At 47.7% G+C, this 224,742-nt stretch overlaps 3 protein-coding genes and 1 non-coding gene across 6 annotated transcripts; all 4 read left to right on the forward strand.

Moving 5' to 3' along the window:
- The first annotated feature begins 64,121 nt into the window (after positions 1-64,121).
- On the forward strand, positions 64,122-83,273 carry LOC112118432 (lamina-associated polypeptide 2). 3 transcript variants are annotated; one of them, XM_024216735.2, is made up of 9 exons: positions 64,122-64,215; positions 67,502-67,556; positions 72,558-72,729; positions 73,043-73,168; positions 76,136-76,209; positions 77,039-77,122; positions 77,862-77,960; positions 79,731-79,819; positions 81,703-83,273. In XM_024216735.2, exons 1-9 carry the CDS (start codon positions 64,163-64,165, stop codon positions 81,947-81,949), a joined length of 999 nt encoding a protein of 332 aa, XP_024072503.1. In that variant the 5' UTR covers positions 64,122-64,162; the 3' UTR covers positions 81,950-83,273. The 3 variants fall into 3 exon arrangements, with proteins under 3 accessions (XP_024072503.1, XP_024072505.1, XP_024072504.1); XM_024216737.1 differs by lacking the exon at positions 67,502-67,556 and adding an exon at positions 65,500-65,581 and having other exon boundaries at positions 64,127-64,215; XM_024216736.1 differs by lacking the exon at positions 67,502-67,556 and having other exon boundaries at positions 64,140-64,215.
- On the forward strand, positions 64,388-64,459 carry TRNAW-CCA. Its single transcript has one exon. It is a non-coding gene; the product is annotated as a tRNA-Trp (tRNA).
- A 7,278-nt stretch (positions 83,274-90,551) lies between the features above and the next one.
- LOC113407135 (kelch domain-containing protein 8A) lies at positions 90,552-129,040 on the forward strand. The gene is made up of 9 exons (XM_026655224.1): positions 90,552-90,638; positions 91,300-91,372; positions 94,354-94,388; positions 115,363-115,429; positions 115,634-116,065; positions 121,688-121,852; positions 125,841-126,056; positions 127,026-127,127; positions 128,540-129,040. The coding sequence occupies exons 5-9, from the start codon at positions 115,690-115,692 to the stop codon at positions 128,731-128,733; spliced, it is 1,053 nt and encodes a 350-aa protein (XP_026511009.1). The 5' UTR covers positions 90,552-90,638; positions 91,300-91,372; positions 94,354-94,388; positions 115,363-115,429; positions 115,634-115,689; the 3' UTR covers positions 128,734-129,040.
- A 24,601-nt stretch (positions 129,041-153,641) lies between these two features.
- LOC112118434 (NUAK family SNF1-like kinase 2) lies at positions 153,642-169,912 on the forward strand. The gene is made up of 7 exons (XM_024216740.2): positions 153,642-153,902; positions 160,999-161,119; positions 163,385-163,536; positions 165,073-165,138; positions 166,985-167,104; positions 168,112-168,244; positions 168,376-169,912. Exons 1-7 carry the CDS (start codon positions 153,699-153,701, stop codon positions 169,500-169,502), a joined length of 1,923 nt encoding a protein of 640 aa, XP_024072508.1. The 5' UTR covers positions 153,642-153,698; the 3' UTR covers positions 169,503-169,912.
- The last annotated feature ends 54,830 nt before the right edge of the window (positions 169,913-224,742 follow it).

Raw genomic sequence — 224,742 nt, forward strand, 5'->3', positions numbered from 1 at the left:
TTTAGAAGGATCTGAGTTCTCTCCCTGCCATTGCTGTGAAGGGTAGAGGGATCATGGAGTGTAGGGAATTCCCAGATAGCTACTGATTAAATATGATATGGCTGGGCTTGATCCATGGGTCCAGTGGCTAATTTCGGGCGGGGAGAGGCATCAGGCAGAGGCTGATGGATAAATATACCATATCTCTTCCCTTTTATAAACCAAACAAGAGCACAACAGCATCTGAGCATCCTCGGAGATGCCCCCTGCCTCCTGTGCCTTCTGCTACTCTTGAAACTGGTCCAGCATTTTTGTTTATCTGTTAGTCCATGCCAGGGATGGTAAAATGCAAACAGCGGAGAGGGATGGGGAGGGAGGGGAACCCTCACTGCTCGCTTCCCCTTAGCTGCTCATTTCAACCCTCTTTCGAGCAGAAATTACTCACATTAATCAAGAGTGAGAACGTGTTTGCAGCCCTGCAAATTTGGCAGCACAGAATCAAATTCCTTCAGTCACAGCAGGAGGACAGGAGTCTGTATCTCCACTGCGCATGGCCTAATAGAGCCGTTGCCAGAGGAAATTGGATTTGAGAACTCCCCTAAATTAATCTCCCCTTTTAAAAAAATGCCTGGAGATCTACATGACGAATGGGTGTTTGTAACGGAAACTGATGCAAATATCCAACACATCAAATCAGTATGGATCCACCTCCCAGCACACATCTGCACAGAGAGGGACAACTAACTGAGTTGTTCTTTGGAGGCACTATCCTCTAGTGGCTAGAGCAGAGGACAGTCATTCAGGATGCCTGGGTTCTAGCCCAGGCTGTGGGAAGGATTTTATCTAGTCGTAAGAGCAGAGGACTCAGAGTCAAGACTCCTGGACTCTGTTCCCAGTTCTGCCACTGATTTGCCCCTTGACCTTGGACAAGTCACTTAACTACTCTGTACCACAGTTGGTCCTGCTCTATAATGGAGTAGAATAACAATTATCCCCTTCCTGGGGTGTTGTGAGGGACCCATGTATGCGCTCAGGTGCTGAGACACACACATACACTGACACGAAATACATTTCCTACGCTGGTACACAGGAATAAGAGCCTTAATTGCTCCTCTTCCGACTGGCTCCCCAGCAGGACTCGGTCCACTCCTAGGATCCCACTGCTCCCTGGTTAGTTCTTTACGTCACACACACCCCCGCCCCCGTCCCGGCAATGCCAGGTGCAGACATGTAGGATGGGGCAGAGTAAGGAAGATAGCGCTGGGCAAAAAAAGGAGAGAGCCAAGAATTCTCTAAGCAGATTCTGCTTCTTAGGTGTTAGACCATTCCAGGGAGTCTCATTTCCCTGCACTCCTGGCTACTGGTACCTTTGATCTTGCATAAACTTCTCACCCGGCCTTGGTCACTAACTCTGTTTGTTTTTATGGGAGGCAGTGTGGTCCCATGGATCGGGAGCCAAGAGAACTGGGTTTTAATCCCAGCTCTGCTTAAAACTGGCAGCTCCCTGGGGCCGTCTCTGTGTTATACGTTTGTGTAGGGCCTAGTGCAATGGAGCCAGGGCCTCTAGGCACTACCGTAGTACACATGGAAAATAACAACCAGCAATTATGAAGGAATAACCAGTAACTAGTACTGATCATGAAAAATGGTCACAGTATCCTGCGTTTAGTAACTGGTCATTATTAATTAATAATCCAGTGAATAGGGAATCCTAGGAAAGTTTACCTCCGCCCCGCCAGACGCTCAGCACTCCAGGGCCCGGGCCAGGGGATGAGGCTGGGGGTGGTTAGAGAGCTGGCATATCCCTTGTGTCTGTGCTGAGAGCTGGGGAGGGGGGGGGTGCTTCAGTTCAGTCTGGAAGGACAGCCAGGCTGCCCAGGAACACCAGGCGTTATCTGGGAAGAGCCAGCAGCTGATAAGCTGCAGCCTACAGCTTCAATTAAGAAGGATGACGGAATGGCTGAGCTGCCCCGACAGGTGCGAGCTTATCAGGTTCCTGGCCTGTACGCACCGAGGAGCCCGGACACAGGTGCCTGGCGCTTTAATGGAGCTGCCACTGCTCAGAGGTGATTGCTACTTCATTGGCTTATTTTTAGCAGCGTGGCTGGGAGTAAGATGGATGGGTTTTGTCTTGGGTGAGACTTTTGCTGACAATCGGAAGCCAGGCTTATGGGTTGGGGGCGGGGGGAGTCTCACACTCTGTGCCTCCTAAACATCCCAGGCCAAATCCGGAGTAGTCCTATTGACTTTGGTGGTGCTAGGCTTACACCAGCTGAGCACCTGGCCCCTGTCCTGTTTTGGGGTTGGAGAAGGAAGGGGTGAGCACATCAACTCAGAGGTTCTCTGTCCGATCCCCCCGGAAACATGGGCAGCTGCACAGACGAGAAAGGCCCAGGGGAAGCTTTCATTGCGAAACAAAAGCTGTTCATGGCGATAGAAAGAGAGTAGCCCATGATCTGTAACAGCTATGGAGCTAAGGACAGACAGACAACAAGACAAAGCTTGGAGGAAGAGAGGCAATGGGCAATTCATATACCGGTCAGATCAGTTCAGTGTCTGTGGGGTAGAGCACAGGGCAAGGAGTCAGGAGATCTGGGCTCTGCCACTGACCTGATGAATGACCTTGCTCAAGTCACCTACGCACTTCTGTTTCTCCTCCCGTGCCTGTGTCTGCCACGGCCATTTAGCGTATAATCTCCCAAGGGCAGCAGGCATGTCTTTGGGTATGGACAGCCCCTAGCTCCTGGGCCCCTGGGCTTGGGTGGGACGTCTGAGTGCTAAAATAAGTCGCAGAAGTGGGTGTGTAAGAAGGACTTAAATCTGGGCTGTTTTGGGAGCTTGCAGATGAGCTTGGGGCCAGTTGTATGGGCACAGGGGGCCGTGGGGATGAAATATATAAACGAAAACCGGGGGGGTGGGTCTTGGAGGTAAGGCACTGAAGTGGGGCTTGGGGGGGAGCTGTGTTCCATTCCCTGCTCTGCCCCAGGGTCCCCCTGTGACCTTTGTGCGAGTCACTTCTCCCATGTGCCAGCTCCCCATCTGTAACCTGGGGATAATCATCCTTCCTTTGTCTATTTCACTAGTGAACTCCTTGGGGTGGGACTGTCTCCTGTGTGTATGTACAGCACCTAGCGCAACAAAGCCCTGATTTCAGACAGCACCTCCAGACTCCCCTGTCATTAATAACCAATATGATAGCTAGAACATGGGCCGCACTGCTGATTTTAACTAACCCTGTATTCAAACACCCCCCCTCCCACCAAAGCTACCTATTTGCTAGTGAAAATAAGATTTGTTCCCTTGGCCACTTTCTCTTTGCTTGGATTCTTCACACCTGAAATCAGCTTGGTCACGCTGCCGAGATCAACAGCTGTAAACAAAAGGCCTTGAAGAGCGAAGTAAGCGAAGAACAACAAAACCACAGTCACTTCTCGGGGCCCTGGGGAGCACGGAATTAAAGTTGAGCTACGCTGGTATGAATTGATTCAGGAGGATTGCTGTTGAGTAATTACATTCAATGAGAGGCTGCCAATACAGTTTGCTATCAGTTGTCACTTTATATCAAGTCTAATGGTTCTGAGCATACAGATTCCTTGTCAGAGGGAACGCTGGTGTGTGATTATTCAAATGGAGCATAGCAGCAGCATGGTGAGAAACAAGGAATTAGGCAGAAGTCCTGGATTCCAGCCATCGGCAACCAGGTACAAGTGCAAAGCCCATGTGTAGACAGGCTAAGCTGCTCTAAGCCACAGTGTGTACCTGTGCAAATCACCTAGGTTCCAAGCCGTGATGGTTCCCCAACAGAGCACATGGTGACTTTGCATCTCTGCACTGGTGCAGCTATGTCGGTGGCTGGAATCAGGGCTAACCCACAGGACTTGAGCGAGGGGGATTTAGGGTGTTCACCTTGCATGGGGTGTTAGTAGGATCCCTAGGCAGGCGCCGTGAGGTCCAGGGCGCTGGGAGGAGAAGCGGTTGTGGCGACAAATACAAGGACCTGAATCTGAAAGGGGCTGAGACTCTGGGGGAGCTGCCAGCTGCTTCATGGGATGGAGGACGCTTGTCGCCTGGCAGGAGTGCACCCCCATCTCCACAGCAAGGGGACTAGGAAGGAACTAGCCAGGTGCTGGCAGCAGAGCTCAACCCAGCCAAGGCGGAGGGGCATGGTGAGCAAGGAGCAAGCCTTCGCCCTCCACACCATGGGCGGCGTGGCCATTCCAAATCCCCTCGAGCTGGGAGATTCCTCTGCACCAACCCTCTGTGGGCAATGGACGTCCGGCAGCCTGGTAAAGCCCACGGGGCTGTGGATGCAGGAGTGAAAGTCTAGCTTGCATTCAGTGGCAAAGGGGTGAGGGCTGAACGGAGCTGAACGCCTGGTCCTGCTCTTAGGCAAAGCTTGGAGGATACCCACTGTGTGTCCAGAGCTGGGGTCGGAAACATTAAGCGGGTTGAAGGATCGAAGGATAAACCCCAGTGGCCTGGTTCTCTGCTGTATAGTGCCTTCCGTAGGTGCATAGTTTGGAAGAACAGATGGGACCATTCGGAACACCTGATCTGCTACCTGCAAAAGCCAGGGCAGACAGCCTCAGCCAGTGATCCCTGCATCTAGCCCATACCTCCTGGGTGAGCCGGAGCACATCTACCTCATGTGTTCACGTACGCCTCTGCAAAGCGTGGGCACTTCGACTTGGGGTCGTTTCACACACCCCTCGCAAAGGATCGCACAAGGAGCCAGGCAGAGGAACCGGGCTCAATGTCTCTCAAACATCTGCCTGAGCTGAGGATTCATTTATCCTGAGGATAACCATGAAAGTTCCAGATGGAAACGACCTAATGAGGACATCAAGCCGGGCCCCCATCCCAGCGAGTGCAGCAGAACGGCCTGGGGCATTCTTCCAGACTGCCTGGTTATTAAACAAAAAGGAGAAGCTAATCGTACTAATACTTAGGATCAAATCCTCCCGTTACACCGGTGTAACGGTGTCACGCCGTTGATTTCTGTGGCGTTACTCTGGATTTACACTGTGGAATGTTTGGCTTCTTGCACTTCTCTAGCACACTCAGGATGTGATCCAAAGCGTATTGAAGTCAGTGGAAAGATTCCCATTGATTTCAACAGGCCCTAAATCTTAAAAGCCCTCTACAGATTAGAACTAGTTAAGCCCCCTAACACTCCTGTGATAAAAAGCAGTATCCAGCCACTCCATTCATTTTGATGGGTATCCCTCTGTAAACCTGCCACCAGGTCAAAAGCCTTTTCAGGGAGCACTGAAGGGGTTAACCCCTTTGCACCACACACCCCTGCAAACTCCTGTGGCAGTTCCCCACCCTGCCCCTCCATCATTTTTCAGCCAAGCCCAGGCCTGCCAAACAATTGAAAGCCTCAGTGTCTTTGCTTCACATCCAGCAGCACCGGATGATTGAATCTTGACCTTTATGGCTCAGGTTTATTAACTCCCTGTCCCTATCCGAGAGGATTGAGCATGCAGAGACACAGAGGAGACAAAGAGAATTTCCAGTGCACAGCCAGGGATTGTGGTGAGCTGAAATTTGCACCGTGGAAGAATAATTCCAGGCTGGGTTAATGTCGGCGTGTGTCTGTCGCTAGAGCTGAACAAATAATGAGCAGCTCACAATTTATTCTATGCATGTGGGCCCAGATTTTTAAAAAGGAGCTCTGCATCTAGCAACTCCCTTCTGCAGGACAATGGCGGCTACTGGCTACTGAGCGTTTTTGGCATTCCAGACAGAACTTAGTGGAGGTGCCTAAACGGAAGCTGAACTCTTCTGCTGATCTAGCCCAGTGCTTCATTCGCCTCTGGTAGACTGTCCGCAGGCCGATCATGATTTTCCCAAATGTGTTTGTTGTTTGCATTTATTCAATGACTGTCCTATTGGATTGTGTTTACCGGACGGTTCTGTGGGAGAATATTAGAATTCTGAACTGTGCTGTGCAGTTGTAACCAGTCAGATAAGCCATTCAGTGTGACTTTCTGCTTCCTGACTGGATAAACTTGTGCAAGCAGTTTCCTTTGGATGTTTGTGGAAAGCAAACACCAAGGTGCTGGGATATGATGGTGAAGGGCCCTGTAAAGTAGATAGATAGACAGATAGATAGATAATGTCTATGGGGAAAGCAAGCAAGCAAGAAAAAAGGGGTGTGAACATGGCCAAAGCAACTTCATTAAAAAAAACTTAAATGAACATTTGCAGACAATGCCTTGCAATAGTTTCCCCAGCTCTGTCCACCCCTAAATCACAGAGCTTCTTGCTGGAAAGGAAAAAGTGAGGGCTCTGTGTGTGAGAGAGACACACCAAGAGATGAGTGTAAGTCTGTCTGTGGGTTCAGAGCCCCTCAGAAGCCCCCCTCCCCCCCCCGCTCCCAACCTGCACCACTAGAGGTAGAAGCTGCCTACTAAAGCATGACGGGGGGCCAGCAGTCTGCAAGGTCTGCAGGGGGATATTGATTAGTTTTACTGTGTAAACTGACAGAGCCTATTTGGATGATGTAATGAAGACAGATGATCCCGGCCTCTCGCTGCTCAGCTTCAGGGAGGGAGGAAAATCATAAATCGGATGCTGGAGATATACTCTATTGCTCTCCTTGTCTCGCCCCTATTGCTCATCTGGTCTCCTCCACTCTGCCTGTCTCTATTCCTCTCTCTGTTCCTTTCTTTCGCCCTTGTTCCTCTTCTTGCCCTCTCTGCCCCTGACTGTCTCATCTAGGCCCGTGTTTTCTATAGTGCCTCTCACCATTGCGCCTGGTCTCCAAACTGGCAAATGGGCTCAGCTCACACTGCTTTATTCCTTGGCCTTCTCTAGGTGCCCCGTCCAGATGCCCTCACTCACATGCCCAGCCCCAGTGAAGGCAACGGGTCGAGGCATGCCGATCTCCCTGCGCGTAGGGGATCTCACTGCCTTCTTCACCATGAACCAAGGCCAGCTAGGGTGACCAGATAGCAAGTGTGAAAAATCAGGACAGAGGGTGGGGGATAATAGGCCTCTATATAAGAAAAAGTCCCAAATATCGGGACTGTCCCTATAAAATCGGGACGTCTGGTCACCCTAAGGCCAGCCCTACTTAAAAGGGGACATAACTCCATGAGTAATCAATGGGAGCTGTGCCTGCTCATAACCAGACCAACCTCACCTTCCAACTGCCTCCTTTCTCCTTCTCGTTCCATCTCACTCCCTTTTCTCATTCGCTTTCTTGCCTTCTCCTGCTCTGCGTCACTTGCCCGACACATTATTTCTTAAGTTCCCTAATATCAGGAGTTGAACTGAGCATTTCCTTTCCCCCTGTGGTTTATAGACAGCCATCTCCTCTTCTGCACCTCAGGGATCCTGCTAATGAAAAGACAAAACAGCAGCCAATATGTGTCCTATCTGCTAGCCTAACGCACTACAAAACACACCCCCTCGCCAATGTACGAGGGGCACAGAGTAAATAAGGAGCATTGCTCAGAATAACAGTATCAGGGAACTATCTGCACTGTAGTCAAGCACAGCACCTTATCCTGGGGCTCATTCAGTGTTAGGGTGACCAGATGTCCCGATTTTATAGGGACAGTCCTGATTTTTGGGTCTTTTTCTTATATAGGCTCCTATTACCCCCCACCCCTGTCCCGATTTTTCACACTTGCTGTCTGGTCACCCTATTCAGTGTCCACTAAGTCCGGGTGTTAGAAGCTGATGAGTTCTTTTCACAGGAAAAGTTTGACTGTTTTAGTAACTAGCAGATGGTGGGTTTCTTTCCCAGTACAGACCAGTTCTACGTAATTGAATTCAAGCTTGCAGGGTTGCCTACTTCAAGTGTTCAAATAGCATATGTCAGTCCCATAAAATCGTGAGAGTGGCTTAAAATTCACGCCATTTAAAAAAAGAAGATAATACACTTTTGATTCTTTTTATTTTGGACCGTTTAGGACATCGTGTTTTCAAGCTTTTCTCCACAACCATGAAGACTGGATATTTACTTTTTAAATTGTTTTAATGTGAGATTCTCCCATCATCACAGGACTGCAAGGGCTGGGGCTTGAAGAAAAGCACCCAATATCACACGACTTGAGATAAAATCACAAGAATTGGCGAAAGTGTTAAAATAAGAACATCCGATCAAATCAACAAAACGTCATGAGAGTGATTCTCCTCTCACGCTGACTTTCATAGACCTTAAGGACAAAAGGGATCCCTGTGATCATCCCAGGCCAGAGGATTTCACTTAGCAATTCCTGCACCAAACCCAATAATTTGTGGGCCAGGTAGAGCGTATCTCTTGGGAGTTGGTCCAATGATTAATTACCCTTGCTGTTAAAAATTTACACCAGTTATTCCTGATTCACTGGGTATTACTCATCCTGAGATCATTAAGACCTCATGACTTGGAGATAATTGGTAAAATCTTGCAAAATCTAGGGGAAATTGCTTTCCAGTGGCACAATCCCCAGCTCCCAACAGCCAAGCAGAAAGGCACTCGTGTCCATTTGGACATTCATGGCAAAATAATATTGTTTCTTCCTGGGCTAATGGAGCTAATTTCATAAATGGAGCCAACTCCTGCTCTCACTGTGTGTGGAGAGCTGCCAGTGATGTTAATGAGAGCAGTATGAGAGGACAGAAGGTCCTAGGCGGCCCACAATTTGGAAGAAAATAAATCTAAAAATAGGACACTCCAGGTAACATCGATAGCTATTATTGGACGCAAATGTGTTGTAATCACAGCAGTGAACCTCTTTAAAACCTGCAGAAGAATATCTCACATATCATAACAACAATTCACAAGCGTGCAATCAATTGCGAGGATATTTTTCGGGCTCTTCTGAGCATTGCTAGAACATCATTCCTTAAATTCAAACCGTAGCCCCTCACTGGGGGGATCTGGTCTCTGAATGCCATTGAGTTGGTGGCTGTTAGAAGGCGAATTTTAGAGGTTCTTTTTCAGGTAGACTATCAGATTCAGTGGGAGTTTGCCTGTTTAAGGGCACTTGGTCACAGGTGAGTAAGGAGCACAGGACGTGATCCTTTGTGAGTTAACTTTTAAATAAAGGCAAGATTGGGGCAGTCTTACTCTGGGAGTAGCTTGCTTCATGTATTTCAATGGGGCTGAGGTACTACACAACATGAGTGAGTGGGCTCAGAATATAACCCTGAGTGACCAATTACTCTCTAGTTGGTTGTCAATTTGCAAACTGGCTTGGGCCAAATTGTGACCCCCTTCCTCACTTGTGTGACCCATTCTTCACCTATTAAAGCCAATGGGGCTACTCTTGTGCGTTACTGCTCCCCAACGGCAGGGAAGCGTTCGCAGGCTAGCCCTGTGTGTATTAAAGGTATTATTTCCAACTCATGCTCTCTGCCAGCGTCCGTCAGTCTATCATTCCTGGCTCTGGCAATCTTGTGCACTATGGGCAAAGCAAACACCTCCTGTGCCTGGCAGAACAGTCTGACTGTTCCCACAAGCTTGACCCTCGTAGCAAATCATTTCTTGGTGGCAGTTCACTTACGGAAAAATATAAGCAAATCTTATATGACACGTTTATTTTTGCCATCTCTTCATTAGCTCAGAGCAAAAATCCTGCCAAGCTGCATTGTTGGGAATTATGCAAATTAAGGACATCAAGACAATTTAGAAAAAAACCCTACAAACGAGGACAATGTCAAAGCTAAACTGGTGCCTGAAGATGACAAAACTCTCATGTTGCTACTGGTTTGGGGTTACATAAAATCAATTAGCAATAGCGAAGTCCCTGGTGGACTCCATAGATTCTCTGGCATTTCTCCCTTTCTGCAGCATCTCATACACTTATCTCTTCCATGTCACCCTGGCCTCTTCTCCTCCCTGCTCTGGACGCAGTGAAGCTGATTTGAGTCAGATCCAGTCTGATCTTCACTTGCTGCTGAAGGCTCTGAGCTGGGCTTTAATTGTCAGGTTTGCTAGGCAGCATTCAGACAGGCAGCAGGGTCCCCTGCTTGAATCTATATACTGGCTTTCTCACTCCCTCTGCATTAGCTTCAAGCAGGTCCTACTCCTCCACTTCCTAAGCTTTACCAGGCTATATCATTCTAACCTCACCTCCTGCTATCTGTGGTCTTGTATGGACTGGCCACCACATTGTGGCATAGGTGCTGGAACAAGGGATGCTGGAGGTGCGGTAGCACCCCCTGGCTTGAAGTGGTTTCTCTCATATACAGGGTTTACAGTTTGGTTCAATGGCTTTCAGCACCCCCACTGTACAAACTGTTCCAGCACCTATGCACTTGGGGATGTCTACACTGAAATCAGAGGTGTCGTCGCAATCCAGGTAGCCACACCCATGCTAGCTTTAATTGAGCCAGCACAGCTAACAATGGCAATGAAGATGCAGTGGCACAGACCCTGATATGGGGTAGGATCACAAGTACATACCCAGGGTTTGGGGCAAGCTTGTGCAGTCCACATTGAAGATTGCATCACCACATCTTCCCAGCTCTTTTTAGTTGTACTAGCTAGATTAGCGCAGGTGTGTCCACATGAGCTGCAATCACACAATCTGGTCATCCCCTGAGTGTACAACAGGGACCTTTCATCGCTTCCTGGGCATCAAAAATAGGCATCGACAAAAATCCTTGGTGTAACCCTATTGATCCCCGTGGATTTATGTCAAGATTGAATTGAACACATAGAATTTCCAGCTCTAAAAGAGCAGGTAGGTCCTGTCTAGTCCAGTGTAGGATTGTTTCCTGTTCTACATTGTCTAGCATTGGCCCCAGTCTAGTTTCAAATGTCCCAAGCAAATGAGGCTTTCCCTGCTCCCTTTGTGAGATTGTCTGCAGGCTAACAGAACTCACTGTCTGAGCAGCCTAGTGCAAGACTTCACAATCCCGTTTAGAAGCCCACATTGGAAAAATGGACATGTCTTTGTATCTGGGATGATGTCAGATAATGCAGTCCTACCCCCAGGTCTGAATTCAGTGGGGCAGCAGGGGTGTAAATAAGAGTAGAGTGTGGCCCACGCTGTAGGTTTTAACCCTGAATAAATACATATTTAATAATCAATCATTACAGTCACACCATCCAGTACTGGCTTTATGATATCTAAAGTGAATGCAGAATTGATAGTGATGGCAAAACCAAACCAAACCCAAACTGGTTTGCCTTTGCTTGTGCAAAACTTCATAGGGATGGATGTGTGTGTGTGAGAGAGAGAGAGAGAGAGTGGGTGGGTATTTTATTTCCTTTTGTTTGCAAATTGAAAGCCAGGATGTGTATTTAATTCTATCTGAGCCCACAAGTCCTGAGGTGGGGATTGAGAGCGGTTCCAGTTTGGGTCCATAATGAAGAACCTGAACATCAAGCATTTCTCTAGTATACCTTTTTAGAGCCAGGATATCCTGGTGATGGACATTACAGAGATAGAATCACGGGTAAGGTTGAGGGAAGGAAGATTTGCAGGGGCATGCTTGGATGTGTATGGAGAGGAGAACAGTCATTTCCATAAGACGCTCATGCCCAAGCAATTCTTGGAAGTGGAAAAATGATGTTTCCCAATCAAATTTGAATTGTGCAGACTAGCGTTCAGAAAAACACTGAGGGAGGCAGAAAACAGCGGGGGATACACACTTCCATCCTCACTTTGCTAATTACATTCATTAGAGAAAGAATGCTGCCTCCGATTTAGAACTATGTTGGCTATTTTTAATTTCCCTGCCTGTTGAAAGCAGAATTTAGAGCATTGTAAAAAAAATTTCCCCCTGGGCCAGATTCTCTTTTTTCATCTGTCTTGATATAAAGGGAAAGGAAAAAAAAAACCCAAAGAGGGAAGGATTATAGAGGGGGTGGGGGGCAGAGAAAGAGATCAAGCAAATTAATTCTCTGCTTCTTTCCCTTGGAATGATTCAGGGTCTTAAATGAGCTTTCTAACTGGGTAGAATGCACAGATCTGTGCGCTGTCCTAGCAGAAGGTAACAGTGTGAGACTGTGCAGAGAATGCAAAGATCTCATCATAACATCATTGATGCAGAAGTGTTCCCTGCTCCCTGGCCCAATGAGGAGAGAGCAAGAGACAGAGGATAATTTATTCAATAACCTCACATTCAGGTTGCAGGCTCCCTTCCACTGCCTGTGTGGGAGGGAGGTCTCTTCATATCTCCCCTTCTACCCGCCTCCCTCCCACCCCTGCTACCGCACACACACACACACATCCATACAATTCCCTTACAATTAGGAAGACACCTATTCAGCACTGCTCTTATTGCTGGGCTTTTGTTCCTCCTCGTCTTTGCTGGCAAAGCTAGTCCCTCTGCAAGTCTGTGTTCAGTGCTCAGTGGTTTGTTATGTTGCTTTTCATAATCTCTACCAAAGAATTCCACTCCCACTGAAGTCCTGAAATTAAGGCTGCAGGGAGGAGAGGAAAAAAAAAAAAGAAGGAAAAAGTAAGACAGCATTTTCTCTTCCTTTCTTTGTTAAAAAGTCTTGCATCGTGGAAGTGTGTGTGTGAGGGATGGTGAATGGGAATGTGTACATATATACATGTACATATACCTACATAATATGTATTGCACAGGTAATATAGATGTGCATCTATATGTGATCAGCTAAAAGAAATTTAAGTTCTTTATCTGTTTTTGTTAAGTATTGTGTGTGTGTGTGTGTATATATATATATATATATATATGCAGTCACACTGCATACCATGCATGCAGTTTACGTATGTACTTGAAATACTTATGTTCATGTGTATATATGTATGATCTGCTTCAATAAAAGTTCTCTTTGTTTTATTCAGGTATCAATGAAATACACGTATGTGTGTAAATTTGAGTGTGTATATACCTATGTGTATCTATGTAACACATATTCATGTACACTGCACTGTGTACTATGCATGAAGTTTACATGCAATTCTTATGCCAATGCATGTGTGTAATTAGCTAAATTAAATATAAATTCTTTATCTGTTTTAGTCAAGTATCAAAAGTGCATCTGTGTGAATGTGTTTGAATATGCATGTGTGTGTATATCTATCTGTACATCGTATACTGTATATGAAATGTATACGTTCAGGTATATATGTTTGATCAGCTAAAACATAAGTTCTTCATCAGTTGTAGTCAACTATCATGTGTGCATGAATGTTTGTGTGCATATATATACACACTATATATATATATATATGCACATAAATACACAGTGTACAATATGCAAAATATAGCTAATGCATATGTTCATGTATATGTGTGTTCAACTAAAATAGATTAAAGTTCTTTTATCTGTTTCAGTCAGTATCAATCCTTGGTTGTAGGTAAAGAGGAAAGATAAATTCCCTGGTTAGTTCAGAAGTATATTTTTCCTCGTGAGTATGAACTGAAGGATGAAGAGCTGAAAATTGTTCGTGAGTGTGTTTTGCTGGACATCCTTAAGTCCTTTAAGAAAATAATTGTTACTGGGATAGATGGAGACCAGTATTTCCACAAGAGATTCCCCTAAGAAATCCTTGTTCTTTATCTGAAAACTTACAGTTCAAATACTAGTGCTAAAAAAAGAAACCCATTGTGTGTGAGAGTCCCTGGATTTCCTAATGAGGAATGAGGCAATCCCTAGTTTAACAAACCAAAAAAACCAAAGCAAGAATATGGTGCATTTATTAATCAGAATGGTCATGGTGACTTCTGCACAAGGAAAGGGAATTAACTCCTTTAAAATAGGAATTTACCTTGATTTCATTGTCATTTCATTTCTGTGGTTATTTTGTATGTGCATGGTCCTGAATATTGACTTCCGATGGCTGGTCTGGTCCAAAGAGGCTAAGAGGTCTCCTGTGGTTTGTGCATTGATTTGGGTGCTAATGCTAAAGAGACTCTGTGTGTGTGTGTGTGTGTGTGCATGGACTGTGCTAGCCCTTTGAGAAGAATAATTATTTTTCTCTACTGGAAGCTACAGCAGAGGCAACAAGGAGGGAGAGAGGGGGAGAAAAAGACAAAGGGAATGAGAGAGGGAGAGAGAGAAACCCCTGAATCCAGACCTGCAAGTACTGTCTTAAAAAAATAACCCCCATAAGGCCATAAACTGAGGATTGTCCAGCCCGTGCATTCAGTAGGCGGCAAGGCAGGTCGGGCAGGGGACGCTTTCTTTCTGAATTCTCAGGGCATCTGTAAATTCTCTAGGGAGAAGAAATCGGTGGCAATTTGGGGCCTGTTCCTGCTCCCCTTGGCTTCTCTGGGAGCAGGAGCTGGCTCTTTCTTTGTCCGTCCCCACCCCCAGCCCCAAGGAGCTGTGAATTTGCTCTATTGAAGGAAAGCTCACTGACTGCCTTACACAGACGCGGTTAATGAAAGTTCGTCTGGGAAGCGCAGGCTTCTTCCTAGGTCCCCATTGTTCCCTCTGCAATACCGCGCTGATCAGCGAGCGCCAAGCCATGGTCGTCATGCTGGCCATTGACTCTGGATGGATCTGTCGCGTCTCCACGCCACTCTCACTGATCTCCTCGCAGACGGGGATAGGTTTCCAAATGCACATTTCACTTGCTGCCCAACGCAGAATTAAGCAGGCATTGATCCTCGGTTTTGCTGGGGGGTGGGTGGGAATGACATGAAATTGAAGCCAACTCAGCCTTTAGATGAACCTACATCAGCCCCGGTTATTTCCTTCTGGGCTCTGATGCCAGGGAGATGGGCACATTTGAAGTACCTCAATTAGACAGGCAGAGCAGATCCAGACACAGCACGGAGAGCTCACAGCTCTGAGCTCTCTTGGAGCTGGATTCTCCTCTTACTGGTACTGGCGGACGTCAGGAGTAACACCAACCAAGTCTGTGGGCCTGGTACCGCTGTCACTGAGACTGCTGTAAATCAGGAGGAGCTGTATTGCAGGCAGTGGGGTTTCACAGATGTAAAACTGACAGGAGAAAAGAAGTGGGTCCTTCACCTCCAAACGGATGGAGCTAACTCGAAAACCTGCTGGAGAAGTACGCTCATCTCCACGACCAACTGCCCTGCAGTTAGGGGGTTTCAAGTAGGACCAGAATAAGAAATACTGGAGTGAGCTCTCAACGAAAGGGAGCTGTTCTTCCTGGGGGGACCTTCATGTCCCCAAAGGGGGGAGCTGTTGCCCCTGGGGGGGGGTGCCTTAAAGTAGGAGAGCTGCTCCTTTGGGAGGGAAGGGCAAAGTCTTATATCGGGAGAACTGATGTGTGGTGTCTACAGGTAAAGGTACAGCTGGGTAAGAGGGTCCTTGGCATCTCCAAAGGGGGAGAAAGTTGTTCATGAGGGAAGGAGTCTCCAGCATACTTCATCACTCCACCTCCTCCCCAGCAATCCTCCTCTCTCCAGGGGGCTGGGGAGCAGCAGCAGCAGCAGCCCCCTCCATAGTCCTCTCTGGAAAACCTATTGAATGCATCCTTCTCTCCATTCACCCATTTAATCCATCCCCGGGCAAAAGCATCGCTAATGCTGCTGCTGCTGCAGCTGTGGGCCTTATTTTCAAAAGACGAGGTGCCAGCTGGGCTGAGGCTGGGATTCTTATTACAGGTGTGCAGGGAGCGGGGGATAGGATCTAATAATGGAGCGTGGTTGCTTCCTCGCCCGTCAGACCTTCTCCCCCACCACCAGAGATCACTGCTGGCACAAGCAACCACCTCCCTCCTTCCAACCCCTCCTGGGGGAAGTGCCTTTGTCCACTGGCTGAAGACCAACCCGAGCTTGTCCACAATGTCCTAAGCCAATATCAGCCCTAAGCTTGGGCTGCTATTGAAACCTCTTGCTGCTTCAGCAGCCAGCAAATCTCCATTGAGAAATCTCTCTGTGGGGATGGCATGATACACTGTGGACCCTTATTAGCTCTTAAAGGGCCTCTGCTCTTATTCCCTCCCCACTTCTCTCCCAGATGCATTTCCCTGAATGGTGGGAACATTCAGGAGTGGAGCCAAACTTTGAGGCTCACCCCCGGATTCTCCACGTCTCTCTCTCTCAGGACTCTCCAGATTGTGTGCTCCCCAGGGTAGGGTCCTAGCAAAACCTTGTGTGTTAAAGTGTTAGGCACAGCCGTGGTGTCATAGGAGTCATGACAGTGGCCAGGTGGAGGACAGGGTTTCAGGCATGGCCAGAGTGGGGAGACCAGCAGGCCACGAGAGGAAACCACAGGACTGATGAAATGATGCAAACTCCAGGTGTTGTTACATTATTGTAGGTCTCTGGGGCATCCCTGCAGAAGCAGAATGGTCCTGTTAATTCAGAACACTGGGCCTCCCCAAGTTTGAAATAATCATTCACTGTCTGCTGGGCTAGAGAAGGTGACCTAGCAGGGCTTTGCCAACACCAGCTTTTGTGGGTCACGTTCGGCACTGGCTTACCCTGGAGTCAGTGAGGATTCAGAGAGGAGCTGTAAATCAGTGGCCCTAGGAGTCTAATCCAGCCTCACCCAGTCCTGGGTGTGTGTGTGCAAACTAGTGCAAGGTCTAGCACAAGGCCTCCCTCTCTCTCTCACCCACACACCCACATGCCATCTCACGCACACACACACATACACAGAGCTTCCTTTTCCCATGGGGATCGTGGGTGGGTGCAAAACTACAGCAGTGAGGGCACAGAGGTGGGGGAGTGAGAGCGACCAAGAGCAAGTGAATCCAAACAAATGAAATCCAGCGAGGATCGTTTTAATCCAACTTGTTCCAGCAGCTGCCTCAGCTAATTATTCTCCAGCCAGCAATGGTGGAATGTCAGCAGGGGCATCTCCCCCGCGCTTCACCGGAGATTGGGCTGGTGTTCCTGGGTGTGATTTACTTTCATTCCCCCACCGCCCCCCTCCACACACACGCACCTTGCAGGAAACTATTACAAAATAATAATATCAAGCCCTGAGCAACAGAGTCTGAGGCGAATGCACGGGGAAGTCCAAGCCACAGCTATCCTCTGGGAGTCTCCTCTCATCTACCCCTGTGTAAATCAGGAGGAACTCCGTGGGGCTGAATGGTGTAAGGCAGAGGGGTATCAGGTTGGCTTGATAAAGAGGACTCTTGATCAGATGCGTCTTTCACTTACTCCAGCGTGACTCTAGCCACGTCAGGGTCCGTGAGAAGAGAATCAGGCCCTATTTCTTTACTAGATGGCCCTGAAACGAATCCCTGTGTCCAAGCACTACCTCATCCCAAATGAAGGTGGAATCTGGATTCCAGATTCAAATTTCAAGCCTACCGCCCTTCTCTTCAATGGGCCAAATCAAAGCCCAATATCCCATCAGGCAGCAGCTCTGGAGAGGAGGTGGGAGAAACGGGATCTGAAGTCCATGGCTTGGGCCCATGTGTATTGTGAATCCTGGTTAGTTCCCTGCTGTGTGGCAGTGAAGCTACACGAGACGGCGTTTTCAGATCTGGTGTGATTATCTTTTTCGAGGGCAGGGGGGCAGGCTAGGATCGTGTTTGGACTGGAGTTCAGCTGCTGATATTGGAGGGACCAGAACAACCAACCCCCCATTCTATAAGCCTAATTCAGGCAGGACTCCCCACTGGAGTCAATGGAGAGATTTGCAGGAGTGATGGCCACAGGTCTGGGTCCATTCTTCTCTGCCCTTCTCAATTCAGTTCTGTCACATCCCACAGACCAGGGATCTCCTCTGCCGAAAAGGATAGACAAAGGCAGGTGGGGACAAGAGCGGTGGGACTGGCGCCTTCCAGGCCTCAGGCTTCCATCACTGGAAACCCCAATGCAAACAGTGGTAGTTGTCTCCTGCCCGCGGTAGTTCGTGCATGCCATGGGTTGGTGATGGGGGTCTGGCTGAGTCTTGTCTTGCCTGGGCCAGGGATGAGTGGGGCAGATCAGCCTCGGAGCGGCGGTACACCCCATGGAGCAGGCAGAGGGCCAGCTGGGTCAAGATGGAGGAAATGCAGCTGGCTATTCAGTAGGCTGGATTGGAAGCAGCAGCCTAGGGGTTACGGGTGGCTGCTCCTCCCCATTCCTCACAGGCTGGACTGCCAAGTGCAGTGGGCGCAGTGCGCTCCGTCTCGCAGATGGACACCCCGGGAGATTAAATTCACTGTCCTCTTTCCCTGTTCCCTGTTGGGGGTCAGAGGTTTATATTGGAAGCTGAACCAAAATCTCAAGGGCCCGATTCTCTCAGGCTCTGCTGTGACACATCCGCTGCAGCTAGCCGAGTCGCTCCTGCATTACTCTGCTGGAAGTGAGAGCAGGATCGAGCCCTTTCCCTCCCAACGAGGGACAAGGTTACCCCCTGTGTAAAGCTGCTGAAGTCAATGGAGTTACCCCAACGCTGGACTGGGATTCCCGGAGCTCTGTGGGCAGAGGCGGCGCGAAAGGGGGGTGTGAGTTACAGAGCGGTAAGTGGGGCCAGGCAAGGCTGAGCTGCTGTAACCTACACCCTGGGAAGGTGTCGGTTAGACCAGGCCTCTCTGAATCTGTCTCTCAGCACACTTTCCCCTCCCCTTTTTTCTTTAACTTCCCTCTCTAATCTTCTCTCTCTCTTTGCCCCTCCCCTCTCCTCACATCCAGCTCGCTGAGGCATCACTTACAGTCTGGCAATTTTCCTCTCTCCCCATTACCAAGTCAAAGTTGCCGGGGATTAAGCAGGGATCCAGAGGCTTAGACCTTCCCTGAGTCTCCCTTTGTATATCTCTGGGCGCAGCGTCCTTCATGTCTCTTGCTTTCGCCTACCCCCCCAAGACCTCATCTTGAGCTCTCCACCCCCGTGTCAGGGGCCCCTTTCTGGCACTCGGTGAGGATGAGAGTCTTGTGGGGTTTCAGCCCCACTCCCCTTTGCAGAGAAATCCAGCTCGGTAGTCGAGATACAAATTGCTCTGCTGAGTTCTTGTTGGGGGTGAAATGACACGGTGGGAGCCAGTTGCGGGGGGCACATGCTCTGCTCTGGCGTTTATAGCTTCATACCAGTGGGGAGGGGAGATGAGCCAGCAGGGCTCTGTCTCAAGCTATGGCAGAGACAGCCCCGGGCTCCCCAGCTGCATGAGGCGTGTGAAGAGTTAAAATTTGTCTCCACCTCTATCCCCTCTCTGCTGCCTCCATAGTGCCAGGCCATGGGTCTGAACCAAGCCCTCAAATGTGACATCTGCAGCCCTGAACCTCGGGGAGGTTTGGTACTCAGGTCAGAACTTGGCTGCTGACCCGAGACCCCACAGACTTGGCGGAGGTTCAGATCTGGGTCTAAACTTTGGAGATCAGCAGCCAGCCCGAAGTTCCTTTTCCAATAGCTTTCCCTTCTCTCTCATTTTCTGAGCTTTGTGTTAATCCTTTGGAAATGACCACCCTCTCCCTCAGCCTCCTGCGCAGGCTGGGTGGCAATCTCAGATTGATGGCTCATCCCTCAGCCTTCCCTCCTCCCCACCACCGCCCTCGCATCGGGGAAGGGGGACAGGCAGAGGAGGTTGAAGAGCAGGGGCTGTGATGCAATTAAAGTGGGGGAGCCATAGATTGCCCCCCCCGGCTGCCTTACCCTCCTCTTCCACTCTTCACCTCCACCAGCAGCCTGACCCCCTGGCCCAGAAGCCCCTACACCCACCCCCTCCAAATTTGAGTGAATGACATTGCAACCTGGGCACATGGTCGCAGCACCACTCAGGTTTGGCCAAACGGTTGGCAGCCCACAGCCTGAGTGGCCCCCAGCTGGGCCGACCTATGTCGAAGAGCCTTCCTCCATATCTTCCTCCCCTCTTGGCAGTCCAGCTCATCGACAGCCGCGTGGGCGCCTGCCACCTTCCGCTTCAAATCTCTGAGTAACTCAGCTCCGTCACCCGTGCCGTCATCACAGCATGCAGGGAGTACTGGCGGGTACAGGGGAAGGGGATGAGCAGGAGCGGAGGCAGCATTTCCATTCAGTTCTAATACTGACTCCACTGTGTAGGTGGTCTGCTCCAGAAACAGCCCTCCGCAGCCTACCACACCGATTGCTCAAAGCACTCTTCAATGCGGGGGGAGCTTACATCACCTCCTTGCTCCAACTTCTTGTGCTCCAGTGAGGAAGTTCATTTGAATGTGTTACTCCTCTGCACCACTTAGGGACCGTAGACTCTTTGGCTGCAGCTGTTGTCTCATTCTCAGTGACAGAGCCCATTGCTCATCAGGCCCCCCCCCCCCCCGTGCTTCTGCAGATCTAGGCAAATTCCCCACTGGCTAAATCGCCTGCTATTGCATCTCCTAACTCGGAGCCTAGACTTAATTACAGCTGGTGCTGCTGGAGCTGAAATATCTGAGTCAGGGAGCGGTGCAAAATGGCACCGGAGGATCTTGTTAGTTAGTGAGTTACCTAGATTCCAGAGGGATGTTTTCTCTCTTTTAATGTTCCATGCAGTAATTTGATGGGCACTTTGCTGGAAGAGTTCTGGCCCATTATCTTATCCCTGCCCCCTGAGAAACAGCCAGAGGAAGTATCTAGGCTTTTCAATGAAGTTTAACGAACTCGGAGGTGATATATGTGGGGGTGAGCAGGGACTGTATGGACCGTGACACTCCAACACACCTCATCATGAACTTGGTGTAGTAACACCTACCTTTGCCAGGCTTTCCAAGATCAGAAACTCTCCTAGCAGCTGTCTGGTTATCCTTAGCAGCCTAAATTAATCCGTAGTGGTCCAGATTCTCTGCTGATGTAAATTGGTGTCATTCCTTCCATGGACCAATGCCCATTTACACCAGCAGCGATTCTGGCCCCAGTATGTTTTTACAGCTTCCAACGGGATTTAACTTAAGGTGAGCAAAGCAGGCAGCCTCCTTTAACCCCCTAGTTTGTGTTATAACAGAATAGTGGCTTCTTTTCAGTGTTGTTATTGTTGTTGTTGTCATGCCTAGAGGCCCCACTATGCTATATGTGCCATCGTGCAAGGCGCAGTACACATAGATCCTGAAAAGACAGTCACTGCCCCAAAGACCTCTCAGTCTGGACGAGCCTGGCCTAGCCAGTATGGAGAGAGAGAGAGAGAGGGAGAGAGAGAGAGAGAGAGAGAGAGAGAGTGTGTGTGTGTGTGTGTGTGGCTCGTGGCTTTTTTTTGTAGAGGTTAAAGGGGACTCAGAGGTTCTGTCTGATCCAAGTGCATCCAGCTGATAGTGTCTCTGGTTAATACATTGCTGCTACATTCGTATCTGAGTATCAGTCGTTTTGGTGCTACATGAGCTGTTTGATTGGAGATGACATCATGGCGGAGATCCTGTAATTAATGCAAACACATCATCATCATCATCATGTTTCTATGACGCCTCTGGCGTTTAGGGCAATGACGAAGCTCCTCCACTCCTGTCTGTTTCTGGCAAGTCTTCCAATGGTTCCCCAGTTGTGCCCCAGGTTTCTCAGCTCGGCTTCCACAGCTCTTCGCCATGTTGTTTTTGGGCAGCCTCGTTTTCGCTTGCCTTCAGGTGTCCATCTTATTGCTACTCTGGTGATGGAATCAGTTCCCATCCGAAGCACATGACCGATCCATCTCCAACACCTCCTGGCAAGGATGGTGCTCAGATCCTCTTGGCTGCACTGTGTCAATAGATCTTGGTTTGAGATTGTTCTGGGCCAAAAGATACGGAGGATTTTTCTGAGGCAGGTTGTATGGAATGAAGACAGTTTGGACATGTCATACTTTCTTATTCCCCAGCATTCTGCACTATAAAGTAGTGTTGAAAGTACGCAGCTCTGATAAATCTTGAGTCTGGTTTTGGTGTTGTATTTTGATGATTTCCAGACTGTATTTAAGCTCCTGAAGGTGTTCCTGGCTTTATTGATTTTGTTCCAGATGTCCTGGCTTGTTCCACCATCCTGGCTGATGGTGCTGCCCAAGTATGTGAATGTTTCTACAAACACAAGTCTCTCTAAATAAACTCTAAGGCGGTGTCTTAGAGAATGTTAGAAGCAGTGTTGTCTAATGGTTAGACCAAGGCACTGATAGAACTCCTGCATTCAGTTCCTGGTTCCTGGCAGCAAAGTGGTTAGAGCAAGTGAATCTGGGAGCCAAGACTTCTGTTCTGAATCCCCCAGCTCTTTTAATGACTCGCCATGTGACTTTGGTCAAGTCATTAAATTTACCTGTCCCTCCTTTTCTCCATCCTTAAAAAGGGGGGTGTTGTGAAGTTTATTAGAGGTTATTATGAATTTTTTAAAATTATTTTTATTAAAGCAGATGTAGATACAAAATAAGGTGGGAGAAGGTGATAATAATTCATAAATTATCAGAAAATATTGTGTATGACACAGGAGGTACAAACAGTATACAATGTGCATAGTAAATAAAAGTATATAATAGTATTAAATACAAAAGGGTTAATATCATGAACCCATTTTGAGATCCCCAGTTAGAAGGTGCTGCATTATGTAGCCAAGTCCCAATATAACTCATTGACTAGGACATAGTAAGGCAGATTGGGGGTAAGGAAATGACTTTGTTACAAGGAAAGACACTCTCCAAATACCCAATTCATAGTACAAGTGGCCTTAGAACCTCACCAACCCACTTCTGCAGTAGGTCCATAACCTCTGGCTGAGTTACTGAAGTCCTCAAACCTTGATTTAAAAAACTTCAAGTTAGACAGAATCCATCACTCATTCTAGTTCAAATCAGCAAGTGACTCGTGTCCCCCCATTGCAGAGGAAGGCAAAAAAAACCCCCAACAATCTGACCTGGGGAAAAATTCCTTCCCAAACCCAAATATGGTGATCAGTTAGACCCTGAGCATGTGGGCAAGACCCACCAGCCAGACACCTGGGAAAGAATTCTCTGTAGTAACTCAGAGACCTCCCCATCCAGTGTCCCATCTCTGGCCATTGGAGTTATTTCCTAATAGCAGTCGTGGATGGGCCATATGCCATTGTAGGCAACCTTATCAAACCATCTCCTCCACAAATTTATCAAGTTCAGTCTTGAAACAGATTTCTTTGCCCCACTGTCTCCCAGCTCACTGACCTCCACTGCTCTCTTGAGTTATAACAGTGAATAGTTAAAAAATAAGCAAGACTTTCGGAAGGGCCCTCCTGCATCAAGGCATGCACCAGCTGCTAGGTGATGGGGGTCAGGAGGAAACTTTGCCTGGGGGTAGGTTATGCCATACGTGCAGGGTTTCTTGCAACTTCCACTGATGCATCTATCGCATTGTGGGAGACAGGATACCAGCTTAGATGGGCCCCAGGTCTGATCCAGTCTGGCAGTTCCTGGATATCTATCTATCTATCTATCTATCTATCTATCCTTCCTTTTATTTGTATTTATTTTTGCTATAATGCTATTTCTCCCTCCCTCCCCCTAGTAAGACGGAAACGGCAACGTGGCTCTCATTAGAGGCTCAAGAATGTGTGTAGTCATGGTGAACAATGAGAGCACAGAGGGGACAGAGGCAGGAGAAGAATGGGGCCTCTGTGGCACCTGGGAAGAGACTCTTTTGAATGTCTCAGCTCTTTGGAGGCCCAGGGCAGCAGTGGAATGAAAGCACCTGAGAAATGGGGGAGAGGGCTAGTGAAGGAAGACTTCGAGAAGCAGGCGGACGGCGGGAGGCAGCACTGAAAGCCTTTGGCTATACTAGGGCCTAAATTTGCAGATTAATTGGGTATGTAATTTGAGACACCCCCTAGGGACAGATGTTCAGAGGGTGCTGAGCACCCGCAGCTAGCTGAAGTCAGTGGGAACAGCTAGGTGCTGACACTTTCTGAAAATCGTACGTTGAGGCAAGAGGATACAATTTCCAAAGGGGCCTGAGTGACGCAGGGACTCTAGTTCTATTGACTTTCAAGTAACTCCTGGCCAGATTTTCAAAGGCATTCAGGTGCCTAAAGATGCAAATAAACGTTTGATATCAATGGGAGTTAGGAACCCAGCCTGCTTAGGCGCATTGAAAATCCCACTGCCTCTTTGCATCTTTAGGCACCCGAATGCCTTTGAAAATCTGGCCAGAAGTGACCCAAGAAACTTGAGGGCTTTTGAAAATGTTGCTCAGAATTTTCAGAAGGGTCCAGTTCCCAGTATTGGGACCAGATATTCGGAACAGCTCAGGCAGCTAAACAAGTGGCTGGATTCTCAGAAGAGCTCAGCTTGGTGGGAGCTGGGCGCTGAGTGCTTCTGAATGTCTGTCCCTCCCCTGAGCAGAAGACAGTAGAAGCTAAGTATACAGCACCATCAGAGCAGGCTGTGAACCCAGCAATCCAACAACCTGCTTACTGCATGCCCCCTCTCCACCCCAGTCCTCCAAAAAGCCCCCAGAGCTAAACATGCCCCACAGGGGAACTGCACAAGGGGGAAATAATGTGCGTTCAAGACTCAGAAGACTTGGGCCCCCAGTCAGATGTTTTCATTGTTTGCCCCTTGCCCAGACGCCAGTAAAAGCCTTTTTGACAAACAAAATATTCGTCCCTGCTCCACCAAGTTCAGTGTTCTCAGGGCAAGAGAGGAACAGCGGAGCCAAGACTCTGTCATTTCAGTGGCCGGGCCAGTGAGAAAAGGCAGGTGTAGCCCACCCCTGGAGATCTTGGGCCTGGGAGGGTGACATGTTTTGGGCGAGGGGGAGAGAACCGGCGGGGTTGGGAAGAAGAGAGAGAGAGACAGAATGTGGAAAAGCTGCTGTGAGAGGCTAGGGCCGGGTGATCCCTTGGAGGCTTACCGGCAGGGTGCTTTCCAAAACAGGGGTGATGAGGGGAGGAGAGGCTTATTCCTCCCCACCCCCACTCCCCGTGCTGGCAGCAATACCCCAGCACTGGGACGTGAGTAATACACATCCCACTGGGGGAGTTAGATCAAAGCCAGCGAAGTAGATACAAGAGGTTTCTGCTTCACAGACCAGAGAGCTGGAGTTCAATAGAGCCTTTGTTACCAAGGCTCTTCAGAATTAAGGATGGAGAAATACCTGACCACCCGCCCCCCCCATCCCCAGCCCCTGGGTGCTGAACCATCTCAAGTGTGCAATGGAACAGCAACCACTTTGGTTACTGGTGGAGAGACGGAGAGGGGAGGCGGAGGGGGGACGGCGGGCAGGGGAGGGGTCAGCAGCTTCAAAAACGAGTCAGATTTAGTTGGATGTCACTCAGATCTCTGAGGCGGGACGGCAGCAGGAGATGCGGAGCGGGAGTCAGGGTGTACAACGCTCACGGCCGGATCCCCGGGAGGCTGGTGTGGCCGGGAGCGTTGTCCCTCCACCAGAAAGCCTGCAATTCAATAGCCATGGAGGGGGTAGTTCGGGGAGGGCTGGGAAGGAGACGGCAATGCAGATCTCACCTCTCCTAGCCAGCAGGGTGAGTGGCGGGAACTGTTGACATTTTCGAGGCCTATATCCGGGTCGGCTGGTTCGGCGCGCCAGCCCCGCCGTGATGATGTCGCTCTGCCAAAGGTGAGGTCATCCGTGCCCAGCCGTCGGCTCCGAGACTTTGAAAATGATGCGTCCCTTCAATCCTCTCTCTGCTGGGGGCTGGCGTGTCTGATTAGGGCTTAGTGCGGCCAGCAGGGGGGCGAGGTGGAGAGGAAAGAGGGGGGAGCAGTGGAGGGCGCTAATGAAAGATCCGGGATGGCATTTAATCTGCCACGGTGTGCGTGCATCTCCCTTTTCCCTCTTGCGGGCTTTGTGGAGCTCTCAAAGGGTGGAGAGCAGTCTTTTCCTGGGGTGAGACTGAGGGGCTGGGTAGTTTTGGTGTCATGGTGGGGGTTAAAAGCACAACAGGTTCCTCCTATATCCTCCTAGCCCTGCGTGCTGGAGCAAGGAGACAGTGCAAAGCACCATGCACGGGTTGGAGAGGAAGGGACCCGGTCTGCTCCGGCACCTGCTTCCCACACACCTTGGAAAGTGCTTGGGCCCCAGAGCAGAGGCTGAGGGAGGGGTCTCCAAGGGCAATTGATGCTAACTCCACAGAGGCACCTGGCTTTGATGCTGAATGAACCAGGCGCCTTGGAAAGCTGGGGCTGTGCTTTATGTCCAGCAATGGGATACCATGGCATAGAGCATGCATGTCCACATAGGAGCAGTTGTAGATAGCATGCATGTGACTATATAGGGGCACATAGGCATAGGTATGTCTGCCACTATAGGAGCAGGTTGTTATATAGCACCAGTGGACACATAACAGGTGAGCACATAGCATGTGCACCAACACAGGACCATACAGGTGGCCATACAGCCCACATACAATGCATGACAATATAGAACAATGCAACCATGCTTATAGCATGGCTGCTCAATGCCCATTTAAGCCTATGCAGGTGGCATTCACAATGCATGTTCCATTGCCCATATAAAGACTATGTTGCTATAAAGCAAATGTGTCCATATGGCATAGGACCATATGGAGCAGGGGGTGCCTTTTTCCTGACATTCGAGTTTGATTGTTAAAGGAGAAAGGATGTTGGCAAACAACATTTCAGAGCCATCCATGTGCTTCAGAAGTTCAGCTTATAAGTGAAAGGCCAGTGCACTATTCTATACAGCAGGGTTTAAGATTTTACCAAACCCGCTGACTGTATAGTTTTAGAGAAATTGAATTTCCCAACGACTTTTACCGAGGCAACAGAGGGGAATTTCGACTCAGAAGCAGAGCTGACCTCATCAGAACCTGGTAATTAGCAATCACCGTTGCTGAACAAGTGTAAGCGACAGCAGTGTATGTAAGGGAAGAGAATAAAGGCAGAGGGACAGATCTTTAGCTGTGTAAATCCGTGTAGCTTCATTGACTTCGGCAGGCTTCCCTAGTTTACGCCAGACATAGGCTCTCACTAAAGAATGGGGACTGTTTCCATGTCTAGAAAAAGCTGCGGGGAGTATCTCTTGTGTTCCTCTCCTCTGAACACACTTTACCTTGTCCAGAAGTGCCTTTTTTGTAGCTGCCTCTGTTTAAGTGCAGGGAGAAAGGTTTCTTGGAAGAGGCAGCCGAGGAGACCATCAACCTGGGAAGCAGAGTGGGAGGGAGTGGGAAACTCTCAGCAAAAGTCTTTCTTTGTCCAGCAGCCTACAGAGAAAGTTTTGTTTCATGCACCTTTTGCAGCTGCATCTTATTATGCATTCATTTATTCTAGTAGCCAGTGCCATTACAATAGCTGCTAGAGAAGAAATGTAGACTAGTCCTTGGAAATGGGAGGCAGGACTCCTGGGTTCTATTTCAAACTCTGCTGTTGACTTGCTGTGTGACCTTGGACAAGTCCCTTACCAGCGGTGGGGCCAGATTTTCAAATCTCAGTGCCTTCATTTCCTTGTTTATAAAGGAGATGTAATAACACTAAACCACCTTTGGAAACTCCTTGGACATCCTCCAAGGAAAGTGGCTTTATAAGTGCAAAGTATTACTGTACTTAATGGTCCAGATCCTCAGTGGGTGTACACTGGAGCTACACTGAATTACGCCCAGCTGAGGATCTGATCCAATGTTTATCATGTGCTTTGAGATCCTTAAAAGCAACATAAAATGCTGCCATATGGGATGCCAATGGCAGGCATTTAGCAGAACAGGCAGAAAATGCTGCCGGTGCAGTTATGGCCACAAATGGACTATGTAAAAATAAGCTCCTTCGTGCTGTACACATCTGGTCCCTGAAAGTTTTGCCATTGGTTTCAATGGGAGCAGGATTGGAGCATATTGTGATTCAACTCTGCTGGAAGACAGTGCTGCCCCAAGAACTACAATGCTACAGAGCAGCTTGTAAAAATACAACGTTACAACATGGATGAGAAGGGCGCAGGGCTTTCTAACTGCCCGTTTTAGATCATTCCACTTGCAAATCAACACGAAGGGAATTAGAAACGATGGGCCTGGTTCTTTTCTCATTTACACTGGAGCAAATCAGGAGTAACTACATTAAAATGCCTATGTAAGTGAGAGAAGAATTGGACCTAATATACATAGGTGTCCTTAATAGGGAGTTTCCACATTCTTGCATATTTTGACCCCAACCCTGTGAGGTGCTGAACACCTCATTTCACACTGCAGTCAATGGTAGATATGGGTGCTGAGCATCTTGCAGGGTAGGGCTGTAAGGACCAAGTCCTGCTGCTCTTGAAGTCGATGGTAAAATTCCCAACGGCTCCAGAGGGATCAGGATCTGCCCCTTAAAGATGTCTTTGTAAGCGAGGAATAATGCAGCAACCTTAACATAAAAACTCAGGGCCCAATCGTACAACTCCTCCATGATCGGAGCTCCCCATAACCTCTGGGTTTGGAGAACTTGCAGGGATGACCCCGGAACGAAGCTGCTGCTGACTTTACTGACCCAAACCCAGCGTTACTCCCTTAGCCCTGCAGGAGTCTGTGTGGCAGGGGAGGAGTGTGGTACCTGCTATTTCCCTGACCCTCCTCTCCCTCACTCTCATTTTAAACCAGAGGAATGGCACTGACTAGGCAGTGAAGCTACTCGCGATTTACACTGGTGTGAGAGGAGAATCAATCCAGTGCGGTGTTTGCACCATCAGCTGCCTTGCCAGCAAAGCTCTGACTGCAAAACCTGTATTGCTGACAAAGAGACAAGAGGCAGAAGGAGAAAAGCTGGGATTTTAGAGCTTTTGATTTGTAAACTGTGCAAACTGCTGGACATAAATACACACCCTCAAGATGTCCCTTTTACTGTCACTCTTCCGACCACAACAGCATTTTAAAATGCTTTGGGCCAGATTCTGCTCTCAGTTACAGCACTGTCAATCTGGAGTAACGCCACTGACTTCAGTTAATCTGGATTTACATGGTGTAGCTAAAATCAGAATATGGTCTTTCCAGGCATCCACTGCCGTTAGTGTACTTCATCCAGACAGGTGGGTATTCATATACACTGCAAGTCAGGTCCTGCAGGTGAAACTCCTAGGTGTTCGGCTAGGTTTAGCCTTCTAGTGAGAACAGCAACTAGCTCATTGTAGGCTTCCCAGCTGGACTGCGACAGGCTTTAGCTAATCAGTGGAGGCGACGCATGGTCAAGACTCCATAATGGCCTTCATTAGACAGCATGTCCTGTTCCGTAAAAGCAGCTAAGCTGAGGCTACCAAACTCATTTCAAGGATGGCCCAAGAAAGATAAAGGGAATGGCAGTGGGGAGAGATCACATGATAGGCCGTTGACTTTATTTTGAAGTGGAGCAAATTACTCCGGGGCATAGCTGGAGTTAAATTAAATTTCCTTCGGGAACCTGTGAACTCTGGGGAGTCAGAGATGGAGTCCAGGTGGCCCCAGTTCCGAGGGACTAAGAGGGGTTTCATTATTTTTATTTTTTTTCCCTTTCCCTTTTTCTTTTTATTTCCCTAAAGACGGCTGGCTTATCCTCGGTAAGCCCTCTGCTGTGGTCTATGGCTTTTTATTCCTATGTGATTGCGTTTCCTAACTCATGTAGGGCTAAAAGCCATGGGCTACACAGAGGACAACTCCACCTTCTCAGGCACCTCTACAGTCTGCACGGATTCCTGATCCCTTTTTAATCACCCATATTTATTTGGTAACAAATAGCAAGTGAAAGGGGGCATTGAAGCCTTGCACGACCTTGAAGGTTTAGCAGGACAAATGGGGTAGGGGGTGGTTAGCAAAGGGACAGACAAAGGAGGGGTGGGGGGTGATGTTGGCCTTTCAGAGCCCTTCCTCCCCATTCAGAGCTGAAAGGCGGCTTTGGTGCGTCCGGGGCTGCACAACTGCTATAAGAAGTCTTTGGGAGGGAGGCTTTGAGTTTCTTTTTTAGTGCCGGGCTTTTCTCACACAGTTCAAAGCTCCCCCACCTGCAGCTCTTCTGAACAAAAGGTTCAGGCACAAACCAAGGCCATTTCCTATGGAGACAGAGTGCCGGTTAACTAGACCCACAGAAAGTAGCCACCAGGTAATTATAAAAGCCCTTTCTCTTCTATTGTCTCCTTTCTCTAGCGGGATCGCACAGGTGTCCAAGAAAGAGACAGGCCCCTCCAATCACTTTTACTCTGATTCCATCCTGCACTCCCAGTCTCCCCTACCCTCTTTGCACTTCGAGGCCATGGCGGCACCAAACACAGAGGGCTGAATCCTCGGCTGATGGAAATGGGCATAGCTCTGTTGCCCTCAGTGGAGCCACGTCAAAGTGCATCAGCCAAGGATTTGTCCCAGCGTCTTCTGTGAGGCTGTGGCTAATGCTGTGAGATCAATGTGGGGTGGGAGAAACCGGGGGGTGATTGGCGAAAGATGATAATCATACAGCAGAACCGTGCTAATTCTCACTGTGCTAATCTGCAAACCCAATAATCCACAAGTTCAAAACCTGGCAGGGTCTCGCTCAGCTTCTTGGCTCAGACTGAGCAGCAAAGAAAATGCTGTGGTGAGGTTTCATGCTGATCAGACTTCGTTATATTCTCCTGCATATTTGGTCGTGCAGTGGGAAGACATGCTTACTATATCCCCAAGCCAAGCATTTCAAAATCATGAGTCAGACACCTCCAAAATCATGAGGCTTACTTTCTGAGCTTTGAGCTTTTAGGGGTCACAGTCTTAAGCTTTTTCCCTCCACACTTATCCTTTTATAAAAAAGTGAAAGCTGAGCTTCTCACATGACTCCAGGAACTGGGGCTTTCAGAAAAGCACCAAATATCATCCCAAGACTCATGGTAAAATCATGAGAGTTAGCAAGAGTGTGCCACGTAAATAATTAAAACTAAGCAATGCTAGTCAAAATTAATTGAACAAAGCAGATCTTGTGAGGCTGTTAGGGTATTTTTGGTTGGTTTGGGTTTCGGGGGGGGGGGTGGAGCAGGATTTGCTAATTCACAAAATTTGCCTATTGCAACCGGTCCCCATCACTTGTGTCAATGAGGGCTCAATCCTGCAGTCACGTCTTCATTGACTTCAATTGGACTCAACGTGGACACCTGTTTCTTTGATCTTGGCTAGCTATTAGTGAAGGAGCAGGACTCTGATGGTTAACGCTCCAGTCCTGGATAGCTTGGATAATTAACCGGCAATAATAGGAAAGGAAAAAAATTAACGAGCCCATTTAACCACCTTCTTTGTCGTAAACCAAAATGTTTTGTTGTGCTGGGAAAGTAATGAGCAAAATCCCCTTTTCCTGTTAATGGTACATTAACCCATCTTGAATTGTGGCAAAACTCCTGTGGAATGCACAGCCCTGAGATCGCCATGCTGTTCCTGAATGAATTCCTAATGATCAGTGCAGCTGCTCTGGGGCCCCCCACACTTTCATAACGATAGGGGATTTAAATGGGGAACGTTGCTTAAAAGGATTGGGGAAACAGTTCTTCCAGGATCCCAGCTCTCCTTACACTGTACCCGTTCATCCTGATTAGCCTCAGTCATCTCCGGTAATTGCAACGCTTCATTCTGCGACTAATCCAACCGCCGGGCTGGGTTAATTTGTATCTTTGTTTCATGAATATGGAGTGCACAACATGCCACCTTTATAATCAGGATGCCGGGAAGCTGGCACTTGTTTACAGGCACAATTTTTAAGTGGTAATTGCTTCTTATTGTCAACAGGCTCCAAGAGATTGCAAAGAATCTCAAATACCCAAACAGAAGCGGCTGTAGCCCCCATTAATATTTCGGTGGCTGTCGGGCAAAGCTGATCAGAACAAGATTATTGGCTGCCTGTCTTCAGAATGCAGGCTAGATACTCATCTCCTGAGACTCGCTTTGACTACCCTTTATGCTATTGATTTTTCTTTTAGCAAAGCAGGCGCTTAAAAAAGAAAGAGAGAGAAACACTCAACAACATGTATGTTTTCAACACTGCGGTCTATGGAAACCCAGCTGGGGTAGGAGGGTGAGAGCTGGGTCTGATCACTTATCATTGCCTCTGTCAGTCAAAAACAAATGGATCTATGGCCAAACACGTCCCACAAAGTCTTTTTCTCCCTTAGTTTTTTTTTTTTTTTTTTTTTTTTTTTTTTTTTCAGATGGAATACTTTCTTGCCAAGCCGGAGACAACCCAAGCTGCAAGACCTGGATTCTGATTTTTGAACACTCCAAAGTTTGAGGAGTATTTGGATCTGGTTTGGTCCATTATAATGACAGGAGCATTGATTCATATACTTTAGGGCCAGGAGAGACCATTACAATCATCTGATCTGACCTCCTGCAAAGCACAGGCCATAGACTTTCACCCTATGGTAACTGCATCAAGCCCATTCCTTCTAGATGAGCTAGAGCATGTTTTTTACCTAGAGCATATTTGGGCCTGTCTCTGCCATTGACCTGATTCAAACATCACGCAACCCAAAAAATCAGAGTTGTTTTGGTTCTGGGCTTTTATTTCAGGCCCATCACCAATGGAAATGGGGTTGACCTTGCAGGGATTCTCAGGAGGAGTGTCTTGGGGACTGCGGCAGAAGGGGCATTTGAAACAAGACCTCATAGGAGGCACGGAAGGCGTAGTAAGACTTGGGACAAGTGGCTGCAGGAATGGATGCTAGCAAGGGTGGTTGCAAAGCATCTACTGAAGAAGAGGTAAGACTTCCAGGGTCAGGTGAGCTATGGGCTTGGTTGTCATCCAAGAGCTGAAAGTAGCTCATGCGGCCTTACAGTTAAAGCAACCTTTGCCTGCTGGTCTAAGCGCCAATATTAGGACTTATCTACACAAAGAAGTTAATTTGGGTGAAGGTAGGGTGTGAATTTAAACGAGAATAGCTATTCCTGAATAATTTACCTTATTCTGAATTAACTTAATCCACTTTCAAAATGAATTAAGCTAATTCAGAATAAACAAATCAGGAATAAGTCCCTGTGTAGACCAGCTCTAAGGGTGTCCACACATGGAATTGTTCAGGAATAACTATTGAGCTTTTATCTACACACTCCTTTAATCCATATTAACCTTCAAGTGTAGACAAGCCCTTACTGACCACATCAAGGAGCAGACTTTTGGGCCCCAGCTTCCAGTGCTTGAATTAGGGTCAATGAGGTTAATAACATCCCTGCCTCCCAATGCAGCAAGGAGATGATGAGTTTCCGCTGGCATCTTCCCTGTGAAGCGAAACATCTCAAAGCTTTTGTTTAATTTAGTAGAAATCCCTTCTCCAGCCACCCTTCCACCTCTGACCCCAGCCGGGACTCTGTGACCTAGCTCTCTAGGAGACGAGGCAAAGACTCTCAGGCCAACTCTGCCACTGTGGTTATAACAAAAATAAAACGACTAGTTGAGCTGACAAATGTAGGGTAAGATTTTCAAAGCAGCCTTGAAGACTGTACACACACCTGCCATTACTTTTAACAGGAGAGATGGATCTCACTCCCCTGGACTGCTTTGGAAATCTCATCCCTAACAAAAGGAAGAGCTCTAAAAAAGTTCAAAGCTCTTCATTGTTTTTCCCATGCTATTTATTGTCATTGCAATAATGCTGTCTCCTGCCCTGAAAAGAAAGAGACGGGAGCAATCAGATTGCGACAATACTGTTAATTCCTTTCAGAGCTACTGAGAACTAAAGAGGAGGGCCAGTCAAGCTACTAGGAGCAACCATTACCTATTGACACCCTAAACCCTAGCCAGTATTTGTTATGGGCCAGATGGCGGCTTGGCTTGTGCAGGACAGTAGGACACACCCATGCATCCCAGCATTGGCAGCTGCCTATAGGTGAGAGCAGCTTGTACAGGGCAGCTAGATCTCTCCTACCCCATGTGCATTGGCAGAATCTTGGTGCCATATCCTTCCCCTATGTGCCAGCCAGCACACCTGTTCAGGTAGCCTGGCACAGGGTACTTCTACCAAAGCAAGGGGGAATTCTTGTTAAGTCACAATCTGCTCCAGGGGCAGGATAACTTGCTCAGGGCTTAGGGCAAAGTCACACTTGGGCCCTGTGTTAACACACCTCCCCCTACTTACAGACAGAACTGGAGCTCTGGATTTCTTGCTGGGTCAGCTGGTCACATGGAAGACAATCCCATGAGCAGGAGCAATTTCCCTGCAGACCATGATAAATTACTCCAGGGAGGGAGTTGCAATTATTAATATTTTAATTACAGCCAGATGATAACGAACCGAAAAGCCATTCTTTATTAAAGCTGCAGCAGTTGAGTAATGAAGGAAGAGGCTGCTTCTCTTTCCCTTCAATCACCTCAAGCTCATTTAACTCGCTCTAAGTTGAGGATGTTGGGGGATGAGATACAAGGAAGGAAGAAGCTGCTGTTCTTATTTAGTTCTTTCTCAATGGGCCGCAGAGACCATTCCCACCTTCACTTGTTAGCCAGTCCCCTCTATCTTATCATGAAGGGCCTGATCTAAAGCTCATTAAAGTCAGTGGGAGTCTTTCCATTGACTTCAGTGGCTGGAGATCAGGACCCAAGTACATTGGACTACATCCATCCCAATGAAGCCATTGCAGGGATAAAATTGGCCTGTTCATTCACCCAGAGTTTGCTTTGCCACCTGCTCACCCTGGGAAAATCCCTGTCAACTGGGTGGAGAATCGTAGAGAGGTTCTCAGCTCAAGGTGGGTCGTTGTGTGGTTCCAGTTTCTTTTTAATTGTGTCTTTTGCGTTGATGGGTCTTAGTCCAGTTACTCATGGGCAAGTGTCCAAAAATCCCGCTCATCCTAACTGGACCATTGTTGGCAGTCTCAGTAGAGGGGTCAGGCACTGAATGGGCCATGGAGACTGAGCTCCCCTCTTATATTCTAGTGGTGGTCCCTCTTTCCAGGGTGAGGCTGCGGCGCATTGCTGGGCTAGTGATGGGGAAGTTTGCCCAAACTGTACCTGTTCCATGGATAATGAAGGGGGGAAATGTCAGGAGATTTGCAGTTCATTTTTCCTTCTCTCCTGTCTCATCCTCATTTATGGGTGTACATTGGATGGAGACTGAGTTTCCTCAATTTTCCAAGCTTTCGTTGCAATGGTTCAGGTTGGTTCTTCTTTTGTTTGACCCGGTCCATCCAGCCTCAGGGCCTGACCTTGCAATGTGCCGCACTACTTCAGCACAGTGCCAAGAGCCCTCAACTCCCAGAGGTGTCAATCAGAGGCAAGGGTGCTGAGCATGTTGCAGGAAGCACCTGGCACCTCATGAAATCTGACCCACAGCTACAATAGATTCTGTGGGAAGCCTGTGCAGATAGGGTTACTCAGGAGGAAAGCCAAGAGGCTTATGGAGGATATAGCTGGACATGCTGCCTCTCCAGTCATGAGGGACTTTTCAACTAAGAGCTCAGTCCTGGGAATGAAGCACCCTCAGCACTTCACAAGTTCGGGACCTGCATTCAGCAACAAGGAAGGTTTCATGGGTGATGAGAGGTCTGCGGGCGAGGGCAGGTCACACACTAGATATAGTAGAACTAGAATGCAGAGGTGCTGCTCTCTTAGGCCCTGCTGTGCTGCAGGATGTCTGTGCATCTGCCAGCTGTTAACATTTCTTTGACTAGGCCTCTCCTGAAAAAAGAAAATATTAAAAAAAAAAAAAAATCCCCCCACAGATGACACCACACAGGCTCTCTATGTCAAGCTCCCATCAGCTCACACTACCAGAGAAATAAGGACCAGGAGATGTGCTAGACATGCCCAAGTCCATCGCAGAGACACATCTGTACAACTGGGGCTTCACTTAGACACATGTAGCTCTGTGGTTCACGCAAGCCATTTTGTTGGCATTTGATCCAAGCCTGGAGTAACATTATTATTTATGGTTTGTTTGTGTCACAGTAACACCTAAACTCCTTAACATAAATCGAGACTCCATTGTGCTAGGCGCTGTACATATGCACAGCAAGACAGTCCCTGCCCCAAAGACGTTACAATCGAAATAGATAAGACAGACAAAGGGTGGGAAAAAGGAAGGATTTTTTTATGCTCATTTTACAGATGGGGAACTGAGTCGCAGAGAGATTAAAGGAGAGATTTTCAAAAGAGCTCATGTTGGTGGCTGAGCTCTTTAGAAAATCTGGCCCCATTTGACTTGCAAAGTGTCTTCATGCCTTTTGAGTTTTTGCTTGGAAAATTCACAAGTAGGACAAAAAGGGACAAACAATTTTTTTTGCTATGAACTATTCACTCAGCTCTGCTATCTATGGAAAGATATGGATCTACTGTATATACAATGGGATGCCTCCCTCCTGGCCCCCGCCGCCACGTCTGCTTGAAAATGGGTTTTTAAGTAACAGGCTACCCCACTGGTGCTGAGTCAGCCTGAAACTAATGAACACCCTGGCTGGCCATTTGAAATTTATTGCACCTATTAATTACAACCATTAGCTGCAGCCAGTGAAATTTTTATAATGAGGACCCTTGTGACTTTGCCTTCCTAGCAGCAAATTAACTGTGTGGGGGGAAGAATCAATGGGATCAGCATACTTTACAGAAGTGATGTTTTAATTAGCAATTCTCAGCAAACATGCGGGCACAAGAAACAGTGCTTTGGTTCATTATCTCCTCTTAAAGGGACAGAATTTCTTTTTGATTTAGTCCTTTTCCGGTCTCTTCGGTTTAAAAAAAGTATCCCGCTGTAAATTATGGGTTGCTGCTCTTAATTGGGTTTTGCCTTAGGTTGGTTATAATGAGGGAGGCATCCAAGGTGTGTGAAAAAAATAATAACCATAATTTTAGAAGTGGAAATAAAAAAACAGATTAAATAATGTGGATACTCTGGTAAAATTAGCCAGCTCTACAGCAACTGGCATACAGAGGAGTGTAATGAAGTGGCTGGTGCGTACGTGAGGCATGCCCTCTCCTGGATGCAATCAGTATGGCCCTGTACTGCTAATAGCTAAAGGAGATAGATGCTCCATTATTTTAAGTGATAGATTTTAGAGCCAGTGGTCTCTGGATTCCATCCCTGTAATTTTCATTAAGTTCTTAAGGCCTCATTACACAGTGTGCAGTAGTGACTACTAAAGGCCTAGGTGACTGGATTCGTTGCAACAGTCAAGAGTAAAGATGAACCCAGCCCAATTTGAGTCCAGATCTGTGCTTTCCAGAGTCTGCTGGCTTTTGGAACTGGATTACGGTGTAAAATAATAATATAATAATATATGGAGATTTACCCATCTCCTAGAACTGGAAGGGACCCTGAAAGGTCATCGAGTCCAGCCCCCTGCCTTCACTAGCAGGACCAAGTACTGATTTTTGCCCCCGATCCCTAAGTGGCCCCCTCAAGGATTGAATTCACAACCCTGTTTAGCAGGCCAATGCTCAAACCACAAAATTATGTCATAAATCTCTTCACGTAGGCCTCTATGCTGGGGCATTGCTCACAATTCTGACACACTTGAAGCCCAAGGTTTTAAAAAGTGACAGTGGTTTGGGGTGCCCCAGGTGAGACACCTGAAAGGGGCCTGATGGTCAGAGGATGGGTGCTCAGCACTGTCTACTTGTCCAGCTCTTTTAAGGTGTCTCAAATCAGGCTCCCAGAATCACTGACCATATTTGAAAATCTTGGCTATAAAGGTCAGAGGTGCCTGGAATATCCAGCATGAAGGGGAAACAACTTGAAATTTGAAGGCGTTTTTTCATATTTCATTACAAGCTATTTTATTCTATTCAGGTCCTCATACCACACTCATCACCATGGTATGTGGGCACTTTCCAGTACTAGGTCATTTTACCAGGACATTGGTCTCACCTCACAAATTTTTTGCAAAAACACGGGACCCATTTCCATTGAAAATCAGCCCGCTTCCCAAGAAGAATTGTCTTGCTGGGGGCAAAAGGCAGTTTTAAAATTCGGAGTTCAAAGTGTAAAATTTAACATTTTTCTAGTGGGGGAATTAAAAGCAAATTTGATCACATTTCTCAGAAAAACAAAACTGGAGTGGCATAAAAATCACATGAATTGAAACCTCAGAATTTCTGTGCAAACCTTTGCCAGGACAATTAAAGGGCCAGTGACACATCATGACAAACCTTGTCTTTCAGTGCAACTCTGCATTTAGCCGTGTGAAAAGTGGGTTCACCTGATTCTTCCCTCATCCAAAGCAGAGCCCAGTGGGTATGACCGTAGCCGTTTTAAGGGTAACAATACATGATACCACAAGATGCAGGTGATTGGTCAAACTGCCAGTAGCAGAGTTGCCCTGTAGATAAATTTAGTCCTATGACTTCAAGGGAGGAATAAACAGTAGGGACAAATGTACACATCTTTTATGGCAGTGTCAGATTCTTATCTCAGGGCTTGTCTACATGGGAAAGTTTTACAAGTTATACCAGTATAACTCCCCAGGTAGACACTCTTATTCCTCAGTTCTTCCAGTTATTCCTGTAGTAACTCCTCTGGGCCCAATTCACTGTCACCCTTCACCTTGCATTGTCATTTATATCATTGTAAAGCAGGTGTAAAATGTTATCAGAATGCAATGGTAGCATTTTACTTTCACATTTCACTGGCGTAAATCACTGCACAAGGGGCAGGGCACCAGTGATTCAGGCCCCCTGAATTTCTTTGAATTTAAACCAGTGTAAATCACATCAGAATTTTGTCCCTTTGCGCTTCTCTAACTAAGATCTCATAGCACTTTATCATTATTCATTAAGCCACACAACCCTCCTGGGAGGTAACTAATAAATACATTAACCATTTTACATATAGGGAGATTGAGGGCTTCTCTATACTGAGGATTTTTGCACCCTTCTAGCTACACCAATTTTTGCACTGGTACACATCCCTGATATAGACATGGTGCATCACCGATGCACCATGTCTACACTAGGGTTTTTTTAGACATATTGCCCTGGTGCACCATGTCTACACTAGTTGTTCGTCCTGGTGCACCAATCCCCAGTGTAGACAGGCCCTTGGAGAAGTGACTACCTCAGGACCACACAGTGAGTCAGTGGCAGAGCTGGGAATAAAGCCTAGAAGTCCCGGTTCCCATTGCTCTGACCACAAGATTACACTGCTTCTTGGCATACAACTGAGAAAGAGAGGAAAAAACAGCATGGAAAGTCCAAGCTAAAATAAAGATTTCCCGTTTCATCAGCCTGACCTGGCTGTTAAGAATAGCCGGGGTTGAAAAGCAAAACCCAGTGAAATCAGTAATTGCTGGGCTAAGGAATAGGTTCTGTTCAGCTGGTTCAGAAAGACATTTATTAGGACTCAGAGAAAGTGACATTATTAAAGTGAGCATGCTGATTTCAGACAGCGCCCAATTCATCACTGTGACAGTGACAAACACGGCCCGGGGTTGTGCAATTGACTAAAGAGAATTCTCTGGCTTAACATTTTTAATGCATCCTGCATTTTTTCTCTGCTGCACAGGGCTTTATCCAAAGGATCTTCTCCCTTGAATAGAAAGGGCAGCGCAGCTCTGTGAAGCATGCCCAGCTCTTGCAAATCAAACAGGGCTTCTGTCACCGCTACTGAAGCTAGTTCATTTATTTTTTAATTATTCCTTGCTCCTTCAAGATCCTTTTTCTACCTTTTCAAGAAGAACAGGAGCATTAGGCTCAGTTTGTGCTTGCCTCCATTCTTCCAGGCTCATTCATCATTGTCTGCTCCCTGAATGGAAGGCAGAGGGGTCACTTTTAAAAGCCTCCGTGCGACAAGTTTCCCTAAAGACATAAATAGCTCCATAATGGAAGCTGGGGTCCTGTCAGTCAGACCGCCCAGGTTCTGGTGACAATTTTGTGTCTGCAGCTAAGTCAGTCTGTCCTGGGATCCGCTAATGTCCAAGGAGAAAGGTACCCGAGTGATGCTGTGGCAAGTGTTGGCAGAATAAATATCACAGAACCGGGGTGAGCCTGCTTGTAGGTCCATAGTAAGGAAATTTGACCGTCTGTTTATTTCAGTGTCCTGAAACAGGACATATTGATAATAATAACAGTCTGCACTTCCCATAGCAACTTTCATTTAAAGATCCCGAAGTGCTTTGCGAATGTTTGTTAGTTAAGCCTCCCTGTGAGGTCTGGTAAGTAATTTTTTACCCCTGTTTAATAGAGGAAGTGTAGCACAGAAGGGGAAAGGTCTTGGCCTAAAATGAGCTTGTGAAGTGAACTGGAGGTAGCTGTATAAGGACAAGGAACATGTGTTTGCTGGATCTGAGCAGCTTCTCTAGGTGCTCTGGATTCTTGAGTCCTGGGCTCCATTCGTGGTAGTAGCTGCCGTCTTCCTCCCTTGCTGATTCTGAGTTGGGAAGGGCAAGTCATGCAAGGGTCCTACAAGAATCCTCAGCAGTTCTGCCTTTCCCATTCCCCCTTCCTTTTGAATGAGGGCCTGAACCTGCTCCCATTAAAGTCGATGGGAGTTTTGCCATCAGCTTCAACAGCAGCAAGGATGAGGCCCTGGAGACATAAGCAGGCAGAGCAAAGGCCTGTCCAGCTGGAGCCGGCACCCTGATTGGACCTGTTGTACCGTGAGCAAAGTCCCATCCACACAGTCAATGGTAGCCGCTTAGGGGCTATTTTATGGTTACTCTTTCTTTTGGTATTGGCCATTACTTTTTTGTCAGCTCTGGTTTCCTCTGGAAGCTCTCATGGGGCCAGATCTTCAGCTGATGTAAATCAGCAGGGACTCCACTGGAACGAAATCAATTTACACCAGCTGAGGATCTGGCCAATTGTCTCCCTGGTTGCCTACGTCCTGATCCAAAGCCCATCAAATTCAATGAAAAGCCTCAAGCTTCAATGGGCTTTGGATCAGGCTCCTCGTGCTCTGGACCCGGCCCAGGGGGCTGAGATGCAGAGCACCAACGGTAAATACCAGCCCAGGCAGGAAGATGTCAATTCAGCAGGAAATTCCATGGCTGCGGTACAGACCATATGCGAAATGTTTGTTATCTCCAGGTTCAGCTTGATTAAAACTTGACTTTAGTTCCTTCTAGGTGGCCATTTGCCTAGAATAAGGATTTCCTATCAGTTATGTCAGGCTTGCCAGCGCCTTATGTGAGCTGCTGGCTCATTGTGGGTCTGTATGTAGTGGCAGATAGTTAGCAAAGGGAAATGCTGGCAGAATGATGTTGCCCAGGATACATGTTAGAGCCAAGATTAACACAGCTTGACCAGAGAATGGGGAGATCTATTGTTAGTACTACCTGCCTGCCTGGGCTTAAAGGGACACACTATCTACCTATTGTACTCACACTTACTGTACAGTGACAGCATGGTCAGAGATATGGTGTGGTCCAGGGCCCTGAATTCTACTCCTGGATCTGCCACTGAGCTGCCAGGTGACCTTAAGAAAGTCACTTCGCTCCTCTGTTTCTCCTTCCCCCCTTGTCTGTTTAGACTGTAAACTCTCTGGGACAGACTGTCTCTTGCCATGTATGTACAGTGCCTAGCACAAAGGGGCCTCTAGGTGCTACTATAATGTCAGTAATAATAATTCATTTGGGTGCAAAAATGCAATGAATTTTACAAGACATAATGGGCTGAATTTAGCACTGGGATAACTCTGTTGGTTTGCACACACCAGGGATTGATTTGATCCATTAATAATATTAAACAAATGTCCAGGGGTTTTTAATATTAAAATCCAAGAAGATCCCATTTTCATTTTTCTTAAATTTTTAACATTTCTTTGGAGTGCTGGAAATGCAATAGTGCTGTGTGTGAGAAAAACAAATGGAAACTAGCTATGAACAAAAGTCAACCAGCTGTCGAGTTTCATTGTCCAAGCTGAAAAATTTGGAAACAAGCAGCATAAATAATGGGAAACAAATCTGACTTGTAAAAGTATTTTAAATGGTAACAATGTAAGGGCCTGATCCTGCCATCCTTTCTCACACTGGGTCCAATTCTGATAGCCTTGCCTGCACTGAATAATACATTACTCAAAGGGCAGCCCCATTGGTTTCACAGAGCTACTTGTAGCATAAGGTATCAGACTCTGTCCCATTGAGTAGTACCTTACTCTACATATAGTGCAGGTTTCAAAGCCCACTGAAGTCACTGGATTTGACTCCCACTGACTTCAGTGGACTTTGGCTCAGGCCCAAATTCCCACTAACTTCAATGAGGTCAGTCTGTGTGTATGAAGGGACAGAATTGGGTCCTAAAGCAGTGGTTCTCAAAGCCGGTTCGCCGCTTGTTCAGGGAAAGCCCCTGGCAGGCCGGGCCGGTTTCTTTACCTGCCGTGTCCACAGGTACGGCTGATCGCAGCTCCCACTGGCTGTGGTTTGCCGCTCCAGGCCAATGGGGGCTGCGGGAAGTGGTGCGGGCCGAGGGATGTGCTGGCCGCCCTTCCTGCAGCCCCCATTGGCCTGGAGCGGCAAACTGTCACATTCTCCCAGCCGAACCTGCGGATGCAGCAGGTAAACAAACCGGCCTGGCTCGCCAGGGGCTTTCCCTGCACAAGCGGTGGACCGGCTTTGAGAACCACTGCCCTAAAGTATATGAGCTCAAATTCACCACTGGCATAAATGGTTGCAACTCCTCAAGCTTCAATTAATTTTATGCTTCTTATGTGAGTGGTGAATATTACTAGATCATTTCCATCTAGCTCATCCGGTGTGCAAGGAAACTACCCAATAGTGAGGTAGCAGGTTCATTGCACTATGACTTCGGATTTTTATCTTGACAGCGTGTCTTGAAATTTCCCTGGAAATTGTCCCAATGTCCCATTTCCCTAAAAATGGTGGGGCGTTGTTACCCTTGACATATGCCCACAACTGTACTGTCAAGAGAGTACCATTTCTAGGGCCTAGTTCTGATGGATATTATGGGCTAGATTTTGTTTTCCCTATATCTGGGAGCCAGATCGCCAGCTGATGTAAATCAGCCTAATGCTATTGACTCCAAAGGAGCTACATTGATTTACATGAGCTAAGGATCTGGCCTGTGGGTTTTTATGTTTGCCCATTTTAGGTGCAGGTGGTAAAACCCTGTTAAATAGTTTAAAAATCTTAACAGTCCTGAAGTTCTGCAGTACGCCTGGGTTTCAGAAGGAATTTTTAGCTACAGTTGGGCCCACATAATGTGTATGCTGAGAAATTTGAATCTGGATTCAGATTTTGACCACCCCCAAATTTGAGACAGAGCTGGTGATTTTGTTCAGGCCCATCGCTGATGTTGGGGGATGAACGCTGATGTTGGGGGATGCAGGGGCTGAGGAGAATTTTTCTATCTTTACAAAAATATTCATTGACTCAAACATGGGGCCCCATCTGGCTCCTGATGAGCCAAATTTACACCTACTGACATCAGCTGAGGTTTCACAGGCAGTAGTGCCATTGAAGTCAAATGGGAGTCTTTCCATTGACTTTAATGGGAGCTAGATCGGGTCCATAGGGCAGAACTCGGCCCACTGTCTGCAACAGGAGCTGAAGTAGGTTCGCTGAGCCTGATTCTCCGCTTGCTGACACTGGCGTAAATCAGCAGCAACTGAGGTTGGCGCAGTTACCTCAGTGTAAAATGATCAAGGCATTTTCACTGGCTCTTTCTCCCAGTGCGGATTTGCAAGTATACCAGACTGGTTCCGCAGAGAATTCCTTTCTGCCACCTAAAGTCACAGAGCGTAGCTACACTGAGAGAGAGCTAGCTTCAGATCTCGCCTTCAGACAGCTTCGTCCAGTGGCACTTTGCTCCCTGTCAGCTGTTTCCTCAGAAGACCCTTTTGCTGGCTTATAATAAAAAGCAGCAGCACACCGAGAGACACACACAGAGCTGCCACTATGCTAAGAAACCCTGCAGACAGGAAGACTCATTAAGGAGCCTGTTGTCATTGTTCATGACTCTGAGCCTCAGAGGTAGCATTGGGGCCTTTTTAATTTGGGAGCCTGCTAGACAGGTACACGGAAGGCTGTCAAATGAAGGGGAAGGTGGGGAGATGGGCGGCTGGAGAAGTGTATTAAAGGGACTCCGTCCCTTACTTGCTATCTGCTCTATATTAGTCGCTGGGCTCTGATTGGAAAGACAAAGTCAGGCAAAAGCACAGAGGATAAAGCCAGCCCACTAGGTAGCTGCGCTCTGGTATCTGGTTCCCAGGTTACTGGATGGGAATGATGTGATTTTCATTGCCATGTCGAAATGACAGTGCTGGGAATTGAAGGGCTCTTAATGGGCACTGAATGGCTGTGCTGGAAGCCGGAAGGTCAGTCAAACATTCTCCATGGCCTCGAGGAGCTTAGCATGTCCCCCTGAGAGCCAGCTGAGCTACTGACAAGCAGCCACCCCAAGTGGGATTTTAGTTGCACTCTCTCCATTGGGGTAACTATCAGCTTGGGATATTTTGTAACCCTGTGGGTGGGAAGGGGCGGGGTCACATGCCAAATGGATTTTTTTTTAAAGCTATATGCTGTTTCTCTTGCAAAATCTCCTTTGGGCCAAATCCTGCTCTCACGCAGTGAACTTATTCAGCACTCACTCTGGATCCGACCAGCAAATCTCTCAAGCACATATTTAATGGGACTACTCGTTAATAAGCACATGCAAAAGTGCATTGGTGGCTCAGGGCCGAAGAAGCGCACTTGGCCCAGTGTATTAAGTTTAATTAAATGCAGCTAAAGAGGTTGTCCTTACTTTTCTCCTAAGTGTCCCCGTGTAAGTTAGAGACAGGTCCAGGTCTGAATTTCCGCAAAGTTACAGGATGTATGAATCAGGCATGTCTCTGTTAGCAGCTCACCAGTGTCAGAAGCTATGATTCGTTGCTAACCACTATGGGCAATACTTGCCCCTCTGGAGCGTATGCTAGAATTTACACAGCAATTCCCACTCGTGGATCTCAAAGCTTGGATGCGTTTCATTATCCCCATTTTACAGCGGAGTTAAGTGACTCACTCAGATGGTAATTTAGTGACAGAACTGGAAGAGTCCAAGCTCCCAATCCCGTGCCCTGTTCACTAGCTCACACTGCCTTCCTTGCTGAGATAGGGATGAGGGGCCAGTTGAAGTTTCCTTCAGGACTCTCTGTATTTCAGAGATTAGACTGACCTAGCCATAAAAATTAGAAATTTATGTTCAAGATTCCTGCTTTCCAGCACTTTAATCATTGTTACCCTCTTTCTCATTGGCAAAACTAGATTTGATCATTTGCAAAGTTAGAAATGCTAAAAATTAAAATGGGGGAAAGCGCAGGTGGGTTTGACTTCAGATGTTATTTTTTCCCTTCCATGTCTTAAAAAAAAAAAGGCTTTTGTTTGCATAATTACATTTTGCAGCTGTTAGAGCTGTTACTCCCTAATGTGGGCTGTGCTTTGGGGCATGATTTGATCCACTGAAAATGGACAAGGAGACACTGAGCTTTGATATCAGCTGCTTCTCATTAATTGCGGTTGCTGGGTATATATCGCTAAGCTTTGTTAAAACACCCCAATGAGCCTAAGCTTAAGGTTCCTGTAATATTCATTAGCTTAGCAGACTGTGCAAACTATCTACATTTCTGTGCATGTGGGAATTACAGCTCACAGGCTTCCACGGGCAGCATGTGTTTGGTTCAACCCCCTCTTCTTTTACTGGAAAGGAAAATTTTGGAGAATGTGATTGGGAGCATCTGACATGGGGAAGGCTGGAGATAGGAGGTTCTGCACTGGGAGAGGAGGCTGCCAGGGGCCAGGAGTTCTGCATCTGGGGTTGGGGGGAAGTGTGTCTTGCAAAGGAAGGCAGTGATTGACCATCCCTGCCCACCCTCCTTCCCAGCCATCAGCAAGCGCTGCTCTGATTTCAAAAACTCTCTCTTTCTTTCCTCTCCCTGTCCCCAACTAGGTTTCCTTTGGATGCTCCTGAGCCTGACCTGCCATAGGGGATGCCCCAATTCACCTTTGCTTGCTTCTGTGGGCTCCATGGCTTCTGCAAAAGGAAGAGGAAAAAAGAAGAGCCCAGCGCAGAGCAGGAGACGTCAGTGTGAGACTTGTCCCGGGTGTGTCACATTTACCCGCTCACTCACATCGCTGGATCCCAGCCCCGGTTTGAACTTGGTATGACACTTTTGCCCTTTGACTGAGATCCCATCTGAGGGGGAATCAGTCCCATTTCTGCTCTCTGATCTCTGTAACCACGAAGAGGCACCCATCACATCTGTGTCCCATGCTTATTTTGCTCCCCTGCTGCACTGATGGGTGCGCAGGTTGGGAGTGAGGGGAAAGAAGGGAGTCACAGGATTGATGCTCCAAACCCTGGGACAGGAGGACCAGCGTGTTCATTTAACTCCTAAAAGCAAAGCTGAGTTTCCTACTCTTGACTGTCGATAGTTAATCCTCCAAGTGCAACTAGGGCCACAGGAAACAGGAAAGAAGAACAGTGAGAACTTTTGAGATTTCAAAATGTTTTCGTGCCCTGAATTGGGATGAAAAATTGAAATCTCAAAACCTTCCACTAACTGAAAAACTGGAGGGAGGGGGGCGGGGGAGAGGGGAGAACAGTTTGGATCAATTGTAATGTTTCATTTCCATTTTGAATCTTTCCCCTTTAACCTTTTTTTGGGGTCTAAATTTACTAAAATTTCTGAATAAAACGTCGTTTTCCTTTGAAAAGCCGAAACTTTTTTCCAAACCTTTTTGACTCAGGAGATTTGTCGAAACTGCCCCAGTTTCATGAGAAAGGTGGGTGAGGAAATATCTTCTGTTTGACCAACTTTGGTTGGTGAGAGAGACGAGCTTTCAAGCTTACACACCACTCGTCTTCTTCATGAACAGTTTTGCTTTGGTCAAATCAGCCTTTTTCAACAAAAAAAGAAGTTTTGCTGAGAAATTCTTGACCAGCTCTAATTGTGACCTCCACTAGGAGACTGCGGATCTTTGTTCCCTTCTAGTGGGTGGTCCATATAAGAGGCTTATGATTCTACTACTGATCCTAGTTAATGGCTTAGTCCTTTAGCCTACGTGGTAGCAGCTTGTGCTTTGAGTATTGAAGGTCTTGGGTTCAAACGCTCTGTTGCTCCAAGTGGAGTCAGTTATACACAGGGGCGCTGAAACAGTTTGTACAGTGGGGGGTGCTGAGAGCCATTGAACCAAACTGTAAACCCTGTACATGATGGAAACCGCTTCAAGCCAGGGGGTGCAGCAGTGCCAGCACCCTCAGCACCCCGAGTTCCAGCACCTCTGGTTATACAACGCCTTTTGCACCTGAATAAATTTGGTTTCCTCCTCTCTTCCCTGTATAACAACCTCATTGGCATCCATAAGAGGATAGCCAGCTTCTTAGGGGACTTGAAAGGAGCCAGTTCAAGTTTAGTAGGATGTTCTTGGTTACTGTAGCAGAGGGAATTCCAGCCAGGATCATCTAACCATCAGCACACAGCCCCCATTAGCAACAATAGCTGTGACTGGGGCCAGGGAGGGGAAACGGGGAGTCCACGTCAGTGCAACATTCTCAAGGGGCAGGCTGTCTTGCTCAGTGTGGCCCTCCCACAGCGCTTGATAGATGAGCTCGGGAAGGTGTCCTGGCAGGAGGAGGTGCGCCTGGGATGTGAATGATGGGCTCGCTCGTCGATGTCAGCAGCGGGCCGAGGAGAAGGTGGAGGAAGCTGGTTAATTTGTGTTCACACGTTTATCCTGCAACTTCTCTCATTTTCTTTCTCCTCCTTCTTCTTTCCTAGAGACTTGCCTGGCTTGGAAAAAAGCTGAAGCTCAGAAATGACCCTTACAGAAGAGCCACAAACAGGCATTATCCTGGGTGCTACGGTGGTTCAGCACAGATCCCCCGTCTCAAAGGTGCTTGGCCTTGGACCACACAGCTATCCGTGGCAGAGAGAGATTTTTGTCCCTTTACTGGGTAAAAGTTTCATTCACGAGAAAGCTGTCCTTGTCTTACTCGAATATGTCCCCCTGGACAGACTCTGAAGGAGATTTCCAAATCAAGAGCCAGGTCCTGCCCTCAGTTTCCCTGGAGTAAGTGGGCAGCAGGATTTGGCTCTATGTTTTTAAGTTGTCTCACTGGTGCACTGTCAACTGAAAATGAACAAGCTGTAGAGTTTTTTTAGTATCTCCCAAGCAAATGTCTGTGTCTACAAGAAGCAGTTCCTAATGCCTCTGAGACATTTTGTGCTCAGATGTGCTAGATGCCAGCACGGAGAAACCCTTAGGAAGTGGTGCAAACACACTGGGCTTTGATTCTGCTCCCTCTTGCACCGATGCAAATCAGGAGTCACTCCACTGAAGTCAATGGTGTTAGCCCAGTGGGAGAGCAGACTCATGCCCCTTATGTGTCTATATTAACTATGGGAAGTGAATTTTGCAGTTGGCCCCTTTTCTATAATGGGCTTGAATCAAAATCCCTGAACTCTATGTGGAGAGAAGTTTGGAACTGGGATCCAGATCTCAGCTTTGGAGCTCAGGTCTATCTCTGGCGTGTATGCGTCCTCCAGTAGTTCTCCGCCTTTCCCATAATGGGTGCCCTCTTCCAATCTAGCCATTTAGCAATCTGGGAAAGGCAGAATGGCCACGACCCTCTGACACCTGTTCATGTACATGCGGTGGGTCGCAACCCCCAGGATAAGAGCCCATGTTCTCAAAGAAATTCATGCAGCTGACAGTCTGGAAAATGCCAGTGTTCAAATCGTTAACCTTTTTTACTGGCACTGCCTCACCTAATCCAGGCATAGCCATTAGCGTTAGTGTAGTGCTACAGTTTCAAAGGTTGTCCCTGTTTTCTCCCTCCTTGTCTGTACGTCTTTCCTACCTGCTGTTAAAGCCATATGGAAATTCCCTGGGAGCTGTGCCTTTCAGGAGGTGTTGAAGACAGACTCTTCTCTTCAGGTACCCTAAAGGAGCCCCAGCAGTTGTCACTGTGGATCCCAGAAAGTACAGCTATTTCATGGCCTGATCCAAAGAACATTGAGGTCAGTAGAAACTCTCCCTTTGATTTCAGTGGGTTTGGATCAGGACCTCACTCAGGAAGGTCTTCTTGTTGTAGTGTTGGAGATGGGCTTGAACCCAACCCTCAGCTCTGAACACCCCCCAGCCTTATGGCACTGGAAATCCAGATCCAAATTTAGCCCCTCAGACCCAGCTCTGGTTAATTCAGGCAGCCTCAACCCTTTCACTCCTAAATCCTTTGCTGCCACCTCCAAAATGTGCAACCCCTGAGGCTACTAGAGGTTTGCTCTTTCGATGGCGGTGACTAGAAGGCAGGGCCGGCTCTAGGCACCAGCAAAACAAGCTGGTGCTTGGGGCGGCACATTTTTAGGGGCGGCATGGCCGGCGCCAGAATGCCGCCCCTAAAAATGTGCCACGGCCGCCCTAGCTCACCTCCGCTGCTGCTGACTGGGAGGGAGGGGGAGATCCTGAGCGGCCGTTTCGCGCGCCGCTGCTGCCCCTCCCTCTCAGACTTGAGAGCCTGGGAGGGAGGGGGAGAAGCGGCGCCCGCGCCGCGGCCACTCGGAGTCTCCCTCCCAGGCTCTCAAACCTGGGAGGGAGGGGGAGATCCTGAGCGGCCGCGGCGCGCGAAACAGCTGTTTCGCGCGCCGCTGCTCCCCCTCCCTCCCAGGCTTGAGAACCTGGGGGGAGGAGGCAGGGCTGGGGATTTGGGGAAGGGGCGGAGTTGAGATGGGGCCGGGGGTGGGGTAATTAAAAAACGGGGGGGGGAGGGCGGCCAAAATTGTTTTTGCTTAGGGCGGCAAAAATCCTACAGCCGGCCCTGCTAGAAGGGAATACCCGATGAGGTTGGTCACACAGTATTTGTAGCCCTTTCAGTCAGAATAAACTGCAGCTGCTGCGGCTTTCGAGAACTGGTGGCAAGGCCTGAGCTGGGTGTATGACAGAGTCAGAAAGACAGGCTGTCAACATGACAGGCTGAGATGGTAGCTATGGAGATCTGAGGAGGGGTTCAAAATGGCTGCCTCAGGCAGGGCTGGTTCAGCCAGTATTGCAAAGCTAGTGGCTGTAGGGAGCCCTCATGAACCCCCTCCTGCCCCAGTCATCTCTGTATGGAAAAGCCAGTGGGAGGTTCCTTGCTCATGCTCCAGGGTTCAGTGGTGTGGAGTAGAAGCTGCTTTGAACTGAATGAGAACCGAGTGGGGACCACTTGGTCCCCCTAGAGAATTGGGGTGCCTCTCCCTTTAATATAACCCTGGTTAGGGTAAATTGCTGGCTGTCTGCCTCCTTCTGTGTAACAGAAAACCTCCATTCACTTGCTCCTCTAAGTCCCTCAACAAACCCATTGCACCAATTCTGGATACATCTCCTAAGGCCCGATTCCTACCATGGAATGGAACCAAGTCCTCAGAATCGGTCAGGGCAGAGGATGGGTAGTGGGAGAAGGTCATGTGCTAAATCAGGTGAATGAGGTCTGGGGAGGGGGACAAGTGAATGATGTTGCATGGAACTGTCAACAGGCCTTCACTGCAGCCAGCCAAAGGCTTTGGGGACAGTGTTATTAATATTAAACAAAAAATAGTAATTGGGGCGAAACCACCATTTCTTTTTAAAGATCAAACATGGAGGATCAGGGGCACAGAGTGCCTTAGGGCAGTGGGGCCAGAGATTGTTAATGCTGTAACTCTGATGCAAAAGCTTGCCCGGTAGGGTCTCTGAGGAATGTTGTCTCCTGCTCCCCTTTAGGAAGGGCAGACAGGTAAATCTTTAGGGGCCAGATCCGTGGCCAGTGTAAATCAGAGGAGACTCATTGACTTCAGTGGAGCTATGCAGATTTATACCATCTGAGGATCTGGCCCCGAGAAGAATAAGTTGAGCTAACTCAGAAAACAAATCCTTTCCCCCACTTATAAAACTCACTGACCTTTCCAGCACTCAGACCGCTGCTGCGAGACCGGATTTACGCTTGACAAACAGAGCTGTGTGTGCTGGTGACAAGCTCTCCTTTTGGGAAGATTTGCTAGCTTGGCTGGCTACCAAAACCAACATGGCCATTATTTTATTGTCTTATCCGAAGGGTTTAGCGTGAAACCTCTGCCCAGCAAGGATGACCAATAAAAGGAGACACATGAGATCATCTCCTGGGGTATAAGAAGAGCAACGAACTAAGCGGCTTTAAATAATCTTCATCGGGTGCCAGTAGTCGGGGTTGCTCTAGGAGATGGTTGAATCACTTCAAACACTTCAAACACGAAACAGCTGGTAGCAGACCATAACGAGGAGTCCAACTGCACCTGATCTTGCTTAGTGAGTCAGTCTGGAAAGTTCACATGCTGAGAAGCACTGTATTTTCCCCATGGAGCATGAAGAAGATACTCACACAAGGTGCTGTCTGGTTCATGCACATGAAGGATCAAGCATAGGGAAAGGACCCAACACTGAAAGCATTGGGGTCACTCCAGATATATATGGCCCAGATGTCGGGGGGGGGGGGCGTTTCTCAGTGAACTTTGGCATGTCTGAGCCAACTTGTGATGGTGACCATTTTGCTACTGCTTGATGCGTTACAGGAGCCTATCACTGGAGGCTGTTGGTCTCGTTTTCATCTCATTTCAATGGTGGCAGAACGTTTAGCGGAAGACTGGCATTTAGGCTTAGTTTGGGGATCTAAATCCCCTAGGAGGTTTAGCAAATGGTCATGTTTAAATATTAAACATTACAGGCCAAATCTTGGGGTCTCTCACCCAGGAAAAGCTTTCACTGGGTCAACGCCTCACTGGAATGGAGCATTTTCAAATTCTGTTGGCTCCAGAGAGAGCCGAAGGTGCTCAACATCCCTCAGGATATTGCCCCTTGACTGGGTGTTTTGCCTGAGTAAAGACTTCAGGATTTGGCCCTAAAATTCTTTCCGATCATTGACCCCATAATAAAGCAGAAGGAAAAGTGATGCAGAGGACGAACACTGCCCCTGAACATCTCTAGATGCCAATAAAGAAAACTGGCTACAGCCATATTCTGGGTAGGGATATGCCTGTGCAGCTCCCACTGATGCCAATGGGAGCCCAATATATGTATCCAAAGCCAGGATACAGCTGGATATTTCCTAGCACGGTTCTGAGTTTCTGCACAGCAAGAAGTGCTTGGCAGCCTGTGAACTTTCACTCCGTTTTCTGCACTGAGCAAGGGGGCGGGGGGTAGTTGTTTTGACTCATCCCCATTCATTTTCCTCAGGTCAGCTCATCACCTCATGCTCAGCTGATTGTGTAACACACTGTGAGCAGTTATAGCTCTCCATGGATACGAGAGACTATCTTTACTGGCCTTCTACTTATACAGAGCCAGAAGAGCTACCTCTTTAGTGCAAGTGGCAGAGACGTGTGCATTTGGTGCTGATGGACACAAATTCAATCCCTATTTAGGACCAGTGTCTGTGTGGGTACAGCCCCTGTTCATCACAGCTATAAGCTATAGCGGCTATTCTGGCAGCAGTAGTTTGTCCCAACTGAAGATCAGTTGGCCGCAAGTCCCTGAGACCTTTCAAGTCAGAGGCAGGAGATTTGCAGATGATCACAGTCTGTTTCCTTTTTAGTAAGTTGGACCCCATGTAAACTAAGAATACTAATGTTTTCTCCAGTGCGGCGAGTTTTAATTGTTTAATGGAGCACTAGGTGAATAGCCAAAGGTTACTGTTGTGGAACCTAGGCTGCTATGAGCCTTTGATTATGGAGCCATCATGGCTTCATAGTTAAGGTTCCAAAATTAATACACATACCCTGAGACTCTGTAAAGAGCTAACAGCTTTATTGAATGTATCCAGCTTGGCTGGAGGTTTATACAGTACTAATTAAATGCTCCTGAAATGGGTCTTACGTAAAAACTGGTATGGGTGCTTCAGAGGTTTTCTCTCTATTGTGGTTGTTCCAAAATCTGGTCTGGATGGAGGAGGGGGATCTTTCCAGGACAATACGGTAATCTATTGAATATATATTGTAGACCACCATATGTCTGCTGAATTTATCTCACCTCAAGAATTGCACCTGCCTCCAGCAAAGAGCTTCCTAGCTAGGCATGGATGAATATAGTATGTAAAATATATAGAGACAGACACACACATATATATATATATAATTGAAAACTGCTCACAGTGTGTTACACAATGAAATTACACAAGTACAATATGAATGTTTAAAAGCTCAAGCTGCAGTTATTTTTAAAGAGAACTTTCCATGTATGTGGATAGATAGCTCCCAAAGTAATAATATGTTATCCCTGGTGGCTCCAAGCAAAATTATTTGCTCCTGGCTTGACCCCTGTGGTGCTCATAAATGGCTTGTGGCGCTTCTTGATTCTCCTATCGTAATGACTTGACCTCTAGGTTGATGGCTGAAGGTTCCTTCATCCACACATCATTTCCCACCAGGCTCCAGCCCGGCGCTTTTCTGCAGCAAACCTGTCAACAATCTGAACTTCCAAGCAGTTTGCTCTTTGCTAATTGCCCAGGCTGAGAGTGGGGGCTGCCAACTAACTTCCACATCACAAGTTTGCAGTGGGCAAAAAGTTAGATTTTTTCCCCCCAGTGGCAGCATTTTATTAGGACACTGGACTCTTCCAAAACTGTGAAAGCTGGAAAGCTGACAGCTCTTTTCAAAGTACAAATGAGCTCCCCCTCTCTCTTTCTCTTCCTCACCCACATACTTGCACAAGCCCTGGCATTTTTTATAAGTATATATAAGAAGCATTTTGCTTCAGTGCCCAGAATTTCCCTTGTTCCCATACTTGTGTAACATGCTTTATGCTGCTTGTCCATCTGCCTTCCTCCTTTCCACCTCAGAGGTGACTGCATTTCAGTGGGGCTATAGAAATGTAAATCTTAATACTACTACTAATAATAATACATTAACAATAATGACAAACTAATATAGAGCTATTCATCTATAAATCTCAAAGCACTTTACAAAGGAAGGGAAGCATCATTACCTCCATGCTACTGAGGGGGAAACTGAGGCTCAGAGCAGGGAAGTGACCTGCCCAAAGCCACCCAGGGAGTCAGTGGCAGAGGCAGGAAAATAACCCAGGTGTCCTGACTCCCAGTTGTCCCTGTGAAGCTCTTTTGGATCCTTTGGGTGAAAAGGGTGCTGTAGAAAAATGTAAGGTTATTTCTCTCTTTTTATGACACATTTGCTTTAATATCACTCCCATCCACGCTGAAGTCTCTGTATAATTCTCCCCATTATAACAGGAGTCTTAACTGTAACGTAACTCCCCGGAACAGTTTCAAAGAGAAGAGTTCTATACTAGCTACCATCATTGTTCCTCGGAAAATGAATGTTATGCTCCTGAAAGATGCATTTGTTCCCACCAGAAATAATCCATCTCTAATCCTATTACAGTGAAGGAAACCATCCAAGTTTCTCTAAATGAAAATGGAAGGATATATTTGAAACAGGCAAATCTGCTCATCTCTGCAATGCAGCAAGCACTGATGTGTGAAACTCCATTGCTACACACCCCACTGGTCGCCTGCAGCCCTTGCCCATGACCAGCTTTTCAGATGACCCAGTGGGGACCTATGAACTTAGCAAGGTGATGTGCTCATGGGAATTTAGGAAACCAAATATGCAGCCCCCTTTCCCCATCCAATCCTTTCTGGGTAGTTGGCAAAATGTATTTAAGTTAAAGGGCCAGACGCTCCACTGGTATAAATCAGCATAGCTCCAATGACACCAATTTACCAGAGCTGAGGATCTGGCCCAAAATGTCTTGAAATTAAAAGGAAAACCAGCATTGCTTGATCTTGACAGTAGAGAGTCTGTAGTAGTGCTGATGGTGTCGTCAAGGGGGAAACAGCTTTAATGATCAAAATAACCAGAGTGTTGCCTTGGGCTAACTTCCAACAGAGGCAGTGTATCCTCTTTGTAAATATTGGCCTACTTTGGAGCCAGAGAGTCTCCAGATGTTTATTTGCATGACAATAAGTGGGTAGGGGACCAAAAAATGGTGGGTGTGTGCGTGGTGGGGTTTCATCCCAAATTGTTTTGTTTTTTATCAGCAGATGATCTCTTGACAGAGGTGGTCTTGCCAAGGGAACTTTCACTGCATTTATTTAAGATGAAGGAAATATTTGTGCAGTGAATTGGAAGAGTACAGAACATGCACAAAGAGTGAAGCCAAGAAAAAAGCTGCAGCTTGAACTCTTGACGTGTAACATATTCCTGAAAGTCTTACTGAAGATGTGCAAAAAGAACAGGGATATAGCCTAATCCAGCCTTTCTCAATCTGTGGGTCGGGACCCCAGGCTGAGTTGTGACCCCGTTTTAATGGGGTCGCCAGGGCTGGCATTAGACTTGCAGGGCTTAGGGGCCCAAGCCCCACCATCTGGGGCCAAAGCCCAAGGACTTCATCCCTTAGTGGCGGGGGTCAGGTCACAGAACCACCACCTGGAGCTGAAGCCCTTGGGCTTTGGCTCCCCGGCCCAGAACAGTGGAGCTCGTTCTTTGCCTCCCCCCCACCCACCCCCCATCTGGGGCAGCTGGGCTCAGGTGAGCTCAGGCTTCAGTGCTCCCTCCTGGGGTCATGTAGTAATTTTTGTTGTCAGAAGGGGGTCGCAATGCAATGAAGTTTGAGAACCCCTGGCCTAATCTAATCGGATACACATGCCCACGTGTCTATAATATATCAAGTTGGAATCTCTTTTTTTTGTAAACTCCACAATAGGATTTAAGTCTTCATTCCACCAGAACACTTTGCAAACACAAGCTTTTGGCATTTAATTGGATTGGAACAGTATCAGTGTTCTGTTTATTATAGCCAGAGTGATTTCTGCATTCCAGTGTGTATCCAATTTCTTTTAAGATTATCTAACCAAAGGTGCCCTTTTCTTTCTTGCACTTCTAGGGTGATATGGTGGGATTATGTTTTTTTAAATGCACTTTACTCCCCCGTGTTGAGTTGGTGGCCCCAGTTATCTTGCTCTTTATGATTATGCACAGGAACATCTGTAGGTAGTTAGGTGTGACGAAATCAGACATCTGCACACCACTGTCTCGTCTGATACCTTCTGGAACTGACATGGTCCCCCAGTGAGTTCTTTGACCAATATTTTCAAAAGTGACTAGTGATTTTGGAGTGATTTTGACCAGCTTGAGTCACTTTAATGAGTGCTGAGTTCCAGAGGGTGAATGCTCAGCACTTGCTGAAAATCAGGCTCCCATAAAGTGTCTCTAGATGGGCATTCAGAATCACTAGTCACTTTAGAAAATCCCTCCGCCCCCATCCCCACTCATCAGCAGAATAGCCTTCCTGGCCCATATCTTGCAGTCCTTTGTGTTGAGCTGAACAGGAATTTTGCCCTGAACAAGAACTGCAGGATCCGGACGGTTATTTGTATCTCTTCTTTAAGGGTAAAAAGACAGTTGGTTAAGTACAATGTATATTTATTGAATGTATCTGTATAGAATTTGCACAGCCACTTTGTAAAGCAGGGTGACCACATGGGTAACATACTCATGGACTTAAACCACTGATAATTAAACAATCCTCACTATGAAGTTTATTATATGTATAGATTTATATATAGGGTCACATTTCACTCTCATTGATGCGGTGTAAATGCAGAGTCTGTCCGTGTGTTTAAATGTCTCAAAAACAAACAAACAAACAAACAAACAAAAACATGTAGTACAGAGATGGGCCTGAACTAACCCCTTGGATCCAAGAACCCCAAAACTTCCACCAGGTTTGGGGATATTGGAGGGGCCTCAGACCCATCTCTAGTGTTAAGGCACGTAACAAAAAGCAGAACAAAGCAAGGATATAGTCACAGAAGACGCAACGCTATGGCCCTGACTCACCCAGCAAAGCATATGCATAAATTTAAGCTTGTGCTAAAAAGCTTTGCTGGATTGGATCCTAAAATACAACGGGCCTAATTCACCCCTAATGTAACCCCATTGTTCTTCAGTGAAATGTACAGTTACCCAAACATTTAAAGGTACAGGACTGTCTTTGCAATCTATTAAGTGTCTCCCTATTGTCCTTTTTTCTTTCACTGTCTGGATTCCATCATAAAGGGACCGAACCAGACATGTTCCTCAGGAGTCTCCCAGCCTCAGTAGCCATAGAAACCAGCTATTTTTAGTCTGTTTTTCAAGATGCCAATAAATGACTTTTCTCTACTTTGGAAAGACAGAGGACCCGGTCAGCCTCATGTATTAATGCATGGTAAATTAGTGTCTTTAAAAAGCCATGCAAACTTCTTGTAAAGTACTGTATATTTAAGAAGAAAAATAAATGTGAAACTTGTTAATAGGAGAGTATATAAACATGCACAGTAGATTATTCACTTGCTATTATATTTCTTATCTAAGAAAAATATTTGTAATACTTTTTAGAGCACACGCTTTAGAGTATAGATTTTATAGATGTCTGGAGATAAAGAGTATTTTTGGTATATGACATGTTTTGCTTTCTCCTTCTCAAGCTGCTGGCTTAATCCCTGCCCCAGACATACATTGGCAGTGTTTGGAAATTAAATCAATGCCTGTGAGAATGCAATCCTATTAAAAATCCCCAAACAATGACTTTGTTTTCTAAGATTTCATTCATGTTTGAAGCTGGAGGCGTTTTAAACAGGACTGAGAAACAAATTTGTATGATTAATTATCAGGCTGCATTTTAATGAGTGACAGTGGCTTAGCATTCTACAGCCAAATTCAATATGCAAAGGGAAATAAATGTAGCGGGATAGAGGATCTGTTTCCTTGAGGGTTTTCTTAAAACCAGTCACATCTGCAGGAATTATTTAGGTCCCAGACTTGCAATGCAATGCAACGGGACAGACCTTTGCACCCATGCAGAGCCCCATTAACTTCAGTGGTACAATAATACTGGCACAAAAGTCCACCCACATACATCACATTGCAGGACTGAGGCCTTGGTGGTATTTTCCCACATGCTTGATATGACTTGATTAAAATTATGCATATATACCTTGTACAGTATTTTTGAATACCCTAATCTTATACACCCTTCCTACAGATCACACAAGCCTTGTGGTGGGAAAACTCTGGTAGGGCAATGGTGCTGTGCAAGCCACCCTTCATAGACTGTCTGATCCTGCAAAGGGCTGAATGTCTTCTGCAAGGTGCTGCTTGCCTCTCAGCTCCCACTGACTTCAGCGGGAGCTGAAGGCACACTCTGTATCTTGCAGGAAGTACTGAGGATACCTTGCAGCATTGGCGCCATAGAAACACAGGGCCAGATCCTCAGCTGGTGTAAATCAATGTAGCAGGAGGATCCAGCTCACTCACTCCAGCATTGGTAGCTGGGCTAGGAAAATCATCCTGGAATCAGATCAATAAAACTCTCGCGCGTGATGATGACCAAAGTGATTTTCTTTATACACTTAACAGGTATCCTAGGGCTATATATACATGGAGCCCAGTCACTTGTGCTGTAACATATCGAGTTTACAAGACTGTATTATAAATTATAGATGCATATCATGTCTGTATCTTGCACTGAAATACCTGCCTGTTGATCTGTCTCCTGCTGATTACTTTTCTTTACTGACTAGTCCCTTTTTTGGAAGCAGCTAACTGGCTTTGTTTCTGTTCTTTTGTATGTCTCTGAAATCTATGCACCTGGAGTAAGCACTTTCTTGTTCTAACTGTAAAAGCATGACTGGGAAAGCAGGTATGTTAATTGCTGTAATAAAGAGACTTTATAATATCCCTTTGCAGTAGATTAATTACATTTTCCATGCTGTTGATACTTCTTTATTATTACTGAGCTCAATTAATCGACACCAACAGGCTACTGCAAACATTACCAAGCAAAAGGAGTACAAACATGGCACTTACAGATGGTGGGAAAGAGAATACAAAGAGTAAGGTTGAAAGGAGAACATTAAAGAGAGTGCAAATGGGGTCATTTAGATTACGGTCAAAATTAATCATTTGCTCCTTATTATCTTGACTCATATGAAAACAAAATAAGGTGTCACTCAATCAACTTAATGGCAGATAACATTAAATCTAGAGGTCGCACCCTTTGTTGTTTATATAGGCCAACTTGTGCAAAGAAACACCCCTTCACATGCTGAGCATTTGGTAGCGAGGTGCAAAACTGGGGAGCATTTTGGAAGTGGTTGTTCTGAATCCTGAGGGAACTGTACTGCCAAAGTGGACAAGGGGCCCCAGGGGACTTCAACAGAGGTTCTACTCTTCCAAGGATGCCTCCCGGTCTGTGGGGTTTCCTCCATGCATGTTGGGGCATCTGAGGCTCAGAAAGGCCTGTCCCCTTCCCAAGCCCCCCAGATACTTTGAAAACTCTCTGGGCATGATTCTCCATTGTCTTGTACCTTCTTTAACCATTTATTTTGTGCAAAGCAGGTGTAAAACGCCAGCAGTGACATAAAGGCCTGATCCAAAGCCCACTGAATTATGCTGGCCTTTGGATCAGCCCTTCTGTGAGTGGAGAATTCCAGTCAGGTAGCATTTTACAGCCATTTTGGATGTTTCAATGGTTATTTTTTGCTCTGCGTTAGTACAGCACCTAGCACAATGGGGGCCTGGTCTATGACTGGGGCTTTTAGGCATTACTGCAACACAAATAATAAATAATAAATAGGGCTGTCGATTAATCGCAGTTAACTCACGTGATTAAGTCCAAAATATTAATCGCAATTAAAAAAATGTATCGCTACTAATTGCACTTGAAATTGCACTGTTAAACAATAGAATACCAATTGAAATTTATTCAATATTTTTGGAAGTTTTTCTACATTTTCAAATATATTGATTTCAATTACAACACAGAATACAACGTGCTCACTTTCTATTATTATTTTTGATTACAAATATTTGCACTGTAAACATGATAAAGAAATTGTATTTTTCATTTCGCCTCATACAAGTACTGTAGTGCAATCTCTTTTTTGTGAAAGTTGCAGGAGGCCGCACCCCAAACCTCTGTCCCCTCCCAGAGCCAGTACCCCAAACCTCCTCCTGCACCCCAACCCCCTACCCCAGCCCTGATCCCCTCTCAGAGCCAGCACCCTGTACCCCCTCCTGCACCCCCACACTCTGCCTCAGCCCAGAGCCCCATCCTGCACCCAAACTCCCTCCTAGAGCTTGCACCCCTCATCCCCTCCTGCACCCCAATTCCCTGCCCCAGGCTCAGCCCAGAGCCCCCACCTACACTCCAAACCCCTCGGCCCCAGGCCAGAGCCCGCATCCCCTCCTGAACCCCAACCTCCTGCCCCAGCCCAGTGAAAGTGAGTGAGGGTGGGGAGGGAGTGAGTGGGGCAGGGCTTCAGTGAAGGGGCGGGGTAGATCTTGGGTTGCCCTTAAATTCAAAAAGTGATCTTGAGTGTAAAAAGTTGGAGAACACTGCTTTAGAGCCTACAAGTCCACTCAGTCCTACTTCTTGTTCATCCAATCGCTAAGACAAACAAGTTTGTTTACATTTATGGGACCTAATGCTGCCCGCTTCTTATTTACAATGTCACCTGAAAGTGAGAACAGGCATTTGCATGGCACTTCTGTAGCCGCCATTTGCAAGGTATTTACATGCCAGATATGCTAAACATTTGCATGCCCCTTCATGCTTCAACCATCCTTCCAGAGGACATGTTTCCATGCTGATGACGCTCATTAAAAAAAAATGTGTTAATTAAATTTGTGACTGAACTCCTTGGGAGAGAACTGTATGTCTCCTGCTTTGTTTAACCCGCATTCTGCCATATATTTCAGGTTATAGCAATCTCAGATGATGACCTAAATTCCCTCTAAGCTGCGTGGCCGTGCAGAAGCCTATTGAGCACTGCACAGGCGCTCAGGCTGCAGCGGGGAGAGATGCCTCTCCCCCAACCCCAGACCTGCCGCGGCCGGGGGAGAGATGCCCCTCCACCGGCCCCAACCCAGCCCTGTCCCGGACCTGCTGCGGCCGGGGAAGAGGCACCTATCCTGCAACCCCAGCCCTGGAGCTGCTGCCTCTCCCCCCCAGCTGAGGTGCTGCTGCAGGGAGAGAGAGATGGGAGGAGTCCTCTCTCTCCACTGTAGCCCCGGGGCAGCCTGCACCACAAACTGCTCATCCTCAGCCCCACCCCAGAGCCTGCACCTCCAGCCAGAGCCCCTCACCCCCCCGCACCCAACCCTCTGCGCCAGCCCTGAGCCCCCTCCCTCACTGTGAACCCCTCATCCCTGGCTCCACCCCAGAGCCCTCACCCCAACCCTCTGCCTCAGCCCTGAGCCCCCTCCCATACTCCAAACCCCTCGGCCCCATTCCCGCCACATTAATTTTGTTATGTGCACCAGTATGGAGGTGACGAGCTAAAAATAAGAAGAGCTAAAAATAGTGTAGCAGGACTTGTACAAGACAAATAAGGATCCTGTCAAGTGTCACTCGTTTCAAAGAATAAAAATATCTAGATCCCAAAGCAGGTCAGTATCATCACCCCCATTTTACAGATGGAAACTGAGGCACAGAGCAAGTAAAGTGACTTGCCCAAGGTCCCTCAGCGGGCCAGTGGCAGAACCAGGACTAAAATGCAAGTCTCCTGCGTGCCAGTCTGTTGCACCATCCAGTAGTCCGTGCTGCTTCTCTCTATAGGCACGGGTCCAGCAAAAACTAGCCACCTAGTAAAGGTAGGTCTTTAAAGGCTGAGTTAATTGTACAAGAAACTTTGGTGATGTGAGAAGAACTTGGGGACGGCCTACAAAAGGTGAGTCTTAGTGCAGGCTCCACTGTACAGTGCACTGGTGACCTGATCTGAATCCTATCCAAGTCAATGGAAAGATTCCCACTGAAACAGCCCTGAAATTGGAACAATTTATATACTGGGGGTGCTGAGAGCCATTGAACCAAACTATAAACCCTGTATATAATGGAAACCACTTCAAGCCAGGGGGTGCAGCAGCACCCCCCGCACCCCTACTTCCAGCACCTATGGCCCTGACAACTGGAAAGGTAGATCATTCTGCGGACACATACAGAAGTAAACAGTCAATACAGGAAGCTACGACAGAGATGTTGAGAAATTGCCTTTGAAAAATAAGGTTGAAACGAGAAAGACAATTGATTTGTTATGGATGGGGCTTGGATCTGGATTTGACTGGGGCTTGGTGTTCAAGGCCCCTGGGTTAGGTTAGGGTTCAACAGCACTGAAATATCACAACTGCTTGGGCAGGAGTGTGGCCTGAAATGGGGTAAACCTCAGAAGATCAGTGAGATTTCTGTCACCTTGCAAAAATAGGTCCTTTCTGCCTGGGATCTATCCCAGAACCACCCACACATGGGTTTGGATCGGGGGACTCTCATCCAACCCACCCTGCAAATGCTGGGGCATCTGGGGTCTGTTCATTCTTTTGTACCACCCAGAGCTCCTCCAGGAATGACGCAGCCATTCTGTTTAGTTTTAAATCAGCAGCAAGATGTGCCCAGCTTAAAAATAACTGTTTTGACAGTACTGATATAAATATGTGAATGGCTTGTTCTGCTATTTTCCTTTCGCATTCTTCATTGCCTGATTCTGTGTGGGCTGAAGACAGGCTGAAAGACAGGGTGAGACGGTGCCACCTATAGGACATTCCTCAGTTCCAGTCTGGGTAGGTTTCAGACAGCTGTCAGGAGTCACTTTTTGTTCTTGTACCCCTCATTATTTCAACCAGACCAGACAATGTAACACCTCCCACTCTCTACAGCAGCCAGCCTCATCAACAAACTACATGAAACGACAGGCTTACATTTAAAGTGGGGTTTGAATTTACTGATAGGAAGATGTAGTTGGAGGGGGAATAATATTATTTGTAGGAATGTCAAACTGAGAAAAGTGGAATGAGTGAGATACTCATACATATAGTACAATCCTGCATTAGAAAGAAGAAAGAGATGGACATTATGAAAAGGGAAATCAGATTAACTGATAAAAGAGTCCAACGTGTAAGATCACTGATCTCACATACACTTATGTAACTCTGGACCAACTCCGTTGAAGGTAATAGAGTTACTCTAGGTGTACAAGAATGTAACTGTAAGCAGAACTGGGCCCAAGGTTGCTTCACCAAGAAGCATAAAATCTAAAGCCCCAATCCTGCAAACAATTATGCACGTGCAATGGGACTAGTCACTTGGATAAAGTTAAGCATGTACATAAGGACTTGTAGGGATCAGCAGTAAACATTGTAGCCAAATCCAATTCCAGAAGTGACTAGTGATTTTGGGTGCCTCTTTTTGTGGGTGCCCAACTTGAGGAACCATAATTTTCAGAGCTCAGTGCTTTCTGCAAATCAGACCCGTTTCAGGTATCTCAAGTTGGGCTCCCAAAATCGCTAACCCTTTTTGAAAATATTGTCCTACACCTGGTGGCGTTTGCAGGATTTGGCTCAAAATAGACAGCATAAGTAACTAAATAGTAACAGGATAGACAAATATAAATGCAAAGTTACTTATCAAGTAATGCAAAAAGGAATTGGAAAGTGTCATGGTAAAAGCAGCAGTAAGCTCCAACACTTGCTGTTATAATAATATTTTACAGAGTAGCTTTTATGATGAACGAGCCCAAAGCACTTTACAAACTATATATACATTGCCCCACTGAAATGCAGCCACTTCTGAGGTGGGAGGCAGCAGCGTGGTGAACTGGCCAACTGTGAGAGGTGAGAGAAAAAGTTGGCCAAGGACTGCTTACCTCAGATTTGAGTGCGTTGGACCATTTTCTGGAATGTATCATCTCCTCCTGAGCTTGGACTCAGGTAGCTAAACTTCGATTGAGAGTTCCATAAGGCAATGTTACAAATCTGGGGCCCAATTCTGCCAGCTCTTAACACACTGAACTCTTATTAATTCCACACCGGAACAGATTGCAGGATCAGACTGCTGGAGCCTTCTGTTTTGAATCAATGGAAATTTTATCTGAGTAAGAACTGAAGGATGGGGACCTCGGGGCAGCGACCTTCTTACATGTCTTACTATGGAGCTCTATAAATAAGTAGTATCGGCTTTGGCACATGTTTCCACACTCCCCATTGTAACTCCTTTATCGCTCACTGGGGGGAAATGCAGGGAGGGATGACATTAAAGAAACATGCAGTGCACACACCCAGTGATTAGGGGCCTCCATACATGGCACATTTCAGTGCATGGACTGGTCCAAAACCAGAGAATTAAATAATACATAACAATGACATAATCATGTAAATAATAAAATAAATATTCATAAATACAATATGATAGTGATTAAAATAATACGTAATAATAAATGTTAAATACAATAATGTATAAGGGGATTAAAATGCTAAAGTACAGTAGTGATTTAAGTATTGCAGAATACTAAATGCAACAATAATAATAGTTAATATTAAACCCAGAGATTTCAGCTTGAGCTGAGAACCGATGTCTGAGAAAACTCAGTGCACCTAATACAGCTCCAACCCTGGCTGGGCATGTCCTGTCCCTTTATGTCTGAGGTTGCATGGGAATGGTATAGTCCTGTGGAGTAAGAGAGGCAGATCCTCTCCCGGGGGTTGTCGGTGGTATGGCCCTATGGGCGAGTGGTAGCGCCCGCTGACCCCCCCCCCCGGCGGCACCCACTCACGGAGTTGGTACCGCCCACATGGGCGTGGCCGGGCGGTGGTTGGCTGCGAGGCGCCCCGGCGGGCGGTTTGAAGGCGGCTGGGTGGGCGCCGGCCCGGCCGTGGGAGGATGAGGGCGGGGAGCTATCGCCGTCTCCTTCAGCGTCCGGCGGGGAGACCGAGGTGAGGGCCACCACGAGAGCGCGCAGCAGCCTGCGGGGTGGCCGGGAGAGCGAGGGGCTTAGGTATGGGGTTGGGAAGCTCCTGGGGCAGAGTACGCATGCGCTGAGGGAGAGTGACGGGGAGGACTCAGATGCACAGGCTCTTCAAGCGCCGCTCCAGCCCGAACTGACGGGACCTCGTGGCGCAACGGTAGCGCGTCTGACTCCAGATCAGAAGGCTGCGTGTTCGAATCACGTCGGGGTCAGGGTGCCCCTCCCTGCAGGGGGATTTATTTTACACATTTAACAAAATAGAGGAGGGGTGGGGGGCGTGTCCTCTAGCGTAGTGCGATAAGGGGGGTCGATCCCCAAACACAAACCCAGGCAATGTTAGAGAGGGCTCTGGGGGTCCCCCAGTAACGATAACTGGGAAGGGTGGGGGTACCTGTAATCAAATAGAAGGAGATGGTGCATGGCAGGGGTGCCCCTAAAAGTAAAATGAAGGAAGATGGGGAATCCCCCAAGCTAGGAATAGTGCATGGGGGTGCAATTAGAGACAGTGGGGAAGCAGCATGGGGTTCCCCCAAAGCAGAGGGAGATAATGGGAAGGATAAGGATTCCCCGAATTAAAACAAAGGGCAGTTGGGAGGCAGGGTTGCAGGGTAGAGCTCTGGGCAGGAGTCACCCCAGGGAGCATTTTTTTGTATACATCCACTCATAGGGCTTGTCTATACTGCAGTGGCCCAGCTGCAGGTTTTCAGTGTAGATGCTACCTAGGCCTGTTGTGGGAGGGATTCTCCCTCTGCACAGGTAATCCACCTCCCCAAGAGGCAGCAGCTAGGTTGTGGTCAGAATTCTTCCCTCACCCTAGCACTGTTTACATGGGGAGAGGGAATAGGTTGGTTTAACAACCCTGCTTCACACCCCTGTGTGATGTATCAGGGGGTAGCCGTGTTAGTCTGTATCTACAAAAACAACAAGGAGTCTGGTGGCACCTTAAAGACTAACAGATTTATTTGGGCATAAGCTTTTGTGGGTAAAAACCTCACTTCTTCAGATGCATAGAGTGTGCATCTGAAGAAGTGAGGTTTTTACCCATGAAAGCTTATGCCCAAATAAATCTGTTAGCCTTTAAGGTGCCACCAGACTCCTTGTTGTTTCTGTGTGATGTAGTTAAGCCAACTCAATTTTCTAGTGTAGACCAGGCCACAGAAATGTAGGGCTGGAAGGCACCTCCTCAGGCAATCTGCTACTTCATCCTGTTGCAGCCGACCCCTCTCTTGTTCGCTATTGCACTCCTGCTTAGCTCCCAGGGAGGGGTGTATGTTCCTGTCCTTTGGATGCAGATGCTCAACTGCTTGTGACTTCCCCTGAGTGAGGATGATAGAGTGAGTTTTATGCCTTCCTCTTCCTTTTAAAAACACTATGTACATGACACAGTTCTGGCATATATTCCTACGGCAGTCTTCTTTAGTCTCAGCAAAATCAACTTGAAAAGAGGGATCATTATAGATGTAAATCCTAGACAAGTACTTATGATTATTGGTTAAACACTGCGCTTGTGCAGCATTTCTTATAATTCACAGTTGTGTTAAGATGCAAACTACATAAGCAAAGTAAACTGACACTACTGGGTTAAAATTACATGGGGGAGGGAGGGTGAGCCTCATTTGCCTATATAAATTACACCAAAGGTTAAACTGAAATAATCAATGTTTGATTTATTTTTCTCCTTTTTTCCCTTTAATTGAATTCTACTAGTTAGTTTCGCTCTGGTTATCATGCAGAAATTTATGCTACAGTGCTTAAGTTACAAACAATTAGAGGATGTTTACATCCCAACAAAGCTGTTTTACTAACACTTAAGTCAGGAGGAGGCAGGGTGGGTATAAAGCTTTTTGTTTTTTCCAAAAACAAAAACAAAACCACCCAAACCTCCACAAATCTAAATTTGGGGCCTGATAACATCAACTACCAACAAATCTAGCCAACTTAAAAAAACAAATCTGAGGTTGTTTTCAACTATTGCACCTGCCTCTGAGTTCCTCTGCCAATGCATACAGCTTCACAACCACACTTTCTGATTTCTAAAATTCTGTTCTCTTCTTTGCTGTATGAAATACCCTAATAAATATAACAGAGGAAACGGACTACAATTGGGGAAACAGAGAAAATCTCTACATAGAGTGCTGCTGTCAGATGCATAAAGCAAACAAATTCTCAGTGTTGAGAAGGATATTTTGCTCTCATCTTTCAGTTTATAGCATTGTTAGGTGTTTCTCGTAACGACAGTGGGGAAGAACACTTTCAGGCAGAGTAGGCTTTTTAAAGTTGATAGTGAGTCTCTAACTGCTTTTGACAATGTTGAAAATGTTATCCATTCTTCTCAATGTATTGAGCATAGTCTCATGTGATCATGAGGTGCTGAGCAATTGCAGCTACCATTTGCTTCAGTGGGAGCTGTGAGTACTCAGCATCTCTCCAGAACAGTAACCTTTGAGAAAGGTAAACAAAACAAATGCACCAGTAACTACTAGATCATTAGACAGTTCTATGACATGACACAGTTAAGCCGCTTTTTGGAAAGTCATTCAGTCAGTAGTTGCCTGGAACAAACAATTGCTAACCCAATTTTTGGAACTAATTTTACCTAATAATGCCCTTTTTTAATTTAGTCATGATGACATTGCAGTGTCATGGTAGCTTGGAAAGTGACACATGCACTTGGTTACTCAAACTATTTTGGATTGGGAAGCAACAGATGGCCTTATAAAAGTGTTGTCTATTTCACAATAGAAAAAGCTTTTGAGTGCTCTTGGATTCTAACCCTTTAAACCTTCATTTCAAGAGGTTTTATTTTGTACACCTGAATTTCCTTTAACCGTGGTCTTTAGTGCTCTACTGTTCAATGTTCAGTCTCTTTTCCTTAGATGGTTTTTGTTATGACTAGATTGTTCACCAAATCTCGCTGCAACCAAAAGTTGTTTTGAGCTTATCTGTTTCCTCAATTTCTATTTATTTAGAAAAATAATTTCTGACTAAAAAGAGCTGAAGTTGAATTTCCCGTTTTGTCCAGTGTACTGTCCTCCTTGATGTTTTTAAATTAAGAGAAAGTTGATGGACAAAACCAATAATTCCAAAAGCCTTGATTAAGAGTCCTCTGAATGAAAGATGCTATATTAAAATCATTCATATGACTACAAGATCTAGAATTAAGTCTAAACCTAGCTTTTGTGGGGCTGAATGTCCTATATCCTTGCCACATTGACTCTGATACCCAAATATACGGACTTGATTTTGTGTTTTAGTTGCATGTTGGAGGTTGCGGAGGGACAGGAAGTGTCACGGGGAAACTTGAGGCAGGTGAATAGCATCTCTTCAAATGGATGAACCAATAAAGAGTTTTATGTTTATGCATAAAAATGACTGAAAAACAGCACTTTCAGTCCTTTCAGTTTTCTGCTGCTAGTTAACTGTTGAGGTCTTTATGGAAATAGGCTTTGGCAGATGGCCATTTGAAATGCTGTTCATTCAGTTTGGCTGACTCCTTTGTTAAAATAATGTATTTGTAGATTAAGTGAATGTTGTACGCTCATCCTTTTCAGGTTGCACTTGTATTTAAATGGAATGTGGCTTCCATGGAACGGGAACTGAACACAATTTAAGATAATTGTTAGTCTTGTTTTAATCCTAAGTGCGAGATACGTCACTGAAGGCTCCCAGCTCTTGTTTCCTTGTAACACGTTCTTACTTTGAAACATGTGGCATTCTAAGGGAATCCTATTTTTACTTATGCCTTTAGTGAAAAGTGCATAGTATAATACAAAGCTAGATTAAGGATTTTAAATGTCTACCCCAGTGCTAGCAGAATAATTTTCCTATAACGGGCAGAGGGGGGTGTTTCTTGCTTTAAACCAGCTGAAATATGCCAGGTACTTAGTAAATACTAATTTCTAGCTTTGTTATTCTAGGGGCCAAGGACAGGTTGTTATGAGGCCTGTCTGTGGTAGGGAATAAACATCTGAAGAAATATTGTTTAATATTAGTCACCTCCAGTGAGCTTGGTTAATATAATGGCCGAGTGAATATCAGAACTTTAAAATGGCGCTAACTATTTGCTGCCCTAATGTTTTAAAATGAACTGGAACACAGAACTCTAATAACGTCCTTCTTAAAATACCTATCAGCCGGTGACTTCTAGGTGCATCATAGTGTGCAGGCATGTTCCCTACAGTCTGACCAGATTTTTGTCTTGTCCTAAGCATTTCAAGCGATGGCTTCCCCCCCTCCCCCCCCAATTCTCTGGGAAGACTTCTTCTACAGTGTAGTTGATCTCCTCTATAGGAAGTTTTCATTAACATTCAGTCTCATTCAGCTATACATATTTAGTGCTCTTAATCTTGCCTCATAAATAAATCACTCCAGACTCATTATTTTTGTTGCTCTTCTGAATTATCTTTTGTCTTAGTAATTAATATACAGTATCCTTTAGTCAAGGACTGTAACTAATCCCTTCTATTGAGGTGTCCAGAAGTGAATGCAGTATTCTAGTCATGCTCTCAACTGAGTGGGATAGACAGAGTATCTCTTTCCTTTTCCATAGCGTGATGTCTCTACGACCCCCAAAACACTAGCATTTCTGCTGTTCTGTCCGTTTACTATAGCTCCTAGAACTTTGTAGATATCACAGATGTTCTTTTGAAGTATCACTTCCATAAATATCTATCACGGATTAGCTTTCCCCATATGTATTTACTTGCCTTCTGCCATAGCTGCATCTTGTAGTTCTAACCTCATTAAGCTGTTATGCTATTTTCAGGCCTCACCGGCGTAATAGATTGGCTTTTCTTCTTCCCAGCAAAATTCCTCCTTGTAATGAACCTGCAGTGAAGTCACAATCTGGTTTGACACCAGTCTATTACCGTGGAAATTAATGATGTCACAGATAAGTCACTAGAGTCTTTATTCTGGGCACGAAGAGCAGGGGCATTGGGCTTTTAGAAAGAGGATGTCCTTTTTAACATCTGTAGCTGTTTTAATTACAGAGTCAGAATTTCATAAGATCATGTGAGGGGGTAAGTGAATTTGTTTGGAATATCCGAACAATCTCCAAGACTGTTTCTAACCTGGCATAAGAGGGATCTGTAATTCCCATCAGTAGAGCTGTCCCAGTGGAGAGTGACCGATCGTAATTTTGACCAGGGTAGATTCAGCCTTAGGAAATGAGACACCCTCATTTTAAATTGAAATGGGTCTTTTTTGGGGATACCTTCTTTTTTTAAACCCCCCTTCCCCCCCAAAAAAAGGCTGATGAATGTTGAGGCACAAATATGTCGTGAAACGGTGACATAAAATATCTAGACTTAGTTCTTTAAAATCATGTACTTTGTAGTAAAAATGTGTAGGTCATTTAGAAAATTTCTTTTTCACTACAAAGAAATTAAGGCTTTGTATCCTGGGCTTCAGCCAAGAGATAAGAGACTTGTTAAACTATGCTTAAATATAGTTGGTTGACTGGCTCCCTGCATGGAAAAAAATGAGTGCAAGGTATCTGAGATGACCCATTAGGGTCTTTGTTCTAGAATTTTCATTAGACACTTGTAGGTACAATTAATCTAATTTTTAAAACCTCTTCGAGTTCAAATGTGTTCTTTAATAAAAAGATCTATGGTGGGGCCAAGTGTTAGGTGTTCAGCTCCCATTGGAAATCAGCAGTTGGATGCCTAACTCCCTTGTGCTGCTTTGAAAATCCCAGTCTAAATATAGAATTCTAGAACTAGACAGAAGGTCTGCTCTTAATGTTACTGAGGCCTGATTTAAACACAAAGTTTAATCCGTTTAGCTACCAGTGTGATGTTAAACTGGGGCAATTTTGTGTCAATTTAAACCTAGTTTTATGTCAGTTGAGCTTGGACCTGTACATTTTAACTAAGGGCACGTCTTCACTACCCGCCTATCCGGTGGGTAGCAATCGGTCTATCGGGGATCGACTTACCGCGTCTAGTGAAGACGCGATAAAATCGATCCCTGATGGCTCTACCGTCGACTCTGGAAATCCACCGCGGCAAGAGGCGGTAGCGGAGTCGACGGCGGCGCGACAGCGGTCGACTTGCCGCCGTCCTCTCAGCCAGGTAAGTCGATCTAAAATACGCCACTTCAGCTACGCTATTCACGTAGCTGAAGTTGCATATCTTAGGTCGACCCCCCGCTGTAGTGTAGACCTAGCCTAAGTGCCCACAGTGGGGTTTGTACTGGTTTAACCAAATCTGTTTTTAAACTGGTGCAACTTGTGTGTAGACAAGCTCTGGGTAAAACTCTGCTACAATCTTTGAGTATGGTTTTTTTAGATGCTTTGTTTACTATTAAAATAAAATTTCTGTTGAGGTGACAGGGTTTTGAATTAGCTAGTGTTACAGGATAAAAGTCTACAAACCTGGCTAGTGAAGGTTTTTTTTTTTAATTAGACAGTGACAAATCACTAGCAGAGTGTCAGTTTAAGGTTGGCTTTGATCATATTGTAATATGTAATTCTATTGCAGTAATAGTCACTGCAATATTAACCCATCTCTGGTAAATGATGGGTAGAAGTGAGTGATCCTGGACAACATATTGTTAAGTTCAAGTCTCAGATCATAAATAACAGAGTGAGAACTTGAATTGATGTCTAACTATTTTCCCGTGATGCAAAGCATTACGGTTTGGTTGTATGTTTTAAGACGTTTGGTAAACAAGTGTAGAATTTATGTATTTGGAATAACCTAATTCTAATGCATTGTCAACTAATCTTGAGATTAAAAACTGGACGGTCTGCTCCAAACTGAAAAACTGTTTGAGGACTGTTTTTCTGTCTTGCAGAGCATCTCATATGCTGATGACAGTCAATAAATAATAAAGGCATATGAAAGTGCACCACAGATGTCTGTTCTATCAACAATATGTGGACTTGTCTGCCAGTGTTTCCTGTACTGCTTCTAAGACTTCATTCTGACATTTATGTGTAGATTGAAAAAATCAAGTGCTCGGATGAATACAGTGTTCTGCTTTTATAAAACATCACCCTTCTATAGCACCTTCCATGTGCGAATCCCCTAGGGCTTTGTAAACATTAATGAATTAAACCTCACAACATCCCTGTGAGGCATTAGACCGATGGGGGAGATGGACACAGAAGCCAAGCAAATAGAATGAAACCACTTTAATTAGATCTTCTCCAGTTGTTCTGTCAAGGTAGAGTGGGTCCCAGACACAATCTGAAAAGTTGCATAGACTGGCTGGCTCCTAAGCCTTTTCTTCCCACTAAAGGGAACGGGAAGCGAGTGAAAGAGGCGTGGCTTTAGGCAATGCTTTTGCCCCTTTAAAATAGCTGGATCTCTACAGACTCTCTTCCAATCAGAAAGGCACCTGTTATAATCAAAACCAGGGCACAAGAGACCAAGGCGTGGAAGAGCAGCTGTTGCATGCAGTCATGCACAGTATTTTTGTGCTAGAAATGATTCATTTAGTCTGTGTAATATATATGGAAATGTGCTGTGGGAATGTCAGTCTGGTACTTGAAAATAACCTATCTTATTAATATAACCCAGACAAAGCATATCTTTGACTTGCAGATCTTATAGGCTTTCCCTTCGGTCATATAGGCATAGGCAATCTGCCTCTTACCTCTAGAAGCTTTACTGGAGACTATTAAATCTACATACATACAACTTGGACAGAGTGGCAGGCCTGAAAGGGACACTTCTCCATCACTACAAACATAAACTGAATAATGATACAATATTTTTAGGTTGCTGCAGAGACAGCCAGCAAAAGGAAAGCAAGTTAACAAAACCATATTTCTAGAGCATTCATGACAGACAAGGCAGTGAAGAAGGCAGGATCGGGAGGTTGGGGGAGAGGGAAGGAGGAGAAATGGTTCCCAAACTCTTGATACTGCAAACAATGGAGATCTGAACTATAAAGGGATACTCAAAGTACTGTTCTAAACATGTTGCGCGCGCACACACACACACACTCACTCACTCTCTTTTTACCTCATTTCCGGAGCCTCCTCTGAAATTTGAGCACACCATCTCTTGTTCCACTTACCTGTAATTGTCAATTAAATATAATTTGTTACCTATAATTTGCCACCTAACTTTGTATGAAAGCTCTAAATCTGTAGATACTGAAATCTTTGATGGAATAGTGAGGCACTTGGAAACCATTCCAACAGTGGCAGGAAACCCGAATATAACTATTCCAGTTTATCTAAATATATAGAAGTGATTAATAAAACAGGATTTGCAGAGCAACAGGATAAATGCTTAAAGATGCCTTTGTCCTGTACTTAGCTTTCATGGTGAATTCTCGTATCTTATTCCAAAGGTTCTGCTGTTGGAAAAGATGGCCCAGGTTACTGTTGGTGTGTTGATAGAAAAGCAAGAACAAGAAAACCGAGATCAAGACACAACAGATGAAATCAGCATTAAACTACTGAGTGACAATGAATTGCAGGAAAAGCTTGTCATGTATGGTGCCGAGCCTGGACCAATACTACGTATGCTTCAAATTAATTATGGTTCTGACTGGGAACAGATGGGGAAGTAGAATCTAATCTAAAGTGAGAAATTGGGTCTCAACCCAACTCAAAAACATAAGACAAAAAACAAAGGCCTGAGTTTTCAAAAGAGCTCAGCTCCCATTTAAGCACCTAAATGATGTGCCCAGCACTTGTTTTCAACTGGAGTTGCTGGGTCCTGAGCTCATTGTAAAATCCCTGAAATTTAGGATCAGATTTTCAAACAATAAAACTAATTCCACAGCAAACCAATTGTTATTAATCCCCTTGTATTCTGAACGGCTTATTTTAGCTTCTACAAGGACTCTTTATGAGAATAAACTACTGCAGTTGATGAATCCACGTCCACAAGGATTATGTGGCAAGCCAAAGGAAAGTGGAGGTCTTGATCGGAGCTCAGAGAGTGAGGAAGAAAAAGGTATAGTAGTAAACTTTTTGGATGCAGAAATTAAGTGTCAGTTTATCAATCTTAATATTTTGTATGTTTGAGAACATTTAGTATTACCATGTGAGATTTTTCTGTGTTGCCTAGGAACCTATTTTCCATTAATTCCAATGGGAGTTAGGCCTATCTGCATCTTTGAGCGCTTCAAAAATCTGGCCTTAAGTGATTTAGGAGCACAAATCCCATTGAGAGTCAATGGGACTCATGCTCCTAAGGCCTGGTTTACACTAGAAAATTAGGTAATCATAATTATGTCACTCTGGGGTGTGAAAAATCCATATCCCTGACCAGTGCAGTAAAGCCGACCTAAATCCCTGGGTAGATGGCTAATCCACCTGTCTGAAATTATTTTAACAAAAGTATCTCAATGGTGACTTTTTATGAAGGAAAGTAATCTTGCTGCAATAGTTCTGTGAGTCTTTGCAGCCGAACTCCAGAGCAATTTCTTAGGTCAAATCCCTTTTGTCCCTTCCATATTGTGCTCCTCATAGAATCATGGGGTGAAATCTTGGTCCGATTGAAGTCAGTGGGGGATTTGTCATTGACTTTAGTGGGGCCTGGATTTCACCTATTGTTCTTACTTTAGTGTGGCTTAATGGGTTTGTGGTCTAAAACTGTTTTATCACCTCTTGCTGTCTTCCACTCCACCAGTCCCCATCTTGCACTTCATTATCAAGTGCGCCCCCTCCATACTGTTTGGTATATGATTTTATTTTTTAAACCAAAACTATAATGGCACATGGTTTATTCAGTGTCAGTAGAGTTGTAGGCTGACTCTGCTCTGAGATGGAAAACTAAAAATGCTATGAAACATGGATTCAGCAGCAAATGTCCCTGGGTCCTGTAAAAAAAAAAAAAAAAAATTCAGATCTGGGTCCTGTAACCCAAATAAACCACGCACATTGCAAGACTTGCATGTATTACACAAATCAGAAAATAAGTTGCCTTGGCTTTTGGATGGCATCTTCAATCTCCTCTCATGCTGAAAACACTGGGACTGGTCAGTTTGAAGAGGAGAGAAATAAGGAGACACAATCAAGGCGTACAGAGCAAGAGTTTTGAGAAGGTAAATTAGGGACATAGAATTTATTTGTATTGGAGAGATGCCTAGGAACCCTAGTCATGGACCGGAACCCCATTGTGCTAGGCTCTGGACAAACACAGAACAAATGAATGCAACTGAATGGTTATCAATATTCAGTTCATTAAAGGAAACACTTGTTTACATGATGCACAGCTAACCTTTGTAACTCAGTGTCACAAGATATTATTGAGTCTGAGGGCAAGTCTGTGCTGCAAAATTAAGTTGACCTAAGTTACATCGCCACTGCAGTAATCGAATCTGTTTTACACGTCCATTCTATGCTCCTTGTGTCAGTGATGCGCATCCTTACCAAGAGCACTTGCACCGATTTAACTGCCAGCATGGGGCATTGTGGGACAGTTGCTGAAAGGCAGCAACTGTCAATGTAAGCAACACAGTGTCTACACTGACACTGCGTCAACCTGACTATTGACCTAAGTACTACATCTCTCGTGGAGGTGGAGTTAAGTAGGTGTAGTGGGCGAGTTAAGTCAGTGGGAACTAAATTTTACTGTTGATGCTTTCAGAGTTAAGGCGACGTAAGCTGCCTTACATTGACCTAACTCGGTAGCATAGACCAGGCCTGAGATCTTAGCTAGATTTTTATAAAAAGGGACTATTATTATTACACTAATACCTCTTTACAGTACTCTGAGGGGCAAATCTGCAGTTGGTGTAAACAATCATAACGCTTATTGAGGATTTGCTTCTGACATTGTAAAGGGCCTTAAATTGGCCCCTAACTTGGTATAACGTAGAGTCAGGTCCTATATGGAAAATGAGAACATCCACTGTTAAATGAGACGTTTAGAAGTCTGAAGAGATGTAAACCGGCATGTTTCAGGGCATAAGCCAATCTGTGTGGGAATTAGGAAGCAATTTATTCTATAGGCAGGTTGTTCTGTGACTGCCTGCCACAGAGTTGCCTGAAACATCTGGCACTGACCGCTGTCTGACATGCTATTGAACCTGATGGCCCTGTGGTCTGATGTGGCATGCTAACTCCTTTGTGAATATCAAGGAAATTGGAAATCTCTTCAGAGGAAAAAACGAATGTAGGGTTTTCTCTCGGCAGAAGTGTAACGTTCAGTAGCTCAATCCTGAAGATCTTTTTGGGGAACTGCATAGAACTGAAAACCAAGCTTTGCTTTTTTTTTTTTTAATCGCTCATAAGCCTCCTTTTAAGTTCCCATCAAGGAGATAGCCAAGTCTCTCATTTATTTTACAGGCTGTAAGGAATTGCTAACTTTTTAAAGCAATTAGTTTGGTGGGGCAATTTCTGTTGCTTTTGAAAAAAAGGAGTTCCAAAATCCTGAGCGGATTAGAAGTGTTTTGAAAAATACTAAACCAACAGCTGCACGTCGGACTAATCTGACAGCATAGCAGCTGTCCTAACAAAAACATAGCTAGCTCAAACAAGCCTTCTTTTTATATTGAGTGAAAATAATTTAAAGGAAAAAACACTTTCCTGGTTCTGTTGCATCATGCTATGGAATGGATAAGGAATTGTTTACTCGTTAGTTTTGTGGACGTGATTGCCAATATATGAATACTGTTCTGACACCTCTCCTGCCCCTTTACCCCTGAAGACTTTAATCTAATCCTCTGTTAGGCAGACCGCTGGCATTTGGGCACATTGCCTCTTTGCACCTTCTCATCTATGTATTTGTATGTTGCCCATCACCATTGCATCTAGGTGAAAGCACAGGAGAATAATTAAGCAAAGCAGTTTCTAAAGATGGCTATCCTATAGCTCTTGTTCTGAAGTGTTGACTCAGGCAACATGGCATAGATACTCCAGCATAATTTACTCTTTTAAGGGCCTCACTTATTAGTTTTTCCCTCTCCTTATTCAGAGAACAGTACTGAAGTAGTCCTTGAAACAAAAGACTTCAAAGTGACAGCAGCTTGTGCCACTGGCTACAGTAAAGTAAGTAACCTACTAATGCATGAATATTTTATGTAGCTGCTGCTACATGCAGGAAATTTCAAGTTAATAGAACCTGATGTTCTTTGTATTAAGCTCTTGACAAATGCAGCAATTACCTTCAATCAGTTAATTACAGTATGCTTCTATGGCACAACTTCTACCGTACAGCCCAAGGAAATCTACTGTGAAATAGTCAGCTCGGGTGTTTAAGAATATGCCAAGTTGATTTCCTGATATACAAAGTGCCCAAGTAATTATAAATGCCGACTTAAAATTAACTATTAAATATTGATTCAATTACCAGTGTTTCAGCATGTTAAATAACATTTAAGCTTAGATTTTAAAGGGATACAAAGTAAGGTGACCATTGTAAGTGGTGTGAAAACCAGTTCCTATAAATCTTAAGACTAGACACATCCCATTTATCTAAAGTTCTTATAGGGAAGTGCTGTTATCCCCATCTTACATTATAGATGGGGAACTGAGGTGCAGAGAGAAACTAGTGACTTGCCCAAGGCTGCACAGGGAGTTTGTGGCAAGGCATGTAATTTAACTCGAGTCTCCTGAGTCCCAGCTACTGCTCTAACCATTGGACAGCCTTCCTCATGTTTCTTCATATTTTACAGGAAAAAAATTCCTAATTACAACAATTGGCTTCAGATGTTGCCCTGCAGCATTTGAAGAAAGCTTAAGTGATAAATACCATACTAAGATGTGGTGGCTCCATCTATGTAAAATAAACAGTTCAATATTGTGCCATTCGAAAAATATGGACCTTTAATTAAGATCACTGTCAGTAAAAAGTATTGTGGATTTCTTTTTCTTACAGGCTCCACACACTGAATTTTCAGAACGCCACAAGAAACTCCTAGCACCTGATGCAGATTACAGTCTTGCCAAGATCGTGGCAGAGGAAAGTACCCACCCTCCCAATATTTTAATTTATGGTTACGTTGGTGCTCCTAACAATTCACAAATTTTGTGCATGAACTTGCATGAGAAAAAGCTTCTCTTTAGGCATGCTGTAGTGCAGCTGAACGTTCCTTCACTGCTTCTTACTTCACCTACCGCTAACTTTTCGGCAATGGTTATTAGTGATCAGGGATTGACCTATAACATCGGCTTTGGCCTATTTGCATCTTGTTCATATAGAAAAGTCTTATCGTTCAAATTACATACTAGAAATAGTCACGAGAATAATTCCCTTGTGAAATTACTGGTCCAAGTCAATGAAGGTGTTCCATTAACTGTCAAATGGGCCATATTATAGACATCTACATTGGGCCTTTAAAAAAATAAGTAGCAATCGAATATCAGCTTGCTTTAACAACAGTTTCTGCTCTATCTTGAGGACTACTTTACATGTCTGATGTGTGAAGCACAGATGATTCCAAGTTCTTGGTTACATTGTTTTTTGTTCGTTTGTTTAAATCAGCAATGCACAATAAATGAAGGTGTAGACTTATTGTCACAGGTGGAAAAATCACTAGTAGTCATTTCTTGGATAAGCGCAGGTTGTTAACTGCAAGAGAATAGTCTCTTGTGCACAGTATTCTTGACCTTGATACAGCAGTTTTGACCAGGACAGTATTCAATTATGCATAGATTGTTTACCCTTCCAATTAATGAATGCCTGTCTTGGATATTAACAGCTAGAGCAAATATTGCCAGAGGATAAGTTGCCAGCACATCGGCCACAAGGACAGAAGAGGTCAGGTGACAGCAGTCCCCAGGCTACTCGTAGGACAAAGGTACTCTGGCATCAATTAACTTATAATAAACTGGCTTTTTTCCAGAAAATCTTCCAAAAGTGGTATCCACAAAACTGTGTCCCAGAGCAAATAGTAAAGCAAAATGGTGCACATGATATATCGCTGAATAACATTTAGCTACCTAATGCACTATCCATTCACTTCAAAATTCCTTTCCTTGGTCTTGCATTTGATCCCTTATACAAATCTTCCCTTACCCTAATTTAAGACAAAGTAGCACTACCTCAAAGGTGGACTCTTAAAACAAGCGAAATGCACACACAGTTGCATGCCTCCTTTTAAAGAATAGAAAATAATCGCAGAATGACGCTTCTTTGTATTTATAAATCAGCAAGAGATGATCTTGAAACTGTATGATGAATACTTAATAACTTTATGCAAGATTTCAGTGCAGGAGAGTTGAATTTGTTTTAGGCCCCGGTCCTGTAAAGTCTTATAACAGAGCACGAAGTTAAGCACACGCCTACATCTTTACCAGATTGGGGCACTAGATTGTGATGTCTTTAAAGTGAGGATAGCCAGAAGCTGGGACTGGACAATCAGATGGATTACTTGATAATTGTTCTGTTCTCTTCATTGTGTCTGAAGCATCTGCACTGGCCACTGTCAAAGACAAGATACTGGGCTAGAGGGACCCTTGGTCTGCCCCAGTGTGGCTGTCCTTATGTTTGTACAGCAACCAGCACAGTGGGTCTCCGCTCCTGATGAAGGCCTTTGGATGCTATGATAACATAAATGTTGATATATCACTGTTTCTTTTTCATTCTGAGGGCTTTAGACCAGACCTATTGTGTGCTTCAGCCCATAAACCTAGCTTATCCATAAAAATAATTGTTGACTCGCCGTTGAACACTTTTTGTTGGTATCAGTGAATAATAGTCAGCCTTCCAACAACCTAACAGGGTCCATTTGGAGTAGTGCCATTGTAATCTTTTGAACAGATTCAGTCTTGAATTTCATATTTGCCCTAAATGCCCTAAGTGTTACAGCTCAAAAAAAGCTTAAAACCCATCATTTCCCCCTCCCCCATTATTCCATTTCTTTCTTACCTGAACCACTTTTTTTTTAATTGCAGTGGTGATTTTTGTTCAACTTGTTTATATGGGCCATTGAATTCGTGGATTTAGATCATATGTCCAGATACAAAGTACTTCTTATTGTGGAATGTTGATTTATTTACTTAAAGTAAGCTGTAATCACTTGCTTCTTTGGCAGGGTAAGATCATGCTGGACAAGAGCACAATGACTTATCGAACACCAGCTAATACTCCACAGGCCTCAATATTTGTTAAACAGAGTAGACTGCAGGCAACTAATCTATTTTTTTTTTAAACTTAATTTCCTGGGTGGCTGTAAATCCTTCACAAGGTGTCTTTTCTGGTCACGATAGAGGAAATATCCACTTTAAACAAAGTTATTTGAAGGCCGCTTCCACTCACTGAATTGCTTCTTATTAGAAAACAAAGAATTTGGTTATTACGTTTCTGGCACAACTCTCCTTCCGGCTTTTGTGATCACAGCTAATGTTCCAGGCTAGCACTGGGCACATAATTGCCCTTTCCCATTCATCTTGTTTTTGGTCATTGTAAATCCACCAAGATGAATCCTCACTCCAAAAAAGTTAACTATGATATTCTTACTCTCTTAATTATCCACAACTTGTTCAGGGGCTTCAGCAGTTGGGAGTAAAGGATCCTGCGTAAAGTCTATTTACTAAATCTCCCACTATAAACTTTCTTCTCTTGTTAGGCAGCTGACACAACGGGTTGCTCAATTGGCAAAAATGATGGTCAAGGTGAAACATGGTTTCCTGATCCCCGGTCTCCCATAGGAATAAGGTAATGCTCTTCAGCCATTCACAAAGAGTGATTTGATACAACTGCACTACTTATCAATAGCCTCTCTTCCTTCCTATTCCCTTGGCAGTTGAAAAGCTGAGACTCCAACAGGGTCTTCCATGGATGGTTAGGTCTCTGGTCAGAAAAGAAAGCTTTGGCTTATAAAAAATGTTGGTAGGCAGCACTGAGGTGAGGTAGGAAAGAACTACAGAAAGCTCATGACATACACAGCCACTTCTTAGAATGTATATTCTCTTCAGCTGTCAAGTCTTTCCATAATGTGTTGGAGAAGGGGGGGGGCGTTAGCCAGGGGAATGCAGAAGTTGCAAGTTACTATATTTAAGTTCTTGGGTGACCCAGCCAATGGGCCTTGAATTGGGGGGACCTCTTTTACCTGAGAAGAGTCTAATCTCCATGGCGCAGTGGATCTTTTTCTCTGAGTGCCATTAAGAGTACCATTTATTGGCCCTTGTGATTTGGCCGCTTTTCACCTAGGAATTAGACACAGACCTGCTAACTCATTTCACATAAGCTACCAAGCAGCTTAAAGATGGTGATGATGTTTAGTCCCCTGGGGCTGACTTGAGCCATTGATGTAGAGGTGAGAGAGGAAGGATTACTGGTTAAATCACTGGACTGGGACTTGGGAGATTTGGGTTCAGTTCTGAGCTCTGCCACAGACCTTGAACAAGTCAGTTAATCTCTGTGCCTTATCCATAAAACAGGGAGGAGGATAACCCTTGTCTGTTTAGACTGTAAGCTCTTCAGGGACAGAGTTTCTCTCATGTGTATGTACAGTACCTAGTACAATGGGGTTCCAATCTTGCTTGGGAATACTAGGTGCTACATAAAATACAATAATTAGTAGTACAGAGACTCCATATTGAATCACTGAATCCACTGGGCCATTCACTAGCGTCCACTCTTCCCTGTTCTGAGTTTCATAGGAGAGAAAACACTGACCCCGAATGGACTAGAACAAGAGATGTGCACTGTTCTAATGCACAAAAAAAGCTGGTGTCTCTTGTCCTTTTTGCAGCAGCCAATATCTGCTTGAAGAGACATGAGCTTTGATAAAAGGCTGTGTTCCTGGAGTGCTTTGAAGTGGCAACTAGAGGTACTGCCAATCAGTGTCACAATAAAAATGAACAGCTTAATTTTTTTAATCTGGGGGGTGGCATACAGATTCTAAACATCGGTCGTCTTTGTTTCAAAAATTCACTACTCGGTCACTGAAACTAGTGTAGAGGCTTTTAGCTGTTTCTCTCTTTTAGGTATGAGCTTCCTTTGCAGCTCTGCAAAAAAGCTACTTTCTAATTCTTTAGAGCTTCTCCTAGACAAGAACTCGTCTCCTCCTGCTGCCTTAGAAGGCCTTGCGGAGGAGCGCTTATCTTGCAGTGCAGCTCATTAGACAAAAGGAGTCCTGACCTGTGGATTTTGCTTCTGTTGGTTACCAACCAGAATGCAGTGTTTCCCAATACCACTTTACCGTCACTGTTAACACAACAAATAGTGACCATATGGCAAAAGCCCATCTGGGAATGTATTCCTTCCAGTTCTATATTAAGGAAGGGCATGCTGGTCCATGCTGTGTTAAAATGAACTTCCTGGCTGCAATGGGTGCCCAGCCTGAGTTTAAAGCATTCCTTGGCTGTCCCCATATACGCAGTTCACAAAAACTACCTATTATGTTAATCTCAAAGGATCTTGTTTGATCATATGGAGGTTTGCTTCAGCTTTGGCTATATTTTAGTTTGTCTTGATCACAAGAAGCCTCATCCCTGGTGCTATATTTCTCTGATCCTGTGTGCTTAAGTTTGAAAGGTAACGGTGGATGTCTTAAACTTTAAAAGTTGTCTTAAACTTTACCATCCTTTTCACAGTCCTGCTAGGAGAAGATCAGTGAGAGAGAGTGACCCATCAACACAGAATATTGTGGAGAAATCCAAGGTGGAAAAGGAGAATCTTGAGGCAGCAGCATTAGAGCGGGAGGAGGCCCGTCGAGGAATCATACCGATGCCCATAAGGATTGCTATACTCGCTATCTTTGTTTTCATACTCTTTGTATATGTAACTATGGAGACCAACCCAGACAATCCATTCACAAACTTCATCACAGGAAGAGGATAGTAGTGCTGTCCTGACACCCAGCTAGGGAGCATTTAGGAGTGACTACAAAACAAAGCAAACGCCTTTTTCGCTCCCTACTTACATGTGAACAAGCTCTTGAGATCGTGAATTAAAAGGCCAACAGAGGAAAAAAATTAGTCACTGAGTTTTCTTTGTCAAATATTCATTATATAGAGAGGCTCATAAGTCTTGGAGACCCAACTTGCTTCACAATTTATCACCTCACCTTGAGCGGGGGAGAAACAGACATGTATCTCATGATCAGATTCATCAGTTCATCCACTCGGAAGGGGTTTGCATTTTTCTAAACTACCAGTGGTTGATCATTGTCTTTCCACAAAATGAATGCTCTTCTATTGAACTGTTGCTCCCTTGTATTGGAGAAGCACTAGCTCGAGACCTAGAAAACAAATTGCACACCTCTGACAAGCCATGTAACAGCCATCATGGTACCACAGACAATGAGGAGCAAGTCTCAGGTTCCCCCTGGAGTGCCTTCTCGTTTCTTAACTATGACAGGAAATTTGCTTTCTTCTGCACTCCTCCGATTCTGGATCGTATCAAAAGTGGATACTGTGGTTGTCAGCACATTTCTGAGGCAATGTGTTTCCTCCTGTTTTAAACTTGAATTGTCTTTTGTTTTTTTTTTAAATACAGATAAGATCCTAAATCACTCAAGTTACGATGCTGTAAAAATTAAGATGCTTTAAAACAGTAAATGAAAATAATTTCTTTTTACCTGCCAGGACCAAGTTGAGGGCATTTAATGTCCACAGCTCTTGTAGGAAAAACACAGAACTCTGAACTTAGGGCTTGACCCTAACACATCACCAAAGCCTTATGAAATGTGTTTAATTTTAAGTCTACTCATGTAGTCAATTAATGGCATAAGATATTGAATGGTCTCTTCTAATTTTTAAAGGCATTTCATTTAGCCTAAGAGATCAGCAAATCACTTTACGACTGTCTGATGCCCTCACCTAAAATCTTGGATAAAGTTTCAATGTGAGGTAATGGATTATCTCTTTCCTAAACGGATAACTAATAACAAGGAGAAAGGGCTTGACTCCTACAATTGTTGTGTATAATTCCACTGCCTCAGAAAATTCTGCCACTGTATTCTGAGTTGCATGTTCTAAAATGCTAGCTGCTTTGAAAAAAGCCATCTTTCAATATAGTAAATGCAAGGAAAGCTGGAAGGTGCTATTTTTGCATGGTTTTGTATTTACATGGAAACACTTAACTGTTTCAGATTGTTGTGTAAGTACCAAGTTATTTTAAGTGCAATTGCTACAATGTTAAATAAAGAGCCTTGTGATATGAAGTCAGTTTCCCCCCTCAAATCCACACCTTGTGATTTCAGCCTTTGACAGCAGGGGCACATAAGCAGCAATCTAGCTGTCACTCAGTTCCCGTCTCTAAATCTTGTGTTGTCTTTTCCAGCTGAAATTGGTTGCTTAGGTCTGGTTATTTAGGATGGAGAATGGGAGATGTAGTTTGTATACCCTATTCTATAAGGGTTTTAAATCTTCCTCTGAAGCAGCTAGTATTCTGCTTTTTGGCATATCTGCCTCAATGGACCACTGTTCTGAGCTAGTATGGCAACTTTTGTGTTCCCAAAATCTGTCTTAGTTGTAAAATATATTGCCTCTGATAGAACTGGTTTGGCCTAAGCAACTAGCTTTAAATTTTGTCCTCTTACATTCAGAAAGTTCGGTGCTTTTTATGTGATGAAAAGAGCTAGGTATTATTGTCTCCCTTTTTCCTACAGATTCTGAGAAACTTTCTCTTGCCTCTACAGATACTTTCAAAACTTACCTTGGTTTTGAGATAAGTTCTGAATACGGGGTAATGCAGAACAGGGCTTGTCTACATGAACACTGAGTTTGTGGCAAACTGGGGTGTGAATCTAGCTCACACTAGGCTGCTGTGCACTGACTGTCCATGTGCACTTTTCTGATGCACACAAACAGTTTAATGCGCTTTAATCTACTCCTGTTTCAATCTGCACCCTACCTTACCGTGAACTCTGGTGTAGACAAGCCCACAAGTGCTTTGAAGAGAACCTGTCATTTTCCCAGCATCTAGATGTGATCTGAGACCACACCAACCTATGTGCTGGATTTACATGATAGTCTTCATGGAAATACAAAGGATGTTGCACTGGAGAGAGTTGTATGTTGAATGGGTAGTTCACATGAACATCAAATTTTGTTACTTTTGTCTGCAAGTTCTTTTAAAGCCTGTTCCTCTCCATTACCAGCAGATCAAATAAGTTTATAATGCGCTAGGAAGAAGCAATATTAACCAGACCTCCTGTCTCTTGGCATTAGCTGCCTAACACCATGGAACATGTTGTGGGGCCCGTCCGTGCGCTTCCCCCACTGGGTTAATGCAAAGAAGCTAGTGAATTTACTCTTGTCCATTATCTAGACCAGTGGTTCTCAACCTGCGGGCTGCTTGTGGCCCAATCAGCACACAGCTGTGGCCCATGTGACATCCTCCGGGCCATACAGCTAGTATATATATTGTGTGGATGCAGCCCACGTACCACACCAAGAGCTGCATATACAGCCCACAATGGTAAATAGGTTGAGAACCACTGCTTTGGACATTACGTGCTCCTTGCTTCTCCTGCTGCCATCTACTCATGAGAAAAATGTTAGCATGTAATGCCCTCTCCCTCACTAGGTGATATTTCTTGATCTAGGTCCTGCAAGGGCAAGTGTATATAGGTGGGTATTTTTTATTTCTTAATTTTCGGTTTGTTGGGCTACTATGTTCGGTGCTGTACATTCTAAGTGAAGATACCGCGGGTGGGGGTGGGGCTGAATTTGATTTATTTCAACAAATGCAGAAAACTGGCTTGCTGGATCTGCTGAAAATGCCTAGTATTCAGATTTTTCCCTAACCTATAGCTATATCTTCTTCCCTGTAATTGATTGACCTACTTTAAGAAAGCATGTAATGGATTGAAAGCTTAGTTAATCCTTGTCAATATTTTATTCTGTTTTTAAAAAAAAAAAAAAAAATTCCTTCTCACCTTGGAATGGAGCAAAACAAGCAGCTTCCTCAACCTCCAGAGAAGTTGTTTGTGCCAGCTGTTACCCATCTCCACTGAGCTAGACAAGGCAGCAGTTACCTTGCCAAAGTGATATAGGAAGCAATGCTTATATACCCCAGGGAGCTAACTTAGCACGTATTGTGCTTTGTTCATTTTACAGAACAGATCAGCAAAACAAACACACGAACAAACATCATGAAGGTGTTGTAAGGCGTCGATAGAAAGTGAGCTGTGCGACACCAGGGTATCAGCTGTTGAAAAGTGATAGCTACAGGCAATATTCTCGGGCGTGGAAGGTAGCTTTAACACAGTCTGTAACTAAGTGCGTGTGTTCTTGGCAATTCGCGTATATCCATGGTACATGGCAAGAAAATGTTGGTGCCTTGCTGCATGGTTCCTGATGGGCACAGTAAGGTGAGGGGCATCAGAAATTACATCCGTACTAGCCAAGGCCTATGGTAAAACATTGGTCTGAAGTTCAGGGATCATCCTATAGTGCAGCAGGGCACCTATTCAAGTTCAAATGCTGCTGCTTTCATTTTCAGCAGCACGCTGTGGGCAAAACAAGGGAATAGGGAAGTGATCCATGGAGAACAGAGACGGAAAAGACCTTATTAGCTTATGCTCCATCCTCCTCCCCTTTGTGGTCTTGTTCCCTGCAGTATACCATATTATTATTACAGTCAGACTTACAGCTTCCTTCAGACAGGGCTCCATTGTGCTACTGTACAGACAGAGTAAAAGACAACCCCTGCCCCAAAGAGTTGACATTATTTGACTAGATCCTCACTGACAGCCTGTGTTTGTTAAATGCACCTAACTATCCAGCTGTAAAAACGTACTGGAGACCAGGCACTGTAGTTCTACTGTGAGGTAAACTAGGCAAGGTCAGCCATGGGTGTGGGTATAGTGCTAACCTCACCTAGCTACCATGTGGCAAATGCTACATGTGCCTTGTCTTCTTTTAGGATTTTACAGCAAGATAAATATCACGTGTTATCCTGCTGTATTTCAAAACCCAAACCTTTCAATGAAGACAAAGTCTTAGGGCTTGTCTATACTTACGCGCTGGTTCGGCGGCAGGCAATCGAACTTCTGGGTTCGATTTATCTCGTCTTGTCTGGACGCGATAAATCGAACCCAGAAGTGCTCGCCATCAACTCCGGTAATCCTGCTCGGCGCGAGGAGTACGTGGAGTCGACGGGGGAGCCTGCCTGCCGCGTCTGGACCGCGGTAAGTTCGAACTAAGGTACGTCGACTTCAGCTACGTTATTCACGTAGCTGAAGTTGCGTACCTTAGTTCGAATTGGGGGGTTAGTGTAGACCAGGCCTTAGATTGAGGCATGAATGGGAGGAGGGGACATAACTGAATTTGGCATGGCTCTATAGTGCTTTGTCAGGCTTGTTATCAAGTAGTTGGACTTCCAATTCCCTTGAACGACAATCCTAGAGTCTATTAGATCTCTCCTGTGTGTGTTGGTTCTTCCATCATTCTTTACTTTTCACAAACTTTTTGGATTTCCGCATATGTATGTACTCATGAGGAATGCCTCCTGTCGTGTGCTCTTGAGACATGGCCTAGAACATATTGCAGTTGTAAGAAAGTTTATGCCGGGGTGCAGTTTTGTTGCTGAAATTAAGTGGCCAGTTTTTGGGGGGCAGGGAAGAGGGTTATGCTTCTTGTTACTACTTCTGCAGTAATCAAGGCTGCTCTTCCAACTCAGCATGGCCTCAAACTATGCCCTCGGTAGCCAGGGATCTTTACTGCCAGCCCATCTGCTGAAGGGTGATAATCATGATATGAAGTGCTGAGGCTGCTGCAGCGTATGCTGAGTAAGAGCAGAGAACCTCAAGCAGTTGCTCATCTTGCTTTGCTTAAGACAAGCCCCTTGAATGATTTCTACCTTATGAGATCCATAATAATGATATTGTGATCACAATGCACGTTGTACAGCTAATACTTGCATCTTGCACTGGTTTCGATAGGTGTGGAATGGCAGATAGGTAAAGCATTACCATGAATGGTACTTTATCCAGCACCACTGGAGTTAGTGGGAGCTTTATTCTGGGCTCCAGAAGGGCACAGGATGAAGCCCATGATGATGAATAAACCAGATTCCACTGTAGAGAGATCACAAGTGGGTTGTAGTTCATTAGTTAGCCAAATGAGCAAAGAGGAAAATAAACAGGGCTCTACATTCCTGTTTTCATTTTTATTTTAAGGTGTCAAACATCTGGTGGAAGCTCAGTAACTCCAAGTTGTTCTAGGGCCATCATTACTTGGCTGAAAGCTTTTTGCCTGAACTGAATTTAACAGTACTTGGAAACTCAGATGTTACAAATAACAGTGAGTTGTAAATTTCTTTTGCAATAAAAATGTGATGCTCAGACTCAGCCTAGACAGGCTATTTCTCTCTCTCGCGCGCACTCGCTCTCTCCTAAATCCATTTTATAGGAGTTTGGGGTCTTTAAACTTGATATGCTGTACACTTAGGGCATTGGATGGCAAGATTTCAGTAATAAATTTGCTGAGTTTCAGCTGAACATGGCTGGACAGTCCATATTTGCAAGCAGAATGTTGGAGGTATCTTTTATGCCTGTCTCCACAAGTTTAGAGCTCGTGTGGCCAACTTTAGGGTAGAATTTGCACATGGCTTAGTATTTAAGAATTAAAAAAAAATATTTTGATTTTTAATAGGAAAATCATGTTGTAAGGTGGGTTTAAATAGAGTTTAGTTGCTTGTGAGTGTAGAGAGGGCCTAATCTCTACTTGTGTAGCTCAATTGCAGTCAATAGAGTTACAGTTGCAGAGAATTTGGCCTGGGGCGTTCCAAGTAGTAGGGACAACATGGGAGAAGAAATGTGTGGAGAAAGCAAAGGATAGGTATCCAGCAGGTGAGCAGATGGAAATGGGGACTTGAAGGTGAGGATTTGCAGCTAGAACTTGGTAGGTCAGGTGAGAGGAAGGTAGGAAAGGGATGTGAAGTGGGGAAATGACATGGTCAGATCAGCAGGACGGGGAGATGTGTTTTAAGCAGCAGCATTTAATCAGTTGGCTCTTCAATAAAGGAAGCAGCCAAAGGAAGTAATTAGGTCTCTGAGCTGAGGCAAGATAAATGATTTCATAAATGCTCAGCAGGAATTCCACTCCCTGTATTTGGGCTCAGAAAAGAGTCTCTGGAGATCAGAGGCGATTCAAATGCACGGTAAGTCTGTGAAGCCCGTGCACCTTAAGGAACCTGCAGTTCCCAATGACTTTAAATGGAGTTGTGGGTGCTCGGCATCTCTGAAAATCTGACCCGGAAGCTCTGATTTAGCAAAGCGCTTGCCACGTGCTTAAGTCCCATTGAAGGCAAATGCTTTGCTGAGTCATGGCATACGTGAATGGGTGAGGGTAGCGACGTGGCCTGAGTGCTTCACTCTCTCAGCGCCTAGGGAATAAGTCCTTCCTCTGCTAGTTCATTGTGTCTCACCTCTAGCCTTTCAAGCCTCCATTTCAGAACCGCTTCCAACATTGTGCTCTAATTGTGCTCTGTGGGATTTCATTTCAAGGCTATGCATTGACTTTAATGGCCAATTGGCTAAAAAAAATAAAATACTCTTCCATTATGCTCTGTCTCCTATCGCTGTACTCCATACAAAATGTTATAAACAGGACCTTTTGTACTAGTTCAGATTAGACCGCAACCCAGAGCTGTTTATATCTTTGCTGAAGCTATGATTCTGTAGCGTTCAGCGCACAGCGTGGCGAGAGGGGTCAGATTTATTCCCGATGTCACTTTGTTGAAGGTAATGAAGTTTCCAAGAACAGCTTTGGCCTCTTAATATTGAATATGACATTGTTGTCACTTGATCTCATAACACTTTAGAACGATTAATCCTCACCATCTCCCCGGGGGAGGAAGGTAAGATTTATTACCTCATTTTATAGATGGGAGAACCCAAGGCAAAGAAGCGAATCTCGCCACATTCTGCTCTGTGCAAGGCAAATTTCTTTGACTTTGCCTTCTCTACCATAAACATACAGCTGTGTGTTGATTAGATAGATATAGCTTATAACCCACATACTCTATATATGTGTATTTGTGTGTGTACAGATAGTGTCTAATATAAGCATGCGTGTGTATAGAAATCCAAAACACACACAGCACTGCTCCCATATCTCCCCTGGGGAAAGGATGACCGAACATGTGACAGATGTTAGTCCTGATGCTTAATGCACTCCTGGAAGGCGCTCTGATATTACAGCGAGGCGCGTGGCATAAGAACCTATACAGACTCAAAGAGGCCTTGTGCAAGCTCCCATGAATTAGTGGCAGAGTTGGGAATAGTGAGTCCGTTCTCATGGCTCCCACGATGCTCTACCCACTCAACGTGTTGCTCACGTGACTTGGTGCCACAGACGCACTCTTCAATCCTTATGAGTGGAGCAAAGTGGGAAATGGTGCCGCTTTTATCTGAACTCCGAAGGCTGAGAGTAGCATGATATTGACTGATCGCCTTTGCTAGCCATAGGAAGCTACCAAATAACAGTAATGAAGGGGAGAGTCTGCATGAAAGATCAAGTGTCATGGTGGAGTCTCCATCACTGACCATTTATAAATCCAGACAGAATGGTTTTTCTAAAAGATCTGCTCTAGGAATTACTGTGGGGAAGTTCTGTGGCCTGTGCTATGCAGACTATAGATGGTCACAATGGTCCCATCTGACCTTAGAATCTCTGAATTAGTATTACAGCAGCCCCAACCAAGATTGGGACCTATTGTGGTAGGTACCGTATATACACGGAGTGAGCCGGGGTCCCTGCCCCAAAGGGTGTACAGTCCAGCCATGATAAAGAATGGGAGAAAGGAGGGATTTGTATAGAGGGGGAACTGAGGCACAGAGAGGGTAAATGACTGGCCAAAGGTCACACCAGGAATCCAGCCCTCTTGAGTTCTGTAGCAGTGTCTTAACCACAAGCCCATCCCATTGTCTTGCCCTTTTATCGTCTGTTTCAGTAGACGTATGAAATCATAGTTACGGAGTCTGGCTGGGGATTTGATCGGTTTTCCTGCCTGTTACAATTAATCCCACTGAGGGTGAAAGCCTTGTGCCTTTTCCTTTATGTTCAGAGAGATAGCCGCAATGTTCTGTAGAGAGGACAGGTAGGAGGGGCCTGTCCATGGAGACTGATTGCTGGGAACACGAAGCAGGAAGGAGAGTCTGTGCTCTCTTGGCTGTATTATCTTCCACTCTCTGGATTTTATCTCCTTTTCCTGACTGCTCTATGTCCATTCCATAGCCAGGAGCCTTATTCTAGTGCTTCATCCCATAAACTTGGAGAGAACCCCTCAAGCTGGCTAATCCACCATGGCGACTGCTTAGCTTGACCACAAGTCTGACACTTTATTTACTTTGCTTGGGTGCAGACCCTTCTGCTTCTTTTCCAGTCACTTTGTGACTGTAAACACCTGCTGCTGGTCTGTGCTGTGACAGCTCTCAGCATCTCGCCAGGGCGTGGCTTCCTGAGGCAGCCTGTTGCTTAGTATGGAGGAGATAGCAGCAGCTTGTCCTTTCTTCAGAAAATACTTCACAAATGTCTGAGTTGCATCTGGGAGAGAAGGAGCAGCTGGCTTTGGTTTGGTTTGGTTTTTTCATTTTTTTTTTAAATATCTGGCTAAAGAGAATTACTGCCCCTATATCCAGGAAACACAAATGAAAAGTCCAATCCTGCTGTCTGTTATGCCCCTGTCAGTGCAGAGAAACTTCAGTGGAATAAGTATAGAGTGATCCAGTAGATTGAGCACTAAAAGGATCCCTAACTTGTAGCATCAATAGTTCAAACGTGTCCGGTTACAGAGACCCCGCTAGATAAAAAGAAAGGGCTATATTTGCACCAGCTTTTGTTTCAATTATCTGGTTGTTTATATTGTGCCTCTGTGTCTTTCCCTCCATCCTCTGTGCTCTGAATTCCCATCAATGAACTGGGAGGAATGATTACTGGACTAGGGTCCACTCTCCTTTCTGAACCAACTAGCCCCTCCTCTGCTGTGCTTGTTGCTGCCTTCCCCTTCGGTCGTATCACCCACAGATTGCTGGCAGGCTGCCGTCTCAGACTGCCTCTCCCACCCATCTAATTTTACGCACTGCAGCCTTCTCCTCTTGAGACCTGTCAGCGAGGATCTGCGCTAGGCAGAAATAGCCCTGGGAGAGTAATGACAGCAAAATGGTTGCTAAATAGGGAATGGCTGGGGCACTGCAGCAGAAAGGTCAATTATAATCAGCTTGTCTCCATATTCCTCAGAGACATCCCAGGGACGAGGAGCAGCTGGGGCTGTAAGCCGTCTTAGAGAGCTGCCACTGATGAAGACAATAAGGTATCAGACGGACGGGACTATCACCCTTTCCTTATGCATTTGCCGTGGTGGTACTGTTTTCTCCCATTGTTGTGAACATAGCTCTGCCCAATCCATAGTTGCTCCTGTTGTTTTGCAAGCCTTCAGATACTTGCAAAAGTGCCTCGTTCCTAGAGGCTTGTGACCTAACTTTTCATCCACCCAACTGTGGAGCTAGAGAATGAATGGACTTCTGAATGCAGGTGCTCGCCTACCAGTACAGGGTTCTGCCCTGCTGGCATGCAAACTAAATGGTGTACACCTGTTTAGTGATTAACACACTTGCTGTCTTTAAGGCTCAGCTGAAGTTCCCCAAAGTATTTTCAGAAATGCTTATGACCACTACACTTCCTCGAGGGCTTTCTCAACCAGCTGATCTCCAAATGAGTGGCAGACACTAGCTAAACCTAACACCCCCCTTGTGAGCTGAGTAAATGAAGTGCCCATTTTACGGATTTCCCAACCAATACACAGAGTTTAGGTGGCTTGCCCGGAGAGCTCACAATCAGACGGTGGCTGAGCTAGGAACGGAATCCATAAGTCTCAACTCTCATTCCCCTGATCTAACCACCAGAGCACGTTCCTCTTCCTGGTCAGGGAATAGAGCCTGTGACACCTGATTCCTAAGCCACCTGCTCTAACCACTGGACCCCGCACTCCCCCACCCCCCTAAGCTATGAATAGAATCTAGGAGTCCTGACTCCGATTTGCCTTGTTCAAACCATTAGACAAACGCACTCACTCACTCTTTCTCGCTCTCTGAGCTGGGAACATAATGTAGAAGACCTGATTTTATGATCTGCTATCCTAACTGCACTGCCTCCTGTACTGGACTACGTAGGAAATCATCTTTGCCTTCTTTACATACAGGACAGTGTAACTGAACTCGGAGAGTAAGGAGCTCATGACAATGGCAAACCATTGGTTTATTTCCATGGGCTTCCATTTATCACAATGGTAATCCTGAGTAGAGATCAGCTATTTTGATTCCTGCTAGGTCCCAAGTAATCTTTCTCCATAAGAACAAACATTTTCCCAGCTGTAAATAAACAAGGACTTAAAAGTAACAGGCCGATGGCTTATTTTTCACCCCATTTATATAGGCTGGCTTGTTATGCAGCTTAGCATCTTCTGCTGCTGATGAAATGCTACTAACTGGCTAATTTTGAATGTTGCTCTCATGTATGTATTTTTCCAGCCACTATCTTTTCTTAGAGGCTGCCTTTGCTGAAATGATGCCTCTCTGTCAGAGAGTCAGGTGCAGCCGGTGAACTTCTCCCCTTGAGAGATCCTGAAGCTCTTAGCTCAAGTTTCTGAGGATTGAGGTGACTAGCTGTGGCAGAACTAGCTGAGGGACCTGCATTGAGGGAGAATTAATTAAATGCCAGACTGCCAGATCTATGAGAGAGATTGTCAGTGAGGAATGGATCCAGCAGCTCTAACTCCACAATACAGGCCTCTACCATGTAAATGAAAAGGCTAATTTTGCTGTCTGTGAGCAGTAGCAGGTGGCGATCCTGTGTGGGTCAACCAGAGTGGCACCAAGACATGCTTGGCTAATGTGCTACGCCTCTTTTACCCTGCAAATAAATCCCACACTGCTGAATAGACTTCAGATCTTCTGCTCTGAAGAAGATTCCTATCTGTTGGGCTGCTGAGCCACCATTAGAGTCTGGGGTGTGTGGAATGAGCCGTTTGTTCTCTTCCATTACCCTCCGCCTGGTCTCATCACTGCAGCTCAGCCAAGGGATCCATCAATAGCAGAGGGGCCACTGCAGAAGCTTTAGCAGAATGATCCAAGGGATGAATCTGGCTCATAGTGTATTAGTTAATGAATGCTGGGAAATTAACCCTTTATTAGCTGCTCTAAAACACCTTGCTGCATAAAGCATACATGCAAAAACAGGATCTGGTCTGATGCCACAAGGTAAAAGATCCACGAGGCGGGTTAGTTTCCTCCAGATGATTTAATATGCCTAGGAAAGAGCAGGGGGAGGAAAAAATGGCCTCCTCTTTGACAAACTGCATATATTAAGAGCCGGTTGAATCTTAAAGGCTGCAGGTGCTATGGGAGGGAACCTGAAATTTGTAGCATTCAGCCTATTTGTGTAATTTACAAGAGTCCCGACAATTCTACTGCTGCTGTTCCCATGGAAACAGATGTTGGCTTGCAGAAAATCTTTACAGGTTTTGTTGTTTGTTTTTAAATTTAAGTCCTCCTGCCTCGTTTTCAGAGAGGCAGGACATTTTTGCTACCTGGTCCCTGTTTGCCAGGGCAGGCCAGAGTTTGACTGGGCCATTCCCAACCCGCAAGCTACCTTAAACATCTTGAGATCCGTCTGCATCTGTCCCCATGCCAAGGCAATGCGAAGACTACCCATGAAAATGAGGACACCAGCTGGAGTCAATCCATGGGTGGATTTTGTCCTGCTTGTTCTGTAGTTGTACTTGACATTGTTCTCTGCTCTGACCATATTTCAACATAACAAGTTGCTAGACGAACCTCTCTCTCTCCCACTCATCTAATGGAACTGTCTGACTTCCAAATCTGTTTGGTGAGTTTGTTTCCATGGCAGTTGTTGTCTGTCTCTGCGTCCCGCCCTTTCATTGCAGAGCAGGCCCCCAGCAGCCAGTGAGATGGTGTAGGTGGAAGGAGGTCTAGCAACTATGCACACTGCTGTGGCTTTTTTACCATTTAAAAAGCAACTGCTAGGGTAAACCAACTCCTATCTCTGTATATGAAGACTCTCGTTACGTAAGCTTGGTTCTTAAGAGACAGACAGTTATTTTCCAGCTTGTCAGGTCTGTCTCAGACAGCAGGGGAAGTCATCAATCATGCAATGAACACGTTGGATTTTGTGGCCGAACTGATCTACCATCTCTGCAACACATTTCTCTATCTAGAACAAACACGCTTTCTTTCACCGTCTTGATCTGTCTTTCATTTCTTTTGTCTTTTGCAGATGTTAACGTGATGCAGTTTATTCTCCCTGGGAAGGTAAGTCTCTCTGAATTACTCTTTTAAGAAATGATTGCCAGGCAAATGAAAGATCGTAATGTTATGTTTTAAAAAGTGGGGTGAATTAGATGCTGATGGGCTAATAGCATTAGCACTTATGAATGATTTTATTAGCAGTAGCAAGAATGAAACCATGAGGAGAGAGACTGTGCAAGCTTCCACACATGGATCTCTGTTGATACATCCATGATCTACTCTGCAACATCTCTGGTATCCTGTTAGTATTCATATTACTGTAGGACCTACAGACCCCAGCTAAGATCAGGTCACATGGTGCTAGGCACTGTGCATACACATAATAAGAGACAGTCCCTTCCCCAAAGAGCTTACAGTTTAAAATAGACCAAAGGTGGGAGGGGAACAGAGACGGTATCTTGTCCAAGATCACACAAATTTATCGGCAAAGTCTGGAATAGACCTTCTGAGCCCCAGTTCTGGGCCTTCCCATTAGACTCCCCTAGTACTGGCTGGCTCAACCCATTTTATGTTGCTCAGTAATGTAACCCATGCCAGCTTGCTGGGGCACTCTGCACCCTTCTAGTGATGGCTGGACCATCTGGAGGTTGATGAGCCTGCGACAGCCTTGGCTAAGAGAGGTGGGTCTCTTCAGTTGGACGTAACAACTCATGCACTGGCTGGAGGACAACAGCTCCAGTCTGATGGATTTTGAGATTTCAGAATTTGGCTTGGTTGGGCATCGGAATGAAACCTGAATGTTTTGGGGTTTTTTTTTTTTCAAAATTCGATTTCAACGGCTTTTGATTAGATGTTCTGTTCCATGTGTGAGAGAGAGAAATTTGAAATAAAGACATTTCAAAATGAAAAAGCAAGATGTTTCATTCCCCAGTTGTTCAGCTTTGTTTGAACGTTCCCTTCTCCCCTGCCCCGCCCTGTTTTTTCCCCGAAACAAAAATTTGGAAAAATTTACAGGACTCCACTAAGTGTTTCGAATATGATGGGGGAGCTGCATTTTCCAGGGGCAAATGGTTCCGTTGACATTTTTCTGAGCTGTTCTAATCCAGAGATCTCCGGTTTGGTCCCTGCTGTTGACCATCCACACCCATGTTTTTCTGAGGTGAACAAATGTCTGCTAGGGAGCACGCCAATCTCCGTTTTAGAGCTGCTGAAAAATGCGTCAAACGTTTTCACCAAACAGTTTTTTTGTTTTTAAGACTTGAAAATTCTACAACAAATATTCACTGGAATTTCACTTTTTGAAATTTTTTGACCAACTCTCTCCGTTTTCATTTTTCATGCCACAGGCTCCAGAGTCTAAAAGCATCTTAATGTATGTAATGCATAGTGATAGGCACTGTACAGACACGTAAGAAGAGAAATGATGATCATTAGAAGTGGGAGCCTAAGCCACCAAATTGGAACACTCAGGGAGTTTGAATCCAAGGTTTCAGAGTATCCTAGTAGAAACACAGGGGTCAGTAGTGAAATTTAGATTCAGATTCTGACCCCCCTCAGGTCCCCCCTCAAAGTTTGGGCATGTTCAGATCTGGGGGGTTGGTTCAGGTCCTCCTCTGATGACAACACTTACATGTAGGATGAAATAATTGATGGGGGAGGGGGGTCTAACCATTGCCTTCTACTGAATAGGCCTTCCGACCTTCTGAAGCATATGTAATCATTGTCCTTCTCTAGTGGTTGCAGCCAACAGAGAGGCTATACAATCTAATACTCCTACAGCTAATAGAGATGATTTTTTAGTTCAGGTGGCTTGGAGCACTAGGTCCTTGGGTTTTCTATTCCTGCTGTTGACCTTGAAGTCCAGGTGCCCCTCAACCTGCGTGTGGGGACGCTGACAGCTGTGAAGTCATGCTCCGTCTCCGAATCACGGGGATTGTATTGCACAGGCAGGTGCAAACTGTGGGCCCCGATCCTGCCATTGGACCCTAGTGCCTATCCAAATCCACAATGAGTTAAGAGTGCAGAAGTGGCTCTGAATTCAGGACTGGAGCTTGTGGCAGTTGCTATTGTAATGCTGGTGACGATGCTCCAGGCTGTTGTGGTGAAAGGATGCAAAATACAGCAATAAATAGAGAACTATCCAGTTTTTAGTACTTCCCATCCCCAATTGCATTGGCCCTCACTATGTCACAGGGTGTAATGTTTGTTCCGTTTTGATTTCTACGGAGACCCTTATTTACATAAGGTGCGTTACAGAGCTGAACTGTATAATACACAGTAACTTACCCTGTGATGTAAACTATGCCGCGTGCATGGTAAGAATAGCCATGCCCATTCACAAAATAGCTGAGATGCCAAGCACCAGTGGAGCCTCTTGAGAAATAATAATAAAAGGCATCATCATAATTACTAAAAAAGAAAAGACTATATCCAGCCATTTCCTGTATACCTGAGCTTTGCATAGTGCCAGATCTTGGTCCATTTGCTAGCACCTCCCATGCATTTACAAGCATAGCAGTTAGAAAAATTACTTTTCTATGAAAGATTTGGAAAGAGATGAACAATTTTCATTAATGTTTTGTTCACTGATTTTCTTTTTTTGGAGGTGGGGGAGTCATTACAAAAAATTAAACCCACAACTGTTTGGTATTCAGCTGTCAAAAAATGGGGGGGATCATTTTTGGTTACTGAAATGTTTTCATTTTTCAATATCACTATTATTTTATTTGTATTGCATTAGTGCCTTGGATTCCCAGTCATGGGCCAGGACCCCATGGTGCTAGGCGCTGTACAGACAGAACAAAACAATGGCCACTGCCCAGAGAGCTTCCCATCTAAGTACTGGGTGTTTTACTTTTTTTTGACAAAAACACAACTTTTTTTTTATGAAAATGGAAGTCTTGGTGAAAAATCTTCAATTTAATCAAAAAGCCATTTTTTGTGGGGGGAAAAAGTTTCCGTGAACTTTTTTCCAACCATCTCTCCTTACAGGTCCGGATCCTGCTTGGAAAACAGTGGCAAACCTCCTAAACCCTGACCCACAAAAAGAGGTGTGTGACTGTGTGTGAGACTAGTTCCATTGGGACTACTCACATGCTTAAATTACACAAGTGCTTAGGTGCCTTGATGGATGGCTGGAGCTCACTTGCCTCTTTTCACTTATTTATCCACAGTGGCTGTTTCATTTTGGGGCACATCAGATTCCCTCTCCACAGTTCCTCTCCCTTACCTTATAATTTATATTCTACTCAACTAAGTGTTTCATGGCCTGAGAAGACTTTTCATGATGATGTTCCCACCTCCATAGCAGTCAGCTCAGATCTTGCAAATTCCTTGGTGTCTAGGTTTTCAGCTGTCTGGATTGAGCGGTAAACAGTCTGTTAAATAATAATAACTTATAAATACTAAGTGTCTAATAAAACCAAACCTCTAATAAGCCCCCATTAAAATGCACGTTGACATTCTTTTTAATTTTTAAAGAGGCAAATGCATTTGTAATTAGCATTTTAACATTAGATTGGCCATGTTCCTAAGGTTTCTATTTAAATGCAAATTAAATCCTCCCACTGGAAAGCTAATCGGAAATGAAAATAGCTGGTAGGGGATGGGAATTTGCTTCCATGTGGAGTCATTTTAGTCATCTTGCTGTTGATTTCTTCATTTTTTATGGCCTGGTTTGCTTTAAAAATAGAGTTCCTATGTAGAACTGCATGAAACATCTGTAATAATTAACCTTGCTTGGTTCCTGACAACACTGAAAGTTAAGCTCAGACTCTCCGAAAGGTTTGCTAGCTTTCTGCAAATGTGGACTAAAGTTAGAACTAGACTGGGCCCAGTTTTGGACAATCTAGCGCTTGGTTTCACATAGTAATCAGATCAGAGAGGAAGGATAGTTCTGGGTTAGGATCCTAGAATAGGATTTCAAAGTTTCATTTCCAGCTCTGCCACGCACTCCTTGTGTGATGATGGGCAAGGCACCTGGGGCCAGATTTTTAAATGTACACCTCTACCCTGATATAACGCGACCTGATATAACACGAATTTGGATATGACGTGGTAAAGCAGTGCTCCAGGGAGGTGGGGCTGCACACTCTGGCGGATCAAAGCAAGCTCGATATAACGCGGTTTCACCTATAACGCGGTAAGATTTTTTGGCTCCCAACGACAGTGTTATATCGGGGTAGAGGTGTATTTAGGCACCTAAAGATGCAAATGGGAACTTAGGAGGCTGGAAGTTAGGCGCTTAGACCCTTTGGAAAATCCAACTAGGTGCCTATCTGCATCTGTAGGCATCTAAATACCTTTAAAGATCTGGCCCTTAACTCTCTCAGTGCCTCAGTTCCCCAACTGCGAAAGGGGGACTCCTTGTCTGAGCTAAGCACACATGCAACCCATACTGAAAAGAAACTGAGTCTGTCTCCTTGTAGTGTCTGGTGTACATAACAGCTTAAAGAGGCTACTACAGATCAGATAATACTACAGGGGGACATTACAGGGCTGAGATCTTTAGGTCAAGTGATAGCTGCTCATGCTTTTAGATCTGAAGCGTGCTGGTTCAAACCCTACTAACTATCCAAGCCTGGGTGACTATACACAGATGTGCATGTGCTGTTTTAGGACGCATCCCATGTCTCAAGGAGCTCACAGATTTAGGAAGTGGTATCCAGTGGGATCATCAACCATTTTCCCAGGCATATGTGAATGTGAGCAATTCAATGTGGAGAGAGTCAGCAAAAATAAGTGGTAAAGAGAATGAATTAGGAGATTGTCATAGTGTAGGGAGCTCCTCAGTAGATGGTGATGTTGGCTCCATGAAAAAACTGCTCTAGGCCATTATGCAAATATAACTTTGGGAAGTAGCTGCTGGGATATACTTTGAGATACAAGGTTGATTGAGGAACATCTTTTATTGATCCAACTTCTGTTGGTGGAAGAGACAAGCTTTTGAGCTCCACAGAGCTCTTCTTCAGGGCTGGGAAAGTTAATCAGAGTGTCACAGCTGAATACAAGATGGAACAGATGGTTAAGCATAAGGAGTTAACGCATGTTGCAAGAAATTGTTCAAAATGAAGTGGGCAATTAACACCTCTGCAGTCACAGGACAAAGGCAAGTTAGTGGGTTACAGAGTGTTGTAATGAGAGATAAAACCAGTGTCTCTATTGAGCCCCTGATTTTTGATGTCTAGCAGAGTTTTGAATTTAAGATCCTAGGCTCCTCTTCTGAAGGTGTGTGCAGGTTTCCTTTGAGGACGAAGACTGAGAGGTCAGCTGTAGAATGTTCTTTTTATGAAAAGTGATCAGCAGGAGATAGGGTGTTTTTGTCTTTTATCATTTTTCTGTGAGAGTTCATTTGAGAGTCTAGTGATTGTCTAGTTTCACCTATGTTGTTGTTGGGGCATTTGATGCACTGGACAAGGTACACCACATGTTGTGATGGGCATGTGTAGGACCCTTGGGTCTTTGAAGGTGTGTTGGGGATGGTGGTGGGGGGAGTATTGACCATCATAGCAGTGGAGATATGGCTGCAGGTTTTGCATCTGTTATGACGGCCTGGTGCTGCTTTGAGTTGGTGGGGAGCTAGCTTCTGATGATGAGCTTAGCGATGCTACAGGATTGTTTGAAGTTCCAAAAGAGAGGGTTTGGGAAAGACTTCTTTCAGGATGTGGTCCCCATGGAGTATGGGTTGTAACTGTTCGATGATACCCTGTATGAGTTCTAATGTGGGGTGGTAGGTGACAGCTAAGGGTGTGCAGTCAGTGGTTGTTTTTTTTTTCTTTTCCTTTTCTGTACTGAAGCAGGCTCTTTTGGGGGATTAGGGTGGCCCGTTCCATGATGCGCTCTATTTCTCTCGTGGAATGTCCTCCTTTGGTGAAGGTGGTTTCAAGTGAATCCAGCAGTCTATTAAATCTTGCTCGTCCTCCGGGGCTCTGACTCTAGCCAAACAGGCACAAGGGATCATTTGCATCTCTCTCCCCTGCCCCTAAAGGAATCTAGGGTGTGGGCTGAGCAGCTGCCTAATGAGATGCTCGCTGAGACCGTGAGCTAAATTCAGTCCTGGCTCAAGCAGGCAAAACTCTCCACAAGTCAAGGGAGTTACATTTGTCTCTCCAGGGTTACCTTTTGGCCCTCGGTGTCTTATTGGAAACATCTCCTGATTTTCATCTTTCCCATTTTAGTCCTTCCTTCTGCCTCCCTTTCCCTGTTGTTTTTGTTTTCCCTGCAAGTTCAGAGAGAGACCCTCTTACAAAACGTCCTGTGCTAGCATGGGGAGCCATAAAAGGCTTAGCATAGCTCTCATAATCCAGTACGTGTACATACAGACAGACACACACACACATCTCTCTCTCTCTGACTCCGGGCACTGAGAAAAATACAGGTCACCACACCAGATGGGGATTCCTGTGACTCTAATAGTCTTTCATCTTTTGTAGGAAAGTGATTAGGTCCGTTGGATTTATGCAGCCAGTTGATTTTATTTCTCCCCCTGGAAACCCAGTTTGCTTCTTTCTTGGTTTACTTTCCTCTTAAACAAAGGCTGCAACCTCCAGGGAGAAGGAGAGAGACCAACGCACAGAGAGAGAGAATGGCTGTTGAGAGAAATGAGACAGAGGAACAAGGGAGGGGAAGAGAGATTCAGAGCTGCTCCTGCAGGAGCTAGGTGTCTGGACTTTCTTGTGTTAAAGTTGCAGAGCATTCTGAATAAAGAGCAAGTCTTCCTTGGGACCCACCGCTGCCTCTCAAAAACTGTAAGTACAAGACACTTTTGAAGTATTTCTTTGGCAGCTGAGAGAAAATTCCGCGCTCACTAGAGGTCATTGGGTTATTAGCGTGTGTGTATGAGTGCAAGCCTTGCAAGGGAACAGCTTCTTTCACACATGAGCATAGCTTCTAAGGTGAAACCTGAGATGAATCTTTAAGAGCATCGGTGTTCTCAAAAAGAAATACGTGGGTCAGGCCAGGGTGGTAATTTTCTCTCAGTGGTTGCTTTTTAATGGCTTCAAAGCTAAGGTTGCATTGTATATAAATTCTCAGAGGGTGCTTCTAGTTGGCATCTCCTGAGGCTATATCTGTGGGGCTGCGGCTCACCGTGCCACAATCCAAAGCCAGACAGTGTCAGCCTTTTGCAGTCCAGGCCAATCCTTGAAGGAAGAGGCCCAGATCCTCAGTTGGTATAAAGGGTGAAGTCGATGGAGCTATGTTAATTTACCCCAGTTGAAGATCTGGCCCAAGCTCCTTAAATTATATTTATAGAGATGGCCTAAATACCACAAGGCTGGGTGCCTCGCAAATATGATTAATGAGGCTGAAAGATATGAAAGTGAAACTTGCATATTTGATCCAGTGAAAAATAAAATGACTTTCTCTTATAGAGAGCAACAGTAGTTATGACTGGGTGGGAATGAGGAACACAGCATGGGGATTAGGAAGATCAGGAAAGGGTCAGCGTTTGCTATGTGAAGTGGATTGTTTTTCTTTTGTAGGAATTGTAGCTCTGAGTCTCTCATTAGACAAATCCCAGGGTGAATCAAGCAGTCCAGTAAATCTTGCTATATCCTCCAAGGCTCCCCAGCCACACAGGGACGAGGGATAATTTGCATCCCTCTCTGTCCTAACAGGCAGAATTTCCAGAGGTGTGGTGCCCACCCCCTCTAAAAATCAGACTGTAATTTCTTTCCCTTCTGCCCCTGCTCTGGGGCTCCTACAGATTTACCCTTGCCCTGCTGTTAGCTGTGGAATATTTCCTTGCAAATGTTGTTCTGTCCTCCTGTTTAGCAACATCGGGAAAATTACATTTGGCATGATAAGACAGCAAATAACAATCCCCAGGGGCTGGTAATGGGGTTAAAACCAGGCAGGAAGTTAAATATTCATAGTCTGCTGTCTGCATTAAAACTGTGCATATAAATTAAGAATGAGCGACATGAACTGCCCATTGTAGCAAAGGTCTCTTCTCGCCTCACAAAGTTTCAGTTAATTCCCATTTACCAATACAATCTTTTCCCTCTCTTTCCACACCCAAAGCATCTTTTCCCCTGCACGACATTTTCCAGCCATGTAATCCTGGAAGAAATAGGGCTTGTCGGGGTTTTGTCGGGTTTTCTGGTAGCTGTCGAGAGACTTGATTCAACTTGATGGGAGGTCAGCAAATGTCAGATTTAACCAGAATATATATATATTTAATCTAGAAACCTCAGCTGTCAGGCCTTGTGCAAAGGGGAAATGATGTTGGCACCAGAGTCCCTGTTTTCAGAATGATTTGAAGCCTTTGCAGCTAAACTGTGGTATAAATTGGGGTTGTTTGAAAGCACAGGCTGGTAACTCGATACTGTGCGGGGCAGGCTAATCATAAAATAATACGCTAAGCTCATAGCTTTCAGATCCGCATATGGAAGGCCTTCCTATCTACAGATATTGCTGAGCTGAGCTGCACAGCTTTCTGCGAGGGTAGCAACAGCAGGGAGAGGCTGTATTTTTACAGGATCATGCTGTAAAGCATGGAAATCTTTAGTAGGAGGACCAGATTTCCAAGTGCTCAGCACTCACAAAAGGCGTCCGAGTTTCAAACAAGACACTGCTCCTATTTAGGCACCAAAAGAAACGGCCAGAGTTCCAGGGGAGCTCAGCAAGTTGAGTGCCCACTGGGTGCTGAGTGCTTGGAAATCTGGCCCCATTATGTGTGTTGAGCACTGAGAAATCTGGCTTGTTGCTTTTCTGAAAATCTGCCCCACAGTGTGTTTCATGCTTCGCTCATTGGCTATGTCTTCACTGCAAGAAAAGGTGCATTTAACATCAAGCTTGGTTTCTCAGTGTAAAATTCTGAGAGAAAAGATATGGGTAGTTTTTCACCTCCATATAACTAGCGGAGGTCAACCCCAGGTGGTGGGCAGAGAGTTGACCTTGAATAGCTGCCTCAAGATAAAAATGACAATGCCTTCTTTCCACTAGGATTTTACATCAAGAGCGCTACCTTGATATAAAAACCCTCTTCTGTTTGCAGTGAGAGCATAACCAACGAGGCCTGATTCTGCTCGCCTTGGGGCTTTTGTCACTGATGTCTATCGGCCCACGAATCGAGCCCTTGGCACTAGGTTCACCTTGGCTGAAATTCATCCAGAACATTCCATGCAACTACCAACAAAAAAGCATGTGAATTAAATGATATATATTTTTAGATGAGCCGAAGCAGCTGATTTTGATGATAGTGATTCATTTCAAGGTTTACAGGACATTTGCTTCTCTGGAAGATTTCAGGACACAGCGTGTGTTTATTTAAAATACATTGCATCCTGCCAACTTTTTGTGCATGTAGTAACAGAACAAAAAAGGTTGAAGGAAATATTCATAATTATTCTCTTCTCCCTTCCCCCTCTCCCCCCCAATTTGGTCATATTTTGTTTCTCCAAAAGCTTCCTGTCATGTTCTAGAAAAATGTGATTTTTTTTTTTGTTCCTGTTGTATTGTCAGGAAGCTCCAAATTCAGATGTTTAAAATGCTACTTTTTGCTTCTCTGTTAAAGGCATATGTAATAGGGTGTGTTGGCAGTCCAGTTCTTTTCTGAACATTTCACCAAGGTGAATCAATTGAGTCTCCCATCCCCCTTGCAGGTGCATTGCATTGAAAAACATTGAGTTTCTGGTTAAATAACAAAGCAAAGACACTGCTCCCGTTTAGGATAAGTGGGATTTTAAGGCTGCAGGGGCTAACTCAGCCCTGATGTAACTCCATTGACTTTAGAGCTGAACTTGACCCTAGCTGAAATAAACCTGAGTCTTTACTAGATGACTAATAGGATGCTTAGTCATTGCCCTCTGGAGCAAGCGATCAGATGCTACACGCAGTCTCAGTAAAATTAAGCATTGAGTCCTGATCCAGAGCGTACACTGACTTCATTTGGGTTTTGGATCAGGCAGTAGGTGAAGCTGTCCACACTGAGCAGCTGGTGTGCAGCACCACATGTGTATCCACTCCCTGACTCGAGATGTCTACGTAAGAAAGGCCATGCTGGGTCAGACCAAAGGTCTATCTAGCCCAGTATCCTGTCTTCCAACAGTGGCCAATGCCAGGTGCCCCAGAGGGAATGAACAGAACAGGTAATCATCAAGTGATCCATCCTCTGTTGCCCATTCCCAGCTTCTGGCAAACAGAGGCTAGGGACACCATCCCTGCCCATCCTGGCTAATAGCCATTGATAGACCTATCCTCTATGAATTTATCTAGTTCTTTTTTGAACCCTATTATAGTCTTAGCCTTCACAACATCCTCTGGCAAGGAGTTCCACAGGTTGTGAAAAAATACTTCCTTTTGTTTGAAACCTGCTGCTTATTAATTTCATATGGTGGCCCCTAATTCTTGTGTTATGAGAAGGAGTAAATAACACTTCCTTATTTACTTTCTCTTCTTGGCAACAGTGCAACCAGTCTGGGGAGCTGTCATGATTTTATAGACCTCTATCATATCCCCCCTTAGTAGTCTCTTTTCCAAGCTGCAAAGTCCCAGTCTTATTAAGCTCTCCTCATATGGAAGCCGTTCCATACCCCTAATCATTTTTGTTGACCTTTTCTGAACCTTTTCCAATTCCAATACATCTTTTTTGAGATGGGGCTACCACATCTGCACACAGTAGTCAAGATGCAGGCATACCATGGATTTATATAGAGGTAACATGATATTTTCTGTCCATTTACCTATCCCTTTCTTAATGATTCTCAGCATTCTGTTCACTTTTTTGACTGCTGCTGCACATTGAGTGCATGTTTTCAGAGAATTATTCACAATGATTCCAAGATCTTTCTTGAGTGGTAACAGCTAATTTAGACCCCATCATTTTATATGTATAGTTGGGATTATGTTTCCAATGTGCATTGCTTTGCATTTATCAACATTTGAATTTCATCTGCCATTTTGTTGCCCAGTCACTCAGTTTTGAGAGAACCTTTTGTAGCTCTTCACAGTCTGCCTGGGACTTAACTATCTTGAGTAGTTTTGTATCCTCTGCAATTTTTGCCACCTCACTGTTTACCCCCTTTTCCAGTTCATTTATGAGTATGTTGAATAGGACTGGACCCAGTGCAGACCCCTGGGGGACACCATTATTTACCTCTCTCTATTCTGAGAGCTGACCATTTATACCTACCCTTTAAATTAATTAATGGAGATATCCTATCTCCTAGAATTGGAAGGGACCTTGAAAGGTCATCAAGTCCAGCCCCCTGCCTTCACTAGCAGGACCAAGTACTGATTTTTGCCCCAGATTGCCAAGTGGCCCCCTCAAGGATTGAACTCACAACCCTGGGTTTAGCAGGCCAATGCTCAAACCACTGAGCTATCCCTCCCCCTTTGTTTCCTATCTTTTAACCAGTTACCAATCCACAAGAGAACCTTCCCTCTTAGCCCATGACTTCTTACTTTGCTTAACAGCCTTTAGTAAGGGACCTTATTAAAGGCTTTCTGAATCCTGGATCCTGCTTATCCATATGCTTGTTGACCCTCCCTCAAAGAATTCTAGTAGATTGGTGAGGCATGATTTCCCTTTACAAAAACCATGTTGACTACTCCCCAACAAATTATGTTCATCTAGGTGTGTGATGGTTTTGTTCTTTACTATAGTTTCACCCAGTTTGCCTGGTACTGAAGTCAGGCTTACTGGCCTGTAATTGCCGGGATCACCTCTGGAGCCCTTTTTAAAAATTGGCATCACATTAGCTATCCTCCTGTCATTTGGTACAGAAGCTGATTTAAGTGATAGGTTACAGACTACAGTTAGTAGTCCTGCAATTTCGCATTTGAATTCATTCAGAACTCTTGGGTGAATAACATCTGGGCCTAGTGACTTATTACTGTTTAGTTTATCAGTTTGTTTCAAAACCTCCTCTAATGACACCTCAATCTGGGACAGTTCCTCAGATTTGTCACCTAAAAAAAATGGCTCAGGTTTGTGAATATCCCTCACATCCTCAACCGTGAAGACTGATCTAGGTGTGACTGGAGCTTGTGTAGACATACTCAGGCTAGCTTTAATGGAGCTAGCTCAGGTACTGGTGGTTCAGTGCAGGTTAGCCCCGTGAGTAATTAGCCAGGCTTCTGGGTGGGTTTGTACAGTGCGCACTGAAGCATGTGCTGCTGCAGCTTCACTGCTCCAGTCCCCAAGCCAGCTGGATGAAAGCTAGCTTGGGTATGTCTGCATGAGCTGCAACTGCACCCCTTGATTGCAATATGGACATACCCCAAGAAGCGTACACAGCGAAGGGGTGGAGAACAGCCACCCACAAGGAGATGTGATCTTCAGCACAGTCCTTGTGGTGTTTACGGGGCATGTAGCTACAGGATCCACGCCGAGGCCTCCCTCCTGCCACCAGGTGTTCCATGAATGCTGGATCGGGATTCCACGTCTGCCAACCTCACCCTCGTATCTTCCCACAGGCCCTAGATCAGTGGTCCCCAACCTTTTTGTGGCCAGAAGCACATTCATGTTTTCAGAAGAGTGCGGCGGGCGCCAACAACTTTTCAAGGCTTATTTTGTATTTGTACATTAAATACGAAAAACATCATATTTAATATTACGTAATATATGAATCCAGAAAGAAGAGAGAAGCCGGAGAGAAGCCGCGAGGACAGAGAACACCGGCGCCCGCAGCCCCAGAGTACTCTGTCCCCAGTAGGCGCGGGGCCCCGGCTTCTCTCCCCTGCTGGGCACTAGGCGGGCCCCACGCCTGCCGGGGACAAGGAACACCGGCACCCGCAGCCTGCAGCCCCGGAGTTCTCTGTCCCCGGCAGGCACGGGACCGCAGCTTTTCTCCCCTGCTGGGCAGTAGGTGGGCGCACATAAATGCCCTGGCGGGCGCCATGGCACCCGCAGGCACCGCGTTGGGGACCACTGCCCTAGATGGTGACATTCGAAGAGCAAATATCAGCTCAGTTCTCAGCCCTGAAGTACCTCCCTTGAGACGGTGTCTCTATCTCCGAGCCATGCTGCCTGTAGTCTCCTCCTGCTCCTTTTAACAGCGCGCAGGCAGTCAGTATAATTGAAATGAAGCAGCTCACTCAGAAACGTAAATGCTGTGCTTGGGGAACAGGAGATGAGATCTTTCGCCAGTGTTTGCATAACATTCCCAACGTATTGTTGCCCGTCTTCCTGTCTCTGCTGCTGTGACAGTCCCCAGTGTATTGAGAATAATTGTGGATTCAGCTATTGGTATTGGTTTGTCATATTATTCACAGCAAAACATTCAAACCTCCTTGACAGTTCAGATAGCACACAGCAGAGCTGCAAGGCACTTATCTGATGTGACATTTAGGTGAGTACAAGAGCTTCCTCTTGGAGTCAGAAGGAATATAGGTTCTCTAGTGTCTTTGTCAGGCTGGTGGCTAATCTGCCTCTGTCTGTCTAGCCCACTTCTTGGCAACCGTGCAACCAGTCTGGGGAGCTGTAATATTTTAGGATCGTGGTCCTCGAAGGGACTCTGTCAGATGTCATGGGCTTAACTCGCCTCTCAATTGACACCAGTGTAAATCAGGAATAACTACACCAAAGCCAGCAGAGATCAGAGTCGCCTGTGTACAGCCAATGTGAGATCAGAACGAAGCCCTATATTTTTAAGAAACACAGTGGCAAATCAAGCCTTGTAACTCCTTGGAAATCGGTATCCTTCCACCAGCTTGGAGCATGCAGTGGTGTACCAGGCTCCAGATTTCCTTAACCTTTGGTATAAAATGAAAAGAATTGTGAGCATCACATTTACTTTTCAACATCTAAGACCCTTTTGCATTTCATTCAGCTTGGAGGGTGAAAAGAGACTCCCTTTCCTTTGGAATCATTCTCTAGTAGGTTTCGCTCTCGGCTCTCAGGCACGAACTTGCACAGGGCTACAATGTTTGGGTTTGCTGATGCTTTAGGAGCATGTTTAAATCCAAACAAAGCTGTTTTCATTGGAATGAAGACTCAAGACGTAAGTGGCTCCTAGGTCTTGCTCTGGCCCACTGCGCAGGGGTGAATTTTACCGTTGGAGCATGACGCCCTTTGAAATACGTGTGAGATGAGATTCTATGAAAGAGAGAGGTAGCATAAAGGACCTACCTGCATTCTAGCAAACCTAGGTGTGTTCAGAGTTCATCCCCCTCCCCCCCCCAACACACTGACGCACAATCGCTTTACTACAGTATTTAACACACATAGCTGTTTAATAAATGGCAAATGGCTGTTTTGTAAAGAGCAAATTGCTGCAAATAATAAACGTTGCTTTAAAAACCATGGGGCTGGATCCTCAGCCGGGCGTGACTTTGTGTAGCTCTATTGACTTCAATGGAGTCACGCCAGCTGAATATTTAAAAAGTAACATTAATTGTGCATGTTCTGCACTCCCCCGAGATACCAAACAGTGACCTGTTCAAAGCATGATGGAAACCAGAGGGCAAGGAATAATGGTTTTGTCTGTAACAGCTTCCAGGTGGTTGTTTTAACTCTTGTAGGATACAAACTATGGCCTAGAGCAGTGGCTCTCGACCTTTCCTGACTACTGTACCCCTTTCAGGAGTAGGATTTGTCTTGCGTACCCCCAAGTTTCACCTCACTTAAAAACTACTTGCTTACAAAATCAGACATAAAAATACCCCGTGTCACAGCACACTTTTGCTTCCGTTCTTATTTTTACCGTATAATTATACAAATAACTCAACTGGAATATAAATACTGTACTTACATTTCAGTGGATAGTATATAGAGCAGTATAAACAAGTCATGGTCTGTATGACGTTTTAGTTTGTACAGACTTCACTAGTGCTTTTTAGGTAGCCTGTTGTCTAGTTTTACAAGCATCTGGCTGAGTTGATGTACCCCCTGGAAGATCTCTGTGTACCCCCAGGGGTACAGTACCACTGGACTAGAGGCTTCAGTTGCTGCGCACCCTCTGCTCCCATCAGTTTCACCTCCCATATTCAGGCCCCCTGTATTTTTCTTTCTTGAGGTTGTAAGTTTCTTGCCTTCCCCGCCACCTTGCTGTCAACACCTCGTCACTGGCTATGAACCACAAATGCACCCGGTGGTCCAGGGATACCCCACTGCTAGGAGCTTTTATCCTGGCAGTTTCTGGGTGAGACTGATTCGGGCAGCTCTGGCAGCTGGCTCAGCATGACGAAGAGAATCTCTCCTCTCCCATCTCCTTTGATAGAAAAGCAATTACTATTCATTTTTGTTTTAATGTAGCCATTGAGGAAGAAAATGTTAACGCTTCCAATTTGTTTGGTATAATTAAGTGGTAATTCCATTTGCCTGGGAGTAGATGAAGAGGAAAATGGCTGAAGTAGGTTGGGGCTATTTGCTCAGCACATTAGTAACAGCTATACAGTCCCAAGGCACAGCACAGTTATTACTTTGGAGTGAAAACCCTAGTGCCCCTTGAGAGAGGAGGGACGGACTAAGTGTTTCAGGCCGACCTTAACTATTTTTTATTGTATATTGTTTAGAGGTGGACGGCAAGGCTAGGAGATAATTCTGCTGCCTTGGCATTGAAACTCATACGAGGTAGCAGATTAATGCACTAGACGCTCCCCTTTGGACGCCCACGCCTGGGTTCCATTTGACTTGGGTCACAACTGGAATGAATTTGGCAGGTCTCTGCTTAGTCTGTCCTCGCTATGGGCCTGATCCAAAGCCCAGTGAAGTCAGTGGAAAGACTCTTGTCCACTTCAATGGGGCCATGATCAGGCCCATGGCTTTCCTATGCTCTGACACAATTGGGAGTCTCTGAAGCTCAAGTGTGAGGCTCAGGGTTTGCTCCAGGACAGGATTAAGAGAGGTCACTGGCTGAACTGTCTGGGAATCCCAGCAATGAATAGAAGGTGGGGAGGGGCTTTAGGGGAGGGCTGAGGTGCATTGGCTCATTAGTGCATTGTGTAGGGGAGCCTAGACCTGGTATGTACAGTAGAACCCCTCCTTTGCTAATTTATTGGGGTTTCAGGTCATAAAATCAAACAGCTCAAAAATATAGCAGATGCAGGGCATAAGTTGCAGCCTGGTGCACTGTGTGGCTTTCGTCTTGTCCTTCACGCCATGGCAAAGCGATTCCCCAAGCACTGAAGACATCGGAATGGGAGGGGATGTCGACTTGTTCATAATCACTTGTTCTCCTGTGTTTTTCTCCAGTTTGGGGAAAATGGTTCATATAACTGGTTGTTCATAAGGCTGGTGCTTGTGAAATCGAGGTTCTACTGCAGTAGCAGGGTGTGGGGCTTCAGGTCAGGGCTGAGATCAATTAGCAAAGCTATGGGGGGAGTCAAGAACCCAGCACTAGAAAGCAGGGTTCCTCAAGTTCAGGACTGAGATGCACTGGCAGGGCTGTATGGAGGCTCGGGACTGGAGTAATCAGATTGCTGCAGGTCAGGAGGGAGATGAACTAGCAGGACCCCGTGGGCTGAAAGAAGCTTGCATAGCGAATGTCTGCATTGTGTGGTGTTCTCAATCCTCTCATTTTCACCACTATTGAAATTCCCTAATGAGACAGCTGAATACAGACTGTGGGATTGTGACATTGCCTCCCTTTACGTTTGGGTTACCTTAGATTTTGCTCCTAGGCCCTGTTGTCTCAGTTTTGATCATAGAATATTAGGGTTGGAAGGGACCTCAGGAGGTCATCTAGTCCAACCCCATGCTCAAAGCATGACCAATCCCCAGACAGATTTTTACCCCAGTTCCCTAAATGGCCCCCTCAAGGATTGAACTCACAACCCTGGGTTTAGCCAGCCAATGCTCAAACCACTGAGCTATCCCTCCCCCCATGCTGACCCTGGAACGACTACCCACTGAATCATATGCAGGAAAATCTGTTTCTTTCAGGCCAAACTGCACAAAGTCCTCAGAATCCTATGCTTCTCCTGTTCCAATAAGGATCTTGCATTTCACGAGGAAAGCAATGCAGCTGACTCAGCACAGGGAAGCTTGATCAGCTCAGACTGCTGCCAAAGGCACTGAAAGGGTTATAACTCTTGGTCTTGATGCCTCAGTGTGCTGCGACTGTACTTTCCATTACAGTAACAATATTCGTGTGGGTCTCCCACCCCAGGGAGGGACAGAGGTAGCTGCTAAGCTCTGAGTACATTCACCCTTAAACCACATTTGGGAACTTAAAATTAGTTTTAACCCCGTTCTAGCTGGTTTCTAAGTAACACAGTTTGCCCAGCCACAGTTCCTGGGGTCGAAGTTTGTTCAGAAAGCCTGGTTTAGAACATTGGGACCAGTCCCCCCGCTGGTGTAAATTGGCAATGAAATCAGTGAAGCTAGGCGGTCTTAAATGCTGTGGACATCAATGGAGCAATGCTGATTTATATCAGCTAAGGATCTGGCTCATCATTTTTAGTTAACATGCTTTGGGCTTCTCAAAGGTCAAATCATGGCAGAATCTAGTTTAGTTGGAATCATGTTTAAACGCGGTTCCTGAAATCAGCTTAAAGAGCAGTGTAGCTGAAACCTCATAGTATGGTAATGGGAAGAGGATTTGCCACTGATACCTTGTCTAAGTGGCTAGTTTTTAAACTGCTGGAAAATAAGTTGCATCCCACATGGGAAGAGGAATTGGTTGGTTAAATAATACTGTTCCCTGGCACCTGAGCTGAAGTTCTGCTTTTGCCAAATGTTTGGGATAATAATGCTTAGTTCTTTATAGGTGGGGAAGTGACTTATCCAAGGTCACACAGCAAGTGAGTGGCGGAGCTGGGAATAGAATTCAAGTCTCCTGGTCCAATGCCCTATTTGCTGGGCCATGCTGGTTCTATTGTGATGGTGTAAAATAAACTACAGGTGAAAACGTTAAACGAGCGCTTCCAAGCCACCAAGGTACAGGAGGGTGGGGAAGGAATAAAAACCACAGAGCTGATCAAATTCTGAGTGAAATTCAATATTTGACAAATATTGAATTGTTCATCTGTTATTCAAGAGACAATGAAGCAATGCTGACTTACACCACATAAGGATCTAGTTGTTGTTTGAATCTCTCAATGATCAAATAATTCACAAAATGCTTTGACTTATTGTTATTACAGGTTAATTTGTAGTACGCAAGTGCCTAGATGTCCTGATCCAAGGTCCCGTTGTGCTAGGTTATACATAAACACACCCATAATGAAGATGGTCCCTGCCCCAAAACGCTTACAATCTCAGTAACGCACAGAGCTTAATTTGTGTCGGAGCTTGCAGGGGCTCAGCACAGCACCTCTTCTGTCAGTGGTGTTTAGCAACACATGCAATTCGACACTTGCATGCACGGTGTGACCTTGCGCATACGGTGCGTGCAAAGTGATGGTGTGCGGCAGATGCCATTTTGAGCTCTGACACCTATTTCTTTACAAATTAAGCACTGATAATGCACAAGGACAATAGCTTATCCAATTAACATTATTTGATCCGCTCTATAAACATGTCAATTGGAAGGCTGACTTGCAAAAAACCAACCCTTTGATCTCCTGATGTTAAGCACGATATAAGAATTATATAATATTTATTAATAATAATAACCCATTTTACATGTTACCTTTGTCATTTTTAAAAAAGAGACCAAACCCAGCTTTATTTTGCCGGTTAAGATCTAGACAGTGCTGTGCTGTTGGAAGACTATTTAGCAGCTCATGTGTGAAATGAATTTGATGGACCTCAGTCCAGTTGTCAGTGGTCAGCTGTCTGCATCACAGTTGCCCTCCCTCTATTGGCAGTCTCAGTGAAGAAGCTAAGTAGTGATTGGGCTAGGCAGACTGAGCTCACCTGCCGGTGATTCTTACGGATCAAGGCTAGCAAATGATGTCAGGACAGTGGGTGAGAAGTTTGCTTTGCTGATGCCAGGTCTAGACGCACCCAGGGATAAATAATAATCGCTTGCGTTCTATAGCACTTGTCATCCGTGGATCTCACGGGGCTATACCAACTATCATTATCCCAACTTTCCTGATGAGGAAAACAGAGGCGAAGTGATTTGCCCAAGGATATCCAGCAGGTCAGTGACAGAGCTGGGCACAGAAACCAGGTCTCTAGGCACTACCCACTGTGCCACAGCAGGCCTATCAGTTCTGTCCTTTGCCACAGAACTGAATTCAGGCTGGAAAGTTTCAGCCATGCAGAGCCTTTCTGATAGCCCTGGTTCCTTGGGCGCTAAGAACCTCTGCCCCTCTTTCCTTCTGGGGAGAATTTGCTTATGCTCCACAGTGCGGTTCAGTGAACCCATCAAGATACCAACTCAGATCAGAAATGATGGGTGATTAAAGGGAGTTGTAGGTGGCTGTTGCTAGGTTACAGGCTCTCTCAATCTGCTCTCGCTGTCAAAGGGTTCTGAGTTGAGGAGATCTGAAGCGATGCGGCCAGGACTGGAGGAGTAAGTACTTCCCACCCGTTGTGTGTGTGGACAGCCCTGTCGGCCCAGAAGCAACCAGGGGCTTCTAATGTGGGAGGCCTGGCTCCTTAGGAAGCAATGCCAGGCATGGCATGAGACGCAGTGTGAATTAGTAGGAGGTGCTGCGGACATATCTCCTCTGGAGTTCTGTGATGGCTCCTAGTTCTGGCAGTGGCAAGGGGCATCCCAGCCACTGCCTTTGGGCAGAGCCATGATCTGCAAGTGGTGGTGTGAGCTCAGGCTTCTGGAATGGGGCGCACAGGAGTGTCTGGGAGCAAGTTGTTTCCTCTCCCTCTGCTCCTGCTGATGCAGAGGGGTGTGGGGCTGGGCTTTGCCCCTAAAAAGCTGGGACCACAGCCAGTTGCTGGCTTTGCTTGGGCTTAGGGCTTGCCCTTAACCTTACCTTTGAAATAGATGGGAAAGCGCCATTAGGCCATTGAGTCGACCCCTTCCCCCATCACAAACAGGAGAGAGTTCCCCCCACAATAGAGCAATCATGGTATCCGAGGCTTAAGGTGATGCCATGTTCAGTCTTAGCCAGAAGGTGGAGAAGAGGTGATGGGCGTTAGCTTCTCTAAAACGAAACCGTGCAGAGGAGCAGGCTCAGGTTGCATCTCACATGCATCAAGATCCCTGAAAGCTCCAGAGGAAGTGGGGACCAAGTCAGATAGCCCTGCACTCTGGGAGTCCGGATTCCTGGGTTCTTTCCCCATCTCTGACACTGACTCGCTGTGTGACCTTGGGTAAATCACTTCACTTTTCTGTGCCCCTCTTTCAAATGGGGATAATGTTACTTTGTGAAGCTCCCCTGGAAAGCACTATAAAGGATAAGTACGAAGCATTACAATGCTAGGTGGGGAAAGGTTTCCCATATAGGCTAATAAACCTCCACATGTGCTCTACTTCGATAGTGGCAAATATCCATTATTGCTAGAAGCTTGAATTTCAGGGATCAGTTTGTGACACTTGGAGAGGAGCATTGGCCCCTGGAGCCAGAAGTGGGCCTGTGCTCTGTATACTCTGTGTGTTGAGGATGATACAGGCCCAGAGTGATGGGATATATAAATCCTACTTTACTTTAAGATTAAACTCGCCAGCAGCTTGGGTTACATAACGAAGGCTGAGTTTCTCACTGTGGTTTGCACACCTATTTATACACAGGTGTGAGTGCGTGGGTGGCTGCCTCTCTCGATTCCCTTCTGTGTCTCTCCTCTCCTCTGTCGCTCTTCGTTTGTTCATTTCATCGGAAGGTTTGACAGCTATTCAGGGCGAGAGGAAAAAATAATCCCTGGTTTCCAATGGTAGTTTGAGACTCACTCTGTCCTGCTGGGCTGCTTTTTGGATCTTTTACAGTTCAGCTGTAATACTGCGTGTGACAGTCAGAGAGCTGTGGCTGGAGGGTTGGTCTCTGTACTCCAGCCTTTTTGCCTTTCCCAGCAGGAGGTACCATGGTAGGTTCCCCCTGGGGTTTGGGAAGATGTTGACAATGGGCATTAATAATAATCTTGTCAATGAAGAATTAAACAAAGAAAAGTTCCTAATGAGCTAAGGAAGCACCGAGCCGGGGAGCTGACAGCTTGCAGCATCCTCGGTTGGAATGTCCTGTGGGGGAGGGGATGCTCAGAAAAGCGGGGAGCGAGCTGAATCCAACCTGTGCCTTTTATTTTTAGGACCTGGCTCTGCGTGAGCTGCTCTGGCAGATGTGGAACTGCAGGATTAATGGAGACGTGATGAAAGGTACCGGCTCCTGCTTCTCTCTCTGTCTCTCTGTGGTAGATGGGACCTCTCATTGTGGGCGACTGCGTGGAAATAGATGCATTGCTCATGAAGGGGTTGCTGTGCTCCCGGCTGCCCGGCTCTCTGGTGGGGGTGGGGGTTCTTTGTCTATTTCTCTGCTTGTTTTCCCTGTGTGTGATGCTTGTCTCTGGCTGTGTTTTGCAGCTTAGCCAGCCCCCTGGCAGGCAGGACAGATGCTGCCTCATCCCTGACGATCTGCAATGGAAGTGCCCAGTACCAAAGATTTCCAATGGAAAACCCTCGCACCCCTCCCCAGCGGCAGGGTCTACTGCTCGCTTGTGGAGGCAGGCGGCCAGGTCTTTGCCATCGGAGGCTGCGATGACAACGGAGTCCCCATGAACTGCTTCGAGGTTTACTCCCCCGAAGCCAACCAGTGGAACTCTCTCCCTCCCATGCCTACGGCCCGGGCCGGAGTAGCCGTGGCCACCCTGGGCAAGCGGATCATGGTGATAGGAGGGGTCGGGATGAACCAGACGCCCTTGAAGATAGTGGAGATGTACAACATAGATGATGGCAAGTGGAAGAAGAGGAACTCCTTGAGGGAAGCCTCGATGGGCATCTCCGTGACGGTGAAAGGCAAGGAGAATTTGTTTCCTAGGCAGCGTGTGGGGAGTGGTACTACAGAGAGAAAGGGTGGAGGGTAGAGTGAGAGTTCAACTTATGCATCTAGCCAAACAGCTTTCAGAGACTCTTGGGGCGGTGGGGGGCTTTGAACAGGGGCAAGGAAGCAATCCCCCTTCCCAAACCCTGCACTGAGAACTTGAGATGAGCCTTATCTCAGGTTGGAGAAGTTGGGTCAGCTAGACCCCTCCTCCTTGCAATGTCCAAACAAGGCAGGACTGGACCAGAACCACTGTAAAGAGGACTTTTCACTGAGGCTGCTGAAACCAGACAGACCCTGTGGTTCCCTCTGGCTCTACAGCTCTGCCTGTGGACGGTGAGCACTCTTATGGCCGTGATTATTTTAGACAGGCAAAGCTGCATTGCTGGAATCCAAACTTTCCCAACGTTGGGTGACTTTTGGATCCCAGGTTTTGGCTTGGGCCCAGCTCTAGTTCTGCAGGATTTCTGTAACTCAGAGTTGCCAATAGGGGTGTTAGAGATGTAGGGCCCAATTCTGCTCTCAGTTACACAAGTTTCAATCCCGGATTGAATGGAGAGCAGAATTTGGTCCTTGGAATGGTCCCATTCATGTGCATTTCCAAGGCCTTATGGCCTGATTGTCAGAGATGCTGGCAGGGCCGGTGCTACTATTAAGGCGAACTAGGCAGTTGCCTAGGGCGCCAAGATTTGGGGGCGCCAAAAAGGGGTGCCCCCCATTTTTTTTTTTTTTTTTTTTTTTTTTAAACAGCGTTCCTCCCTGAGTGCGCGGTTGCCGCTCCACTTCTCCCACCTCCCAGGCTTGCAGCGCCAATCAGCTGTTTGGCACCACAAGCCTGGGAGGAGAATTAGAGCGGGGGCAGCGTGCTCGGGGAGGAGGCGGAGCAGAGGTGAGCTGGGGTTGGGAGGTGCCGCACGGCTCCCCGGGCCGGGGGGGTGGGGATCTGCCGTGGGGGTGCCTCAGGGCGGGGGAGGGAGCTGCCGCACGGCTCCCTGGCGGGGGGGGAGCTGCCACGTGGGGGGGCACCTCAGGGCGGGGGGGGAGCTGCCGCGGGGGTGCGCCTCAGGGCGGAGTGGGGGCAGGGAGCTGCTGCAGGGCTGGGGGGGGGGGCAAGGTGGAAGTTTCGCCTAGGGCGCAAAACTTCCTTGCACTGGCCCTGGATGCTGGAAACCTAAAGTTCCTGTTCATGTCAGTAGGAGTGATGAGCACTTAGCACCTCTGCAAACCAAGCTACAAGGATCATAAAATGGGTCCGAATCTGTGAGCAGAGACAATTAGTGACTTTCCCTGAAGGGCTACAAATAGGAACAAAGAGCTCTTGGTTGGCATTTATTTCCAAGGGCTTTACAGCTGAGATGGTAGGCTCCTTATCTCTCTCCCATGTGGGCCATAAGATGGGTGGGATCCACCACTTTATCTGGTTTGGCACTTGTACCACTGCCCTCTGGAGAAACAGACAATGGAGCTGCCGATTCTACCGTAGCCATAATGAGTTACTAAGTAGACAGGTGAAATCATTCTGCCTCCTTGTGACCTGATTTCATTAGAAATGGGAAAAGCCTTGAGCTTTCCCAGGCCCACCCCAGCTCAACAGCCTTTCAGAATTCTTCCAGGGACAGGGCTGCAGCTGACCAGGGGCGCCTCGGGGTAGGGCGTGTTCAGGGCTTCTCAAGGTGGGAAGGCTTGTGGCCCCGGCTGAGGGAGGGGTGCAGGGGGCCTATTGATTGATTTGCCCTGGGGCCCGGAATTGCTGACGGTGGGTCTGCCGCCGGCAACACAGTCACCCCGCACCACACTGCATGGGCTCCTAGGGCCCCTCTCCACCGGCCCCCTGTGGCGCTGTGTGTGTGCTGTCCAGCACCGGGGGCGGTGGAGGATGCACCCCATCACCTAGTGGCCTGATGGGTGAAGGGTCAGGGCCCAGGTGGGGGAGCTGCCGTCACGTGTGCCTCCTCCCTCCGCAGACTGCAGCAGCCGCCTCAGCCCGCCCTGCTCCCTTATAGCCGGAACGGTGGAGCGGCGCTGGTGGGCGCAGCGTGAAAGGAACCGGCCACCGGCCAACGAGAGAGCGCAGCACGGGGAGTGGCAGCCAGCCGCTGCGCAGGGACGCTCCAGGGGTGGCGGACGGGGCTGGCGGAAAGGTGGAGTTGGACCCCAGCCACCACAGGCCCATATGACCCGCTGCCTATGCCCGAGGCCCCATTGTGAACCCCCTGAACCTCACGGCCTGTTTAGGGAGAGTGTCAGTAGGTGCATTTTCCAAAAGTCGATGCCCTCATCTTCCTTGGAGAGAGGGTGACAATTTGCCCCTGAAAAGGGCCAGGTTGTGATACCCCTATGGGGCTATTCACGGAATAGGGGGATTCTGCAGCATCGGTAGGGATAGCACAGCCGGATCCCAAAATTTGCACCTGTGCAAATGAACCAAGTGCACAAGTGTGAATGCGAGCACTGATGCTTCCCATTGCCCAATTCCCCCTGCTTCCGGTACTGTCATTAGAGACACAAGGGCTCTGATTTGCACCACTGCCTGAACTGAGTGCAAAATGCAGGTACAAATTCTGTGGTGCAAGAAAAGGAGGTGTCTTTTGGTGAGCTCCAAACACTCCTCTTTCCTCTGCCTTTCATAATACTGTGGCATTAAATGGACATACAGAAAATCCTTGCATCAGGGCTCTGGCTTGCCTATCTAGGCATCTTGTTTATCATTTTTAAGCGGAGGCTTGGAATATTGATTTCCTTTGGAATGTGCTGCCATGCGATGAAAAGCCCCAGGCTGGGAGCTGTGTTCTCATGCAATGAGCCCGAAGGTCATTTAGCTTCCTGAGGTGCTCTAGGCAGAAGAGGCGTTCATGATCCAGTCGCCAGACAGCTTCTTTGGAAGTGGGTGGTTGGTTGGTTTGTTCGTTTGTTTTTAGGTGGATTAAAAAGGATACTGTCAAGGCATTTAAAAAACAACAACAACAATGTTTACCAACATTGAGCCAGTTTCATCCCTGATGTAAATCTGTTGGCTTAAACAAAGACACACCAGGGATCAGCTTGGCCAGAAAAGCCTGGAACATAAATCCTTCCCACAATATTTTGTCTTCCTTGAGCAGACAGGTTTGTTGTTGTAAGGTTGTTCAGAAGTGCTCGGGGGGAGGGCACCTATGCTGGTGTGGTGTTATAGGGTTGCTTGGGATTGCTGAGGGCTTCCTATACTGGTTTATTATTGTAGGGATGCTCAGTAGTGCTCTGCTCTGCGTACGCTGGGGGGTTATTATAGGGATGCTCTTGTGGACCAGGTTGCTGCCATTGGGTTCTTGGATTTCATTTCTGGAAATAAAGCCTGGAAGGTTTGTGTAGGAGAAATCCCCCCACCCACACACACACCTCCGTGTTTGTATGTAAAGGATTCCATTGGTGAGGACTGGATTTGTTGTTACCCAGAGATAGATGTGGGTGACGGGAAGTCAGCTGTGAACAAATTGGTTCTGTGCCTTATGTGTGTCCTGGCTCTGACACCATGGCTTGGGTCACAGGACTAACCATCCTTCGCCTGCTTTGAGGCAGTTCAGACGCCCTTCCTAAGTATGGGCTGGAGAGCGCTGTGTTGACTCTTCTGTAATTTGAGTGCACCATCTGTTTCTATGACCTCATCTCCTCTTCCAGGGAGCGATAGCCAGGTACTTGTATCCCAGCCAGAGTGAAACAACACAGCCTGCTCCTCCACAGCACCTTTCGCACCCTGCCCCCTCAGGGGCTAAACCGCCCCAAAGGTAAACAATCCCCCCACCTTAACCCCTGTGACACAGGCCAGGACAGTGGGGCATCAGCTGGGTACAGGGAACACCCAGACTGAATAGCAGGAGGGGCAATGGCTGAGCTCCACATGGGAACCCCAAGGCTGGAATAGCAGGGGGTGCTGCAAGTCAAGACATAGGGCAGCAGCAGGGCGGTGTGAGAGCTCAGGCATGTATCTGGCACCAGCCAGGGATCTTAGTCCTCACTGTCATGAGCCCCATTTCCCCTCACAGAAGGGAGGTCTAGGCATGCTTAATTCTGTTTCCGTGCGGAGGGCTGAACTAGATGATCTCTCAAGATCCCTCCCAGCCCTGCATTTCTATATCAAAAGCAGAGAGCCCCTGTGTTACCAGGCTTTTCCCTCCCCCCACGACCCTCTGGCGTTATTTCCCTATTCCCCAGTCATTTATTTGCAGCTCTTTTCCAAGAGCTTATCGGTATCTGGTGGGCACAGGCCTACACCCTTCTACATTAATGCCAGGGCTGATACAGTAATGCACCTCTGCACATTGGGGGAGCTGGGAGAGCAACACTTTCTCCCTGACTGGCTTCTTAAACATGCTTCCACTGTGCCACCAGTTCTCACCCCTACCATGTGTGCTTTATTGGGCCTGTAGGGGTCTGGCCACACTGCAGCTGGCCGCGAGCTTCCCAGCCCAGGCAGGTAGACTTGTGCTAGCGTGCTAAAAATAGCAATGTGGCTGTTCTGGCTCTGGCGCAAGCTCAGGGTCTTGAGCCCACCTGACCCCCTAGGGAGTCCAAGCTCCAGCCCGAGCAGAACTGCCCACGTGGTTATTTTTCGCAGGCTAGCGCGAGCCCTGCTAGCGGGAGTTCGCCTGGGCTGGGGGGCTCGCTCCCAGCTGCAGTGTAGACATCACCGAAGACTCTGAGATTCAGGCTTGTGAGTTGCTCGGACCAGGGCCGATCGACACAGGATCGGCTCCGTGAAACGCAGATGCCCCTGTCTGCAGTCACTGTTTGGTGGCCCAGAATAAACCAGACAGGATGGCAAAAGCAGATTGGGTGAGAGAATCAAACAAACCCCACCCCTTGGGTGAAGCTGCTTTTCCAGTTCAGAGCACAAAGGTGCTTTATTTGCTGTAGTGCTTAAATATCTGTCTAGGTGCACTGGGAGGGGGATAAAGAAGGTGGATTCATATTCCTTCCATTGTTACGAAAGGGAAGAGAGCCTCTTTGGCAACTGCTTCTGGTTTGTTAACCCTTTCCCTGCCCAGGACAAGTGCCATGGTGCACTGGAATGGGCCTGACAGTAGAATACCTCCTGGTCTGAGTTATTGCAAAGATTTACATGGCACAGTGGGCACCGCATGAAAACTGAGAGGGTGGCTCCCAAATATCCTTCGTGTCAAGGGACAGTGCTCGCTCTAGGCCCAAAGTTAGCTGTGCTCTGGGCAAATACGCCCTCTCACTTGTAGGGATGTAAATCTATCTCAGAACAAATCAGTGGCTCTGAGGTTCTCGAGAGCGCTGTTTACACGGAAGGAAGAGCGGCACTGCGGGGTAGTGGAGAGGGCACTGAACTGGGGCTCAAAAGAATCTCCATTACCTCTTAGCAGTACAAGGGCTATGACCTAGCGTTCAGCAGTTCTGATTCCATCCAGTAGAGGCCAGTGCAACGTGCCCAGGCATGCACCAACGCACGCCGGCATGTTCACATGCATGCAGTGCCTGCATTTTTGCACCCTGGAGATTGCCCTGAGGGCAAGTGTCTTTTTCATTGTCCCAGGAAATAATTAGGATCTGGATGCATTCCTGAGCCCTTGTGGCCTCTGCTTCTCTGCCCTCTGCAGACTACAGAGTCTACGCGGCTGGCGGGATGGGACTGGACCTGCGGCCTCACAACTACATGCAGCACTACGACATGCTCAAGGACATCTGGGTGTCACTCGCGACCATGCCCACGCCCAGGTACGCTGCCACCTCCTTCCTGCGGGGCACCAAGATCTACGTGCTCGGTAAGGATGGACCTTGGCTGCCTCCTTCCTTGTTCTTCTGTAGGGATCTGCTGGACAATAGCTCCTCCAATCCGTGTGCTCCTGTGAATGCTGAGGGTGAGAGAATTCCTAGAACAGACCCAGACTGACCTAAAACCTCATAGGAGGTTCTGGAAGCTGCTTCCGCCCACCCCCAAGTGGTGATTTTAATGCATCCCATGGGTTTAGCCACCATTAGAAATACCAGGTCTGCTCTTGCATCTGCTGAAGTCAGTGGGAATTTGGCCATTGGCACCAGCAGGCTCAGGGTTGGGTCTGTTATGAGTGAGGTAAGTTGCCCACTCAAGTTGCAGACCAGAGATACCTGCACAAGCGCCTGGCCTTTAATAACCATAAAAATGCTCTCTGTCTATACAGAGACAGTTTACGTCTTCAAAGCACTGTACAGACATAAGGGTCTGATCCTGAATGACAAAACCCCACTGATGTCAGGATGTCCTAGTCCCTTTGTGGGGAGTAGGTATCATTATCCTCCTCTTATACATGGGGAAACTGAGGCAGAGGTACAGCACTACTTGCTTAAGGTCACACAGCAAGTCAGTGGCAAAGCTTGGATCAAAACCAAGGAGCCGTGACTACACTCAAATCCCCAGGCAATGTTTCCTCTCTTAAGGTTGCTACAGAAAAGAACCTTTGATGCATTTGAAGTTCATCCACAGCGTGCAAGGCCCTACAGCAAGCGCACATTTCCAGTCTTCAAAGACATGCCGAGCACCTGAATGGGAAATAGATGTATTCATTTGCATTTGATTTATAAAAAGAATAATATGGCATCTTTTGCCATTAAGTACTAGCTGCCTAGGCCATTCTGGTCTGTCATTTTGAGTTCTTGGCCATGCTATGGGCGGCACCAGTGCTGAACCCAATCTGAATTGCAAAAGCTCCTGAGCTGGCAGTACCCATCTTGCTGTGAACTAGTCTTGATTACACCGGCACATATTTAAATACCTTTCAGTGCTAGCTATCCAGTGTTGTTCTAAGTGCGGAACATGAAGTGCATGGTGCATAAAAAGGACATGTTTTCATTGCATGAAATAGAAGCTGGGAAAAGTCTAGTTCTATTTAGTTTCAGGTTCAGGCTGTTGAATTCAAATGAATATTTTAATAATTCTTTTAAAAAAATGTCCTTCACAGTGTTACTAATGGCACTTCTAGACTGTTATAAAGGAGAGAATTTAAAGCATGAACCAGTGTTCTCAACTCTAGTAATCTTATTAGAAGTCTTGGGATATTTGGTGTTTTTTCTGAAAGCCCCAGGTCCTGGAGTCATGTGATTATTTGAGGCTCTGAGCTTTTATTTTTGTTTTTAAAAAAACAAAATCAAACTACCTTTCCAGAACACATGATTGCAGAGAAGCGCTTGTAAACATAAATCCTAAAGACTAAGGAGGCAAATAAAAAGACCACAACATTTATTATTTTTTAAAAAAAATCTCACTTTGTCACATTCTCAGGGTTTTTGATGGCCCGACTCGTGATTTCAGAGGGGTTGCAGTTGGCAGTGCTGAACCACCATCAGTTACACATTCCTACTGTTTGTTTCCTTTTTTGCACTTCACTCTCCTTAGGTTGCGTTTACATTTGAACTGGGAGGTGTGATTCCCAGCTTGCATAGACATGCCTGCGCTAGTATAGCCGGGGTAGCATGGATGGCGGCTGGGGCTACTGCCCAAGTACATACCCGGGGGTCTGAGTGGGTACATGCTCGGGCACCTAGCCCAAACCACCACCTGTGCTACCCTGGCGACACCGCTATTTTTAGCATGCCAGCTTGAACACACCTACACAAGCTGGGAATCACACCTCCCAGCTCCCATGTAGACGTAGCCTTAGGTCAATCATTTCCACTTACTGTCCATAGTCCATTTAATTTTCAGGTCCTTTTGCACTAGCTCAGTGCTGTGGCATTTGGGTTCTCGCCCCTACAAGGGAATGCTAAATTCAGAGTCCGTCAAGAAGGAGGGGCACAGAAGATCACCCCAATGTTCCATGTAGTCCAGTGTTCTGTTTCCGGCAGCAACAAGCACCACAATATTAACCGTTATGATGATTTTGAATGGAAGTTGGGAACCAACTTCCTTAGCAGTTAGGTAGCTGGTGTGCTTGAGAACACTGTCGATCAGCTGAGAGTATTGTGCCATTGTTTCCTAGTGCTCCCCCATCTCTGTCGGCATCCACCCGTTGTCTCTTGTCTTATACTTGGACTGTAAGCTCCTTGGGGCAGGGACCATTTCTCTGGTCTGTGTTTGTATCTAGCACAACAGGATCCTTCTCCGTGCCTGGGGTTCCTAGGTGCTCCCACAATGCAAATAATTAATAATCATTATTAGGCTGTTCTGAAAATCCCAGCCACTGGCTTTTGTACAGCCCTATCCCACCGCTAACCTACTGAAAGCCTCAGATGTTGTCTTCCCACTTCCTGTCGTTGACTCTTTTTCCCCCTAGGGCTGACCTTCCCCTGCACCCCCCAGCTTCGTGGCAGTGGCGTTTCCATGTGCTGTCGTCCTAGAGCAGCTGGGCTCCGTGATGGCTGTGCGGCAAGGAGCGCCACACACATCAAATCACATTTTTAACCTTGTTCAGGGAACTGAGTGATTCGTTTATTGATTTTTAAAGGTTGCCTAGTGAGAATAAGTGCTGGTGAAATGTGCTGTACTGACAGCTCTGGAGGCTGATGGTCTCTGTTTAGCTACAGGGCTGGCACGGACAAGCTTCCCCCATTCACTGCCCTGCCCTGTGCCTCATCCCTGACCGGAGGGGATCCCCCCCCAGGGGCAAGAGGAGAGTTTAATCTCTATGGCCCAGTCAACTCCTGCCAACAGCTGAGACAGTGGCTTTGGATAGATGGTCAACTCCATTGGTAACTGGGCTTATTACCATTATTATTAATTTGTATTGCTGTAGCAACCAAAGGTCCCTCTTAGGATCAGGGGTCCATTGTGCTAGGTGCTGTACACGTACCTAGGAAGAGACAGTCCCTGCCCCCAAAGAGCTTCCAGTTAGAGAAAATGGTCAGAAAATGGGATTTCTTTCCTTTTCCACTCTATACGCTGGCCTCCATGGTCAGATCACATCTCCCATGATGCACCACAGTTTCCCCTCTGTTAGAGGAGTCCCTGGCTGTGGTGCATCATAGGAGATGTAGTCCAACCAGGGAGCTTAGCCTATAGAGGAGAATGGGAGCATGAGGCACCTGAACTACAGCTCCCATGAGGCACTGCAGCAACATTTCAGATTACAAATGTTTTGGGGTTTGGGTGTTTGGTTTTTCGATGAAAAAAAATCAAAATTTTCCACAGAAAGCTGACACTTTTCCTGATATTTTTCATTTAGTTGAAAACCCAGTTTTCCATTGAAAAACCGTTTGGATGGAAAGTTTCTGACCAGTCTTGCTTACAATCTAATTTAAGACTAAGGCCTGGTCCACACTAACCCCCCACTTCGAACTAAGATAAGCAACTTCAGCTACGTGAATAACGTAGCTGAAGTCGAAGTACCTTAGTTCGAACTTACCGCGGGTCCAGACGCGGCAGGCAGGCTCTCCCATCGACTCCGCGTACTCCTCTCGCGGAGCAGGAGTACCGGCGTCGATGGCGAGCACTTCCGGGATCGATCCAGGATCGATTTATCGCGTCTAGACAAGACGTGATAAATCGATCCCAGAAGATCGATTGCTTACCGCCGGACCCGGAGGTAAGTATAGATGTACCCTTAGACACATCCAGTGAGTGTGGCAGATGAAAGCAGAGGAGGGAGGATAAGGGAAATAATAATAAGGTGGTTACCTAAGTTCCGTCGTATGGTTCTGTATTGTCTGAAACCTGCCACACTCATTTCAACTGCCAGGTAAGTTACTCCCAGTTAGTCTGTGCTTCTCCCAGATCCTGGAGGCAGCTAACTGACAAACTGACCCTGCCCTGGGATGCTTCTGTCCCCATGTCCCTCCCAGGTGGGAGGCAGTCCAAGTACGCCATCAATGCCTTTGAGGTCTTCGACACAGAGACCAGGTCATGGACCAAGTTCCCCAGCATCCCCAGCAAAAGGGCCTTCTCCAGCTTCGTGCCCACGGAGAACAACCTCTTCAGTCTCGGGGGGCTGCGGCAGGGCAGGCTGTACCGGCAGCCCAAGTTCATGAAGACTGTTGATGTGTTTGACATTGAGCAAGGTGGGTGCCCGTCAGGTTCAATGCTTGCAGGTGAGGAGCCTGTGTGATATGAAGGGCAATATCTTTTAAGTCAGCAAAGGCTTAAAGACACACAGCTAGAGCTATACATAGGTGGGCTGAGAGGGATCTGCAGCTCCTATTGGCTTTGTTGAGGGTTGAGGCATGCTGCCTCCTGGAGGATTGACTGCGGATTGCTTGCACCCAGCTCTGCAGAAGGAATGCCATCAATAGTAAAAAAGCAAACTAGCCACACAGCCTGCGGGTGGCAAACCCATTGTCCAGGCAGCTGGCTCTAATACCAAACTCTCTCCTGGACACTGCCCTGAGAGACCCTGGCCAGCTGTGACATAGGCTTATACAAGCCAGGGCAATGCCAGGCAAACAGGCTTTATGGAGGTGGAGAGGCCAGCAGGGTTTGGTTTAGTTGTGCTGCACCTGTTTGTACACAGGTAAGATCTGCATGGAGCACATTGAATCTCAGCTGTTCTCCCTTCAGTAAGGAAACCCCAAGCTGGGCCTTGGTTTCCCCTGGCTTGCTGGTGTGTCTGGGCTAGTGTGAAATGCAAGAGTTTTGCTTGGCGAGGGAGGGGATGTTCATGCCAACTTTCTGGAGATGGGCACAGGCTGTAAAATCTGAATCCAGATTTTCCAGCAGACCACAGTTTGGATCCAAGGTTCAGTTCTGCCTGTTGTAAGGGTAGGACAAGGACCTTTTGCAAAATCAGTATCCCCTTCTGAGCTCAGATTTCAAACACCCAGTGCCTGGCTGGGATTTTGGCTCAGGTCCATCTCTAACTTCACCCCGTGTGAAGTTAGTACCCCTCCCAGTGACTTTTGACTCTGTGTCTGGGGTTCAAACAGAACCAAAGATTTTGAGCAAAACTCCCCGACAAACCACTGAGTTTCACCAGGAGTGTGGTGAACTGCTGAGTTTAGCACGGTTCGTCTGTCTGTCCTGTCTCTCCTCAGGTGGCTGGATGAAGATGGAACGCTCCTCCTTCCTAAAGAAAAGGCGAGCGGACTTTGTCGCTGGCTACTTGAAAGGAAGGGTCATCGTGGCCGGGGGGCTAGGTGAGGAACAACTGGAGGTGAAGGGTAACCTTTCCAAAAGCACTGAAGTGACTTAGGAGCCTAAGCCCCATTTTCAAAAGTAACTTAAGCACCTCAGAGCCCAAATCCCATTAACTTTCAGTGAGCCTTAGGGAGATTTTCAAAGGCAGGTTGACTTTCAATGGGAGTTAGGTGTCTAACTGCCACGCGAAGCTATGAAAATCTCCCCATTAGTCTCCTGTGTCATTCAGGCACTTTGGGAAATCTCACCTGAATTGGGCAAGACTTTCACAGGTCCCTATTGATTTTGGGTGGCTGCATTTTTGGCTGCCCAGCACAGGACCCTGGAAGGGGCCTGATTTTTCTGTTGAGTACCTCCCTTCTGAAAATGAAGCCTCTTTTGGGTATCTTAAGTTGGGCACCCAAAAATGGAGCCATCCGAAATCACTAGTCACTTATGAAAATCAAGGCTGAAATCTTCTTCTGTCTCATGCGATGCTTGTGAGGTACAAATCTCTTTTCCATCCCTCCCTCGAGTTCTGGGTAATGCATTACCTGCGAGCTTCCACTCCCATTCGGAGATGCCTGTGCAAGAGTTCACGCCCTGCCCCACAAATTCATATTGTCGCTGCTGGGTGTTTGGGAGCCATCCTTCATGGTAGTTGTTTCTTCCTGGGTAGTTGTGAGGGATGGTGCAGGGGGTTCACTGCATGGCACCTTCTAGCTGCTGACTGCAGCCTTAACAAGAGTCCAAAACAGCAACTCCATCCCGGGCCAGACCAGGGCTGGAAGGGCATCGTGGGTCCTGAGGAGCTAGTGTGGCACAGCTGCTATTGTAGGGTAAGGGTGCCGCCTGGTGCAGCTGCAGAGACTAGAGGTCGTCACCCATTTTGGACAGCAGGGGGCAGACCAGTCACTATAAGCTGCAGCTTGCAGCAGGCTCTGGTTTCTGTGTCCTGCAATACTTGAAAAGAAAGAAATTATTCAATGCAAGTTCTTGTTGCTTCCCTTCCTGTACCTCACTTTCCCGCAGTGGGGCTAAGGATACTGGCCTCCCTTGTAAAGTGCTGCTTTGAGATACATGGCTGAAAAGCGCTACATAAGAGCTAGGTGTTATTTTTATTTGTATGATTAACACAAAGAACAGAGTGAGCAAGACTGGAAGCAGGAGCGTGAGCAGGAGCTGGCAGGTATCACCTTGGGTTCTGCATGACCACCCAGAGAAGTCTTTGTTCTATGTAGCATCCTCATGGGAGGTGGGGGGAAGAGATGACAGAATGAGGCCATTTCTGCTTTTGGATCATTGCCCCACATTTCTTTTCTGCTCAAATCTGATTTTCCCCCCATTATTTTTATATATTTATCCTGTCTCCACAACACTTTTGCTTTTTCTCCCCTCCCTCCTCCCCGCCACCCCACTTTGGCTCTTTCAGGGAACCAGCCAACGGTCCTAGAGTCAGCTGAAGCCTTCCACCCAGGGAAGAACAAATGGGAGAGCCTGCCACCCATGCCGACCCCCCGCTGCACCTGCTCCAGCATCGTGGTGAAGAACTGCCTGCTGGCCGTTGGCGGAGTGAACCAGGGCTTGAGTGATGCAGTGGAGGCACTGTGCGTCTCTGACTCCTAGCCACCCCCTTTCCAATTCCCACTCCCTGACAGGTCCATCTCTGAGGTCCTGGGAAAGTGGCAGTGGCAGTGATGCTGTCAGGATCAGCCTCGCGTAGTTTGCACGCTGCTCTCTCCTGCTGCACCTCTAGCTGCCTGCACAGGACATCCCGGGGAAGGTAGGCAGCACCCCACCCTCGTGCGCACACCTCTGAAGCTAAGGCTGCTCTGAAGCTGTTGGCCAGCAGGGGCTCCTGATCGTCTGTTAGCCAGTCTCGGTACCCAGGGGCATCACCCCTTCATCTCCACCTCCATCCAGGACCCCTTGGTCCTATGCCAGTCCCGAATTGCTGAAGAACGCACCAGCCTTGTACTGCAGTGCAGGAGATTGACCAGCCTAGGAGGAGCACTTTGGTTGCGGGGGATCCACTCCGACCACGTGCAAAGGTGCAAGAAGGAGCTTGGCTGAGAAGAGCGCCCCATGGAGCCGGAACATCGTGTCCCCCGCCATTGGGAAAGGACCCTTTAGATCAGGGTATGCCGGGGCTACGTCCTCATACTCTACTATGCTTCTCTAACCATGGCTCAGAGCTGCAGCGCTCACATGAAAACCCTGTGTAGCCAGACACGCTGGTTAAAGAAACCCCACTGACTCCATTGTTTGGGTGGAACCAGCCTTCCTGTTCTGATGTGACATTATGCTTGCCAAGCACCCAGGGTGCAAGACATCCCTCCTGGCGCAGAATCCCTTGGCGAGCTACAGGGGAACTTCCTAATCATATAAGCTAGAATGGATGGTGAGCGCCATCAGCCAGAGAGGAGCCAGTCCAATGTCTGGATTGACAGCAACTTCATTGCCCATTAGCTTGTAGATTTTGCCCATGGCTTGTGCCCGGGGCTGAAGCCAAGCGTTGCCAGCACTCCTGGGCGTGCTCTGACAGATGGAGGCATGGAGGGCTAGTTTGAGGACTGTTTGAAGCAAATGGATGATTCTGCATTTAGCATAGAACAGGCAGACCTGCCTTCACTCGTTCTGACACAGAGATGGGGCTGAGCTGCAACATTCAGATCTGGTTCCAGGTCGGGATTTTAATGCCCATGATGCTCCGGGGTGTTCAGATCCAGGATTTCACTTTGGTTCACTTCACAGATAAAAGACCATTTGCAAAACCTTGACCCCGAGCTAACTTTGGATTTCCAACACCCTGAGAGTTTAGGGGATGGCTTTGGACCCACCTCTACGTACACGCGTCCCACAGAGAAGCCAGAATGCAACAGTGGGCTCTTCCTTTTCCTTGGTTTTGTTTAAATTTGTATCTGTGGTTTGTGGCCAAATGCTCTTTGATGGATGGGTTGCGATTCTTGCTCATAGCAGCAGCACAATTAAAACTTGTATTCACTGAGCAAAGGCTCTCTGCAGTGAGAGATTCTGTAGGTTCCTCCCTGCTACAGAGGGATCAAACTGGGGAGCTGCAAAGCTGGGGCATGGACTAAAGGGAGGGAGAGCCAGCCTGGGAAATTCTTATTGTCACTAGCAAGCGTACAGACTGACATTGAAGGCCCTGCACTAGGGCAGCCTTCACGCTGCTGCAGCCACCAGCCTCGCTGGCTTATTGTCTACATTCCTTAATAAAGTCATTTGCCTTGGAGGAAACTGGGATTTACCAGTGAACATCCCTCCCCATCCTGTGCAGAACAAGCCAGGGTGTAGCTGCAGGGCGGGGGGTGGGGGGGAGGAAGCTGCCTGGCAGCTTAGCCAGAGCCAATCGCAGGTGTAAACCGCCTAAGACCCTTCCGTGCTTCCTGCCTTTGAAAGAGCCCAGTGGTTGTCAACGTTCTTTGTGACGGGGCAAGCGCTCCGGTGACAGGCTTTGTCGATGAGAACAAAGCCAGGCTCTCCCTGGGCAGGCAGAAATAGCTGCCCATGCTAATCCCCTGGCCACACTGCACTGGGCAGGGCCATGGGACAAGCCGGCTGCTAGCAGGGAGCGCTTCCCTGATCAGAACAGAGAAGGGGGGTTCGTTTTCTCCTACCAGCTGTGCTGTCACCATGTTCTAAAACAGTCCTTGTGCTTCTCCTGGTGGCTGGCCTGCACGGTTCTCTGAAGGAAATCCCTATCCATGCGGCTCAAGCTAAGTCATGTTTAAACGTGACTCGTACCAGCACAGAGCAATCACTGGGCCTGTCTGCAATAGGGGAGGTTGAGCGCCGTTTTCTCGGCTGGGTGGTTATAGCCGTGGGTATGGAAGGGTGTTTCAGCCTTGCTGCTACCGCTCTGGCCTTCTGCTGTTTGGACTTGTAGCTACTTTGGGATTCTAGGATGAAAGGCCTGCTGGGAGTGCAGAGCGCGGGGCAACTGTTAACATGTTCTGAGTAGCGGTGACTGGAGATGCTAAGGGGCCAGGCAATGGATGAGAGGGGCTGGGGACAAGGCCTCTGGGGCATTTGTGCCACCACAGGGCTGGGGACGGATGGGGGGTTGTTGCCATGGCAGGGTGGGGTGGTTGGGGTACTGGTGCCACCGTAGGGCCAAGAAAGCCCAGGGAAATGGGGCCCTGAGGTAGTTTTTAGCACTTTGAAACAATCCATAAAGGTAGCTGCAATTAGCCAAAGGAGCGGAGACACAGGTGCTTGCAGAGCTCCTGGCACGCCAAGCCCAGTGCGCCCAGCTCAGGACCACCTGGCTTAGCTGTCTCTTGGGCAGCCGGCCCTTTCACAGTGCTTTGCTGCTTAGCCTCCCGCCCTACGTGAGCTGCTTGTTCCTCTGCTGGGCTGCTCCCCCTCTCTGAGGGCAGATGCCTGGCAGCGGGGTCGTCACCAGATTACGTTCCCACAACACTACAGGGAGCAGGGAGAGAGCCAGCCCAGCACCGCAGCAGTCACAGCCGATTGTAACCGGTGATAACCGAGCCATTGTTGATCGGCCGCCCGTCTTCCCATAGCAGATGCTGCGTGAGACACAGGAGCTCTGCCCTCCCAAGGTAACTACACCAAGGCCCTGCTATAACCCAGGGATCGAAAAGAGCTCCAAGAGCACATCTTGTCCAGCCCCTTCTCAGCCCAGTGCTGGACTGTTCCCTACTGGATAGTGTCATGTACTGTGCATCACTGCCCTCTCCTGGACAGAGTCAGAATGGCTCAGCTGTGTGTCATAGGCCCTATACTGCTAGCAGATAATGGGAATTCCCAAATGGCAGGGACTTGAGCTCTAAGCCACGAGCACCTAAATTCTATCCTTGCAGTTGCTGTGAAGTTCCCAGTGTGTGGCCTAGTGACAGCAGGGAAATCTTCGTTGTTACAACGTTGTAATTTTTGAACAACTTTAAAAATCTCATTTACATATTTTTGTTAAAAAAACAATCAGAAATTTCAAACAAACTGAAAAAAAATCCTTTTTAAACTGTTGCACAAAATATACATTTCTCTTGCCCAGCACACCAGCTGCCAGGCTGTGTCAGATGCTAGCAGAGTGAGGGGATGCAGAACATTGCTGGGAACACCAGAGGGCACTTAATGAGGCAAGGAAGGGAGAAAGAGGGTGTAAAATCCAGCGGCTGCCGCTTTGCAGTTGTTCGCACCTGTGTAAAGTGGGAGGGTGATGTGACCGGCTCTCAGTGGCTGTGCTTTCTGCTGGGAGAAGTGGGCCCATCACAATGAGATGTTGGCATTTTGCAAGTCAGCGCCAATAATTCAGTTTCATCTCCCTGAGCCTGATGCTGCAGCTCCTGCGGGGAGTATTTGCTGCAGATGAGTCTCAGTGGTGCAGATTCTCTCTGGCCACACTCCCTGCTCACTAGGAGGTGGGCACTCCGTGCTGCCATGGTGATGTAACTCTTTGGGGCCTGGTTCAGCAAAATAACCTCTGAGATCCTCTCCAGCTCCCTAATGCAAAGCCTGGACGTGGATTCATTGTAACTGGGGGATCAGCCCGATTTAATACTCATCACTTGGATCCAGGCCCTGTGTTCGGGGTAAGGCCTAGATCAAGCAGTGCCAGTGAGTCAGAGGCAGTGCAGCAGAGGTCTGGACTGATTGCAGCTGGCTGATTCTGCCTCAGAGGTCAAGGAGAGGGAGAAAGATGACTCTTGTTGGGAGGCAGGAATGAAGGCTCCCTGCCAGGCCTGGGGAAATCTGGGCCAGATAGTCTCTCCAGGGTGACTCAAGACTTCAGTGGATTCTAGGAGCATGGGCTGTGATGGGCCAGCAGCACCGTGATGCCTTTTGCTCTGGTCTGTCACATGCCATGTGGGCTTTCAAGCTGTTTGGGCTGTTTGGTCGTGGGTCACATCCTGAAGCCCAAAGGCAAGTCGATAGCCCAAAATGCAGCACTGGAACAGCATGCAGAAATCCAGGGGGCAGAGGGGCCTAGCAAACCCACCGCGTCGCCAGGACTGAGTTCCCAGCCACTCCAGCGAGTTGCCTTGCTAATCTTTGAGCCTGGCAAAGAAGCGGGACCGGCTTGGGCTTGCTTTAGTGTGCCGCTTTGAGGACACCTAGTGGCTTTTTGGGTCATCGCGTTTGGAATTCTCTAATGAGGTATTTCTAATACAAGGAGCCCTCTATCCAGTGCGTCTCTGCTGAGAAGGAAGGTAGTTGAGACAAGGGATACTGGCAGGGGGACACACACAGTATCCCGTTCCATTGTAGCTGCATAGAAATGAGAGGCAGGGGGTTGGCTGGCTCAGACTAGGTAATGGGCTATGCTGAGCTGCCACCATGTCACATCCAGCCCTGCTCAGTAATAGCCCGAGTACTTAGCACTGCAGAGGATTTGAAGGAGTTTCCCAGGCCTGAGCCGTTCTTTTAGGTGATAAATCAGAGACTGATCCGTGCGCCTGCGATCCAGATCTGAATGCTGTGGCTTGAGCCCTCTCCCGAAAGTTGTTGCAGAGGCCGTGGGAGAAAACCATTCCCGTCTATTTGCATTTGCCATTGAGCAGTGAAATCGGTGGCCCCTTTTGAAGTGCTGCCCCGCCAGCTGTAAGTCACCTTCCCCTCTGATCTCAGACTGCCACCTGGTACAGATGAAAGGGGGCGAAGATATTTACTCTTCAGCTAGCAGCCCTGGAGATAATTAGTTACATCCCCCCTGGCTAAACACATCTGGGAGCAGCTATGGCCTGTCTGATCACACCCTGAAGCAGGCTCCCACCATGTTTTAGGAATAAGGGCCCAGATCCTCAAATGTATTTAGGCCTCTAACGTCTATTGGTTTCAGGGGAAGTTAGGAGCCTAAATACCTTTGAGGCTCTAGGTCTAGGAGCCCATGATCTAGCAGCTCAGGATCCCAAAGAGCAGCCTCTTTGAGAAGATAGCCTTGGCCTCTGGTTGTTTCTGGCCCAACCCAGGGAGATGCGGAGCCCTGTTTATTGAGCGCCGTGGACAGTGGTAGGAGTTGGTAGCACTCGACAGGACTGGGCCTTTCTGCAGGGAAGGAGCTAGATAAATGCAAAGTAGTAACTGCAATACGGGATGGTCTCACCAACAGCTGAGATGCAGTTATCTCTGGGGCCGAAGGCAACGCTGCTCAGGAACGCCACACAGTCATTGAAGACAGGAAGTGAAGGAGAACACTGAAGCCAGGTGAAGCTACAGGATCAATTTAGGTTGGCCGATTACAGATACAGAGTGTGTGGGACTGATAACTCTGCCATAAGCACCAGAACTTGGTCCCAAAAACACAACCACAGCCTGCCCCCCACTTGGTACCATGCTGGGGCGTTGGGAATCGCTGTTTCCTCCCTGCAGGCCTCCCTTCCAAATACTGAGCAGGCACAGCCGGCTTAGCATCTGCAAGCTGATGTAATGGCAAGCTGGGCTGATGTAGCTGTGTTCACAGATACTGTCTAAGGGAAGGGGAAGGAAATGTCAACAAATTATTCAGATGCAGGGGAATAATCAGCGAGGTGGGAAGGAGGAAATGACAGGAGTGTTTGTAAAACAGCCCGGGATTAGTGCCTGGTGGTGGTTCTAATTTGCTAAGTGGTGTATGAAACTAGTCAAGGCGAAGGAACTTCTCTCTGAACTCCATGTGGGAAGTTCCATGAAGCACACGTCCCACATCAGCGCAGCCCACTCCAGTGGACGATGGTGCAGTCGGGTAGAATTGCGAGCCAGGACTCCTGGGGGGGGGGGGGTGTAGGATATTGGGCAGGATGCTTTCCCTGCCTGGGCCTCAGTTTCCCTGTTGGGAGAAGGACACTGCCCCAGCTTTGTAAAGCAGGTTGGCTAAACTGTACAATATGAGTGCAGATTGTTGTGTTGATTTATTGTGATTGTGGAGTATTGTGTCCAGTTCTGGGCACCACATTTCAGGAAAGAAGTGGACAAATTGGAGAAAGTCCAGATGGTAGTTGAGCACTGGAACACATTGCCTAGGGAGGTTGTGGAATCTCTGTCATTGGAGGTTTTTAAGAACAGGTTATCCAAATACCTGCCAGGAATGGTCTATTACATAGGCCTGCCTTGAGTGCAGGGGACAGGACTAGACGACCTTTTGAGGTCCCTTCCAGTCCTACATTTCTGATGCTGTGATTACCATGATTCTCCTCCTGCTCCCGTTGAAGCCAGTGGGCTATCAATAGACTTGGACTCCATTGCGCACCATGCCGCTATGATCCCGATGGCAGTGAAGCCCAGCCCGTTGAGCGGCCAAAACAGCTCAGTATGCAGAGCCAGAGGGAGCCAGGTCCCCAGCCTAGAGGCTGTGAATCCCTCTCCGGTTCATGAGTTGCTGGTGTGTTGGATAACACAGCTTTGTCTCACAAATGCAAATGCCGCTCAGCGCTGGAAAAGGGGTGGCTGCTTTTTTCCTCTCCATTTTAATAGCAAACCCCAGCTCCCAGTACCGCCTCTGCACAGCATAAAATCTCCATCTATTAATGAAACGCTTCCCTTTGTCCTGAAGGAACCTTTTCTCCACAAGACGCAGCCTGCTGCTTCCCCACTGGGCTGATTTTTCTCATTAGCGCTGAGCCCGGCTTATTATAATGAGGCATTCTGCTGGCAGAGACTCCGGGCTCGATTCTGATCTCGCGGGTGTAATGCTCCGCTGGCTTTGGTGGGGCTATACCAGCGTAAGGGAGGGAAGGAATCCTGCCCCTTTGTCTCGCTTCTAGACGCAGTCCGAAGAAGGAGCCCAGGGCCTGATTCTCCTCTTGCTTCCTCCCGTGTGGATTAGACTCCACAGAGCACACTAGAGTCAGCGTGGTGTCGGCGGGAGGGGGATCAGGCCCTGAAATGCAGAGCCAGGGGCGAGCGGGGGACTGGGAAGAGGTTGAGGGAGAGACAGTTACTAATCAAAATAATAGCTGTGGAAAGCACTTAGAGGGAAAAAAATAGTTATCCAAGCTACACGTTTGCTTGGAGCTAACTCCATTTACATGGGCTTAGTTAGCGAACCCAAAGCTCCCATGTGCAAACTGTAGATCATTCTAACGACCCCGCGGCTGTTGTTTGAAATGAGTGGCAGCTCACTTTGTGCTTGTATCTAGTGATGATGCACTGATGTGCTCGGGGAACGTGTGGAGGGACTGGATGGCTCAGGGCAATGGGCTAACCATAGAGCCTTTTGCCTCTTACCAGCTAGCAGCTGGAGTGTCTGTGCAATGAGTTTTGGGGGGGGGTCCTCGTTTGCACTGGGTATTTCAGTCCTTGGTGTAGTTGCACTAGTGTAAAGAGGTGAGGTGGCTATTTGCACTGATGTAACTTACTCATATTTGCAACCGGAGGAAGCTGAATTGGTGCAAAGCGCAACTTGTCGCAGCTTTGCCTGTCGACGGGGGGAGTTTGCACCTGGGTCTGGCCACTGCTAATCAGTGCCAACGGCAGTGACGAAAAGGCCTGCTCACTAGGAACTGGACTGAGGCAAATCCCCAGCGCAGACAAAGCCTCAGCCCAGCTCCTAGTGAGCAGGTCTCTTCGTCACTGCCGTTGGCACTAATTGGCAGTAACCCCGTTGGCAGAGATGCCAAGGATGAACGCTGCCAGCGAGGCTGACATAGCCTCTGATCCCTAGACAAGGGGTCCAGCAAGGTCAGGGTGCTGAGGCATGTTGATGGAGCAGTATGTGGGAAACCTGCCCTGTGGTCAGAGATGACGTCAGCCTCCAGGGCTGCCAAGGCTCTGTCTTTCTCCAGCACTGAGACCCAGAGCCTGCTGCCGTCCGTGAGTAGTTCCAGGGACTTTCAGGCAGGCAGGAGGAACCTCATCTCCTCTTATCTGCAAGGTACATGTTTCTTGTCTCTCAGGAAACGGGAGTGGAAGTTCCCCTCTCTCCAACCTGTCTGGGCATCCTCCTCTCATTCCAGAGGAAAACCGGGGCGGCAGCGAAAGGGACAAACTTCCCTGGCCCTCTTAATAAGATTGAATCCCAGGGGTTGTATTGCCTGCCAGCTCCATGGATGTAGCCCAGGTGTCTCCGGCTTGTGGAGAGCGTGACTTTCTCGTTAATGTCAGCCTCGGTTGCAAATGACACAGGGGAAGGAGGGTGACAAATCATAGGGAGTTTCACACTGTCATTTACCCGGCCTCCGGGAAAACAGTGGGGTGGGGAGTGACCAAAGCTACAGAGTCTGGAACTCTGACTGCAGAAGATGAGCGAATGCATTTCACAAGGCCATGCAAGTGCCTTGGGAATCCTGGCTCCTCGGAGTGGGTTAGGGACCCGAAGGGTAGCCACGCCTGCAGGGATGGAGCTGAGTGCTAGCGGAAATTTGAGGCCAAACTGCAGTGATCCTTAACCCGAATGTGCCTGGCAAACGTGGACACATGGCACTGGTTTGTGCTTAAACTGCTTAGTGACGATTCCATTCTCTAGCATAGACACAGCCACAGCTCAGAAGTTTGCGCCCCATGCCAGGATGGGAAGTAGCTCAGTTCCCATCTAGGCCAGATTTGCAAAACACCCAGCACCTCCCGCTGCAATGGGCAGATTTGCACAAGAGCTCAGCAGCCACACACTGAAATCTCATGAAAATCTGGCCCCAGTTGCAGCTGCTGAGTCTTTAGGCTGTGGGTACCCACAGCAGTGCCTGGGTGCAGCTTTATTTCCAGGTGACATTCCAAGTTAAGCCTCTGCATAGGCTATACTGTAGTCAGAGCTGCTGTTAATAATAATAATAATAATAATACCTAGTGCTCTTCATGGGTGAGCTCAAAGTGCTTTACAGAGGAGGTCAATATCATGATGCCCACTTTACACATGGGGAAACTGAAGCACACAGCAGGGGAAGTGACTTGCTCATGGACAAACAGCAGAGAGCTGGGAATAGAACTGAGGTCTCCTGCGACCCACTCCAGTGCTCTAGCCACTAAACAACACTGCCTGAGGCAGCCTCAGACCGGGCCACGCCCCAGGATGGCTCTGCCTGTACTTGGCACTGCCTGAAGGGAGCTAACAGTGTTTTCAGACTACTCTACCTTTAATTATTTCGAGGAAAGGTTTCAAACAAATTTTTTTTTTAAGCTGTCTTCCTGCTTCACATGAGAGAGCAGCTCAAGGTGAAACTAGAGGAGCCTCCGTTAATTAATCACAGTGTGAGAGGTTTAATGAGACTGCTGTAGAGAACAGGGGAAACCCAACCAGCAACTAAAACCACTGTGGAAATGTGCCCACTGCCTTTGAAAGAGGGTTCAGTGCTCCAGAACCAGCTGTCCAAGTGAACTGCATGAAGATCCCCAAACGGACAGGAGCTTGGTTGCTCTTATTGGATGAAGGTGTAAGAGGCAGAGGCAGACAGATAAGCTTCGTGGGTGCAGCTCTCAATGCACCCCAAAACCAGCCCAGTCAGTGCAACTCGTTTCTGACCTGCAGCACGCCCTGCTACTCCAGTCTTGGGCTTCCTCCCTCCCAGCTCTTCCCACTGCATCTCAGGCCTGACCTACAGACCCTCCATCCCACCATTCCAGTCATCGAGCTCTCTCCCCCTACATGCTTCTCACCTGACCCTCCCCATGCCTAAGTTGGGGTCAGTGTAGTGCCTCTTATATCAGCCTTATGCAGCTGCTCTGCTGGCTGGATTCTCCCAGAACAACCTCTCAAGTGCTCTTCGCATTCACACCAGGAGGCTGAGGTTCCCAATGGCGTTTTCCAAATGACTCCTCCAACATCCCTGCAGCTGCCTCTCTGTATGAATGTGGGCAAACCCCTCAGCCTGAGCCGCCCTCCTCCTCTTCTCAGGTCTTGCTACCTCTGAGCACTGGGAGGGATTGCACAGAGGGCCTCCAGCTGTATCCCCAGGGCTGTCGATCTGGCACAAGGCAGGAGGCATGGGGCGCTGATGGAATGAAATGGAACAAGAAAGGGAGCGTGGAGAAGTTGCCGAGAGCAGCGGCCCTGGTGACCTGAAGGTGTCACTCTGAACCATGCGGTCTGAGCAGGCACTCCAGCACGGGTGGCAAGAAGACAGCTGTTGCAAAGACTCAAACCTGCTCCCCCTCTGAGTCCATGAGAGTTTTGCTATTGGCTCTGATGGCAGCAGGGTCTGAACCTAAGGAATTTCCAAGAATGTTAATAATTCCTCCTTCATGAGCTGGGTCAGATTAGGAGACATGAGGGTACAAGGCTCCTTACCAGTCCCATATGCTGTTCGTCCATCGTTATCGATGAAAACCTCAACAACTCATTCTTTCGATATATGATATGATGTCGAGACTTGCGCGTGAATTGGATTAAAGTGAGGGAGAGTTGCGCAACGTCAGCCTCACTCTCTCTTCCCAGTTCCTATCTGTATCCAGTGGCAGGATAGAAGTTGAGACGTCTGGAGATAGGGCAGGGCGCAGTGGATGACCAGGACGCCTACGTGTCTTGTCGCGCTCTTAAGCGTTCCACAACGCTTGCTGTCACCGCCTTCCTGACCATTGAACCAGGTTGCCTCAGTCAGCCGGATCCAGCCTTTGCATGCAATGGGTAGACAGGCCCTAACTCACCGAGAGTCTCATACTCATCGGCTACCCTCACCTGGTTTAGCCCGCCAGTCGAGACGCTCTCCGGGGTGTGGCCGCTGTCGCATGCTGACAGCTACTTGGAGCCACAGGTGAGAGCTGGGTGTCAAGTGGGGACCAAAGTGGATGAGCTACTCCTAGGAGTACGACTGCTCCCCCATCAGAGGTACTACCCCTCCCTGACAACCCCATACACCCCCAGTCCCATAGATCCATGATCACAGCAGTTAGTGCCCTCATTGCTGTTCTAAACCACAGATCTTGAAGCACTTCATGAAGGTGGGAAAGTTTCATTATTGCTATCTTGCAGGGAGATGAAATGACTTGCCCAGGGTCCAAAGAGGCAGGCAGATCAGATAATGGCTAAACAGCAGTACTGGCAACTCACCCAACTTTTGATGTATTTCCTTTAGCTCTGGCTACTGGACTTGAGAGAGAGCATGAGAATCTCCGCTTTCATTTAAAATAAAAAGTGAGTTTCTAGGCCTTATGCTTGAAGAAAAGCTTGAAAATGTGACCTAAGTGCACCCCAAAGGCTCTGAGACCAGAAGATCCCCATCTGTCATTTAAAAAAAAATCTCAGGACTTTTTAAATCAATCTTGCGATTTTTGGAGGGCTGGACTCATTATTTTTAATGCTTGATGTTGGCAATACTGAAACCTGGCCCCGGCCGACTCAGCGCAAGGAGTGTCCAACCTACCCATGTACCCCAGTGGCTAGCGGAGGATGCTGGATCACATTTTTGGACACTTGAGACCAAACATCCTTCTTCCCTCACTGACACATCAGAGGATGGCTTAACAACCCCCCCAAGCCCCTAATCTGCCTAGCCACTTGTGCAGCGCTGTACACTGAAGAGGGACAGAAAGGATAAACCCATCCCCTTCCCTTGCAGGACACGCTGTCCCAGATGATGTATAGAGAACTCCTTCAATCAAGGTACTGAGTCTTCCTAGAGAAGAATCTGCCTCTGTACTTTATTGACCATGCCTGTGTCGCATGAGTAGCTTAACTACTCTGACTATATTCCCCATGTCATGTCCCAGCATGCTCCGGGCTTGGTGTCAAATCAGGATGGAATCTCTGATGCCTGATTCCGTCCCATTGACTGTATTAGGGATGAAACCTCTGGGGTTCCATAGAAATGTAATGGGGTTCTATAGTTAATCACCCTAAAACCCCGAAGGACTTAATAGAGTATGTGATCTTTTCTATGCCCTAAAGCAAGGGTAGTGGTAGAATCCTCTGTTAAATTCTATAGGATGTTTCAGGAAAAACTGTAGAAAGGTGATTGTTTTTTTAATATTCTGTAAGCGTTTTCCATAAGAGTCTTTCCAAAGTTCTCTCAAGGGAAGCTAGAGGGTCTATTCCTGGGACACACTGAGTCTGGGACTATAAAGCAAAGGGAAACAAGGTAGTGTCAGCAGGGAAAGTCAAAGGGGAATTGCAGTGATCAGAGCAATTTAATGAATTTTCTCGGTGTAATAGAGTAAATCCCTGTAGGTTTGGTGTCTGCATTCTTCCCAAGGCTTTTCCTCCTGACTGTCTCTCCTGGTTAATTAAGCAAGGAGGGTTCCCCCCACCTTTAGAGTGCAGGCAAAATAATGCAGAGCTACCATGTTACTCTTGCTCTGTCCAAATGCTTTTGAAAATCAGTTGATGTATTGGACTCTGACTCCCTGCCATGAGTTACCCTCTGTCTGGAGCAAAAGTCAATTCAGTTGTTCTAAACTTTTCGGTGGGATAGAGAGATCCTGAAGGAAAACCTTGGGAAATCCAGTGGTGTTTCCATCTTGACTGATTTTGACAGCAGAACATCCAGAATGAGGATGTTAAAGGTCCGCATCATGGCACATTGCTAATACCACACTGTTGTCGATTCAGCCTCGTTCCCCAGCTCTCTGGGTCTGGCCTGGCCCCCACTGAAGTCAAAGGCAATGCTTTCCTTGACTCCAGTGGGGCAGGACTGGGCCCCAAATAAAACTGATTCCAGCATTAACCTGTATATTGTGTCCTGATTTTGTTCTACTGCTGAATGAAGCACTTGCCCCCGTGAGATACAGATGCCGGGGGAGGAGGTGAGAAGGTAGGAAGGCTGGATAAAATAAGAACCACTCTACCTGATCCAGTGAGAGGTGGATCCACCTAGTTATGGGCCTGCTAACCCCCAAATAGCTTTCTATGGCTGAGCCGAGGGAGCTCCCAGGAGCTGTGTGGCTTATGGGGGCAGACCCCAGGCTACCTCCTCCACTTCACACCAGCTGCACTGTGCTCAAGGACTTCCATCCACTTCAGCAGAGGTTGGGGGACAGGGCAGGATTGTCCCTGGACTCTCCCCATTGAGGCTAGCTGGCACGTGGCTATAGTTGGGGGTGACACTGGAATGTACCGATTGTCAGACAGAATTCTCTACCCACCCTGGCCCCCTGCTTTGCAAAAAGGGTGACCAGACAGCAAGTGTGAAAAATCAGGACGGGGTGGGGGTGATAGGTGCCCTCTATGAGACAAAGCCCCAAATATCAGGACTGTCCCTATAAAATCGGGACATCTGGTCCCCCCTATTTGCAAACAATGTCCCATGATTATTTCTTGCTGGTGCTTTTGTACTGTTGGCAACTATTAGGAGTGCAGCGTAAGTGTCACAGTTTTTATTGTTTTTCCTACAGCCCCAGCCGCTAGAACCAAGAGGTCACTCAAGAATCTCAGCTTTCGTTGGAAACAAAAAGTGAGTTTCTAGCCCTCATGGGTGCAGAGGAAAGCTTGAAATATGACCGGAGTGCAGCCTACAGGCTCCAAAACCAAAAGGCAAATCAAAAGAATCCAAAATGTATTTTTTTTAAACACAATCTCATTATTTTTAAGCCAAACTCATGATTTTTCAGGGCCTGACTCCGGCTTGTTGAGCATTTGAGATTGGCAATGCTGCTTTTGTTCCCTTTCTTATGACGCCGGAATGCTCTCTGAACAGCAGAGGGCACCCCGGCTCTTAGCCTCAGCCTAAAGCAGCTTCACAAAGGATTTGGTTTTCCCACTACCGCTGAAGGGTCAAGGCACACTGCAGCCTCCAGCTAGTTACAGTAGTACTGTAATTTCCAGCTCAGGTAGACATGCCGGTGTTAGCTTTGATCAAGTTAGCATGCTAATAATAGCAATGCTGTGGCACGGGCTAGCTTCCCCAAGTAGGTACCTAGGTGCAGGTGGGACTGTATAATGAGTCCCACCGCCTATACCTACACTGCTATGTTTAGCATGCTCGCTTGATCAGTGCTAGCATGGGCATGTCTGCATGAGCTGGAAAGTACACCTCCAGCTCCAGTGGAGACAGTTCCTAACTGATGCTCGTTTCAGCCATTCTGTGATGTCCGGCTGGCAGCACTGCGGGCCACACTGAAATCCTACCACAATGCTGAAAGGGTAGGGTGCTACACATACCCTTGTGCAGGTGGGGTATCAAACTCATCTCTCTTTTGCCTGTCTCTGCTGGCCTGTCCTCCAGTGGAAGGTAAAGATCAGGGCTCTGCTTTCTGTACCTAGATCTTCCCAGCACAGACTTCCCCTGATTGTGACCCAGGAAGGACCCAACCTTGCAAGAAATCTCACTGAGTTGTGCGCTCAGCACCTTGCAGATTTGAGTCCCTCATGCGGATGCAGATTTCCAACGCAAACGAGCCTACGGGCCAATTTTTGCTATCAGTGTGACCATGCAGAAAGGCTCTTTGGTAAATCGGCAGATTCCTGCCCAAGAGCTTTGGGGACTGGAGAGTTGTGGGGAGTTTCCTGTTCCAAGACACAAGCAACATGCTGAGCGTTTCCCAAAAGCCAATTCTGAGAGCGTTTCCACCTTTGAAATTAATACTTGATGGATCCCATTATGCCGACGGGGACAAGGCAAAACGTAAGCCAGGAGGTCTAGGCTAGTGATCAAACCAGCTCCTTAGAACAGGCCCTTTGATCATAATTACCAAGTGCGGCAGGGTTAGTTACCTTTGCAGTGTGTGATGGGAGGCTGCTTCTCTGCATGAAATATGACAATGAAACCAACTGTCTTCTAAAAATAGTTTGACTCTGTCTGCGAAGTATGACTCAGGGGGCCTGGGACTTGATGCAGAGATAACACTGCACCACCTACGTGTGTGTGTGTGTGTCGGTACATGAATGTGTGTCCCTATGCATGTGTGCATACGTGTAAGTCTGTGTTCATAAACTGTACCATCAACATGCCTGTGTATGTGTGTGCATATGGGTGCAGAGATACATAGAACCATTTGTGTGTGTGTGTGTGTGTGTACGTACATGCTGCTGTGTGCGTTTGTTGTATGCATATGGTATAATGAATAGAGTTGTGCAACAGGTTCTCAGTAAAAAAACAAAAAAAACACCCCAAGCCCCCTCAGAACTCCCCTGGGTTTGAGTTTTATTGCTAGACAAGGACTCAATCCACAAAATTTGGATCTCGATTTCAAACACCTCAGATTTCAGGGTTGCTCTGATCTGAACTTTTGGTCCAGCTCCATTATAAACACAGGGATCATTTGCAAAATATGGGCCCAGTTGAAGTTTAGGTTTTGACTCTTCCTGCCATAGACTCAGGGCCAGCTCTAGCTTTTTTGCCGCCCCAAGCAAAAAAAAAGCAGCCAGAGGGAGCATGTGGAGGGCGGTCAAGGCAGCTCGCAGGGGGGTGCAGGGCGGCGCCTGCCTGCTCCCTCCACCCGCGGGCAGTCAGGCGCTGCAGCCTGCTTGCAGCCGGGCGAGAGGAGCTCCCCCATCCGGCCTTGGGGTGTCTCCTGGCCGGGCAGGCGGAGCCCCTGGGGGTGCAGGAGGTGCTGGCTCAGCCGCTCCTTTAAAGGCGGCTTGGCCGGGCCAGGCTCAGAGCGGCGCGGGAGGCGGAGGCCGGTGCAGGCAGTGGGGAGTGGTGCGTCCCGGGGAGCCTGGCGGCATGGTGAGCGGCGGGGATCGCTAGTTCCTGCCCCTGCAGGGCTGGGGTCCGTGCCCCTGCAGGGCTGGGCTGGGACTGGCGGAGCACGGGGAGCCAGCCGGGCGGACCGGGCTGCCAAAGCAAAAAAAAAAAAAAAAAAAAAACCATGGGAGGGCGGCCGGAATGTGCCGCCCCAAGATTGGCCGGAATGCTGCCCCTTACAATGTGCCGCCCCAGGCACGTGCTTTCTACTCTGGTGCCTGGAGCCGGCCCTGCATAGACTGGGGATTTTTAGCTATAGGTTTCTAGTTCTGCCTCTTGTAAGAAATGGGCCAGCTGTAAAATTTGGTTAGAGAGAGATTGTTAGGCCCCAGATTTTAATCATGCTGTAACCCAATCTGAGGACAACAGCATTGCAACTGGTAATTACAATCAAAGGCTCTGTTTGAAGGAGCTGGTTTGTTCCTTTGACTTCATTCTGCTTGTGGCATACACAAAGCCACTTAAGCGGATGGTGCCAGATGGAGTATCTTCTACCCTGCTCTGCCACTGCAAGCCATCCCTAATGGGACGCAGACGCTGACTCTTTGAAGATTTCTTTTATATAACTGCAGCATTAGCCGCTCGCTTTCTATAGCTGTGGCCATGCCTGGTTGCCACAAAAGACAGGAATGCTGCAGAGATTTTGCTCCTGCAGAGTCCGCTGTGAAAGGAAGCTCGTCAGATCTGCAGAAGGAACAGACACGGAAACATCATTCTGAGTACAGTAAACAGAACCCCCATCTAATGTGGCAGATCAGTGGAGCCTTACAACTGCTCACAGGCCTGTAATGTATACAGTGCACCCAAGACTAGCCTTGCATCAGGGTGGTCAAGGGGCCCTGAGCATGACTAACATCATGTGTCATTCCATCCAGATGCAGTGGGCTCTCCTTAAGTTACAAGGATAGCAAACAGAGCTGCTTAAAAAGACCTCGAGGAGGTACTTGATTGAGATCACATGCTGCACCAGCCCAGTGAGCAACATGCATCAGGATGTAAGAAATCATTTTTGTGTCTCATTGATCCTTCCTGCTACACCCTAGAAAGGCCACCTCAGCTCGGGCCCTTTTGGCATTTCCATTTACAAAGAGGATCATTTCTGCCCCGATTAGATTCTTGAAGCCCCAGTGTGGGTAACTGAAGGCAGAATGTAGCCGTTCATTGTTAAGGGGAGGAAAGTGCAGTAACTTTTCCTTCACAGAGGTTGTCACTGCCACTCCGAATGGACATTTAATTGATGGGACTCTAAAAGCAGGAAATGATTTAGGCTCCAATGCAACAGTGCACTTTAAGCATGTGCTTAAATACTTTGCTGAATCTGAGCATCTTTGATTTGGAGATCAGTTAAACAAACAAACACAAAATGATCTGGGTTTCAGTTGCTTTCTTGCCAACATTTCTACCCAAACCAACTTCTTATGTGGCATCTCTGTTATGGAAGGGTTGCAACCATAGTAGCCCATTCGGTAACATCCTCTGTTACTCTCTTTGTGGACGAACAGTCCTTTTAATCCATCATCCACGATCTTTTTTTTTTTTTCCCCTGCCTTGTGCTTCTGCCTCCAACTTTCCCTTCCAGTGCCTGTACACATGCATCACCTGCTGAACCCCATAAAATGCACCCTGCCAATCAGAATCTTTCCTTTCATAAGATATATGACTACTAGTGTTTGCTGAGTTCCCATAATCACCACTCCTATTTCATTGGTTACACCATCTATCCATGAAATTTTCAGAATTCTTGTGTAACACAAACTTAGCATGGAAAATTATTGTCCATAGTCTTTTGAAAATGGATTAGTAATTATCTCAGGCATTTTGGAAGAAATATACTTGAGATCTAACAAAGACAATTCCATTTAAGAATGACTGCATTTAAATAGGCCAGAATGCTCTCTACAGCGTACTGTACTGTTCTTTATTATTGGGCTATACTATTCCTGAGACCCAAATCCCACAATCCCTTTCAACTGCAAAGGATCGAGTGATATAATGGGTCACAGGACAATGTTTTGCCCATTTTGTGGGTCATGGACTAAAAAGGTCTATCACCATTAAACTACTGCTTTGTTATAGGGTGAAGAGGATGGATGGATAGATAGATAGATAAAGAGGCCTGATTTTAAGAAGAGCATTAACTCAACTACTTTCTTTGTGCCTCCAAATAATAGCAGGCATAATTCTGCATGTGCCTTTATTTGCAGACCTAAATGAGATGGTGTACTTGTCAAGCTACTGTCTTGTGATTAACAAATCAGGAAGCTCGCTGCCTACATGTCCTTGTTTGAACCTGCAAATATTAGAGACCACATTTACCAGATTTTAAAAATCAGACCCTGCGTGTTCTGAATCAAATCTGCACCAAGCAGTCAGATTGCTGCTTGGCAGGGTGTCCTTTTCATTAGTAAAAGTCCCTCCTTATTGTCACTAGACAAAGCTTATTTATATAAAAAAACAACACGCTTCTTTAAAGGCATCCCTCTGCTTTTAGGAAGAAGCCGGTTTCTAGAGGAATCCCAGCATACGTTCTATAGGCAAAAGTGGCACTGTATTAACTATACCAACCAGGGCAGTTAAAACTGTACAGCCCTGCCAGTGTGAATACAGTTACACCAGTATAAAAGTAGTGTAGTTTATTCCTGTAGGAGAAGAGGAATACGCTATACCAGTATAAGAGAACAGGAGTACTTGTGGTATAAGGCACTTGTATACCAGTATAATTGCATCCACATTTGCGGTTGTACTGGCATAACTATTTCAGTCAAAAATCACATCCCTAAATGACATTGTTATGCTGGTACAAAATCTGTGTGTAGATTAGACCTTAAGACCATCCAGAATTCAGTCCCTGAGTCATGGCAGTGAGCTACTGTCTTTCTCAACAGCTAGCAGACAAAATGATTCAACATCCATCATTTGCTATTACACATTGCATGTCACAGTCAGTATGTTGCGTCTTCCATTTGATCTGTTGCAGGGGGACATCTGATGAGACGGACCCAACAAGTAGATATAATAGACAGACTTGAGACAGGAAAGCTACACTTAAGGTTTATAGTCTCCTTTGGCAGCCTGGGTGGGTAACTCATTTTTGTTGACACGCACGCATAACTCCCATTAACTCTGCATTAAATAAAGCCATTTGCATGTATCTGAGAGGAAAAGAAAACCCTAAGGATCTACTTCAAACTCACAAAAGCATGGAAATGTAGGGTAATAGCTACCACTCCGTCCTTATCTCAAGTCCTTGTCTGTGCTTCTTATCAGCTGCAATTTGGAAGTTGTAGGACAGTGGGAGGTCTTGCCCACTGTATTGGCTGAAATACTCAGACAGAATGCATCGAATGGAAGACACCACTTCTGCCTTAACTCTATAATGTCCTAAGTCTTGTGAGTTTAAAGCCGACGTATAAAATTGTATCAGTCCATCTAATACTCAAGGGCTTATCTATCTTATGTTTGCAGTGTTGCTATAGCCATATTAGTCCCAGGATATTAGTGAAACAAGATAGATGAGGTAATATCTTTTATTGGACCAACTTCTGATGGTGAAAGAGACCAGTTTTCCAGCTACAGAGTGTAGCCTCTTCCCCACCTTGTCTTTCTAAGATGACCATCACCTTTATATATAAGGTACCGTATACTTTAAGGTGGCTTTTTTCCTGTCCTCCTGTATCATTCTGCCTTTATAAGTGAATAATTACTTTTCATTTATCCAGGCCCAAAGAGGTTAAGAGACTTGCTCAGATTCACACAGCCAGTCAGTGGCAGAGCAAGCAACAAAACCCAGGAATCCTGCCTCCTCTCTCCTTTGTTCTAATCACTAGAGAACACTGCTACCCTGTACACAGTATACAGAAAAAGCAAGAGACCGATAAGCATTAACTGCAGTTTTGCTTTGCTCCTTTTACTTCTCTGTGCACTTCCATTTATCACTGTCCACATGTAGAACTGCTCCGAGAGGTGAATATATTTTTCCAGCCACATTGTCCAACAAAGCAACAAGACAATATGTACGCTTCTGCCAATCCTTCATCATTTGTGTTCCCAGAAACCAGACCAATAAGTGATGTCATTGTCATCTTCGAACTCGAAGGAAGAACAACAAAACAACATAATCTTTGACTACAACAGGTCTGCCTATCTCTGCAGATATGTCTAATGGAGCCAGATTCAGCTGTTCTTACTTACAAGGCGTAGTAACTTACTCCATACTACTACTTATGAATAAGCTTGGCAGAAGCTCAGTTTGTACGTACATCAATGTCAAATTGATGTTCTATATTAAGCCAAGCCAATCTTGCAAAAGCATTATGAAAAGTGACTAGCCAGGGCACAAAATCTATTTGTCCAGCCCTTATCAGGATGGCATTGAAAAAAAATTAAAAATACTTGTCCATCAAAAAAAATGTCTAGCTCCAGGTGAGTGGATGAACAGAATGGGGCCAAGCGGATTAATCGGAGTATCTCATGGACAGCTACAGTGGAATTCGGTGGCCATTGTACTGATCATTAGGCTTGATAGGTCATAAATTACTTTCCCAAGCCTTTTCCTATTGGTGCTAATGTGTTTGCCCCTCTTTTATGTTGATCAATGTGGCCAGTTGAAAGGATCAGAGCAGTATTGGTTTCTTTGGTGTTTTCAAAGGCAAGAATGAATTTCACACCTGTCTGAGTACCGCTCAGCTGCAGGTAAAGAATGTTGCCAGTTGGCAGGAGTGCTAATTAGAGGCAATTATAAGCTAAATGACCCTCCTTGGCATTTAAATACCTAGCAGAACTCTGCCTTTTTGCAAGATGGAGATCGTGCTTCTATGAACATGTCTGATATGGGAAGTTCATTCTTGTATGAATCTAGAAATAGGACCCAACTTGTTGCCATTGACCTCGGTGGCAGAAAAGGTCACACCGGTGGTCTTTTACCAAAGCGGGGCCATTGTCTAAAAATGTCACACCGATGTTAGCAACATCAGGAGCCCTAGTGTCCCTAAGGATCCTGTCATCCCAAAATAATCATGCTGATTAGAGCATAAGAAGGTAAGAACGGCCATACTGGGTCAGACCAATGGTCCATCTAGCCTAGTATCCTGTCTTCTGACAGCAGCCGCTGCCACATGATTCAGAGGGAATGAACAGAACAGGGCAATTATGGAGTAATCCATCCCCTGTTGTCCAGTCCCAGCTCTGGCAGTCAGAGCATGGGGTTGCATCCCTGATTAGACTAGCTCTGAGCAGGTTTAATTGACACAGAGCCAAATTCCATGCCAGCTTCCCCGTTGACTTTAATGGCGTTATGCCTGCAGAGAATTCAGGCCACAGTGTTAAAAACAGCTACAGCCATGGGACGCCTATGTACACTAGGATGTTGCAACAGTGGGGAAATTTTAAAGCGACAGTGGTCCTAATGATTACAATGGAGGATCCTTACACTGCGTTGGGTTCTGTTTACTTTGCTATTTCCATAAAGAAATCCGGCATCTTGAGCCAGATGAGTACCAGATCATACCCTAATGCAACTCTGTTACACCAGTTACAACACAAAACTACAGAAAATAATTCAGCTCTCACCCCAGTCAAAGACCCCTAATGCAGGAAAGCATCTCTATAAATCAATGGGAGACTTAAGCACATATTTAAAATTAAACATGTGCTTATGTGCTTTCCTGGATTGGGGTCTAAATCAGGTGTAATCCCACTGGTGGCACCGGATTTACACCCGTGAAAGATGGGTGCTGAAACAATTGTTGGGGGGGGGGGGGGGAAGATGCTGAGACCCATTGAACCAAACTGTAAGCCCTGTTTATAATGGAAACCACTTCAAGTCAGGGGATGCTGCTGCAGCTCCAGCACCCCTATTTCCAGCACCTATGGTAAAAGAAGAATCAGGCCCAGAATGGTCTAAAACATAGTGGATTTGAGCTCAAGAAAATGAAATTGCTTTGCTTATTTTTACTGCAAGGAGGGGTCTGTTTTCTCCCCTTTCAACAATTCAGCAGTATCTCAGAGTTGCGTTTAGCAGGATCTTCTATGTTTATTTTGACACCGAAATTACAGCTGTTTATTTAATCTCATCTACACCTTATTTATCTTGCCTATGGGACCTGCTGGCTGGTTTAAGACTGAAATGCAGGGGTCGTTACTGTACAGTAAATAATTGGTTATAGCAATGCTGCTGCAGTAAAGTAACTTATTGGCACAAAAGAAACCTCTCAAAAGGAGTAGCTGAACTCCTGGGTGTAGCCCTGATTGTTGTAACATAAAATCGGAATGATAGACAGGTAGATGATTTTGCCAGTGGGGTAATTTCAATTTCACGTTACAGGTCCACCCCTGCATTCTTTATAAATCTCAAACTCCCATTAACGGCGGGGGAGGTTTTTGAGTGTACAAGGAATGCAGGGTCAGACTTGTCATTGTTTTTGCGGGCATGATCTTCCAAGAGTCCCTTAATGTCTGCTGAAGAATTGAGGGTTCTACTCACCCTAATACCAATAGAAAATGAGGGTGTTTGCCATTTAACAGGGCCAGGCCCTCTATCACTCATCTATTTCTAGAAAGCCTATCACTGAAGTATCTAAGTGCTAGCATCTAGGCACCTAATCCAAAGCTCATGGAAGTCAGTGGGAGTCCAATCAAAAATAATCTCAATCGTATGATGCACTAATACAGAGCCCTTCTTCCAAGAATATCCAAGCACTTTGCAACAAGAATCATAGAATATCAGGGTTGGAAGGGACCTCAGGAGGTCATCTAGTCCAACCCCCTGCTCAAAGCAGGACCAATCCCCAGACAGATTTTTTGCCCCAGATCCCTAAATGGGCCCCCTCAAGGACTGAACTCACAATCCTGGATTTAGGAGGCTAATGCTCAAACCACTGAGCTATCCCTCCCCCCAAAACTAAAGAAAAAAACTAAGAAACATACCTGAAGTACAGATCTGCAAAGCTATTTAGGTGCGTCACTCCCAGGCACCTCAATACCTTTGAGGATCTGGGCCTGAGTTACTACACAGTCTTGTGATTCTATACGGGCCTGATCCATTGAAGTGAACAGTCTTTGAATCATAGAATCTCAGGGTTGGAAGGGACCTCAGGAGGTCATCTAGTCCAACCCACTGCTCAAAGCAGGACCAATCCCCAACTAAATCATCCCAGCCAGGGCTTTGTCAAGTCTGACCTTAAAAACCTCTAAGGAAGGAGATTCCACCACCTCACTAGGTAACCCATTCCAGTGCTTCACCACCCTCCTAGTGAAAAAACCTCCCCTACTGCAACAAGCTTTAGCTCCAGGTTTCATCTTTTCTTGTGTGAATTCACATGAGACCCTGTTCTGTTTCATCTTGTCATGCTGCCCTTAGCCTTTTGAAGTTCTGGGGAAATCCAGGTCTGATTGTATGGATGAGTAATGCTGTAGTTATCTCTCCCCCCTCTCCCCCCCAATCAATACGATGATGTCCACACACATGCCAAAGCCAGGCGAAAGCCTTTGTTTTGTCTGCTTTTGAAATACGGACATTCTTTTGATATTTGAAAGCAAAGAATTACCATGGGGCAAACAGAGTGCAGCGAAGGGCACTGTAGGGCAGAATGAAATAGAACGGCGTGTAACAATTTTGCAAATGAGAGTTTGATGTAAATGTGCAGCACGTCTTTCCCCACCCACCTCCACAGTAAGCATACATAAGCAGCATTTATTCAATCCACAGAGCCTATGATTCTATTAAAGCAAAGCAACGTTTCACACCATAAATACAATTATTACATCAATGCACATAGAGTGCTCACGTAGGAGGTACTTTTCTTCAGTAACTATTTGTTCTGGCTCCTTTTTAAAGAGAGAAACCCAGATCCACTGTGCATGCGACTGTTTCTCTGTGCCTCTCTGGGTACATCTGTGTCTATGGTTGCGTGCACATGTCTCCATATTGCTGTGTGTCCTATTGTGCCTGTGTCTTTTGGGATATTTGTGTGTAACTCTCTCCCTCTCTCTGTGTCTGTACTTCTGTGGCCTTGTCTACACACAAACTTGCACCTGTTTAGTTAAACTAGTTTACAGTTAAATTGGTGCAACCCCTGTGTGGATGAGCTGCTTTTGGTTTTAGAGGGGTTCACTTCAGTTTACCTTAAACGTGGTTCCTAATAGACTTAAAATCGATACAAGCCTGTTACAAACTGAAATAAGCATGTCCACACAGCCGTTTGCACCCCCTGAACATCACACCTTGATTTAAACCAGCACAACTCTGCCTATAGACAAGCCATGAGTGCCTCTTGACAGTCTCTCCTCCTGTCCATCCATTTGTTTCTCTGAGTCTCCTCCGGTATGTCTGCCTCTCCATGTCTCTCTCTCCTCCAGTACCTTTCTGCACGTCTCTCTCTCTCCATCTGCTTGTCTATATTTCTGTGTCTGTCTCTCCTCCAGTACCTGTCTGTCTTTCTGCCTCTCCTCCCAGGGGTGCTGGAATAATGTTTATAGTAGCAGGTTTCAGAGTAGCAGCCGTGTTAGTCTGTATCCGCAAAAAGAACAGGAGTACTTAATCTCTAAGGTGCCACAAGTACTCCTGTTCTTTTTGTTTATAGTGATGACGGAAAACCAGAGAACCCCTGTATGTGGTGTATGTTATTACTACAGGTTTCAGAGTAGCAGCCGTGTTAGTCTGTATCCGCAAAAAGAACAGGAGTACTTGTGGCACCTTAGAGACTAACAAATTTATTAGAGCATAAGCTTTGGTGGGCTACAACCCACTTCTTCGGATGCATATGTACTCCTGTTATTACTACAGCAAGCCAGGGGCTGCCCCCCTAGTTCCCGCACCACTGTCTGCTCCAGTGCTTGTCTCCTTCTGCCAGCCCCTCGCCCCATCTCTGTCCCTCTCCCTCGCTCACAATTGACACCTTTAGCAGGGAGCCCTTGGGAGCCGGTCACGTGCCCCGGGGCGGCCACTAGGAGGCGGGGGGCGGGCCCGGACCGGGCAGGTTTGTAGCATTTATTGGCCCCGTGGCGCCGCGGCCGGCAGAGAATCGCTGCCTTGCCCCGTTCACCTGGGCTGGAGAGCGCTGCGCTCCCGTGCGCCCTGCCCCTGCCATGGCTCTCGCCCCGGCCGAAGCGCTGCTGGCCCCATCGCTGGCCGAGGGGCGGACCCAGTCCCCCAAGCCGCTGATGAAGAAGCAGGCGGTGAAGCGGCACCACCACAAGCACAACCTCCGGCACCGCTACGAGTTCCTGGAGACGCTGGGCAAAGGCACCTACGGCAAGGTGAAGAAGGCGAGGGAGCGCTCTGGCAAGCTGGTAAGTGGAGCCGGGCGCTGCGCCCTGCCCCGCCGGGGGCATCTCTGCTTCACCCGTGTGCCGCTCAGCCCCGCTTTCCTGCTTCTGGCCGCAGGGGCGACCCCCAGGGCGGCTCCAAAGGGACGGTGCCATCCCTGGGGTCTCCAGCCTTGCGCGCAGAGCGGTCTTTCCCTCCAGCGTTCCGGGGCTCCTCGCACTGGTGCTTTGCGCCTGTTTGGTTTAACGCTCTCCTCACGCTTGATGCGTTTACACGGGGCACGGGCGCCGCCTGCCTTGAGCGCGCGGCTTGCTCCCGGATGCAGCTGCAGTGTCGCTCCCGCTCCCCTTGCGCGTGCGGCTGCGGTAAGCCCCCGATTTTGGTCTTGTCCCGTTTGCGCGTTGGTGCGCAATGCTGAGCTGCGCGCAGTGTGCGCAGGGCAGAGCGAGGCGTGGGCTGAGCCAAGCTGCCTGCAGGCCTTCGGGTTCAAGGCTACACTAGTGGTGGGGGGGGAATAACCAGTTGCTAGGTGCATAGTACGTGACTGTTTACCAATATGTAATTCAAGGGATGGTGGTGAAGGGGAAGCGTTGCTGTAATGAAACCTTAGATCATGGAGGTGGAGTTGGTGGTGGTAATACAAGTAAGGCAAAAAAGAAGTGCAAAGTTAATCTTATTTGGAACAAATTAAAGAGGTTGCTGGCTCTGCCACTTGTCTAGACAAGACCCGGTAGAGCAGCCTTGCAAAATCTACTTGCCCAGGGTGAGTAACTCTCGTTGATGGGAGAGAGTAAAATGATTAGGCTCTGCTTCATGGTGCAATCTTGACTTGGACTGGTGCAAACGTCAAGATGTTTTGCTAGTGGCTCTATAGGTGGAGTAGATGAGATGGTCACAGAAAATCCCTTTAAATGTTCCTGTGACGGGGCCCTCTCGGTGTGATGGGATTATAAAATTAACAGCACCTTGTTGTTGTTTGTGAAGTGAGAGGCTGTGTTGTGCAATAAAGAACCGCCACAGCTTCTGCCAGGGAATTTATTTCCTCTTGAAAGGGAAGGACAAGCCAGCCAGTACTCTGCTGCCGTATTTACTGTAGTTGTTGTAATTGATCTGACATGAATTGCCTGCCACTGGTCTGCCTTCATGGCCTGTGCTAATTTGAAATGCAAAAAGGCACCTCTCTTTGGCTAGGGTTTAGGGGAGCCTATTGTCAAATCAACAGGGATTCCAAGCTCTCTCCTCTCTCATAAGGGCCTGTCTGATTCTGATCTTGCCTACCCTGGTATAAAGCAGGAGTAACTTGACTGAAGTAACTGGAACTCTGCAGGAGGCGAAAGGGACCGATTCTGGCTTTACACTAAAGCTTTAGATACTGCATGCAGTAAAACTGCTTGGTGCTCATCACAGGCATCTAAATGGTTTGGCTGCCAACAGATGACTTGCATGAGGGCATGCATCCCTCTATAAAACCTTTCTGAGAGGTGTAATGTGTGTAGGTCTAGCAAGATCTGTAGTTCAGAGAACTTGGTCCAGCAGTTGCATTATGTTACTACATCTTGGAGCACTATTGAGTGGCTCTTGGGGGTGGGGTGGGGGGTGTAGAGGAGATCACAGCTTCCTGTTGCACACTTGACAATCAAAGTCAGATTTGCTCCTGAAAAGGGGTTTGTACATATCGAGTAGTAGAGAACACTCGAGTCTCTCTTCTCTCTCCCCCCCCCCCCGAGTTTTGGTTGACTATGAAACATTAAAAAGTCTAAGTGGTGCAGCATGCAAGCAACTCTACACCTCTAAATTGTCTCCTCAACCCTGATTCCAAGAGTGTCTGCTTCAACTTGATGGTGTTTCTGCCGCTCTTAAACCAACTACAGGTTTTTAAGTTGCAGGCCTCTCCAAGAACTGTGTGTGAAAACACACACACATTGGACTTTTTGGTGGTGAAGCAATACAGACCAATATTGCGATTTGTCTGTCTAAAATGGGAGACTGCGTTGTAAATTTCCCTGTGGTTGGAGGCCAACGTTCTATCTTGAGAGGTTTTTTGGGGAGGGAAATACTAACACAAAATGGATCAGCTACAAATACTGAGTGGACCTAACACCCAAGGAGCCTCTGCAAAAGTCTAAAAGGCAAACTTAGACACTTGCTCCCTGCTTTGAGTCACTAAGGTACGAGAGGTGATCGATCCATGGAAGACAGATTCATACACACAAACCCACATGATCTCCTCTTATGTGGGTAAACATCAAGACAGTAACTTCAATAACTCAACCGGCCTGGTAAAGCATCCGTGTTCAAGTCCTGAGGAGAAGGCGTGGGTGGGTGTGAGATTCAATTACTAATGTGCCAGAATGGCATGTAAAGAGAAACAATTGTGCTCTGACTTGCTAGAATTCTAAATGTACGGTTTTCCTTTCCTTATGTAACATGAAGTAGTTCTTGGCTGACTTAAGAAGGTGTAATGCTGGCAAAAGAAATGGCCTATCTGATGGCTCTGGAGTCTCCTAATCTGCTGCATAACCAGGACTGTGACCGTGCAGTCTCCCACATCTTGACCTGGAAGGATCCCTTTAGTTGGGAGCTGGAGAAGAAGGGTTGGCTCAACCTCAGTAGCTCACTTACTACTGGACTTCTCTGAGAGTACCCAAAAGCAGGTGTCATTGGGCTTGTCTAATCTAATACTTGGAATTAAGCTGTTTGGGACAGGAGTTCATGTTTGTACAGTGCCTAGCATGATAATGGCCTCCTAATGCTACCGTAATAGAAATAGCATATGCAGGCCACCAAACCATCCCTAGGTGTAGGTGACTTAGCTAGTTCATATGTGGCACTATTCACCTAGAAGCAAGTGCCTGCATCACAAAGCCCTCTTGTGTTCTCTTCCTAACCCCACTTGTCAGTAAAGTGGGTTGATATTTGTTCATTTTTAGTGGCTTCCGCTTCCTAAATAAGGTACAAGAGCAAATAACTTCATTTGGTTAGTCTTTTCAAGGACCGTGAGCGATGCTAACCCTATTAGCAAGAGTCACAGTGCCCATGGTATTTCAGTTCTCTCTCTCGCCTCTGGCTACACACACACACACACACACACACACACACACACACACTAGCCTGTTCCTTCTCTTATCTCTAGTCGTCCTACTTAGACTCAGACCAATCAAAGCAGAACTTGCAGTCTTGTTTAATCATGGAGCCGATGTGTGGATTTCAGTTGAAGTTTGCCGATTGCATGGAAATGGTGACGTTTTTGTGTGAAACGTTAATTTTCTGCTATAAACATTTCTTCAGCTGCAGGGTTCTCATGCCCTGCTGTTAAGATGTAAGAAGTTAGGTTTTTTTTCCGCTATGAATGTCCTTCCTGACCACTTGGAAGTTTCCCTTCCGAAGTAACTGGGATGCTGAGAGTGTGGTTGGCTCTTGCCCTTGTTTTGATCTGAAACTCCCAATGGAAATGCAGCTCAGGGGCTGAGTAAGTGAGCCTGCCTTCTGCACCTGTTTGCTCGGCAGCACCTGCCCACAGGCTGGGGGAGAGAAGCTTTTAGTGCTTGGGTTTCAGCCAAGCCAAACAAGAGGCTTGAGTTTCTACGGTACTTGCCTGCAATGTCTGACCGATACTCCTGGATCGGTGCTATGTGGCAGGGAAAGGGGCACCTGGAACAGTTTAAAAATAGCAAAAACCTCTCTTTTGATCTTTAGTAACAAAACAACACTGGACTTCTCCATAATGGGATGGAATCCATAATTCACCAGGAATATATTGTGCTTACAACCTGGAACAGCTTTAAAAGCACCTGATGGGCTTGTGGCTTAGTAATATACCCTTTGTCACCTCCTTGAAATACTCTTTGCTCTTTCTGCCATCCCCCCCCCCCCTCCCCGAAGCATAATTAAACCCTCCTGATTCAGAACTTGCTTTCAAATCACCAAGTGGTGATGACCAGCAGAGCGCCTGGTAATGTGAAGTGCACAACAGTCTTGGAGGCTCTCATGTGCCCCACAGGATGTTCTAGACATGCATGCTCTGTTATTTAGGTGGCCTGAAGCTTGAGGCGGACAGAGCTGGCTGTCTAGTGTTCATGGCCAGCCTCCAGTGGCACAGGTGTGCGTCTACCTCCTTAACAGCCCCACCAGAGTGGGGCATGAGCAGGCTATGGCGCGTGAACTACTTGACTGCCAATAGAGGCTGCTTCAGCTCAGAGCTGGGAGTTGGCACTGGTGTGGTCCATGCTGTACCTGTGATGGGGCAGGAATAAGAGAAGCTGAATAGCATGGCTTCAAGCCAGCACTAAGCTAGTCTTGAAAGCCAGTTGTCGAGCTCCAGCATTAGACAAATGGTCTTGTACAATAATAGGCAACTACATGCACGAGACTCGAGCACGGACCGTGGCTTCTCCTTGCTGGGAAGAACTCTTAAAGTGCTTAGCTGGATGCCATAGCACTAGCCTATCCAAACCAGACTCGTACAAAGTTGGGAGATGAGCAGCATGGGGATGGGGGTCAGGGTGGGAAAGAGACAATTGCTGCTAGCTGTTTACTGTAAGCTTGATGGGCTAATGCCACTTGATGCTGTAGGAATATTGGCTTCCTTAATAGGGATGGGACATACACAAGTGTGTATGCCCAACTGCATCAGAAGCCTTAAGATTCCTCCGTTTTCAGAGGTTTGGCTGGAGCCATTCATCTGTCAGCAGGCACAAAAGCTGCTGATGCAGCAGGTGGCTCTGTGTCCCAAAGATTATCAAGCCAGGCCAGATGCCAGGCATTCCAGCCACATGGCTCTGGGAGGTGAATGGCCAGCAAGTGACTCATAGTAGGGACTTTGGGAGCTGGGGGGGCAGGCAGGCTAGCTTGTTACATAAAGGCTTTCAAGCAGTTATGCACACCCAGATAATGGAGTGTTGAGACAGAAAGGGTTAATCTTTAACCCATGAACGTAGCAGAGAGGCCACTGAATGAGTGTCCAATGCTCATGTCACTCTTGAGTACATGCCTTCTGTATTGTTGGATAACAAGTCTTGGACTTGGGTTTTCACACCCTCCCAGGCTGGATTTTGTTATGGCTCTTAGTAACGCTTGGGTTTAAACCCTGTAATTGGGCCAGCACATAACGTTCTCTTGCATGTGGAAATCAAGTGTCAATCTCTGTCCTGCTGCTGACCCCATGTTTCAGTGCTTGACTAGGTAAGTGGGACCCAGTGTAGAGCAGGGAGGTGCTTCAGAGTGTGGGAGAATCCGACCTTTCCTGTACATCTGTCCGAATGATGCCTTGCAGAAAGGGACTGATGTGGCAATCTAAAGCTTGCTGCTCTAGCGGTCACTGATTCATTATTAGTGATGTGACAAACTGACAGCTGAGCTAAGCCAATCTTGGGAGATGTCACTCTGACAGCACCAGGTCACGCTTTGCAGGGGAAAGAGATGGTGACATAACAGGAATAGCAATGATGCAAAGTGTGTGGTACATCTCTTGTGACCCCAGTATGCGTGAGGAGCAGCTAGCTGGAATGCATGCGCCTAGTTACTGTAACCTCCCAATCAGCAGCATGTTCAAGGGAAGGAGCCAGGTCAAACCTGACTTGGGAAGAGTCTAGGCAGTGGGGCACTACTCTGGCAGGCTGGGGCGGAGGAAGAATGCCAGGGAGGCATTCGGGCGAGCATCTGTCGTTCAATAATGCCAGCAGATCACCTGTAGGAAGATTCCCTTCCTTAAAGAGCACTCTAGCCCTGCACTGACCCTGGGGTGCAAGGCAAAGCTGCCCCCCCTTTCCTTGTTGCTGGGAGACCTGGCACTTTGTATCATCTAGGATCCTTTTACAGGGTTAACGCTGTTCCGCATTCTTGTCTGATAGAAGAAAAGAGGTTCTGCTGGATTCAGTTGTAAATTCAACCCAAGGAGTATATTGTTTCTCTCCAGCCCCTTTGAAAGAGGATTAGGAGGCATCCATTCTTCAGCACTTACTTTTCTTTCTCCTCCCCTCTTTCTCTTTCCTTGTAGAGGAGCATTCATAATGAAGAAATCTGAGCAAACTCTGGCTGCTGCTGGCAGTCTGTATTTTCAGCATGCCAGCCAACAGGTCCCGTTTCAGGGAAGTCCTGTGTTTACTGCTTGTGCCTCTGTCATGTGGGGAACATTAGCAGGAACTTGCTGATGACTCCTTGAGTGCCAAACTTTCTCTCATCAAATCCAAGTAATCTGTTCCTCTGAAACAAACATTTCTGGAGAAACAAAGAAACCTGTTTTCCATCTGCACCAAACCAAGATGTTGTTTATCTTCCAAGTCATGTGTACAGGTCACATTCCATTCGCTGGCTGTAATGTACCGGGCAGCTCTGGGGTCAGACACTGTTCATGTAATGTAACTAACAGATTGGCCCCTTGCTACCTTGCAGGAAAGCGGAGTTCGTGGTTTCTGGTAGGGGTGGCAGACATCGCAGCACTCTTGGCTTTGTGGCTAGTGGGAAGTAGAGAAAGGAACAGCTTTCCAGGGAGACAAGGGCCTTTCCCCCAAATCATTCTGCAGTGAACTAGAAATCTGGATTGAATGAAGGGGAGCGCTAACCCAGATCACTCGCGTAGAGTGTTGAGGCATGGGGTTCAAAGGGAGGTGACCATTTGTAACAAGCACCCAACAAAAGAACTCACCAAGATAGAGCCTAAACCATTGACCTCTCTCCTCAGTAAGGCTGAGTCACAGTGTGAAGGATGGTCCCGTTAAAGCACTGGGCGAGGACTCCTGGGTTCAATTCCCTGCTCTGCCACAGACTCCTTGTGTGACCCTGGGCAAGTCACCCAAAATCTCTGCTTCCATTCCCCATCTCTAAAATGGGGACACCACTTCCTTTGTCTATTTAGACAGCAAGCTTTTCAGGGCGGGGCTCTCCTGTTCTATGTACACTGCCTAGAACAAGAAGCTTCCAACTCCTGTCTCTAGAGGCTACCCCCATGCACATAGGTACACAAGCTGAGGTTTCATCTGCCATTGTACTAGTCTGGTTACTCCAATCCCGTGCACCCAGTAACTGGCGAGTCTCCTATCTCTCGTTTCTGTGCAAGACACTCTGCAGGAACCCCGCAGGCTCCAGCTTTAATGCTTCCTTTATTTCTGTTCTCATTTACAGGTTGCGATCAAGTCAATCCGGAAAGACAAAATTAAGGATGAGCAGGATCTTGTCCACATCCGGAGAGAGATTGAGATAATGTCATCCCTCAACCACCCCCACATCATTGGTATCCATGAAGGTAGGCTTGGCTAATGTGGATAGTTGGGGGGGACAAGTGAGGATTTCACTCAATCCATAACTTAAACTGGTCTGTGCAAGGAAGTAACCTTCCTTTAAGCATCTAATTTATGCTTTGTGTCTCACTGCCAACTAGCCCTTCACCTCTTGCTGCACTTAGTGCAGCTGACACGTTCCTAGGGAATCTGCAGAGCTGGCTAACGGCATGTGGTCAGACTTACTTTGGCTGTGTCTGCATCCTGCCAAGTGCAATATTTATTGAAAAGATCTTCCCTGGGCCTTAACATGCAATGATGCCCCGCTGCACCATGAAACTGGCTTCTGTCACTGAGCTGCTCTGAGCAACCTGCAAACTTGGGAGAGGTAGACTCTGGGATGAGCACAGCTGCAGCCCTAAATGCTACCCCTGGAATTCATCTGCCCAATGCTGTATGGATGCAAAATCCTGTATCCAGTTGCAAACTGCATCATGTTACATCACACTGAGGGATGCTGCAACTTGGCTGTCTCTGATGCAGACTTAAATTGCCTGTGAAAGCTAGCTGGGGTGGGGAGTTGGGAGGTGCTTTAAAGGTTACTGGTAACCAGGCATTAGATTATAGAATTCCTTCTGGGGTGGGGTGGGGGAGGGGAACTAGGCAAACCTAAAATTTAAGCAAGCAGCTCTCCCTGTGGATTATTCTTGTTAGGGATACCCAAGACTCTCCATTTCCCATCTAAAAAATGGGAAAATATGGCAAAACAAGCAGGCGGAAGCAACTCGCTTATTGCTCATGCCTGGGGCACGAGCGGGTGACTCAGCAGCCTCCAGAACTGCGTGCGGTTAGGCTCTCAGGCTTCTGCTGATCAGCTCTTGGATTTCATCCTTGTTTTGTGTACAAAATGAGGCAATCGGGTGGCAGGAGGGGAATATCTGCTCTAAAAATAGCCTCTTCCCCTCCCCTCCATTCTGAACAATGCAGAGAATAAAGGCTGGAGCGCTTCAGAAGCCTTTTTAGTCTGCCTGCCCCACAACCGCATGTAGTCAGAAAGCTAGAGACCTGAAATGCCGCTCTCAGCAAAAGCATGGACTGGCTAGCCCTGAGGATATGGAACCTTTCCTCTCCAGGTCCTGCATTTGAATTCCAACTCAGCCAGTTACCACTTCTGACCAGCAGCTACCTGACAGCTGTCTAGTGATCTACGTGAAATGTACCACCAACTCCAGTTCTCAATGGCCCAGTGCCAGCATTGCAAAGCACTGCAGTAGTTAGTCTAGTATGAAGACCAAGCTACCCTCACTACTAGAGTTCTCCTTTTCCCTATCCAAGTCCTAGCTCGCCACTAGGAAGCTTGTGCTGCTACCCATGCTGTCTTACGGACAGAGGGCTTTGGTCTCCAGTGTTGTGAAGGCACCATTCTTAACGACCACTGAACTTGGGTGAAAATTTGCTCTCAAATTCTAGTTGCAGTCAAACCCACCCAGAGCAAGTCTCCAGTCAGACTGGTCTAGTATCATTTGAACACCTTACTTCCTTGATTCTTTGAAACTTGTATTTAATATCTCTGTCGGCTGACTCTGTGGAATTTTTATAGCTTTATCATGCCTGGTATAAAGCTACGTGGTAATGTCTGTATCACACTGCACGCATCATTTCTGAAAGGGTATCTCAAGGTTTCTCCTCTAAACACAGCAAGAGGACTGGTGGTGTACATTACGCTGAACGTTTGTTTTGACTGAGTCATTCTGATCCTGGTCTCCATTATCAGAATCCAAAAATATCACTTCTAAAAATAGCCGAGGAAAAGCATGCGTTTCTTGGCTAAATCTGGCTTTGTGTAATGGATTCTGAGGGTGTACTGGTGTACACCCAAACTGGAACCATTGCAGTTGTTTTCCTTGTCAGGGCTATTAAGAACCACATGCCATCTTTGTCAGCTTGGAATCCTTTGTTGTAGATCAATATAGCAGCTACCTAGTGTATTGTCTACAGCCCCAATCTGCTGAGAGGCAGTCTGGTTGTACCCCCCAGCAATGGAACGGGCACTTCTGCTAAAGCAATGGAGTCTAGATGTTACCTTTTTGGCTGAAACCAGAGACTGCAGAAATGGGGTGGGTAACTTTTTTTTTTTTTTTTTTAAATCAGACTAGCAGGCACGGACCAGGATGCCAGCTGAAAGCAGATGCCAACAGGCCTCCATGTTTGAAGGCACCCTAACTCCTGAACATATTTGACTGCTCTGTGGCATCTCCTGACCCAGCTTTCCCCCTTTTTGTCCCATCTAGTGTTTGAAAATAATAGCAAGATCGTCATTGTGATGGAGTATGCCAGCAAGGGAGATCTGTATGACTACATCAACGAGCGGCAGAGGCTGACGGAGCAGGAGGCACGACACTTCTTCAGGCAGGTCGTGTCTGCAGTCTACTACTGTCACAAGGTAAGTGAGCATCTCCACGTCTGGGCGGCAGGAGGGCATGGGGCCTCTCCATGACCTAATTGGTGCAAAAGGTGATACTTGTCCACAGCCATAGTCTCCAACCAGATTCTTACCCATGAATGTTAGTCTTACTCCTGTGCACCTCCCGGGCACTGCCTGGTGGGGTTGAGGACGATATGATGATACAACAGCATAGACTGAAGGGGTACGTTAGTCAGACTCTTAACTAGATAAAACCGCCTATCTGGAGGAGTGCAACTTGCTAAAGAATATCACCTGGCTGGTTGACAAGCTCGCTGTCCCGCACTTCACCTTGTGTTCTAGCTGGGTCCAACCCAGCATCTCTTCCCGCCCCACCCACCCCAAAAAAGACCTGTTCATCTAATCCTTGACTCCCTGCACCCTCCAGACAGGGAGCATGCAGGGTGAGTCCTGTGCTGGCGCCTATCTCTGGGGTTTGGAAGGGAATTGCAAGCTTCCCTTGGGGAGACCAGGGTGCCTAGCTCTGGCATGTCTTAATGCTAAAGTGCCGTGCCTTTCTAGCTAGGTCAGTCAGTGTATTCATTCCAGCCCAACCCCAGGGTAAGGGGAACACCCAGAGCTGTCACACAAGTCTTAAAGTAAAAGCTAAAATAGCCCCGTTCAGGTTTCACTTTTCATAGTGTGACTTCTGCATCAAGTCCATGTGGGGAAATAGCATGCAGGGACACCTGGTGAAAGACCTTGTCTGAACCATCCCAATGCTTGTACCTCCTCATGCCCAGGAGACCTGGAGTTTCAGGTTCTTGCTTATGTACAACCGTGGGCAAACATGTTCCAGAGGGACTGGTCCCCAGCACAAATTTCACACTGGCTTAAGAACAGGTCACTGGACAATTGGGCCGCTTGAGCTGGGCAGCTTATCCGCTGCAATATGTAGCTGCCAAGATTCTCCAAGTTTTGCACCCAGTTCGTGGTCCTCTTCAGAGATGTCCTGGAACAATTTATTTCAATGTGGGTTGTGGGTGCTCAGTAATTCTGACAGCCCCGGCAGTTGCTAGTAAACGATACAGATGCATATCCAAGCACCAGGGCATGGGTGGAATCAATGGGAAATATCTGTACAGCTAGTCTAGATGGGTTACTTCCAAGCAAATGGAAGTGCTGAAAGGCCCAGCACATGTATCTACTCGTTCCTGGCCCAATGGTGGTGGGGTGCCACCCACCACCTGGAAGAATTACAGTTCACAGCCTAATGTAAAAAAGCACCTCTGATGTGAAGTCAAGGCCCTTTCCTTTTGGCACCCCATTGTGGGAAGCAGCTTACACTTACAGTTGAATACACAGACACAAACGCTTAATCTCCTCTCCATTACTGGGAATTCGTATCTTGTTTGAGCTTTTCACAAGCTCAGATATAAACACAACCTGTCCACCTGCTGCCAGCATATCTCGAAGACCGGTTGTCTGTGAACTGCAGTAACCTCCCTGCTGTGATTAACTCTCTCCCCTCCTCAAGCCAAACACCAACTCCACTTTCTCTTCCACCCCCTCTAGAATGGAATTGTTCATCGAGACCTGAAGCTAGAAAACATCCTGCTTGATGGAAAGGGCAATGTTCAGGTGAGTGAGGCTGACCAAGCCCAGCTGCATTTTTGTTTAAAATGCCTGTGTAAAACTTGCTAATTCTCCTGGATTGCAGCAAATTTATGAACTAGACCAAGGGTTCTTGCACAGAGCATGGCTTCATTCCTTAATGGATTGGGCACTGCATGTTACCATGGCCACTTAGACACTGGGAAGACAGAATGGCTCTCTTAATCATCCTCTGGTCATCAGTATGCTAACCTTCCATGGGTTTGGGGATCAGTCACACATGCCTGGTTCTTGGTAACGCTGCACTCATAAGATTTGAGACCTGTTGGTTCACCACAATAGCCGCCTACTTCTGCAGCCCTGGGAGCTATCCCCTAAACTGCTCATTGCTTCCTCTGACCATGCGGTGTAGGAGGATGTTCTGAAGTGGAGTGTGGCTGGTCCGTTTGGTCAGGAATGGAGGATTATTGGTTACCAGCAAATCCATGAGGGGGAGGGAGAAGAGATTTAACTTTTGATCCTGCCAAAGTACTCCAAGGCTTAGATTGCTCCATAGCAGCAGAGTGCCCATGTCATGTCCTTGCCATTCAAAGGGCTGGCAGTGCTGACAGTACAACTGCTGTTTGACCTTTTAACCGGGGTTAGACTAAGATCCGCATTGGGCAGCAGCAGGGCTTGATAATGGCAGATGATTCCCAGAAACTTTCTGAGCTACTGAAATCATTATTCCTTATCTGATGGCTGGTAAACAAGCAATATTGAAACAAGAGTCCAAACACACCTAGCCAGCTTGGCACTCAAAAGAGAAACCACTTCATAGCTTGTAAACAAGGAAAGGCCAGTTTCCAGTAAAGGAAGGGAATTTCTGATAAATTTGCTTCCTTCTGAAATTTATTTGTTAGAAGCTTAAAATCCAGCTTTCTGGGCTAGGCTTGAGCTTCGGCTCTTCCTCCTTCCTATCAGATGACCACTACCAAGTGCTTCACCTGCTTCTGTCTTTAAGCAACGCTTTTTATTTCTGGCCTCTGGCTCTGTAGTACGGCTGGTGCACAGCCACCCAGGGAGTCGGTGTTCTCTCCTAATAAGGGAGACAGGTACAAACAGAGCAGGGACTTTGTACAGTTAATAATAAACAAAGCCCTGTAGGCTGTTTATCTTAACAATAGGCCGTTCTGCAATTGCAAACCTGCAAGCATGTTCTGTACCTTCTGGTTCACTTGATTGGTCATAGTGTTGATAAAGATGATAGGCATTTGCTGATGGTACAATTTAGCTACTATGGGGCATGCCAACAGGGAGAGCAAAATCACTGAACTGCCTCTTGAAGCTGTCAGACATACCAAAGCCTCAGGTACAGACTAGAAAAGCTTTTCCACATGAAACTTGTCTTCAGGGAAGTCCAAGAACTACTTCCAACAAGTACGAGGACACCTCCCCTCTGGGCCTAACTGAGCGGCCGCTGTCACTCCCCAGCGACCTCTCCTGGCCTTGTACTAACAGCAGGTTCACGCTGCCCTGTGCTATTGAAACCTTTCCTCAGCGGAGGGTCTGAGTAGATGGAGGACCTGCCCATAAGAATGGCTTTGGGGAAGGCTGGGTAGGGTAGGGCAGGGCAGCAGATCCAGCTTCTGAAGTGGAAGATCAACTTGATGCAGCGTCTCACTTGGTGACCAAGGCGGAGGGAAGAATATTCTAGTGGTGAAGCTGCAGTGGATACAACCTAGGTTACTCTGACCCTTTTTTAGCAGTTTGTAGGGTCTTCTCTTTAGTTTCATAACACTGTTGGACTCCTACATCTTTCTCCCACTCTAATTGCTAACATTAACCTTGGCTTCACAAACCATAACAAGAGTGAATCTCTCCCCCTCTCTAGATAGCAGACTTTGGCCTATCTAATGTCTACCAGCAAGACAAGTTCCTGCAGACCTACTGTGGCAGCCCTCTCTATGCATCCCCTGAAATTGTGAATGGGAGGCCCTATAAAGGACCAGAGGTAAGTTGCATTTCCCTCTCCTAGAAAGTGCTGGAGTGGAGGGAAGCTTTCACCCCTGCCCCCGGTGGAGTAGTGCAGGTGTCTTGCTGTAATCGAGGCAGAGGAATGTCCCACTAGCTAGTGCAGGACACACCTGATCCTTCTCATGCCCCCTCTGCTTGGAGTCAGGAATGTCACTTCCCCTAAGAACCCAATAGCCAGAAGAGCCAGAGTGCCAATATCTGTCCCATGATAGTGCTCACTAACTGCTAGATCTGCTGGCCTCATTAATGGCAATCAGTGACCGTATGATCCATCAGACCCTTTATGATAGGCAAATACATAAACTCAGCAGTGCAAAAGCTAGTGATAAGAGTTCACGTGTAGTTAGCTCTCTGAGAGCCACTGTAGCCACATGCAGAGCCTGCAGCCATGGATGTTGCGTATCATAGGCTGGGGGAGGCTATGCCTCCCCCAACAGCTCAGCGTGGCCCCCTCCTGCTTGCCCTTCCCCCTTGGCCCCAGCACAGGCAGTCCGCTCCTCTTCAGGGAAGCGGGCTGGGGCTAGGGCAGCTGCAGCTGGCTTGAGATCAGGACTTGGGCTTGGGACCAGCACTTGTAGAGGGGGGGCTTGAGGCACTGGGGCTGCCAGCGCTACTGCCTGCCCTGTGCGCGCGGGGAGGGCTAGGAGGGTCACAGGAGTGCACCACGTGCTCGGGGGGCTGGGGAGGGGGCCCTGGCCAGGGACTACTCACCACCCAGGCCTGCAGTAAAGGAAGTGACAGGGCATTAGTAGAGACCATACATAGGATGCGGCCTGTGAGGTCACTGGTGGGCTCGCTCACGGTCTAGTTCAGCTCCTCTAGCACGGACTGCAATGGGGTCACAAGCTGGCCTGCTAAAGTGGCTCCCTGTCTTGGACCTTTAGATGCTGGCAGTCAGCACCAACTCTGAAGCTCTGGGGTGGGTGGGGCAGAGCACATCTGGCTGGGATTCCACCCTGTCTCAAAGATCCATCTGTCTCCCAGGTTGACAGCTGGTCCCTTGGGGTGCTCCTCTATATCTTGGTCCATGGGACGATGCCTTTTGACGGACAAGACTACAAGACCCTGGTCCAGCAGATCACTAGTGGGGAATACCGAGAGCCCACTAAGCTATCCGGTAAGCAGAACTCTACTATTACACAGCCTCTGGGTGGGGGGGGGGGGTCTCTCCTCTCATTCCCTCCCCCATGTCTTAGTCAGACATGTCCCACCCTGTGGTTCTGACCGGGATCTTGTTCTGCCTCCTAGATGCCTGTGGGCTGATCCGGTGGATGCTAATGGTGAACCCGGAGCGCAGAGCCACCATTGAGGACATTGCCAGCCACTGGTGGGTGAACTGGGGCTACAAGGTGCCTATCGGGGAGCAGGAGTTGCTGCGGGAGACAGAGTCCCCATTGGCCACGGTGGCGGAGTGGCTGCGGCGTTCCTCGCGGCCCCTCTTCGAGAACAGCTCCAAGGTGCGCTGCTTCTTCAAGCAGCACATCCCCGGCGTCACCCTGGAGAGGCAGCGCTCGCTCAAGAAGTCCAAGAAGGAGAACGACGTCACCCAGGCTCTGCAGGAGGTGGCCCTGGCTACGGAGAACCCCTCCAAGTCCATCCTGAAGAGGCCCAAGGGGATCTTGAAGAGAAGGAACTCCTGTGAGCAGAAAACGCAAGCCCCTGCCCCTCTGCCCATGGCAACCACTGGCGACACAAGTGACGACCGTGTGGCGCAAACCACGGACCTGATTCGTGGCCTCTCTTCCAGGGGGCTTGCCTGCACCACGGATGCTGGTGCTGCTGCCCTGGTGGTGCCCAAGAAGGGAATACTGAAGAAGCCCCAAAAGCGAGAATCTGGGTATTACTCCTCCCCAGAGCACACGGACTCCAGGGACCTTTTAGACTCCGACTTGGATGCCAGTGTCTTTGTTAGCGGTTTCTCCCCGGGCCAGAGCCCCGAGGGCCTTCCTGCCAGGAGGAAGGGCATCCTGAAGCACAATGGGAAATATTCCTCCAGCAACACGGAATCGGACAGCGACCCCATCAAGGGCTTTGGTTCCTTCCGCGAGGTGGCCCTGCCCAAACACCCGCTGGCCTCCCGGGCCCACCCATCCAGCGCTGTGAGCGAGGACAGCATCCTTTCCACAGAGTCCTTCGACCAGCTCGACCTGCCTGAGAGGATGCCGGATGGGGGCGGGGGCATGCGCAGCTGCATCTCTGTGGACGACCTCCTCTGGCTGGAGGAGACCGAGGAGGAGCCAGGGCGCAGGCTCCGGCGCTGGACTGTGACGCATTGCCAAAGCCCCCTCAGGGACAGTTGCTTCTCTCTGGCAGACTGTGAGAACGTCACCGATGTCTACAAGCAGGCCATGGCCATCAGCATGAAGCTCAGCTGAGGAGCCCCAGCCTGCAAGCTGTTGCGCATGCCACTGACGCCTCTGCAGATGGGACTGCTGTGAGGGACAGCAGTGCCAGAACAATTGCACTGCCTTGGAGGTGGGAATGGGGAGAGCCTTCCCCAGCCTGGCTGTCCCCTTGCAGGGCTGGAAATGCAGCGGTGACATTGGAAGTATTTATTTGCGTCCTTGTACTCTTCTGGCATGGGGTGCATGTGGAGGGGAAGGGCAGGAAAGAAGGTTTTAACAGTGCCCAAGTGGCTTACAAAGGGTACGACAGAGTAGAGGCATGTTTAGAGGGAACAAGATACGTTGCATGAGAAGGAGGTGGATGTAGAGTGAGTGAAGGCAAGTGCAATGGGGTGAGGTATGTATGCAAGAGTGGGTACCCACCTTGATCTGCAGGGAACTCTCAATGAACCAAATACCGGAGAAGTAGCAAGACTGGTCTCATGATCACGTAAGAAACTGGAGTAACTCCTGCTGCGGAGTGGTATAGGAAAGGGTTAACTAGAGTGTCTCTAACAGAATTCTGCAGACCACTTTTGCAGCTCTCTCCTGGACTCCCTCACCTCTCAAAACAGACTTGGTCATCTCAAGTTAAGGAATAAAAAAGCTGGATGGCTTCAGATTTTATTTAACTTTTGCACTCTGCTGTCTGCTGCACAAGAGGCTAGGATGGGGCGGTAGAAATACAGCCAGGAAAGGAATCCGATTTAGCAGGGCAATGAGACAAGAACAGCCACTGGGCTGAAAAGATGGCGTTTGGCTTGTTAGTAACTGAAATCTAGGCACTTAGGATTTACTGGCATGTATGGGGTCCAACATCCATCCCTTTACCCACTCTGGGAAGCCTGAACTGGAATAATGCACTCTTTACTTTAATGTTGGAACAGTTACAATTTTCCCATCTCAATGCTTCAGGCAGAAGTGGTTTAACACAGCAGTGACCGTGGGTGTAACATGTATTCCAGGCTGATCTACAGCCCCAACCTTAACTCCTCCAGCTATTTGGATTCTGATGCATCTTGCTTGGGCCATAGTCAAGTTCAAGTAATAAAACCCCTGCTCTCTGCAGTGGGACCCTGTCTTGCAGCTGCTTTAAATCCACTGGGCTGGAAGAGCATCCTCTGACAGACTGTAAGGTTAGCGATCAGACACTGCCTCTGGCTAGAGGAGCTACTCCACTCAATGGGAGTTAGGTGCCAAACTCCCTTGAAGCCCCTCTAAAAATTACAGCCAAGGCCTGCCTCTGACAGCAAAAAGCCAGGTGGACCTAGAATCTGAGCACCCCAGAAACCATGATCTTAAAAGCAAATGGGCATGTGTCCCTGCTGCCAACATGAATGAGGGGGGAAAAAAGTTTGAATTTTTTAAAAAAAGTGTATTTTTGCTTGTCCGGGGCCCTTGGGGGAGGGGGAAAATACTTATTTATTGTCTCATTAACACTGAATTGTTATGTAAATTAAAATGGCACTAGGTTAACCTGGCTCCAATGCAAAGCTTCTCAAGCATCTGTCAAAGGAGAAAAGCATTCTGTAAATGTGTGATCTTGTAACTCTTCAGATTGTAAAGCCCCTTGCACTATCTTGCCATGTCTTTCCTCTGGCTCCCTACCTTTCCCAAGATGTGTACATTTTTCTCCCCCCACTCCCAGAATGTGGTCCAGAGAAATTCATTAAATTAAATTAAAAGCAAAATGTAGACCCGAACTCTCGTCTGCCTGTCTGTCCATCTCCTCTGAGCTGTCCCGCGGATCGTGGGAAGATTGAAAGTTTTTTAAAAGACACTTGGTGTGGCGTTGCCAGCTGGCATTGGTGCTGCTTCAACTGGAGTTGCCTGCCAGAGGCGCTGGAGTGGAAGCCCTTCCACCTCTTGTGAGATGGCATCTCAATTCCTGGGCTCTATGGAGTCTCCTTTCACACTGCTGGTCCCTCTGTTGCTTCCTATGAAAGTACAGCGTGGTGCAATGTCACATTGGCCAGGGTGACAGCTGGGGTAGTGGGGCATGTGCTGGCCTGGGAGAGGCAGAAGAAGACTCTTGCCTCACTTATCCATGTATTGGAAACTCTCCTTGAGCCTTAGTCTGTACAATGCATAACCCCCACTGCTTGCTTGCTGCTCAGAACCCAGCAGCTCAGCTGGGCTCAGCCTGCACCTGCTGGGATGGAGGGTCGGGTGGCCGAGAGAGGGTTGGCTCTAGCAGAAAGCTGTGGTTGGGAGCAGTAGAACACTAGAATAGGAACAGTCACAAGCCTAACAGGCTGCATCTTTCCAGCGGTGTTTGGATTATTCCCCCATTTCAGACCCTGAAAGGAGGTCGAGCCTTAATGCTAGTTAACACATATATAATAACCACCCAAAGAAGCAGCCTCACCACCTGTTGAATCAGTCTTTTGGTTCACCAGGCAGGTGGCACAGGTTCATTTAACAGTGAGGACTGAGTTCCCATTCTGTATTCACGGACAAATTTCCTCCCGTCTTCCCCTGCACACAGAGCTTCCTGTGTTCTGGCCACTCCAAGCATTGCCATCCTCCTTCAGGGCAAGGAACAAGTTTCACCCATCAACATCTTCCAGTCTCAACTGGAATTGGTCAAACCTGGCACGTCCCCCACAAACCCTTCATCTCTCTTGCACCCACCGCACTGGAACATCTCAGCTATTGCTTAATTCCTATGAGATCATTCTCCACCCCCCCACCCCCCCGAAGGCATGTGCTTCGTATGAAGCTCTTTGGGAAGCAAAGGCCGGCTGGAGTGGAGAAAGCAAAGAGTGCTGCCTAGGTGGAGGGCATTCCTGGTGTGTCACCTGTATGTGCCGAAGAACTTTCTCTAGCCTAAGTGGCTCTGTCTATTCACGTACAAGCGGAAGAATGCAGCACAGACCACCCAGTCACTCAATGCCTTTGGGCTACTAAAACGTATAACAGCAAAGAGCCTATGAGACATGCAGTTAGTGAGAAGTGGCTGGTATCCTCTTGGGTAGGGGGATGACAATCAGTCTAATTACCAGCCCTAATAGGAGGGGGGAGAATAGTGCGCTGAGACCACAGCAGCAGTGAGGGGATTATGCATGCCACAGGGAGCGCTCTGTCTAACCTGAACTGAGACGGGAATTGTCCTCAGAACAATAGAAGGATTTTGTCATCTTTCTATGAGAGCGAGCCTCCTCCACCCAGATTTTATCGAGCATGCAGCTCCAGCCTAGAGTTCCTGGGGAGGATTAGCATAAACCTGCTGTTTACAGTCAAAGGGTGAGGTGGAGGCTCTCAGTCTGTGGCACCTCTGCTACTCTCCATTCCTTTTCTGAGAGCTACTGTGTAGCAGCTGCTCCCCCTCCTACCAGCTCTGCCAGAAGTAGCTGAGAGTAGAGGGTGTCATGCCAACTTGTTGCAGGGATGGATGAAAGAGGCTGGGCCTCTGCTGCTCCATTGCCAAAGTCATGGGCTGTAATAGTTGGGTCTAATTTCAGTTGCTGGGTTTAGTGCCTGGGTTTTGGTGGCCTGTTGGTCTCGTCTGGCCTTAACTTCTGTGACACAGAGCTTTTTTGGCTTGGTTCTAATTTCAGCCAAACCTCAGAAGAAACAGCCAGAGGGGTTGGGTGAAAGACTTGGGTTTGGGTTTAGGCCTAAACTTACAATGGCTAGGACCTGTGGGTGTTCAACAGGAACCACCATAAAGGGTTCTGATATCTAGGAAGGGCTAGACACTCACGCTTTTAACAATCAGGCCCTCGTTAGACACCTCAGCTTGGGCACCCACAGTCGCCTGTCAGTTCTGACAATGTAGCCAGTCTAGAACAGGGCCCAAACTCAAGCCTGGCCTTACCAGGGCTGCAAGTGAATGCAGTGAAGTTGCAACCACATGCTCAGACTGACCCTAAACCTCTGACTGCCAGAAGCTGGGAGGGGAAGATGGGTGGGTCACTCCCCCTGATGATCTGGTACTAGCCGCTGTTGGAGACAAGCTAGTGGGCTAGATGGACCATGGGTCTGACCCCATAGGGCTGTTCTTATGGTCTGTTTACACTGTAACTGAATATGGAGAAGTGATTGTTCACAGACTGGCTTGTAATTGTACTAAGGCTGTGGGCCAGCTCTGATGACAAGCATCAGCCACTTGTGGGCAAGCTTGCCACCCAAGCTGAAAAACACACACATGCTTGGCAACTCTTGTGCCTCCACCCTGCGCTATTTAGGTTGCATCATTCTGGGTCGCGTTTGCTTAAGGGAATTTTCTACAATCATGAGCTGTCCCCTCAGGCTCAACACGTAACTGACTTTCTTCAGAGACAATGTCAAGATCATAGTTATAGTCTTAAAATACCATCCCCCAGCTGCATTACCATAGCACTCAGGTTCCACGTGAAATCTGGGCCCCTGGGACTGGGCACTGCGCCCACCCAAGCTCGTCAGAGTGATGGGTTTTGTGGTTAGGGCTGGGGTTCTGCTAGGCTGGTTGGAGAGGGCTGCCTAGCTAACAGTAAAAACACAACCTGACGCAATCACAACCACACACAGACAGACACTGGCACTTCTTATGCTCCTAGCGTAGGGCCTGATTGATGGAGATGGCGGCAGGAAGTACGTTCAGAGCACTGCAGCGGGGGTGTTGGTGCCATGTAGCACAGAATGTCTGAGATCCAGCTTTTGAAAGGACGAGGAACAAAGGTTCCAAGAGACGCATGGGAGAGAGCAACGAACACCACCAATGCCACTGGGATAAATGGAGCCTATTGAGTTTGATGCAGAGCTCCTCCTCCCCTTCCCCCCTTTAGCTGTCTTAGTCCGCAAGGGGGAAGGGGATACTCAGGTTCCCACCCAGGGTCTTGATTTCACAGCATGATAAGGGCTTAACCCAAACCCCAGCACCAGTCAGTCAGAGCGTTAGAGGTCGGGCTTGGAATTTTGCAGCAGGCATTGATGCCCCAGGAAACTGCCTCCTCATCTTAAGGGTTTCTAAACCATTGTTGCCTAAAAAACGACTGATTGAAACTTAAATGTAGCAGTAAAAGCTGAGATGGGGTCATGTGCACGCTGAGTATCAAGGGGAACTTCCCTCTTTATCCTCTTTCCCCCCTCCCTACCCCACCACCACAACTTCATTGTGCTGCTCTCCTGCTACTGCACTGAAGTAGGTTTTATTAGTCTGTAAAGCACTGTAACATTTTCCCCTGAGTTTCCACTTGGGTTAATAAAAGACATTTCACATCTCCGCCCCTTACCCCACCACTCGCTGTTTAACAGAGGGTGAAATGAAAGGAAGAAAGATGTGAATGCCTGGAATTTTTTTTCCTCTTGTCCTGTTTCAGATGAAATTAACAAGGGCAATGTGCAATCCACCCCCTGCAGAGAATTCCCTGCATGCTTCCAGATCCATTAAGAAACTCAGGAGTGCTTTAAAGCCCTTCTGAGGACAGCCAGATTAACAAGGGCAAAGTCCCAGCACCCTCTGGATTTTAGGGGAGGGAGGGAGGTTGCTGCTAAACTTGTGTAACTTGGCAGCTGCCATCAGTCAGTGGAAATGGCACAAACTGCATGAGCAGCTTTTGCTGCAGGCTTCTAACCAGCCTAGATATCACGGCACCCACTTCCAATGAACCAGTTGGGATAGGCCCCAGGGTATATATGCTATTTGTAGGTGCAGAGCAACGCAGCAAGTCGCATCACCTCTGTGCCTCTTTCCCCTCCTACCTGCTGCCTGTTTTAGCTGTAAGTCCTTTGGGGCAGGGACTCTCTTCCTTTGTGTTTGCACAGAGCCTAGTGGGAAGGGGCCCTGACTTCAGCGGGGGCCCTCTAGGCCTTGCTGTGAAATAAATAATAAAGTAACGGCGAGTGTAACACGCAGCCATCACGGGTACATTTATGGCCGTCATCACCCTAATAGCTAAGTGCCACCATAAGACTTACAGCTCTGATGCTAATACCAATAATTGACTTGACAATTAAAGGCAACTGCAGCATGTGTGAGAGGACAAAAAGAACAGGAATCCTTGTGGCACCTTAGAGACTAACAAATTTATTTGAGCATAAGCTTCCGTGGGCTACAGCCCACTTCATGAGAAACCTGTGAGAGGCCAGCTCTCTTGGCTGATGCACTAGGGAGTGAACTGGGTACCTCCAGAGCTAAAAGCACAATTCGCTACAGCTAACACATTAGTGTCCCATAGTGAGAGCTGTGACACACTCAGCGTGGACCCAGAGAGGGGGACAGGTAATACACACTGACCATGCTATGGGGAGTTCTGACAGTAGGACACCAGGCATTAGGGTGACCAGACAGCAAGTGTGAAAAATCGGGACGGGGTGGGGGGTAATAGGAGCCTATATAAGAAAAAGCCCCAAATATGGGGACTGTCCCTATAAAATCGGGACATCTGGTCACCCTACCAGGCATGTCAAGGCAGCTTGCACGGCTCCTGCCTCAGCTCTCTGGCTCTAGGTTCTCACTCTCTAGCCCAAGCAGGATAATCCACCCGATAAAGGCTAAAAAACAGCCTCCACAGGTCCTGATCCCTGGAATCTTGGCTGTGGCCCCTCAGGTCGCTGGTGGAAGAGGAGGGCTGTAAAGCAGAACCAGGTGGGTTAGTGTTCATAACAGTGCATTGGCAGGAGATGGATTCCTGCTACAAAATCTACTTTCCCTCCCGCACCCTTTCTGCTTTTAAAAGGGAGCAAGCACATGGCTTTAGCAGGTGTTGTTTCTGCTCAGGGAGCTTGGCTAGCTGCTGGCATGCGGCTTTCATCTCGCCCAGGAATGTTAATAGGGCTCAGCCCTGGCCTCAGTGAAGTGCCGGGCTTCGAGGCAGGGGAATGTGTTTGGAAACCCTCGCTTTGGGCAGCAGGATTATCGGATGCTCGGGCGCATTCTGCCAGGTAATAAATATTTTCCTCCAGCCCCTCTCCGTGCCCTTTTGAACTCCTCTCTCCCACCCACCCCCCCTCCAGCCTGGAGATAAACCCCACCCTCGTGCCGTGGTAGACCCTCCAGCAGCATGGAATGGCAAAGGCCAAATCAGCCTTCCTTAGGCAGGATTCTGCGGGGGGTATCTGCGCCTGCTGTCCCTTATCCGCTACCTGGTGTATAACAACACACTGCCCTTCCACAGCACCTTCATTCATCCACAGGCTTCAAAGCACACTCTAACCCTGCATTAATGAGGCATCGCTAGCTCCCTGTGCAGCTCTTTACTAGCATTATCCCCACTGTACAGAGGGTAAAGAGACACAGAACCGTTCAGTGACATGACCAAGGCCACAGAGGAGGTCAGTGGCAGAGCCAGGCCTGGGAATTAAGTGTCAATTCATAGCTTTTAAGGCCAGAAGGGCCCATTAGATCATGTAATCTGACCTCCTGTATATCTCAGGCCATTGAATTTTATCCAGATACCCCTGTATTGAGCCCAGGAATTTGTACCTGGTTAAAGCATCTCTTCCAGCAAGGCAGCCAGTCTTGATCTGAGGACATCAAGACAGTATTTCTCTATCTCTAGCGTGTCCTATATTTTCAAAATTGACAATGATTTTTGGGTGCCAAGCTTTTCACTTGAAAGGGGCTGGGTTTTCAGATGATGGATTCTCAAAAACTCAGGCATTCAAAAGCACTAGCAGGCAGGGCCGGCGCAACCCACTAGGCGACCTAGGCGGTCGCGTAGCGCGCTACAATTTGGGGGGGCGACGACCATGGCGGCACTTCGGGGCGGGACCTTCCGCCACATCTGTGGGGGGCGGCACTTCAGGGCGGGACCTTCCACCGCCTAGGGCGGCAGAACAGCTGGCGGCGCTCCTGCTAGCAGGGCAGTAGCTTTTGCCTGGGGTAGCTTAATAGACACAGCACTGGATTGATGCTAGGGCACTTGGGTTCTGTGCCTGACTCTGTCACCAGGGCCGGCTCCAGGCACCAGCTTACCAAGCAGGTGCTTGGGGCAGCCACTTCGAAGAGGGGCGGCAAGTCCAGCTGTTCGGCGGCAATTCGGCGGATGGTCTCTCACTCCTGCTCGGAGCGAAGGACCTCCCGCCGAATTGCCGCCGCAGATCGCGGCTTTTTTTGTTTTGTTTTTTTTGTTTGGCTGCTTGGGGCGGCCAAAACCCTGGAGCCGGCCCTGTCTGTCACTGCCTCACTCTGTGCCTCAGTTTCCCCATCTGTAAACCAGGGATGATGATCCTAATCTCCTTTGTAAAGTGCTTTGAGATCTACTGATGAAAATTGCTATATTGGAGCTAAGTATTATTATTATTAGTTAAGGAGCGGACGTTACCGGGTTGATGGTGGAGGTAATTATTCATGTGATGCTTTTAGCGACAAACACAGATATTAGGTAGAAGCTAGATTTAAGCCACCCCTAATTCACCTCTCAACCTTAGGGATATTTGATCTGAGAGGTGTATTTACTACACAAGAAAGCTGCTGAGTTATACACATGCAAGCACGGTTACATATCTGTTCTAAAACACCTTAAAATATTTTCACGGTATGTACAAGAATTCCTTGTTTTGAAACAGCTCCTATACTGTGTAAAGCATATCCAATTTTCTGACTTCCCCATCACAGCAGAGGTATATATTTAGTTTTGCTAGATAAAGTGCATTAGTGGTGTTCTTATGTTACAGGTACTCACAGGTACCTTCTATGTAATTAGTTACAACTGTTTATTCATTGATAAATGGTAAGTAAAGAGGCGTTTCCCTCCTGACAATTGCTAGATTTAAAATATACTACAAGGTTAACTCCTTATTGAGTGCTATATAATAACAGCTCACATTTTCATAGCACTTCTCCTCCATAAGGATCCCAAAGTCCTTTACAAAACTGACACGCCATTGAAATGCAGCCACCTCTGGGGTGGAAAGTGCCAACAGCACAAAGTAACACTACACAGGAATTTCAATTTAGGAACCACCACAACAGCTGCATTCTCCTGGGACAACAGAGATCTCAAAATTCAGGGCAAAGCAGAATGAGAGCTGGGGACAAAGCATTCTCAATTGAAGGGGATCCAGCTATGGAACCAACTTCTAGAGGAGACCAGACAAATCCACAGTCTGACCATCTAGGGGAAACATGGCATACCCATCATGACCACCTCCTCCCCAAAATCCTTTTCACCGTAAGAATGTTACAAGCACTGACACCCTCTTATACGCAAATGGCCCTCTCAAAACAAGTCCTGAAACAAAACAAACTAAACCAAAAAAAACGTACTCTAAGCAGAGCTCTTAGCCTGAGAAGAGCCAGAGACTCCATGAAAACCTATTAAGGGCTTCATCGTTGTGATTGGTTTCAGAGTAGCAGCCGTGTTAGTCTGTATCCGCAAAAAGAACAGGAGTACTTGTGGCACCTTAGAGACTAACAAATTTATTTGAGCATAAGCTTTCGTTAGTCTCTAAGGTGCCACAAGTACTCCTATCATGATTGATTTTATGTGAAAAGTGCTCAGATGTGTAGGAATGTGTTGTTCCCATTGCGTGTCAGAGGCTTTTTGGTGATTAAATCTCCTGTGAGATGTATGATCTTTTCTAGATTGAAGGTACCTTCTAGTGGGCATTGTTTAGATGAATTTTCACGCGTGTAATGATTTCAATTCTTTAAATACCTGCAGGTTTTAGTACCATAATGTACGTACATGAAATAAGCTGGGGTACCCTTAGGGGGTGAGAGGGAATGCTTAGACTGTCCCCCACCCATTTTCCAATTATTATCCTGGGGATTTGAAATCCCCATGCCTATAATTACTTACTCCTTTCCTTCCACTATGCCCTCAAAGTTTCCAACCTATTTTCCAGTCAAGAAGCCGTAACAACCCGCAGTCCGGATACCAGGGGCACTGGCGATCTATTTCCCTTAGGGGGTCCTCAACATGAGCGAACGGGACAACGATACATGATCGTTGCCGTATAATCTTTTGTAACTCTCTTGCGTGCTCCTTCTGGGCACTGGAAAGTTCCCCCCCCATACTCACGAATAAGGGGCGGCAAACGGCCGCGGGCGCGCTCGGCATATCCAGCCGGTGAGCAGGGGGTTATCACGTTGGGGTCACCAGCTGTGGTGACGACGCAGGAAAGGAAACAGAACGCCAGGTCTGTGGTACTTCGCTTCTAAAGCCTCAAGCCAAAAGCCTCCCAGGAAAAAACCTTTCCTGGGGTTTTTATTATATTACTTGCTTTGTTTACAACACTTCTCATTGGTACAAATCTTGCGCATGAAGAAGACATGCAGTAGTCAATTACATAAGATAAGAAACCCATCTCTTGAGCGCGTGAACACTAGCTGCAAGGGTGATGTCAGGTTGCCAATAAGTTTTCCAAACATAGGCGCTAGAACAAGGTCACTCCTGCCTCGTTGCCAAGGGAACAGTTTGCCGTTCTCGTGAGCGTACGATTCGGGAACAACACATTCCTACACAGATGCTATGGTGATTGGCAGCAATATAAAATCCTTAGGTAGATCAGACACACAGCCAATAAGAAGAAGGCTATTTCCAAACTGCAGGGAGAATTTTAGGTCAGCAGGACGTAATTTCCCAAGTAGGGAGTTTGGCGTGGGGTTAACATCACGCCTGCCTTTGCAAAAGATGCGGTGAGAACTTTAGTGATCATCAATGGTCAGGAACTTAGGTTTTTATATCACACTCAGGAACTGGCAGCTCCCCTGAGTTAGCAATAACTAAAGATGAGTAACAAACAGAACCCTGCTCTGGTGGGAATGAGACCTGAAACAGAGCTCAGTGTAAGCTCGAAAGCCTGTCACTCTCACCCACAGAAGTTGGTTCGATAACAAATATCACCTCACCAACCTTGTCTCTGATATCCTAGGACCGACAGGGCTACTAAACCACTGCATACAATGGGTGGAAATGGGACAACTACATCTTTGTTCAGCTACAGGGCCCTGCACAAAGGGTCCTGCTCTCTGATGGGAGCTACTATGATACAAATAATAAAATAATAATAAGTAATAAACCTGCATTCAACTGATATCCTGGCAGTGAGCTTGCCCAGACAGTACTTTAACCCCGTAGTGGTTCCACACACCCACACCTTCCCATGGATGCCTTTAGGATTTTTATTTTAAAGTCTCTGTTCTGTTTGTTCTTTGTGTTGTGCCCCATTGCATCAGACGCAGGTTAACAGGAGGAAAGAGAGACCAGTTTAAAATGTAGACTGAGGACAATATACAGGAAAAGAGATAAAGGAAAAGAAAGTGGTGGGTGGGACTGAAAAACAACCCCAGGCTTTTAGCCTCAGGAGATGGCAGCTCCCTGTGTTTGCAAACCAATGCCTCCTGGAGGGAAGTGGAAATCTATAGCTCTGGCCTACCTGAAGACATACATCATCAACTGCATGGTTTCCTGCAATCCTGTTACCATCTGCATCTGGAAATGCAATACTTCCTGTGCTAGATAGCATCTTGGGCCACAACACAGGGGCCCAGCCATAATCATGCCTGGTAATGGGCCTCATTCCAGGGCGATGTTAAACATTTCAAGTCCAAGCAGCAGAACACCGCTGCACCATCTGCTGCCCAGAGGTCAGTGGGATAGAAAGAAGATTGATTCAGATCGTGGGAGGAAGGTCAAGATTCCTAGAGGTGCAAAGACTTTCATTAAGAAAAGCACCAGATCATTTTCTGGGCTGTTGCAGATAAGTAAATGCATCCAGCTAAGGGTAAAAGACCTAGAAAATTGACGCTCAGCACAGAGCAGCGAGAAAGATAATGGAGTAATAATAGTTTGTCATTCGCTCAGTGCCTTTCATAAGAAGATTTCAAAGTGCTTTACAGACTTGAATGAATTACACTTCCCAACAATGTAGGGAGGTAGGGATCACCCCCATGTCACAGATGGAGAAACTGAGGCACAAAGAGGCAAAGGGACTTGCTGAAGGAGCCTGGCCCAGAGAAAGGAATGCAGCACACTCCACTGGAGTACCAGACCATGTCCAAAACTATAAAAGAACAGAGCAAACACAGGACTGCGTTGAAGGCTAGTGGCTCAGCAACCCTCAGGCCAGGTTAAGGAGACCAGTTGGGTGCTGACAAATCACCTGATTGGCTGGCCCACCTGGTTGGCTACAGGGAGCCAGCCTGCGGGCCTGCCTTTGAACTCTGCAGCAGCAGGGCTCTGGCTACTCAATGCTTATAGCGCTCGTTACGTCTGTGCTCGTGTTACTCCAATCTGCTTGCTTTCTGCTTCCAGTCCTGACCCTGGGTTCTGGTTCCTGGCTTCTGGCTCTGACCCCGAGGTATGACCACCCACACCCCAGTCTGAGACCACTACCACATTCTCACATACCTATCACTCAATGGAGAGCCTGCGTGGGAGTTAGTTCTGAACCAGAGTTGTTTCCCTTTACCCAAAAGCTGCTTGATCCTGAGCAGGTGCCAGGTTCTGTTATTTTCAACACTTCCCTTTAATAAGTAACAACAACAACGTTGTTGTTGCTCATAAATCAAAGGCTGCTCCTTGGAGGCTTTTAGAGTCCAAAAATAGTGGCACTTCTCAGCCAGATTTCCATCCGAAGGGGCGGGGATGGAGGAGGCGGGAGATTGCTTCAATCATTGTTGCAATAACTGATCACAGGAACCATCCCCACGACCCTGACACAGGATAAACTGGGCTCTGCTTTTTTTTTTTAAAGGGGTAACCACTATGCAAGTCCCTCAGCACCCTGATAGTAAAGGTTTCAGAGTAGCAGCCGTGTTAGTCTGTATCCGCAAAAAGAACAGGAGTACTTGTGGCACCCCTGGCTGCCCCTGAGAGGCAGAAATGAAACTGCACCGAGTGACTGCAAAAGGACAATAACTGTCTATACTGAGAGGAGAGGCAGGAAACAGACTAAAGCCAGCAGCAAATCATTTGTCTGTGCACTAGACTGGTGCCAAAAAGCAGAGCTAGACTAGTTAACAATCCCCTCTCCGGCAGGCCCAAAGGCACTCCCCACCCCAAGCCAGCCTGAGCAGTGTGCAGGGCTGGGAGAGAGACAATTTGTTCTTAATGGAGGTTAACCGCTTTTCCTGCCTGTGATTGGCGTGACTTTGTCATTGCTCAACCCACCCTGGATTTGTCTCTCCAACTAAAGAAACAAACGTCTGGCCAAGGGGAGGGAAATGGGGGGCAGGAGACAAGCTTGTCTCACTCCACAAGTGTGGACATTTCTAAGAGAGCCATCCTTAGATCTAGCACAATGGGGGTACTGGGGCTTCCAGCTGCTACTGCAACATATACCATTAATAAGTACTGATTGTGAATAATCATTTGTGGTAATTAATACTAAGAGGGAGATTTCATTCTGTTCCAGCAGCTCATTCACCAATTGTGTTTCCCCCCCACTATTTCGGAGTCCTCGGTATTTCTCCAACACATTCCTCCGAGGGGTGTTAATAGCACCTTAGATTATTCCCACACAAACAAGTGTGAATAGTTCATTTACTTTGCACTGCTGATGTTGTTTAACATTTTTGCACTTGGCTTAGTTTGGGAGGTTGGAAATGCTCCTGGTCAAGCTGGGGCTCACACATTCGCAGGGGGCTGCAGTGTGAGTGTTGGTTGGGGGTCGTGGCTGTGGGTTTCATTGGCACATGTCTGCCAGTTTTCACTCCTCCTCTCTCCCCTGTCTGTATAACCCATTGCTTTTGTCCCCTGGTACTCGGGGGCCCCTACGAGTCACAGTCCTGTCCAAGGAGTAGGAACTTCCCTTTCTAGTTACTCATCAGTTATCTCTGAAAGGGTTTTTTTTTATCCATGGATCATAAAGGAGCAGACTCCTAGCCTCATCCCTGGAGATCAAACCCCTTGTCTTTGGAATGCACCTGGGTGCGTCACAATGCATGTGACTCCCAAACTTTTTCTAGGTGATGTTCTCCCTCCAAGGGCTTTGTCCCCCTCCCTCCACAATTTAGTCAGTCCTAACTTTGATTGCTGCTGCCCACTCAGTCTATTGGTGGTGACCAATCCACCCACCTCTGTGTTTGCTGAGCATTCTAGCATGTGACTGTTTATCCTTGGGCTGCGGGGGGAAGCAGTGATTTCCAACTGTTCCCACAAACAGAAGGTTGGGTGGGTGGTTGAAGTCCTAAGGGAATTCCCCACCTCCCCGCATCCAGCTGAGTCCCCCTACAAATAACCCATAACTGATTTCTATGGGTGGGTCCATTTCTGAGCATCCAGCGCACATTGCAGGAGCTTTATGCCATAGGGCAGCGGGCAGCCCCCCCAAAATAGGTTCAGTTCCCCTGTGCCAGAGCAGGGCTCCCTGGTGAGCCAATTAATGGGGCAGGAACTGCAGCTGGGCTATAAAGGGTCAGCAGGCCCTCAGGGAGGACAGAACTAGAAGGGAGAACTGCAGAATGAAGCTGCAGGGAGAGAGGTTCTCCTGCAGGGTCCCTGAAGAAGGGACTTGGGGATGGGTAAAGAGGTTGAGCGGAAAGTTTTGTTTTCCTGTGGGAGAAGGCAAAGAACGTTGGCCAGGCCTTGTATCTTCTCAGGCAGCAGGAAGGGACGGTACTGCAGGCAGGAGGGGCTGTGCCCAGCTTCAGGCGGGGGAAAAGATTTGTGGGTCGTGTGGTTTTTTGTGATAATAAAGAAACCAGACCCCAAGATGAGCCAGACTGTGCAGTTTGGTTTAGAGACCCCTGAAAAAGGGGGAAAGAGGGGCTGGGCACTGCAGAGGTACCTCTGGCTGCTTGGGTGGTGGCTACTGTGTTACTGTGTTTGTGTGTCTTGGAGATTCATGATCCCAGGCCAGCCTAAAGACCCCAGCTGAGATCAGGGCCCCCCAGTGTGAGGCACTGTACATAGTAAGAGACAGTCTCTGTCCTGAAGGGCTAGAAATCTAGACAGACAACACAGTTATTCTCCCCATTTTACAGATGGGGAACTGAGGCACTGAGTGACTAGGTGACTTGCCCAAGGTCACCCAGGGAGTAAGTGGCACAGCCAGGAACTGCACCCGGGTCTCCTGTGTCCCTGCCCCCTGCCTTACACATAAACCCATTCTTCCTTTTCATTCAGCCCTGACACTAACCCCCCCCCCCACCACACACACCCTGTGTCATTTTTCAGTTCTGCTGCCTATCTCCCCAAGTGCCCTGAACTAGGCAGCCATGCTGCTCAGGAAACCCAAGGTCAGACCAGCCTCCCAAGTATTCATAGTGCTCCCAGCCCCGTGTCAGGAAGAAGGTGTTTCCTGGTCAGCCTTGGGTGGTTTCTCGTGAACTGCTGTTGACCCTGGGCTGTGCTGCTGGCCTGAGTCTAGAGTGTCTGAGCCCTCGGAGCAAGCAGCTGAGAACAAAGAGTGTCTGCGGTTTCCCTTTACTCTCTCCCAGAAGGAGGAAGGGGTGGAGGGCAGGGGAGGAATGTTATGGCTCAGGTCTGGGTTTGTGCTGTCTTTGCCGCAGTCAGAGAAGACATTGCTGAGGGGCTGTTCCCCCCTCCCGTACCCGCCTGTAAAACCAAACTGTTGGTCTGAGGCGTCTTTTGAAAACAGCATTTTTTCCCCTCAGTAAAAGTTGTCAGGGGCTTGCTCAGAACTGGAGAACAAATACCAGCCCAGCCACAGGGACAAAGGAATCCCTGTGTAAGACAGGGCAGCTGGCTCTGCCAGATGGGGAGCGCTGTCTTTAAAATGTGAGCAACGGGGAGGCTGATTCTGCTCTCCATTTGGCCAGCGTAAATCCAGAGTCACAGATTGGCAGCTGGACTCCGGATTGACGCCGATGTAACCAAGAGCAGATTTTGGCTCGATGATTCCAATTAAAATGGCCAGTGGCTATAACTTTCCCAGAAGGTGACACCAGTAGGGACACCGGCAAGATGTGACAAGATTCAGTGCCTGCTCCACCCACAGATTTCTGTACCAGTAGATGATCGGAAGCCAGTGACATGAGTGATGAGGTTGGAGTAGCAGGAGAAAAGACGGTTTCCAAGGCACAGGAAGCCCCACCGGAAGCAAGAACTGCTGGGAATCCCACAAGAAAGCCTTTTCCCGTGAGCCTTGCAGACTGGCTTTGCAGACTCAGCAGGTTTGGAGAAGCATCTGAACTCCCAGGTGCCTAACTAGATGGGAGCCTCTGAATCTTGCTGAGGATCTCACCTGTCATAAGTTATTACCCCACCACCATCCCGTGGGGTGGCCCGGAGCCAGAGAGGGGTGGAGTGAGGCTAAAGGTAGAGCAGACTGATCATCAATGCAGGTGCTGAAACTCAACTGTCTGGGGGCGGTTGGGAAAGACATCCTTCAGATGGGAGTTCTGGAAAACAAACCCCAGGGCGAGGAGTGTAGAAAGAAACAAGTATTTAGGGCTCCCCTTTACAGACCTGGGTTCCCTCCTTTGTCAGGGGAGGGGACCCAGTCGGAACCATCCCACCTTAATGTGCCACAGCTGGAACTTTCAGGACTGATGTCACCCATGGAGGAGGTGATTCCAAGCCTGATGTTGCCCAGGCTGCTGGAACCCTCCACAGCCCAGTGCCAATGAAGGGCCATGAGGAGGGCCCGGTAATTGAGCTGCAGATAATGTCTTTAATCCTAGTTACCCTTATCCCTCCCTCCTCCCGGCCCCTTGGATCATGCTAGAATCCATTCCCCCTTCCCCAATGCAGTGTTTACTTTTCACAGTTTAAGGCCCATCAGCTGGGGATAGAATAAAACAGTCTCATTAAATATGGGATTCTCCAGCCAGCCCTTGGAAACGGCTCTTTTGCTCCACAGCCACCATTTCCGCTGCCCCTCCTCCTTCCTAACTCCCCTTGCTCTCACAGCCATGAGCTGCAGCAGACAGCCAAGGGGTAATGGGATTCTATTCAGTCAATGACTGTTATTGATGACGGCCTTTTATTCAGTGACTTTCATCCCAAAGGATCCACATTATGCTGACTTGGCAACCCAAGGCCTGATCCTGTTTCCATTGAAGTCAATGGTCAAACTCCCATAGGGCCAAGATATGGTATTGTTCTCATCTGGGATTCTCTGATCCTATGACGAGCCCACTGAACTCAGCGGGAGTTAAGGGTGCTCAGCACCTTTGCAGAATCGGGCTCCAAAAGAAAGAAATCCCCAGAGCTGGGTGTTTTGAAGCAGGCGAAAATGACTTCAGCATTGTCACCATTACAGGCAATTTCATGCCCCTGGAATGTCTGGTTTTTTCATGAAATGTGACAAGCTGCCAGTGTTGGAACTGCAAACCCGTGATTTGTTACCATGTGGTTTCACCAAGGGAGCAAAGCCGCCTTGGTGACCAGGAAGAAAACCTGCATTCCCGCTGTTAACAGGCTTGGTGTGAAAGGAAGCAGGGGCGGCTCCAGGCACCAGCGCACCAAGCGCGTGCCTGGGGCGGCAAGCCGCGGGGGGCGGCCTGCCGGTCGCTGTGGGGGCAGCAGTCAGGGAGCCTTCGGCGGCATGCCTGCGGGAGGTCCACTGGTCCCGCGGATTCGGCGGCAATCAGCGGCGGGTACGCCGAAGCCGCCGGACCAGCGGACCTCCCGCAGGCATGCCACTGAATCTGTGTTACCAGCCGGACCTCCCGCAGGCGCACCGCCGAAAGCCGCCTGACTGCCGTGCTTGGGGCGGCAAAATACATAGAGCCGCCCCTGAAAGGAAGACAAGACAAGGCGAGAAAAGCAGGAAAAGAAATTGTCCCGGATGACACGCTAGCAGAATCTCAGTCAAAAGGGCTACACCTGAATCCAGTCTATTTGGGGCTAGGCAGTGCTTCATAATAACATCTTCTAACCATGAGATTGTCTCTGTGCCCATTCAGATCTTGACCTTTTCCTTTTAGACTAGCCACTAGGACCACATGGTGATTCCTCTGAGGTGGATATCTGTCCAGCAGCTCATTTTACATGGGTCACTGAACAGCCCGCCCATGGGAACAGCCAGCAGATGCTACCATCCCAATCAGCTCACTAGAGGTGAAAGGCTCTGTTTCCCATTAGCAGCCAGCCAGTTCCTTCCTTTGGCTTTTCACCTGGCACATTTGGTGAGAGAGGTTATACCCAATGAGTAGATATGAGCCACTTATCTCCATGGTCTGCAGGTGAGCCAGAGCCATGTGTGAGCAGATAGGAAGATGGAAGGAAGGATTCAGCTGAAATCTGCCCATCATGCATTCTGTTTATGCAACAGCAAATCCTGTCTTTTGTTTGTGTTGTGAGGCAGGACCTGACTGTCACTGGGTGACTTCCAACCCATGGGCAGAGATTCAGCATTAGGCATATGCACCACCTTCCTTCCAATTATGTTCCCAACGACCACACACAGAAAGAGTTTCGGTTGGCCCCTTTGAGAAATGGAGGCTAATATTTTCACTGGGGTAGGGGAACAGAACAGCAGGAAGGAGAAAGCTAGATCTCTCTCTCTCTCTCCTCTTATCTCTTGACACGCCCACCCAGCAATTACTGTACTTACATAAGGAGTGGAATTTCCAGGCAGAGAAAGAAAGAGAGACATCAGCCTTCAGATGGCTCCAGGCTGCTGACTGGGAAGTGAATCACGCATCTTTGAAGTGCCTCTTGTATATACTTGTGTAGAAGATCCTGGCTTGGTGGTGTTCTATATGTGGGTCTCCTAACTGGGCTTGCTGAGTGTGCGTCTGAGCTAGACAGCGTTCACGAGTGGGTGTGGATGACAATGTGTATTGGGGGGGGTATGTTGGTACAGAGGAGGATGGGGGTATATGTGTAGGGGTGGCAGAGAATGTAGTTGTAGATGAGTGTGGCTGTATATGTTGTGTGGGCGGGTGGGTATGAATCCCCTTTTAATAAGGTGACTCCCATTAAATAACACTCAATTCCTGCATGCAGCTGATCTGTCCATAGTATTGTTAGGAAAAATATCATCAAATAGATGCCAGCCAATCACATGGCAAGGGCAATGCCAGCCAATCAGATGGCTAGGTGACTGACCTCCCGCCATTCAGCTTTATCAATGAATCCTATGTCGTGTCTTTAAGATGCTGAGGATTGGCTGCAACAACTGAACAAGCTTGTTCCGTCAGCCAGCCCAAGGAAACATTCTGATCCCAGTGCAATGAGAACTGGTAGCAGGGCCTACCAGTCTGTCTCACTTGTGAGTGACTTCTCCACAATGCCCCTGGGCATGGAATGTCATTAAGAAGTTGAGTGTCTCCCTCTCTAAACACAAACACCTTGGAAGTGATGCAGTATAAAATGCTCCATCATTTATCTCACACTGGTAGTCCATTGTTCTGCCACCAGTTTCCAGGCCATTGCCATGATCTCTTAAACCAGTGGTGGGCAACCTGCGGCCCGCGGGCTGCACGCAGCCCATCAAGGTAATCCGCTGGTGGGCCACGAGACAGTTTGTTTACATTGACGGTCTGCAGGCACGGCCACCCGCAGCTCCCAGTGGTCACGGTTTGCCGTTCCCGGCCAATGGGAGCTGCGGGAAGCGGTGTGGGCTGCAGGTTGCCCACCACTGTCTTAAACAGTTCTGACTGACGAACATGAGCAGTTGTTCTTTTTATTATAAATCCTCTTTTTTCCCCCCAGCGTTTATGATTTAGTGCTTATGCATTCTGTGTCTGGCTGGCACATGGTAGACCCAGAGGCAAATCTATTTCTAAGACACCGTGTCGTAATTTTTAGTACAGAACAATCAAACAACAAAGTTTTGAGGTTTCTTTTAACTTGAGTATGTTGCTTTCAGTGTGATATTTTTTTAAGGGGCTTCCAGGATTCCCTGTTTGATTATGATCTTTCTTTGGAGATCTGACGATGAGAAATACCCACATGAAAGTTCTTCCATTTCCAATGGCATGTTGCTACAGCCCAGAGCTCTGAAGGGGAAATAAAACAGACCTGCAGTGAACTTTGATCATCTTCTCTGAAGGAGAAGAGACTGGTCAAGGGGTTACGGAGCCTTTCGCCTTGTTCAAATTTGGCTTTGTGAGCAAAAATATCACCCAGCTCCTATTTGGTGACTCTGTGTGAAATGATCCACCCCAGGTCCCTGGGGCCTGCTGACCACATCTCAGGAACCACCCTCACTATTGGTAGCCTCAGCAGAGAGACTGAGGACTGACTGGGCCATGCACATTGCACTGCCCTTGGTGATGCTCCTGCTGCCTTGAGCTGAGGCAGATTGCAATGGGGTAGGGTGGGGAAGCTTTGCACTGCTACTACCTCTGTTGTCCCTGCTCTGCAGACTAATAGAGGACATCATGCTCCAGGCCTGTCAATCTGGGGCCTTTTCTGGCAGAGTTCCTATAGGCGGCGTCTCCTGACTCATTGGACTCCTCCGAGGAGCAATGGGCCCTGCCCAGGGCTCTCTGCTCAGAGTCCCCATCTGGTTCCGTTGTTTTACACCTTTAAGCCCCGCTCCCATTCCTGTGTTATCATTTGCTGTCCCTCTTGTCCCCCATGTTTAGTTGATTCTTGGCTCTGTGGCCCTCTTTTTTTCATTCTTTGTCCCTGTCCCCATCTGGGTTCTGTGGCCTGTCCCTCCCCTCAGCATATAGGCCATTCACAGGGGCAGGAAGGGCCTGATCTCAAGCTCATTGCAGTCAGTCAGGGGTGAGAGGATTCTTTCCACTGACTGCAAGGGGCTTTGGATCACATCCTAGAGGAGCAGGACTCGCTGACCTCTCAGAATCGAAAGGACTCTCCCTCATCCCATTAGGTGCTGGCAGCAGCCTCTTCTGGCTATGGGCCCTCAACTCTTTCTCACCGAGGAGATTCATCCTGCACTTATATATCTTTTGCGCTGGGGCAGCCAGATCTCTGCTAGAAGAGACAGATGGTGTTCATGTGGCTGGCCTTCTCAAGGGCGAATGACTGTCTCTGTCTGTCTGGAAGAATTGCCATGGGATCTAAGAGTCCTAAGAACATGTCTGGACTGTGGTCAGAAGGTCCAGATGTAGCACTTTTTGTTCCTCATAAAGGATCCTGCTAAGACACATGTGCGGGGGGCGGAGGGGTGTGGTTTGTTGATATCAATTATTATTTTTTTCATTAGTTACTAAAAGTCACCCCATCTGAGGCAAAACCAGTAGGCGGAGTAAGGGCTGGTGGGGGAAGGAGTTATGAAAGCTCCCAGGGTGTGGGAAAAAGGGAAATAGATATATATGTGTGCTGATGCACACCCGATCTGTGTCTGCCTAAGGCTGTTGTTGTGGCCGGAAAATTCCGAACTGGTGTGTGTGTGTGTGTGTGTGTGTGTGTGTGTGTGTGTGTGTGTACGCTGAGATGATGGGACCATATGACCTGATGGGGAAGACTGGAGAACAACCAAACCAATCTAGAACATCTGAACAAATCTATCTATTGAGCTATTAGGTTCCCTCTCACCATGTTATCTGAGTGCCCACAGAAGCTGGGAGAATGTGTAGGAAAGTCTTGTAGCAACCTTGACCAGTTTGATTTTATGTGACTTGCTGTTATTAAAGAATCATTATATTTTATACGCGCCCAGGCACGTCCTCTTCGTGGCAGCCCATCCATTTCCGATCCTAGGTCGAGACCAGGCATGATTACATGGATAACTGCCATACAGAAACAAAAATCCCTTGTGTTTCTCCAACATGTCTCACATCTGCTGGACACACAAGGCAAACACAAATTTGACAGAGCTTCACATTAAAACAAACTGCAAAACATGAGCCAGCCACCTTTGCTAGACGGAATACTAGGATGCTCAGTAACCTCTTTCCCTACAGCTCCAGGCTACCAGCTGTTATCACCTGGCAAAAGCAGAGATGTGAACTGACTTAACACAGGATGTGTGTCACACCCAAATGCTGTCTCACTGCCAGAGCACTGAACTGGGTCCACCCATTCACACCAGATAAAGGGCTAGTCTACACTGGCAGTGCTAAAGCGCTGCCGCAGCAGCATTTTAATGTGGCTTGTGTAGTCACAGCAGAGCACAGGGAGAGAGCTCTCCCAGCACTCTAAAAAAACCACCTTCACGAGAGGCGTAACTACCAGCACTGGTGCACTGTCTACACTGGCGCTTTACAGCGCTGAAACTTGCTGCGCTCAGGGGGGTGTTTTTTCACTCCCCTGAGCGAGACAGTTACAGCGCTGTAAATTGCCAGTGTAGACAAGCCCTAAGCTTCTCTGTCAGGTCACAGGCTGGTCTCCTGAGGAGAAAGAGTGAGACACAAAGGAAGGGTCATGATTTCACACAGGGGCATCCACTGCTCGCCATCCCTGTGGTTCCCCAAGCAGATAATTCCATGCACCAGTTATGCAGGCAGCTGCCTGCTGTGTGCACGGATGCAGGCTTTGTCTATGTAGTAGTGGGTGCACAAGGCAACGTTGCTGCAGCAAGTTAGACGCCCATGTTTGCAAACTTGCTCTCAAGTGTGTCTAACAAGCAAAGGTCATTCGAGTGTGTGCAAACATTACAAACATTAATTAATCTGTGAGGCAAGTCTCCTTGCCCTTCATTTTATAGAAGGGGAAATTAAAGATCAGAGAGGCTAAAGGCTGGATTTTCAAAGGTATACGTGCCTAGTACGCTTTTCAAAAGTTAACATCAATGGGAGTTAGGCACCTAACCTGCTTAGGCACTTTCAAAAATGCCATTAGGCACTGTGAGAGGGTGTACCTGCCCTGCAACAGGCCCCTACCTGCATTCTTAGGAGCCTAAATACCTCTGAAAATCTGGCCCTAAAGGCCTTGCCCAAAATCACAATGCGGCAATGGCAGATCTGAGATTCCAGTCCCCTGCTGTGATCGCTAGACCATACTCCTTCCCAGAGTCAAGAATAGAACCCAGGGGTCCTGGATTCCAGTTCCCTGTGATAAACCTAGGCTACACTCCAACCCAGAGTCAGGGATAGAAGCCAGGAGTCCCATCTGTCAACCAGTCCCCTGCACTAGCCACTGGACCACAAATCATACAAGGCATGTTGCAACGTCATAAACATCATAGGTTACATTGTGTGCCCTTGCTTGTTCTCTTTGCATCCTTGTGGAAGCTTTGCACTGGTGTCACACACACACACACACACACACACACACACACAGAGGCATGAAAGCTGCAGCAACCCTTGGGCCCAGGGCCCCACCTTTGGTGAGTCAGGCTGCTGCATGGTGTGATTTACTCCCCACGCTAACATCTGCAAGGGTGTTGAATTCTCACCCAGCAGCTGATCTATTGTAGCCTCAGGTACAGAGGACCTAATTCTGCTCTCCTGCACCCTGGCTTTACATCTCCATTCAGTTCAGTGGCATTACTCTTGACCTACAGCGTAAGGAAATTCACACCCAGCATGCCTGGAGAAAGATGATGGATGTAGCCTGGATACACAAGAGGCTGGAGAAGGTGTTGTTGAAAGCAAATGTTCACAATATACCCCCTAGGCTGGCTGAGTCATGGATGTGTCATGACTTGACCTCCAGACCAGCCACCTGGTCTCTCAGCAGAGCTGCATCCGTCATTGCCTAAGGGTGGAATTTTAGCAGTTTGTAACCAAACTTTAACACTCCAGTAATTTGTTTACACGCACTGATAATATCCATGGCCAGTGACTGGCCTGCCTGAGGCTCACCCCAGAGAGGTCTATAGGTTGACAAGGTCTGTTCCTCTTTGCTACCCTGCCTATTTTAAGCCTTGGATAGTGTCAGCTCCTTTGGAGGTCAGAGAAGTTTGGGTGATAAAAATAGGCATCCAAAAATCAGGGGACAATGGGAGGGAAGCAGTACACCAAGCCCTACTTTGACTACAGACACTGAGGGGGAAGTTTATCTTTGGAGTAACTCCATGGAAGTCCAGTGAGTTACCCTAGGGATAAAAATGGTCCCTTGTCAATGATCTTCATTTGCAGTAGGGGAAGAGGAAGAGCCTATTATGGAAATCCAGAAAGGAGGAGCAAATTCAGGAGCAATGTCCAATGAGTAAGTATCTCTGGTTTCTCTGGTCAGCTCCATCTAGAGATCCAGTGTCTCTGGGAAACTCTGCCTAGAGAATCCATGTATCTTGTGCATGGATTCGGAAGGCAGAGAGAAGGAATTCTGTCACCAAGGGTTGCAATAACAGGAGAGCAGGAGAAAATGCAGCAGAGGGGAGCGCCCCTTCCTCTTCTGGGCTTGGGTAAGCAGCACCTTCCTGTAACTCCCCCTCCTCCTTGGTTGGTCAAAGGAGAGCTCCCCCTCTGGTTTCAGTCTGCTATAATCACTGCCATGGAGCATGAAATGGGGCCCGTGATCTTTCTCACATGTTCACCCACAGAGGCAACCCCATGTACCATGTTAATCCTGAGAAGTGAGATTCATAGATTTTAAGGCCAGAAGGGAGCATTATTATCATCTCGTCTGATCTCCTGCAGAATACAGGCATGAGTACCTCAGCCAGCGATGCTGGCATGAAGCCCGTAACTTCTGGTTGAGCCAGAGCATCTCTACTAGAAAGACATCCAGTCTTGCATTAAAGATCATCACAATGATAAAACGTTTCCCGATCGCATGCCTTTGATCATGAACTTGGCTCCTGAGAGCAGCTTCTCCAAACCTTTCCAATCCTTACTAGAAACCCCCCATGGTTCAGATCAGGCAAAATATGGGACCTGAGCCAGGGCTGAAGCACAAATTTTGGCTCTGTAAAAATGGCACAAGTAATTTGTTTGCAATATAAATCCCACTGCAGTTCAGAGAGTCTGCAACCCCTCTTGGGAGTTCTGAGCACTAATCCCAGTCTCATTCATGCCCTGTTCCAGCAGTCAGTCCAGGAGTTAATCTGTTCATTTGCATGCTGCAATAACCTTCCCCTGATCAATGCCAGAGTCAAAGCAGTTTCATTTCTGTATTACAACACAGCTAAAGAGGGTTTGCCAAGGGAAAGTCAGCTACTACCTCGCTAGGGTTTTGATTCTGCATTCCAGATTCAGCAGTGCTTTAATACCACATCTCTTTGTTTTGGCCACGTATGCAATACTGGGGGAAAAAGAAAGAAAGAAAGAAAGAAAGAAAGAAAGAAAGAAAGAAAGAAAGATCAGACGCTGTTATTGCCAGACAGAAAAATCTTGGATGGAGTTAGAAATATTGGTGCCTGATCCCATCCCAGAGACTTATCCTTTGGATTGGGAGCAGAAGCCTCGACTGTCAATTGCAAGCGCTTGACGTACCAGTAGCTGGGAACCACTGTGGTGGAAATCTGTAGAAGGAAACTCATTACTGGCTCATTACATGGCTGCCTAAAAAAGAATCAACGAGATTTAAAAATGTTCCTGGGAGTGAAGAGCTGGTTTGAGGCCAGGGCTCTGCTCACCCCTGCTGAGTTTGCTTTTATCCATCGATAGTCACTAGACTGAGTCCAGGGCAGCCTCTCCAGAATCAGCTCGTTCAAGACTTGGAGCATGGTAGAATCCAAGGCTTGCACATGCTCCAAAGTCCTACAGAGCCTTCTCTGGCTGCCTCACTCCACTGCAGCGGGTGAGCCAGAGGTGCCTACAGAGCCAGCCAGGCCCGAGTGTGAGAACCCACAGCCTTGTCTCTGCCTCTCCACAGAGTCAGCTTGCCCAGATTTCCATGCCATGCCTCACCAGTCCTCTCGCACCCATCCTTCGCGCAAGGCACAGCCTTTCCCTTCTTTGTTTGGCCCCTGATTGTCTAGCTGTTACAATGCCCTGTGTAATTAACCCGTGGTTGCACATTGTAATGAAATAGAATTGCACCATTTGGGATCACGTTTGGGTTTGGACTTGGTCCACTTTCCCAGAACGGTGTTTCCATTTAGCAGGGAGCACCGCCTCTTGAGTACTGCCGTGTCTGAACAGGTCTGAGAGGTGACATCTCCAACCCACTCAGAGAGAGCACCAATTCCTGCCCTGACAGGTTGGGTGCCTTGAAACCCAAGTACCCTTTGGAACTATGGAGCTGTCTGATCAGCTCCTTCCCCAAGGACTTTCCAATCTCCCCAGCAGGCAGAAAGGGGGGCCCACCTACTCTGCACAACCATGAGATTAAACATGTAAAAGCCCTGTTGGGTAGCTGCCATGTGACAATGGTAAAGAACCACAGAGAGAACATAAGAATGGCCATACTGGGTCAGACCTAAGGTCCATCTAGCCCAGTATCCTGTCTTCTGACAGTGGCCAATGCCAGGTGCCCCAGAGGGAATGAACAACAGGTAATCATCAAGTGATCCATCCCCACTCGAGTCACCTCCATCTAACAGTGAACAATGATCTTTGTTTGAATAAACAGCACGGGATTATCCCTAACTCTCCTCTGTCTCTGCTTCACTGTAGAGCTTCTGCTTAGAACCTTCCCCAGACCCTCACCAGCCTGAAGTTCTGCTAGACATTCAAAGGGACAGTAGTGCAGAGTTGTCCCCTAGACTTCTCTTCACAGGGCCGCCCAGAGGATTCAGGGGGCCTGGGGTCTTCGGCGGTGGGGGCCCGGGGCGGGAGGACCCCCCCGCTGTGGGTCTTCAGGGCACTTCGGCGGCGGGTCCACCGAATTGCAGCCGAAGACCAGGAGCGGAAGAAGCTCCAGGGACCCGGGCCCCGCAAGAGTTTTCCGGGGCCCCTGGAGTGAGTGAAGGACCCCGCTCCAGGGGCCCCGAAAAATTCTCGTGGGGGCCCCTGTGGGGCCCAGGGTCTGGGGCAAATTGCCCCACTTGCCCCCCCCCGGGCGGCCCTGTCTCTTCCTAGTGCTTTGCTCCATCTAGTTCTAAACGTCCCAAGCAATGGGGCTTCTACCTCTTCCCTTTGAAGACTGTTTCACAGACCACTAGACTTCACAGTCTACAATATAGTACCCACCTCTTCTAGCTTCACGCCAGTGCTTCTTGCAGTCAGGTCCTGAAAAGAAGGGGCAGATACCACCACCGAATGCAGGGAGTAGTCTAGCAGCTCCAAATTCAGATTCTAGCAGCTTCCTAACATTATCATTTCCAAATTAACCCTTTCATGGAAGCCATGTACATCTCCAGCGTTGGAACCCACAAACGTCATTCCCAGAATGCATTATTGAGTCAGATTGCAACTGGGAGCAAATCAGCACAGCTCTGTTGGCATCAGTGTCAGGTTACATTGTCTGATGTCAAAACAAGGCCTTGTCAACATTCAAAGATGAACCAGTTTTGAAAGGTTTTAAACTGATTTAGTTAAAATCGAGCATAACAAAATGTGGAGATTCTTAATTCGATTTAACCCAGGTTTATGTTGATTTCATGTAATTTGCTAAGTAAGCAACTTAAGTCATGTCTACACATATGTTTTTGCACTGGTTTAAATCAATTGGCTTGGAAACTAGGGTTGCCAGCCCGCCAGGATTGTCCTGGAGTCTCCAGGAATTAAAAATTAATCTTTAATTAAAGATTATGTCATGTGGTGAAACCTCCAGGAATAGGTCCAACCAAAATTGGCAACCCTATTGGAAACTGAATTAGTTAGAAACACTTCAAGAGTGTCTTAAATTGGTTTAGCTTAAGTCTAAACGACATAACCTAAAGCAATTTAAGACATACACACACACACACACTTGCATGCATTTAACTAAGCAGTTTAAAATCCCACTTTGAGTTAAATCGGTACAACTTTGTGTGTAGATAAGGTCAGACTAAGTAATTATCCGGGCTCCTTCAGGCCTTAAAATCCATTAATCTAAGCCAGGTTTCAATTGTATTATGGGTGTTCCCACTGTGTTTTGCATCAGTTGATCTAAATTGGTTATTAAACAGATCCAGCTGGTGCAATTCTGAATATAGGCAAGGCCTGATGCCTGAGGGGCCTTTCCCTCTCACGCTTCCACACATCAGTCTGTTGCCTTCACTGTAAAAGAGAGGGACAGCCAGAAACTGGGTGGTGATGGGCAGCAGGTGAGACAGCCTTGCTCCCATACACTCCAGCGCACCCTGCAGTCAGCTTGGCACATTATAAACAAGTCCTGGTGGAGCTAACGAAGCTGCATGAGCAATTATTTTTCGAATCTTATCTAGCTGTCTTTCCTCGGCTTTCACTTGCGAACTCCATCCCTCTCTCTATTCCTCTCTTGACTTTCCCTCCCTCTCTCCCTCGTACTTTGTACCCTCCTGACAATAACAATTCTCGCCCTGCCAGTAATTTCCTTTGATCCCAGGAAGAAGCAATTGATCCTCCTTATCTCGATTGTGGCAGAGACATTCCCCGCATTGCCCTTAATTAAATTCCTTTTCCTTTTCTCCTACAAGTGGTTTTTTGCCCCACTCCCCCTCCAGACTCAAGTTTATTTTTAAATGTGCAACTAAATTATTACATTGGTCAGGAGAAATAACAGGAACCAGATCCCCCGAGGTTTCATTTTTGAGCTTTACTCTGACTCATGCAACTGGCTATGAACGTTGCTTCACTGTTCTCACCCCACTGTACCATTAGCCCTAGCCCCTACAAAGACAAGCAAGGTGTTCTACTGGCAGAAACCATTTCCAAATGGATCCTTCCAAAGGCATTTGAGCCAGTAGCCTCTTTTTTTAAGTGGGAAGGGACTGCTGATAATCTTACCTATGTATCTACCTAATCCATCCCAGAGCTCCCATCACTGGAGTAGCTAAGCACTAAATACAATAACTGGATTTGCAAAGCATTCTCCATAGAGGATAAATTTTTATCAGTAGTAAAGGCCTCAGCTCTGGACCATCCTCCCTCTGGGCGCCTGAGCTGGCTCTGACGGATCTGTCAATCCGCGCTGCCTGGCTCATGTCTGCTTCTCAGGGTGGGGCAGGGTGTGCAGCAGGTTCAGAGGCAGATGTCTGGGGAAGGTCTTTGCTGGCATGGGGCCATTGTAATTTTCCATAGAGTTGTTTTTAGGTGCTGCATGTGAGATCAGAGACTTGAGATTCCAATATGACTTTAGACATTTGAATAAATAAACAAACGACATTCTTCACTGGGCACAGACAGTGCTGACAAGCTCCCTGGCAGAGCTCCACAACCTGCTGTGGCATGAAAAACACTCCCTGCGCTGATCACTCTCTTAAAAGGGGGCAAGTTGGGGCTGCTCGTCCTCCTCTCGGTTTGCGTTAGACCACAGAAAAACACAAGCACTTTCTGTATGAAAATAAGATGCCGCATGTTGCAAATAGCCAAGGACTGATGTCATTCAATGTGACTTCGTGAGGGTGGGTGACATGATTCCCGTGTCGTTCTCCTAGACAAGCCACTTCTACTAATGCATTTTCCACTACTAGATTTTAAAGTGGAGACCCTCTCCTTCAGAGTCCTCTTTCTGCGTTTGGTTTAATCAAGATGTCCCATTATCCAAGGCTGAGCCGGTTGTGAGCAGGCCAGACAGTTCTGTGTCAAAGCGCTGCTCTCGTACAGCAATCTATCTCAACAGTGAGGGTAATTAACCACTGGAACCCCTGGGACTTGACTTAACGATGTGATGGATGCTCCATCATTTGAAGTTTTTAAATCAAGACTGGGATTTCAGTCTAAAAGCTATGCTGTCGCTCAAATAGAAGTCACGGGTTTGAGGCAGAAATTAGTGGGTGGGATTATCTAGTCTGTGTTATGCAGGAGGTCAGCCTAGAATGACCATATTGATTCCTTCTGGATTTAAAATCTCTCTCTCTAGGCTTTGGTGGCGTGGCCAGCGCCAAGGGACATGAGCTGGCTATCACCCTTCAGGGACACTGGTGCTCCTACATGATGGTGAAGAACAACTCTACATGGTAAGTAGAGCCGCTAGCTGATTAGAGCAGAGGACCCCCATGAGCCAGTTTCCTTTCTCCAGTGCTTCCCATATCTACTTCTCTTATCCCAGCAATGGGGCTGCTTCTGCTTTCCTTATCTCCTAAGCATTGCACAGGGGTTTAGCTGTGTGACTCTGAATGAATGGGTGTTGCAATGCAGAAGCAGCCCACACGGGGTGTTGAGCTCACAGGGGAAGACCCAGGGCAGGTCTGCTATCTTCCTTGCCCCAAATTCCTGTGTTGCCACCCACCTTTGCATCTCTGAGCACACCGGATTAGAAACAAAGCACTGACACATTTAATAAGGGCTGGAGCAGAGCATGAGAGCAACATGACGATGACGTATCCACTTCTCATCACTTCCCCAGCAAGCAGAACGTGCTCCTGTCTCCTTTCCTTCCTCTGCCTGCAGACCTGATTCACACATGGATCGGCATTGTGCCTGGACATTTCCCTTCTGGGCAAACCTAGTTTAATTTCCCTTCCCCCTAGCAACGCACCTGGGTGAACTGAGACTCTTATGAAACATTGTGTGGTAGCCACATAGAGCCTTGCTTTCTGAGGGCTAGTCCAAATCTCCCCCACTCCATAGGCCTGGGGGCTGGATGTGAGGGGGTTAAGCTTTTCCCGATGGCAGAAGGACAGTGCTTTTCTAACAGCCGGCACGCGCAGGCATCTGCCTTTTCAAAACACAGAGCCACAGGAGCTCCTGTTTCACTGTGCTAAGACACACATGGCTGATGCGCTCTGACATGCCTTTTGTGCTGGCGGAGCCACTCCGAGAATTAGCGATGGTCCCAGTTAATGCCGCAGAAAGCCCTTCTGTAATCGTGAGCATCTGCCTTGGCGAGAGAGATGAAAGCGTTAGTCCCCTCCATGCTCACAACAGAGGCTGGGTATGGAAGTGTGTGAGAGCCCAATCCCCAATGAGTCAGGTGGAACCGCATACACAGCTAAACCACATCAAGCTGGGAAGAGCTGTGGCAATTGTATCAGCTGTGAGTTCTTTATTTTTCCCAAACTATGTTAGACAGCCAAGTCCCGCTTTGATCCTCTCAACCTTCTTCGCAAGTGTGCTACCCAGTGAGTAACAAGGCAGTGTGCACACACTGTGTGTATGCGCCCGTACATCATAAATTCAAAGGCACCAGCCCCAAACTGCCTTCAAGCAAGAGGGAGTTTGTAAAGATCCAGACCAGGGGGTTTACTGAAGCAGATTGGGGGTCACTGACTCCAAGGGAGCGATCGCTGGAGTGGTTTAGATGTTTCACATCCCAGGTGCGCTCGAGTCTGATCAGGTAGCCAGAAATGGACTCAATACTGAGAAAACAATTTATTCTGATTTCATATGAATGTATTGCTGCGGATGGACAGCAATGGTCTGGAAAACGGATCGTGCTGATGGAACTACAAAGCAGGCACAGCATGGGCAGGACTAATCCAAGCCCCACAGCCCTCCTGTGTCCCCAACTGCTTGGTTCCCGAACTCTTTCATTCTGTGGCCAGTGTGAGAATCACTGCTTGTGACCACGCTCCTATGAATGGCCATGTGGCCTGGTGGTTAAAGGACAGGCCTGGGGTTAGTGCTTTAACCACAGAGTCAGATGAAGTGGAGTTTATGGGGCATTTTCTGATCTCGGGTAACCCAGGGTAAATCAGAAGTAACCGCACTGATTCTCCTCTGACTCACCCCAGCTCGACCCCCGTGGAACTCCATTGAGTTGCGCCTGAGAGCAGAATCCCATCCAGGCAGAACCAGATCCTCCAAGGGCAGAGCTCCTTTGGCTTCAACAGGGTTTTATCAGCTCATGCCAGCTGCAATCGACACCAGTGCAATTGCGGAGCCCAGCTCTTGTTTGACTGCACTGGGGCCGTGGACCAGTGGTCTGGATCTGCTCTGTCCATTGTACTGCTATGGTAGGCTTTGCACAGACCTGTTAGAACAACCTTCAGACCGTCAAACGGGTTCGCTGTGCTCAGGCACCCCAGAGGGTCCCCCTTCTCCCCTCCTGCTCCTCCTCTTCCTCCTCACGCTTGGGGCTGGCGATGGAAAGGCCTTTCCATTTTTACCAAAGCTACTAAAAAGAAAACAGGTGTCCGACTCTGACCTTGGAAAGGAATGTGGACTCCATGTTAGAGGCGAGTGCAGGAACGCTGCGGGCTTTTCCTTTGTGTAGGGTTTGTTTTGTATTCCCCTTGCCGACTGTGCAGGTGTGAACCATCGATCAGTGTGGGCGGAGGAGAGGAAAGAATAAAACCCCGGGACTTCACAGAACAGGGAATTCAACGCAGAGGGCTTTTTTTATGGCTATTGTCCCTTTCCCTTGCTGCAGAAAATCAAGGTGAAATCACTCAAGGGAAAACACAGAGATCCCCCTATCTCCTCCCCAATCAAAATCAGCAGGAAGAGGGGTTTAAAGGCAGCTGCAGCAAAACTTCTATTTCCATGTGTGTCCTGCCTGAATTGGATGCTGGAGAAAGGGGTTGCAATGACAGCTCAGGGGACCAAAGACCTGCTCCAGGGGTGTTCGATCAGACCCCTAAAAGCTTTTCTTTATCCAGCCTGGGCAACGGCAGCTTCCCCACATGCACCTGTGCAAGCATCTCACCCCTGACCTGGAGGGACTACCTCCAGGGCTGAGAGGTCAGCCCAGGCTCCAAGGCCCATTCAGTCCTTTGGCCCCTCTGCTGAACCCGCCGCCAAGCAGAGCCAGCCGTGGTGATTGTTGTGAAGAGGCTGCCTGTGTGCTGGGAACTGGGCTGGGTCCATTCAGAGGCTCTATGTGCCGTGCTGGTAGCCACGTGCTGAATCACACGGCAGGGGGCTCTCCCTCTGGCTGGCTGTACCACTCCTTACACTGGAGACTGCTCTGCAGGAGTGCGCAGCTAACAATTATTGATTAGCTTCATTTACATTCCGCCACCACCTGGGGACCTCGGTGTGCTAGGCGCTGCACAGACTTGTCTGAGGAGACAGCCCCTGCCCTGAAGTGTTTGCAGTCTAACCAGACAAAGGAAAGATTATCCCCATTTTGCAGAAGGGTATCTGAGGCCTAGAGAGACTGAGGGTACAGCTATACGGCCAAAAAACAAACCTTCAGCAATGAGTCTCAGAGTCCGGGGCTACAGAGTCCAGGGCTCGTGGGGCTTGCGCTAAAACTAGCCAGGTAGATGTTCCAGCTCAGGCTCTGAGAACCCCCACAGCTGCAGATCCAGAGCCGGAACATCTGCCATAGCATGAGCCTGTAGACCTGGGCTCTGAGACTTGCTGCCGGGTCCACAGGCTTGTACCTTAAGTGACTGGCCCAAGGTCAGAGAATAGGTCAATAGCCAGGGACTGAACCCAGATCACCTGACACCACTAGGATCTTAATCACAAGGCTTCTTCCCAGCAAACCTGCTGGCTCAGCGTCTCAGAGGCAGCGTCTATTGCTGCTCAGCACCTGTTGTGCTGATTGCACTTGCCAAAGGGCGCGTGCGCCCCTGCCCGTAGCCTTTGCTGACAGGCAGAGCTGGACTTGGCTTTGCCTCTCACCGGCTCTCTCCCATTTGCTGCTCTATTTTCCATTGCACACCTGTCTGTTTCCTCCTCTCCTTCCTCCCAGAAATAACTCGCCATCTCCCAGTCCCCCTCCCCGCCCCCCCACACACACCAGCCAAGTTGCTTTTGCAGCATCCCAGGACAGACCTAGCTAGTGTCATTCCCTCCCCTGGGGATTTGTTCGGCCAGGGCCATACCAGGTGAGATGAGACTGCCCCAGGCCTGGATGCTGACTGTGGCTCAGCTCTGACTCCATTAAGCCTTTCCGCTAGGAAATTTTTCCTTCAGATGCTTTGACCTCCAGGGTGGCGGAGCATTTTTCTTGTAAATCAGTCGAAATTCCCCTGGAGACAGCAATGGAATGCAAAGCATGTTATCCTTGGTACCAGCGCTTTCTTTTTACTAAGCTTGCCCAAGTGGTTGGGGCGGGGAAGGGATTCCTCGACGTCTGGGATCTCAAAGTCTCTCTCACTGATGCTGTCTGTCCTGTGCTTGTGACCCACCACACACATGCAGGTCCTCCCCTTCTCCCCCCCGGCCCCACTTCTTGGGAAGCAGGCTGCTGAGCCGTGAAAGAAAGAAAACTCCCTGTCCCAGTTTGGAATTTTGCAGGCTTCTTATCACTGAAGTGTCTCTGTGATAAACAGGTCAAGGTCTCAGCCCTTCTCCCTCCCTCCCTGCTGGTACGAGTGCCTGCCTCACCCCGTAACCCCAAACAAGGGGTCAGGCTCCTCCACTGCCTCGCACCTTGCTGGGATTTGCTAGTGTTACCAGACCATCATGCCCCACTCTCGGGGGGTGGCAGCATTTTTAAACAGGTAAACCACCACACAAGGAACGAGGCAGGGGAGAATCAGGCCCAGTCCGCCCCTCGGGAGCAAAGTACTGCTCTCGAGCGCCACAGAGAGGAGAGGAAAGTGCTTCTGGAGGCTTTGCCGCCCCCCCCCCCCATGCTGGAAGGTGATGTGTGGTGTGAGGGGAATGCTTGGGGTTGCTGCCTGCACAGCACAGAGCAGAGGCTGCTCTGGTAGGTCTGCTAAGGGCAGGTCTTCACTGCAACACCTCCAGGTAGTATGGCACTGACTGGATGGATAGATAGATGAGCTGGTTGCAGAGATTTTTAAGGCGCAGCACTGGGTGGGAATGGGGGAGCTGGCACATTATTTTACTGTCTGACCTAAATGCAGCTGGAAAACTGACAGTATAGTCTTATCAAGATGAATCACTGGATCATTCATCTCCATTAAATGTAATTACCTGTTAGATACAAGTCCAATTCATTTTTTTTTTACAAGCTCATTGCACTGAAGGGTAATTACACAAACAAAACATGTTCTCCTTGTAACACAGGCAAGGGGCAGGCAGGCACCAATGACTGACCAAGCCTTTAGGGGAGGAAATCAGTTCTGCCTATGCACTCCCGACTTGAATTCTATGGGGGCACATGCTCTGGAAACAATACCTTGCATGTATATTGCACTTTCCATCCCATTTCACTTTTTCAGACCTGACAAGGATCGCTGCAGCCAGCGCTGGGGTGGAACAAGGCAGCTGTTTAACAACACAGCGCAACACTACAGAAAAGTTTAGAACAGGACATGAAGAAGAATGCCTTATCTAGATGGAACTGCAGAGGTAATATAGGTTGGCAGAATGTAGTTACCCACCTTGAACTGGTTCAGATCACCAAAGTTAATGACCCTACTTCTGCAAAAAGTGCAATGGGATCTTTGCTGGCCACATCAAATTAGCATCTTGGGTCTGTATCCCTCCTGAAAGATGCCACTATAACACTGGCCACTTTGCATATTCTTTCCTACAGCTTGGCCTGCCTCCTGTATCAACTATTGCTAATGAAATAGGGACTTTGAAAGGCAGCGCCCCCTAGCATCATGCTGGGTTATTGGCTAAATACGACAGAGGGTCCTGTGGCACCTTTGAGACTAACAGAAGTATTGGGAGCATAAGCTTTCGTGGGTCATCAGATCCCTGCATCTGAAGAAGTGAGGTTCTTACCCACGAAAGCTTATGCTCCCAATACTTCTGTTAGTCTCAAAGGTGCCACAGGACCCTCTGTTGCTTTTTACAGATTCAGACTAACACGGCTACCCCTCTGATACTTGGCTAAATACGGACTCAAAAGGTGTCACCTCACCATCAATTGCTGCAGAACCCTGGGTTCTTTTCTTTGAGGGCCATTTACAGATCAAGATAAAGACTCTGTATCAGCTCTGATGAGATCACACTCCCAGGAGGTGTATGTAGCAGACAGAATAAAAGTGGAGCAGGTGACAAACTTAGATCACAGTGGGCCAAATTCTGCCCTCTTTTACATCAGTGTAAATCCAGTTTAACTCCATTATAGTCCAGTAAGGTTGCGCCAGATTTTGACAGGTGTAACTGGGCAGAATTTCTTGATTATCTTGATTCACTGGTGACTAAGCAGGCAGTCTTGGCTGTGAATTTTCGGAGAAAGACAAGCATTGTCTTCAAGCCACATTCAGGTCTCAGGAGCTAAGATGGAAATCCATGTAAGGTGCAACTAATTTAAGCCACTGTCTAGCCTATCGTTAAAGGCAAGTTTGATCTTGTAACCATTATATGTAATGCTTGTTACTCTCATGGAAACCCCCTCCCATCAAGGCAAAACAGGACTATTGTAACCTCCCACTAGTAGATCACTTGGACTTTGCAAGGCTGTTGCATGATTGATCAGGAGCATACTTCCCACAGAGCTCAGGCCTGTCTGTACTGTCAAGAAACAGCCATGTCAGGCTATGCTGAAACGAGGCCCCCCCAGCATGGTAGTTTGGATAGTGTAGCTGGGGCTTTAGAGGAAAGGCAATTGAGGAAGCCAGAACAGCAGCTAATTCACCCCTCACACGATCTCTATTGCCCTGTCTTCCCGGTGCCTGGCCAGGCCCGTCTGTGAGTTGGTTGGCTAAAGCTATGTCTACATTGGCAAGTGGAAGACAAAACTTTTGTCGTTCAGAAGTGTTAAAAAAACACCCCCCGAAAGACACAAGTTTTGTCGACGCGTGAACAGCGCTCCTGCCGACAACGCTAACACCACTCATTGGGGGTGGAAGTTTTTGTTGACAGGAGAGCTCTATTCTGCCGACAATCAGCGGCTACACTGCGCGCCTTATAGCGGCACGGCTGTAGCGACACAGACATGTCGCTAAAAGCTGCATAGTGTAGACATAGCCTTAGACACAGATAAACGAGCTAATCCTGGGGAAGTGTCTCAGATGTGCTTAGACCGAGATAATCCAGTGCTGCCTTTGCGACCTACGGCCCGGTGGTAGCTCATTAACAAATGCCGATGTTTTGTTGTCATTTATAAAGGCATACTTGGGAATTCATGCCTGGTCATTTGCTGTGTGGGATAGTAGCCCCTAGCTGACAAAAATATCTTTCCGTCAAAGAGATCTAGTCTCTTGGTGTCTTTGTCCAAAGGGGTGGCCCGAAGCTGGTGCAGCCTGTTTCACTCCATGGCCACCTGGACCACTAAGGAGTTGGAATTAGGGAGGGAAAACAAGTATTTTGCCCCGTTGGAGGGAACTCAGCCCAGCGTCTCAGCCCTCTTCGGGATCGGGGCACAAGTAGCTGGTGTGCACCAAATCGCTTTAGCAGGATCCAATATATCTTCATTACTAGGGAGCCCCACTTTGGAAGGAACCTAGCCTGGAGAAGATCCAGGAGATAGTGGGTAGGTTCCTGAACCTCCTCTAGGAGAAGCTGAAAAAATTCAGCGATCCTTTTCAGAAGGTCTAAGTACTGCCTGTGATCGTCCGGTGGTGAGGGAAAGGCCACTGTCTGCCTCATCCGGGCCGGCAGAAGAAGGCGCTGCCAGTGGATCCGGTGGTACTGGCTGTACCGGCTGCTCCTCCTCGACCAAGTGCTCCTGGGTGGACTGCGGCTCCTTGTTGAGAGCAATGGCCAGCGTCCTCATAATCTGGTGCCTGACAGTACGGATCCCAGGGCCCCAATAAGGTCGGTGGACAGGATGATAAGAAGTGGGCCCAAGGCGGGGGGATACCATTGGTCCTTTGGCCATCAGTGCAGTTCATGAGGGCACCAAGACATCTGGGTGGATCTGGAAGCCATGCCAGGGCTGATAGCTTTTCACCAGATCACCAGGGAACCACTGGTACTGGCTCCTGGTCATCTGAAGAAAAGGAGGCATCTGACTCGACTGGCGGAGCTGTGCCCTGTCACTGTCTGACCACGGGTCTTTTATTGCTGGGTGGACAGACGCTCTGGGGCTGGGACTGTCTTTTTGTTATAGGTGTGTACAGCTCCTTGCACAACAGGACTCTGGGGCCTCCAGGTGCTGCCCTAAGACAAATGAGCGCCACCAATAATAATTAAGCCTCCCCATGAGTATGTTGTTGATAGTCAATTGTTTCTTAATGAAAGTGACACGTAGCCCCATTAAAGATCAGACTTTTCACCTGCACAACCGGCACCGATTGCGCAAGGAGCAGGTGATAACGGGCTTATTAAATGGCACCCAAAGGTGCCCTGGGGATGGCGGGAGTTCAGGTGGCACCGAGGGGATTGTGAGTGAACGTTGTGCGGTGTGCGGTGTGCTCCGAGTCAGAGTGGATAATCCTGCACGCTCTCAGAGTTCTTGGGATGCGTGGCGGCAGCACGCCGCTGGGTGAGGGTTTGCATGACAATGCTAATAGTGGCAGGAAATTTACGAAAGGGGGCAAAGAATTGAAATCAGGAGGGTCGGCAGTGCGGGAGGAGTTTCACAACCAGATGGCAATTGCACTTGGTGTGGAGTCCATCATTCCAACTCTCTTTATTTTGGTCCCTCCTTTTCCCAATCTCTGTCTCACCCCCCTTCCTTCCCTCCCATTTCTCTGTTACAGTCTCTTCCCTCCTTCTCTGCCTTTGCCCCCCCTGCTCTCTCCTTCCCTTGACCTAGCATCAATTCCCATCTCAGCCCAGAACTCGCTCCTTTGTGCTGAGACTGGGGAAGGCGTCTGTCTGGCTTAGCCTATTGAGAGTGTCTTGAATGCTCCTGTTTCCACTAAACAGTGGGGGGAAAGGCCTGGGACAGGCCCCTGGGAACTGCCTGGCAGTGGCAGCCCTTCGTGGAAGCATCCTCTGTTAACAACCGTGCACAATAATCTCCTCACACGGGCAGGGAGCACAGGGGACAGAGGGAGCCGCAGCCTCAGCCTGGTCCCTCCTCTTTGGGGCCGGTGTGCTCCTCCGCGGGAGATTTGCATGCTTAACTGACTGCCAGCACCGGCTCCTGCTGCCACGACAAGGGCTCTGCCTAGAGCCGTCCTTTTGGGCCTTTTCCAGCTACCTTGGACCGGCCCCACGAGCCTGATGCTGTTGAGGAGTCCCAAAGCTCCACCCATGTGGGGCTCCTGTGCCCCCCCCCGCAATATGGCACTGTGGCAGCCCTTGTTTGCCTCCTCCAGGGCTCCATTCCTATCCCGGGACCTGAGAGCCCTGTCACTCCGACTTATCCCGCTTTCAATAGAGGAATGGGCACCCAGCTGCAGCTATTACATAAGGTGCAATTAGCCACGCAGGCCAGGGAGGTTTGAATGGCATTAAGGAATTCTACCCAGGGTGACGTCAAAGCCTCCCCTCTCCCCTGCCGCAGGGACAAAGGGGGCTGTTATGAGCCAGCCTGGACCCGCTGAGAATGCAAGTCATTAGGAAGCCTGGAGATGCACAGGCTGAAGCAGAGGAATTCTTCTGGGGACAAGCTAAATAAAACAATGGGCACATCAGGGCTTTTCAGACAGGGCCCGGCGCCCCTCTGCCCCGACGGTGCATGTTCAGAATGTCATTTGTCACCATCTGTCGGCTGCTCCGGACTCCTGTGTGAAAGCAGTTCGGGGGATTTCAGTCTGGCTCCCAGTGGACAGGCGTTCGCATTGCAGACAGTGCCCCTGGCTGGCCGTGTCAGCAAAGAGGCCAAGTCCTGAATGGGACCTGGAGACTGAGCTTTCCTTCTTATCCCTGTGGGGCAGGTTGGAGGCACGTTGGTGGGCGTAGCTGACCCTTGCTGACACCTCTGCTGGGTGAGCAGAGGCCGTCAGCCCTCTGCGGTGTCCGCCTGTGCCTTTCACATGAGCACAAAGGCCCTGATCCAGCAATTACTTAAGTGCTTGGTTCCCTTAAGTCCGTGGGACTTTTCAAAGGCCTGACATGAATCCTACCTAGCCATTTACAAAGGAGATCGGTATCCTTATTCCCATTTTACAGATGGGGAAACTAAGGTATGGGGAGGGGAAGTGACTCTCCCAAGGTCACCTAGCAGGCCAGTGGCAGAGCACGGATTATAACCCAGGTCCCCTGTGCTCTATCACACGTCCAAACTTCAACGCTTAAATGTAAGCATGTGCTTCAGTGCTTTGCTGGGCTGGGGCTAAATTAGCACAATTACTTTTTTTTTTTTTTTTTTAATCCAAAGCAGCAGCTGCGGATTTACTTGCCCTGGCCGGTGCAATGACAGAGGCTCCTGTTCTGTAGGCTTCAGGTCATAAAAAGCTCCCCCAGCTGAGGTCAGGAACAAATTCCCGCCGGGGGTGTAGCCTTGCACTACTGAGTGTATTCTGGAAGCCTTCTGCTTTGCCCTGAAACATCCACCCCCAGCACTGATCACTCTGGCCTGGCCCCAAAGCTGGAACCCCCAGGGAGCTCTGAGACCCTGGGAGTTACAGGGACCAGTGAGGAACCAGCCTGTGTGAATCTGTTGAGATGCCAAGAATGCTGGAGAGCACAGAGACTGAGGCAATCCTGAGGCCAACCTTGAAGGCTGGGAAGACACCCGAGTGAGACAAGATTTGGAAACAGGTGGTACTAGGGGACCAGGAATGCAAGCTGGGCCAGGTGCTGCCGGACAACCACTGGCCTCTCGGCATTATGATGATGGTTTGTATTACCGTAGCACCTAGGAGGCCTAATCATGGACCAGGACCCCATTGTGCTAGGTGCTGTACAAACACAGACCAAAAACCACTGGCGTCTCAGCACGCTCAATAAAGATCTCTCTCCTACAACTCTGCCTGCCTGAACCACTACCCCGTGAGAGACATTCATCCCTACCCCCAGCGTCTCCTCCTCTGAGCTCCTTAGTGCTGACCAGCTGCCAGGTGAAAACATGTCCTAGTAACCAGAGGTTCTGCCCTTGAGTGTCTTCCTCCGCTTGCCACCCGTTCTGCCATTGCCAGATTGCCCCATCGGAGAGCAAGATACAGCCTCCTTCATACGCAGCCAGTTCTCGGTGCACTGGGCTGGCAGAGAAGACCAGACCGTAACCAGAGCATGTGGTTTTACAAATCTGCACTGCGGAGGAAGAGCTGGGGGTGGACTGGCCGAGTCTCAAGCCAGGAAGCTAGTTTATAAATTAGTGTGGTGCAGCTGCTACTGGAATCCTGTGTCCGATTCTGGCGCCCTCAATTCAAGAAGGCTGTTGATAAATTGGAGACCATTCAGAGAGGAGCCAGGAGAACAATTATAGGGGCTCTGATCCTCTGAAAATCAGAGCCTGGGGGGGCCCAAATACCGAAGCACCCAAACTCAGTGACTGCTCTTGAAAGCATTGGCCAGAGACCATTTACTGCAGTGGTTCACCTGAGGGTTGAGCCCTCCCCACCGGTCCATGCGATGGTATATTTTGAGAAGCAGGCAGTGGGGGGCTTAGTGGGGTGGCAAGGGCAGCTGGTGTGTGAGAGGAGCCTCACCTAATGGAACAAGGCGCAGAACAAAAAAACTGGAGGAACCCTGATTTATTGAAGATAATCATCCGACCAGCTGTTGTTTGATTGACACGTAGCCCTCACACGACACTGGGATTGCTCAACAGCCATTTCCCAGCCGCTTCACCTATGCAAGCTACTCCGTGTGTGGGATTTCTCATACGCAGAGCCTGCATCTTACGATTCTTGATCTTCATTCTGCTACATCCTTTAACTCTAAGCATCGTCTCTGCATCTTCTCCTTATGCCCAGCATTCCAGACACAAGAGAAGAGAAGCAAGATCCACTAACGATGCCTCTGACACCCAATGGAAGGACACTGATGGTGTAGAGGATACATGCTCCCCTCCTGATCCTGAATCACTGCAGCAGGGGAAGACAAACAATCCAGCCTCCCCGCAACAGGAAGTCTAGTGATCAGTGCTGCTTTTGTCATGTGAGCATGAGTCACCAGGGTTTAACAGCTTTGCGTGATTTCACAGAAATATAGATGTTACAGATATTCGGGTCCATCTATTCGCTCCACAGTGCAGGATTGGTCCCCACTGGCCTATCCATTCCCCAGCACTTGATCCAGATCTGTTTTTAATGTGTCAAGCAATGGGGCTCCCAACCTTTCTGATAGATCCCACCATCGTGACCGTCCCTTAATTCCCTCTCTTCTTTTCCCTGCATAGCCTGTATTTCTTGCCCTAACCTGTCATGGCGTGTTGCTGTGAGTTGTTCAATAGCTTCCATGCTCCACCCCAGAGGTGGCTGGAGTGATGGCTGTGTTTAATCTGCATAAGCCTGTTAAGTATGTTGAGATCCATTCAGGATGAAAGCTTATAAGCGTTCCTGTAAATCCAAACTATTGTTAGTGCTACTCTCACTTGTCTGTAGTTTCTCCCCAGAGGAGCAGAGTAACTTTAATCATTCTCATGGCTCTTGGGTGCCTGATCCAGTCAGATTCTAGCTTGTGGGCAGCTGGGTATGAGATTTTCATCAAGGGGCCGCTAACATCATGAGCTTCTTTGAACCCAGACGCTCTGCAAGAATTGCTGGCAGGGTTGACAATAGCAACACTTTGCATTTACAAGTATCAGGGTGTAGCCATGTTAGTCTGTATCCACAAAAACAACAAGGAGTCCGGTGGCACCTTAACGATGAACAGATTGATTTGGGCATAAGCTTTTCTGGGTAAAAAAAACCACTTCTTCAGATGCAAGATGATGTCTGTCTGCAGCTGTGCGAGTTTTTTCTTGAGGTTGATGAATTTCCACTCCATACGGCTAAATTTAATGCCTCGCATGGTGTCAAGTATCAGGGGGTAGCCGTGTTAGTCTGTATCCACAAAAATGCATCTGAAGAAGTGGTTTTTACCCATGAAAGCTTATGCCTAAATAAATCTGTTCGTCTTTAAGGTGCCACCGGACTCCTTGTTGTTTTTTTGCTTTTACAGAGCATCTTCCATCCAAGGATCAGAGAGCACTTTACAAAGGAGGTCAATATCATAACCCCCCAATTTTAGAGCTGGGAAAACCGAGGAACAGGGAGGTGTCCTTGCTCATGGTCACACACCAAGTCAGTGGAAGAGTTCTAAAGAGGAAGCAGGAGTCACCTGCTCTAACCATTAGACCACACTCCCTCCAAGAGCTGAGCATAGGATCCGGGAGTCCTGGTGCCCAGCCCTGTGCACTAAACAGGAGCGATTGCTTCCAGTTTGGTTTATCGTCAACATGGAATGGCAAGCAACTCTGCCACTGTCCCATTTCCGCCCACTCCTTCGCAGTCCCTCTGCAGCACCCTGGGGGAGGAGGCAGCAGCCGCCCGCTCCTTAGACGTGTTTTGGAAGAATAACAGCAACAAGCTCAGGCTTAGGAGGAGCAATGAAATATCTGTGGTGAAAATTTCAACAGCAGAACTGTCTGCTTCCCCACCCCCAGCATCACAGGACTAACAGAGCATCCCATGGGGGTCACCAGGTTAAGCCGCCTATGCAGGGGAAGCAGCAGGGTATAGTGCATGCAGAATCACCTATGCCCTTTGCTAGCCATAGGCACATAGGATATACCATGCCATGCAGTGGCCACTACCTGATGGTTCAGAAGCTGGCGGCCCTGCCCATAATGCACTGGGGCAATTGTGCATCCCTGTGTATGACATGTGGGTAGGTGAGAAGGGGCACATGTTCGCTCCTCATCCCTGCTGTGGCCTGAGGAGGCCATCCAGCCCTGGGTCTACACCTGGGCCCGAAGGGACGTGCCCCTACTGAAGTGGGCACAGGGGAGTTCTGTCTGTGGTAGAATTCATCTCCTGGCCTTTCATGAGAATGCCCCAGGAGGTGCCAGTGTAACAACCCTGGCCCTGAAACTAGTCCCTGCTGCAGCTGGGGGGCAGCAGCAGAGAACACTGTCCTGGGGGGGAGACAGCCAAGGAGAGGGCAGCTCGAGCTGGGGAGGGGGCTTGGAAATGGCCTGAAAGGGGCAGCGGGAAGGCAGTTAGAGAAGGAGGAGGCGGACAGAGGCAGCGCTGGTTGAAAAAGGGATTTGCTGAGGAAACTGGACCATGAACCACCGGGTGCAAGGAGCTCACCACGAGGGGCACAGAGCTCTGCCCAGTGAGGTTGCCAGTTGGGGCACTGACAGCGGGAGATGGTTTGGGTGCTTGGGGCATGGGGGTGGTTCTCCGGGGGAGGAGCTGTCGTTCGCGGGTGGACTTGCTGGAAAGAGGCATGGGCATCACAGTGTTGAAGCAAAGGAGCATTGCAAGCCGGAGAGAGGGAAGGCGGGACAGCTGGGGTGAAGCTGAGTGCAGCCAGGCGGAGGAGGAGTGGATTCCCTCTTGGGGTGACGCAGCTGGGTGCTGAAAAACTTTGTTTCTGGTCATCGTAATTTACAGTTTACTGCCTCCCTAAGCAAGTATTTGATATTACTGTATATTATTTATTGTGTATTATCCATCTAGTCTTTCTATTCTGTTATTGTTCCTGACACATTGCTGGATTTTTCTTGTATAAAGTTTACAATGTTTAGGTTGTGTCCATTGTGTTGGTTTGCCCCTGCCTCTCCTCATGGTAGGCACAGGCTAGCCGAGGCCTGGGGCACCGGTCAATCCACCCACTCACCCTCTCCCACCACTCTCATCCCTTCCATCGGCACTGTCACTGTCCCAGGGCTCTGGTCACCAAAGGGGGTGCCGTAAGAAGGGGGTCCCATGAGCAAAGGCAAACCTCTAGCTCCAGTTCTGCCCATCTCTCTGATCCAGCATCCCTGCCAGGCGTGGCGCTTATCCCTGGCTCCTAACCATGCTTCTGGAGAGCAAATATTTCTCCTACCCCATGTTCTCTTCTCCTCCCTCGACTCCAACAGAGAGAGATTCCTCACTCCACAGCCTCTATTGCTGCTGGGGCTCACTCCATTGCAATGCTAGTTCCTCCCATGGGGTATGTCCCACAGTGCCAGCCACCTGAGGGCACATCAGAAAACAGCAAGGCTGCCAACACTGCCCTATTATATTAGAAATCCCTTCTTTAAATAAAACATTGCCTGCCTCCTACTCAATCAGCATGGGACCCCTTATATCCCATGTAACGCCCTAGTGCGTGGGATCACTGTGCCACTCAAATTTGGCCTGGTCGCCACCCCTCCCCCCCGCCATGGCAGAGGCTCTGACGTAGCTCCCGACACCCGTGTGGAACATGAACAGGAGCTGCAGCGGCTTCCAGGCCCACCACCTGTGGCCCTGGGTTCTCTGCAGTGCCCCAGACTGGAGATAGAGATTCCCTAGGAAGGACGGGGCAGAGAAGGGAAGGGACTCACCCCCAAAGGCTCAAAGCAAGAGTGGGGACATCTGAGGTCTGTCCCATATTTGAAATACACTGTGGGCCACCGTAGGCAGTGGAAGCAGGTGCACAGTCTCCAAAGGGTTAACCTTCACGCCAGGGTGCTGCAGATCTTGATACACTAATTGCACCCAGAGAAAATGCACTGGGGCTAACACAGGCACTGGGCAACCCTCGGAGGAGGCAGATAGGGCGTGAGGGGCATTCGCAGCTAGCACACGAGGGGAACGTTGCCCCTTAGCCACCAAGCCAACCACACAAGCTGCGTCATAGCCAGCCTAGGGCCAGCCCACCCCCTCCATCCCCAGAGGGATCTTCAAAGGGCCCCTTCTCTGGGACTCAATGGCCAGGCTTGTCTCTGGACACTGCTGTTCTGCAGAGATTCAAAGGTGGAAGATTGGTGCCCTCTGGTGGTTAGAGCTGAGGAGCTTTTTAAAAAGTTCCTTTTTTAAAACCTGCCTTGGGACACTCATTCCAGCCCTTACAGTGTGGGGTCCGCGGGCACTGGCTCACCCAGGCCAGCTTTCCAGGGAGCTGGCCTTGGCAAGCCCACCCCTGCTGCTCCTTCCTTTTGCACCCTCACCCTTCACACTGTCACCTTAAAATCAGCACTGCTGGTGAAAGAGGCCAGCCTGATAGCCCTTGAGCCGTGTGCGTATCCACCTAGCAGGCACAGCCTGGCCAGAGGCCGGGCATACTTCCCACACTCTGCCACCCCAGCATGACCCAGGGGGAACCCTTCCGGGGGTGAGAGGAGGGCTGAGTCTCCACAGCCCAGCTGTTCACTGGCCGCTCCAAGGAGAGTGATGGCGAAGGCCAAGAGTGGGGCTAGGGAGGTAAACTGGAATTAACCTGCTTGGAATCTGGGCAGATGCCGGAGGTTAACACCCTGCCCTCCATCATTCATGTCCCAGGATCTTCATTCCCATTGGTGGTCTGGCCCTTGGCTTTGCATTTCACCTGCAGCCAGCCCCTCCCAGCAGCAACGCGGACCCTAACGACACCCTGGGTCTTTCATTCAGTACTGCCTCCAAGGGATGAGTGTGGCCAGCTGCCCTTTACTGCAGCTCCTTGGAGGGGCTAAACTAAGCTGCCTCTGATGATGGACGCCGGATTTGCTAAGCCACCCCCGATGAGGGACCCTGGATTTGCTAGAGCCGGACAGTGGTTTGTTCTTTCCACACCACGGGATGTTCTAGTGTAGACAAGGCGCTGGTGTTTTGTTACCATGCTTGCTGCAAGTCTAGAGGCTGTGGTGCAAAACTTGGAAAGGATATCGGAAGAGGTAATTCAGGTTTGACAAGGCCTAAGGCACTTTGCTATTGCAGGGCTCAGCAGCGTACGCATGCGTAGCTAGGCCAGACTCCCACAGCAGTCAGCATTTAGCTTGGCAGCCCAGCCGGCCTTACATCTGCCTCCGTGTTCTTAGCCTTCCTTCTAGGTGAAAATCAACCCAGCACAGAAGCCAGCCCAAAACGTGAGCAGTTCCCACTTACACTGTTCATTATTGGCTGTTTCCTGTCATGCCCTTGCCTGTCTGTATCCAGCTGTTGTCTCAGGCCTGCATCTTAGATTGGAAAGTCTTTGGGACAAGGACCCAGTTTTTTGTTCTAAATGTATACAGCACTTAGCACAATGGGGGGCTTGGTCCACACTTAGGTGCTATCTCAATACAAATAATGAATGTAAGTGCTCCCAATAGGTTTTACATGGGGCTCAGTTGGTGCCTAGCCTCTCTGCACGGGGTGCATTTCAACCTCACCAAAAGTGCTTGGGTCCAGTTTTTCAACAGAAAATGAAAACCAAAGGGAGCTCTTTTTAGAGATTTCAAACTTTGAAAGTTTATTTAATTTTTTTACAGCTATTTAATGGCATAAAATCTGACAATGGTACAGACACAGAGCCCCTCCCCGCTCGCTCCTTGTCAACGATTCTTTTAGGCCGACTGGGCAAGGCATGTTGAGCAGACCAACAGCAGGTGCACGGTTCCACAGATCAGCGGCGATGGCACCCGGATGGGACCGGGGAAACCAAACAGGGGAGGGAATGAAGTGGGGGAGGACTTCCATGCCGCGCTCCAGCAACAGCCCGAAGATAAGACTAAAAAGCTTCAGATCGTGTGTCAGCCGCACAGAAATCACACACAGAGGAAACGCAAATGCTGTAAGATGCACCCAACTCCACCTCCCACCTCTGCCTCCCACAGATGTTGTAAAAAGGACCAGATCCTCAGCTGGTGTAAAGCGGCACAGTGTAACTTCAGTGGAGCCGATTTGCACCGGCTGTGGAGCTGGCCTGAGGTTGACACTCTGGAAACTCTGCCCAGGGCTGGAGGACGAGGGTTACCGTGTTCATTGGGCCTCCTTGTTGGGGCTGTGCTGTGTGGAGGCGTTTGCCCCTCTCGGCTTCACACCTCTATTCTTGCTTACCCCGTAGGCAGCTGCTGCCCACTTCCCTCCTTCAAGGGCTCCCTCTCTCCTTCTTTGCCCCCCTCCACACTGCTCTCCTCACCTCCACCCTCTCCCCGTTGCCCTAGGTTTGGGCTGCGTTGCAGCATGAGCGCTTGGGGGCAGGCGCCATGCCCTTGGTATACATCATTTGCCATGCCCCCGAGCCCCCAGGCTCTGTACACGTGTTCATTAGCCAGGCTATAGTCCCTTGCTGTGAATCAAGTAGCAAACATGAGCTCTGGGAGACCGGCCCAGGGTAGGAAGTCATCCTGCATCCTTGAGAGGATGAAAGGACTCCAGGGTACAATGCTCCATAGACACACGCCAGGAGGGACACGCCAGGTGGGGGGTGCTGGGTCACACACGCAGAGGTGGTGGCTGCTCACGCGGGCCCTACAGTGGAAGGGCAGCCCAAGCCTGGGGGCAGACCCTTTCCAGTTGGTGTCTAACCATTCGTCTACTCTGCCTCTCTCAACGCAGGGGCTCAGTCAAACACAGAAAAGTGGCACCGCCGCCCTGGGGCTTTCGCGAGAGCGACCCCGCCCAGAGAGCCAGCTCCTCAGCGGGTGTAAAGCTGTGTAGTGCCGCTAAAGTTGTTGGAGTCAGTAAAGCTCCATTAAAACCAATGCAGCGGTGCTGATTTATACCAGACACAAGGGCAAGAGGACCACTGTTGCACAAAGGGACCCCACCACGCTCAGACAGCAAATGAAACCCAGGCGGGATTGGCCTCCCCGCTGAGCTGGAGCCATGTCCTCTGCCCTGTCCCCTCACCATCCCTTTGGCTGGCTGGGCCTCCAGTGGGGAGGGAAGGAATCACATCTGGAGCCCACTTGCCAACTCTCCAGTGCCCTCAAGTTGATCTGACATACAAGCAGCCTAGTAGGGAGAGGTCCTGCCCATGCACAACCCCCACCAGCACTCTCAGGGATGCTCAGCACCTGCCCCAGGCACAGCAAGTGACTGCCCCTCCGCCCCCGAGATCTGTAACTTGAGAGCCAGCCTGATTTGCTTCTCCAGCAGTGGGAAGGGAGTGGGGAGCACCTCACCACCTGATTTCCCTCTTCGGCCACAGGATCAGGCTGGGGGCAGTTTGCCAGTCAGTCACTCCTTCTTCTGGTAACGGATGTGGAGGCAACTCACTGTCTACTCTCCCACTCTGGCCATAGACTGGAAGGGGAGAGGGCAGCAAGGAACAGGGGCCAGTCCATGCTCAAAGCCAGCAAAGCCATCAGCTTGGTTTGAAACATCAGACTCCAAACCCCGGCTCTTGTTTGCTCAGCTGCTATTTCAGATTGATTTGGTACCTTTCTAGGTCAGTGCAGGCAGCTGAAATCCAACCTGGGCTTTGGCTACCTTACCGCTGTCCAGTGTTTCAGAAACAGCACACGATCCTATAGCAGCTGAGCACCAAAACAGACCCAGCCTGCTGGGTCCCCGCTTCTGCACGGTGCAGAGGGGAACGTGGGCGGAGGCCCTGGGGCTGATGAACATGCGCCCCCATGATCCAGCTAATAACCTGTGTGGTTTATCCTCAGTGCAACATAAAAAGCTCTTAAATGCAGTTAACCAGGATGGCAACTGGTAGGCCTTTCAGCAAGTTTTCAAATTAAAATCCGGTAACAAGGAAGGGAAAAACCCCTGAAGAACCATTGCAAAACCTTCATTCAAGTTCATCCTCAAAAGGTATAAAACAGCAGTCCCCCAGGGTGCGGGAAGTAGCTTTGCTAAACCAGATGCACCAGGGTCCATACAGAATGGCAAACGACACCTTCAGCCTGTGTCTCTTCCCGCACACCTCCATCCGTCTTTTGAAACATTTTCTCACGCTTTTCCTTCCTTCCTTCCTTCCTTTCTTTTTTGTTTTTTTGCTTTATCTTTTGGAAAACGCTCTCATCGCAGGATTTTTTTTTTTACAGTACTTTCCAGTTTCACAAAATCTTTTTTGTTTCGTTGGTTGGTTGGTTGGTTTTTACAGGTTTATTGGAAAAAAATTAACAAACAAAAACAAAAATAAATCGTAGCAAGAGGAAATCGGAGCTTCCCATGCATGGAACTGCTGACGGGAACGAGACAGTATAGGTACAAGAGTCAACCAAAGACAATAAATACAGCCACACATGGCATCAGAAAGGGTCATGGTGCCGAGGGTAGTCATGCCTCTTTCAGGGATAAGCAGCAAGGCTCGGGTCCTGATAATGCTTGCACTTGTTTACGCCTCTGAGTAGTTCCCATTGACTTCAGCTGGGATTTTCAAAAGGACCTAAAAGAGTGAAGTTCTTGTCCTAGATGACGGGCCAGATTTTCAAAGGTGCAGGCAGGTGCCTATTGGAACTTACAAAAAAGTCTCAGTAGCTTAGAAATTAATGGGCATTAGGCAGTTATCTCAAACAGACACTTCTGCAAACCGCACTAGAAAACCGCACCTGAAAATCTGGCCCCAAGCTCTTGGGGTAGGGCCCATCTTTGCGTATGTATTTGGACAGCACTAGCACACTGGGGCCCTGCCTCTGAGCAGGGCCCCTAGGTGAACTGCAATGCAAATAAATAATAATAAATAATAATAATGAAAGGTGACTACTGCGGATGGAAATTCAATGGGGGGTGGGGTCAACTTCTCTGAAAATCACAGCCTTCAGTGGGACGCCTCATGGCAGTAAAGCTATTCGTGTGCCTGCGTGGTTGTTGGCTCGGGCCCCTTCCGTCCTTGTTGCTCTGTGGTATTTGTGCTGCAGTCATGCGGACGATCAAGCAGAGCAGGGATGGTTTTGTGCGCCTTGCTAGTGGTAAACTCTGTGGTTCGTTCATTGCGCTGTTGAAGTCCCTGGTGCTAATGATACGATTCGTGATATTTTTTGGTTGAATGTTTTCAGAGCTGATGCTGCAAATGCTAATAACTAGCTGGCACAGGGTCTGTTCCATCCACAGGAGGCCTTCCAGTGACCTCAATGGGCTTTGGAGCAGGGCCATTGTGATTATTACCATGAGCCTGCAATGGCTTGATGAGACCGTCATGGTAATAACACTAGGCACGATGCTACCTAGCAGTTGTTTGGCAGGATCAGGCTCTGAGAGTGAAATTCACCCCTGTTCGTAAAGCCTACAAACCACTTAATGCCATGATTTAAACCCTATCTTGAGGCTCTGAATAATGGCTCAGCCTTGTGCTGGGGGGAATTTCACCCTTTGTTCTCCAAAGAACACTGTCAGATGATAAAAACAACAACAAAAGAGCAAATCCCACATCCATGTCATTAACGATCCCCCCGCAAGAGAATCCCTTCTGAAACCATTTTTTTTACACGCTAAATGGCTTTCTGCCATTTACACAGTCGTTCACTTTTTGCATTTGACTCCTCTTGCACAATGGAACCAGATTGGTCAGTTTAAACTGTTGGGGGGCGGGGGGGGGAATTAAGACAGTTTCAATTCCTGGCTCCGAGGTTGGTTGCAAAAACTGCAGGAAACTTTTAAGTCCTGCACAAAAAATCTGTTCTGGTAGAAATCAAAAGAAAATCCAGGAAACATTTCTGTAAAACTTGAAACAAAATCTAAATTTGGGAGCTGACCCTCCCTGCCAGTGTCCCCGAGACAGAATATTTGTGGAGTCTCAGGCTCTGATCCTGCAAATACTTAGGCGTGTGCCTAATTTCATTCATGTAAGTTGTCCCGTGGCTGTCAATAGGAATGACTCACACGAGTAGTTACCTGTGTGCATGTTTGCAGGATCGAGGCCACAGTCACTGAAGAACAAGGACATAAAACTGCCCCATAATATCTATTGAAATCCTTTTTAACATTTCAAAAGTTCTCTGCAATTTTTCATAAAATAACCCGTCTCCCCACCCTGGCAAATAACTGCAGCTCTTGCGGAACAAAATCAAGGCAAATATGCCATGAAAATCCAATGGACTGAGCCTCTGACACTGCCCTGATGTGTGACCATGGGCATGTCAGTTACCATGTTCTGTGCCTCTGTTTCCCCTCCCACCCTTTGTCTATTTAGATCATAAGCTCTCTGAGGCCAGCACTGTCCCTCATTATGGATATGTACAGCACCTAGCACCATGGGGGTCCTGATCTCAGTTGGTTGCTACCATAATACAAATAATGATATATTATAAAACAGACAGTGATAGGGAGTATTACTACCCCTTTAAGGGACAGTCTGGAGTTTACAGCCAAGACAGGCTGGACACAGTCAAGGAGCAACCTGCCCCACCCTTGTGGCTTGGCTACATAAACAGGAAAAGGAGGCCGCTGGGCTGCTAAGAGTGAGAGGATCAGCAGCTATGTCGTCTGCTGCAGGTTCCCCAGGTCACTAGCCTGTCTTGGGCCCTAGAAACTTTGCTGTTTCTGAATGTAAGTCTGGTTGCTCTGAAGTAAGGAGCTTATGATCTTGGTTAAGTGGTTCCTCCCCGATCTGGTGCCTCGGGAAAAGGGAGAAAGCCTGCCTGCCTCCGACAACATTAAGGGTATGTCTGTGCTTCAGCTGCTGCAGTAATACAGCTATGGTGCTCTGCTGTAGCGTGGACCCTGCTGTGTCTACGCTGGGGGTTAGGATGACCTAACAGGTGCTCAGTGCTGTGAAATTTTCCACAGCTCTGAGTCGTGTAGCTAGGTTGACCTAACTTTTAAGTGTCGACTAGGAGCTCTGGTGACTGGGGGCGATTTGGAGGCTTTCTTAAAAGGTTTTTTTTTTTGTTAGTTTGGTTTTGGCCTCCCCCCATTCTTGAATCCCGTGCAGACCCGAGAAGATACGTTTGCTCAAAACAGTTGTGGTGTGTCCTTTTAAAACAGTGCTTAGAGATAAAGAGAGGGAAACCTGTCAGCCAAATGAAACTTGGGAAGCTCTACGGTGCAGCCTGATCACTACCACCAGTTTAGCAACTCTTCCACTCCGTCTCCTGTGCCTCTTTGCCTTCTATGGCGCGTCTCTGACGCTTAGATGGGAAGAGCCAGTGGTCAGCAATTGCCCATATCTCCATAAGGGAGAGCATGGGGCCTGATTCTGATTTTCTACTGTTGTAAATCAGGAGCAGTCAGTGGACAAGTGTGGGGTAAGAGGTGATTTAGCCCTAGCCACCCAATGCGTGGGCCTGAGGCTGCCTTGCATCTTGTCATAATTTGCACTAGTGCAGAGTGGCTAAAACACGCTCTTGTTCTGGTAGAGTGGCACTTCCCCCTCACTTGGCGTGGAGGTAAATGATGAGACGCAGGGCATGGCAAGGGCAAATCAGGCCCTACACCTCCCAAGTCTAATCTCCACTACATTTCGCCTTCAAAACTTCCTCCCTTCGTGTATCAACGTGTTCCATACCAGATTTAGTTCAGCCTCTAAATGCTGCCGATGGCATGTTTGATGCCAGCCATCTGAACGGTTGTCACCAAGTCTTTGAAACCAAATTCCGCCAGTGAAACAACCAGCCATTAAAATACATGTGAAGCAAGGTCCTCTTCTCCTGTTTCTGCTACGACTGACCGGAGGCAGTGTGTGCAGGAACAGCAGAGCTATACTTTGACTCGGGTGGGCCTTGCTCCTGAGGAGAAGTGGGTTTGGAGGGTATCATGGGAGTCTGCCTTGGAGTTCTGTTTTGCCTGTTCCTTGCTTTAGCTCTGGTGCAGCTCATAATGCGGGGGACAAGGGGTAACTATGTGGAAGCAGTCAGAGACCACAGTGATCGGTGAACCACTGGTCCAGATGGTAACACTGTCCCTGCGGCCTGTACAGTGATGCTGACAGTGATCGGATTAGGGATGGATGATGCTTTTAGAACAATGGACAGGCAGAAAGATCCCACAGATTCCCATCCATTGGGCAGCAGGGGAGTGGCTGATTACATGGAAATGCCTCATGCTCTGTCAGCGTTCTAGCTGCAGGAAGAGGGAATCAGGTCAACATGTGGGTCCTGAGGCACCAGGGAAATAGAGGGAATGGCTTATTGAGAAGGAGAGGAAACTTATTGGAGGGGTTAAAGGGCCCCTCTTCCTCTCCTTGCTCCTGGTGGAGCACACGTGACCTAACTGAGAGCCGACCCAGGAGTTAGTGGTCATCTCTGCAGAAGGGATGGTCCCTCCTTATCACTGTTGCAGACCATGATCTCAAACTGGTTTTGTACATGTAAAGAGCTGCTTGAGGGGCGGCATGGTCCAGGGGGTAGGACATTGACCTAGGATGCAGGAAACCTGGTTTCTATGGCCAATTCTGCAACTAACTTACTGGGTGACTTTAAGCAAGCCACTTCCCTTCGCCTCTCCTCCCACTTGTGTGTGTCTCCTATTTAAACTGTAAGCTCTTTGGGGCAGGAACTCTCTTACTACACGTCTGTTCAGCACAATGGGCACCCGGACCTTGATTTGGGGCCTCTAGGTGTTACTGAAATACAAACAAAAATACCATTGTAACTTCTTATTTACACTAGTGTGAAGAAACAATCAGGCCCCCAAAAAGGAGCTTAACCCTTTGCCCGATAAATCAGAACCCCCCCCAACCCCAGTACAGAAGGTCACGAGCGGTCAGTGCTGTGGAAAGGCAAGCAGCCCGTTCACTAGATTGTCTTTTTCAACTGCCGCTTTGACATGAAAAACTTTAGCTTGCTGCCTAATCCAGGCGGGATGCTCCGCTGAAGTCCGTGGAGCTACTCCAGTGAAGGGGGAACCAGAACCTTGATTTTTTAGGCCCCAGTGCATGAAAGCATTTAAATCATGTGCTTATGACTGCCCGTCTGCGGGACAGCACTTGAGTGTGTTTAAATCCTACAGACTTCAAAGAGACTTTAGCAAGTGTTTAAAGTTGAGCATCTGCCTACATGCTGTCCTGAAGCAGGACACTTTTCTGAACCTGGGCCATAAATTGTAGCCATTTTTATCAGTGTATTAAGATTTCTGCCCCTTGGGTCTGAGAATATCAAACCTGATGTCGATAGATAAATTAGCTCGCCGTTTTCAACAGAATCCGAGTTTCCTTGGATAACTGATAAAATCAGGAATGTTAACTCCAGCTAAATCCTTACAAAAATACAAAATAAATAGATGTATAAAAGAGAGGTTGGGGCTCACATCCCCCCTAGTCTCCAAGAAGGCTCAGAGCGTTGCTCGTACATTTCATGTGAGCTTTTCCAACGGAGGTCTCTGCAGTATACGGCTGATCATTCTGAAGAGCAGTCCCCAACACCAAAGCCAAACATGGTGGGGTGTTATTGCAGGCGTGCCCCCTCCCACTGCCCAAATGTTCTCGGTCCATATCTTAACCACGAGTGCCCAACTCAAATAGACACTCGAGGTTCCTGGACCCAGTTCTAGGTGCTGGTACAAGTGGCAGAAATGCAGGAGCCAAGCTTAGGTGCCCATATTTGATAAATGGACACCCCACATGTGTTCATCCTTCATAACTGGCACGGAAAAAGGCAAAAGGATGTTGGAGTTTTTGAACGGGCATTTGTAAATGTCTTGCAGGAAGGATTGCCATGAGGAGGGAAACAAGCTATCAGTTAAAGAACTCCTGGGGTCTGATTCTCCATCACGTTGCACCCTGTGCCACCTTCGCACCAGGACCACGCTACATCAGAACAGGAACGTTTCACACCTACTTTGCACAGATGTGTCTGCACAACGTGGAGCGAATCAGGCCCAATGCTTCCTCCTCCCAGTCCGTCCACCCTCTAGTCATTTATTCTTTATCATGCATCCATTCTGGCAAAGGTGCAAGGATCATACACAGACAAAGATCTGGAACGGGAAATGCCAGCATGTCCTTTATGAGCTGTGCTTCTTGCATATCATTTGCAACAACCCTTGAATAACTGACCTTTGCAACATACAAATGGGATCCTTGCACTTCTGCCTGTAGGAGCAATCCTAGCTAGGATTCATTGGTCAATTAAGTTAGACCAGGAATGAATTTCCTCGCTAGATCGTTACACTCCAAAGTCACAGCATGTCCCCGGTTCAGCTGAGAAACCAAAAGATAGCATGGACGAGCCCATACCACCTTCTAGGTGTCAAAGCCCAAGAAACCAGGGGAGAGACAATACAGGCAGTTTTCCTT

The sequence above is a fragment of the Terrapene carolina genome, unplaced genomic scaffold (assembly GCF_002925995.2).
Source record: "Terrapene carolina triunguis isolate 2854851 unplaced genomic scaffold, T_m_triunguis-2.0 Scaffold198, whole genome shotgun sequence".
Classification (NCBI taxonomy): Eukaryota; Metazoa; Chordata; order Testudines; family Emydidae; genus Terrapene; species Terrapene triunguis.

Excerpts from the sequence above, each read along its gene's own strand:
- LOC112118432 (XM_024216735.2), top strand. The coding sequence starts at position 64,163 with ATGAGGGCGGGGAGCTATCGCCGTCTCCTTCAGCGTCCGGCGGGGAGA. Across the intron at positions 64,216-67,501 it reads CGTCCGGCGGGGAGACCGAG|TTGCATGTTGGAGGTTGCGG; the intron begins GTGAGGGCCACC and ends TTTGTGTTTTAG. Across the intron at positions 77,123-77,861 it reads TTGCCAAGATCGTGGCAGAG|CTAGAGCAAATATTGCCAGA; the intron begins GAAAGTACCCAC and ends GGATATTAACAG.
- LOC113407135 (XM_026655224.1), top strand. The coding sequence starts at position 115,690 with ATGGAAGTGCCCAGTACCAAAGATTTCCAATGGAAAACCCTCGCACCC. Across the intron at positions 116,066-121,687 it reads CATCTCCGTGACGGTGAAAG|ACTACAGAGTCTACGCGGCT; the intron begins GCAAGGAGAATT and ends TGCCCTCTGCAG. Across the intron at positions 121,853-125,840 it reads CACCAAGATCTACGTGCTCG|GTGGGAGGCAGTCCAAGTAC; the intron begins GTAAGGATGGAC and ends TGTCCCTCCCAG.
- LOC112118434 (XM_024216740.2), top strand. The coding sequence starts at position 153,699 with ATGGCTCTCGCCCCGGCCGAAGCGCTGCTGGCCCCATCGCTGGCCGAG. Across the intron at positions 161,120-163,384 it reads CATCATTGGTATCCATGAAG|TGTTTGAAAATAATAGCAAG; the intron begins GTAGGCTTGGCT and ends TGTCCCATCTAG. Across the intron at positions 168,245-168,375 it reads AGAGCCCACTAAGCTATCCG|ATGCCTGTGGGCTGATCCGG; the intron begins GTAAGCAGAACT and ends TCTGCCTCCTAG.